We start from the raw sequence: 288,358 nt of genomic DNA on the forward strand, positions 1-288,358 counted from the left end.
ATTCTAGTGTTTTAACCCCTGAAGGATTTTAAATGAATGGCATGCATTTGTTACCTGTAGCATAACCTACAACTGCAGCATGGTTCACATCAAACACAGTCTTTTGGCTCAAACATCGCTCCATATGACAGGCCGACGGCCTTGTTTAACAAGACTCAAGCAGAAGAGAGAACCATGCCAACCCGATAGCTTGATGATGATGTTCCTTCTAACGACGGCGCTAATTAGCATAGATTCTCTCCGAGTTAACAGCCACTCGCACATCGACCTCTGAAATGGAGAAAAAAGATGAAAGCCTGTATGACATACAAACTGATTTCCCGTCGTCACTAAGAATCTCTGAAGCCGAAAGCATCCACCATCATGTAAATGAAACATTTCACTGGGTTATGTTTCAAAAGCGATGTGAAAAAGAAGGGCTGTGATGAAATTTGTTGGATGTAAAGCCTTGACGCGTGACTGAATGTGAAAGAGAACCGTAAACGACCATTCGCCTCGTTATTACTGAGGTGTGATGATGTTACAGACCAGCTCGTGTTTTAATGATCCCGTCTACATGCTGTGCCTCAGTCTGACAGATACATGAGCACAGATGCTTATCAGGACTTAATGATGGTGGATCAGTGCTGTCAAATTACTTTTGCAGCTTATTAAGGTTTCGTTTGTTATTTGGGATTTAGCGTGAGTTTCAAACACAATCGCTTTACCCTACGTGTCCACTGGTTGTGAAGAAGCCTGTTGAAAAACAGCAAAGATCTGCTGATTTGAGGGTTTGTTTTCCTTTATATGCGGTCTCTAAAATTCTCGTACATGCACGATTGCAGTTGGAAACTATTTTGTCACAACCTAGCTTTAGTGAAAGTGTCCAAACCGCAATTGAAATCTGAATTAAATAACGCATGTAATTGAGATTTAAGTATTGAGTATTTCAATTCCACAATTACATGTGCAGGTAAAGATTTTTTTTTTTTTAATTTTACCTTTTATTTGCAGCTCAACATTTGGCGTTATGGAGATTTCCGTGATGACGACGCTGTTGAGTTTGGGTACCGCCGCTAAATCATTGTCCCAAAGACCTTGTGGAAGACCGGATGCATTTGCAGAGAACACACAAATCATGAAACATGAAAAAAAAAAAAAAAACGTCTTTTTTTCTAACGTTGAACATTTGCCTCAATCCATTTTTTTATTTTGTTTATTTTTTTTTATTCTGTGCATATCCTCTCTTCTGATCAAGGACTTTGTTTCTTATCATTTTCTTTTCTTTTTTTTAAGCAAGTAGGCTACTGTAGCTGCTTTAAGTAGGACCAATTTATTTACGTTAATCTTAAATTTTGACATGATAGCCAAACATCTTGTTCGTGTACATTTTTAGCCAATCACCAGCTGTCAAACCCCATCATGGCGAACCTGATCTGCCCAATCAGATTTCTATATGTTGGGGCAAGATTTTTTAAGAAATGAGGGGGATGCACAGATCAACCATGAACTCAAAAGCTTGCTGAGAAATGCCTCCTTAATCATGAGATTCTATATATGGGATATAAATGGATATTTTGAAGGTAGATCAAAACTAACCGAGTGAACTGACTGAACGTATTTTTGTCTCTCTCTGATGTGATCTGAGAGTTCAGTGACATTTCTGGGCATTTGTGTAGGACGTGTGTTTTCTCTTTCTCTGTGGCAAAAGAACCGCTACCAGCACCTTTACAAGCGTCTCTGGGCATCTTCCCTGTGAGGTTTACTCAATGGTCTTCGTTTCTTCTTTTCCTGCTCTTGCCGCCATACGGAAACAGTGTATGAATTTGTTTCTTTCTGAGGTAGACCCAGTCATTGTATTTAAATCTGATGAATAAAAAAAAAAATGAGCAAAGTGCCATGTTGTCTGACTGATTTTGAGGGATGTGGTTATTGTGAGCTCTTTGACTATTTTCCAAACCTCTTATTAAAGGGTTAGTTCACCCAAAAATGAAATTTAAGTCATTAATTACAGTACTCACCCCCATGCTGTACCAACCCCGTAAGACCTTCGTTCATCTTCGGAAGATTTTCTTAACAAAATTAGTCAATTAATATTTTGTTAATGTTTTGATTTTTAATAATGTTATTTCTTGATTTGATTACGTCCTTGCCATTGAAGTCCATTATATGTTGAAAAATCCTGTAATGTTTTCATCAAAAATCTTAATTTCTTTTCGACTGAAGAAAAAAAAGACATGGACAACTTGGATGACATGGGGGTGAGTAAATTATCAGCAAAAGTTTTTTTTTTTTTTTTTTTTTTAAGTGAACTAATGCTTTAAACTGAGAAAAATAGTTTCTGGTACTTTCACTGATTTGATATTAATTTTCACAAATATGGTGAAGTATATAATAATTCTAAAGTTGGAAAATTACACTACAGTTGTTAATGAACTTTATAAGTATCAAAGTTAATTGTTACTTACAATTTTAATGAACTTAATGAACAAACTTGTTTAAATTGTGCTTTTACATTTAGCTTTGAAACCAATCTTCCGCCATCATCTTGTCAGTCAAGAGTGAGTTGAAATGGGCGAAGTGAGGAGAAAACTGACTCCTACTGCTGACTCTCATTCAGCTCACATGAACTGAGCAGTTTTGTATTAGTTTTTTGTCTGTTCTGGGTGCCTTTACACATTTTAGCTTTCCATGAGTTCTCAGCTGATCAAAACCCATCATGTAGACTAAGCATATACAGTACAACGTGCGCATTTATACACAAGTACACAGCATTGTTTTGGAAGTTTGGTAAGCTCCGTCTCGAAATGGCAATACGTTATAAAAGCCAACCAATGTGTTGGCACCCTTTAGGTTCGGTGTTAAAAATGCCAATGTGAACGCTAAGTAAGCCAGGGTTAAATATTAGTTTTTTTGGTCAGGAGACTCCGGACTAAACGCAAAAAGCGAACTGAACACCCAAAATAATGCAGACAACTTGTTTCAACCACCATTGGTTTCAGAACAGTGAAACTTCCACTCAGTATGACGGCGATGAGCATTGGGTCTCTAGCTGAAACTGCAGTAGATGAGTTGAGGCTCACTTGAGAACTAGCTTGTGTTTGAAGCTTGAGCTGAATGGCCCTCATCTCTGCTGAAAACATCATCTCATCTGTTCTCCACTGCCCTAATGAACCATAAGCACCCTGGTTTTGCCCAGAGCAACTCAGGCTATTTATTAGCTTTGTGAGAAAGGGCTTTTATATGAGATCATGGTATAATGTAGTTCTCTAATGTTGGCTTATGACTTTTAGAATGCAGATTCAGCCCAGATTTCTGCCTCATTGCTGCACTGATGTGCTGCTTCAGCTTCATCATGTCCCTTTATTAAGACAAAACACTGGAAATCACTTCTCTCTTTCTTTTTTCAGGTTAATGAGATCTAATTTTACATTCATATACACACTTTTTCTTTGCCTTTAACAGAAGGACATCATGTCCTTTTCTTGTCGAACGAATACAGAACTTATCTCCATTTTAAATGTCCTGTCTTCAGTGAATCTTGTAATGTTCAGCTTGATTAGCTCAGTTCTTTGACCTCCCTAAACCTTTTACGTTCAATAATTTAAGGACTCAAACCTGTATATATATTCACTTTAATTGAGAAATGTCGCTAGACATTTGGTGCTTTTAACAGAAGCAAGGTGTAATTGCTCAGATTAACATTAAATAGGTTAAGTCGTAACGCAGCAGGTAGTGTTTTAGCGAACACAAATATTATTCAGATTCTCATTTAAATCCACATTGTGTCCCGGTGCCCTTTTTCTTGTCATTAATTTCAAGTCTCCGCTTCACTATGCAATTATTAAAGGTACAGTAAGCGATTTTTGAAAAATGCTGTTGAATGTGGATCGGATCGAGCACCACAACAAATTTGTAGCCAATCAGCAGTCAGGGGTGTGTTCACTCATGATGATCCAGGAATGTGTCCATTGTTGGGTTTTCTTTTTTATATTTTTCTGAACACAGGACAGCCAATACCACACATTACCGCTTCATCAATTGTGTTTTTAGGCCGTGTGTCCACCAAAGCGTTTTTTTGCCAGCTGAAAACGCCAGACGCTCTGCGCTTGAGAGCGTTTTGGCAGTGCAGCGTTTTTTCCGTTGAGGCGTTTACTAAAAAAATAATTTTTCATCCATTTTGTTCGGTTAGCTCTGCTGGTGGTTGTCGTTGTACAGTTTGAATGTTGTGACAGTTGGTCGGTGTGTTATTAGTCCCGCCCCTCATCCACTGTGATTTGGATGGCTGGGTAAAAAGTGACAGTGATGAGCGCTGCGTTTTATCCAAAGTTGAACATTGAACATTTAACATTGAACATTTTTATCCAAAGTTGAACATGTTTCAGCTGGCTAAAAACGCTTTGGTGGACACACGGCCGGCCTTATGTTTGTTTCCGGAAGTCACTACTACTAGTTTCGCCTTCTCGATGACATCACCAGCGCCGTTAAAGATGGCATGCGATGACTGGTCAGGAAGCAACGTGTAGTCTGACGTGTCTTGTCCACGACACGACAAGATTTTAGGAGTCAAAATCGCGTAATCTGACGCAAAAGAGACAAATAAATCGTGTAATCTAAACCAGGTATTACAGATGGTGAGTAAAAGATGAAACATTTCATTAAATGAACAATGGGTCAGTTTAAGCATCCGACAAAGCTAGTCTGTCACACTGAGCGCTTATATAACATGACAAAGGCTTCTGTTGTCAATAGACAGTATATAGGAACTGTGCAGACTGCCTTGATAGTCACTTCTTTTGCTCATTAAAATGTTTTAATGTTTTAAATGAAATCCAGTGGAGATGTGCTCTTCACACTCAATATTTAAAAACTAGAGGTCAACATTTTTTGTTTCCTTCCAGCAAATTGTATTCTGGCAGATCTGCTCAGTTGCTCAGCTGCATTCATTTCTTGTTTGACATCAGCTAAAAGAGCAGGAAAACAGCATGAATTCAAGAAATGGATGTACAACCATGAACTTGAGGTGCAGTCAGAATCTCAATGTATTATTTTTTCTACATCGGAAGGTCTGAATGGCGTTACAGATTTTTTTACGACTGACATTATTATCAAATGGTTTAGATTGGATTAATTCCACCCAGTTTTGTTGAATCAGACAGCAACTAATGATATTAAATAATTGAAATCTCAATAGTAGCAAACTCTGATGATCCCTGACTCAGTCTCTCGGGGCGGTGCAAGTAGCTCTTATTGAGCCGGCTTCCTCTCTGAGGATTACGTGTCTCAGTGACCTCCAGATGCTCAGGAGAGGGCTGTGTGAGAGCCAAGAGTGAAATAGGGAAAATCCTGTGGTCTTGTTGTGTAGAGGGCACCTCTAATGGAGGCTGAGTGAGAGGATTTCTACCTCCGACAGACATGTGCCTCACACTGCGAGGCAGATTGGACAGCATGAGGAGTTTCTTCTCACTTATCATTCTATTAGATCACCGTGGCAGCCAGAGGATGAAAAAAAAAAAGATCCTGGATCATAAACTTATGAAATGATCAAAGGCATATATCCCCATTATATATGAATATAATTACTGTGGATTCTCATTAGCAGAGATAAATGACAAAGACTAATTGTCTTTAGAGAGATTCGCTATACTGTATGCATCTACCTAAATGACAGTTTGAAGTAAATTCCCGACACAAAGGCTATTCAAAACCTATGCTGCATAAGATTAAAATAATACTTTATTTTACAGTGCTTTTGTTACATGTTACATAATAGTAAGTTATGCACATTACATGCATTGAAACCCTATTACCACCTAGCCTTATAGTAAGTGTGAGTTGTTAATCAATATTGTTCAGTACAAGGACACCTTAAAATAGTGTAACCATTTGTTACTATTGTTAAGGCCCGTTCACACCAAGAACGATAACCAAATATAACCATGATAACTAGCCTATATTAGCGTTCCCACCAAATGTGGTGTGGACACTGCTATTCTTTTATATTTAGAATGGGTTTTAGTTATCGTCCTTGGTATGAATGGGCCTTTAGGCTGTGTACAAAAGCACTAAATGTACGTTTATGCGACATGGCGATAAAAATACTTCATTTTTTGATCTATGTCTGCTTTAAATAATGGACCAGTCAAATGACTCTGAGGATAAATATTTCAAGGGCATTGAATTAATGTGTGAGCGTACAAAAGTTTTTTTTCAAGAATTAAGATGTTTTTAATTAATCAAGGATGTTATATTGATCTAAAGTTACTGTAAAGACATTTACTATATAATGTTACAAAAGATTTCATTTTAAAATTGTTCTTGAAACGTTATAGTCATCAGGGTATTCACACAATTTACCACAAGATACTCTAAATTTTGAATCAGATAATAACTTGTCGTCCTTGATATCATTTGCCTTTGTGTTAGATCTCCCATAACTTTTAATTTTTTTTTCCACAGCTGTTGTTTTGATGTTATTCTGTAGCACATTATTTAAATCATTTATAAAAGGTTGCCTCTCAAAGACAACTGTTCAAGTTGCTCACATTACCTGTTCTTCTGAATTAATTTACTTTAAAGCATTATATTTGGCACATTTCTGAGATGAACACCACCTTGTTTGTTATACTTTTAGATTTGGTGCACATTTATTAATCAGAAATCTGCTTCATGTAAACAGTCTGTCAAAATCCTAGCTCTTACATTAGTATTTCCTTCCACTCCAGTAAAAAATTCAATAAGATAGTCTTAGCAGAAATTGATCGCCATCAGTTCCCCATTTAAATCTTATCCAGGGTCTAGCAAGACTTATTCCTTGAAACAACCCTATTTGCTCTAACGGAAAGTGATCAGAAATATCCCTAACATATGCAAAGTGTTCACTGAATATGAAGTAATAAATCACACAAGCATCCAATTGCAGGCACAAATGTAACGTCACCATCCGTACCTTTTCCAACTCTTCCGTTTTCAAAGTGTACATTCAAAGTCAAAAGACATCGACCGAAAGTACTGAACTTTTGATTTTCTATTCCTTTCAAAATAATCAGTGTAATATCTACCATATTCAGTCATCACACTAAATGTAGTCACGTTCATTGCCAGTTTTAGTATTAAAATCTCCTGTAAATAATTAATTGTACATCTCTTAAATCTAGCACGCTTGGAATGTCATTTTCAAGAGAACTGATGGCATTTTTCTCCTCTCTTTTTCTATGAACTGGCATTTTGATTGTTTCTTCCCTACGTAGACAGCGAGACCCGTAGTGTTTAAGTCAGCCATTTTCCCGAGCCTCTATCTCATAGGGTTTGTTAGATAGATAGAACTCTAATCTCGCTCTGTCATGAGAGGAAGGAAACCAAGTTATCAGGTCTGGTATAATAGCGTTGTCTCGTTTCTTTAAGCGTTAGTTGCTGTCATGAATATCAGGACAACAAGTGCTGGAGGTGACATGGCACCTCTCTAAAATGATCAGATTAAGTGTTCACAGTTGTGCTAACAGGAGAGGAGGGTGTCTCTGTAGCAACGCAGCGCAGCGGGGTTTCTGTTGCTACGGTAACATCAGGTGATTCTATAATTATCCATCTTGTACTGGCGGTCTCAGTTGCCACGCCCTCTCGGACGGCTCTTAACCACACCTGACATCCCAAGATTCTCAGAGTGCACGTTTGTAGTATAAATGGTATGAGTAGTATGTTCACACTGAAAATTCTACTAAGAAAAAGTGCACTTTGATGATACGTGCACTTAACAGAAAGAACGAAGTGTGGAATGTTGGGTGTCAGACTCGGATAAAAAAAATCATACACTAAACTGTTGAGTACAGTATACGTGCATCACGTATAGTGTGTCATTTGGAACGCAACTCCTGTCTTTCTCTCTCTCTCTAAACCAGTGATTCCCAGTTAGGGATTTACATACCAGGTTTACTAGATTCCAAGGTAATCTAGCGTAAAAAATACAAAAACTGTTGGAGAACATTGATCTAAACACACTGATCAGAGAGACTTTTCCTTTTCTGTATTTAAGCGATGGCGCTTTCCAGTTTAATATCTGTCGCTGCTCGCTGATAACGCATCAGAGCATCAAATTAAACTGATCCACTTCTGTGTTTATCCACACGTCCTCTGTTCTGACTGCAGGCCCTGATTAATAACTTGAGGGATGGAGGGAGGAAAGAATCAATGGAGCCTTGGTTTACTCTTTTTATCATGCACCCAACAACAACAAAATCAACACTGCGGGAAACGACACACTTTCATCTTTGCCCATTTACCATCAAATCACCCAAAAAACTGTATCTTCTCCTAACCTTGTGCATGTAGGAGAGAGCAAAGTAATGGCTGGTTAGCCGTCACAGGAATAAGTTATATTGTAAAATATATTGAAATGAGAAACATTCATTGTAAAAAAAAGATTGTGATTTTGATTCAAACAACACCCAAGCGATCTTATTCCTTATTACCTTCATCATGACTATAAGTTTGTGTGTGCATTCGCAGCCTTTTGTTTTGTGCAAATTTTGTAATATTATGTTTATTTTATATATATATATATATCGGATTAAAATCAAATAGGATGCGTTTCTTTGAGTAAATGAATGCTAACTAAGTGCTCAATGGTTATTCATTCAGCAGAATGCATAACTAATAATAATGATGGTTAATTTGGGGGTTGTAATATTACATAACATGAGAAAACTATTTTATTAACTGGTTGTGTATTCATTGGGATTAGTTGCCGTTTTCAGTGCGTTATTATGGCATGTCCACAAGAGTCGCACATTCTGAAGAGCACGCATCTGAAGCGCGTTGCAGTTGTCGTTTTATTTATATATTAAATAATTAAATGTATCAATCACATCAAAACATTTTACAATCCTAGCCCTTTTTTAGATTAAAAAAACATTCTTATTAATTTGGTGAGGAACAGCTTTTTGAGCCGCATTTGCAGACCATGTAATGCTGTTTGCGATCGTTAATTGAAACGTTTGATCATGAGAATTTGTGAAAATTGACATCCCTAATTCATATAGAACATACTTTTTAAGTGGTCGTGAAGTAATTACTTACTCAAAATGAGAACCTTAAGAGAGTGATTTCAGACGCAGCCATTATGAGTGATTCATTGAATCATTCATTTAAGAGATTTGTTCAAAAATGCTGATCCAGCAATGAAACAAAGTCATTGAGTCTCTTTATTAAATTTTCTATTGACACAAACTCCCAACAAAATTCACTTTGCAAATACAGTGTGCAGTTATATTCTCAAATGTGGGTCTAGTGGTTTTCCCAACACCTTTGACAGCAATTGAAAAACTGAAATCCAATCACAACGAATCTTAGGACACTTCCAAAACATATGTCCTAGTGATGCTGGCGTTTGACTGCGTCTATCGCATAACGTGTCCACAGAAGAAAACATCCTAGAAAGCTTTAATTTAGACTGATGAAGTCTATATAAGACCTTGAATTGTATTAAACCATGTCTAAGAGTGAAATCACTGATTAATTTTTAAACAGCAATTCATTTGAGAACAGACTGCAGCCATAAACATTTTGTCAGGACCTCTAGTAAATGACATGCCATGAATCGTGATTCTCAATTTATCCAGAATCCTGCTGCTCGAAGATGTTATACATGTTACATTTAAGACCAATAATATTTGTCAAACCACTTCAGTGAACACTGGGAGGTCCGAGATATACAGAATTGTACCTTTTTTTCCCCTCAGTCCATCATGATCGCATTAATGTAATCAGGAAGCTAGTAATCACTTACAACGGAGATGACCGTTGTTATAGACCAGTTGTTATTTCTGCTGTTTGTGACATTAAATCTGTCGCTCAGGCTGCCCCTTGCCATTTGTTGCGCATATCTTAGCCTTTATGTGATTGATTTGATTTATTTCATTATTTCTGATAATCTCCTAAAACTGCCTGTAGGTTGGTTGAATAGAAATTACACTGTGGAGCATATCTAATTGCCCTAATTAGCATATGCAGATGAGCCTGTTATCTTGTGTACAGAGTGTTGCTTATGGTAAACACAGGACTAATCACTTTAACGAATTTAGCTGTTTAAAATGATGGTAATTGTGCATTGTTTAAACAGATGGGTTCCGTTTTTGCAAGCATTCAGACAGGAAGTGTTGAGATGAGTGCTCTCCAATCAGCTTCCCTTTCTTCTCATCCTCATCATTGACACACAGGGTAGCCCTCTAATTACTCTGCTTTAAACAAGCCGTATCCCCTTCCGAAACAATACACGGAAACGAACTCTTCATGTCTTCCACAGATGTGTTTAAAAAGACTAAAGCATATACACTGTAACATGACTGACTGACTCATCACCCTGCACATTGAATCACTTTCTCATTTTATGACATGTTGGTGGTGCTTGGGAAAAAACATCACCTTTAATATACGAAAAGGCTCGAGCTTTGGAGTTGTATTGTGTTTAAAGTCACCATCTGCAACCGTTTTTCCCACATATCCTACGAATCAAATAAACAACATGAGTAGAAACGCAGGTGATCACAGATTTGATTTGATATTTTTTTTACCAGTTCTCGGATGACAGAAAATAGATGTTTTAAAAGCATTGTTACTCTGAGCACAATTCCCACATCGATAATTCCCATTTTTTATAGGACTAAGTGAGACGCTCAAGGACTATCACTTTGAAAGCGAGCATGTACCAAACAATCCTTTAAATTCATAGCGTGTTTATGCACAAAGGAGAATGTCAATAAATTTCACTCAACTCCAGATCTGAAGACAATAAATGTTTTTTTTTTTTTTTGAAAATTGATTTTATCACATGAGACTTCAGTGAATGAGTCAAAATACAAGTGAAAGAATACTTTTTTGCTTTTTTAGTCTTTAACAATTCCGACCGTGTCTTTTTTAGAGATGTTAAACGCTTCATCAACCCACCTCTATTCAAGAATTTATTTTTCAGAATATTTGATTTTTCACTAAAAATCACAAATTCTCCTCAAAAAATTCTCCTCCAAATTCTTCTTTTTTAAGTGAATCGGATGAACTAGTAGCAAGAAAGAGTGTTACGATCAGTCTTCATTTTTTTTGTACCCACATATCAAGCAAATGTACTTTCGAAGAATTATTTTCAGAAGTAAATTCCAAGTCGTCAACCAAGTTATTCAAAAAAGACAAATTCTCGAGCCTCATCTTGATCTCCTGAAAAAAAAACACAAAATATATTGTGTATGTGAATAGAAAGGATTACTTTCTGCATCCAGTACATGATTTTGCTAAAAAAAAAAAAAAAAACATAAATAGATTAGGAGGGGAACTTCTATTTCATGCTGACTTTAACAGGTTTGTTCTTGTATTATCTTCCCAAGGTCACCAAGAGGTTTTTTTTTTCAGGCCACTTTGAGACATTTGGACTCATATTTATCTCTGTTCATTCATCCACATCACATATCAGCAGATCCCATTATAAAACTGGACTTTCAAAAGAAGCAATGGACCTTGACGGATCCAGTCCCCTATTGAGAGTCAAAGACTCACATGCACATATGGCTGTCATGTGACATGTTCATCAGAGGTGGTGCAGAATCTTTGTTCAAAGGTCATTCATTATGTGTGCAGGGAAACCATCAGCAAGCGCTCTAGCCCAGAGCATACTGTTCAGGATTTCAACAACCCAAAAAAAAAAAGGCTACTAACTTGCATGTTTGTGAGTACGCGGCAGTTGTTACACCAAAGGTTCCACGATTTCGTCATGTCTCCGGAGAGCTCTCTCGGGTTATGCACCTACACCCTGACTGCCTCTGTGGAAGAAGAAAAAAGTTTATGTAACAAGACGGAAATTCAGGTAATCTCAACTGTACGGTGGATTCAGTGTGGGCTACTCTAGATGTGGAACCTGAAATGGGTATAACATAAAGAACATAAAGTGGAGCTGACAAAATTCCCATCATACTCTCTTTCCCCAGTACTTTCCTGAATAACAGTGTTAAAAATTGCAAACAGTTTTCTTCTGTGAGAACTTAAGGGCTTCCTGTCACATCAATATTTAATATGAAGATTCCTTCTATACTCCAACTTCTCTATCCCTCGTGGGCTCAAACAGTACCATCCCAAAAATACCACCCTCTTTTGAAAAGGTACACTTTTGTATACAAAGGCAGCATATTGGTACCTTAATGGTACATATTAGCTCCTAAAATGTACATATTAGCACCTAAAATGTACATATTAGCACCTGAAATGTACATATTAGTACCTAAATTGTACATATTAAAACCTAAAATGTACATATCAACACTTAAAATTAACATATTAGCACCTAAAATGTACTTATTAGCACCTAAATTGTACATATTAACGCCTAAAATGTACATATTAGCACCTAAAATGTACATACTGGCACCTAAAATGTACATATTAACACCTAAAATGTACTTATTAGCACCTAAAATGTACATATTACTGATATTAGCACCTAAATTGTACATATTAACGCCTAAAATGTACATATTAGCACCTAAAATGTACATACTGGCACCTAAAATGTACATATTAACACCTAATATGTACTTATTAGCACCTAAAATGTACTTATTAGCACCTAAAATGTGCGTATTCACATCTAAAATGTACTTATTAGCACCTAAAATGTACATATTAACACCTAAAATGTACATATTAACACATAAAAAGTACATATTAGCACCTAAAATGTACATATTAGTACCTAAATTGTACATATTAAAACCTAAAATGTACATATCAACACTTAAAATTAACATATTAGCACCTAAAATGTACTTATTAGCACCTAAATTGTACATATTAGCACCTAAAATGTACATACTGGCACCTAAAATGTACATATTAACACCTAAAATGTACTTATTAGCACCTAAAATGTACATATTACTGATATTAGCACCTAAAATGTACATATTAACACCTAAAATGTACATATTAGCACCTAAAATGTACTTATTAGCACCTAAAATGTGCGTATTCACATCTAAAATGTACTTATTAGCACCTAAAATGTACATATTAACACCTAAAATGTACATATTAACACATAAAAAGTACATATTAGCACCTAAAATGTACATATTAACACCTAAAATGTACTTATTAGCACCTAAAATGTACATATTCACATCTAAAATGTACTTATTAGCACCTACAATGTACATATTAACACCTAAAATGTACATATTAGCACCTAAAATGTACATGTTCACATCTGAAATGTACATATTTGTGCCTAAAATTGACAAAGAACACACACTTGAAGTGTTTTGTATTTCTATTGTTTGTATTGATATTTCCTCAATAAAAAAAGAAAAAGAAAGCTGTACAAACATACCAGTTTCACATCATTTGAAACTGTTACGGCAGCGGCGAAGTTTCATGGGCATTAATTTCTGTTATTTAATGTTTATTTCACCTGATTTTATTTTGAACAATCATTTAACTCGGAGTTGGTGACACTTTTGTTTGCCAAAATAAAAGCTTTATGGTTTAACATTTGAAAATATCTCAGACATTAGTAATTTTGTATTTTTACTGTATTTTTTTAAAACTTAAATACTTGACACTTTATTTTTACAGTGAAATAATACATTTCTTAATTTGCTTAATTTACCATGATTTTTAAATGACGAAGCTCCATTTTCTTAGAGTATATCAACATGTCTCTTCCAGGAACCACTCCACAGGGGATTCAGGACAAATCCACCATCAAGACCAAAGAAGTGCAAATGATATACAGAGTTCCCCATCTGTTAAATATGCATTAGCTACACATGTACATGATTCATGTAAATGTTTACATGCTGTGTGGATCTGAAGAGCTGATTCACACGTGATAATGACACAGGTGTTTCTGTTTTCCGTAAAAGTGTCCTCCTTGTTTATGTAGTTTCTTTATGCCCAAAGCCTAATCATACCCACTACGGCTGCGGCCTGCGGGGCTGTCTAACAAGATGGGCAGTTTGTCTTGATTGCGGATGGTGATGGTTCCCGTGTGTGTTGAGGGTGGGTGCTTTCACAGTAGTCTTTAACTTCCCCCAGGATATCCTATTAATGTCTCTTTTTATCCTCCTCTCCATAGTTTCAAAGGATGGTGCATTTACCTCGCCATAGCAGTCTGTTGTTGATTTGTATTCGGACAACAAAATATTAGCGCACATGTTTGACCTGCCACACTAGTTAGAGACAAATCTGATAATGGATGTCAGGGTAAGTCAATGTAGCCTGTGTTTCTTTGTGTGCCCTGTTTCACTAATGGTAAAGGGCATCGCTTGACTTGATTTTTTTTCACAGAAAATGTCATCTACAAGAGGCTGCCGTCTCAGAGTGGAGCAAAAAGATTTGCTCTCATCACCATGGCTACACCAACTGCGACAAATCGCTTTTCTGTCCAGTCCTCTGTTATTTCTCTCTCTTTCTCTGCTATGAAGCGTTTCAGTTAATATGAAACAGAGTATCTTCTTATGTATGAGCTTATTTCACAAGAGCCAAAGAAGCTACAGCTCTAAACACTAGAAGTTAAAGGCCCCAAGGGCTACAGCATATTAGCTTTGGAAATATTAGTTTAACCAAAAAAAAAAAAAAAAAAATCAATGAAAGCAGCTGTGGGAGGTGATATTGGTTTGATTTCCTGAACCTTCACAGGTCCTCAAGCAGCTTTAGCTTTATAAAGAGTTTGTGCAGTTTCAAGAATCTTTCTGTAATGTGCAAGTATTGGTTTAAGAGCCCTAGTCCAGAGAGAGCATTCAGATTGAGGCTACTCAGAGTTAGGACTGCTGAGGTTTACCAAGAAATCTCAAAAGTGTAAACATATTTCATGAATGGGCATTTGCATTTGTGTACTGCAGCCTTTCTCAAAGTGGGTGCCGCGGCACACTAGGGTGCCCCCTAGCTGTGTCAGGGGTGCAGCCAAAAAATTACGTAGGCTAAAAAAAATGTGAAAAAAAAAAAAACCCCAGAAAAAAAAAACAGCTGACATTTCATATATAAATATATTTGAATTTACATTCTTCTTTTTAAACATATGAACATATTAATAAAATTGTAAATTCATTTTAGATAAATATATAAAATTAATCATAAAAAATCCGTCTCACAAGACCGAAGCAAGACGCACACAACTTGACGCAAGTGACGCAATCCATAGCAACGCGTTATAGCAACACCTCAGACTGACAGAAACGTAAAAATAAACGTGAATTTAGGCCACTTTAGTTACAGCATTATGGATCGTTTTTTGAAAAGAAAATCCCCACAAGAGACGGGGATTTTTATTTTATTTTATCTGCATCCTGCACTTCATTTGAGTTCTCCTGGTCTGGATTTGTTATTGGGTTCTTGTATTGGGCGGTCCACCTCTTACGGTTTTATAGCATTTGTGTCTCTGATTAATTATTTTGTGAATTACTTTCCAAACCTGTGTTTTTAAAGGTGCTATAAAGTTTTTATTATTATTGTTATTTACAGTTCATATTATGCTCTGTTCATTACTGTTCTGTCTAACTAAACAAGACATTTGCATTTAAATTTGGGTTATGCAGTGTTTTTAAATTATATTTTACACTGGGGTGCCTTGAGATTTTATGCACTTTTGAAAGGTGCCCTGACTGAAAAAAGTTTGAGAAAGGCTGGTGTACTGCAATGAAGTGCTACTAGGGCTGCCAGGCTGCAGTTCCAGCACACCTGCATGTAATTGTAGAGTAATCCTGAAGCCCTTGATTGGGTGTTTCAGGTGTTCAGAGCTAAACTTGCAGGAACACATCCTTTCAGCAGAAGAGTTTAGAGGCATTGCTTCAACTAAAAGACAGTACTCACTTTGGAGAAGAAAAAAAAAAGGAGGGAGAAGAAAGGGGGAAAGCAAACTGGTCTCTTCTGGCATTTCTTTGATGGCAGCGACAGAAGATAAGCGAGGTTATTTGGTGGAGATTCATGCAGCGTGTTGGGTCATGCATAGCTGCTTTTGACATCCGAACTGTCACTTGGTGCCTGCTCTTATCTCCCTAGGCCTGTCATCTTGGGTTTTTTCACCAGCACTCCGCTACTTCCAAAAAGACCCTCATCATATTGAGCGCAACCTCTAAGCAGCCTTCCTTCATGGCTGAAAGCCATATGCGAGTGAGATCTCTCACTGTGCTAAAATGCTTTCTGGCTCTGACTTTGCACCGAAATGGAATCCTTCCTGCCTGATCATGAGCGCATTATGAACAATCGTCCATTTGTATGATAATCACATCTGGGAGCACAGGATAGTAATGTAGTGTAATTTGATGTAATGTTTAAAGCTGATCGGACACCAATCCATTCAAGCCCCATCTGTTCACTGGATGCCCCTCTACGCTCATGCTCAAGGGTTGGCGGTCAATTGCAGGTGCCGTTTAACTTGATCGGCGGACGGGATGTGAGATAAAACCGAATTACTGAGCACCGACAGCCGGGTTAAGGGTCACACAATGGACAGTATGGTGAAACTCAAACCAGGAGAACCAAATGGACCCAGCCAATGGATAAGACTGCTGATTCTCCATGATCAACTGCCAGATGTAGGAATCTAGAGGTTTTCAAGCAGCTTTTGAAGAAGCATCTGGAACGACATGAGGGTGAGTAAATGATGAACTATTTCTTTAATGCACCAGTAATGCCTGTATGTGCCATTCGCAGTATCTCAGTAAATAGGGTTTTTTGTTGAGCCCTGAACTTCGGGTTTATTGTTAAGGGCCTTTGGCGAGTATGAGAGAGTTTTGGGCCAGTTGCTTTTCATTGTAGCAAAAGATTGTGCATTCATTGAGTTTGTCCATTGGTTTGCCTTGCTGTGCTTTATTTTTGTGGAGTTGTCACCGAGATTAGCTTGCTAACATGCATATAATGTTGTCGAAACTGTAAAAATGATTTGTGATAGTCTTGAAAGCATCCGCAAGAACATGTTGAAACCCACAAACAGTCAGTAGTGTCTTGGATCATATGCCATTAATTCCAGCCAAAGTGAGTTTATGGTTTACAGCTGTATAATTTCTATCTAATTGCAAATATTCAGAGCGTTACTGGCCTGACGTTTAATGGCGGTATGTTTGTTTGCTTGCTTGATGATATTTCTGTCTGCCCACTGTTTGAAATGGCTGCTCTTTTTCAATGTCTGGAAAGTTTATTATTCACCAGGGAGGGAGAACAAGCGCTCTCTAGAGTGGCTAAATTAGATTACCTCTAATCCAAAATCCAACCAGTCCTGTTCCACAGATTAAGAACTTTCTAATTGAATAACAGAGGGAAATGATTCAATAGAAGAAAAAGGATTACATCGAATGGCCATCAATTTCCTTTTTTCGCTGCATTAGAGATGAACTCACCTGTTTGCAGCATCAAAGTGAGAGGGCGCTATTATTTTCCTCAATCATTATTGCTTTTACTCGGAAGGAACAATTTCTCTCAATTGCAGGTAAGCATTCCCTAATTCTGCTATATGGATGACCATGGTAACCAAGCTGTTCTCCTCCTATTGGTTAATGTCTGATGTTGTTTTTAACTTCATTTGAAGTTCACAAATGAGAGTGAATGTGGGCTCGGGGAGGGATTGTGTCTGAATTGCACTTCACTATTGGCATATTTTTAGCTAGTTGATTTTCTATAAGCAAAAGCTAATAGAGTAAAGGTCATGACAGCGGCCCTGGACCGAGACTTTAATCAGTGGCCATCAAAGGGCCTTGGGCATCACTCTGTAAGTGATTTCTAATCATCTCTCTGAAAGGCAGACAGATATTAGAGCATGTAATGGAATGGATGGTTCCGGTAGCTTTTGCATTAGCAGCCTAAAGGCTCTCAACTTTTGACCTTGACCTCTCTTCCATTAGGACACTCCAACCTACAGTAAGATAAACACTTTCGAGTGGATCTCTGTAACCACGTTAAACTCCTAAAAGACATTTAAGAAAGTGCTCATGTTTTAGTCTACCTAGAATATAAAAGAAATTCTACTTTTTTTTTTTTTGGTCACGCATGTTTTGTGAATGAAGAAATTTTCCATTGCAAAAAAAATAAGTCTGACTCTGCCATATGGAGAGCTAGAATGCATTAATATGTTTCCATTCAAATTGAATAGCCTAGCCATTGGTTCTGAAGTGACAGAATCAGACTTTCTTATGTAGATTATTTCACCAATAAAAAAGAAGCTGGGAAGGAAATTCCTTATAAATATATATTTTAATCTCAAAGCTGATAGCTGCATCCCTGAACACACACACCTAAGAAAACCATCAGCTGAATCTAAACCCTTTGCACGTGTTTCCTGTGGGGCAACGTATGTGACCACCATGTGCTCTGTGTGTGTGTCATGTAACTGGTGGAAATGTCCTATGTGACAGCTGTAGTATCATTGCCTGAGGAAACTCAGCAGCACAAGCATCAGCGAGAGAGAGGAGAATCCCTCCAATGCTATATCCATCTGCAGTGATTGGTTATAGGGTGACCAGATGTCCTGATAAAATCAGTCTGTTTTATGAGCCGTGTCTCGATGATAATTAGTTTTAACTTCAGTTTGAAATGTACCAAAGTGTCGAATGTATCTAAAGATCAGATTTTTCATTTCCTCTTGTTTTCAGCCCATTGTGGGATATAAATGTTCGAATAGTTCAAGCGCAGCCATTATATCCTGATATTTCATTATGTTCATCTAGTCACTTTAATCAGATAGTACTTTTGGATGGTACTTACAGTAAATATATACAAAGGGGCTAAAGGCACACTTTAAGAAACATTTTTGCTTTTCACTACTCCCATAGTGTATGATTGCAGAAAAATATGTTTGCATTTGATCATTTATGGAGCAACAGATTTTTTGTGAAAATAAATCAATTAAAATGCTTTTACCCCACACACGGGCTTAGAGGCTCACCAGCGTGGGGCAAAAGACACACATTATTTAAACAAATACTTTAGCTAAAATAAAATGTTTCTAACAATGTCAGTAAGTGAGTTTTCAAAATCAGAGCAAAAAAAAAGTCGTATTGTGTGTAATAAATGATGTCTAGGGGACAAACATGTCATTTTTGCCGCGTGCACCTTTGCACTCATGCGAACGTGTTGAGTTTAAAGGCTTTACGCTTTAACCAGCTCAGCCATAGTAACATCTCATATTTAGCCAGCTAAACTTTTATAAAATATAGTTGCATAGTTTCATGTGGTTCTTCTCCCTCGCTGTATTATGGGTTTGCTTAGTGGGGATAAATGTTCTGGTTACATTCGTGAGACAATCAGCTGATTACTATTATTATATTCTATATTAAGACCCTTTATCCTCACCTGACTATGGCTTTGTAAACTTTATCCATGATGTGGTTTATAATGGACTGTGGTACAGAAACAGTGACAATGTTACACACCCTTGGCTCACTCTGGCTATTCTCTGCTGTCTCAGACTACGATATGTTTGTCCCATTTTAGCCACCGTAGCTTCTTCGAGATGGAGGGGTGAGCAGTGGGCTGAGCAGTTTGCAACCAAACCACTAGATGTCGCTAAAAAGTGCACACTGCACCTTTAAAAAAAGGACTGAGACCATAGGTTAAGCTTAGTCAGCTATTGTAATTAGCTGTATATAAAAACAATAGAAGTAAATGGGCATGTCCTCATTTTTATAGCTAAGAGTGTGTGTACAGTATATGGGGAGAAGTCAATTCTCTCCCTGCCCGATGGCTGTGTGTTCTGCAGTTAATACAGTGCTAATGACGGCTTACCGATCTAATTACTCAAACAGCGAAGAGAAAACACATTACCTTTTCATTCAATTAAATCTTTTACGCTGTTTAGTGTAAAATGACTATATAATGAAAAATTAAACATGAGACAGCATTTAATTTTCTATCTCTGGGAACCATAGTGGAAGGAAGTTCAGTGTGCCAGCCCTGAGCATCTGTACTGAGTCCCAAAAGCATTTGAGTGCGGTTTTATGTATTATACGGTCATTCGCTCGAGGAACGGACATTAAGTGGCTTTGACTTCATTTGTCAAAGGCCCTTTGTGTCTCTGCAGTAATGACCTTTCCATTTAAATAAGTAAACGTTTCCTTGGCCCTGCCTCTTGTCTCTTTGCAAAATGACCCTGCCACTGCGCACGTTTAGCATCAGAACTCATTAGACTGGTTAGGAAGGAGGATTTGGTGTGTGGGCATTGCAGTGGTCTACCCGGCCGCTCATCCTCCCTCCCCAGCTGCTACTCTACAAGATGCAGATGACACAGCCTGACACAATCACAACCACTGTCATAAACCACTGTCATAAAAAAAAAATAAAAAAAATATGGAGGTGTTCAGTTTTATTTTTAGAAAATATACATGATTACTTTCCTCACAAATTTCTTGTTTTTCACTGGCATGTCTCTTAGGTGTTGAGCAGTGAGCATATATATATATATATCTCCCTCAGACGGTCTTCGTTTCGGAGTCACATCCTTCGCATTCCCGATCAGAAGTGACCGGACACCTACAAATGAAAAGTATTTTGAGACAATTTGATTGAATTTATTAATATTTATGCAATATTTATGGTCTATTTTTGCCATGGAAAAATATATTTTTTTTTCTATATATATATATATATATATATATATATATATATTGTATTTATATATAATATATATATATATTTTTTTTTTCCAAAAATTATTAATGCAGTATTTTAGTTTAATATAGAGTCTTGGCCTTCAGAAAAAAAATATAATTTTTGAAGAAAATTAGCACCATCTGGTTACAGTGTAGAGAAAATCGTAGAATCATGGTGTAACCACTAGATGGCATGTATAGCACTCTATGGAGAGGCATGTGAATTCCCAAGCTGTTTATGAACACAAACACATTTTTTTTTTTTTTTTGGTGGATTTGAATATATAGTTGAAACAATCTCAAAAACGATTTCTTATTTTTAAAAAAAGTAAAAAAAAAAAATAATAATAATAATAAAATTTGTGAATTTTTGTGTTTTTGTCAATTTCCCATTAATTTCCTTTGGGGGTCATTTTTGACCAAAGACCACAAGTGTGACTATTTTTTTAAGACCACTTAGCATGCTCAGATCATGACCTCAATTTTTTAGTGTGTTCACATACATAATGCCATAAAAGTCACCAAGTTTCGTAACATTCCGATGACGCTGTGATTTTTAGAAATTCAAAGCAGAAAATTTTCCGGTCATAAATGACCGAAGACCGTCTATATATCGTCTGAATAGTGGTAATACGCTACTGTATAAAGAGAGTTTTGTTTGGTATTGGATTTTATTTTTTTATAACCAACACATTGGCTCAAAAAAGTAGGATATTTATAGCTTTACTAATGAAGTTAATAAAAAATGAAGAATGTTATTGTTAAATTTAAGCAATGTCACGTAAGCAACAGTGCCTGAGTGATGCAGGTAATCGCAGCTGTGCTGACATTTAAAAAAACAGGACAATTGCCAGTGTTCTTATATTGCAGGTCAATAAACAAGCTAATATTAAGTAACTTACATTTTGGGCACTAGTTTTTTTTTTTTTTTTTTCTTTAAACAAATGTAAACAAATGAGACGCTTTGGTCATGGTGGGTTTAGGTATGGGGTAGGGTTAGGTTTAGTCCACTAGGAGGCGTCTTCTGCCCCATATATATCTGCGTCTCATTTGACGCTAAAGGGTGCCATGTGCGTTGGATGTCTACGCTTTGGCAAAAGCGGCGTATATGACGCCTTGGGATGAGAACAGGCTCGTATGTCATACACCGATCGATCTGTGCAACGTTGCTTCAAGTCCAACACCCTTATTACTTGTGGCCAGCTTACTGGTATTACAGCCTTTATAATATATAAATTTTAGTCATGTTGCACAAACACACTTCAGATTCAGGTTTATTAAATAAAGATGTTTGTGCTTATTTTTTAACTTTCACTCAAGTGTTAAGAGTTAAATGTCTAACAGGTGTTCCTCCAAACAGGTACATGACCTGAGTCAAACCAGAATGTTTGTGAGACGAGGCGAGAGACAAAAAATCCTTCATATCCGCAATATGCTTTCAGGCCTCAGCTGAAATCCAGTAAAGAGGAGGGATCTGCAGTTAATTAAGATGTACAGAGAGAGGGACGATTAAACCACTTCTTCTCTTGGGTCATTTACCAGATGGATGAGGAACATGTCTGAAGACTCTGGGACAAGAATTAACAAGCTCAAATCTGTCTAATTAACTAATCTGATCTATTCCCCTACCCAATCCTGAAGCCGAGAATCTGGGGCAGGAAAGGGACCTCAGGCTTTTGGCTAAAGCAATGCCATTTGTGTTTCTACTAAGTGATGGCAGGGGTGTACAGTATTTGAGTAAATGTAATTAGTTACTGTATTTGAGTATACTTTGTAGTTTGACTGAATATCAAGGATATTAGCAACTTTTACTCTCTACTTGGCTACATTTTTGAATCCCTCTTTACTCCAATACACTGAGTAATGCAACCCTTACTCTAACATTTTGAATTATGGCACCTAACTTTTTCTGCAGCTGTTTATTTCTGCTACCAAAGAAGTGATATCGCCATCTACAGGGCATTGAAGGTGCTACTGTTGAGCCTTTTGCCCTTATACTCACAGCAAGGTCACTTGAATGAGGGAGCATTAGCAGGTATAGTCGCTGTATCACAGGCGTTTCATATGAGACCGAAGCCAGCACATCCAGTGTAATTTAATTTTACTTAACATTATTTCATTTATCCCTTATACTGAAAAGACCTTTTTGAAGTATGTTGGTTTACTTATGCCCTTTTTGAGCACTTGAGCATAACTCAGACTTCAGTGTTTGTAGATGTTCAAGAGGCTATTGTATGACTTTTACTCAAGTTTGGAATTGGTGATTTTCTCGGTAAGATATCTCTAGATTTACTTAAGTATGGTTATCAGAGACTCCTTACACCAATGACAAGACCAATGTTAATATTCAAATATGACATGTGCTGTGGCATTGTGGCGGAAGGACTGGGACTAGTGGAAGGTGTCACTTGCTTGATGGGAAAACTCTAATGTCAGAGGAGAAGACAAAGTAAATGCTTTTTTTTTTTCTTTACTACTTTGCAAGCATGAAAATTATTAGTTTTTTTACACAGATTTTGAGCATGCAATACTTTGATAGATGTACTGTTAAGACACGGATAACACCTATTAAATCCTTTTTTTATCAATATTTAATGAATACTTAAAGGATTAGTTCACCTCAAAATTAAAAATTCCTGATAATTGACTCACCCCAATGCCATGTCTTTTTTTCTTCAGTGGAAAAGAAGTTACATTTTCTGAGGAAAACATTTCAGGATTTTTCTCCACATAATGAACTTCAAGCGCAACCAACATGTTAAAGTCCAAATCAATGGCGTTTCAAAAGGCTCTGAGGTGCTTCAAACGGCTCTGCGTGTTCCCAGAGGAATCGGGGATTAAAAAAAAGTGTGTGTGTGTGTGTATATATATATATATTTATATGAAAATATGTTCTTGTGCCTGTCAGCGACAGGCCAGGCGTTACGTCATCGTTGGAAACAACACAATTATTATTATTTTTTTAATAATAATAAATTAAAACAAATATCATACGATTTTGAAGTTGGAGGAGAAAACGGGAGAAAATGAGATGGACTTTTTCGCCCTTCCCTGCCTTTTTGAACGCACAGACAAGTAACTTGGATAGATGATGTGACGCGTGACGAACAATTGTGGTTTAAAAGTATATAAATGTTTATTTTTTTAGTTTCGCTAGATAAGACTATATTCCTCAGCTGGGAACACGCAGAGCCGTTTGAAGCACCTCAGAGCATTTTGAAACGGCATTGATTTGGACTTTAACATGTTGGTTGCGCTTGAAGTTCATTGTGTGGTGAAAAATCCTGAAATGTTTTCCTCAAACTTCATTTCTTTTCCACTGAAGAAAGAAAGACATGAACATCTTGGATGGCACTGGGGTGACTCGATTATCAGGAATTTTTAATTTTGAGGTGAACTAATCCTTTAATTTAATGTCAAATTCATTAACAGTTATCGAATTGTAAGGAATTTGTCAATAAACTGCCATCAAATTAAAATCTAACCTGTCCTTATCTAGCATGATGTTATATAAATTCTTAAGTGTCTTTGTCACAATTTACAGGTTTATCTAAAAAAAAAAAAAATGATAAAAATAGCAATTTAAGGTAAAAATGAACCCAGAATTTTAGTTAATATGAGCTACCATCTGGGTTAATTGAGTAACCAATTGCCTGCTGAGTTAAATGAGCAATCCAGCTAGCTTGATTAGAATAACTCCGCATGTTTCACAGCTATACACATCCAGCAGCGTGGTTAAAAGCCCACCCAAATTAGATTATTATTATTTTTTAAAGAAATACATTTGTTGGTTTCATTTGGATTTTTTCTTTTTTATGCCATCCCTGGTTAGAGAACTTTCTTTTAGAGCCACGAAAAAAAAAAAAAATCCTTCATTGTAATTCAAAAAGACTTGATTTTCTTCATGCATGCGGTCATCCTGTCTATCAAAGAAATACTCCAGCTCATAATATGCAACTAAAGCCCCATTAGCCATTTTAATGGAAGACATATCTACAGCATTCCCGACTTTACAGACCTATGCGTTTCTCTCTGATCTTAAATGTGAGACTTTAAATCATCCACCCACCCGGGTCATCGTTCATTCAGACTCGAGTCCTCTCGGGCCTATTTAGGGATGCGTAACTGCAGAAACGTCTGTCACCTTTCCTTCCCAAAGACATCTGGAGAAAGACGTGTGTTGGCGGTAAGAATAATATCTGCATATGAAATGGAGCACGAGTCCTCTGAGGAACGTCTCATTTACAACAGGATGAAGCAACAAGGCGGAAAAAACACTGATTTGTGGGGTTTTCTCAGGACCTTGCCCTGTGGATTACTTTTAAAGTATAAAGACAAGTTTACTTCCTCTGGCTTCCTTTAACAAGAGGTCAGGTGGCTCAAAGCCAGCAATAAAAAAAAAAGCTGCCCTTTTATTCACCGCAATTGCGTTTTTCTTCATCTTTTACTCTCAAAGCTCTGCAGGCAGCCGTGCCCAACAAATGCTCCTTTGCTTTTTCACTTAGATGTAGCCAATGCTGTTCTTCTCCATTGTGTTCCAGTCACTGAGGCTCCCATGATAATGCCAACCATCGATGAGACTTCACTTAAAACTTGATGCCTACCCTTAATAGGGCAACTCAGTCTCAACAAAGTACAAGCTAATGAGCCGTTTCTCAGGACTAAAGTACACGGATAATCAAAAAAGCTTGTTTGCTTGCCAAACCTCTCTCTGCTTTTCTGGCAGCCTTCCTAAATGTTTATTATGTTATGTTAAATAAGATGTCATTTCCATAAAAATATCAATGTTGGCCTGAACGGCAGCGACGTCTTGGCTAAGTCGCTCAAGTTTACTCTGTAATGTATCAGCTGTTTTCAACGCTGAATATCATAAGTGCGTTTTTAGACACCGAAGCTTCGCTCCACAGCTTGAGGCTACTAGTGAATGAACCCATCAATCAGCCACACTTAGACATGTTGGAGATCTTTTCATTGATCGGATTTGCTAATGCACATGGTACAGGAGCTGAAAACATTCACATGTGATTGATTTGAGGTTTTTGCAAGGATCTAGTCATTTGTCATGCTACTGATACTGCATGTGCTAAGATCTTTTCCCAAGCGGCTGCTGTGAATCCGTTTCAACGAGCGGCTGAAAATTCTAGGATATCATCTAAACACTGTGCGCTTTAAGCTTCCAGTTTGTTGACGACTTCTTGGACACCTAAAGAGTGCTGTCGATGGAAGTTACTTATGAAACCAGCCGGTCTTTGACTTTGAGCGTACAGATTTGATTTATGATCGGAGGAATCTCACTAGCATTTCATTAAGTCCTTGTCTTCATTAAAGATGACCTCACTTTGAGCTATCCCGGACAAAACACTATGTAAACAGGATTGATGCCAATTGAATTAAAACTGCCTCGACTAAGTTCCCCCCCTATCGAGATCACTGAATCTCTCCAGCTCTAGACTATTGATCAGTCCATTCTATTATCTTATGTTAGAGAAACTTATCTGAAGACCTCTAGTTCTTATTGATGTTTGGACAAAATGACACCTTGATGGGCCCGGTCTGATATTGACTAACAGATGCTGTACAGCCTTGTTGACAACTTGAGCTCAAATTGTACTTTTATTAAAATAATTAGCTAAATGCATTTAGAATCAACACATGCCACACATGTATTACATTTATTGGTTTATTCAAAAATACTCAATGCAATTCCTAAAACAAAGATGACGATGTTTTCATTTTGATATTTTAATTTTTTTTTAAAAAAATAGGGTAATACAACTGTCCTGAAAAGGTGATGATGAAAAATCCAACCCGATCCCACGACCAAGTCGTACGAATTCGATGAATGATTAAAAAGTGGCTAATTTGTAACAATTCATACGACCTCACTCATACGAATTAATACGATTTTGCTAAATCGTACATATTTTACGAATTGGCCAATTCGTATGAATTCGTACAAATGACCTACCCCTTACCCCGCCCCTAAACCCAACCATCATGTGGGTTTAGACAAAGAGTGAGGTCGTACGAATTAGACACTTTTTAATCATGCGTCGAATTGTACGAATTGGTCGTGAGATAGTGTTGGAAAAATCATAAGCTAGCCTCATTAAAAGAGTGAAATGAAAACCATTAAGCAGTGTTGTAGTACTCGAGACTCGGACTCGTCTCGGACTCGGTCTCGAGACCATATTTTAATGATCTTGGTCTTGTCATGGACTCGTGTGCATTTGGACTCGGAATTGTCTCGTACTCGAACATTTTTTTTTTAGGACTCGGAATTATTCCCGAGTCCACTCAAGTTCAATTCAAAATATTTTTCATGATTATTAATGTATGTTAATAAAATATTTCTTTCAATTGATTGACATGCCCAGTGATTAGTGATTTTCTAGTGAGCTACTGCGCATGACAAATTGAAATAAAATTACTTTTAACACCACCTACTATGTGGCCTTTTTACCCTAAACTGATCATATTCTTTAAACTCTGGTCTCGGTCTCGACTCGGACTCGACCATCTCTGGTCTCGGACTCGACTCTCTATGGACTCGGTCTTGACTCGGACTCGACTCTCTCTGGTCTCGGTCTCGACTCGGACTCGAGTAAGGTGGTCTCGACTACAACACTGCCATTAAGTATTATCTATTATTGTTATTTTTATAAGAGTATTGTAACTTTAGCTTTACTGCTTAATCATTTTTCCACATTATTTTTCTGATTTGCCAAAAATAGTTCAAAAATGAATAAGATGTGTAGACTCATGCTGTGAGAAATATATATATATATATATATATATTTTTAAAAAGTCTTGCCTTTTTTATTTAACTTATTTACAACACTTAACTTTATATTTAATGTTAGATTTAATCGGTCATTTTTTTTTTTTAATAATTAATGCCGCTGGTGTTTTTACTTCTCTTCCATTCTTATGTCCATTACTGTCTGATAAGTGTACATTTTTGGACATGAGATCAAATGAGTGTTGTCATGATGTTAGGTGGCTAGCATAGCATAACGGAGCATATAGTCTTTGAGAGGGACAGAATTAAACTGGATGTGGGAGGACTATTAGGACTGTTCAATAAAGGTTGAGCTGCACTATTTGTGGGTAATGAAGGAAAACTGGGGGGGTTCTGCTGAAAGGGAAATGACAAACCCATTCGACTGGGCAACTCTGAGGGGAATTTGATGAGGTTTGGCTCGATAAAGCTTATGGGTGTTGTTTCAGACTCCCTTTCCCAATCTTATCCTGCTCCCGGTCGGCCCGAGGCCTTCTAAATGTTATCTGATTGCTGAGAGCTTTTCCAACACATAAATTCTACAGTGAAATTAATCTCTAACTAAATAATTGATGGTACACAAAACCTATCAATTGGAGGCTGAAAACAAAAAAAAAAGCACATTAGATAAGCAGAATCAATGGCTCGCCTTCAACCCGGTTAAATGTAGAGTCTATTGTGCAAGACAAATGATAACGCCAATAATAGGTGCCCAAATCCAGAACTTATCTTTTACAAAAGACCTCTTTGCACACAGCTGTGAACCCATGCCATTGACCTTCGCATGTGATGTTTTCTCAGCAGGTTACCATCAGCGGAGGAAAAGTAATACAAAAACAAGACACTTTTGTCCTTTTTTTGAAGTTTGAAAGCTCCAATCCCTATTCATTGTAATTGCAGGGAAAAGAGCAACCAGAACATTCTTAAACTTGACTCTTTTTGTGTTCCCCTGAAGGACAAAAAACAAAGCGAAAAAAAAAAGTGATGGTCTTGATATGCGATATGGCTCATTCAAATTGATAAAAGGAGTGCAGGCCTTTCAACCTACAGTATGAATAGCCGTTGCTACGAAAAGTTAAGTGTGAGGGTTGGATGGGGCTCTCCCCGACACAAATACAACATCAGCAGAAATATATTATCTGCATATATCTAGAGGGGCAACAGGGAAATACTACACAAGTCACAATTGGTTGAGGGTTGGCGGCTTTCCTGTAAAAAATGTTACCAAGAAATAAAAAGCGAACAAACGCATAAGAATGAATATTTCATAGCACAAGCTTGGGAATCAGGTGTAGAAAAACTCTCATGTAAAACATGCCACATAAATTGTCGTTCGGCAACAAAATTGACATAGACAAATAGAAAATCAGAAACGAGGTGCATGCGCACACACACAAATGTGCTGCAATTGATGTGGTGTAACTTTTCTCTTTTCGTCCTCCGCCACCTTTACCTGGAGGAGTGCAATATCAGCTTATTATGGGAAATGTCTATGCTGCAGAACACAAATAAACTGCCAGTGTTTGGTCGACACATTTTTAGAACTTGTTTTGGTTGATGACTATTTCAGCTTTCCAGTTTGATGATGGGTCTTGTGAGGATATGGCTTGCTCCTAATGGCTGGGTCTGGGTTGTTTTTAACCTGACCCTGGATGTTTTTCGAGGTCAGATGTTATGAGACTTGCATTGACTGAGCTTTCCACTGGGGTTAACGCACACAGGCTGACTCAGGATCTGTGGAGCTCAGGGCACTGCTGACCTGCTTTATATAGATGCTAATGACTATTATGCAGCGTAGTTGCGTAATGATGCTTCTGGCTTCTCACATGAGCAAAACAATCTGTAAACAAATGAAATGGCTCCTTAAGACATATGGACACAAATAAATGCAAAAACACTCCAGTTACAAGGACTGTTAAACATACTTGCATAGCCTAAGCTCTGTTCCAAAAACAAAGCACTTTAAGGCATCATGGGTATGCTTGCTATTGTTGTTAATACTACTAATTTATTATTGTTAAAAAAAAAACAATAGTTAATATTGATAATATTTTAAATTTCATAATGCAATCAGATATAACATACAATCTTATTTATGCTTAATGGGATTAAAAAGTTTAGGATCAACAATTTGTTTGTAATTTTATTCATTAAAAAGAAACTTTTTATTCAGAAAGGCTACACAAATGTTCAAAAGTGATAAAGACTGATTTATTTTAACTTTATATTCATTAAATAATCCTAAAAAATGGTTTCAGAAAATGCATATTAAGCAGCACAACTGTTTTCAACATTGATAATAAGAAATGTTTCTTGAACAGCAAATCAGCATATTAGAAAAATTCTGTAATGATTGCTGAAAATTCAGCTTTTTCATCACAGGCATAAAGTCAGGCATATTAATCTTAATTTATTGACCATGTTAATTTCAACATTTACTAATACATTATTAAAATCTAAAGTTTTAACTTAACATTAGTCAATGCACTGTGAAATAACATGGACAAACATTCAACATAGTTTATTAACTAACTTACTATGAGAAATATATTTTATAGCATATATTAACTTTTGTTAAAGTCAACTAATACATTCGGTGTGATCTTGTAACACAGTCTCATCCCAAGAAGTCATATAACTGACGTCTTGGGACGTCTTTTGACCATATGTCAATATCCGCCTTTTAGGGCCACCTTAAACGTCGGTATATGATGATCCCGGGCCGTCACCTGACGCTTTACCTTTAATGTCAGTTAGGTGACGGGGTAGGTTTAGGTCTGGGGTAGAGTTAGGATCCGATAATCTATCATCTACCGACGTTTAAGGAGGCCCTAAAAAGGCGGATATTGACGTATGGTCAATATAATATATATGGTCTTCTAAACTGGTAATTCGAGACTGATCAAGGATTTCAAGCAGTCGGATCTTAAACTAGATTATTTTAAACCACTCACAGCAGTGGGCGTTTACTTCCAAGTCTTCAGTGCGAGATGCCCATAAAAAACGAGCGTTTTGAGCTAGGCTCAAAACTAGGGTGGGAAATAGCCTATTATTTATTCATTTTGATGTTTTTGAATGTAAAAACCAAGCGGACGTCATAAGTTGACCACAGAAAACAACATAAAAAAATTTAAAAAGCCAGTTCATGACCCCTTTAAATTAACCCCTTTACATTTTATCACTGATAAAGGTCAAAATTAAAACTGTTGGGCAACACGGATATTCTTCATTCTTTCTGACAAACAGTTTTTTTTCTATATTTTTCAATTGCCGTGTTCAGACTCCACAGCGCAGTACTCAAGTACTTTTAAATAAGCTACTATTTTACTCTACCTTAAGTAGTTTTTTAGACAAGTACTTTACTCGCACTATAATTTTTGGAATGATACTTTTGCTCGAGCATATTTTTCAGTGCTCTTTCCTTCCCTGCCTGTGTGCTTCACTTGCCTGTGTAAAGCTTTCCATAATCAGTCACGTATGAGGTTCCACTTAATTTTGGATGCCTAAATTTGAGTTCGGTGCCTGCAATGAAAGTAGACGGCAAGAATCTCACTTGGCTTTGGCGCAGAGAACAATTCAGCTGTTATGTTGACAGTCCAGGAGCGTTTGTACGATGCTTTCATAAACTACATGTCATATTTGATCATGTTTAAAATCAGCGCATTCATTCTCAAACTTTAATTTTGGGGGAAGCATATCGAGTAACGAGAACAGACTGAGGCAGAACAGTAATGAGATTCAACTGTTCTGCCCGTGGCCTGGTCTGAGAGGATGTTAGAGTAATTTGAGCTCATGGCTGTCAGCGCTGACCAGGTCCTCCCCAGAATCCATAAACAGAATACCACATTTTTTACTTAATATGCTGGATTTGAAGGGAAAACTAGGTGACCCAAGAGATGGAGGTAGAAGGGAGGAAGAGAGAAAGACAGAGATTAAAGTTATTTTCTAAAATGACTGCGGCATTAAGGGCTTAATGGGGCTTGCACATCTCGAACACTCAAGGGTCAGTTTTAGTTTTAACATGTCTATGGCCCTAACATCACAGTTATTCCCTCCTCAAAGGCATTAGTGGTGTGTCCTCAATCCACTATCAGCTCTAACCCCCTTAAAACCGGAACAACAGACAGGCTGCCCTGAGATAAATGTGAGAATTTTAAGCCATTACATTTGCTCCATTGGTTCAATGCGACCTGGGGAACCAGTCGAGCTGCTAAGCAGCACAATGATATTTCTGGGTGTCTAGTGGGCGGTTCACATCCCTACAGGAGAAAAGAAGTGGATTTTTAGACTTCCAGGCTCCTTTGAAGGCTTTTTAAAGAAGGTGTGTGTATAGGGCTACTTTACGTGGAATATTTAAGGCACGTTTTAACTTTTCTTTGGAGAATCTTCTTTTGTTGAGACAGTTTGAAGATCTTGGCAGGGTGCTGACATACATCTGCTGCCGGACATACATCAACATGCAAATTAGAGAGCCATTTACAGCCCCTGTCATGTAAATCAGAGGCTGTGTCTCCTGAACTCTTTCCAAAAGACCTTCATCAAAACTCAGTCATCACACTGCCGGCTGCTGCACTCTATAGTTAGTTCAGCAAAGAGGGAGAAAAAAGAGGAGATAATGGAGGAAAGATATATGTTATGAAATATCTGGATCATATTTCACTTCAATCAAATAAAAAAACATTGTCTCTTTTTAGATTAAGTCCGCATGTCCGTCCCTCCGTTCACCAATTGCATACAAAAATGTAAATGTTAACATATTTTGAAATGTAATTTATTACATTACATTTTAAACTAGGCTATATTATGTAATGTGCCGTGATGAAAAAGCTGAATTTTGATAAACCATTACACTAGTCTTCGGTGTCGCATGATTTGTTGCATAAGTCATGGAATTTCTTATTATCAGTGTTAAACAGTTGTTCTGCATAATATTTTTGTGGAAATGGATGCATTTATGAGCTTTTTTTCATATAGAAATCCTTTGTAACCTTATAAATGTCTTCAATTTAATGTGTCCCCCAACTTTTTAATGGGATTACGTAATTATGTTTTTCTTTTTTTATGTATATGTTTGGAAGGAAGGAAGGAAGGAAGTTTCCTACATTTTTGGAGGGTAAAAATGTGCTCAGTTGTCATAGAAAAAAAATAATATTTTTTTTTCTTTTGATTTGGGGGTGAAATATGACCTAGACACCTCTTGTGAGAAAAGTGGTCGGATAAATTGAGCTGAAATCACAAATTCAGGGGTCTCATAATACAGCACCAGTCACAGGGTGAGCATCTAGTTTTTCATCCAATAAGGCTCACAAATATGAGAAGTATAAAAAAAACATAAAACCCTCTGTTTGTGACAAAGGAAAAACAGACTGCTTGTGCTAAACGGAGTTTATTAATGTTATTGTTGTTTTTCCAGATAGGCCTTCAGCTACATATTTTCACCATGTTCTTTATTGCTGAAAGAACTATAAATACAGGAACCGATCCGCCGCGTTTCAGTCAATCCCGGGTGGTGCTTCCCCATAAGAGCAGCGCTATAAAATACAAACATTAGCCAGACTGAAATCGATACAAAAGCAGCCATTGACTGATCCACAAGGGGATGCTACAAAATATCAGTAACAGAACGATTATACTCCAGCATTTACCTGATTTTCTTTATTTCATGTTTGCTCTCTCCTGAGACATGAGCAGCGAGGTATCGAGACTAGGACGTTCAGGAATCAAAAACAGTTGATTCACATCTGTGGCTGGATTTGAAAGTTGACAATCTTCTCTTGTATGGGAAATAAATTGACAGCTGCTGCAGCTTTATGAGCTGAGGAGCGTTTGAGAAAAAAAGCAAAACGCAGCTGGACTGTAAAAGCCGAACGGCGCACTAAAAAAAACCAAAAAACAGAAGAGCTCTGAACATGAAGTCTTTCCTGTATGCAGGTACATCGCTTTCATTTCTCATTGAAAGCTTACTGCTTATGAAGTTATGGCAAATCTTGCGTGGGTTACTATAGCGGGGATTATGGGTAAAGAACAAAGTAGCAAAGGTTGGCTTCCTTTAGCACGGTGTTGCTGTGGTGATGGATCTGACTGCCCTTTGGAGAGAATCAAAGGTATAAACGCAGTGATATTGTGAAATGTCACTATGAACGTTATGTAATAAATCAATGCTACTCGTGTCTATGTTGCTTGGCCCTCGTTTTGTACCTTTTGCTTACGTAAATATTTGATCATTGGTAAAGAATCAGTATAAGGAAGTAAAAATAATTTTACTATAAAATAATAATTTTTATGGCAAAGTTAATAATGCAATTAACTTTAGGGAATGCTGTAAGATTTCAGGGATTTAACTAGAGATGAGAGCATAAACAGTACAGAGACTGATTATTTCATAGATCCTTAATTAAATATACTTATCAACGATGAGGCATTTTAAGAATTAACAGAAAGGATTCAGAGGTTCTTGTGAAAAACAATACTTCCTAATTTTACTTAACATCTACCAATGTTTTTCACCTAATTGAATTGCTTTGAATGAATGAATCAGCCCGTTCTCATCCCAAAGGTGTCATTTGACGCTTTTGATCATAGATCAACATCCGACGTTTTAGGGTACCCTTTAACGTCAGCTAGATGACGCTTTCTAATCCTAACCCTACCCCAGACCTAAACCTACCCGCGTCATCTAACTGACGCTAAAGTTGGATGACGCCCTAGGATCGTCGAGCCCGATCTCATGAAAGTTAGTATCTATAGCACGAATGTCATTTCTCGTGCCATTTATACGGCAAAAATAGTTTTTGCGTGTATAGTACGCATTTTCCGCATGCATATGATACGCACTTTTTGGCGAATAATAAGTACGAACTCCCCACCCCCCTTCCCCCTAAACCTACCCAGGGTGTTTTCAGTGCGTACCATATGCACGCAAAAAACATTTTTGGTGTATAAATGCCACGAGAAATGACAATCGTGGTATAGAGCAACGCATTCTCACCCCAAGGCATCACCTTTTGACCATGCTTCAATATTCGATGCTTTAAGGCCTGTTCACACCGGGACGAATTTTGCGTGCATTATTCGCCAACGTTTAACGCCCCGTGACTAAACAAAGGGCGCCAATGTGAGTGTTCACACCGACACGTAAAAAACACCACGCGTAAAAGCGTCAATTTTTTAAAAACCACCTCGGGTTCATTTTTTTAGTTTGACGCGCCACGTCAAAAAACTATCCGACCAATGAGATTGGCCCTTTTGCTCACGTGTTTGGAGCTTCTGAAGTAACAGTAAAACACAACTTGGGGGCGCTCAAACACAAAACGGTCTTGCCGAGCACACATATGCAACGGCGAAGAAGATCTACGCGCTGCCGTCTACACTGCCAGGAAGGAAGATGCAAGGGAAGATGAATGTAGAGCTGCTGTTCTCGTTGGTGCTACAACATAAAGAACTATAATGACAAACGTGACAGCAACTACAAACATCTTGATAAAAGAAAACTGTTATGGAGTGGTATTGCAGAGCAAATTGGCGCCATCTAATGTCAGGGAATGAATTTGCACGTTCACTCGGCTCATTGTCAGGGAAAGTGGCTTAGGTGTGAACACAAAAACTGCGTTGTGTACGGGCCTTTAGGCGCCCTTTAGCGTCAGCTACATGACGCGATTCTACGCCTTTGGGGTGAGAATGGGCTGGGTCTACCCTATCTCACGACCAATTCGTACGAATTCGTACGAGTGATTAAAAAGTGTCTAATTCGTACTAATTCGTATGACCTAACTCATACGAATTCATACGGTTTGTCTAAACTCATGTGATGGTTAGGTTTAGGGGCGGGGTCAGGGGTAGGTCATTCATACGAATTGGCCAATTTGTAAAATATGTACGATTTAGCAAAATCGTACTAATTTGTACGAGTGAGGTCGTATGAACTGTTACGAATTAGCCACCTCGTAAAGTTCGTACGAATTCCCGTGAGATCGGGTTGGCTGGGTATAGATACGCACTTTCATGAGACTGTGTTGGATCGTCATCTAACTGACGTTAAAGGGTACCCTAAAACGTCGGATGTTGACATATGGTCAAAAGCGTCAGTTAGATGACGTCTTGGGATGAGAATGTGTTGAATGAATGCATGCATGCTTTGGTGTAAAGTCAACAAATATGTCATTCTGTTCTTATTTTAAAGCTATTTGTTTCATTTGTCAACTTCTTGGCTGATTTATTCCTCATTTCCTCATTTGTCATACTGTAAATCTAAATGTCGCTCTCAGCGATTCATCCATAGGCTTTTCCTCCATAAAAAACTTCAATAAATGCCTTAGGTGTGTTCACTCACCCTTTTTTCATAGTGCTGCTGGGTTAAAAGTCAACATTAAACAGCATTTGCAACCCATTTTATCTATTGGCAATAGTCTGGATTGTGGAGATGTGGGTGTTCCATTGTAGGAGCAGCCAAACCTGAATGAGTTTGCAGTGGATTGTGGAAAAACCACTTTGCTATTTATTTCGATTTATCTTTATATGCTATCATTGCTGTGACTTTTATTTACATTAACCAGCACTTGACACTGAAGCCTGCAAATAAATCCTTTTTTCAATTGCAGTGTGAATAAAGGACTACCTTGCTATGCCACATGAAAATGACTGCATAACAAGATTATATTCAACATAATCCTTATAATAATATTATTATTTAACATGACAAAATATAATTGGGTGGATTCCAGCAGGCAAATTTGTATGGAATGTGAACGGAGACAAAATCCTAATTTCAAGCCCTTTTAACATTATCTGGGATTAAATTACTACAAACTGCACTGAATACTGTAGCTATTTGTCTGCTGAAAAGAGTCGTTTCAGAGGCGGAGCTTATTCACTTCTGAAGACATTTTCACATTGATTTATAGTATGTATGTCTATGTTAGACAAATGTGTTTCCTTTTGTATGCGCACAAGAGTTTTAACTTTGTGGGCACACGACGAGGATATCATGAACTCGCACACGAGGGCTTTAAATTTGAGTGGCGAGATCAAAAAGCTCATTGTAGTGAGTCCTGAAGGCTTTGATGTGCAGCATGAGCCTCAGATGAGAAAACCAATCGCTGCATGTTGATTACTTTGGTCGAGTCACCCATGTATGCATATGATTTAATGGGACTACATTTTGAAGATGAAAGGGATTTGGAGAAGCCTAATGTAGAAAGCTCGACCTTAATACACCCCCACAGGGGGCTTTCAGCTCAAATGTGAATCACGCTAACGCCCATCGCCGTGATTGACCCAGATCAATCTTGCTCCTGAGAAGCTGGAGTCCAGTCAATCGATGCTACAATTAATTACGACTTGATGTGTTTGAAATCGATGCTCCCAAATGCCAAAACATGTGTTCACAGCTGGTTTTGAAGGAAAAGAAGGGAAATGAAAGACTTATGTAGAAGTCACACAGGGTAATTTAGGGCCAACAAAAAACACCACCCATTAATCAGACTGTCACCTCTCAGGTGACAAATTCAAAACAATGTGCGTTGATAATGTATGACCACTGTTGTTGAAGGTCACACACTGTAAAAATGAATATGCTTTATCTAATCAATAAAATGAGGCAACAGATTACAAGCAATATTATTTCTTAAATTGAACAAATTAGAATTGAGTAATAGTTAATCAAATTAATATTCCAATTCGTTCTAATTTGTACAATTTAATTAATAATATTGCTTGTAATATGTTGCCACAATTTTATTGATTAGATAAAGCATATTATTTTGTTCAGTGCATAAATACGATGGGATTTGGCACTACTATAAAGCCAGTTAAAGGAACAATTCCTCTGGAGCAATCTTGCTAAATGGAACGAGGATGCTTTACCCGTCATCAGGCCTTTTAATGGGATAGTTTACCCTAAAATTTGGCAATTGTCTCACCCTTAATCTTTCCAAATCCATATGCAAAGAAAATCTTTTACAGTTTTAGGATAAGTATTTAAGATAAATATTGAGTGAATATAAATTTGTGGCTGAACCATTTTTTTTTTTTAAGAGAAATATTCGTCAATCATCATTGTGGCATAATGTTAATTACCACAAAATAATTTCAACTTGTCCATTAAAAAAAGCAAAAGTTTATAATTTCATGAAAGCACTTAACATTAATTATTCTGTGAGCTTGTTTGAGTAATTAAATTATTGTTGCCATTTTAATGGTTTTAAAGGCATTTAAAGGTTTTAGGTGTCATGTTGTCACAACAAAAATTGGATATAACTTTCCATTGAAAGCAGGATTAAGCATTTTATAAGAGTATTATTGTCTTGTACTATTAATTTAGTCTTTGCAGATTTACGTCGATTGTAGCCCATTTTGCTTTTTGTTTAATCGAAAAGAAGGGACACATTAATTCTGTGTTAAGCAACATTGATATTGATACCAGTTGAGCTTAAATTATACTGAACCGTGAATATTTATATTTATAACTAGCTTTACCACTACTTCACTATGCTGTTTAGTCAAAACAGCCAGCTATGTTTTAAAGCTGAAAAGTATTCAGGTGATCTTTTACAGGGACTATGCCACTATGCCACACCACCTCAGAATAAAAAGAAGAGAGATCATAAAATAAAATAAGACTCAGACTCTCAGATCTCAGACTGCATTTTTTTTTTTTAAAGACAGAGGTTACAGCATAAAAGCAAACTTGAAGAAATATGCTAAATGAGTAGGGAGGGGGGGTTGACTGGGATTGGAGCTGCTGGAGAGGAATACATCCTGAGATATCCATACAAATAAACTACGCATACAAATCTAACAAAATATTCATTATTCAGCACCAGAGATGTCCGGGTACTCTCCCTGCTGGCAGCTCTGCAGTTAGTATGCTAATATTTTGTGAAATACTAAACAAACACATTCTCTCTTCATTTAGTCACCTGACGCTCTACTTGCGAAATAAGTCAGCCAGCATCGCTGTGAAGAGGGCTGCCTCTCCGTTCCCCGATACTGAACAAAATCAAATGTTTGTGTTCATTTTTGTCTTGTGGTTGATGGTCAAGGTCTATATGTATATGGCATCCTACCAAGTTTTCCCTCTCTTTTAAAAGTAATTTTTCTTCCTGTTCTGTGAAGAGCACTAAAGATTTGGCAGCTTCTCTTTCCCCAGGCATCATTTTTCGGTACACATCACACAAGGCAGTATTCAGTTGAAGTGCCAAGCACATTCCCAACGAATGGAATTGTTTTTTTTTTTTCACTCTCTTTCATGACGTTCCAAGCGCTCCTGTCTTTTCTTTTTTCATCTTTTTTCAGACCTAGAGGGTTTACACGGCTCGGAGGCATTAAAACGTTTCCTGAATATTCACTGACGTACTGCATGTGCAACTATGGCTTTGAAAACGAAACAATCAGGAGCCAAACAGGGTTTACAGTTTGACGGCAGACGTACCGCTGCTGTTTAAAATGGTTTACTAGAGCTCAGCTGTAGTAATTTGCATTTTTTTGCTTGCTGTTTGCTTGCTGGAAGTCATGCCAATTATGTCATAGAAGGTATGATAATATCTCAATCAGAGAGTCAACGCGCTCTTAACTTGCAAATATGTGAACAGCCTGAGCATGTATTGCACAGATGATCAGATGTTCTTGTTCTAGCACAAGATGTCCTTTTGAAATGCACTCAAATAATTTGGGATAACATGTTTATCAGGTTTTATACAAACTCGGAAACTCAGCGTTTGTGGCATACCATGCAACATTTCATTCAACTTATTAAGCTGGTGTTATAATTTGAAATAAAAACGTGCAATTTATTTTTTTAATATTTTAACTTGTGGTCTCAGACTTTGAATAACAAACACAGTAGCAGTTAACAACTAGCAATTAAGTTGAGACAAATGCGCCCGAATATGCCTCTTCCCCTAATCCCTATAAATCCCTCTTTCCCTTTAATCCCTATAAAAAAACAGTATGTGAAATGCATAGTAAGTCCAAATTAATAGAAAACAGTATAGGTGAAATGCACCTGGATGTTAGAAATACATGTAAATAGTTAGTCAAATTAATGTATCATTTATCTCTTTGCTATGGCTGTGTTATTGCTGATGTAGGCTGTAAGGACCGTTTGAAATAACTGAAATCATTTTGTGAAGTGATATAGAACTGTAATGCGGTCCGTACCTGCCTACCTGAAACTTCTTTAGCTGTTCTACACCTAGTAAGTTTGTCGACCAATCAGAATCCAGAATTTAGTAGCCCTGTAGTATAAAAATGAACAACTTAAATTTGGGTTGGTTCATTACACAGTATGGTTTCAGAAGATGAGTTTGGAATGAGATGAGGTTTTAAGTGTTGCCGTAACTCTACTGTAGCTGCCTTTTGTCAATTGCTTGATTGAGGCTAAAGTGGCACCCGCACTACACTTGTCTACACTGGCTTTCATTCATTTGCATGTAAATGTGAATTTTGATGCATTCCAAAGTTCAAACTCTTCATATCATGTTAAGATTTGTGACCAATAGAAGATTGATGTATCAATATTTTTATGTTTTGGATGTAATTTATATTGAATTATTCTTTTGATGATGTCATATTGTGACTGTGGCAGTGTAGTAAGATTGTATTTTAACCACTGAATCATAATTTTGGTTCAAGTAGCTTTCTCAACATGGCACCTGAACGTTTAATGCATTATGTGAGTATTTTATACACGCACGCACACAAATGTACTTCTGCATCCTCCATTTACCAGCAAACAAGAGAATCTCATATTTTTGCAGGGAAACAATAATTGAATCCGATTAGCATGAGAGGTTGGCAAATGGCTGTTCTTAACATTGATTTAAATAATATATTCAAATATGCTGAGCTAAAGCTGCAGGATGACAATGGTAAACAATATTAAAACCAAGTGGGGCTGGTGGAGTACACGCATTTGTACGGCGATACTGATAATCCTGAAAATCTTATAAGAAAAGCAATTTCCCTGTTCAATACATTGACCATGTTTACATGCAAACCAATATGTTGATAACTACCGAAAATCTACTTATTGAAACTATACCCGTTTTAATGGTTTACATTCAAACCAATAACCAAGCAATGCAATAAAATTGAATGAATGAATGAGAAAATTGTGTTTAGAATACTCATTTCTTGTTATTTCGGCAGTGACATCAAAACTTATTTGAGTATTCCAAGCGAGTTGTGGCGTTAAAATGTTGTGAAACTTGCACAGACTCATATTATTCTCATGTGGTTTACAGATGCAGCATTATACGTACAGTATACAGTACCACGTCTACTTTAGCTAGAAGAGATGATGTTTTTATCACTTCGTGGGTCAAGAACGAGTCAGAGGGTACAACATATTTATTCCGCTTCTACTGCCAAACTCTTGCTCTGTCTTGGCTCCCCACTGTAAAAAGTGAACATTTGACTCAACCATGGCATAATTGAAGCAATTTGAAAACTTGACAATTCCACGTAACTTAATTTTCTTTTAATTATGCATTAAGTTTATTTACTTAAAAATTTTAAGGCAACGGGTTTCCTGACTTTTTTTTCAACTTTTTACAGTGAGGACACTTCTGTCACAAAGGGGCTGTTTATACCTGGCAACTTCATGCATTTTCTCAGATCGGATAGCTGATTTATCAAAACAATTCCATTTACACCTGGTCGCATAAATGTGTTTTTGCAAAATGCATATTTTGTGCATATTTATGCATATAAATGCATATTTAATGGAGTGCACGTCACCGAAAGCAACAGATATGAGCTGCATTTTATTGATCATCGGCTAAATAAGAGAGAGCGGCAACAGCCGAAAGATCATTTTGTTTCTTTACTTTTAATGAAGATGATTGTGTTACGCGTCTGTGACTTACTTTCACTTTAATTTGCGATAGTTTGCACGTTGGTTTGATGATGCTCAGCTGCTCATCCGCGTGTTGTGATGCGCGTTGCAGTTCCGTCGTCGTATCTGACTATTACATATAGCCTATATAACACGCTCTCACACGTTTATTTTTTATTTTTTGCATTTTTGGGAGGAGTAAAATTAGCATATGTGGTTTCAATAACCAGATGCATTTACACTTGTCCAGTTTCATCTGGAATGCGGCCCAGACCCCCTCCTGATGTGGTTTGAGCGATCGGATTTTATTTTTATTATTTATTTATTGATTTATTTATTTGAGCAGTAACCATTCTGCTCAAAAGGAGAGAGCTGAAGCAAAAGAGCTTCAAATCCGGATTCAAATCCGTCTCGAATGCGTTTTGGAGGGCATTTACACCTGGTCTTTTCACGATCGGATAGCTATCCGATCTGAGAGAACGCATGAAGTGGCCAGGTGTAAACAGCCCCTTAGTCAGATCTGCACTCTATGCAGAGAGAACGCATGCAGGGTGAGGTGTCTATATTGCAGACAAAAATCTCGGTTAATGCTTTATCCAGCAATGCATGTAGTCCTATAAACATGTCTTCCTTTATTGGAGGAGTATGGTCATGAATGGCTTAAGCATAATCATGTTAAGAACTTGCATAAACATATTAGGCTTCAATTGACATGCAGAAAGAAATGAATTACCAAAACAGGACATGCATGTTTCTGCACTGTTCCATGTTAGCTGTATAATTGAACATTCAGAAACCTTAGTTTCTCTGTCGTCCAGCCTGATCAACAGAAATGAGCACATGATACAAATTGAATTTCATGGTGGGGACCACCATCCAGAACAGAACTTCTGCTCATGATTCAGAAGGGGATTTTAACAATGAGGCATCTTAAATTACGAACGATTCGATTCACAATTATTATTCAAGAAAAAGGTATTGAACGGAATTTGCACTACAAACGTGTTTTCAAGTTGCTTTGCAGCAAAGGAAAGTCTCTTCGCAGTCAAGTAGCCCTCCTACAGAATAATTAAAACAGTGGGATGCAGGTGAGAAAAAAAGAGTGAGAGAGCGAGGGAGAACTAAACTGATAGTGCGAGAGAGAGTTACATAACCTCTGTATATGTCACCATACTCATGTTTTATTCACAGAGGGAGAGGGAGAGAGAAAAGTCAGGGAGTTGCCCCACTAACCAAAGCATTTATCCTCCTCATCTCCATCAGAACAGGAGCTTTACTGGAAAAAGAGTTCAGTCTGGTGCAATGCTGATGTGTTTCGGTTCTCAATTGTTGTTGTAGTCGCAGCTTTTCGGGAGGTTTCTTAAGTTCACGAGAATCTCAATCTCATGCTGAGAACTTAAATTTACACAGTCAATATGAAATGGTATTTGAAACTCATTTTATTTCCAATATGTGAAATAGTCATATTTCGGAGTGTATTTATTCACTGGGAGATTGCTGGATCTTGAACAGTGCGGCCTATACAATAGTTGCCGAAGGTCCTGGGGTGACTTTACAAGTTAAATTAGACCTTCAAAATATTTTAAATATAAATAACAGAATATGTTGTTTAAAATATGAGGGAAGAACAAAACACTAAATTTGGTTGTGGTATTTATCTGACAATTGTTTGGCAGGTTTTTTCATATGCTAAAAAAACAAACAAACATAAAAAGCTCAAAGGTAAAAGCATTAACAACAAATTAATAACTTATTTTTAAGTAAAATATGCTTACAAAATATTTAATCTTTTTTATAATAATTAAATACAAGGTGAAGTTAAATTTGGCTACTATAAGTCATTATAATTAAAGAAAAGATTACAAGCAAGATTTTCCTTTCGAATCATAAACAATAAGCCCAGGAATGTGTATTAAAGTCAATAGGGTCAATTTTGATGGCATGTTGACTTCAAAGGTGTAAACATGACCAATTACCTGCATCTAATGTCATCATTATACTTGTGAGCAGGGCACTAAACCCCAGGTATAGCTCCAGGAAGACTGTCCCATTGAAAGTGTACTGTAAGCTGCTTTGGATGAGAAAACGTCGGCTAAAAAAACCAATAACCAATAGCTGTGGTCACTGGTGCTAAACCAGAATGAATGAGTATAACGGATCCAATAACAAACACTTAGATTTGACCTTTCTACCCTTTTCATCAAAGCCATTGTGTAGTATTCGATCAAACAAGTAGACCTGAAAAAGCTGCTTTAGTGCTGCATATAGAAATTCATTCAAAGTCTGAAATTCACAGTGACTTAACAACAGCTTTTAAGTAGACAATTCTGGTGTGATGGAATTAATCTGCATGGCACAAGGCTTTTGTCTTAATGAAATGCGCTAGCGTGCTTCAACATGACTCTTCTTTAGGAAAGCCAAAGTAGGCCAATGTGTGTGAGATTTATTGATTTATTGTGAGAGTTATTGCTTCACACATGCATAGTGACTAAATAGTAAAATTTAACAGGATTGTATGACTGTTGTGGTAAAGTTACAAATATCGGTACAGTTGGATCAGGAAATCAATGGAAAAAGGCTTGTTGAAACAAAAACAAACAAGTATTTTATTGAAATGACAAAATTTACTCTTAAATATTTTTTTGAAAAATATTTGAACAAAATTGCTATACTGTATCATGAATGTGTGACAAGGTTATATTGTATTATATTTGATTATTTAACCCTTTTATGACAAGGCAAGGTTAGTTTAGGTTTGTCATGTAGCACAACTTTAGAAAAAACAACAACAACGCAGAATTCATATATTTTTCTCAAAACTGAAAGCATGGAAATGTTACTATATGAAAATATTCCTTTTAAATTAATGAGTCATTTTCTTTCTTGTCTTTTTAAACCCGAATACAAAGATTGCATTTTGAGAGAGAAGATTTGCAACTTGGTATGTAGCACATGATGAAATAATCAATCTTTCAGCTCATAGTGTGTCATCCATAAGCCACAAGACATGAACATACCATATAGGTTCATCTACCATGCAGGAATGTTCCTTGAGGCTTCTAGAGTTGCCGAAAATAGCCAACGCATCACTTCCTCAGTGTTTTCTGTGCCGTTTCGGCTCATTGTCGTTCACAACAGTGCACCCATCTCATTAAAACAGCTGGGATCAGCACGCCCTCTGTGCTCTTCTAAAGAAAACATTCGTAAGGAAAATGAAGGGAGTAATGACAGGCAAGGCCAGGCATCAGCCATCACTTCCTGAGCGTCAGTACCCCGAGCCCTCCGGTTCAGAAGCTCTGCCACTCTCATCTGTAGAACAGGACGCTGGGAGCTGACGGGAGCTAATCGCCAGTGCATTAGCATATACTAATTACACTGCTTCTGTAATGGCTGCAGAGATGGGCTGAACCACTGGAGCAAGCCGTGCTGAAGCTAATTTGAGCGTTCTGTGTCCTGTGAGGCTCTTCCGAAAACGGCCTTTCCCAGAAAGGCAAAATGTTCAACATAAATGCACGTATTGGAACCAAAAATAATGAAGCCTTACTTGAATTCAGCATGATCAGGATCTAAACTACTGCATTATGTTGGGGATTTGAAAAGTAAAAACCACTAAAATATAGTCTTGTTTTACTATAACAATATCAGTATTGCTCTTTTAAAATTGAAACAAATCTCTAACTTCAGCATGTCCCATAAAATCGTACGTATTTTAAGTAGGAAGTGGTAATTGCGGTAAGTGGACAGTGCCTAAAGGAGGGACAGAAAGATTTGTGTTCTGAAGATGAACAAAAGTCTTGCAGTTTTGGGATGACATGAGGGTGTTTCATTTTTGGGTGAACTATCCCTTTAAGGCCTGTTCACACCAAAAACGATTAGCGATAACTATAACTATTCACGATAATGTTCTGTTTACAAAAAACGTAAATGTTCACTTTAAATGTCCGCTGTAAATGTTAAAGGACTTTTAAAGGAGAAAATGTTTTTTGTCCATTTGGAGTGCTGTCAGTATGTTGCCTAAACGGTGTTGTCGTCTTTTTAAAATTCGCACCCTGTTGACTTCAATGGGGCATGTGCTAAACCTGCTTGATTTGTCATTACGAGTGCACAGCCATGTGAGGCGTCTTATTAAGAGTGACCACGGTCAATCTGACTGCAGTACATGTGAAAGATATTAATAAAAATGATGTTAATTCAGCGAGCGCACATACCTCTATTTGCTTCCTGTTTTCGGTCGAAGCCCACAGTAGTGGATTGTCGATCATTAGTGAATATCATCTCAAACCTCCTCCGTGTGTTCAACATCTGATTCGAATGAACTATTGAGCTGATATTCTCAGAACACCACACAGTGGTAGGTTTGAAGTGATATTCACCAATGTTCGCGCGCGTGAACTCGACAATCGACTACTGTGGACTTCCGTGGTCACTCTTAATAACACCACTCACATGGCTGTGCACTTGTAATGACACATCAAGGATGTTAAGTGGCTAAAATCAGGTTTAGAACATGCCCCATTGAAGTCAACAGGGTGCGAATTTTAAAAAGACGACAACACGGTGTATTTTGTTGTTTTTGTCTGTACTGACAGCACTCCAAATGTACAAAAAATTGACCGGAGTTCTCCTTTAAAGTTGGTGTATTACGATTGGCTGACAATGTTTTGTTTTTATCATTCATCAGCTGCATGAGTATCGTTCTAAAAGTGATTCCAACGATATCTCTGTGTCTTTATTGTTAGATCTTTACTATTCCTAATTAAAATGATTATTAAAACTTATGATTATCATCCTTGGTGTGAATGTGTGGCTTTTGACTTAAAAGGAAGGAACAGAGTCTCATCTACTTTTTTTTTTTTTTTTTGTTTAAATGTAAGAGCCATTTGTAATTTGAATGTGCTAGGCTTCCAGTATTTTGTAGCTGTACGAAACAGCTCGTTATCCTCCCTGATGTTGGTATTTCTTATCATATTATTTTTAATTTATTGTTGTAATTATAAACGCACTGATTTGCTATGTTAGTTACAGTATGTACCTACAGTATGGTGTAGATAATTCAGCCTTGATGTCTCTGCTCTCACACACAGACACAGAAAACTAATTGGTTTTACATAGCTTTCAAATTACACAAGGTGAAAAACTTGTTTTGGTGATGTGGGGGAAAACAACTTTTAGTGAAAGAGCGAAAAATGTTTTAACCTTTTAGCCTCAATCTTAGACTTTATGCGTGTGCTTTTGTGTGATAGGTCGCTTTGTGTGGGTAGGAATTTACAGCTAGGTCTGTCATACAACTGCTGCACATCAACAGGTACTGCAACACAGACACAGACAGAGACCTTCTTGAGCCGGGGAAATAATATATAACCTCCAGGGCAGAAGAAGCAATTGAGAATATCTCAAATCCAAATCATTTTCCCCTTCTCCACTCTCCCACGGTAACTAGAGGCCAGTCCCTGGTGTCTGATTGGCTGACAGGTTTTAAAGGATGAAGTTGAGGTCAGACAGGAGACACAATTACTCTGTACATCTGACCTACTGTGTTTCTGCTCTTTATTACCTTTTCATTCACATCCCTCATCCACCTTTCGTCTCTCTCCCACTCTCCATCATAGGTTTAGTGTTCCTCAGAGAGCCGCAGCATTACAAATCTCAGGCTGTTTACTCTGTTGCTATGGAGACCACTCTCTCATGGTCCATCACTGTGTGCGCTTGACCCGTCCCTGTGCTTTATCTGAGAGAGAACATGCATATGACAACATCTTTTCTCCATCTCTTTTACGCTCAGATTATTCCCTGAGCTCTGTGCTGATGAACGCATCTTTACAGGAAGTTGATGATTAAGGAGAAGGGGAGATGGATGAATGGATAAACACAGTGTAGACTGTAAAATCTCACAGCATATTTCAGAAATATATAGCTGAATAGAAAACCGTGGATCCATCTATGCTCATGATGCTTCCTGGAACTACAGAAACACACACACACACAAAAAAATATTATAGAGGGGCATAATACTCTGGCAACCTTGGTATGTTTATTTATAAAAAACCATTTGAAAATCAAAGAAATATAATTGATCATTTTAATTTAAAAAAAATTGTTGTACAGAACTACTGAGAGGCTAGGTGTTTTTTTTTGTGTGTTTTTTTTTTTATTGGGATCATGGCTTCATTTTCTTGTAATCTTCACACAGCAAAATGTTTCTCAACATAACGTTTTCTAGTGACCTCGACCTGACTGGATTTTCTCATGATTTCAATATAAACCGTTTTTTTTTTTTTTTTTTTTTTTTGAAGATCACAACTCGCTTTTCTTATGAGTCAACATAAATGTTCTTCTCAAGGCCTTAAACACTAAGATCTCAATGTAAAAACAAAAATTCCCATGATCTCAACATACTTATTTCTTTTGATTGACATTTTTTTTTTATTACAAATGTCATCCACATTTTCGATTTGGCCGAGGTTTTTCTCAACATAAGCTGTTCTTTTGGGAACTTAATTTCGTTTTATCCAAAAACAACTTCATTTTCTTGTATCTCTACTACATATTTTTCACCATGATCTTGACAAACTTGTTTTCTCAAGAAACAGACTTCATTTTTTCCCCCAATTATCTTGACACAAGTCTGCATTACATGAATTGCTGGGTCCCAGGAGGAGGGGACACAAAATTGAGTTCTGATCAGACAGAAGTGTTTCTTCTCTCTTACTCAAGTCTAAGAGAAAGAGAAAGCTTATTATAGTGTTAATCTCTTAAAATACTTTAATATAGATTAAATGTGTCTGCTCACTGACAACCTTCTGATACCTGCAAGCAAACCTCGATTTTGTGAGCCTAATTATCCAAATTGTGCACGTAATTATTCATAGTTAACATGTCAAAGTGCTGTCTTCCCCTTAAACACTATATCTTTCTCACTGTTTCTCAGCAGAGAGTTTAAATGTTGTAAAGCATCCCTGTGTGAATAAGGCCGTGAGAATCCCTGCACCGAGGGACCTCAAAATCTAATCTCATCTCACACACACAACATGTTATTAAGGATAAGACAAGGTCAACTTGCCATCTAAATAGATATCAACAACAGCAATTATATGTTACAGAGCAGACAGTGGTGTATCTGAGTCTCTAGTGCACGTGTGTGTAAATGTGTGTAAATTGCAGTGCAGTTATTTTTCTTGTGTGTTATGTGCTGGATTGATAGTCAATAAAATTGGTCTCAGTATGGGATTGGCTTTTCCCATGTGTTTTTGTGTGTATATACAGTACAGTATATCTTAATTGAATCATTATTCTTGCATGAAACAACTGTACTGTATAGTGCTGTAAACTGATGTCAGCAGCAAAAAATATATCAATATTGCAGTAAAGTTACCAAAACTCAGAACAGCAAAAAAAAAAAGTTTTCATACCATTTTAAAGACTGAAAAAATATTTTATTGTAAAACATTTGATTTATTTAGATTTTAATGTGTTGTTACTTGCCATTTCTTTGTAATTATTTGGCAATTTGCTAGCAATTTCTGAGTGAAAATTGTTAAATCCAGTTTAACTATGAACTGTCATCCTAAAATCTCAGCTGTTGATTTCCTAACTTATAACACATTATACGGTATATACTAAAATGACGTTGCAAATAAGCCAACTACATTTTAATATAACTTAATATATAATTTAAGCCCAACTGTGTTTGTTTATATGCTTAAATAAGCCCAGTTAACTTTTTTTTTTCTAAATGTAAATGCCTTACATTTTATTAAATACACAGTTCAGTTCTTATTTAATTGGCATAACAAATTAAACAACTGCTGTTCAAACCATTAGGTTTTCGTTTTTGACAAATGCTTATATTAAAAAATAAATAAATTATATATTTAAAAAATGTTCCAAAAATGTTTATTTCCCTTGCCTAAATCTGGCAACACTAAATTTCTGCAACTACAGCTTCTAACATTTTTCTCTAAAAACATAATAGTTACATCAGTGGTTACTGTAATCTCATCTAATAATAGCCATAATGTAACATTATTCTATCTGATATCATCTCAAATTGACACATCTCCATCATGTACTGCGATTAAGCTCTGCAATATCCGCAGTATAATTTGATCAGTCCCACAGAGTGCTATAAAAGCATAGAATCTGCTATTGACCTTCATTAACATTTTAATAGTAATACCACGAATATTATATATTTTAAATAGCGTATAGCGAGAAATGACGCAGAGTCAGACCCAGTTATGATTTTATGATTTAGATCATTTCATGATGATAACTACTGATAGGTCAAATCCTTTCCTTTATATATATATACACACACACACAGACAGAGAGAGAGAGAGATTTCAATAAAATGTCTAACTGCATAGGCTCCACTTTTGCCTGTGTAATTGGAATCAATAATTCATTTTCCTTCTCTGTTAGCCTCTCATTCAAACGTTCTTCATGCATTTTAGAGAATGTAGAATCTGTTCGGGAGCAGCATAATTGAAGAGATTTTTTTTTTTCTTTCTCATCTCATCTTCACCTGTGGTAAGAATGTGGCAGCTCTACTCCTGTAATTATAGCAGAGTTTAGTCAGAAGCTGTTCCATGGGTCTCTTTCAATTCCAGCGTTTTGTTAATCCCTTTTTGACACATTACACAGAGGGATGGAAGGTGGGCTGAGCCCTAATCTTATTCATGGTGCATTAGTGAAAACGCCCTTAAATGACCCCATCTGGGGGTGTGCAAATAAAACAAATATTAAAAAAATTGCAGATGTGTTTAATGACACCTTGAAGGGGATTTAGATGTCATTATGTTATGATAATGACAAAAATGAGCATTGCATCTGGATCATCATATACCAGAAAACCGTTTTTGCTCCCCACACTAAAGCACAAAATATGTTGGTTTATTATAACCATGCATTGCAGTTATGTCATCTGCCAATTTAACCTTTTTTCTGGTTGTTCTGAATGTGAAATTATCATTATAGAAGTGGTGTTGCCTTCCCTATTCTCATAGAATCAGAAATATTACTACAATTATAGTTATTGTTAATGTCCTTGATGTGAACAACCCTTAAGCCCTGGTAATTTGGGGAAATTATTTGAGTAAAAACTTTTTTTGCATACACAATAGACTTGCATATTAAGGTTTGATTGACTTGAAAAAACATATGTAATACAGTCTCCTAAACTATCCAATGTGGAGTCTCCCGAGTAGAACCCGAACATTTTTCATACAAGGCTTGAAATGGTTTAATGAGTGGCTGTGGAAGTATAGCTATATGTATTTAGACTAGACCAGAGGAAAAATTAACCCTGATAGCACTGCAAGACATGAAGTCAGAAAGACTGAAATATAGAGACAAAGATTTGCCAAGATGATGGTTTCCAGAAAGCATAATCATCTGCTGTGCTATTACGGTAGTTTAAACTAACTCAAAGGTCCACTTTAAACATTCTACTACCTATAAGTAACTTTGCAACTACATGTCAACTAACGTAGCCTACTATTAGACTGTCTGCTCAATTTCTGCTAATACTCTATTTTGATGGTCCACTTTAGACATTAAAGTACTTTGGAACTACATGTATGCCAACTTATTCTACTAACTCGAAGTCTGACATCTAAGCCACCAAACGGTCTACTGATACTCTTGAGTGTCAGTTGATATAGTTGCTAAGTTGTTAGAATGTCTAAAGTGGACCACCAAGATAGTGTAACCGTTATATGAAAATGTAATATATACAGTATTGATAGAGTGAATGTAATACTGATGCATTATTTTCCCATTAATATTTGTGCAAATTGTCTCTGCAGTCACAGTTGCTTTCAGATTTTATTTCTGGGAATAATTATGAATCGTTCCAAACGATTGAATCATGAACAAATTTCCGATATCTTTTTTTTTCTTTTTTTTTTATCAGAATAATGACCCTAATTGGGTATAAAAATGTAACCTAAAATTAACTTTTAAATGTTTTCTTTAATTAAAATAGTTTAAATAAAACCTAAAAAGTAGATGGAAAAACTTCCTCGCACTTAAATGAAATTTAGGAATGTGGCCTTCGCAACTGGAATATAAAAGATTAAGTTGGAGTATTAAAATGACTAAAACGGAAACTTAATGAATTGAAGCTAAATAGTTTTAAACAATAATAATAATAAATGACAATCACATTGGCCACTTTTTATTTTAATTATACCATTTCTTCCTGTCTAACATTAATAAAAGAAATAATTCACGCACCATTAAATATATAAACATGAATTAAAGTCCAACAGAGAGGTGTCTGTGCCTGTTTCTCCCGAGAGAGGTTAAGGATATTGCTTCTAGAGCTGAAGGCAAAATTAAAACCACATTAAGATGACAATAAATCTGCTGGCTAAAGACTAAAGACAGAGCTGGAGTCAGACTGGAGCAGTGTTCAGCCCCGGCGAAAGGTTGCACAACGTTTTTTATACAGAAACATTGATGCATTGAACACACTGTTCTGATGTGTTCTTGCGTAAGAGTTGCGACTATGGCAGCTGAGAAGGCCATTCTTTGTGTTCTTTGTGAAGAATTTTCAGAGCCTGATGAAGTCGGTATCAATATGTGTTTAATACTACCAGAACACCAGAGAACATCCCAATCGAGTGAAGGGATTTGTGGAATCTGAAATGGAAGCACACATCAGACATGGACACATCATTTAGCCTCACATACTTTATAGGGTTGGGTATCGTTTGAATTTGAACGATTCTGATTCTGATTCCGATTCCGATTCCTTGTTTCGATTCCGGTTCCTAACGATTCTCGATTCCGATTCTTTTAAGAGGCAGGGTCAAAAAAGTTTAGCTAACCTTGCTAACCAACAGCCTTTTTGAAGGAAATACTCCTTTCTGAAGGAAATACTCCTTCTGTAAAAATACTCCTTTTGTCACAAATTTTGCCGAGATTTCGTTATTTTTAGAAAAGTGAAGCCACACTTTGGATCGCCGACGTAAGGTACTCGCGTTCGACTCGCGTGGTTATGCCAACACTTCCGGTAGACGCTTCTTCGTTGGTGTTGTTCAGTGGTTTCTTCTTCCGCTCTGCGGACTGTGAATATCGAAACTAGGAATCGAAATTTTGACTTTTGAACGATTCCGGGAAAATCGAAAAGTTAGTCTCGGTTCCAACCGATACTCGATTCTCGATACCCAACCCTAATACTTTATTTGTAGTTCATAATACACTGTATTTTCTTTCTCATTTTTTGGAAAAGCACTTTATTACCATTGTTATTTCTATACCAAATGTCATACACTTGCAATGAAGCCAAAAATACAACTCCATCATTATGTTGATATCCTACATTTTTACAATAAAACTTTCAAATGTCTTCTAATATCCTCAGTTGTTGCAAACACCGAGCTGCATCGAACACATTTGTAAATTACTTTCCTTGAACCCATTGTGCGAGTTCCAACACATTGTCATCATATAGGTGACGCCATATGACATTTTGTCGAAATTCTACGCACATTCCACCCTTTAGCGTCAATCTAACACGCACTGTTATGGGTAGGTTTAGGTCTTGGGTAGGGTAGGGTCTGCGTCTCATTGACGCTAAAGGACGCCAGTCACCTGTATGACGCCTTGGGTTCTGCATGTTATATTGACGCTAAAGAGTGCCATGTGCATAGTATTTCGACGAAATATCATGGCGTCAAATATGACGCCAAAGGATGAGAACGGGCTCGCAAGTTCCCTTTAATACCGTGTGCTTTATATGCATGTTGCTGCTGATTAGACTGTAGTTCTGACACACCCATCAAACAAGAAAACATATCTCTCTAACATCGTTGCACACCGTTTTGAACTTGAACATGCCCCAGGTGTCACAGTGTAGGTTTTGTCTTGTCGGTCACATGTTTCCGTGTTTGTCATGTGATCCTGCCATGTGTCTTGTCATTTTTTTAATTGTTTGCTCAGTGTCCACAGGTGTTCCTTGTCTTGGTTATTATCTCCCCAGGTGCCTCGGATTAATCATGCCACCTTGTTATCTTGTTTAGCTTGCGTTTTTATATGTGGTTTGTTGGTAGTTGTACACTCTAAAAAATGCTGGGTTGTTTTAACCCAACTTTGGGTCAAATATGGACTAACCCAGCCGTTGGGTTAAATTTTTACATTACATTTTTAACCCAACATTTCGGGTTTGTCCATATTTGACCCAAAATTGGGTTAAAACAACCCAGCATTTTTTAGAGTGTAGTGTTTTGCTGTCCCTTGTTCTGAATGCCGTGTTCTGTTGTCCGCACTGGATTACCTGTTTGTTTCATTAAAGTTGTGCTTACACTTGGATTCTCCCTCCGCTTCATTGCTGCCTCATCGTAACACTGGCGGCAAAGCGGCTCTCCCACACTTCACCTGTACAGGTAGATTCGAAAAAAAAATCTAAGCATTAAAAGTAAATGACTCACATGGACACGTGCAGAAAAATCCTGACTTACACATCCTGTTGCTCTTTATCTACAAACAAAACAGAGCTTGCCATGTGTGTGTGTGTGTGTGTGTGTGTGTGTGTGTGTGATTAGCCTGTCAGAGCATCCTGTGGCAAAACAGACAGCTGCATTAGATGGGCTATGAGCCTCTACTCCACACTCTCAACTCCTTCATATGCAACACTAATTAAGAGCCGCATATAATCGGCAGAGAGAGGGAGGCACCGGGATAGAGAACAGTGGGAAGATGCAAGGACAGATTTGTTCAAGAGGATGCACAATTACACGAGCCCAGCATCCACTGCACCCCTCTCCCCTGGGGAAGAGCGAGAGAAAGACAAGGAAATAGAAAGACAGTTGTGTCCAAAATTGCTCACTGTTCCCAATATAGTGCACTATTTCAAGTGTTGCCCATTTTATAATGCTGTACAATGTAAAACAATGTACCCTATATCCTTGCATGTGAGGCCATTTTGTTGCAAAGTGATGATGGTTGCACTTTTTTTTTTTTAGGTGACCATTGCTAACACAAGAACATAATGATTGAAAGCACTTTTTCCCATCTTTTTTTTTTTAGCAATCAGTCTGCTCTTATAAACCAATCCGAAAGATTTCTCCTGAATAGTATTCGTTCACACTTTCCCATGTGCATGTAATATGATTAGTGAAAAGATTAGGGTTAGGCTTATCATTACGAAGGCTAGATAGGTGATTTTGGGGTTTTTGTGAAAGATATTTTTACTTTTTTTTTTTGGCCATTGAACCTTTTTGCAATTATTTAAAGGCCCACTGAAGTGCCTTGGAACACAGCTTTGTATGATGCGTTAAGGTAATGTTCGCTGAAACGGGAAGCTAAGGCTCCTCCCCCTTTTCAAATAGCCCCCTTTTCAAATGTTTAGTTTACCTCACACACTCTTAGAAAAAATGGTTGTATTTAGAACCAGAAATGGTTCAATCCCCCGCTTCATATATGGAACTCCAAAATGGTTCTATATAGAACCATTTTTTTTGGTAAATTGTTCTATTGGCCAAGTATGGAACCCCAGGGTTCTATATAGAACCCAGAGGAACCCTTTTTTTAGGGGTTCCAAATACGTAGCGCTGATAGAACCTTTTAAGCTTCTATATAGAACCCTTTCTTCTAAGAGTGCAGACTGCAGGTCGTACTTGACAGCACCATGGAAGCGAATCCGAGCGCTGATGATATGTTGGATTCAACAGTAGAGATGTAAATGAATTCTAGCCATTTCTTCTTAACCAACGTATACAGTTAGAAAACAGAATAAAATTTACAAAAAACACACATCTCCAGCTTATATTCCTCCGTGATGTGTCAACCAGGTGGTATTTATGGCATGGGGGTGGGACGCATTAGATTCTAGAGAGCATTTGATTGGACAGAAGATGTGATGAGAAGCTGAAGTCATTAAATTTCCGTCATCCATTTTAGTGGAAGTGAGAGACTTTAAGTTTGCCTCCTAAATGCAAATTAGTTTTTTGGAACACACCAGCTTATTCATAACCTCAAGGCTAACATATTCATACTAAAAGCTAGAAAACTAAAATTTCGATTTCAGGGGTGCTTTAAAATGCATCTGATCACTCTGCTCAATTAGCAACAAACAATGTGAATACACCACTGGCAACTGAAGCAGCAAACTTTGGGAAACACAAAATGCATATCAATACAAAAAAAAGTGCATGACATAAAACATACATTTTGTGTTTCCATTTTCCATTTCCTGCGTGGTCTACAAACCCCACATCTGACCCTAAGGGGGAGAAATCTTGCCCGATTCAGTCGACTTGATCACAACAGATTACATTATCCAAGGCTATGAGGCCAAACACAGAGTTCACGAAATCTACAGTGAGTCACAGATTGTCTGAGTGTGTACGTGCGTGACTTCCCTCAGGGTTTAAACCAAAAGTCACCTTTTTTTTGTCTCACATGGTTTAACTGGGCAGACGAGGACGTGCTTTGCTGCTTTAACAGAAATCACAAACACCCCAGCGCCAAAAGTTATTATTTTCAAAGTCTGCTCAGTGCTGAGCAAGCTACATTTATCCTATATTTCATCAGAACACACATACACACACAGTGTGAGACCACGCACGATTGTGCACACTGCTGTTTAAGTTGGTTTACCCTGAATGCACCGGGAGGCAGGACTGAGGAAGCACATTAAAAACTGCAGAGTGACAGCAGCTGAGAATTACCTCAGTGTGAGACAAAGTCTCTCTTGTTCTCTTCTATTCACACACGAACGCCATAGGCCTTCCATTTGGAGTCCAGAAGACTGTCTGTGGGTAATTCAGTAGTGGAGTTATTATTACAGTGCTGAGAAAAGAATTGATATTGGCATCCAGTTGTGATCCATATTGATGGCTTCATCCATGCAATGGTTGAGGCATGATGGAAAATGCAGAACGTGCAATTATGTTCATATTTACCCTCCATTCTTTGGCAACAAAGAGGTTAAATGCCTTCTGTTCCTGTGGATTCGTGTAAATCACGTCATCTGGGCAAATTAATTTGCTAAATGGAACTGTGGCTCTTGAAGCCCAAGATGTGAAATGAAATATTATGAGAGAATAACTTTAGCTTTTCTTATTCCTCTGCATTGCAATAAAGACCACCATGCTTCAATAGTGATTAAACGCAGCAGGGATCTCCACGGCATCAATTATGTGCGCACACACACAAAAGCATCACACATCAGTGGCAGTGGCAGTCCTTGCTCTTGTTTGAGATAAGTCATGACCAAAGCAAAAAAAAAAAAAAAAAAAAAAAAAATTTTAAACTGCTCATTAGTTCATTAGGTCTAAGTTGAGATATGTTACATATCCTTCAGAGGAACTATAATAGCGTGCCTCAAAACTTAGCAAAACAAGGAACTAGATATTTAAATTATTGAGAATGCAATCTCATTGGCTTGTGTTATGCAGCTTGTGTTATGCAGTTTTGATGTGATTGTTTGCAGATTGCATATAAAGGAACTATCAGCCTGCGAGTTTTGTAACTGAACAATATATATGACAGTTCTTGGAATATACAACCCTGAATATGTGGTTATACATTTGCTCTGAAAAATACATTGGATTACTAAATACAAGTGTGCATCTCCACCTGCAGCGTTTATTAATAATTATTAATTAATCACACAGGGTGTAATGTGAGGACTCCACTCGAAGGGAATCTCTGACTTTTAATCTTGCAGCGAGCACACCTTTTTGTTCCCTTTTCGCACCCATTAAGAGCGAGTTTATAAGTTAACACAGAGCATAAGACCACATCAATTATTCAGCACCTGCAATTACATATTTATGAATTCAGATAATTGCATTTTTAATGTAGCAGATGTAGCAGGCTCATCTAATGCACTTAATGAATTTGAATGACAGGCCAATACAAGCCGCAAGTGTGAATGAAAAAAATACATGTATATTGCGTGTTTTCAGTGAAGCACTTCTGGAGTCCTAATTGTCTCAGAATAGCTTGTTAGCATTCACCGCTCTATGCCGGGATGTCTTTGAATTGTACTGTCGTGCGACACACCACCAGCTCCCTAACTGCTGCTTTCAACTCAATAAATCGCCTAGAGACTATTTTGTCAAATGCCTCCCTGTATCAAATTCATGTTCCAAAGGATTTGCTGGCTGTGTCGCCCAAGTTTCATTGTGCTTCCTGATTTTTTACGGGAAGACACCGTCTTGGGTAATAATGGCACAACTACAGATGCACCTACTGCGGTTTTCCACTTAAGCAGAAAGCTGACATTCAGAATAACATGACTTAAGGCGATACAGCACAGGTCTCGCTCCATTACTTCTATCTAAGTGACCGTGCTAAGGCCAGAGTTGTGCCATTTCCTTGGCTTCACTTCTGTGCTCACAGTTGGCATCGGTTTGACAGTTTGGGCACCAAAGCCTTCACATTCAACTATTATCCTGGAACTGGCGAAACAACAACAACAACAAAAAATTATAATAACTATGACAGATGTCACAGTTCCAATAGAGCTGGCACTAGAGCTGCATGGGCGAAGTGCAGTAATTCCACACAGACAAAAAGCTCGTTTAGACTTTACTGGAGACAGTTTAGACCAGATCTGAAAACCAGATTCTTCGTTTTCAGAGGAAAATATGAGTGCATTACCTACACTGATACAACTGGCAAGGTGTTCTGGGTGGTTATTTACTGGTCAAAGTCAATTCTCTATTGTATTAAGTCTATTGGATTTGTTTTGGCCTGTTTTATCAAACTCTGATTGCTGGTAAAAGTACTGACAGAGAGTTTTGAACTAACATTCATATCTCCAGCACAAAAGGCCTGAGATGAGTAACACACCAAATTCAAACATGTAGTTGTTTTTAGTAAATATAAGCAATAGTTAGTGGTGCTTGTCTTACTTTCAGTTCTTGTACCTGATTTAACAGGATACACTTAAAGTAATTATACTGCGCTTTTCTTAGTGGTTTAAATTAGGGTTGTCGGTCGATTCAAAATTCTATTCAAAGTAATTACATGGTAAGCTGGCTCATTAATTGCAATTTATTACATATTGTAATATTTGCTTTAAAAAGCCCCCAAATGATTGATCATTTTTGTTGCAGATGAAAGCACTGAATATGGGGAAATGGTTTTGGAAGTCGAAAATATATCATATTATATTGCTTTATTTTCTTTTCAATAATGTACAATATCAGTTATTGCGTTTAATAACACTAAATGAATGTCAAACGGGCAGCCCATTAATTATTCACTTATAAAACCAGCTAAATAATGAGACTGTTCTCTTATCTATGTGATTTTATACAGTATATGGCTGTAAAGAATACGAGCATTTTTCTGGCCACCATAAAAAGAGAGAACCTACTGCAGCTTGCGGCCAAGTCGAAGAGAGTGTTTAATCAATACACACACACACACACACACACTTAGATAAAATCTAATCATGGCTGTAATTCATCTGCATTTTAGCTGATTTAAAGGGACTAGCTGTTAGAAGCTTGCTGGTTTGGTTATTACTGCAAACGTCTAAGGACTGGTGAGTATCCTAATGCGCTATTGCCACTGAGAAACACTCCTCCCACCCTGTCCTATTAAAGACAGAAACCCCATTTGATAACCTAAGATGCGCCGTATCCTCCACTGAACTCTCAGCTATGGGTTTAAAGTCATTGGTTCACACCCTCCCTCTCTGTGAATTATTCAGTAGACATTTTCTAGCTGCTAGCTGCATTGGCGGTTTTGTGATATCTGAGTTGTCTTCGGTATGGATGACTCAGGTCCATATGAAATGCAGATTTTATGAGCATAGGATGCCACATGTACATTGGAGGGCCTCCAGTAGGAAATGCGTTAGCGGCCGCCAAATGAAAAGAAATAAACCTGTGGGCTCAGTACTGGCACGTTCTGCAAAGTTTGCATCAAGGACGACCTTGTAAATGCTCAGGCAGTAATTCACAAGACACATTATTTATATTCGCATGTCAGGGCTTATGGCAAAACAGGGTTAAAATATCTCTTTGACGATCCTTCTCATCTGAGGGTACTTGCAAACTTCAGCAGATCTGAGGATCGTATAAAGAAATGGCATGGGTTGAATAAGAATGGATGCAGATTTGTGTGTATATCTGGAAAAGTCGTAGTGTGTACATTAGTGTGTGTGGCCCTTGATGCAATCATAAATTATGAAGTGGAGTCATGATGTCAGTGTCTCTGTATTTGTGCTGGAGCATCACTGGGTGTCTGCCAGACATGCTGAGTAAAACTTCAAAACTCACACACCCTCCTTCCTCGCATGTCTTAATGGTGCTGAAGTGAGAAAAAGAAAGGAGAAAGAAGGCGGAAAAAAAGCAGGTTAAATTCCAGTTTGATCGTAAGTGGTTTTAGAACTTACGGAGCTTATGAGATCGAAAAATGTGCACCGTGACAATAATACAATTAATTTAAACATAGTTAACGGTTTTTTTAGTAGAATTACGTTTTTATAGTCAGTAAAACGGACTAAAATGAACTAATTTAAAATATGTTTGTAAGGACAAAAACAATTTGATTTACATGAAAATGACACTGGAAATTAACACTGTATAGAAAATGCCACTTCATTGGGTCTTAAAGGGATAGTTTACCCAAAAATTAAAAATCTGTCAGTATTTACTCACCCTCATGTTGTTCCAACCCCGTAAGACTTTCGTTCATCTTCGAAAACACGAATTAAGATATTTTTGATGAAATCTGAGAGCTGGTTCACTCCTACATACTAGTCCATAGGCCTCTTGAGGGATTGAAAATTGCCAGCCTCGAAAATTTATTAAAGACATTGTTAAAATAGTCCAAGTGACTACAATGGCTCAATCTTAAGTTTATCAAACGACGAGAACACTTTTCTTTATTTCAACTAGTCATTTTCTTCTCTCTGCGTATGATCTGTTGTTGTACGTCACACGCATCACACTAGAGGCCCAAAGAGAAGGAAGTGAATAGTTGAAATAAAGACATTATTTTTGTTTGTTTTTGCGCATAAAAAGTGTTCTCGTCGTTTGATAAACTTAAGATTGAGCCCCTGTAGTCACTTGGACTATTTTAACGATGTCTTTAATGACTTTTCGAGGCCGGCAAGTTTCAATCCCTCAAGAAGCCAATGGACTAGTATGACGAGTGATCCGGCTCTCAGATTTCATCAAAAATATCTTAATTCGTGTTCCGAAGATGAACGAAGGTCTTACGGGGTTGGAACAACATGAGGGCGAGTAAATACTGACAGAATTTTCATTTTTGGGTGAACTATCCCTTTAAGATGGTTATTATTGACCATGAAGCCATGATGGATGACCAGAAGAAAAGACAGCATGAAACTGTCAACAACATAGTGATTAATAATTAGTAATATGATTTTAACTGGTCGTTATACATGGAAATTAAAGATAAAAAAGCAAGGAAGACAAAGTGAAGGGGAATATAAATAGAAGGAACATTGAAGAATAAGAGGAAATGCAGAGAGAAAGGGGAAGAGAGAGAAAGTCAGGAGAGATGTGCTGAGAGATAATGAGCAGGAATATGCCGTCCCAGGCTGTCTGTCTTAGGTTCTCATTAGCCATTCACAATACATACAAACACGACTAATTCATCCGTATGCAGAGCCTAGGCCTGGGATGTAACATCCTTTCAGAATTGATGAGAAGCCCTTGCAGAAGGAGTCCAGGACGGCTTTAATTACATTTCTCATTTTTCAGACCACAGAGGCATTGATTGAGTTTATGATATGACATATGTATGTACTTTATGTATGCATATATGTATATAGTTCCTGCGTTCAGAGTAGGTTGAGGGAAAAAAAAATCATAAAATAGAAGTGAAATCCAGTTTGGACCTAATGACAGGCCAGTGTCAACAGCTCAGTTTCATAAAGACGCACGTACACACAGACTAATGTTTATTCATTGAGATCAGTTACGAACACCTTTTAATATTGTGTGGGGTTTAATCTCATTTTTGAATGACATGGGTATAATGAAATTGAGGAATTCTGCAGAGGAAAAGAAAAACCTTACCCTGTGCCTTTAGTGATTGAAAGGCTAATGTCGGGTCATGTCAACATGTAACTATAATCTGAAGAGAGAAGGATGAAATTACTTCCATATAAGAAGCCTCATTAATATAAATTAAATATGATCCAGTCAGGTAGGAATTATAACGGGTGCTAATAAGACTAATAAGTGTCTAAACACACAAAGATAAGACTGTATGCGATGCTGTATGAGTATGTTCTTGTAATTTCTATCCAGGACATTTCAAATCTTGTCAGGTAAAAAAAATAGGGAAAACAAAATTGCCTGTTTAATGACCAAACAGATAAAACACTACACACTCAAAGCTCTAGGCAGTAATTAGGGGAAAGAGCCAATCAATGTCTGCTTTTAATTAACCAATACTCTGATTGGCCAGTTCAACAACAGCTGATTTACTCTAAATGACTCCCAAGTTTTGTCCCCATTTACATGATGACTGTATAATTCACCTAAATCTTGTTTGTAGTCATTACTGAGTGATTAGAGTCAATCAGTGGGCTGAAACACTGCAGACCCTCAACAAAGTCAGAAAAAAAAGTAAATTGGACTTTAATTCAGGTAACTCCCAAATTGGATTGAAAAGGAAGTGGGGCTGACAATAAAATACCATAATATTATGTTCTACTAATCCATAATGAGCCATTAATATATAGTAGCCAATTCAACATAAAGCTTGCTGCAAAGCATGGGCAAAATGATTATGAAGTGTCAGGGGGAAAAAGCAAGGAGACATTTAAATTATTTATTAATAAATTGTTTTTTGAGTCGGTGTTTTCTGCAAAGATGAATTTGACCATGTCAACGAGAAATTTCTTATGGATTACATAAGCAGAGACTTGTTTTCTATTTGAATTGGTTAATTTAAAAGTAGACACACTTGTATATTTCTCATGACTGTGAGGCAAGAAGCCCATACGCTGATTTTCAGTTATTTTTTTGTGACCAGTGACATGCACAGACCTCTGTTGGGACAGGGGGCGAAATCAATTTGGCTTAACTGGCCTGTAATTAATGAGAAATTTGCTTAATTGTCATGGAAAATGTCATAATGCAAAAGTCTTAAAGGTCCTGAGGGGTTTTAAGGGTTTGGCAGACAGACCGATGCATGCAGCTCAAATTGGGTAACATCTTAAGAAACAGATACAAGGAAGAGTAAATTGTTTGTGTGTTGGTATTTCGGTTGGTATTTACTCAGATCGAATCATGTTCGCTCTGAACTGTTGTTATCAGTGAAGACTGAGCTGCCTTGCCTTGGGAGAGAGGCAGATAAATGTAGTAGGCGGGCAATTGTCTTTCCCCAGATCATGCCGTAAGGATTTAAAAAAGCCAGCAATGAAAGCAGCTTGAGTGCCATATCAATCCACTAGTCTTCCAGTCATTACTTTAGCAGTAAAGATGAATTAAGAGAGAGTGTTGATGCACAGACAACATACACATACATCACGACTGCTTACGGTACACGGCACAGTAAGGGTAGACGTCTCTAAGGACCCCCAGCACTAAGGTAAGCTATCATTGGGTGTGTAAAAAAAATAATAATAAGTTTGGTGGCAGGTCGGTGTAATGGACTGCCAAGTAGCTGCTCAGAGGTTGGTGATTGATGCCTTGGTGTTGATGAATGCTAACGCACACCCGCCCAAGTTAGTGGTGAGGTGACAGTTTTATTGATAAATGAACAGTGGGACATGTGGATCTCATCAATCTCAGCCTTTTTAGCCACAGAATAAAGTCCCTCATTGCCATCGGCGACCCCGTCTGCTCCCTACAGGCTAAAACCGAGCTTCCCTCATGGACTGTTTTTAAAATCAAATCTCACCAGGGACCAATGAAAATCAGGAAATGGCAAATTCGTTTGAACCGTGTTGTCAAACACATGCCGGTGATTACGGGGCATCAAATGGACTTGGATAGTCAACAGTCATTTGTTATTAATAAATAAGTATCATTATTAAATGTGGTGACATTCAGCTAGAAATACAAAGATCAAGCCATAACTGAATCTTCTTCATTCATCTTTGTCTGCAATCAAGTTTCTCTTGCAACAACTTCTAATGAACAGCCCAGAGAAATGATTTTAGTTGGAGGAGGCAAGAGAACAACAGATTAAAATGGGGCAGAGAGAGGGGGTTGAGCAAGAACGATAAAAAGGATTGTTGAGGAGAACAGAAAGGTGACACCCTGGCAAAGATAGGCTGTGCTTCTGCCCTGAGAATGTCAGCGCTGTCGAGAAGCTAGAAGGAGAGGAGAGAGCAAGCGAGAGAACGAAGAGTTGTAATGATTAAGGACAGCGCTGGCCTCCAGTCTGACCAAAGAGTGAGATAATCACACACACACACACACACACACACACAAATATCAGCCACACCACATTGCCACAAACCAGGACCACAGGGAGAGCAGAAATTGCTTTATCGCCAAGCATTCAGGCATGCGCACATCCCAAATTGCTCTCACATTTGTGCAAAAAAAAAAAAATGCACTCATTTCGGCTGGAATTACATTAGCTCACAATAAATGTGTACAAACTTAAAAACGCAATCCAAACACACGCACCGTAATCTCGAATGACACGATGCCCCGTGGGCCTAGCGAGCAACAGTGAGCACGGATGACTTCATTGAGACAATTACCCCAATTAAACGCAAATGTCATAATTATCATACACAAGCAGAGCTGTTAGAGAGACCATGCGGCTCTTCTCTTTTGAAGCCGGCGCATCTGTCGAACGCCTGCTTTCTTCTCCCAACTGAACTTTAATAATGACGCCTCTGAGCGTTTTATTTGCCGCGCTGCCTTTGTCTCGATGCTGTCACCAACTGTCAGAGGCAGGAGGACTTTGATCAGACCTCTGTGTATTCGGGAGCCGTTGAACGGTTGAATAGCTTCTGCCGCGATGGAGTGAAGAGTCTGGAGCTTTCAGACAGGAAGGGCGAAATGGAGGAGAGCGGAACTCATTCAGTGGGGGGGTGGGCGTTTTTACGGCGTAACACTCATTCAGATCCATTCAGAAAAGCACAAAGGGACGGGAAAGGCAAATAGGGAGAGAGTGAGTCAGTATTCATTTGAGGAGAGATTAGATCAAGATTGCAACACAAAGTGACAGGGGCATAGTCTTTGACAGCGTTGTTCGCACAAAGAAACGCTTTTTCAATTTGCTGATGAACAAAAGGAGACGGGCAGCGAAATGTAAAGAAAATGGACCCCGGTGTGTTAAAGCGAGCAACTTACTCATCAGTGCAGGTGTGACAGAGGGGTTCTTCGCTGATCGCTTTACCAAAACCAAACACCCCACTTTAAAGGGATACTCCACTTTTTTTTTGGAAATAGGCTCATTTTACCACTCCCCCAGAGTTAAACAGTTGATTTTTACCGTTTTCAAATCCATTCAGCCGATTATCTGATATGTAGAGTAATATCAGTAACCAGACAGTTTCTGCTCTCATTGACTTCCATAGTAGGAAAAAAATATACTATGGAAGTCAATGAGACCAGAAACTGTCTGGTTACTGATATTCTTCTAAAAATCAGAAAATCGGCTGAATACATTCGAAAACGGTAAAACTCGACTGTTGAACTCTGGGGGAGTTGTAAAATGAGCCTATTTCCAAAAAAAGTGGAGTGTCCCTTTAAAGCTATATGTCAGGAGTCGGCAACAGGCGACCCGTGGGTCACAAGGTCCGTTGGTTACAATTGGTTACAAGGTCACAAACTATCTTGTAACCAATCACGTCAATGTGTGATTGCGAACGAGTGGATCTCTGAGCTGGTGCGAGTGAGGGGAGGTGGGGCTAATTTGCATATTCATAGAAAAGCATATATTAAATGAGGGAAGGGTGTAGAGTTATATTCAAGTAATTTTAAGGCATGATGGTTTTCTTTCAAGGAAAAAACATTTAAATATGTCATTTTGGTGACCAAAGATGAGTTTTAAGCGATACAATTATTGACTACAGGGGGACTTTAAATATTGAATTATCTAATACTGTTTCCGTATCAATGCCTCCACTCTGAGAATGCAGTCTCAACAGTACAACTTATAGCACAACTCTAAGCTAAGCTTTTAAAGGGGTCATGAACTGGCTTTTTAAAAAATTTTATATTGTTGTCTGAGGTCAACTTATGACATTCTCTTGGTTTTTTACATTAAAAACATCCAAATGAATAAGTAATAGGCTATTTTCTACCCTAGTAGAGCGCAGCTGAAAAACGCTCTGTTTTTGTGGGCGTCTCGCACTGAAGACTTGGAAGTAAACGCCCACTGCTGTGAGTGGATAACAGTTTTGCATATTATAATGAGTTTCACTCTCGAGGTAGGCAGGCCTATGTTATTTAGCTATGTTATGCTATTAGCGTGTAATGCACGAATCGGTGGGCAGGGCTTCCTCTTTGACGTCATAGTTCCCCACTTTGAAAAACAAGTTTTTTGCTGAGCCTGGTGTCAATAAAAGCTTTTATTGGACTAACAAGGACATTTTCAGTTCTGAAACTTACAGGATATTCTTATAATATGATGACCTCTTAGATGTAAAAAGCTCAAGGATAATTTGATTTCTCAGTTCATCACCCCTTTAAAAACTCGGCTACACTACAGTCTGGGCTAATGGTGTCCCGGGCGGCAATATTTTGACAATTCCTGAAAGATGAATCACTGTCTGGCTAAACTGAGATTTGAAGATTAGGATCATGACTTTTCATTAGTACTACAGCACAAGTGTAAATTAGCAGCGTTTGTTGTTTGCATATTTGACTTGATTTTGCGTGACTTCAGATCACCGGATTGTAGTGGGAATAACAAGATAAAGTAAGTGTAATTCCAAAATGCAGGAAAAAAGCCTTTGCTAGGCCCCTGCTAAAAATGTTCTTTTATGAGAAAAAAAACTTTACTGAGTACATCTTTAAATGTATTGTTCACCTAAAAATAATAATAATAAATCTATCTTCAAACAGAGGGAAACACAAACAGAGTTCCTTTAAATGCACATTATGCCAAAAAAGTGCAAAATGAGCAAACCAAGAACAATACATATTTGCACTTGGATTTACTAGCATCTCTGAGTGACATCAAGATGGCAAACCGTTGCACAAGGGTACAGGTGAGGGTCAAAATAGTGTTAGTAGAGCCAACACAACGCTGCTGACCAGAGTCAACACTGTTTTCTCTCTCTGTTTAATGTTTGCCTTTAGGTGACAAGGCCCATTGGTCCAGTACGAAAGGACAGTGTTTCTGTGACAGGTCAGCCAACTGTTAGAGCGATGGACTCTCTGTATACGGCAGCCTACATTTCTCGTGACTTGAGTGAAAAAAAGCAAACGCAGGCTGCAGACAGGCCATCATTCCAGCAATACGTCAGCACGCTCGTAAAGCAGCCCGCGGTGTCGACTCTGATGCATGTTATTCTCCATTCTGATTCGAAATGAAAAATGAATGAAGACATAACTGTCAGAGAGATAACGGCAAATTACAAGGAACGGCAAAGAGAACGTAATGGCTTACATTGTGCGCTTTCTCTCGTAATCCAAAATATGTTTATGGACTGTCATTTTTCAGTGTTAGTGAATATTAAAACCTGCAGCAAACGTATAAAGAACATTCCCTGACAGTGCGGCAAAATGGCTGAGTTGAGTTATGGTGATGTCTGATCTGATCAGCACTGGTTGTTTTTTTCCTTTCAGATGGCATGAACTGCAGGAGTGTGTTTTGTGTTTATCTTCATCAGATAGCCGTGAATTGTGGCGCTAACGTTCATTTTAGCAGGTTTGATGCTGCACTTCATTGACCTTCACGGTTATTAATGAGGTAAACATATGCGTTGCTTCTGATTGGCTCTGTGGTTCAGAGAGGAAAGTACTGGTCCATGAGATGCTGACATGAAGAGAGTATTGAGGGGGAAACACATAGGAGGAGGCTCTGGTGACCCATGAGGGTGAAATGTGTTAATGAGGCCTCGCTTGTGTGATGTGAAGGTAGAGCTAATGCGAAACGACCCAACAGACATCCAAGTGTCCTTCAGTGGATGTGTCCAGCCATGCAGGGTAGCTCTTTGAAAGGTCAGGATTATACTAAAGGCAGAACACTCTAACTTTGAACTTTCTCTATGGATCACGGACATCAGCCAGGTGAGATCTGAGAGACAATACAAAAATGTACATAATTGATTTGGAACAGGTGAATATAGGAACGCCTTACTGAAAAACACACTCAATGACATGAACTATACTGTTTAACAGTTTGGGGTCAGGAAGAAATGAATATGTTCCAACGAACATTCCCTTAACGTTCCCGAATGGTCCCATGAGGTTATTTTTTTGGGAACCAAACAAGAACGTTATTGGAACGTTCCATGTAGGTTATTTTTAGGTTCCATTTTTATAACGTAAGGAGAATGTTCCAGGAATGTTCTAGGAAAGTTCTGGGAAATACAAAATAATAATAGTAATGTTTGAAAATTTGTATTTACCCTTGGTGAACATAAGAGACTTCTTTAAAAAAACTGAAGGACATCACCGTCCTTTGGATGAGACGTTAAACCGAGGTCCTGACTTTATGTGGTCACAAAAACATCCCAGGATGTCTCCACTGGTCTCCAAGGCAGACTGGTCTGGTTTTATGGTTTTAAATGGGTTTTTGTTAATGAGGGGAGACTGGTAAACCACCCAAGATCAGCAAACCTTAGCTCGTGGGTTTATTTATTTATTATTTTATTTTTATTTTTACAGGGCAGTCCAACATATCCAAGCTGAGTTGGAAAGACCTATAAGGAAAGAATTTTTCATTTCAGGCAGACACGAAAGGATATGAAAAGTCATTTGAGACACAATTTAAAAACCACAACACGCTGTTGCTTTATCTGCGCCTTTTCAAATGGTAATAAAATGCCTGGGTTTCTATTCACAATGATATGTAAATACTCCCTCCTGAAATGGCTTTCACATGGAAAAGTAACATCGTCGGTTTAGATAAGAGTCACTTCCTGATGAATATCAAAGGTTTATACCTTTGTTCATCAGCTGAGGCGGTTTCCGTTATTGCCAGGGATTGTGACAGAACTAGATCAGTTCAAAAGGTGAATTCCCCATGACCAGATACAGAAATACAGACACACAGAGAGACAGCGAGTACGATCCATCAAAGTTTGTGCAGCAACAGTATGAAGAAACGCAGACATGGTATTTTTTCGTCTTCTCAAAATGTTTCATGTGCATGATGCAATTCTTTCACTTTGTGATGATGTACTGTAACAATTGTATTTAGCCAAATTAACAGAAAGAAGGATGAGTCAGAGACTCAAAAACAGGCTTTATGCCTGCTGTTATTGGATGCTGTTTGGAAATAAATCAACAGACATTTCAGCAGTCAATTCGTCATAAGGTTTAAATGTCTCTCCACTGAAAGCAAACTGAATTTCAGCAGGCTTTTTGGCAGAGCTGCAGTCTTTTGAATATGTGGCTCAGAAAACTAATATTCTGAGCTCAAGGATGCAGCCGCTGAATTTTGTTTTGACCAGGACATTTTTCACGTAGAGGAAAAGCGAGTCTGCTGATAGCAGGGAGATACTGAGTAAGGTCGACTTCGGAGCGAGACCTCTCCGGAAACACCAGTTATCGCAACTGACACTTTACCAGAAGAAGGTCGAACTCTGGCAGTCGTCACACCTGCCATGGAACGATTCTGACTCTATACTCAAGTGCCACAATTGAATAAGGCCTGTAAAAGCAGAATACACTGAGTCATTAATACAGCTGCCAATTCCTCTGCATGGGGACTAGGATTTTCCTGGTCTTGTTAATCTGATCAACCAAATTAAAAATGTTTGTTAATCTTGCCAAAGACAGCGAAGAAACTGTGCATCCTGACGATAAGTCAATTTTACTATTTTAAATATAACTTGCAAGGTATTTACAATGCACTAACTTTACAAAAAATACGGTAATCTATAAAGAACACAATTGTTTGAAATCCACTCAGTACGGCAGGGAATTGGTTTGATTCATTGGTCAACCCGGTCTCATCCCAAGACGTCATGACGTTTTGGGACGTCTTTTGACCATGCGTCAATATTCGCCTTTTTAGGGCCCCCTTAAACGTCGGTAGATGAGGTTATGGGATCCTAACTCTACCCCAGACCTAAACCTAACCCTAAACCTAACCCGTCACCTAACTGACGTCAAAGGTAAAGCGTCAGTTGTATGACGGCCCGGGATCATCATATACCGACGTTTAAGGGGGCCCTAAAAAGGCGGATATTGACGTATGGTCAAAAGACGTCCTAAGACGTCAGTTATATGACTTTTTGCGATGAGACTGTGTTCCATTGGTTATTGATTGGATGGAGGCAGATCTGAATGCGAGCGAGCTAGGGTTTAAACACACTGTCATTTCCAACCCGATCTCACGACCAAGTCGTACGAATTCGACGAATGATTAAAAAGTGGCTAATTCGTAACAATTCATACGACCTCACTCGTACGAATTAATACGATTTTGCTAAATCGTACATATTTTACGAATTGGCCAATTCGTATGAATTCATACGAATGACCTACCCCTTACCCCGCCCCTAAACTTAACCATCACGTGGGTTTAGACAAATCGTACGAATTCGTACGAGTGAGGTCGTACGAATTAGTACGAATTAGACACTTTTTAATCATGCATCGAATTCGTACGAATTGGTCGTGAGATAGTGTTGTCATTTCACAGGAAGGATAAAGTTATGACATTTTGAGTGAAGAATTACGAAGTCCAAAACCAAAATTAAACGCACAAAAATTGTTTACAATGTGATCAAAGTTAAATGTGAAGTTAAACTAATTCATAGGCTGTAAATTAATATACAAAATGTCAGGATATTTTTGGATAACTTGGCATTTGATGTTACTTAATGTTCCATATGGAGTAAAATTGACTATAATTATAAATATGGCAATATTGATCAATTTAAGGATGTTTTCTTCAAAAGACAAAAATTAAACAGGCCAGGCTCAAAATACAAAATATGTTGCGTTGTGCACGTTTCGCAACAGTTTCAAAGTGAAATGTCCAGTAGTGTGTTTAGTTTTATCTGGAACCGATGAATATGGGAACATTTGATTAAGTTGGTGTTTGTGTATCACCGCAGTTCTGAATTGAAATATCACTAAACCCTAAACCTTCTCGATAGTGTTAACAAAAGCAAATGTGACGCAAAAACGCAATTGTAACCATGCCATTTGAGCTCTTTTATACTGACTCGTCTTTCACGGCATTCGTGCCGAGCTCTCCGAATCTCACGTACAATTCTGAACCACCGAGCAAGCTTAGTATGCCAGTAAAAGTAAAGTAAAGTAAAGTGATTCAAAATCCAAAATATACTCGTTTTCACGTGGCTCCTTGCACAATGATGACACTGTTTACTATAGTGCATGAAAAGTGCATGATTTGTAAACAAGTCTTTATTAATGCATAATCTCCCCCTGTAATCATAATTGTGTAAGAAAATGACGGCTACATTCACACTGTCAGTTCAAATCGGATTATTTGTGTATCTGATTGGAATCTGATCGTAAATTATTGACGTCCACACTATATTGCAACTGTTCAGATTCGATTTGTGTGTCGATGCAGCTCTTTAATTTTCTGGAATATCTGCATTGGTTTCTATGGCAATGACTTTGTGTTGGTTGGCATATACCAAAAATAACAACTTCAACATGGAGGGATTTGCAATAGAGATTAAATTTTACAACATGGAAATGTTTTGCTGCCACGCTGGACTACTGCGTCTTCTGGGGCAGTGGCAGAACCGGAGGCTGGTATGAGTGGCTTTATTTATTGATTTTTTGCTTGTATGTGACAGATCAGAAGTGTTCTATGGCTGTGTAAATGGGGAAAAAATGCATGCATTCAAATATTCGGTTTCAGGCCTAGTTCATATGCTTTGCATTAGGGCTGTCAGTTAAATGTGTGATTAACGGCGTTAACGCAAACCCATTTTAATGGTATTTTTTTATCACGAGATTAATGGTCTTTGAAACCTAGCAAACTTTGTAGTTTTTTTTTCCACATGCTTTTGCAACAGGATGTGGCATGCGTGGTGCTGCGCTTTGAAACCCATTCATTTCAATGGTTTGTGCCGCGCGAGGACGTTTTGTTGCGTCGTCGACCAAAGCGCAAGTGGATCTAGCTAGACCGGAAACAAAACAACAGGCACGTTCCAAATAGTTCCATTGACGAGACCAAAGTGATCTGTGTGTGTTTTGTCATTGTGAGAATGTTAGTGTGAAATTTAACATTGTATATGCCAATGGTGTTTTTTTAATAAAAAAACATTTGCACAAAGCAAACCAATCCACTTTTCCATGTTGATAAGAGCATTAAAATGCTAAAAAAAAAAACAAAAAAAAACGATATAAAAATAAAGTGTAAACACATGAATCGGATATGGGTCACAATTGAAAGAATGTGTAAACGGACGGTAAAAAAAAAAATCAGATATAGGCAACAAATCAGAATTGGGCATCAAGACCTGCAGTGTAAACAAGGCCTAAGACGGATTTCCAGAAATGTAATTTAAATACATCAAGCTAAATACATCATACATATGAATGTAGCTTGAAAAAGATTTATAAAGATTTATAAATATCTCAAAGATATCATGCGATATATTTTTCACACCATCTAAATCTGATCGGATTCCAATCGGATTTGCATAAAAATCGGATTTGGATTGAGAGTCTGAACAAGGCCTAAAAGTGCTTGTTGTTTAACTGCCACAAGTGTTCATTTATTTTAGAAACTATGGACAGTAGTCAACATTTGAAGTGATTCAAAACCTTTCATCAGAGTCATACATTCATTTTGAACAATACCCGTTCTTGTCTTAGGACAACATTGATGAACTTTTGTGATCCGCTTCAAATGAGCCTGTTGATATTAATCTGTATACAAATTAGCATTGATCCTGAAACAACATTCCTATCCAGTAAACATAAACCCTATTAGGGCAGGATTAGTTTTCGGCCGAGGTTGAGAAGATCCAGGAGAAACAACAACAGTAATCCCGGTCCTACTCAGCAAAATCTCCCTTCAGCAAATGGAAGAGATGAAGGTGCAAAGAGCAGCTCCCGAGAGCAATGAGAGATGATTTCAGGAGGAGACAGCGGTAACTTTGAACTGTGTACTTAGCATGCAAGGCCCACCTGCCTGGCCCTGGTGGGTAAGGGATCGTTTTCTCACATTCTCTGCTGGCTTGCTCCTCTGATCTACAAACCATACCTGAGGCTATGGAATCAGTCCTGCCAGGAATCCACACAGGCCTTCACCAACTGAAAGGCCCTAAGAGACACAGTTAAGCCAAGCATGAAGAAGAGCCCTACAGGGGGTGGAGAAGGAGGAGGAGGAGGAGAAGAGAGGAAGAGGCCTCTACGGACAGAAAGAGACATTGACTATCAGACAGGACAAGCCTGGTTAGGCACATCCTGCTTACCGTGGGAGAGAGAGGCATTCTGGGGCCAGGCAGGCTGGTGGAGCGGAAAGAGCCCGTCAGGGAGGCTATGAAAAACCAGATAGGAAGATAAAAGGTATAAAGGGTTAGGCTGGCGAGGAAGAGATGTGAAAACAGGCCGGTGCAAGGGCTTATAGATGAGAGTGACTTATCATTCCAGCATTCTCTTGAGCCACGGGCCACTTTCCTTGAAGAGTGTTTTGAAGACTCAAAGCCACATTGCTAGATAACTCTGAGAAATAAACCAAAATTCAGTAAAAACACCCACTAGTCACTACAGTTAAGAATATGAGCAGGACAAACAACATATACGGAGCGGCAACCTTGTCAGAGAGATTGTGAAGAGCGCCGCAGGTAGATGATGATGCATTCGCGGTCCTCTTGAGGAGAAGGGCAATTTCAATAACAGCACATGGCCTGCGAGCTGCAGAAAGCGGCCCTTGTCCCTGCAGGCCATTGGTTTAGGTCCAGACCGCAGCTGGGCCAGTAAGTGCCTCATTTAGGGAGACTGAGTTGGGGATACAGGCTTGACTGAGCCAGGGGAAGATTACCAGCCCTTGCCCTCAGATAAGTACCGACTGCTGGCCAATTTTGTTCCAAACACAGGAAAAATGGCAGCTGGGTCTGTTACATTTTACATTACTAGCTCAAGTTACTGCTGGCCAGAAAACATGGTCGGTTATAGAATGAAGCGCTACACTGAGCTATAAAATGGAGGCCATGGGTATAAACCGACAGCTATTTTGCCGACAGTTACGACGGTATACGTGTTGTTTCTACTCTCTTTTATTCCTCTTGGCAGACGGCAGGTATTTATCTATGTCGCGTCCTTGAGAATCACAATGAAAACACCTTTAGGAAAACGCACCCATCTGCTTTGAGGACGGTTCCTCTGGGAAACTGTGGACTGGGCATTGGCATTTCACATGTATGAAAACAAACGCTAGCACAGATTATCATATCAATACCTCTGCCACTCAAGCAAACTATAGGGGTCAAACCCTCTAAGGTGTCTTCCGGTCACCTCATTTTCAGGCAGAAAACACGTGATTTTGATTCCCAAATGTTAGCAGTGGCTGACAGGTGCAGGCGGCGACAAATTCACAACTGGGGAGCACAATGCTCATGGTTTTTAATCAAAACCAAAGAGACCATATGGGCAGTTATTATCAAGGGAAAGCAATAAACAGCCACAAATATCCTGCTCTAATCACGCTGCGAGACGTAAGTGTGTTTTGGCATTCCCACCTGAGGCTGCATGTGCTCATTTATTCCTTTATTTATTAAGAGAGAAAGAAACCATTTAGCTTTTCAATTTAAAACACTTAGTGTCGTTTTCAGACTATTCCAATCCTTGGTATTAACTCTTTGTGACTGAGGACCCGTGAACAATTTTTTTCTCTGAATGCTATATGACCACCATATTCCAACTTGACCTTTTAAATGTAAAATATAATCCCTAAAGGTGAGATAATGTAACAAACTGCCTTAAAGGGTTAATTCACCCAAAAACGAAAATTATGAAAACTCACCCTCATGTTGTTCCAACCCTGTAAGACTTGCGTTCATCTTCAGAACTCAAATGAAGATATTTTTGATGAAATCTAAGATCTGGCTCATTCCGTCATAGGCCGCTATAGGTAATCGATAGTTAGTAAAGGCATTGTTAAAGTAGTCCAAGTGACTACAGTGGCTCAACTTTCAGTTTATCAAGCGACGAGAATACTTAGTGCGCACCCCCCCCCCCCCCCCAAAAAAAAAAAACAACAACAAAAAAAAACTAAACGGCACACAAAGTATTCTCATCGCTTGATAAACTGAAGTTTGAGCCACTGTAGTTACTTGGACTACTTTAATGACGTCTTTACTAACTTTTCTGGGATCGCAGATATCGATTACCTAGCAGACATACTATGACGGAGTGAGCTAACTATCAGAATTCATCCAAAATATCTGGTCTTCCAGGTGAACGTACTGTAAGTCTTACGAGGTTGGAACAATATGAGGGTGAGTAATTACTGACAGAATTTTCATTTTTGGGTGAACTAAACTCCTACAATAGTGGAGTAAAAGTCCCTGTGTACTCCTCAAAGGTGAGCAACTTGGAATAAATTTCATTATGTCTTTTTGTCCCATCAAACCATTTACCTCATACCTCACAACTTTCCTATTCAACTGTAGGTCAGGCTGACATTTTGATTAACACAAGTACACTTTTTAAAATGCCTGCAATATTTCCCACAAGACGGTTGAGGTTGCAAGGGACGAGTTCCGACATTATTTTTTTATATTAAAATTGATCTTTTCAAGATTGTGGACGCAGATTGCAGTGAGTTACACCTCAGCAAAAGTCAGACAGTATAAATCACAAGGGAGATTCCATGTAAGGAGAAGTCGAGAGTTTGACAGATGTTGTGACTTAAATGTTAAATGATGAAAAGGAAACTGAACAAAACCCAAACCAGAAACTTCTGACTGAACAAGCAGGTTAATATATAATAATTTACCAATTTGTTTAAAAACAATGATTCATTCAAGAACAAACTCCTACTGTTTCAGATTATGATGCAGAAATAATAAGAGCAGTATTTTAGTAATTCAGTCCATCTTTATGAGTGAGTGTTTGAATCATTTATTAAAACGATTCACTCAAAAACACTGATTCGCTAAAGAACAAGCTAACACTTACTGCTTTGTAATACTTATAATCCAGGAATAGTAAGAACATTATATGCTGTTCTGAATTCAGCCCATCTTTTTGAGTGAGTCATTGAATCATTTATTTAACTGAATCTGATTCATTTAAGAACGGAACAACACTACTGTGCATTGGTCTGTTTTGTAATGGTTCTGTTGTGGCTTTGTTTGGAACTTTTTCTCATTGTTGGAAGTAATATGCAAGCAATGAGGTACGAGAGGCTGTGAGGCTGTATCGTGAATAAGTAATCCACTTCGCGTCGTGCCTAACAACGCCCTTCAGCCGTTACTTATTCATTCCAATGTGTAATATGCATGAAAGCTCAAATAAAAACAACATAGGAACAGCAGTGTTGCGCAGTGATAAATAGAACCGTTGGGTGAAGCGGTCAAAGCCACATTTTATAATGAATAAAGCACTGCTAATTTATATTTCCGTTTTATGAAATATAATATAGTGTTACTGATGCATGTACAAGAATAGCAACACAAACCCCAATAAACTATTCTTCCTTTTAATGGCTCTCTCTCTTTGTCCCTCGCCCTCGCCCATCCACTTTTCTGACCTACAGTGACTCTAATACATGCAAATAGGATTGCTGTATGGTGTGATCTGGATGACGATGTCATTTGAGGTCTAATCCGGTCACTTATTTGTGTGCAAACACAGAGCAGCCTCTTCAGAAAAAAACAAATATGGCTAAGCCACGTACAGCCACAGATGGAAGGAGTCTCAAAATATACACCGGCGAGCACAGGACATGACACCCAGGTGCACGTTCAATGAAGTGCATGAAATTAGTGACCAAACAAGGGCATTGATGCCAGGAAAGGACATCGTTTTGCACAGCGACTTTTTAAAAAATCTTTAGAAATGAACTGATTCTTAATAGTGTTATTTGTTGCTGAAGGTATTTGAAATGTGGTAGGGATAGGGATAGGGTAGGATCTTCTCTGTGAAGCAGATGGAACAGCTCTGGTTTTCCAAACATACTCATTTTAATAACCAGTTTGATTATTTATGTGAGATCGCAGTCAGATTTTTTTTCTTCTAATGTTTCTCAAATGCCATCACTCGCATCACCAGTGTCAAAGCGTAAAGAACAGTTGAAACTGCAGGTTTATTCCCTGCACCTGTCCTATGTGTACTCTGGGTCAACAGCCAGAAGATATTCATCTGTAAACAGGACTGGGAGAGAATGTAATTTCAAGCCAATAATGCTTCCATATGCTCCCCCGTGAACGCTTTCTCTAGTTTCATTAAATTTCGATGAAGTATCATTTCTCCGAGAATAAATTCACCCCCTGTCCTCCTGTAAGTGCAAGGCTATAAGCGTGATTGCGTTTTTCCCTGAGAGAAAGAAAGCCTGGGAATTCTGGATGCTGTTTACATTAGACATCATTGTCTCTGCATACTTCCCTATGGGAACTGTTTAATTAAAATCTCTCTCTCTCGCTCTCTCATTCATTTTCAATGGCCAGCAGAACGGGTACTGTAGTCTTGGAGTCTGATTTCTCTCGCTAAGAGCTGTTTTGAGATGCTGTGCATGTCTTCAGTTACAGAGTGAGTGCTTATGATTAAATGTCTGACATGCAGAACAAGGAGAAAAGTGAATAAATAAATAATCCGATGATTCTGAGATGTGCTAACACAAGCCTGCTCTGTCTCTTGTCCTGCCGTTCAAACAGAGGTCCTAAATTAAGATTTATTAAAGTGCCAAAGTGTAGCATAACAGAACAGAGGCAGCTTTGTTTGAGTATACAGATCAGGAAATCAAGTTTGCTCATTTGTCTTGAAGCAAGTCAAATAATAGCATTCCATCAACAAATAAAAAGTAAATTCACACAATAACATTGCTACTAGATTCATATATCACCTACTAGATTCTAAGACCAGTTCTTCTGGTCTTAGTCTCTGTTTTTTTCTGCATTTCAGATGCATTTCAGACTGCATTTCAGATGTATGGAAATGTAAACTGATATTTCCTACTGAGACACTACAACAAAATATATAAATAACTTGCTTAAAATCATTTCTTTGAGGCGAAAATACAAGTGTGCCTAAGACTTCTGCGCAGTACTGTGTGTATATATATATATATATATATATATATATATATATACCTGTTCAATGAGTTGACTGTACTAAAATGGCCTCCACAGTCACCAGATCTCAACCCAATAGAGCATCTTTGGGATGTGGTGGAAAGGGAGTTTCGTGCCCTGGATGTGCATCCCAAAAATCTCCATCAACTGCAAGATGCTATCCTATCAATATGTGCCAACATTTCTAAAAAATGCTTTGAATCAATGCCACGTAGAATTAGGCAGTTCTGAAGGCGAAAGGGGGTCAAACACAGTATTAGTATATGGTCCTAATAATCATTTAGGTAAGTGTATATTTAATGGCGTTGAGCAGGTTTATGTGAATGTATCATAACATTAGGATGTTAATAATTATGACCATAGACGTTCGAGAAAAATATATACAGTAAATACTGTAAATGCATTATACCTAATGGGAACAGTCCCCTTCCCTCAAATTAAACGCATTTAATCAATTCAAACATATATTATATATACCAAACCCAAATCCTTGCCCCATAGTAAGGGCCGGACACTGTCACAATGACAACTTCAAATAAAGTGTAACCAAACATATAATATACAGTCCTGAGAATCTAATCAGTTCAATCTTTGAGAATTTTGAGAATTACAAAAACCTCAGAAGTAAAAGTTCTGCACACATTACAGATGAGAATGGGATTTGGAGGAAAATTTCATGAAAATAATGTCACAATGCTCAATAAATAAGTGCCTGTGTTCATGCGTGTCCTAAACTAGGTTTCATTTTCTTTATGCATTTATATTAATGCAAAATTTGTGACCCGGACATGTCTTTCATTCACCCATGACCAAATTGCTCTTCCTGATAAAGGTGCAGTCACGTTAACTGTCGTTCTGCAAATTTCCCCAAGTGAAATGTAGTCATTTTCAATAGGAATCCACGTGATTTGGAATTGTGCGCGATGCTAAAAATGTCATTTCAGATTTTGCATCGGGGTCAGTTGCTCTCGCAAATTTGGATGCATAACACTAAATGCATAATATGATTTTAAGTCAACTCTCTTTATCATAAAATAACTTATATTCATATGCAAAACCAAGAAACTGATTTCACCTCAGCCTGAATGTAAATTCATACAATATGTGGCATCTCTGAACATCTTTCTCTGAAAGACTGAAAATAACCACTATTAAGTGGTGAGGATTCAATGTCCCTCTGGACCAGAGACAAAATCAATAACATCTGAAATAGAAATCAATCTCAGGAAAGTAAGTGTGTCAGTGACATACTGCTCTTCCACCTATTCTCTCATTCCTCAGGCCTCACTGTACTGCCTCACTAAAGTTCACAACTTGCGGTTCTGTAAACAGATGGTGAGGTCCATATAGTCGTCATAAACAGAAAGATGCCTTTCACACGGTAGAGAGATTTTACATACCCAGCTTTGAATAAATGCATCTTCCGTGTCAGAACTTTGATGAATGACAGACAGACGATGGCGGTAATTACACGATCTCTCACTGCACGCTAGATTTCCATTTTCCTCCTATACGCATAAAATCATGTAAATGCTATTCACCTATAATCTTTTATGTAAATCAAGAAAACTAAGTCTCAAAATCAAAGCATCTGTCAGCCCCATTATCATTATACATATTCATACATTTTAAACTAAGCTAGGAAGGAAAAAAAAAAAATACTCCAGCCATGGGGATATAACAGGAAGAATGATACCTCTTCAAACATACTGTAACACTGACCCTTTCTGCATAGCGTCATTTTTTTTAAATTGTTTTTTTGATTTAGAAAATTGAATCGGGACTTTGACAAGAGTCAATCATCTTTGTGTTTGACATGTTCATTCAACATGATGTGCTGATCTGCCAATCATTTTATGCAACTGCAGGAACATCAGCGCAATAACTTTATTGTGGTATTTTCCAGAAAGTATGTCTCCCTCGGGGTTGTTTCACAGTTTTGTGGGGTGATGAATGTTTGATATCTTATCTTTCATACGAGTATGTGAAATCACATTAGAGGTGAACAGCTGTTTTGTGAAGGGTGCCAGTAGGGCTCTTCAGTAATGACTCCATGCACTCAGGTGGCAAGACAACACTTCGACCCGTAATGTTTCTCAGTACGCTGCTCCTTTAAGACATCATTAAATTAGCGTTTCAAAATTAGGCCAGGAAAAAATAGACTGTACATTTTTATTTTGCCTGTGCGTGTGCAATATGTTCAGGTGCTCACTGTAGAACAAAAAAAAAAAATCTTAAAATGACAGTTAATGAAAGTGTGTGTGTGTATATGGCACCTTATAATGCCTAAAACATTGTGACCATATTTTTAACAGTAAATTTCTGGCAACCACATCTACTTTTTTTTAAATTTAACTGGATATTTTTCGGCCAATTTAAAAGCTTGACAGCCAAGCATAATGATTCTTCAGAAAATAACAGCATAAGGTCTGAAACAGCATGAAACAGCTTTTTTTAAAGTGCACTAATCCTTAAAATGCAGTTTTTGAGCTACAGTACATGCTGAATGTGTCAAAGAATGGGTAGATTAAAGGTGTGAGTACTCAAGTGCAGAAACAATAGGTAGTATTTATTAAGTAAACAATCAAACACAAAAACGAGAACGATAACAAGCAGAATCAAGAAACAAGGAGCATGGACAAACGAACCAGCACAGGACTACAAACACAGAAAGGTTAAATAGCTAGGGGAACAAACAAAGGACAGGTGGGACAAATTAACCAATTATCAGATAACAATGGCATAAAGGAAACGCATGACAATAATAAACTCATAATAAACAGAACTAGAACATGAGCACATGACCAACCAGACACTGTGACAGAATGAGGGTCTCCAAAGCAACAAGGTCTCCAAAGCAACCGTAATAAACTCTAATCTTTTGCCAATTAAATAAATTGAACTCTCATCATCTCTGCCATCCCACTTCACTGAATTTGATTTCATATTTCACAGTCATGAAGAAACCGCAATAATCTTATCAGGGATCGGGGCATAACGTGTTTAAAAATACTCTGGAAATGGCAGGTCCTTAGCTTTGATTCTTTGTTTTCTTTGGCTCTAAAACTCTTTGCAAGTATGAATACATATTCACATAAATGTCCTCAAATTAATATTAATAAAACTGTTCCACTGAAATTGTACATCTACAAAGATAAGGGGATAGAACTAGATATCGGCGAGTGCACACACATATTCTCTTTCCCTGTAAGCTCTCTGAGGGTTCATGGTGACTCACCTAATTAAAAGCTACAGTATCTAAATTATAGTGTGCCACTGGAGAGAAAGAATCAAATTTCTTCCTTTCTGTAGATTGCACACTTGCGCAATTATCCCCTGCTTCTACTGTACATATAACTAAAAGGCATCTGGCCCTCTAAACCCCGAAAAATAGAAACAGAGCATACACTGCAGAGGTGAGAGCAAGTTGGCTCATTACGAGGCGGCTCCAGTCAATAATAAATCAGAGGCTATGGAGTGCAGTGAGGAGGGGCTTTTTAAACATGAGCCTTGCTGATTTTTTGTGGTTTGGTTTCTTTGGATGGCATCTCTGAAGGATAGACTGAACAATGAGCCAATGCATCCTCTCTTGGATGGCATTTCAGTAAAGGCAATGAAGATTCCAGCCATGGGCTGCATTTCCCAAAAGCATCAGGAACCAAAGATCGCCTGGTTTCAACTATCTACTTAGGCTTATGATGCTTTTGGGAAACGCATCCCTGGATTGGTCACCCCAAATAATGAAATTACAAAAATAAACAAATAATAATTACAAGGAAAAACTAAAAATGAGATTTGATTCTAGCTTTAAAATGCAACTGTACATCTGTCAGTCAGCTTCATTTTCTTTTAGCAGAATAAACATAATCCAGCACACTATCAGTACCTGCACATATATGAAAAACAAAAATATGCTCTATTCACAACGTAAACAAACAACATTGATAATATAATGATGTCTCTCTCTCACCAGTTCCACATATTAGAATGTTTCTGAAGGATCATGTGACTCTGAAGACGAGTAATGATGCTGAACATTCTGTTCTGTCATCACATGAATGTATGACATTAATGGATTAACCGTTATTTTACAGTGTAATTTTTTTTTTAATATGACAGTTTTAATATATTTTAATCAAATGAATGCAGGAGAATATAAGAGATTTCTATCAAAAACATAAAAAAAATGGTACTTGGAATATATCTCATTTCTCAATGGACTACATTCATGGTCCTTTTTCGACTTTTACAGTCAGTCCCCATCTTCTTCCTCAGACAAGGAGACATTCTGCTAAATATATATATATATATATATATAATATGTCTTTCATTCTACTTCAGACAAAAAAAAAAAAATCAAATATGGTTCAGAAGACGATTACAGAATTTCCATTTCTGTCTGAACTACACGCTATAGAGGATAAGAATAAATAAAACACCTACAGTATGCTGTGATCACAGATAGACACAGATAAAGATCTATGAATATCCTCAGAATCGTCCCAGGTTCCATAATGTTGTCTTCAAATAAACCTAATCAGATTGACTGTCATGACATTAAAAGAGAAGCAGGAAACTACACCCCCCTGTGGCGGCTGCAATCTAGATTTAAAGTTACATAACCTAAATAGACTATTACAACATCTAATGTCATTCTGTGCACTGGTGTTTTTTTAAGTCATACTATAAATCACAAAAGTAACATTGTGCATTGAAACTGTCCTAAGTGCATCAATCACTCCACTGAATTCTGCAGTCAATGCAGGGTATATTGAAAAGAACCATTTTGATCATGCATTTCAGTGCTGTCCACGTCTCTTGTATGTGTGTTGCTGGCTGTGAAACCACACGGTGGGTGTGTGTGTGTGTGTGTGTGTGTGTGTGTGTGTGTGTGGGGTGGCTAATGGAGCTTCAATAGATGCCGTTGATGCCATGCACCCATGGGCAAATTAACAGACAAGGCATTGGACTTTATTGTGGTATTATTTTGTGATATTATTTGGGCAAAAGGGCTTTAGCAAAACAAATAAATATACCATGAACAACTCCAGGCTATTTTCAGTCGATTTTTGCTGCTTATTTAGGGGCTTTATACAAGTAGTTTCACATTTTTTGATGGTCCCTTTAAAACAACCTGACTATAAGTAACGTTGCAATTACATGTCTACTAACTCGCATTCGAGTGTATTAGTAGACAGGTAGGTTTAGGATTAGAAGATGACATGTAGTTGCAAAGTAGAATGTCTGTTGGAGGACCAACACAAGAAAGAGTCAGCAGATATTAAGCAGCAGTCTCTAGGTGACGTGGTGTTGCAAAGTTACACTCTAAAAAATGCTGGGTTTGTTTTAAACCAATTTTGGGTCAAATATGGACAAACCCAGCCATTGGGTTACATTTTTAAATTACATTTTTAACCCAATGTTTGAGTTTGTCCATATTTGACCCAAAATTGGGTTAAAACAAACCCAGCATTTTTTAGAGTGTATAGTAAACAACCGAATGCTCAAAAGAGACAATCAAAATAAAGCATTAACCTGACTGCACTCAAAGGCAAGCTCCGCCCACTTTACTTAGCTATATGTGTGGGCAAATTTGTCAGCAGAAGTGAGCTAAATCTGACAAAACCTTAATTTAAATATTTGATGAAATGGTAATAAAACAATATCACATCATGAGCTCACATTTAGAGTCAAATGTGTTGCCTGATGAGATAAATATAAATAAATGAATAAATAGCATTAGCTCGCTAAGATGAAATGGTCATAAAAATGTTTGTTTTTTTGTAAATAAATAAATATCTTGGTATAAAAAATATGTCAGTCAATGGAAATGTCCGGTGTGTTGCCACATCTCAGATGAAATGGTCATAAAATGTTTGTTTTTTGTAAATAAATAAATATCTTAGTATAAAATATGTCAGTCAATGGAAATTTCCTGTGTGTTGCCACATCTCACATAACAGTTCTTTAGAGACAAACTGAACAAGGATGTCCTTAAAGTTTAAACGATTGATGCATAAACTAAACAAACTTATTCTAAAAATGCAGTCTGTAATTATAATTAGCTTTAGCATGGTCTAGACTAGTCTATATTATGATGGAAAGGTGTGTGTGTGTGTGTGCCTTTCTAACTCTGTCAGTTGTTGCCGAGTAACGATTAAAGTCTCTTTCCCTTATATGGTGTCTCTGCATCTGTGTTGAGTTGTCTTTCTGTGCCTTACTGTTTCTCTCTCCTGGCCCTCACTTAAAAGCAGAGATTGGATTTTTATTTGGAGTGGTTAGGCCTCCCTCAATCTCTTTAATATGGACAAATGGGTCTCATTATCCTCTCTGTGGCCAATCCTGCAGACGTATAACCGAAGAAAAAAGAATCAAGACTCTTTGCCTCCTCTCTCCTTCTCTCTTGTCTCTTCCTCTCCCTTTTCATTCTCTATTCGCTTTTTTTTAACACTTTTCCGCCGTATTCGCTCGGGAACAGAGCGGAGAGAATATGGAGATACACACTTCAATTTAGTTGGCATGAATAAACAATGGGGTTTCCATGTGCAGGATAAATTTCCCCTGGCGACACACACACCCTGGCCCAGAAACACAGACTCACACACACACACCTGCAAAGAAATACACTTTCACAGATCAGGTTATAAACACACCGGCATGCACGCTGGGTAATATATTGAGTCTCAAACGTACGAGAGGATAGTCCTACACACGCTCACCCCCGTAATTCACTTTACTGTAGCCCTACTGTCGCTATCTCACGCACAAACATACTTTCATTAAAACAAATTACATGCTCGGATGCGTTCAGAATCACTATTACAGTTTATTACCTCCGCAAAAAAAAGGTTGTAATGTGTGCTTATGATTGCGGCAATTGTAAATAAGAAGGTCAAACGAGCCTCCGAGAGACACGAGGAACAGAACTTGCTCCACGTATCTACGTCAGTCATTTCAATTTAGTCACTTGCATAATGAGAATTTTATCTTGGCACAAGCTCAGGGACTTGACTGAATGAGAGCAGAGTGTAATTAATGAGAGCACAGATACCCGTGTGTGCATCACACACGCATATATTTCACGAGGTCTTGAGGGACCGTGGCTCCATGTACCATGTGGCTCCGTGAACATGTAGATATCAGTCGGAGAACGCCGTTATGATAAACCGTATTCTTAAAAGTCCGACATGCGCAAATGCACGAGAGGACTTCAGAAGGAAATGACTCTTTGAAGCCGTAACAATGGCAAGATTCCTGACTTGTGATATAGCTTCGCTTAAATAGGTCTCAGGAGCATAAAAGGGCCAATTGTTGTAAAGTGGAGGCTCGGATGCTGTGAGAGTCTTAATGGAATTTCATAATGGTGGCACTGTGAAGTGGGTCCTCCAGAAATGATAATAATGTCGTTCTTGCGTAATACGCGAGTTTGTGTTTATATAGCTAATGCATTGAACTCCCAGCCGTAATCCCATCTGCTGCGAGGTCTGACTTTTCAGGCTTATTTGCGTGTCTCTCATAGCGAATTGGAACACGAAAGCCTCGACCGGTGCGACTGAGCGTCTCGTCTGCTTTTGTTTGGGGTCTTTAATGGCGTGGTGGGCCTGCAGGGATTCTCTTAATCGGCAACACAGCTGCAAATTATGATTAATGAAGCAGTACACGTCGCAACCGAGTCTGTCTATTATAGGCAGCATCAAAGCCTCAAAATAGATGTTATTGGTGTCTTGCGAACATTTTATGTTGTTGTAAAGAAACTGTTAGGTCTTGACAAGTTTATCGTAAAAACAGGGAAAGATAGCTGAAGACATCATAAATAGTTTTACCAGTGTCACCCAAAAGTAATACATGTTTTTTTTTATGCCCAGGACCCTCAAATATGATAATGTGGTTGTATATATTGGTGTATGCACATTGCACAGCACTTAAAAAATATTATGCATTATATCATAAACCAGTTGTTCCTTGAAATCATAAAAATTATCATTTATCTCATCTCCCCCATCTTTAAAAAGAATAATCAAACCATAATAATTATACCAAATTTAATGGATGTGTTTAAAAAAGTCAATTAATATTCAATTTATAAAATATTTCATCAATAACAGGCCCTCGCATATGACAAAAAGAGAAAAAGAACACAAAATATGGTGGCCCCACTCTAATAATGGTCCGTGTACTTTTTCGTTCATTCATTATTCTATTTCGGAATGAAAGATGAAATTTTAAATTTTAGTATTCAATTGATGCAAACCAACAGGAATCCTTGCCTTTTCTGCAGAGGTTTCAATCACTTTTTGGCAGGTAAAACACTGCATTATAATGGTTGTATTGGCCCTTTACAGGTATTTTAATGGGTCAAAATAAGTACTGGGTGAGTAATAATCAGTCATATTTAACCCATGAATATAAGCAACACATTTCAGGAAAGAAATATCCTTTCAATCAATAAGTAGAGGCCTCAATCACTTTTTTGGAGGTGAAATATTGCATTATAATGGTTGTATTGGCCCTTTACAGGTATTGTAATAGGTAAAAAGTACTGGGTGAGTGATGTTTATTTGCACGTTATGCCTGCTTGATCCACATAAAAGCAACTGCATTCGTAAAGAGAATGGGCGATAGGCCTACTTTAACACGCTGCGCGCTCCCGCGGCCGGCCGTCAATTTTCGGCGGACCATCACTTTTCGGCACGACACCGAGTCATTTGAAATACAATAAACGTACAAATAAATATTACAGATTAAAAAACGATCGGAAATGTCGTCCAATTTTCTAATACTATTATTTGATGACAACAATACGAAAACAAAATACAGCCATTTCTGATTTTTTTCTTTTAAACAAAAAACCAAGTTGCACCCTTTTTTAAAATTTCATCCTTCATTCCGAAATAGAATAACGAATGAACGAAAAAATACACGGACCCATAATACATGTCCATGAATTAGTAAGTTGTAGAAACAAATTATTTATTTGTTGAAATGTCATTAACAAGTCTCTGTAATTAATATTTTGATTAAAAATGTAACATGATAAAATGAAAATTCTTTTTGGTATATTCTATTTAACAACACATAAATACTTTAAAAACACATGTATGATTAAATACAAGCTTTTTACATTTTGTGAAAAAAATATGAGTGCTTGAACTTGCTTTTACAAAATTACTAACAACGGAGGTCTTTCATATGTTTATAGCTTCAAATATCTTTTTTTTTTCTTAAGGAGTCAGAGCAACAAAAAAAGTAGACTGCTATTAACTCTTTCCCCACCATTGATGGAATTTTCCATCACCTGAAAGAGTACAGCGATGTCCGGATCAAAACACAGGCGACAAAGAAGCAAACACAAGCGATAAATGCATTGCTTATTCACATGTAAAATAAATCTATCATCAAACTGCTTAACGTTACTCAATGAAATGTTGGGCCTATGAAGAGGTATAGCACTGTGCAAGCTTTGGAAGTAATCTGTTTTGATCGTTTTGAATCCGATCCAGACTTAGTCTTGCGATTTTCATTTAGTTTAAAATGTTTTTTTTTTTTTTTTTAAATGAAACTACCCCCATTCAAGTGTTTAAAAAAGTAAAGTATATGAAGCTACATTTATTGTTCCTTTGTAATTGCATGTTTAGCAAGGCCTATTCATTCCACAAAATATAAAACTTTTGTGAAAATGATCAAAGAGTTTAGGAAGTGAAATTGGATTCAGTTCTCATTCCAGTAAATATACCTTCAACCTGAGAACAGAAGCAGGGCCCACTGTGCACCAGCAGCCAATCAGAGCCCCAGGACACCATAACAGCAGCCAATCAGTGCCCTGGCACAGCACGTATCCTAAAAGAACACTGCCAGTGGGATATCACACTGCAACAAAAGCTAAGCCATATCTCTCCGCGCTGTACAAAGACCGACCCTGGAAACACAGCAAAAACATTGTTTAAGGCTCACTGGGGAGTGACTGGCTTTTTCCCTGCATGAGCCGTCCATCTTTTTTCACATCCTCTACCTCAGTACTGTGAGTGGATCAATTGTCAGGTAAATGTTGGTTTGCAGTATACCAATATGGGATTGCTCTACTCCCATGCTTTGTGCTAATTAGATCCATTTAGAGAGGAGAGGAAGATGAAGTGTTTATTGTTTTCTGTCTCTCCTTTGGGTTTGTTCAGTTAATTCAAAAGTTTACGGCTCAATAAACAACACAAGCACAGAGAAACAAGGCCCTAAACCTGCTCTGAGGAAAGAAGTGTGTTTTACGGCATCAAAGGTCACAAAGTAAGCCTCCGGGAGTCAACTTACTGCACAGCTTCACAAGAAGTTTGACAACTTTTTCTTCACTGTTAGGCTGAATTACTAGGCTACCGCTCGGATTTCACTTAGACCATCAAATCATTAATTCATATCTGAAAGCTCCTAATGCAGTTCATACATGCATATTTATGAGATGAGCTTCTCGTGTACAGTGTGTGTATATTTAAATATCATGTTAAATTGAATCAAAATAAAACCTTTGAAATGTCTTTCTATATTTAAAGGTGAAGAGTATACTTCAGGGGTCTCAAACTACCAGCCTGCACCAATAGGCTACTAGTTTATCGTGTGTATGGTTCAGGTCTTCCTTACATTGTAAAACATTACATTTTTGTCATTTTTTGTTGTGGGGACAATTTCGGTTCCCAGCTTATTGTTTTTGTTTTAAAGGATTTTTTTTTTCTGTAAGGGTTAGGGGAAAGAATATAAAGTTTGTGCAGTATAAAAATCATTGTCCATGGAGAACCCTCATAAAACACAAACACCCAACGTGTCTCTGTGTTTTAATACAAAACCTGGCAAGTGGCCACCTGACTGCCCTATGGTCTTTAAAAGGACTCCACTTTTTTTGGGAATTGGCTCATTTTACAACTCCCCCAGAGTTGAACTGTTGAGTTTTACCGTTATTGAATCCATTCAGCCGATCTCCGGTTCTGGCGGTACCACTTTTAGCATAGCTTAGCATACATCATTGAAGTGCACAAGACCATTAGCATTTCTCCCCAAAAAATGACCAAAGTGTTTCGATATTTTTCCTATTTAAAACTTAAAACTTGACTCTTCTGTAGTGACATTGTGCATTAAGACCAACAGAAAATATAAAGTTGCGATTTTGTAGGCTGATATGACTAGGAACTATCCTCTCATTCCTGCGTAATAATCAGGAAACTTCACTGTCGTACCATGAGTGCAGCAGGCGTAATGTTATGACGCAGCGCCTGAAAATAGTGCCCAGCTTCCAATGTGACCGGGACTAAATTTGTGTAGTCATCGCGCCTGCTGCACTCGTGGTACGGCAGTGAAGTTTCTTGATTCTTATGCAGGAATGAGAGGATAGTTCCCTGCATATCAGCCTTGAAAATCGCAACTTTACATTTTCCGTCTGTCTTAGTGCACAATGTAACTACAGAAGAGTCAAGTTTTAAATGGGAAAAATATCAAAACACGTTGGTCATTTTTTGGGGGGAAATGCTAATGGTCTTGTGCACTTCAATGATGTATGCTAAGCTATGCTAAAAGTGGTACCACCAGAACCGGAGATCGGCTGAATGGATTCAATAACGGCAAAACTCAACAGTTTAACTCTGGGGGAGTTGTAAAATGAGTGTATTTCCAAAAAAAGTGGAGTACACAAACAGACCCACACATGTATACACTTTTCTTGTAAAATCATATCTTGTATATAGTTAAAAATATTAACCTAAAAAATACCTTTAAATTAATAAAATACTAAACAAAGTCCAGAATGTGTAACACAATGTTTGCCTGCTGAGTTACCTATTTTGCACTTATGCTGGTGTGTGTGACTGGATCAAACTGAGGCATTTGGGTTTTCCTAGTACATCATCTTTTATCTTTATCTCAGATTTCTATGCGATTGAAGCAAAAGATCACACAAAAATTGACATTCCGTCATTACTTTATGTACTCTAATTTTGCTCCAAACCTGTATGTAGTTATTTTTGTTCATGGAACGATTATTTGAGTTTCTAAACACTCGAATCATGACAGAAAATTACCTTTTTTTAGGCTGGATCAAACTAATGCGCATGCGCAGTGGAAGAGCAGGTCTGACTGTTTCTATAGGAACCGGAGCTTCTAACGGCAGCTGCAGTGACATGATGACTTTACCGATTGTCTCTTATTTAGAAGACGGGACTTATTTCACCATGTTGAGCATTGCACTTTTCCCCCATTCAATACAATACGAGTGACAAGTCTTGTGTAATTCTATACTCTTTGTCGGTATTCGCCACATCCCCATAAAAGTCCATACAACTGCTGCGCTATATATTCCAGTTCTAAAGTCATAGCTTTTATCTTTTGTGTTTCACACAAAAATAACTGGAAATTAAATGAACATGAACAATAGTGAACTATTCCTTAGAATCATCTTTAATAACTATTAATAACCTCTTACCTGTCAAATTTGACACATTTTGGTTTGTTGAGTCTTTATGGGTACAAATGAGCAAAATGAAACTCTTTCAACATTTTTTTTTACATTTTTCTCTCAATTTTTCCCCCCCTTCTGTTCAGTTACGTGTGAGAGCGAGTACTAAGGTAGCCATTTGGAGCTTAGCAATCGATGGCGTTTCGTGTGTGAGTGATGGTGGGGGTTTGCCGCAGGGTTAAATACCGCAGGCTAACGCTCACATCCGCCAGCCTCGAGCTCTGAGACGGTGGGGAGAGGAGCAGCAGAGGAAGCCCAGATCTGTGAGAGATATGTGGCATCAAGAGCTGAATGATTACAGGGCACAGGATCAGGGTCTGTGTGGCTGTTTTGTATGGTCAGCACTAACACTTATTTACATCCAAAGCGTTTCTTCACCTATCATCATACAGCTCAGCCAAAAGTCTACGATAGCGAAAGGTGTATGTGTGTGCATGTGCTTTAACCCTGCATGAGAGAGAGAGAGAGAGAGAGAGAGAGAGCAGGAGCCTCTTTCATCTGTTTATGTCTCATTAATACAGCCCCAGTGACAGAGCTAATCGCAACATGCCACAGATAACAAATGTAAGGGCATTGCTTCATGAGAAGAGATGTGACAGCGTCGTAAGTAGACTGAATGGAAGCCTTCATTGACCATGGCTTGGAGAAATGCACTGTAATTATACTCGGTGCTCATAATGGGAGATCATGTCCAAGCTATAAAGACTGATGTTTCTTGGTAGCCTGACCCGTTACATCTCCCCCTGCTGGCATTGCAGGGATTCATCAGGACAGCTGGAGAAAGTTGGAAGCCTTTTTTGGAGCTTCAATACAGTTTCTTCCTCGAGAGCTGGTGTGAAAATCTCCAAATTAAATGAAAGTGTTCCCGTTGAGAGAGTGGATGCGGAGACATTGCCGAGGCTGATAGTCTATTTACTAGATATGCACTGGAAACTTCCTTTCAGGCTCGATTCAAAAGAGCAAGACCTTTGTGAGAACCCTGTTGTTCCCTACTTGAGTACTCTGTGGTCTATCATCCTTCGCTTTGTGCTCAGATTTACACTCTATTCTTGTATTTAAGGGCAGCGTATATACAACTCACTATAGAAGAAGCATTGCTATTCCCTTCACGAGGCTGGAATGATCCTATCCTCCAGTAAAACCCAAACTAGTCTGCAGGGTCGCTTTCTGCATCCTTAATGACTGGCTTTTTGATTCACCTGTCATTCAAGTGCTTAAGACAGGCCAGTCCAGGACTTTACCTGCATTAAGGCGAGGAGAATTGTTCGGTGCCCTGTTCATTTGTATTAAGCCGCTTTAAGTGCATTAAATGCGATGAAGTGGGCTGGCTCTGATAGAGATCTCGGCATACCGACTCGCTCCAAAGGAGGAAGATTAAGGTGCAGTTAGTTAGCGCAGTCCTTCATGGCCTGGTGGTAAAGACCTCTGCTGGAACTGCAATCTAAAATGTTGTTTTAACCACGATTATATCTGACGCCCAATGAGAGTGAGCTTTATTGTGATTTGACCAATTTTGTGAGTGGTTTTGCAATACACTTTATTCTGCCGTGGCAGAGATACACTGGCAAATAGGGTCTCTTTCAATTCATGGGTGTGAATTTGAATTTATTTGACCCACATAAAGATGAACTGGAATTTGATTACTAATTCTGATATGTTTGCTGAACTGCCAACACTGCATTCTGGGAATGGACCAATGGGGCACAAAAATGAAATGTATAAATATAATATATTAATAATTTAATAAAATGAATCTTATAGTCTAAAATGTACATATAAAATATAAAAATTATATAAAATATTATTTAAAAAAATATTTGATGTTAAATAGTATATGAATTTAAAGGAGTAGTTCACTTTAAAAAAAAAAACTTTGATAATTTACTCACCCCCATGTCATCCAAGATATCCATGTCAATCTTCTGTCAAAAAGAAATTAAGGTTTTTGATGAAAACATACCAGGATTTTTCTCCATATAATGGACTTCAATGGGAACCAAATGGTTCAAAGGCGACCATTTGAGCTTATTAAACTTAAACTTTGTTTTTTTTTTTTTTTAATTAGCAATCGTTTCGCTTGATAAGACCCTTATTCATCATCTGAAATTGTTTAAAGCCCTTTGAACAGATTGCATTTTGCACTGAAACTGTCTTTTGGACCTTGAACCGTTTGGTTCCCATTGAAGTCCATTATATGGAGAAAAATCCTGGAATGTTTTCATCAAAAACCTTAATTTCTTTTTGACTGAAGAAAGAATGACATGGATATCTTGGATGACATGAGGGTGAGTAAATTATCAGCAAAGTTTTTTTTTTTTTTTTTAAATGAACTACTCCTTTAATACAAGATACAATGTGAAATTTCAAAAACTTAAACAACTTTTAGTTAAAAATTTGGTTTTGTCTGCAACTTTTGTTTTATGCCTCTATTCAAATTTAGGAACTGAATTAGAATTTAAAAGGCATTAAAAATTCAGTTCTGAGTGGCGCACAAGCTAGCAGTCAAAATAACTGTTGAAGAAGCCAACTGTGTCGCTGTAAACTCCCTTATGTTGACAGTAAATATAACTGTGACATTTTTTATAAACAGAAAAATGTGCACAGAGCCACACAAGAATCTCCAGCGCTGCTGTCTAAACATGCCTAAGATGCACAAGGTATGGTGCGACTGGAATGAACGCAGTCAACATTGATAAAAGGAGCTGCACCTGTACCATCATTCTGTTAGCTGCCAATTCCCAAAATAACACCCGAACAAGCTCGAAACAATATGAGGAGAATAAGAAAACACCTAATTCCTTTTTAGCAGAAAGGCCCAGGTATCTCCCTAGCAGATGCAGGCATTTTGTGTCTAATGCATGCGCCTGCTGTCTGGCACAGCTTGCCACTTGTTGCTGCCAAGCATTGAGTCGTGTTCTCCGTGATTACAGCACTGTCTCCACCAATTCAATCACTGGACTCCATATCCAGCTGTCCACACGTGAGGCAGCTGCAAACGCTGATGGAGAACATCACGTTACATTTGGCTTCGGCCGCATTGTTGTTTGCTGACTGGAGCGAACTGACTGTTCAGAGACACGGAGAGAACATTGGAACTGTCCATGACAGTTGTCCTTGAGATGATTGAGAATAATATCTGGAAATAAATCTGTTTATCGCTGCAGAGGATTCGAGGAAAAACCCCAGACGGGCTTGAAGTCGTTTCTTAGATTTACTTGAGCCATTGATATGGCATTAAACATAAATCAAAACAGGCTCCGCTAATGAGCTGAAATTTAAAGTAGATCACACTCAGAGAAAACACAATATGAATGACACTGATTGACTCCTCTGCAGTTGGGCATCACATTTATTAAAATGGTACGACATTTTTAGATCCCTGATGTTCGTTTATTGCCGACGGTTGCCTTGGATTTAATAAATTACAATCTATTACACGCCATCATGCCTGTTAGCGGGACTTAAATCAGTTGAAAGTTCAGCAGTAGTTACAAATTGGAACTAATTGTCTAGCATAAAAATGCATGACACATTTGCATCAGATTGTTGGGGAAAATGACGATTTACAAGAAAGACAGACTCGATGTACCAATTTTAATGAATATTTGCAAGTCTCTAAGGGGCCTTGCCAAGATCTCGGTCTTGAACTCATGGGAACTGAGAATTGTCAGGGCTGTAAATTATGATTTTAGACGGTAAGGGGGGAATGTAATTATGTGTGGGAGTTTTTTCCCATTACATTTTGTGATGATTCCTTTAAGGCATGCTAATGTTTGGGAAGTGTATGAAAATACTGTTGTATTCAGAAGAGAGCATTGTAGGAAAGACAGTGTCAATATGAGAATCCAGAATCACCCGTCATTTAACACGTTCATTTGCAGATGAATGAAAGCTGATAATTGAATGAAAGCTCCATAAAGATATATCTCAAGTTTATTTTTGGACATCGCTGTTGAACATGCTGCAAATGGCATAATGGAGGTCTTTATTGTAGAGCTAGCTTGACAAGATAACAACCTGTCAAAACACAGGCAGCCAAACACATATCTGTCTCAAGCACAGTCAATGTTTTTTTTTTTGTTGTTGTTGTTGTTGTTGTTGTTGTTGTTGTTGTTTCTCGTCTTTGTTTTTCAATGCTTTTTCAAGATTGCTTTTTCACGCTTTTTCAATATCCATTCATCCATCCATCCCACTTTTCACTTCATTGTCTTGTCATCCAATCGATCCATCCCACTTTTCACTTCATTGCGTTGTTATCCATCCATCTATCCATCCATCCATCATCCCACTTTTCACTCCATTGCATCATCCATCCATCCCACTTTTCACTTCATTGCGTTATCATCCATCCATCCATCCATCTCTCCATCCATCCATCCATACATCCCACTTTTCACTTCATTGCATTGTCATCCATCCATCCATCCATCCATCCATCATCCCACTTTTCACTCCATTGCATCATCCATCCATCCCACTTTTCACTTCATTGTGTTATCATCCATCCAGCCATCCATCCATCCATCCATCCATACATCCATACATCCCACTTTTCACTTCATTGCATTGTCATCCATCCATCATCCCAGTTTTCACTCCATTGCATCATCATCCATCCATCCATCCATCCCACTTTTTACTTCATTGTGTCATAATCCATCCATCCATCCATTCATCATCCCAATTTTCACTTCTTTGCGTCGTCATCCATCCATCCATCCATCCATCCCACTTTTCACTTCATTGCATCGTCATTCATCCATCCCTCTTTTCACTTCATTGCTTCGTCATCAATCCAATCATCCCACTTTTCACTTCATTGCATGACCATCCATCCATCCATCCATCCATCCATCCATCCATCCATCCATTTCGTCGTCATCCATCCATGACACTTTTTTGACTTCATTGCATCGTCATTCATCCATCCCACTTTTCACTTCATTGCTTCGTCATCCATCCAATCATCCCACTTTTCACTTCATTGCATGACCATCCATCCATCCATCCATCCATTTCATCGTCATCCATCCATGACACTTTTCACTTCATTGCATCGTCATTCATCCACCCATCCCACTTTTCACTTCATTGCATTGTCATTCATCCATCCATCCCACTTTTCACTTCATTGCGTCGTGATCCATCCACCCATCCCGCTTTTCACTTCATTTCGTCGTCATCCATCCATGACACTTTTCACTTTATTGCGCCGTCATACATCCACCCATCCCATTTTTCACTTCATTGCATCGTCATTCATCCATCCATCCCACTTTTCACTTCATTGCCTTGTGATTCATCCACCCATACCACTTTTCACATCATTGCGTCGTCATCCATCCACTTTTCACTTCGTTGTGTCGTCATGCCCTGATAGGACAATGTGTTACACCACATGTCTCACCAAGAAAGAGAGAAAAAACCCTGCATGTTATCAACATAGGACTTGAGTGCTGAAGGCATGTGTATCTTTGAAGCCCGGGTAAACATGATCAATGATGTCCATTAACCGCACAATAACCTTTCTCATCTCGGAGGATGTGTCGGCTTCACTTGACATTGACAGTGTTGAGATTAAGAGGTTGCGAGCTGTAGCTGAAGGAGAAGAACATCCATATTTCTACCACCAGCGACCTCCCAAAGAAAAATGGAGCATCTTTGACTTTGTAATCAAAATCAAGCCCAATATCGACTTTACATCAGAAGCTTCCTGCACTCACAGTGTCCATTATGAACAGTCTCCTGCTCTCTTCCAAAAGTAAAGGAAAAGACCAATATCTCACCCATCCTCAGCTGTATCTTTGCACTATGTCCTAATTTAAGCATAAACTTTTAACATGTTTCAGACAAGAAAAATACAATTACATCAATCTCTAAAAGTCTAAAACAAGTTGAGAATCTGCAATAATTACTCAAGTAAATGCTTTTCATTGCGTTTTGCAATGCAATTGTGGTGAAAAACTGACTGAGGATTTGAAGTTCCAGTCATTAGCTCGATTTCCATGAACATTAACTGTAATTTTCCCAGGACAATCTTAAAGCATTAATGACATTCATAAAAGAATAAATGAAAATCTGAATTGCAGCTTAGATCTCAGGGACGTGTAACTAGGCTTTGCTTTTAAGAGGGAGGGACATCTCTGAAATCACTGCCGTCTTGTGGTATGCAAGCACACATTAGATGTGCTCTTTATCAAGCTCATTAATCTCAGAGATGCACTTGTTTTAATTAATATAAGCTCCTGTGCTGTTATAAATACTAGAGGAAACAGGGGCTCGGAGGCCTGCCCACAAAAAGAGTTGTCAGCACACACCAGGATTAGATCATTACCAAAGCTGTAAAGTTCTCTCTCTCTCTCTTTCAGATAAATAAATATATAACGGGTTCAATCCTGAAAAAATGGAATGCATTTAGCAGCTTTGCATCCCGTGTGCAATGATTTCCTGGGTTGGCAAATGCAACAAATCATATAAAGTAATACAGCGATCCAGCTCGTCGGTTCAGCTGCAGTTCACCCCAGTGATCCCGGCCTCAATCCAGACATCTCATGAGATAAATTTGGCCATATTTTAGTGAAGTGGCCTCTCCTCAGTCACTGCAGCAGTTGCCATGGCGATAGGGTGCCTGTGGATTCCACATGCAATACATTCGTGTCATACTGGTGGTAACCGCAATTAACAAGTGAGAGGAAATGTATTGATGCCATTTCATACTTCTCAAGCCCCTGACTAACCGAAAATGTATTTCTCTACTTTTTATGTGAAATTACTAATGCCAGGATATTAACATTGTAAAGTGTTATTTACGGCTGAAAACACGTGCAAAGCTAGACTTGTGTAGCCAGACTGTGACTCATGGTGATTTAATAATTGAAATCATTTACGGCACTGCAATATATTGGTGTGGAAATGACATGTAAACTTCTTTAAACATTTAAAAAAGCATGGATCTGTCCATCTAAAAATGTAATTACAGACAATTTTTACAAAAAAATAGTTGTGTATCAAGTAAAAACAATATTTTCATTTATCTTACAATTGTTTTTTCATATTACAAATGCAATTATGTAAACGTTTTTACAATATTTATATATAATAATAGCTTCAATATTAGCCATAGCAAAACAGGGAGCCTATCTTTTTTTTTTTTTTTTAATCATTTCCTTTTTTTGTCATTTCCACCACAGAATACTCAATACATCACTTGTGAAGTAGTGGTAATGTCACTGTGGGGGGGATTTTCATCACTTTTAGAAATAATGATAGAATTATTCTGTGATATTTGTACATGTTCATTGTTAGTGGAGTCTAAACGGCAAGGGAGTTTATTTTCTAGAAGAAATAATTTTTCACAGGGACAAAGCGTCCAGATTTGAAGAAACAATCAACTTTATTGTAATGCAAAACTCTGATTATCTTTTAAAGATTTAATTCTAACCTGGCTTAGAACTTTGGACCAATACAAAACGATGTGTCCTGGAAGTCCAGATTAGTCCTTCAGAGACTATTGTAAAGCAAAAAGAAGAGCAATAAGGAGAGAAACCGAAAAGATAAATAAAACACAGACAGAATTTTTCTCCATGAGCACCTGTGCCTCTACAATATCATAAACACATTTACTTATTTGTTGACTGGGGGAAGTCAAGAGGCACCCACCCACCCAGCCAACCAAACCAACAAAACCTATCACTGCCTGACTCACGCAATTACATGCAAGACTTCCTTCATTCTCAACATCAGTCAGCAGATAACAAGTTTTATCTCAAGCGCTGGCAGAAGTTTTCCCCCCGTCTAGAATTCGACATCTGTACTGACACAATTAGACTGAGTTCGGGACTATTCGTACGCCGGCTTGATTAAATCTGGCTTGCTGAAAATAGGGCCTGGCAGAGGTACATCGTACATCCGAAACACACCCGCCATCCTTTATAAATCAGATTGAGACCTCTTTAACCCACTGAGAGATGCCTGCTTGACCCCGACAGCTGCCTATTGGTTCAGTTGGCGTGAGATAACGAGCATGTGGGCGCGGGTCGATGGAGACAATGATGCCGCGGAATCGGGCACCCCTGCAAACACGCGGCACCCAGGACAGGTGCCCGGGCCGTTACCGGCGAATGTGCTCCGTATGCGGCAAAGTGATATTGATTGAGCTTCACTCTGCCATTTAGTGGTTCATTGAACAAGTATGAAAATAAATATGGCGTTTTGTTTATACACGTCATTCATTAATATTCCGCAAGGGAGCGGGGGTAAATGACTTTACCCAGGGTGGCGGCAGGCAGACACCAGCCGTCTGTCTGTGTTAGGCTTTATTTCACTTCAGTGGGTGAGAAGAAAATACAATGACAGGTATCTGCCCGATAACAGGGGGGAAAAGTCAATTTTTGTTTGGACGGAGGGTTTGCCAAGCTCCGTAACATGATCTCCCACACAAATTAATCCGCCGTGGTTTCATGATGGTTCTGGCAAGGCAGGGAAATTGAGCTGTGCTGTAAAAAAGTATCTGTTTGAGTCCACACGCAGCGTAAAAGCAAGCTGATTGAGTTGGTCGGAGTCCAGATAGTCCAACGCACACATCGACAGGAAGATCCCCCCGGGATGAGAATCTCTGATGCAGTGGTTTGTGGTAAATAAAAATAACAGAGTGTGTGTGTGTGATGATTATGTGTGTAGTTTCACTAGTGTTTGTGGATGTGATAAGGTATTCATTCAGGCTGTCTACTCCACTGGATCTTACAGTACAGATGTTTCCTCTTGACATGAGTTTACAGTGGCTCACTTGAGTGCGTCTTGCATAACGCTGTTTGAAGATTCACTCTTACTCACTCACACACCAATGCATGCAAGCACGCAAATGGCACATGTTGTGAGATGTGTTTGCGTGCCCAGTGCCCTCTTGCTGCACTTGATTTCTGTTTTGGTCTGCTCTGCTTGAGTCTGTGGTTGGCCTTTATGTATTTTTGGGGAAAAGGAAAATGCATTTACGGTCTGAGACAACAACTTTTGTACTTTTATAATTTAATACAATTTTGTACATTACAAATTGTATTAATAGCTTCACAATATTTCAGAGTTATGTTTTAAGAATATACACTACCAAGTCTCTTCTGCTCACAAATGCTGAACTATTTTCTATTTGAACATATTTTAAAATGTAACTTATTCCCGTGATCACAAAACTGAATTTTCAGCACCATTAGTCCAGTCTTCAGTGTCACATGATCCTTCAGATATCATTCTAATATTCTGATTTGCTGCTTTAGAAACAACGTAATATCCATGTTAAAACAGCTCTGCTACTTAATTTGTAAACCATTATACATTTTTTTTTTCAAGATTCTTTGACGAATAAAGATTTATTCAAAAGAACAGAATTTATTCGAAACTGAAATCTTTTTAACATAAGTGTTTTTACTGGCACTTTTGATTTAATAGGTTCTTTCTGTTATTCATTATTAAACTTGAACAATGTACTGTATAAGAATACACTCACACACACATAGGCTACACTGTAAAAAAAATATTTTCAAGATTTCTTATCACGACATTTTTTTCTTTTGTCAAATCAACTTAAATAATTTATGTAGTTCATATAACTTATTATTTTGAGTTTCTGATGAATAAATCAATCTCCTTCATTGTATTAACTCACGTTTTCCAGATCAATCAACTTCAAATTTTAAGGCAACCAGGTTAATTTTTTAAGTTATATATATATATATATACGGAATATATATACAGTATATATATATATATAATAGAACACAACTATTTGAATATATATATATATATTCAAATAACTGTGTTTTTATATATATATATATATATACACTGTAAAAAATATTTTCAAGATTTATCACAACATTTTTTTCTTTTGTCAAATCAACTTAAATAATGTATTTAGTTGAGATAACTTATTATTTTGAGTTTCTGATCATTATTATCTCACTTTTTCCATCTCAATCAACTTCAAATTTTAAGGCAACCAGGTTACTTATTTTTTTAAGTTAAACCAACAATATTTTTTTACAGTGTATAAACACTTATCAAATTATTAATGCAATCTATTTACTGTTATTGTGTAGTGATTTTCTGCAGTTTCTCTCCATTTTTGCCATATTTTTATAGCTCATAAAAGTGTTTAAGTGTGTGACTGCATGCGTGTTGGACCTCTAAATAAATTCCCCTCAAAGCCAAAGCAGAGCCATCGGTGAGTGTGACATTAAATTCTCACATACACCATCTCGGAATCCCACACAACGTCTGAACACACCAAATCTCCATCTGACAGACCGACTGTGCTAAAATATAATTATATTTATCTTTATGTAATTTGAAATGATCACATTCATTAAAAATCAGCACACTTGTATGCGAAAAACAACATATGCTGGTGACCAGACCTATACGGTCAGTCTTTCCAGCCAGATGCTGTATGCAGGAGGTGTGATGTGTCTTAAGTTAGGACATTCTGTCTTTCACAAATAAACATGAGTGAGATAGTAAAAGTGCCTTGTAAATAAATGAACTGCATTTTCGCAAAAGCTTTATGATATGAATATACTTTTCCTATAGGGCCATTTACAGAATAACACGATGTAGGCCATGAAAGTCAATTTTCGCAAAACAGTGCTCCACATGGAATGGTTTAGTTCAGAGACTGCAAATCTGAAGTATAGTCAGTTAAGTATGCTAAGCTACAAGTGCAGAATTTACCTCAGGAGTCCAATTCGGTTTTATTTATTGCTATTGCGCTCTTAACTGCTGTTCGAGGATGTTTATTGTTGCAGTACCATTAATGGCCATAATACCACTTGATGGTTTCGATTTTTCACCAGCATCCTTATACAACCCACAGCATGCGTTCTGCAGAGTTAATAGCGCCCCACTCAGGTCTGCAGACTTGGCCTGGAGCCCATTGGTCGGCCTCAGCAGAGCTCGGGCATCACCACAGTGCGGCAGCCTGCCAATGGCCGTCGATCTCTGGCTGGGTTCCGGGGAAACGTTCCCTCTCTGCTTGGCTGGACTTAAAGGTTATCTCTTCTGATCATTCTCACTCTATCTCCCCCTAGAGTGGCAGCCAGACCCTCCACAGGTGTGTGAATGAGAACGATAAGAGGAGAAGAGAGCACCGTGAAAACACTTGAGGGCAAGGGAGCTTCAGGATCAACTTTGATATGGAAATAATTAACTGGCCTTCTCCACCGCCATCAAATCTGGCATTCGCTCATGCTTTATGCATCAACGAGAGACGGTTAGAGGGACGGATAAAACTGAAGGCCTTCAAAATGAGCATGTAAACAGAATGCACAGGTTTAAAAGCACTCAAGTACTACAAGTGTCTCTTGAGCATCTCTCTCTTCTCGAGAACATCTTACCATTTTTTACTTTTTACTGTGGTGGGATCAATTAAATGCTTATGGGATAAGCATGAGTAGGGCACCTGGCTGGCCCTTTATTTTGAGTCCATCTCTCACCTCCAGCTCATTAAAGGGGTCATTTTCCACAAGTTGGTATGATTCTTTAGTAAACATACTTTGATTTAAAATTCCTCAATGGTTGTGTAAAACAACATCTTTTTTACCTCCTTGAAGGAGAACTCCGGCGTCTAATTACACTTTGGTACCTAGTCAACCGTTTTCTGAGATTTGTTTTCATGATTATCGAATGTAAAGAGTTTTATCTCTAAAAACTGTTTAGCTTATAACGCTAGAATATGGGGCATAAGAATAATTTAATAAGAAGATTTTTTTGAAAGACAGTCCACTTCGCGAAAACAGGCAGGAGCCATCTTTGGAAAACAGTCTCGAGCAGTCGAACCAGAACGCCGAGCCAAGTTTTGGCTCGTTCACATCTCACCGGCGCACTTGGTTCGACTGCTCGAGACGGTTTTCCAAAGAAATTTTCGAAAAGAAATTCGAAAGGAAAACGTTCCAGGATTTTTTCTCCATTTATAACGGACTTCAATGGCAACCAACGGTTTGAAGGTCCAAATGTCAGTCTCAATGCAGCTTCAAACGCTCAATACAATCCCAGTCGAGAAATAAGAGTCTTATCTATCATTTTCAACAACAAAAAAATATAGCAAACTCTGGGTAAGTACTTCTGACTACGTCACACATGACCTTTCCAATGTGATGACATAATGCATGGTGCATCTCAGCGATGGTAAAAGACAGGCATTTATGGTTAAAACGTATATAATTTTAATATTTTTTTATAAAAATGACCGAACGTTTTGCTTGATAAGACCCTTATTTCTTGGCAGGGATAGTGTAGAGTATTTGAAGCTGCATTGAGACTGACATTTGAACCTTCAAACTGTTGGTTGCCATTGAAATCCAGGGCGGAGCATGAGCAATATGACATCATATTGCTCAGAAAATCCAAACGGCTTGATTATTGAGACGTTAAACCGAGGTCCTGACTCTCTGTGGTCATTAAAAATCCCAGGATGTCCTTCGGAAAAAGAGTAGGAGTGTGACCCCGGCATCCTGGCCAAATTTTCCCCTTGGCCTCTGTCCATCATGGCCTCCTAATCATCCCTATAAATACTAATTGTCTCCTCTCCACCAATAAGCTGGTGTGTGTGGAGGGCGTTCTGGCGCAATATGGATGCCGTCGCATCATCCAGGTGGATGCTGCACATTGGTGGTGGTTAAGGAGATTACCCCTTCCATATGTGAAGCGCTTTGTTGTATGGTGCTTGTGTCCACACTGCAAAGACACATTTATATGCAAAACACCATTTAAAAGTGAATTTTACATCTGATGACCCCTTTAACAGATGCTTAACTGACAAACAGTAAATAAGCGTGAAGTCACATCTTGTCCCTCAAGCCTTTAGAGGAATAGCTAGTTGATACTATTATAAAATATCCATTATCCTGGCAAATATGGAAAAAAAAACACATTAACTGCAATCAGAACTTTGTACGATATTTTAGCTAAAGGTTGATAATAAGCCATAGACCTTTCAGATATCGCGAGTTAATATTTGAGAGCGGGAGATTGTGTAATCCTCGGCATATTAGCAAAAAACCCAGTCATTTTGAAGAATTACCATTTGAAAGACCTTTGTCCACAATAATAAAAATGACTGTCTGTGATGCATGCTATATGAGAAGACGCCGGTCAGAGGGGAATGATGACTGTGTCGTCTCATTAGCAGCAGTGGCCCACGGCAAAACGAACTCATTACAATTTACTCCCTTAATAAGGCGCAGTACAACTTAATCAAATGCTGCAAATCCAATGGACCAATTAAGTACAGAATGAAGCAATTGATTTATAAATTTCCTGCTGAAATCAATACTTCAGCTCTAAATGTGAATATGTGCTGTTTGATAAAAAAAACAAAAAAAAAGGCACAATTATTTGTTATTTGTAGCCTCAAGGCTATGGAACAGAAATTATGAGCTCGCAAACAAAAGAGACCTAATGCAATTCGGTCAAAATGAGCATTTCCATGCCAACGCAAGCGTTTAATTGTCGCATAAACGTTCGCTGAAACGGTCACCGAACAACATAATGCTGTTTTGAAATTATTTGTGTACTTAGTGTACGGAGTTGCGGTATGGAAGTTAATTGCATTGTAAAGCACTTTATTACCTGTTTTAGGAAGCATGAGCTAAATAAATTGAAAAAAGGAGCGCTTTACAACGCATCAAAAGCTGCACACGCAATCTTAAATAATGGCTTCTGCTCTGTACCAACAAAGGCACATCCAAATGTCCCCACACGCATCTACACAAAAATAATGCTCCTCGATATCTGCCAAACCCATACACTCATTGATGACACGCTACACTAATTTAGACACGAATAATGGCCTGCCGTTGTATCTCCGCTGCGAGGAGGTGCATGCAGGGCTCACACGCTCAGGAGGGTTCAATTATTACTTGGTGTAATGATGATGCATGCCATGTTTTGGAGCACAACGCACACACACACACACATTGCTGAAGGATAGAGAAGCCCCTTTCCTGAAGCAGTACAAAGAGGAAGCGCGCACACACAAACACACACTTTCCAGCTAATTTCTGCCTGGTTTACAATAACACCATTCATCAACCTGACTAAGATTAGTTACTTTTCACTCCAGTCCCTGTTTATGATAATTAAATCAATGCATGTGTAACTGAAGCTTCCAGGGGACTCTTGCAGGAGTTAAACGAGGACTTGGGTCGTGCATTAGCCACCAAATCCGATTCTCCAAAATGACGAGAACGTCTTCAAAAAGTTGTTAGAAGCCAAATAAAATGGACCTGTACAACTGATGACATTTTTAAGATGTAGTTATGAAGTTACAAAATTAGTAAGTATCATCACTTGTCCTTCACCAGTGATTTGAGAGGTTTTTTTTTTTTTATAAGAAATGGTCAGATCAATCTAAACAACACAAAAGTTTTCCTATAAACAAGACAATAACACAGTCTCATCCCAAGAAGTCATATAACTGACGTCTTGGGACGTCTTTTTACCATATGTCAACATCCTCATTTTTAGGGTACCCTTAAACGTCGGTTACATGACGATCCCGGGCCGTCATACAAGTGACGCTTTACCTTTAACGTCGGTTAGGTGGTCTGGGGTAGGGTTCGGATCCGATAACGTCATCTAACCGACGTTTAAGGGTACCCTAAAAGGCGTTCATGAATTGTTCATGAATGATTCGTTGATTTTGAACGAATCTTTAATGTGACTCGGGACTACCGAGTTGTCTCAGAGAGTGATTCGTTCATTTTGTATCACCCGCGCATGCGCATTGCGCAACATATGGGTTCTAAATCTGTACTGGAGACGGATGATTAGTTCATCTCTGAGTCTTTGAGTTCAGGTATTAGGGACTTCCTGTCAGTCCCATAGAACCTATGCTGTCAGTACCGGAAAGAGAAATTATTAGTTCATTCGAGTCTTCGGGTTTGAGTCCTTCGTTCTTTTGTCACGTGAATTGTCACCGTATAGAGTGCCGAAGTGATGTAGGACAACTCGGAAGCTAGCGGCGCATGGGTTGCCTAGATTGAAAAGCTATGCATTTTCCCCATAGACTTTTGGAAAATCGTAAAAAATAAGATCTGTGTTTAACAAAGAGTTGTGATCCTTACACGTTTTGTCTATCAAGATAATCTTTACAAGTTAATCCAAAATTTATACATTTTGAAGTTTTTAAAAAACACAAGCAGACACAATAAAGTTTAAAAAACCACAAGCAGGTTATAACTGTGTGTTCTATGTCAGATCAAAATGTGAAAATATTTAGAGGCTCTGTTCACCACAGACCTTATTTCAGGTGATTTAGCAAAAACCCATTCAAAAATCCCACACTCTCAGAAAAAAAAAGGTACAAAAGCTGTCACTGGGGCTGTACCTTTTCAAAAGGTACTCTTAAAGGGTGCATTGGTACCTTAATGGTACATAATAGCACCTAAAATGTAATGTAATGTACTAGACTTTAGAGCGAGGAAACCGGTAGTGCTAAAATGCTAACTCACTTCCGCGTTTTGGCCCACAGAGTGACGTCGTGAGTAAATTATTGGCAAGACTTCAGATATGAATCTACATGAATAGCCTAGAATAGGTGTGCCATTTTTGATGCAGGATGATTCCCTAGCTAAACAAACCTTTCAAACCTGCATTTATTTGGTCAAAAACACAGTAAAAGCAGTCATTCTGAAATATTATGGTGATTTAAAATAACCATTTTCTATTTAAATATGTTTTGAAATGTAATTTACTCCTGCAATGAAAAAGCTGAATTTTCAGTCTTCGTGATCCTTCAGAAATCATTCTAATATGCTGACTTGCTGCTTAAATGAACACCATTGATTCTAGTTCGTTGTACATTTGGTTCTATTGGACTTTACTTGTTTCAATCAAGTGAAACCACTGACTGAATCATGTTCAGCCGAAGAGCAATTTACAATTTTTTTTTTTAGATGTGAACAACAGTTTTAGAATGCTCTAAAATCTTGTATTCAGTAACTGAATGACCACATCCCTTCAAGTACAAAGGGATTGTAACTGAAAACGGACAGAAAAGGCAGACAAGATAGAAACAGCAGAAAAACTAAGGGTCAACATCAAACAAACATGACCTCTCCTCACCTACACTACCTCCACGAATCAGTCATCTCACATAGCAGTTCTCTCTCTATTTCCCTCCTGTCTTCTCTTTTGTACTCTTGCACACGCCAGTCAAAATGACTGACACAAACATATATATCTCATTACCCGATCTGCACTGTTCTGTTCTGATGCACTCTCACGGGCCTTTAGATCGGGCTAGGTTATACCTCCTATCTCTGCTCTGTAGAGAGACACGCATACACAAATACGTTTAAGAATTTACAGTTTTGGGCCAGGAAGTCAGGCAAATGAAGTAACAGTAATGAAGAGACTGAGATGAGATGAGGCCAGAGAACATACGGTCTCCACTTACAATTAACAACCTCGACAAGCACTGCCAAACTCAAACAGCCAAAAACAGTAAAAAAAATCTCAATTCAATTCTGCTGTGTCAGGATTCAAATTATGTCCCAAAATAATGTCAGTCTCTCTGTTTTCAATCATTATCAGACAATGGACAAATATGTGCACTGTAATGATTAATAAGTTATGACCACAAATGTTTTTAAACTGAAGTCAGTTTAATGTAATTTAGGTTTGAATGACTTGAACATCCAAGCTGATTGAACATAAAAATGTTAGACAGCAACTTTGTAGTGTAGAATCCGGTAAAGGAATAAGGATGTTGGATGACCCAATGATTTTTCCAAATGTGAAGTTCATTGTTCAGCACAAATGTGTCTGGTTGAACTCAACCAATCAATCAATCAATCAATCAAAATCTAAAACTCGGAATCAGTATTTTATCCTCAAATATTAAACAATTTATTTATATAAGACAATTCATGCACAATGGTTAAAAATCTAATGGTCAACATGCTTTACATAAATTATTTTACAATAATTTAAGCAGCATTTTGTATAGGTGAAGGCTGTCCTGAACTATCTCAGAGAGTCCTACTCGCATTTCAAGTCTGTAAATTGTGGTCAACTGTATCAAATGCAGTATTGAGATCTACTAATACCAACACTGAAATTGTGGCAATCAAAAAAAGGATACAAACTCATTGTTTGTCTTGCTAGAAAGCAGTCCACTGTGTTTATGGTTAGTTAGCCTGTCAATAATAGCAAACAGCCTATATGTGTTGATGTTCTTGTTAATAATGTCTATCTGGCAGCGTGTGAAGTCCCTTAGTGTAGGTGTCAAGAATAGATTTTCTTTGTTTTCCGTGGCATACGTTCAACTTCCCTGCATTTTCTTTTAATGTAGGCCTATTGGGCAGCTTCAATGTTTCTTCATGGTATGCTTGATAATTACTTTCATTGATATTATTCACGGGCAATTTTATCCATTGTTGCATTGAATTGAATATAGTTCAAGTCAACAAAGAGAACATCAAAATACATTTTGATGAGTTTGTGCTTTGTGTCATAAGTATCCTGAAGCATTTATAAAAAAGAGCGCTGGTGTTCTCGTTTACATATTGCTTTGTGCATGTGCAATATCTGGTTTCAGCATATCAAATACAAACAGAAGTAATCAGACAGTGTTACATCCTTTATAACAGTGTTTGTCTGAAAATGATTGGTTCATTAAGGCACAATGAAAAGGAAGTGACAGATCTTTTCTTCCCTATTCTTCCCTATCCATCATTTGTTGAATGGATCTTGAGATCTCTTGCCGTTGCACTCAAAGATGAATGTGAGCTTGAGGGGGTTTAAGTGGACTAAATGATTAGAGAAGTCCTGCATACGTCACCAGAAACAAGACTGTTGTTTTCGTCCCAAATTTCCAGTTATGACATTACAAGGTAAAATAAAAATAAAATAAAAAGAAGTCAGAGCCAATAGCCTCTTGGGTAGCACTCTGATGTCATTTGCATGAGTTGGAGTTCGAGTTCTGGCTTGTGGACTTTTCCCGATCCCATCCCCCTCTTTCTCCCACTTCACTTCCTGTCAGTTCTCATACTGTCCTGTCTCACTAAAAGCAGCCATGCAAGGCGTCATCCAGCTCATCGGGAGCAGCTGGGGTTAGGTGTCTTGCTCATAGACACCTCGACACTTGGTCAGGTGAAACCAGGGATTGAACCACCAACCATCTGGTTTTTAGACAACCTGAACCACTGAGCCACTGCCGCCCCATATAGAAATAGAAAGAACATTGGGTTCCTGCTTGCTCTAGGAACTTTTGTAAATGTTGTGATTGTAGCAGAGACCGTGAGCTGGGACTCACAGGACTCATTGTTTTTACCTCTGCAGAAATAGATGAAGGGGGGTTTCGGGCTTGTCGCTAACAGCAAAATTGTGTTAAAAGTAATTAAATAAAGTTTACGTTTCTTACCCCTTAAGTATAAATACAGTAATGCAGTTACTTACTGCAATTTTAGTCTTTTTTAGTAACTAATATAACAATTCAGCCATAGGTGTGCAGATCAGCTGATTACAGCAGCTTTAAATGTGCATCATTCAATTAGATTAGGAATGGAACTATCCATTATATAATATTTATTTGGCAACAAAACTCAGATGTCTTATCATGGTTCATGTGAATTTAGGCTAATGCAGGAATGTTTTGACATTTCAGAACATAGAAAAAAGCACACAATGGGTTTATAAGTGTGTCCTTAACTGCCGCTTATGGACACACAATGCATGCTCTCTCTCGTTCTCTCTGTTTTTTTTAAAGCTCTTTGTAAACTCCATGGAATGTTCTGTACATTCCAGAAATCATTCTCCACGTTTAAAGTGCCATGGCAACAAGAGGACTGCAATACGGAGGTTCAAGGACTCCTCTTGTTCCTGTAACGTTTTAATTACGTTGCTGATGCCTGCTTTGGAGATGTTTTGTGGGCTGCACTGACTCAAGCCTGTAAGAGTTTTACCCTCCAACTATTCTGATCTCTCCCTCTCAGTTTCAGATAGATTAGGGTTAATTGATGTAAATTCCCTCATGAAAGCAGCTAAGATGAAAAAAAGAATCCATTTTAGACAGAAATAGAGAAAGACAATGTGGCAGTAGAAAGGAGAAAAGAGGGAGGGGTCAATCCTAAGCTTGTTAAAATTTCTCTATAAATTAAAGGGATACTTTGTCCAAGAAGGATAATTGCATTACTTACAAAACTTGTATTTAAAAAAAAAAAAGATACAAAGATTCATAAGATTTGTTTTGTGTGTGTAATTTGTGAGGTTATCATTTTGAGTTGGGGCTTATGAACAAAGGACTCAAGATGCATAGTTTCAATGGGCTTTATTAATATTTAAATTGAACAAAACAAACAAAAACTAACATGACCGGCAGCTTGACTAGGCAGGACATGACAAGGAAGGGCAGGAACAGACGAGGCAACACAAGACTGGAACATTTAACGATGAACTGGCACAGGACGGCAAACACAAGGAAAATAAATAGGGATTAAATGAGGCAGCAAAAATGAACCGAACGAACCGTTCGGTTCAAAAATGCGTACCGAAAACCGAACCGAAAGCCTCATACCAAACGGTTCAATACGAATACGTGTATCGTTACACCCCTAATTTCCACTTCAGATATAAAAATCCTTATTAACACTTCCAGCTTATCCACTGTTGTCAAAGAAACCTTGTACACAGTCAGTGGCCACAGCAACCTCGGCAATAGACCAAACTGAAAGCACCAGAGTTTTAGTTTGCCTGGTAGAGCGCAGCTGTTTATGCTCTTCAACACTTCCACTGCTTGCCGTCTAACTTCTTCTCGAACTGTGTCCTTTAGATCCCCATCGTACCATCTCGCAAGACTCTTCACTGAAACTGTTGGTATTGCCTCACCATTAATGCAGAATGTTTTATCTACTACCTTTACCTTTTTTTTATGGGGGGGAGGGATTCTTTCATCTATGTCACATAATGTGAGTCTGTGGCTTCATAGATGAACATATAGACACGAAAAGGTTCTTACTTTGTTTATTATAAAGTAAATTAATTATGGGAAAAATTCCGGACTTAAACTCTAAGGGAAAAAAATGCAAAAATACTGTTATTTGGAGGTCTGATCACCCTATACGAATGTCCATTTGTAATTGGTGTGTAAATAATTCTTTACAACGACACACAATGGACTTGTATGGGTATAAAATGTGGTGTCCGCTGTTACGGCAGAATCAGCTCATGGCTTCCTGAGGCCTTTGTAAAAGTACCAGGCCATGCAAAATCCCTACAGCATTAAAACTACCAATATTGGAGTCCTAGCACAACAATAGAGCTGGAGCTTCACATCTTCCTGTGCTGAAAACTGTTTTATCCCTTTTCTGTGGCAGATTACCTGGGGATTAATCTCCCATTCCAGACACACAGTGGGAATGCTAATGTCAGTCTCAGATGGAGTACATTTGTGTCCATAATGCTGACGGTGCACCACTTACAGAAGCGAATGTCACAGGTTCTGGTGTTAGTTCTGGTCTTTGTGTAATCCGCCTGGCCTGGTGGGTTTTAACACAATAGAGAGAGAGAAAGAGAGAGAGAGATTCTGGGACTGTATCTATTTGATTCCAGTGATTTTTTTTTTTTCTCAGTTCTTTCTCTCTTTTTGAAATGAAGAGAATTAATGAGGGGTGAACACACACACAAGTGCATCAGAAAACCCCTGAACAAGTGAATGGGACATCATGTGGAAAAAAACAATAAAATCAGCATCTGTCATCTTGGTTTGCTTCTGACAAAACATAAATGTTTTTTTTTATTCTGGATTATAACCCATCCATGCTTCCTTATGAACTACTGAAGCAGCTATTTATTAATATACATCATTTAGATAATTACAGACAGACACTGTCTCAGCACATCCACAACTCTCTGGGCCTTACCTGCCCAAAAAAAAAAAAAAAAAAAAAAATCCCTTGCCCATTCTGACCTTCAGCATCCATGCCAGGTGCTGAGACATCATTTTCCCAACACCCGAGCTGCAAACGAGAAGCTCATTATCAGAGAGACGGAGTAATTAAAGGCCTGATGAGTGACTGGACGGTCCAAACATCAACACTTGCAAATCTGTAGCTGAAACCCAGATGGAGAGATCTGATTGGATATTTCCTTTATCAGCGGAGGGTTTGATCCCTGCCGGAGCTTCTGAGAAGCCTAAACACCTCTGTCCACGGTAATCACTCCCACCAGCAGCTGAAATGCTTTTAGAGGAGATTTTGTTAATCGCTAACAACAAACACGCATCAACACCACCTGTGTGCTTTAAGCCTTCTTGTGGTGGCTACTGGCTAATGAATCACCGCTTTAAAGTCAAGAAAATAAATAATTTATTTGCTAAATTAAATGTTGAAGGGAAATGTAAACACTATGCAGATGAAATTACTTTTCCACATTCGGTTTCATTTAGGCCGTGTGTCCACCAAAGCGTTTTTAGCCAGCTGAAAATGCTAGAAATTAAATTAAATTAAAAAAAAATTAAAAATAAATTAAATTAAATTAAAAAAAAGTGTTCCAACACAAAAAGCTAACTACTTTCTCCTTAATAACTTTAATATCTGAAATTTCCAAAGTTCTTATCCAGAGAAAGCTAATAGGATGAACTGCATGGTCGCACAGCACTTTGATAACAGCACAGGCCTAGAGCTAGTTTATCAGTTCACACATGCTCACACACATACATGCACAAAAATCTAGAAAATGATCATTTATACCGTCATAACACTACCCCAAAACCTAAGCATCACACAAAACATTTTCAGATTGTCATTAACAGATTATTTAGCATGTTTATTAAGCTGTCCCCAAAAGGTCTAACTGTCCTTGTCGGGACATCTGGTCTCTACAAAGGCAAAATGTGACTCACAGATACCCTTTCCTTGCTGCTTTAAATCCTCCAGGCCTTTATGGTAATGTATGGTAATGTAACAAAGCAAATATCTGCCTAACTAGACCAGCTGATTAAATTATAAGCCAATCAAAAGGGCTGCTTATTATCCATGCTGACATACAGTGTTATTATTTCAAAGGAGCCAATGGGTTCACAGACAGAGCCAGAGAAGGAAGTTAAATCTGTCTCAGCATTTTTATTATTAAATCAAACAATAAAAGAAGAAAAAAAAACAATCTCCTTTCACCCATGCAGGGTGATTTGATTATGAATATTGCTTTCTCTTCTTTTTTTCGAGTTGTGCCTTCTTGCTGAATGTGTATGTGTACGCAGGTGTTTGTTTCTAAGTGTTATTATCACTAAAAGCGAATAAGAATGTTAAAAGCTACACAATTTGACTAGTGTTAACGAGTGTAAGAGCATCTCTTCATTCCTGCTAATCGCTCCCGTGCTAATGCTTCGTGTTACCGTGCATCTTGCATTACTTTGAAAAACAAAATGAACTCACAATGCTCCACTGAGCTGAGAAGACTGTGAAATAGAAAAGTTTTAAAGCATCAGTCACTGGGCACACTGCTCGGATTTTAAGAGTCTCTTCAACAAAAGGGGCAATCTGGGCCATACATACCAAAGAGGTCTATATGCTAGCTTTCTCGTTCATCTTTTTTGAGCCGATCACCAGAGCGAAACATGCCATGTGACTAATCTATAACATGACGCTGCGGACAGGCGATCTCTCCCAAGGAGGACCACAGACTTGTGGTTCACGGACGGGCCCTGTCGATTTGTGCTATGCTACTGTCTAAAGCAACTATTGCAGAAGACAGAGGAATTGCATGCTGTGAAACCCCAAACAAATAATAATATATCTATATAAATAAAAATATGTGGCTGTCAATCACTTAAAAAACAACAAATTAAACAATTCAAAGCACAGGTTAATATAGGTACTGTATATACAGTGATGTGAATAAGTTTGGACATGCTAAAGTTGCCTAAAAAGAGGAATAAAAAATCATCTTTTGAATATTGATCTTAATGCCTTAATTAGAAAAATGAGGAAAACTCCAACATTTAAGGACACAAAATTTCTTTGTGAATGAATAATGTATCATAAATAAATAAATAAATGTTTTTCCTTAAAATACAGGGTGCATAAGTCAGGGCACCCCTATGTTAAATTCCCATAGAGTCAGGCAGATTTTTATTTTTAAAAGCCAGTTATTTCATGGATCCAGGATAATATGCATCCTGATAAAGTTCCCTTGGCCTTTGGAATTAAAATAGACCCACATCATCACACACCTTCCACCACACCTAGAGATTGGCATGGGGTACTTTCCATAAGATCATCTTTCAATGCAAGTCAAACCAGCTATTAGGCTAACTGAAGTAAAACCATGCCAATCTCTAGGTGTGGTGGAAGGTGTGTGATTCTGTGGGGATATTTTAATTTTAAAGGCCAAGGGAACTTTATCAGGATGCATATTATCCTGGATCCATGAAATAACTGGCTTTTAAAAATAAAAATCTGCCTGACTCTATGAGAATTTAACATAGGGGTGTCCTGACTTATGACACATGTGTAAACAACATACAGCATTTTAAATATTTGAATGGCATCTTGAATAAAGGCTATCATCATTGACAATAATGAGACCGATGCCTCTATAAACATTTTAAAAGATTTTTTTTCCTTCAATTGCTGGGGATAAAATGAGTAATTAATTTCAAATAATTCAAAACAAAACAACATAATTGATAGCCAGGCCTGAAATGCAAATGACCTAATTATCTATAATTTAATACCAATTACAGAGCATTAAAACATATTATAGCTTTTAATTTGAGTAAACAATATTCACAATATTTAAATGAATAAGAAAATCTGCAACATTATGCCCTCACATGAAACCGTTTTGGCCATTTAAAAAGCTTCTGATGAAAAAACTTGTTTTCCTTTTCACAAAATATGTATCTATAGTCAATTAAGGCACTTTGGACATAAGCAAAGTTTGATTACACAGCATGGCTCAAACCTAACAACACAGCTGATTTTGGAAACCATCTCCATTTCTGCATTTTTGTAGGTTTTACATTTAGTATTGCATAATGCAATGAGGCTTTACTGGCCTCCAACTTAAAAACCCATAAACATTCTTTCAGAGACAGGCCTTCTTTCAATTCAGTATCAACTGTTGATCGGGCTTTTGTTGTTGTTTGTTTTTCCTCATTAAAATGACTCATCGAATCATGCCTTAAACTGCAGAGAGATAATTCATAATCCATGGCTGTAGATCTAATTCCAGACTTAGACATGACACCTAGAGAGTAATGTGACATAATAAGGCACATCATGAATTAAAAAAGCTAACCAAGTAATCCATCTGTGATTTGTGCAGGCAGTGCACAGGAGATTTGATTTCGCTAATGGAACCTGCCAATGTCAAATCTATGCTCTGTTACCTCCTCATCTATTTTTCTCCAATTATGCCATCAGGGCTGAATAGGCTTTGATCTGCAGGCCCATAGGGAGGGCCATCTCTTCAGGGGAGGAGTATAATATACAACTATAGCCCTCGAAGCTGTGATGACTGTTAGGGGGGAAAGGGCCTTATTTTTCCCATTAGCGTGAAAGTGGGCTGTAAAAGAGGGCCATTCTGAAATAGGCAGAAGGTCATTTCCATCTCTTGGAGAGCTACGAGGACCCATATGTGCATCAGACAGAGGCATTTCCAATATCAACAAGCTATCAATTAACGCATGATTACATGGGTGCTGTGGAAAAGGAAGCCAAAACTAAAAGTGAGATAGGAAGTTGGGGAGTACATCAAATGTGATGGTAGCACTTGAAAGCAGCATAGCTGGTGCCATGTGTCTGAGTCTGTCCTCTCCATTAGGTCAGTCTGTCTGTGTCTGGCCTCTTATTCATGGCGGCATTAAAGTTGAGCAGATAAAGGGAATCTGAGGATATCGGTTTGGATTATCCAGCTTTGAGAGGACTGGATTTCTCAGTCTGCAGCCAAAGGAAAGCTGTTGTGTTCTTTGTCGTGCTGTGCTGACTTGACTTCAGAGCAGGCTGCTTTATAAGATAGAAATATTTCTTTGTTATCAAAAGGGATGAGTGTGAGACAGACTTAGGGAGACCCAGAATTAAACTATTGGATGAGATAAGTTCTGACCTGAAAAACTACATTTGCATGTCTGGAAGGAAAAGTAGCAAAGGAATAATATGAGGAATGTCTCAGGTATGTCGAAGCGATTACTAATGAGCACAATGCAAGAATGCAGTAACTTTAAAATGGATGAATGTGTCTGTCTTCTGTAATTTTATTTGAAGACTCAAAAGTTTGGGGGTATTACAAATATACTTTAATCATTAAGGACCCATTCAATTGATCAAAAGAAGATAAAGACATTTCTAACATTACAAATGATTTCTATTTAAAAATGAATGCTGTTCTTATGAACTTTCTAATCAACAGAATCCTAAAAAAAAGTATTATGTGATTATTCACTAAACTATTTGGTTGCACAACTGTTTTCAACACTGAAACAATGTTGAGCACAAAATGATTGGCCAGATTCAAATGAATTTAAATTAGTAGGCCAGAAATATCACGGCTATTTCAGATGAGCAGGATAATAAAACTGCCGTGCATCAAATCAAAGAAGAGGGAAAGAAAGAAGGCTGTAATTCTGACATTCTCTTCAAAATAAAATTTGAATATAATCACACAAAAAATGCATGTGGATGAGAAGAAATTTTAAGAATTTATAATTGAGAAATTTCTGAAATGGCTGAATAAACTGGTTTTAGTCTGGAAGTCTCTTGATGCTTTCAATTTTCATTACATTTCAATTTAGAATGCCTTTTATGACGAAATACAATATCGCTTCCATATCAGGCACATTTTTGGACATCAGAAACATGTTGAGAGATGAAACAGAATAAATGTACATACATGAGCACGTATATAAACAATCTGCTGTTGCTCTTTTGGAAAAATTGATTCGAAAATTGGATTTGTGCAGTGGAAACAACAAAGACTCATTCAAAACCCCAAATCTATTAAACAGACTGATGTGGATCTATCGATCTTGTTTTCATTGTAAGCTTTAACAAGCAAGGTGAACAAACAAAACGGAGAAAGAGAAAACAAAATCAAACTGCAATTCAAGTAGATCTCCAATAGTATCTATAGCTAAATACAGCCACTACCCCTCTATTCACACACACATATATCCCAGGAGCATCCTCGGAGTAGACCTTGAGTAATTATAGCGTGGCGTCTTTAACCGAGACAAGTCTTTTTAAAGAACCTCTAACATCTCAAGAGGAGCTTAAGGGATTTGGCTTGAAATCATGACAGCCCATCGGTTATGTGCTCATGCGAGTTCCTGGAATGTTTACATGTGCTCGTGAGACAGTTTTTACTGTACTTTGGAGCAAGATTGTTCAATACTTGTAATAAATGTTCAACATTTAGAGAGACCAAAGTTAAAATAGTAGGAATTGGTTTGATTTCTTTGGTCTAATTTCGTCTGATTTCATTGATTTAAGATTACAAATCAGTCATCACAGCAGTCACTGCGGAAAGACTTCAACATGGCTGACACTGTTCCAATGACTAAAGCGATGCCCATGAGGCTGCTTTCCTCCTCCATGAGCTTTGCTAAGGATTTCTGTTTTAGTCATCTGGAACAGAAAATACTGCAGCTACTGAAATAATCCGATCCTGCATCTTGGCCTCATCTACAGACAACCAATCTTGAGCACTCACTTCATCTGAATGTAAATGGACAGGGAGGAGATAAGCTATGAGAGCTGGAATTGTTCTCACAGATGAACAAAGTGTTGTTTCTGATTGGTCGTGATTGTCCAAGCACAGCGTGCAGAGCAAATTATAGGTGAGAATGAACTGTGTATACAATGTAAAAGGGTCAGTATTTTTATTTATTTTTGGCCATACCATCCACACATTTTCTTAGAAATTAAATTAAATAAGAAAAATGTATAATTTCTATAATTATGCAATTTCCAAAATGGCTGTATAAACTAGTTTGGGTCTGCAAGTCTTGATGCCTTTTTTCAGTTGCTGTATCTATAGGGAAAAAAAATGGCCTTTACAAATGATTTAGTATTTTAATGCATTAAGTATGTCTTGTACAACTTACATTTGGTGCATTGCGAATGCTAATTTCACTATATAAGTTAAAGGAGCTGTATGTAAGAAATGTATTTCAAATAATCATAAAATGGCCCTGATATGTCACCAGACATTAAGAAATCATGTCCATTTCAAGTACTTTTATCACTGACAACAGTAGTCCAGCCAGGATATTGTCATTTAAAAAGTGAAGTTGCAGCCCTCAACTGATGTTGATGTTGTCATGTTGTGTTTTGGATCTACCAATCACGAAGTCAGTAGTGTTACAACATCCGGGTTGCCAGCTCTTCTCTAGTTACCACAGCTGCAGCTACAAACGTGTCGGATAAAAAAAAAAATGTTGGATCCTATCTGGCAACCTCGAGTCAGGGGGGAGAGGGAGGGGATACACCACTCTACAGTAATTTGAAAGTGATTGCAGTACCAGTTTTGGCCACAATCTTACATACGGCTCCTTTAATTGTTCATTTCTACCTCACTTTTAAGTTTGTAGAAATTTGTCTTAAAAAGGTGCCTCTCCACAAGGAACTATTAATAATCATTAGAAGAACCTTAATTAGGAAAAATGAATTTTAATCTGTCGGATGCAATGTAAACATGAACAACACACGCAGGCAGAGACTAACGTTGAAAGACGTTGGGATTGATTGTAGATCAGATCCTGTTCATTAAAATCAAAGGAGAAATGCTACTGCTGACAGGAGACATTAATGAGATTGGAGCGTATGAGAATTGCACATGAGCGCCAATATTAAACATACATGCCTTAATTGCTTGGAAAGTCAATCTGGAAGGCATAACGATTTTCCAGATCTATGCAAGATTTCCATGGTGTGTTTTTCTACAGAGAAACTGTTCTAGTGAGCAAAACATGCAGGCAGTATTTTGAAGCATCATAGGCTGCTCCAAAACATGGGCCAATTTAATTAATTAATTGTTTAGGACAACAGCATTCTTTTTTTAATGACAGCAGCAGAACACATTCATTCTGTACAAAAACAGATCAATGATAATAATTTAAACGTTAAAAATTCATAAACCATTTGTGTATTTATGCTTAAAGGTGTCCCACTTTGTGTCTGTCAGGCTAATTTTTAGCTTAGCAATAGCATCATGCTAACATCAAAGTATCCCACATGGAAAGCTATTTGAGTTGTTGTCCCAGTAGGCAGCAAGGCAGAGAGGCAGCTTGGTCTCATCTCTAAAGAATAACTGCTTCTCTGTGTATGCAATCATTTTTTTTTTCTAACTCCATTCCTGTCACTATATGTTAGATATGGTTGGACTTTTGTATGTAAAAAGAAATGTCTATCTATAATGAAAATCCTGAATCCTCTATAGCTAATCCGTTTCATTTTTTTTTCTATCCTTGGAAGACTGCATTTCAAAAACAAACATTTTATTCAGAGTGAGACATCGAAAGAAAGTGCAAGAAAGCTGAAAACACAATTGACGCATTTTTGAACTGAAAAGAGAAAATGTAGAGCCATTCCAAATCCATGCTTGGAGAACATTAAAGTGCCAATCATCTTTCAGAAGCGCGAGGTCGTATTTCTCCAGGCTCTGAGCTGAGATTAAACTCACTCACCTGTTCACTCAAGCCTGAAGCTCTCCATCCAACACAGGGGCCGACACTAACCGTCATCCCAATTAAGGCTGCAGTCACTGGGGACAACAACAACCTTTCCTCCTGCCTCCATCTCTGGTTCCTCCCATACATGGTCTGAAGCTCTGTCACAAAAACCCTGAGGTTAGACACAAACAATTCACAACAGGGATTCAGACTTGAATCAAAGTCCACAGACAGCGCCATTCATTACCTCCAAGACTGTGCCAAAGTATCTCATAAAGGGGATGTTTTGGGGTTTAGTTTGGACACAGAGATGGTAGTTGATAGGAGGAAAGGAGGCCAGGGTTCAGACCAGAATGCACATGCTTAGGAATGTATGGCTGTATGGTTCAACCCGGTCTCATCACAAGACGTCATATAACTGACGTTTTGGGACGTCTTTTGACCATACGTCAATATTCGCCTTTTTAGGGCCCCCTTAAACGTCGGTAGATGAGGTTATGGGATCCTAACTCTACCCCATACCTAAACCTAACCCGTCACCTAACTGACGTTAAAGGTAAAGCGTCAGTTGTATGACGGCCCGGGATCGCCATCTACCGACGTTTAAGGGGGCCCTAAAAAGGCGGATATTGACGTATGGTCAAAATACGCCCCAAGACGTCAGTTATATGACTTTTTGGGATGAGACTGTGTTATATGGTTAGACTGAACTTGACCATGTTATTAAAGTAGTTTGCCCAAAAGAAAAAAATATGTTATTATCAAGCGGCAACATTCTAATCTGAAAGATGAAGCCTACCCAGAAGTGCGAAAAACTGCAATACATCTCAAATCCGCTAGAAGCCGGTCCCAAAAGGGAGCAACTATCCAGACGTCATGTTAAAATGTCCGTTTTCACAGCATAAATTCATATGTTTACAGTTTGGTCCCATGGACTTTTATTGTAATCTTCAATATGTCCCGAGTGCCTGACAACTGTGAGGGGGGTGAATTTTTTCTAACTCGTTAGTTAGATCATATTTACATAAAAATATATGACAAATAAGGGCGGTTAACTTTGATTGACAGCTGATAACGGGCTGCACCAAGTGAATTTGATGTCTCGACCATGATCTGACACAACACATCATACCACCTCTGTATCCTTTCTGAAACTTTTGTATTTTGTATTTCCCAGTATGGCGCCGCCCATACCCCCCATAAACAGCCTCAAACCCGTTCTTCAGAGAGTCTATGGGTGACGTCACAGACGCTTTGTCCGTATTTTTTACAGTCTATGGTTATTATTCATTAGCCATCTTGTCATTCCAACCCATATGTTGTTGTTTAATTTTTTTGTTCATTTGTTTTTTATTTATATTTGGAGTTATGAGAATATCACAAGATCCTTCAGAAATTATTCTAATATCCTGATTTACTACTCAAGAAACATATTTTATTATTATCAGTGTTGAAAACAGTTGTGCTGCATGACAACAGTGCATATATAACATTAAACAATAACAATATATAATCATAAAATAATAGTAAAAGTAAAAATATTCATTCTCCTTGTGTTCCACATTTACTCCAGAGAGATAGATGCCATATATCTCCAAAACATGAACAAAAACTCTTCTGTCATATTCAAACTCTCGCTCTCTCACTGATGTTCTTTCCGTATAAAGGGTCAGACAGTGTTCCGTGTCAATCAATCACAGTCAACTTGCCGCCACCCACCTATGGACAATTACAATATTTATGAGTGCCCATTTCATTGTGCTCTCTCCCCTTTTCAATCTCATTCCTGCTCTCCCTCTTCATCTCTTTGCATTCTTTTTCTCATTTTTCCCCCCTTTCGCAGGGTTTATTTTAATGAAAAGCACGGAACACAATCATTCAGGCATTTGCCGGTGTAATTCCTACAGCACAATGATTTGAATGACTATAAGCAGACGGAGGAAAAGTGCTGACAGCTCCAAGAATAAATACATTTCTAAAATACAGGGCCAAAAGCTACCCCATCGCCCCACCCCCCAATCACCTCTGCTCCATACACTCACAATAAATCACCTTAATTGATTGAAAAATAAAATGTTCATTGCATTGACCTTTAAGAGGGAGGGGGCTCAAGATGGTTTAAGAAACCAGAGCGGTAACTGAAGCAGTGATGTTTCCATCTTCCAACTAATCAAATGCCTTTGTCGATGCCTCTCTGAGAGATCTGACGTTCCCTACACACACACACACACGCTCTTGCATCCCTTTTGCTACATTATGACATGAGCTACACACCACACAAACTACAGGCGGAAGTCAATTATTAGGTTTTATAGCACGTCTTTGCGAAATGACTTATTCATGGAGTCCTTGTCAGATGAAAATTATACACCCTTTCAATCACCTTCTCTCAAGGGTGTTCTGATAGTGGCAACACAAAAGGAAACTTTCTTTCACTTACAGACAGGGGCAAAAATGATGTTTTGGAACGTATGGAGACATCTCAGATTTTTACTGGATGCGATAAATGAATTAAACATGGAATCTTCAAGACCAATTAAATGTTGATATGTTAATATGTGAATGCAGAATGAAGTGGATCAGTACACAATATGGCAAACGATTAAAAGAAGATTCTCTGCCCCCATGCGAATAATATAGTATGCAAAAAGCAGTGAGTCAAATGAGTCATATGTCCAAATATGCATTATTCATAAAAAAATAAATAATATATACCGTAATCTGCTCAATTCTGTGTATAGTAGGTGCTATACACAAATAACACACCAATTTCCCAAATTATTAAGTTTTCACCAATTTCTTTGTGATATATGTGAATGTGAAATAATTACACCATTTAGGTTTTGCCAACGCTTCGATACTGAACCTAATGGGAATTGTTCAAGTGGCACACTGTTGTTATGGTTAGCTCCTCGGGCAAACGTGATTTCTGTATTTGGTCTATTTAAATGCAATCGAAATGTTGCTTTTTAATAGGTAGAACTGAATGAACTAGTTTAACGTAGTTTATTGAAATTCTTTGGAAGGGAAAACATCTTTGATTAGGTGCTGTCGGATCTCTCAAACCCCCCATAATAGTTGTAACTCTCCAGCAAGACAGCCAGAGAGGGTTTGAGTTTAAGAGTGCTGCAGGCTCATGGGACGTGCACACATTTCACGGGTTACAGCTCCAGCCGTTCCAGGCGCTGCATGTGTCCGGATCGATTCACAAGCTCTCTCTCGTTCTCTTTTCTCCTCTTTGTTCCTTCCATCCGCGTTCTTCCCTCTGTCCTGTGAGATTTCACACTAGTGTCTGTAGTGATGCATTTGATTGGAGTACACACCTTTTCTGCTCCTCGAGACAGCTATGGGCCCTTGTGTGTGGGGGGTGTGGGCCTACAGACAAAGACATGTCAAGAAGTGACTGTACATCATCTTTGTTCTAATCCTGCAGAAGATTGCATGAAGTTCAATATCAAGTTCAGTGTCCCTTTACATATGTCTTATGTGGAGAATATGGGTCATATTTCACCACAAATGTAATTTGTAAATGTGTTTTTACTGATTTAAAAAAGAGAAAAGGTCATATTTGCTGAAGAAATTCATTTATTTAAAAATGGCTGATGTAAAGTGAATCCCTTTGTGGATATTTTTTTTTTTTGTCATTGCTTTAAGGAGATTTACAATGAGCGTTTGGGCCGAGTGTGAGGAACCATAATGGACTATCCTAATGCATTGGTTTAGAGGGAGAGAAAGAGAGAGCTGTTTTGACAGCTCTTCCACATCGAGTAGTCTGGAGGCTGAGAGAACCGACAGAAAGACACGGAGATAATACGAAAGAGACAGGGAGTCTTTTTAATCTGGATCTGCACTAACAAACAACACTTTCTGGCATAAAGAAAGATTTGCAGCCTCAAATGATTCCTCTTTGTCTTGCATCATGAGTTGGAGAAAAAAATGGCATTATCCTCCAACAAACGTTATGTAAACTTTTGTAATGCTGTTAATCGTGTGTGAAGAGTGTAAGCTATAGACGAGTCTCTCCATAGATCGTTTTGTGTGTCAATACAAGATGTGGATACTAAAACAAGTGAAAGGCTTTAATGAGTCTGATTCTTAAATCTATCCTAAATTCTTTACATAAAAATCACTGGACAAAGAGTTTATTGCAACGTACCACTGTGATGCCTCATTTCTTTAAATAGCTCCACAGATTTTGAGCCATAACAAAATTCCCACTATTTCCCAAAAGCGATCAGTTAACTTAACTTTAAAAAAGTGAGGAAACGTGTTGCCTTAAAATTGAAATTGTCAAGTCGACATATCATTTAACAGTATTTTATGAAATGTCCGGTTAGATCTTATGCATTTTTTCCCTGCATATCGTATGGGAACTTACTGTTAACCTATTAACGTTTTGTTTTTTTTCTGTAGCATTTTTAGATTTTTTTTTTTACTTTTCTATTGTATGTTGCAAAATTTTCACTTAAAAAGACAGCAGTTGTTACTTTTTATAAGGAAGTACATTAAAAAAAAAAACACAAATCTGATCTAATTACGTCATTTGCAATCGAAAATTAATAATTTGTTGATTTCCTTACAAGTACAGAGCTTTGTTGTCTGTTTTTTGCAGATCTATGAATTGTTGTAATATTGTGATTTATCAATTGGTTGGTTTGACTCATTGCATAGAACTCTTTATTAAAGTCCCCATGAAATCAAAATTGAACCTATTTACTTTGTTAGCGCATATTACTAGTCTTGTGGTGAACAATTAATCCGTGCAAGTAAATATATATTAAAAAAATGTTTTACCTTGGTAATCTTTAATCAAAATCTGAAAAGTTACTTCCGGTCTGGAACGGTTTCTTTTTCTGATGACGTAGGTTTCACAGCTTGGGAGGGGAAACGCTTAACCACTCCCCTCAAACCGTTAGTTTACTATGAGCGAGAGATGGAGAGGAGGAGCGCTAGAGTAAAACCCTGCCCCTGTTCAATATTCCGTTTCACTTGGAAATACGTCACAGCACTGGAGAAAAATCGTTTGCAACTTCCGGATCACGGGGACATTTTTTAAATGCATTCAAGGAAAATATATCCAGCATTGGTGGGTGGTCACTGTTGCGCTGTAATGTCCTGAGAAAAGAAATTCATTGATTCGAACAAAAAGCTGTGAACACTTTCACTTCAAAAACATGGCTTATTACAGAAATCCCTCTGGACACACAGAAATAGCTTTTAGTAATTAGTGCTGAACCCCTCCTGGCCTTTGAGGAACCCATGGTTCTCCCACTTGTCAGTCATTTTCTGAACAAATACAGTGACGCATGTAGGAGCGTGAGATATAGACAAAAGAAATGTTCAGGGATTCTGAGAGGGTAAATTCCCTCAGGACAAACACTAGTGTGTGAATAAGAGAGAAGACTAAGATTAGGGACATCCTGTTACACACAGCCACTCACTCTCAGACTGTCTCGGTTGTTGTTTTTTTAACAACCAGCATTCAAGGATCAGAGGTCATCAAACTGTTTTGGCACTGCAGATATGGACTACTTTATAACGGGACTCTTACAAACTCTGTATCAGTAGCTGTATATTGCTGACAGCAGGAATTGGCCAGTAATTGCATACCTGCCTCTATATCAGGTACTGAAGCCTAAAATCCAGGTTGAACCTTATCATTTTTTTTTTCTGTGAGAGAGAGATAGGCAGAAAGAGAGAGCCTCAAGCGTGTAAAAGCATCAGTGGAGTAGAGAGACCATGTTTTTCACGTGCGTGGTTCACAGTGCTGACGACAAAGAGGATCATGGATACTTGTCATATTACCCACCACTACAAATATTTAACAGGATAAATAAAAAGCTGTGCTCTCCACGCAAACGTCATTCCAAAAAGTATACAGAAACGTTGGTAACTCTTCCAGTTACCCATGTAAATACTATGGACTTATTTTAGTAACAACAATTACTGGGTAATAACTATACTAACCCTGAACCTACCCCTAAACCTACCCCTGTTCCATGTACTTACCTTATATTAGTCAGTAATTTCTAGGTAAGTAAACTGTAAGTACTGTACTGTAAAAGGAAGCGTTACCGAAACGTGTAAATAAATAAATAAATTGTTAGGCCATTTGTAAGGCAGTATCAGATGTATCCTTCTATGGAATAGCAATACTTTACAAGATTATAAATATACTTTTCTTTCATTCAAAACGTATTATTAAAAAGCATTCCAATATGCAATGTTAATTTATATACTGTATAAATATACATAACATACAAATACAAGCAGATTTGGTTATTTAAATTAGAGAAAGCCAAGTAAAGTCACTTTTAATATATAGACAATTGTCACTTTATACAATAAAGATTGTTTTAAAGCAGCTTTACAGTGATAAACAGGAAATATAATGCATCTCAGCTGTTGTTCAGTTGAAGTCAGTTCAGTGTTGAGTCAGTTCCGTTGTAAAGACCATCAATTATTAAATTAGTCCATTTCATCTATGAAACGGTGATGTCATTGTCCAGCTCAGTTCAGTTCTCATACAATGGAGTCAGTACATTCAGATCAATATTGTTGAATATTAAGTGTCCCCAACTAAGCAAGCCAGAGGTGACAGTGGCAAGGAACCCAAACTCCATCAGATTCCCAATCTTCCAACCCTGAAATTTAAACCATTAGCTTAGAAACATGATAGCGTGAACCATTTGCTCCCTGTGCTCTTCGTGTGAGTAAATGCAATGCATGAGTGTCTATGTTAATGTCTATGAGTTTCCAGGACTACGTTGTTTTTGGGATAAGTGTTAATGCTGATAATTCTATACTCTTATAGACAGCTGAAAGCATAAATAAACTGGCCAAACTAAACTAACAATTAACTTAAAACCCAATTGTGAAGACATTTTCTGAGATTTCTGTGAAGTTTGGTCAATGGGTCTCTTGTGAGGTCCCATTTCAGTTAGGTCAATGTAAAGCTCACCAGGTTTTGGAAGTCAGTTTGTGTACTATTTTATAAATGGATTTTAGAAAAGAGTAATAGAATCATCAGGAAGATGTGTTTTTTAAAATAGACACTGCCCGAGTGCCCGTCCTTATGTCACAAGAGGTGCTTTGACCCGATCTCCATTAAGCTCTGAAAAGCTGGTTTATCTGAATCCAAGTGGAACCACTTCAAGCACAAGTAGGAGAGAAAGTGAGGGAGAAAACAGCAGCGTAAACCACCAGTGTTTGCCCCTGAAATAAAGCCTCATCGATCCCTGTGTGCTGTAATTGGCAGTGAAGGTTTGTCCTCTGCTTTGCTGGAGTTATGGACGAGCTTTGTGAATAGAGCCTTGTGTGCGTGTGTGAACATCCACAGAGAGATGCAGAGCCTACGGTGCCCTTCAAAGAGTCACACGAGGTGAGGAGATAGTCCCTCAACAGATAGAGCAAAATTAAATGCAGACTAAACTCAAGTTCAGCTCTGATTAACCAAACATAAAGGACAAAATAAAGAGAAGGACAAAGAAAGAGGTGCAGAACTCTGAAAAGGTCTGGAATACAAAGCAGGATGCAAGTGTTTAGTACACATGTGCGCGCCGCGCACACACTTGTTGAGCGGGTCACTAGTGCTATCCTTTGTCATTGTCTCTTGGTGTCTTGAAGCAAAGAAAAAGTCTTTCTCTCTACCCCGTCATGCATAGCTCTAATCTTCTTCGAGGTGTCTTCACAGTGAAACCTTGACAGTGGGTTGGTTGGGTGACTCAGCTTTTCTCTCACAATGACAACTGTCTGAAAGAGATGCTGGCACCAGGAAAGGTTTCACTTCAGCTCACAGGGAGGTAGACATGTGAGTGTGTGACTGTTTTGCAGAGGTATAACATCAAATCTTTTACTCAGATCTCAACCAAATGGAAACCTATATACAGTAGTAGGGGGGGTGTTCACACAGGGCTGGGTAAAAATCTTTACTTAATCCCAGTAAGGGCCCTTAAAATCCCAAGATTGATCTTTTACTCAAGTGTTTCCTTTACAACTGTTGGATCTTCATCACTGCAGAACAATACATTGCAGTCTACAAGCATTCGGTTCTGAAAACTGAACAAATGAATATTCTAACTGATAAATGCCCAAATAAATCTTGATCAAACCAGATTCGAAATCGAATTAATCGAAATTGAACTGAATTGGGAACCACCAATATAGCTTATGTAGATCCTTAATACAAATTGAAATTCTTGTTTCAACTAGATACAGCTTTTTACAACTAGCATTGAGCATTGATGAAGTATTTTTAACTTCACACACACACACTCTCAAAAAAAGGTACAAAAGCTGTCACTGGGGCTGTATCTTTTCAAAAGGTAAACTTTTGTCCATTTTAGGTGCTAATATTACATTTTAAGTGTTAATATGTACATTTTAGGTGCTAATAAGTACATTTTAGGTGTTAATATGTACATTTTAGGTGCTAACATGTACATTTTAGGTGTTAATATGTACATTTTATGTTCTAATAAGTACATTTTAGGTGCTAATATGTACATTTCAGGAGCTAATATGTCCATTTTAGGTCCTAATATGTCCATTTTAGGTGTTATTAGGTGATAATATGTACCACCAAGGTACCAATATGCAGCCTTTGGGTACAAAAGTGTACCTTTTGAAAAGGTACAGTCCCAGTGACAGCTTTTGTACTTTTTTTCTGAGAGTGCAATGTCTTTAAAAAATAGTGCAGCTGTCCTGTGTAAAATCAAATCTAACAAGGGACTAATTAGGAACACTATTTACAGTATAGGCAGAAATAATAAATGTGATGCATCAAGTAGGCCTATAGCATATTTAATATCCAGTAAAATAGTCAAGGGATGTCCCAAATTTGACAAGAAATGAAATTTGCGAGTATGTAAAAAGGTTCTACACTGAAAAACCTAATAAGTTGATTTAACTCAATTGATTTGAGTAAACTCGTTCCCTCAATTTAATTGAGTAATGGGGTCTCCCAAAACTTGCATATTTAAGTTTACTTAACTTGGTAGTTATGTAGACTTGACTTAAATTGTTTAGTTCACCAAACTTGACGATTATTTAATACACTTAAACAATAAAGTTCACTTAACTTAGTGTTAATATCAATTGTACTTGTATATTTAAGTAAACTTAACATGAAAATGTTACTGTAATATTATTTTAAAATATTAAAGCTATTATTTTTGACTGTAAGCTGTATGCACACTGCACTTACATAAAACAATGAACAACATATTGATCTTTTGAGTCTTTATTGACCAATTTCAAATGGAAATGAGTCTCACACTGTACATAACTTAAAATGTGGCAACAGTATCTAACATTAAGTAGTGCAATATCAATTGTACAACTCTGATCACTTACAAAATACACTTAAGTCTCAGATTTTTGTAAATGTACTGAACATTTACACGTAATGTACATTCTTTTAACATTTTACTGGTTTAAGCTTTATGCAATCACAGCAAAATAAGTAAAGCATACTGACCATAGTCACTGTCTTTGACCAAATATTTGCACAATATTACAGTACAAAATATACTGTAATTGAACACACTGTAGAGGTATTGTTACCAACAATGGTACTGTACTAAACTGACTAATGCACATTAATTATAGAGCATTTCACAATTTAAACCATTTTCCCTCACAAAACATTGTGAGAAATATTAAAGTCTCAAAGTGGCATTTTTTTTTAAACAAATATTTTCTGGGTCACAAAACTGACGAGGTAGTAAAAATGGTACCAATACATGGTATATATATCCTGCAAATCATTTGTAGAACATTCTCAGAGTGGTTTTAAAGTCTCAAAGTGAAGTTTTTTTTTTTTTTTTTACAAAAAGCTGGTTTGCCAGAGACTGCAATTTAGGCTTGAGAGAATATTGTCCCATTGACATTAACACACGCTGGATGAAATCAAACGTGTTGCCAAGTGATTTGGGGTAATTCAGTTCAAGTTCGTAGATCAGACCGAAGAGGAGACACATAGCCTGTGGGAGGTCCTGCATTTTATTATTCCAATCGTAGAAGTTAAATACAAGGAATTGGGGGGGCTGAAGGTCAGTGTCCTCAAATAAGATGCCCACTGGCACATTAAGGATGGAGTTGCGATGATCAGACACCTAGTGTAAAAACAGACATAAATAGAGTATTACGATCAGGAATCAAATGTTTATAAATTGATGTTTATCAGAACGTGCACTAGATTTATTAAAAACACACATAGCACTAACCTTATTTCCAAATTATATGGACAAGTATGCATTTGACTATGAAAATGTACATGTTTCCAGCAAAGACAATACTTTTTTTTTTTTTAAGTATGCAGAATAAATTACATTTATTAATTTGAAGAACTGGCTACATTTGTATTTTAAAGGAATAGTTCACCCAAACATGATAATGCACTCACTCTCGGGCCATTAAATATATAGAGTTGTTGTTTTGTTTTTTCATCTGAAAAGATTTGGAGAACTGTAGCATCACATCACTTGCTCCCAAATTGATCCTCTGTAGCGAATGGGTGTTGTAAGTAAGAGTCGAAAGAGCAAACGTGTGGATTAATTGTGGATTATTGTGATGTTTTTATCAGCTGTTTGAACAAGTTTGAGCATCTGTTTGCTAAAGAGGATCAATTTGTGAGCTGGTGATGTAATGCTGAAGTTCTCCAAATCTTTTCAGATGAAGAAACAAACTCTTCTTCATCTTGAATAATCTGAAGGTGAGAACATTTCCTGCAAATTTAATTTTTTCGGGAAACTATTGCTTTAAAATCAACATGATTTTCAAATGCTTGACAAATGCTTAGACTAATGGGAGCACAGGTGGTTGTTTTAATGTTAACACGTGAAGAACAGATGCACTTACTAAACATGACTTGAAGAAAGAGTCACCATCATCTCCAAGCATGATAGGTAGTCCTTGAATCACAAGGGTTAGGACCTCCGTTGGCTGGGCTAACTTTAGAGGAAAACACAAAATTCCATTAATGCCAACAACTAATCAATATATTTGAAGAACTTTTGTAAGAATATACGATTAAATGAATGCTCTTAAATATATAGATATAGTTCCCCCAAAATGAAATTTCTGTCATCATTTAGTCGCCCTCAAGTTATTCCAAACCTGTACATTTCTTTGCTCAGTTGAATACAAAGGAAGAATACATTTTGAAGAATGTTTGTAACCAAGCAGTTTTGGGCCAACATTGCAAAAATAACAATACTAAGAACACCAATTGTACCCAAAATTGTTCAATTACAAACATTCTTCAAAATATCTTCCTTTGTGTTCAGCGTTAACAAAGAAATGTATACAGGTTTGGAACAACTTGAGGGTGAGTAAAAGTTATCCTTTAAGTTATCTTAAATAAGACAAAACCTTGTTTATTATTATTAACCATTACTAACCTTTATTTGATTCAAAAAGTTAGCCAAGTAACCGTTACTGACCAGGAGTCCCCATTTTGGCTTAAAAAAGGTCCATGAACCGTGGACTATATCTATCAAGGTTCTCGTAGAAATCCTGCTTTAGGTTTTTGCCAGCAATTCTGTTGAACTGGGGAGATAAGAGCAGATCACATTATCACATTAGCGTGCACATTAAAATGCTTTATAATTTGGAAACAAATGTAGAGGCTAAGAAATATTTTTAACACGTTAAAGGAATAGACCACTCAAAAATGAAAATTATCATAGCCTATTCATGCTCAAACAGTTGTGTGCATGGCTTTCTTTGTTCTGCTGAAAACGAAAAGTAATATTTTTAATGTTTGTAACCAAAAGTTGCTGGTTCGCATTGACTTCTATAGTATTTTCCATATGACTAAATCGCTGTAATTATTGGTGACAAGCGTGACGTTAATTTTACAATCTACGAACTATTCGTTCTAGACTCGTTGCTATAGTAACAAATGTTCTTACAACTTGTGATAGATACTTTACGTTTTACAAGTCAAAATCAGAAATGTATCATGAAAATATTTGCAAGTTACTGGTAAAACTGACCTTTGCCCGGGAAAAATAACCCACATGGTCTGTGCATAGCTGCCATGTTCTTTCTTGCACAGAAAAAAAAGATCGTCGAATATGTAGCTCTCACTAGTAAAATAAGAAAATAAGCAGTTGACATTTCAATAATCATACTATCACAAAGTCATGAAGAAAATACTGTTAATTAATGTCGAGATTGTCAAAAGATTGACCAGAAAAAAACATCACAAAGTTCACTGGTCTCAAATAACGTTAACGTTAGTTAACTATGTTCTTTTGCCGAGAAATACACGATTACACAATTAAACTAATAAATTAAAGAATCGTTTGATATCGCAGTTATCATATATCATCACATAAAACGTGTTGGAAAAGTTTGACCAGGAACTAATTAACGTTATGGCTGCGTTCTCTTTTATTAACCGTGCAAGGATTTAAATAAACATATTTCTGAGTTAAAAAGTCATACAAAATAACTTTATATCTTAATAATTGTACTTACCGAGAATGTTACACAAAGAATAACTCCCGTCCCGTCTTCACATTTGAACTGGTGTCAGCAGCAACTGACGAGACGATGCGAAAATCACCAATTTTGTAATCCACCAATCAGCGCATTAGTTCTCTTGTTGCCATGCAGAACTGCTTGCGTGACAAATCGCATCAGAGGAAGATCAGAGAGAGACGTTTTAAACCTTTGAAATGAATTTGGTTTAACGTTCAACATGATGTGTCGTCGCTGTATTTCTGTTATTTATTTTTTTATTTTTTTATTGAGACTTGGTTGTTGGCTGATGTGAGGAACTCTTTCATGCATTTTGACACGTGGCAAATATGTGCACGTGAAATGTATGAAAATTGTGCAACCCCCAGTATTACAAAAGCACTTGAATATGGGCAATAAAGTTTATTTGTCAAGTTTAAAGTATCAGTTTTTTCAAAAATAAACATCAGTTTATTTCCATTACGATCAATAATTGTAAAATGAAAGCCATTTGTTTACTGGTAAAATAAGAACGACACCTTGAAAGAAAGCATGAATGAATGTATCATCATTTCACAGTTAAGACATTTTTGAAAATGACCTTTTGTAAGGTTTAATCATTATTTTGAGTTCACAGCACTTGAAATCTTAAGTTTTCGTATTTTGAAGGTAAATAAGTTATTTGAACTTATATTTTTGAGTGACAGGGCCAAAATGCAAAATTTTAAGTAATGTTTAGTCAAGTACACTTGATTGTTTAAGTAAAGACAACATTAGGGTTTACAGTGTAGATGAATGTGAAGTATGAATGTGTGTAGTATGAGTATAATCCGGACGTAGCACATCTTTTATGATGTCATGTGACTTCACTTCACTGCCATACACAACTCCTCTCCCTTGTGAGATATGAAAGTGTGTGCACTTCAGAATCTCGGTGGAAGTAGTACGTCATTCAGGTACTTTTTACATTTTGAGTTCTGACTTATTACTTTTTGAGACATATTACTAATTACACAGTTTTTTGCTTATGTATTTATATAACAGGGAAGTAGGCATATTCAGACACAGACTCAATGTTTACTTAGGTAACGGTTGAACTAGTCACTATGCATCCTGGGATAGAATGTGTCCAAATTTTAAATGCAGAATGCTGACATAAAAAAGTGGCCAGCTCAGTTTTGAGAGTTAATATGTCACGAAGAATCACAAACTGCCACATGCATGCCTACACACTGTGCTGTGGCAAAAGACAAATGCATTGAGTAATGAGTGTCCAGAAGGCTATCTAGTGGATCTCTCCTGAAAACACACACAGAGAGAGAGATAAAGATGACCAAAAGCTTCTGGGTCACTTTATCAACGCAGAGTGTCTGTTATGGATCATAAATTTCAATCAATCATTCGGAGACACTTAGACCAGGCCTTACACACCTAAACACAATACCTGACAGCTCTCTCTCTCTCTCTCTCTCTCTCTCTCTCTCTCTCTCTCTCTCTCTTTCTCTCTCTCTCTCTCTCTCTCTCTCTCTCTCTCTCTCTCTCTCTCTCTCTCTCTCTCTCTCTCTCTCTCTCTCTCTCTCTCTCTTTCTCTCTCTCTTTTTCTCTGAAAATCCAAATCCTCCACTCTCTGGGCTGCATGAATGGACAGCTTCTACAGAGAGAGAGAGAGAGAGAGAGAGAGAGAGAGAGGCTGTATTCAGCATGATTTGCAATAGGATTACAGCAGTGATGTTGCTAGCTCTCTTTGGCAGCAGCAGGGAGTATTTTCACTGCTCCTTGTGAGAATGAATTGGACTTTGAGAGCTGCCGGAGCTTGTTTGCAGCAGGTGCCATAATCTGCTTAACCGGTGCTAAGCACTCGTGCCTATTGCAATATTAGAAAACATTTACATTTGGGTAAGGCTGTCAATTGATTAAAAAAACAACTGCCCAATGAATTACAATGATTCATTTATAAATATATAATAATTTTATTTTAGAATTACATTTTTTTATGGAGAATCTGATGAATGGATTATCCAGAGCCTTCAAAGTTTCACCTTCAAACCATTTTCACCTTGTTTAAGTCTTGGCATTTGAATGAAAGCTTGAATGAAAGTGTTCATGTGGGCGAGGGAAGTAGTTTACCCTAGGAGACATAAAGTGTGTGTATAGTTTATAGTTTATGGTTTACAGCATCAGCATTTGATTTTCCTTGTGGCTGACAGTGGTATTTAAACTAGTATATGTGTATTGCACCCAGTCTTTACCGGGCTTCCAACAAGTTTTCAAGAAATGTCTGTCAACACCTAAACCAAAAAATGCTACATTTCGCCCAATTCCAGCTGATTAGAACATATGTGATGTTTATTATAGTTATTTAGGGATTTTGGCACAATGGGATTTCCACTGTGGGTGGGCCTACATGATATATCAACACTAAAAGACATTTAAAACACTTTACATGAGACATTGTTCAGAGTGCATGTGCGTGAGTGGGTGGGTCTGTGTGCACCTGACCCAAGTGAGTGAAATAACCACTTGAAACTGTAAGACAAATTAGAGTCATATGAAAAACACTCACAGACATATAAATGTATGCCTGCCCAGATGTGATGTAATTAGCATCATTGATCTATGGCAGACGGGACGGTGTGGTTTAGTCTTAAGCGTCTCATAAAGGACTGGCTCCTCTGTGGGCTACAGTTAGAGCTCAGCTAACATGGCAGAGACAAATGCATCTAATTACATTCAGAGGCCCAGACTCATAAAGCCCATCTGAACCGAGACCAGCTCTGGGGTGGATAGGCAATCATTCGAGACCACAGGCCAACCTGCTATCAATCACATCAGATCAATGGAAAGATGCACAGTTACCGGGGCAGGTCGGCACGATTAGAAGTTACTTAGAGATTTCTTACGTATATGGCATCCAGCAAGTGGCCTAATTGACGGGAACTAAAACTTTAAGCTAACTCATGTGATGCTTTAGAATGGTATCTTCTGGAATGTTTGTTTCTCGATATATATCTTAAAAACCCAACGCATTCTCACCCCAAGGCGTCACCTTTGACCATGCTTCAATATTTGACGTTTTAGGCACCCTTTAGCGTCACTTACATGACGCGATCCCACGGCGTCATCTAACTGACGCTAAAGGAAAGCGTCAGTTAGAGGACGCGGTTAGGTTTAGGTGTGGGGTGGGGGTAGGGTACACGCGATCCTAGGGCGTCATCTAACTGACGCTAAAGGGCGCCTAAAGCGTCAGATATTGAAGCATGTCCAAATGCTTCCCAAGGCGTCAGTTAAGTGACGCCTTGGGGGTGAGAATGGGCTGAAAAACCATAGGCAACAATGGCGAAAAAAATAATCACTGATAACAGATAAGATTAAAGACCTATCATGATATTAATTAAAGGGGTGATGAACTGAGAAATCAAATTTTCCTTGAGCTTTTGACATCTAAGAGGTCATCACACTATAAGAATATCCTGTAAGTTTCAGAACTGAAAAAGTCCTTGTTTGTCAAATAAAAGCTTTTATTGAGAACAGGCTCAGCAAACGACTCGTTTTTTTGAAGACTGGATTTGCAGACCAATTAAGACTAAAGATGGTGCTGTACCTTCTATATTGGATCCGACAGGAATGGTGCAACACACAGACTCTGGGTTGAACATGTATGGGCGAATCATTCCGGTTGCAATTTTTACAACATTGGAAGTTTTCAAAACAATTTCCTCCACGTGCATCGACGGGTGAGTTGAAACTCATTGTAATATGCAAAACTGTTATCCACTCACAGCAGTGGGCGTTTACTTCCAAGTCTTCAATGCGAGACGCCAACGCATTCTCATCACAAGGCGTCATCTAACTGACAATTTTGACCATGCTTCAATATCTGACGCTTTAGGCTCCCTTTAGCGTCAGTTAGGCCCTGTTTACACGAGAACGCTCGTGGGTGAAAACGTAAAAATATTTTATCAGATGTGCCTTTCGTTTACACGGCGACGGCGTTTTTGAGGCTTAAAAACGCAAAAAAAGTGAAACCACCCTCCAGAGTGGAAATCTTAAAAAAACGCTCCACCGCCGCGTTCCCATGTAAACGGTAAAAACGCAAAAGTCTGCTTGACAGTGAAGATTGTACGCAGGCGCGTGGACTTGGTGTTGTTGTAGTGTGCACTCCTAGCTGCCTGAAGTGCATACTACATTGAATTTCACACACTTTTGCGTCACCATTTGCACGCGGATTTCCCACACAAAACACTCGACTAAACGCAGAATAAAGTGATGACGCAATGCCACTTTTGCGTTTTTTCTTCAGAATCGTTTCCGTGTAAACATAGCCTTACATGACGCGATCCTAGGGCGTCAGTTAAATGATGCGGGTAGGTTTAGGTCTGGGGTGGAGTAAGGGTTAGACACGATCCTAGGGCGTCATTTAACTGACGCTAAAGGGAACCTAAAGCGTCAGATATTGAAGCATGGTCAAAATGCTTCCCAAGGCGTCAGTTAGATGACGCCTTGGGATGAGATTGGGCTGGAGACGCCCATAAAAAACTATCGTTTTTGAGCTAGGCTCAAAAATAGGGGTAGAAAATAGCCTATTATTTACTAATTTTGTTTTTTTTTTTATGTAAAAACCAAGCGAGCGTCATAAGTTGAACCTAAACAACATTATAATAAAAAAACTTAATATGATATAATATAAACTTAATTTTATAACTTAAAAAGACAGTTCATGACCCCTTTAAACAAATTTTTGTCAATATCCCAATTTGTCGACAAAAGAGCTTATTAAATATTGGTGTACTAGCAATGTTTTAGAAGAAAAATGTCGGAATAATTTATTCAAATAATTCAATTAACCTGCTTTAGTTGCTTGAGGTGAGAGAGCTAAATGCTGGTAAACTATACGCCACTCAACTAATGCTTTTTTTTTTTGTTCTTCAAAGATGTCAGGTGATCGATAAAAGCAAAAGACAAGTATGACCGCGTATCTTGTTAAATTATTCAGCATACCTTGCAATCCAGGTTACACACACACTCACACACACATACATACTACCACACATGTACAGGTACAAACTGATATTTCCCCAAATGTCAGTAGCCTGCCTTTGATCTCAGATGTGTCCGAGATGACAAGGAAAGCAAGAGGTTTGTGATTCTGTCATTCTCCTCCTGACCAAACAAGGTGGAGAAAGAGTAAAGGTCAAAGGTGACTGGAGGGATAACAATAGGCATAACAGAAGTGTGTGATCCTTACAGCCTGTCTAAAAGAGAGTGTTTTTATGTGTGTCAGTCTGTAACATGTAACACGCAGCAGATCCGTACACGACTACACGAGTATATATAGTTTTCTATTAAAAAACTATCAATAATTAGTCTTTCTTTTTTGTTTAAGGGAAGTGTTGCCTTACACACACTTAGCATACAGAACAGGTCATTAGAAAGAGAGGAAACTCACATGGGCAGGGTGAATAATTCTCTCTGAAGCTGAGAGACATGGAATAGTCATACTTCTATCTTCCTGTGGAGGTGCACTGAACTCTCTCTGTCTCACTTCTTGCTGCTCTTGTTTATGTTAAAAGCATTAAAGCGGCACTTCAGGCAAAGGCATATAGCTCTAGCCATGCCATGTCTGCATTTTAATTCATCTGATCAGGTACCCAAGGGTTGAAAGAGAGAGAAAAGACATTATTACTCCTGAGTAGTGTTTGCCAGTGGCCTTTCTGTGCTCATTACAGCAGCTCATGGTCACTATCTGCTGTCAGGTCACATTGGCTGTTTGATGGCCTCTGATTTCCATGGATTTTGGTCTGAATTGTGGGTGGGGACCTAAGAGAGACCCAGTCTTTTGATCTGTCCACTCACTAGCTCTGTTTTGCGTCTGGATGTGTCTAACAGAGGTTCTGGTTCTTTATACTGCCGCAAATAGTTAAAGTAAAAGTAATAAAAAAAGATATGTAGGCGTATATCTTTATTTCCTCAGATATGTTGTGCACTATGCAACTAAAGCAGAGCAGCAGGACTGATATGAACAGTCATTTTAATTAGTTTGTTACTGGGTAAGGTTAGAGAAAAAGATTACTTTTATTTTGTTATAAAAATACACCATATGCTCCTAAGAAGTCTGGATCCTTGAAGTCTTTCTGCTGGCATATCAACAAATGATTTGTTGTAAATTTAATGGATGCAGCAGCACAAGATTAAGAGACTGATCATTATAACGGACAGATATTCAGCGAACTGTTTGTTTTAGGAGTGATGGTCAAGAACACGAAAACTATAATCATTGTGGTTGTGAGTAATCTGGTGTGTGCGCATCATCGTTGCAATTTTATGGCAGGGGACGCTTATTAGGCTAATTAAACACTGTTATGCTGTTGTACATTCATTTTATTAGCACTTAGCAGAAATTAGTTGAACACAGTTGATTCTGATCTTTCTTTGTAATTTTAACTATAAACACAGGTGTCATGGTAGTTTGTAGGTTAACAACTTAAATCTGTTTTTATTGTTATTATTATTATTATAGACTAATTTATCATGTAAACTTTTTTTTCCTTCTACAGAACACTGATATTTTGACTAAGAATGTTGGTTGCCAAACAGTTTTGGTTTTATGACATGGACCAAAAAAAAAAACAACAAAAAAAAAAACACCACACACATATTATGGAAATTTGAAAATGGTATGAGACATTTCTCAAAATTTGTTCAAGAAAGTAAATCATACAGGTTTGGAATGACATGAGAGTGAGTAAATGATGCTAATGCTAAAACTATCTCTTTAAAGCTAAAAAGGACATACATGCAGTAAAAGCTATAATGTAAGTATAATGTTCAGAATATGTGGCAAATGTTCCCATTGTAATTCACATTTATTCATGTTTATTCATTAGTGTCGTCTTTAAGGAGAGAGGTGAATGGAAGATTAGTCTTGAGCGAGTCATTTGTATGGAATTGCTGTTAAAGAAAGAGTGTGCAAGCAGGGAGAATTTCTAGAAAGAGAGCAAGAGAGCAGTTTAATGGACCACTTTGCCTTCACCCCTTCATTTGAAACCTAAAATTGTCAGAGCTGTCAGTGCAATGGACTGATCATAGTGTTTGTCAGCAGACATAAACAGCGACATATTTTCCCACATCTGTTATTTCCCTCCTCTTCTCACAACTCAGTTATAGTAAGGCCGTGTGTCCACCAAAGCGTTTTTAGCCAGCTGAAAACGCTAGACGCTCTGTTGAAGACACCGTGCGTTGGGCGCTTGAGAGCGTTTTGGCAGCGCAGCCTTTTTTTTTCGTTGAGACGTTTCGTTGCTATGATACAGAATATCCGCAGCATTTTGAATGTTGACAGTTGGTCGGTGTGGTATTAGTCCCGCGCCCCTCCTCCACTGTGATTGGATGGCTGGGTAAAAAGTGACAGTGATGAGCGGTGATATTGGTGATTTCCAATAGCGGTGATATTGGTGATTTCACCAATGTTGCATTTATTTGATTAAAAATACAGTAAAAACAATAATATTGTGAAATTTATAAAAATTGATATGTATATTAAAATGTAATTTATTCCTGAGATGGCAAAGCTGAATTTTCAGCATCATTACTCCAGTCTTCAGTGTAACATGATCCTTTAGAAATCATTATACTATGCTGATTTGCTGCTCAATAAATATATCTTATTATTATTAATGTTGAAAGCAGTTGTGCTGCTTAATATTTTTTTGTGGAAACTCTAAAATTGTGATATTATAAATGTCTTTTGATCAATTTGATCAAGTATTCATTTTTTTTCTTAATCTTACTAACCCCAAAACTTAGAATAGGTAGAATACAGTAATTAAGCAGCAACATTATGCGACCTCATAAGACTTGCCTCAACACACCTAATCAAGCTCTTACTGTAGAAACTTCCAGGCAGGTGTGTTGAGGCAAGTTTAAGCAAAAATCTGCAGGACAGTGGCCCTTCAGGACGAGCTTGGACACCCCTGATTTAAAGTGTTTCAAATCAGTCACTTATTACGTTACAGTTTGGTTTGGATGCTGCCTAATGTCAGCTGCCTACTTAGTTTGCAACATTTTGAAACCGAATCTTATTGACAGGCCTGATCTTTGGAAAAAAAATGTAACTTGGAAATCCCTGTTAGCAGCGCACACATCCGTGCTGAGGTGACTAAATCAGATAAACACATGCTATATTTGGAGAGACTGTAGAACTCTCCAGAGGTTTGAGACGCACTCAAGCATCCAGCAAAATAACACACTGTAAGCTGGAGAAAGCAAGGTAGGAAGAATGCAGGAGGAATAAGAACATGTTTTGACCCTTGCCATCTTGTCATGAGTGTAGGCAAAGGCCTTGCTACCTGTCTCTCAGCGCCACATGTAATCCTCCAAACGCAGTGTGAACGAACCTCAAGACATCAAACCTAATCAAGCATTCCCCTGCACTGCTGATGTGACGTTATCGTCCCACTTCCAGAACCTAATCCTTCATTAAAATGCACAGGATGTAAACGCATTCGTGTTTGTTTAATTAATTCACTGATTAATTTGCTTGTTTATTCATTTAGCTGTTTATCGGAGAGCTTTAAACGTAACAGAATACCGGATGGAAGAAAAAAAAACAATAGAAGTTAATTTTTTTTAATGATGCAATCAGAGGTGGGGTCCATATTCTTCATTTTATCATTATATGAAAAAAATACTAAAAAGGCCTGCCAAAGTTAATCTGGTAGCAAGAAATCAATTAAATTAACACAATTAACTGAATTTGATTTTACTGTTGTCATTTTGCATTCTACTTACTGTTGATTGGTAGATTGGTAAAAAAAAAACAAAAAAAAACAATAGATTTATCATGATTAGTTTATTATGATATCAAGAAATAAAAAACGAATCCATATATTTATCAAAAGTGTTTTGTAGTAGATTCGCCTTGGCACTGTCCGGTGTTATTTTCGTATTATTTATATAATATTATAGTGTTTATATTTTTCTAATTACATTTAAAGGCCCGTTCACACCAGAAAGAATAGTAAAAGAATACAAGTAAAAGAATAGATGTCCACACCACTATGATGACTATAATGGCACAGAGAAACGATATAGTTGGAATCACGATGATTTTTGACAGCCAATCAAAATCCTGTTTTAAAGAGTTTGAGCATTTAAAGCGGCAGAAAAAAAAACTGCAGCACGCTTTTAGTAAACCAGACCAATATTGTTTGATGGCGTGGACGCTAATATAGTTATCATTATATTAGTCTTTATGGTTATTGTTCTTGGTATGAACAGGCCTTTGTTTTTATATTTGAGTTCATTTTAATATTAGTTTAAGTTTTAGAAATTTTGTTATGTGCTTTTGCCATTTTTTGTTATTCTCTTCAGCTTATTTTATCCCAGTTTTAGTTTTAGTAATTGTAATAACTTTGACATATTTCAGTTAGTTGCCAAGGTATTTTTTTTAAGTTTAAGTTTCTATTTAATTATGTCAGTTACTAAAATATATATATTTTTTAATAGATTTAGTTAGTTAACAATAACAACACTGACACTTGTCTCTCTAAAAGTTTTTCCAAACATAATATTTAATCTAAACATTAATAGTAATTAAAAATATAATATACTATCAATATATTTTCCAGATACCATTTTAATTATTTAGTATAATATACATAATTTCATTATAATACTGTATAATGGAGGCCATTTTCTCTCACACAGTAAATGGGTCTGTGAATATGATAATTTTAAAACTGGGGTCCCTGAGAGAAATTGTAAAAGTTGTGTTAACTTTAATGAAAAATCTGTGGCATTGTGATATACTGTAGATGGGGAAACTTCCTGAATTCTCTCTCACTTTTACTGTCCTTCGACCAAACAGACAAACTTGAGCTCTCGGACATAGACATGCCGGCTTGTTTCTCTTCAATGAACACAAACAGTTATAAGATCGAGAAAGACGATGCTTTAAAAGGTGCCATCTGTGGCCTGAAAAGAGTTTCTAAGCAAACACTCAGAGACATGCACTCGTCTTTCGTTCTCCTTCGTACAAAGCCCAGTACATGGAGGCCCCTGAGTCTGCCGCCTTAATGAAGACGAATGCAAGGAATCAATTTGCACCTTCCCAACTCCATCTGGCAGCTCAGCACTCCACCATCAATTAACACACCAGCTGGGGAACACACACACTCACACGCCGCCCACTTCTCATATCTGCTCTTTGCCGCTTGGCTCAGAACTACCAAAGGCGGCCCGAACCCATAGGACCCCGCAGGCTGGAGATGTAGATATGCAATATAGGATATTTGGGGAGTTCACGCAAGTAAAAAGCGATTAAAACAGGAATCATGAGAAAAAGCTAAAGGTGAAGGAGACCCGTAAAGGAGAGAGGCACTTGAGAGCTCAACACACAAGCTCGATCCAAACAAACAGGCGTCTCGGAGTGTGTAAATTGTTCAGACTGTAAACAGATTCTCTTAATGTGGATAGTTTTAAGCCGAGCACCCGCAGTGCAGGGAGTTATTGACTGATCTCAACCAGAGGGTGAACAAGAAAGTCCGTCATCTGTCTTCCGATCGCTCCGCCGAGATAAAAAGACAAATCCGCTCGTGGGGATACCGATCCTTCGCCAGGCCAACAAAAGACATTTCATTCAAAGCCTGCTGGACAGTGGGCTAAATTTGACTCGTCTGAAATAACAGGAGTGTGAAATATCACAACTGAGCTGACACATGGGGAGAGATTGAGAGATACGGACGCATTAAAACTCCCTCTATCAACTTCCATCACTGCACTGCTGTGCTAGAGCTCTTTATGTAGGTCATGAGTGTTTTTCTGAACATGTGCGCTCCCCATCCCTCTTTCTTTCCTTCCTCACTCTCTGTCATTCTCATGTACAAATGAGAAAGCAACACATGTGCAGTGATCTTAAAGCTCATCAAACCTGGATTCAAGGAGAAATTCTGAGACACCAAGGTGGATGACTGGAACTTCCAGACATTCTATATCTGAACTATTATTGAGAAGTTGCAAAATTCTGTTCTGGTTCTGGTTCTCTCATTATTAAGCACAATTTCCCCCCAAATTCTCATCATACTAACAAAATACAAATACTAAAATATGGAAACACTTTCCAGTTTAGCCTAAATAATACAACAGTAACACTTTATAATAAGTACACAGTAACAAATCCCTTAGAAATAATTTGCAAACTATTAGGTTAGTTAATTATAGTATAGGGCTGTTGAATGCTTGATTCTGATTGGTTGAGAACGTTCTAAGGTGTGCAATTAGTCTCATCCCAAGACGTCATATAACTGACCATCGGTTAATGGAAACACCGTCATTTCGCAATAGTTTTTTATCGACATTTGGAAAATATCGCAAAACTTTTGCGCAAATCTGTAATGGAAACGCGCCTAGTTATATGACGTCTTGGGATGAGACTGTGTTAAATTATTTTCAGGGAAACGCACGGTTAAAGTAGTTTCAGGCAGGTTTGACCGCATTACTGTTCCATATCACTGCGCGTAGTTAACTGTAATAACGGAAAACAGGATACAATTCATAATAAGAAAAAACATGCAGCCCCATGCGCTTGACTTGCGCAGCCTGTTCTCACAGAAATGCGTCTCTATAACACGCATGGCTATACTATAACATGGCTATAGTGGTCCATCACCTACATAGTGTCAACACCAATCTCCATGACTATACTGGTCCATCACGTACACTAGTCAACACTAATCTCTATGGCTATACTGGTCCATCACCTACACTATAGTGAACACCAATCCCCATGGCTATACTGGTCCATCACCTACACTAGTCAACACCAATCCCTATGGCTATACTGGTCTATCACGTACACTAGTCAACACTAATCTCTATGGCTATACTGGTCCATCACCTACACTATAGTGAACACCAATCCCCATGGCTATACTGGTCCATCACCTACACTAGTCAACACTAATCTCTATGGCTATACTGGTCCATCACCTACACTATAGTGAACACCAATCCCCATGGCTATACTGGTCCATCACCTACACTAGTCAACACCAATCCCTATGGCTATACTGGTCCATCACCTACACTAGTCAACACCAATCCCTATGGCTATACTGGTCTATCACGTACACTAGTCAACACTAATCTCTATGGCTATACTGGTCCATCACCTACACTATAGTGAACACCAATCCCCATGGCTATACTGGTCCATCACCTACACTAGTCAACACTAATCTCTATGGCTATACTGGTCCATCACCTACACTATAGTGAACACCAATCCCCATGGCTATACTGGTCCATCACCTACACTAGTCAACACCAATCCCTATGGCTATACTGGTCTATCACCTACACTAGTCAACACCAATCCCTATGGCTATACTGGTCTATCACCTACACTAGTGTCAAAACCAATCTCCATGGCTATACTGGTCCATCACGTACACTATAGTGTCAAAACCAATCCCCATGGCTATACTGGTCCATCACCTACACTAGTCAACACCAATCTCTATGGCTATACTGGTCTATCACCTACACTAGTGTCAAAACCAATCTCCATGGCTATACTGGTCCATCACCTGCACTAGTGCCAAACCAGCATTTACTAGGACTAGTATGGCTATTAATTCAGGTCTAACCTAGTCATTTCAGCATGGTTTTACAAAACTGCCATTGGAAACAACAGAACTGTAGTATAATACAAGATATTGTATTTTATAGCGCAAGGTCCCAACACTATTTGTCAATTCTTCATTTGTTTTGGTTTTTTTCTGCCTGGGCAGAACAAACTGCTTAAGTAAGAATTTCATTGTCCTTTGTGTGAAACAGCCAATAAATCTTTTGAAACTTTTGTATCCCATCTAAATTGATGAGTCAGCAAATCCCATGCAGTATGTTTTGTTGATTCAGGTGAGCGTCTGACAAATCAGATTTACTTTGGGCCCTATGATAGGACATTCAGGGTAATATATTTATACAAGCTACACAATATACATCAAAACCTGACAAATACAAATTTAGCAATAACCCCCTTGAGTCTGATGGGACTGAAACTTATTCCAACATCCACATTCAGTGCTCCTGCGTAAAAGCTACAGCTCTTAGCACAATCATGTCATTCACTGAGCTTGGGCAGGTGCGTGCTGGATTGGATAGTGTGTGTAGACAGCTCTTGCAGGTGTGTTCGGCAGAATGTGTGATGGCTGAATGATCAGTTGGAGTGTCAAGTCTGAATTGGTTCTGATAGTGAGTGGGCAGTGATTGCCTTCATGCCATGTTCAGTGAGCGATCCGATCCAACAGCTGAATCTGAACACCTGACAGGAGTAAGATCTGTTTCTCTATCTCTAAAGGCCATGAAGAGTTGTGTGTGTCTGTGTAGGTAGGTAGGTACTTTACAATTTGAAGGGTATAGTAAAAGCATCCTGAGGAAGACAACAAATCCTCATGGATCATAAGTTTCAAAATGGTGAGTCAATACACATATATATGCAAACACACAGCCTGCCTCCAAGGCTCTACATGTCCTCTCTGAAATGTGTCAAAGTTACAAAGACCTTTTACAAATGTCAAAGGTACACACTGCATGTGTGCGTGAAAGAGAGTGCTTTCATGTGTATGAGATTAATGATGGTTCAACCTGCCATCCCAATAACTACCAGCAGGATCTGTTGGTAGAACCTCTCACAACAAGATGTCATGCTTATCAGAACATGTTAGTTTCAAAGCATGTTTTGAATGTACTTCCTTTTGCCGTAATGCATCATCAGTAACAAAATAGCATTATAAGCTATTTAGTAATTACAGGGGAAATAGGATGAATCAATATTGGTGATCTTAACATCTGCTGCATGTAACACTGCATCAATATTCTTAACGTTTATATTTTAAGTTTGCTTAAAAAACAATACATTTGATTAAGAAGTGAAACTGCATACAATAAGGCTTATTTCAGAGAATATATCTTTCCACTTTTTTCCACAATTTGGCAATGAATTAATTCAAGATATTCATTAGGATCTAAAAGTCTGAAACCACACACTAGTATAAAACTTTTTTTTATACTAAGTTATTCAATTCTGCCTTTCCCTCAAATTTATTACCATACTTTACAAAAAAGAAAAACTAATTCCACAGAATATCCCATTGTAATTTTTGTGAAAACGTACAGTTTATTCTGTTTTAAAGCTCTAAACTTAGCTTGCTTGACTTAACAAAATACAGAATAAGTCAATGAGTCATGCATGTAGCTGTGTGTGCAATGCATGTGTGTTTTTGTGTGTCCACTGACCTGAAAAAAAAAAGATGAAAAGGCTAATGCAACAATCACACATCATTGATACAGCCCTAGTAACTGCCGTGGTCAATGTAAAACCATTACATTAAATGTCATATCCTGTGGTCCAAAAATGATTGTGATTGTTCATGCTTCCCTGGATCTGGGTAAAGCAACAGGTGCTCCTACATGTTGACTAGAGAAGTGGTAATGAGCTAAATGCTGCTCTCTAATAGCAGCTCAGGGACTATCCATTTGATCCATTTGGCAAAACAATCCAGGTTTCATTAACATCAACGTTAAATTAATACACTTCGACTCAATGCCGGCAATATATTATGCATTAAATTAATAAATTAACTAACTGTATTTTTTCTATGTATATTTCTGAAATGCACTTAAGCTGCTTTGAAACAATATGTATTGTGAAAAGCGCTACAAATAAATTGAATTGAATTGAACTTCCAAAATACTCATCAACTGTACAGTAAATGACATGATTAGCAGTAGCTTACCAAAAAGCGTATTATTATGTTTGCAGATTTCAACACAAATTACTTTGTGAATTATGTGCCTTGCTTTCCTTGACAAAAATTTGCAGTTGTGAAAAGCCTAAAACATCAGAAGGGTGATACAACAGAAATTTAGTCAAGGTGGAAACCCAATGTGAGAAGATGCTATTAGCAATCTAGCAAATATGCAGAGGAAATATTGAACTGCTTCATCAAGGCATTGGAATATTTGTTTCTGTAGAAATCATATTACATCAGCCACTCTTGTCTCTTGATATACAAACAAAATACTAATTGAAAATGCTCCACTTCAGTTCTGCATACATTAAAGCTTGCTAATTCTTCACAGATTTCTATGATGAGCTCTAGAATATCTGTTCTCACTGCAGTCCCCTCTCTTTGCGTTTAAGACGTGACAGAGCTGTATCTCTGCTGCCCTTCTCAGGTGAGAATATGCAACTGCAAGAAATAGTTAATGCTCTTTCTTCATCTCTCCCTCTCTTTCCCTTTATCTCTCACCGCTTTTCCCCTCTCTATCTGTCTTCCATTTGCCCTCTCCAGCCCAGCCGGGTCTTTGTTTCTGTTGCTCTTTTACTTGGAAATACGGAGTGAGCCGAGGGCTTGCCCTCCTGCTGTTCCCTCTAAGACTGAAAACAAAGAATCTACCCACTGCAGGAAGATAGAAAGGAGGAAAAGGCAGAAGAAAGGGCATGGAAGAGGAAGAAAGAGAGTTAAGGAATAAAAGAAACAATTTAAGAGAGATAAAAGGACCTGTAAGGAATGGACTGGGGCTTAAAAATCAAAGCACAAAGAGGATAATCCTCCACTACCTGTATAGTGTACACTATTGCATTATGTAGTTTATATGGCCTGTCAAATGAATTAAATGGCATTATATGACAATTAATTAATCAAATCATATACATTTTTGAAGAGAAAAGCCTTCAAATGAATAGAGGGAATTGTTGTGGAGGGAAGTATGACAGACATTGTTTTAGGAACATTACAACAGGCGTTGAATATTTATATTTATAATTGAAAGTTTTGAAAGGCTCCCCACAGATCCACCATGTATGAAAAGCACCAATACTTTCCAAAAGATCCCATTCAGTGATTTAAGCATTGAGTTTTGCCAGGTTGGTCACTCCGCATTCCTGCTGCTATTATGTGAAGTTATTGGCGATCAACTCAGCTTGTTATAAATTTTGGAAATCTAATCACAAATTATATGTATTGTGATTTAAAATAAGATCAGTTTTCTGGCTGCTAAAAATGAACAACCTGCAGGGTTAAGCGTTTCTATAATTTGCAGCAGCACACAATACATAAAATCATGAACAAGATGAACGACTATCAATGAATGAATTAAACGAATCAGAGTGTCAGCGTGGTTTTTCACGCATAATGTTTAACATTGCTTTATGTGGACAAAGACAAATCGTTGACAAATCAAAGACAAAACGGTAAAATCGCTGTGTTCCAATGTGTTCATTCACATTGGTGGTCACTACTTATTTGCATAAACTTTTACCAGCACTCATTGAAAAAGAATGACTTCTGGTTGTGTTCAATGTAAAAAGGGGCTTTAGTGAAGTGACCTCTACACACATAACAACAGCCAAAGCCTTTATTTATTCTGCACCATTTTTATCAACGGCTTCTTTTGTTTTTTTGTCTATTCTAGCTTTTACTCAAACAATTTTTTTGAAGCACCACTGTCAGGTTTTCTAAAGGTCTAGCATTAATCCTACTATAATAATCTGTATAATGCTGAGATAATCTATGGTGCTCTAAGTATTCTGAGCACTGCAGATGCACTGACGCTTGTGCATGTGTCTGTACTGAGATCTGCTCTGGTTTAAGCTTGTAAGCTGCTCTCTTAAAGAGAGGAGGAGAGGCATCTGTGATGTTTCATTTGATGGCTGCTGCTGTTTGGTCTTTTAATGCTGCTTCACTTCAGCAGATCTAAGGAGTCACTTATCCTGTTCTTCAGTTATTTCTCAGTTTTCTTGTTTTACATTGTTGTGCTTATTTTGAAGTTTTGAGGTTATATTACACAAGGCATAATTCATGAATTTTGTTTGACACTGGAAATAGTGCTGTTCCTTAAATTTCAGCACATATTTGATACAAATGCACAAGCACATGGACAACCATTTAAAAAAAATAAAGTCCCCCCCTCGGTAGAAATCACGTCCCAACCCCCACCCCGTGCACGCCACTGCATGGAGTCATCGAAGGAGGGAGGAGACTTTGTGGAGACTTGGCTGGTAGACCCCGGGGAAACGACAGACTGAGATGGAGATGATGTCGGTAGAGGCCAAGGCAGAGCCGAATGAGACCCTGCAACAAAGATGGACCTGGAGACCAAGGTGGAGCTGTAGAAACGAGTATCTGAGGTGGAGCCAGGTTCCAGAGGACTGAGGCGGAGCTGGTAAGACTTAGGACCAAGGTGAAGGAGGAGTTGGAAGGAAAGGCGGAGCCCAACAGGGCCAAAGGTGTGGATGGAGAAAGCGCAGCCGAAGGCCCGGAAGTCCGTGGCGCAGGCAGAGTGATGACTGAGCAAGGAAGAGGGAGCCAATTCAAACCATAAGGATGAGGGTCCCATGTGCTGCCAAGGAAGGGGAAGGAGCCAAGGTGAAGCCGACTGGTTAACGACCTGAGGTGGAGATTCACGATTTATGCAGCAGAGTTGAGCCAGAGGAGGAGCCGAGGGACTGATGCGAACCAGCGGAGGTGGGGCCGAAGGACTGCCTGTCATTGGTAGAGGAGGTCGGAGAGGAAGGCTCTGTGGGTTTCCTGGAGACACAGAGACTTGGAGCAGGGCAGGAGACGTAAGAGACTTAAAGCTGGACCAGCAGGGACTTGGAGAAAGGCAGGACCAGCGGAGATTTGGAGCTGGGCAGGATCAGCAAAGACTTGAAGACTTGTAGAAAAGCAGGACCAGCGGAGCAGCGCAGTCTCATCCCAAGACCTCGTACAACTGACGCTTTTGACCATACGTCAACATCCGCCGTTTTAGGGTACCCTTTAATGTCGTTAGATGACACTATGTAATCCTAACCCTACCCGCGTCATCTAACTGACGTTAAAGGTAAAGCGTCAGTTGGATAACGCCCCAGGATCGTCATCTAACTGATGTTAAAGGGTACCCTAAAACGGCGGATGTTGACGTATGGTCAAAAGCGTCAGTTAGATGACGTCTTAGGATGAGACTGTGTTAAGCGGAGACCCTACGTCAGGTGTACCCAACCCTGCGCCTTCCGATCGACTGTCCTGCGCAGTTCATCTTCAACCCTAATCAAACACACCTGAAGCACCCAATCGAGGTCTACTGGATCACTTGAAAATCAAAGTCAGGTGTGTTTGATTGGGGTTGCAGATCAACTTTGCAGGACAGTCAATCGGCAGGAGCAGGATTGAGCACACCTGCCCTATGTGGATAATCCTCTTCCAAATTCTCATAAAAAAGATGGGGGGTAGAAGTATGGACAGGGCTCCATTCCCACTTGTGGACCTGGTCGGATTCTCTGTTGGGCTCATGCTAAGGGGTGATGGTTGGCTCAATCACTCTTTCTGCTGCTGATATAGGTAACACAGTCTCATCCCAAAAAGTCATATAACTGACGTTTTGGAACGTATTTTGACCATACGTCAATATCCGCCTTTTTAGGGCCCCCTTAAACGTCGGTAGATGGCGATCCCGGGCCGTCATACAACTGACGCTTTACCTTTAACGTCAGTTGGTTTAGGGTTAGGTTTAGGTCTGGGGTAGAGTTAGGATCCCATAACATCATCTACCGACGTTTAAGGGGGCCCTAAAAAGGCGAATATTGACGTATGGTCAAAAGACGTCCCAAAACGTCAGTTATATGACGTCTTGGGATGAGACCGGGTTGATATAGGCCATATGTGTCTGTGGTGGGCTCTGGCATAGGCTCCATGCAGGGTGTGGAATTCATTCCCTTGCTGTTGTTGGCAGTTCTTGGCCAGAACAAGCCATAATGTGGACTAGACCTTACGCAGTTTAGTCAAAGATCTGGCTATGACAGGCTAACAAAAACACAAACACAGCATTGCCTGCTGAAGAAAAGATGCAAGACATCTGAAACCTTTTCAAAACACTGGGAATTTAGTGTGCGTGCGTGTTTAGATTATTAACCTCATTTCCCATAAGCTGGTGTGTGATTAGATGTATTATCTTTAATATGAAAAACAGCACATTAGCGATTAGTGGCTTCATGCTAATGATAAGAAGCAACGCTGTATTACTCGCTCAACTGAAGCTGTGTTTGTTTACTGAGGTTGTGCTCTAATTTGTCAGCATTATGTCGTTCATTTTTCTTTGTTAGAGGGACCATGAAGCACAAAGAGAACAAGAGAAACTGAAAGAAAGACTGAGATGTAAATGACAGAAAGAGAAAGAGTGTGTTTGAGAGCGCTAGAGAGTGATCCACAGAGAGAGGGAAATGGGATGGAGAGTGAGATTGAAGGAAGGGAGAAAATGAATGAGAAGGGGGAGAGAAGTAGAGGACAGAAGGATGAAGGGAAGGAGACATGGAGGACAATTCATCCACATCAGTCACTAATCCCTTAACGGTGTGTAATCACCAGTTTAATTAGCAGCTCTGATTGGCCGAGTCTGACCCACTGCTTTCTTTTTTGGATCATAAAATGGTCTCTTCAGAAGCTTCTTGATTAAACTCTGAAGATTTTTTTTTTCACGCGATTCATTAAACCCTATAGAGCGAATCGTCAAGCTACAGCACAGGTCAAATTATCACAATTGTGTTTGTGACTATTTCTTGTAATTCCGAAAGTACGTCTTGCCATTAGGACTTATTTGTTTCTCCTAATTGCATCATTATGTGAATTTATATCTCACGAGTTTCCTTATTCTTAAGAAGCGCCATGCTACAGCGCATGTCACATTCAGTTCAGTTGGACTCGTTTTGCCATCACCTGCCTTCGTCACTCATTCATTGTCACAGACACTAATCACATTCAGCTGTGCACCATCATTAACAACTGTATGTACTGTATGTTCAGTTCTGTTTCAGTTCAGTGTTCACATTAACAACTTTATCTTGTAATTGTGATTCTGCCTTAGCATTATGATGACTTCCTTATTTCTTGTAATTACATCATTATGTTAATGTATAATGTAAATATATATATCACAATTTCACCATTATTCTTAATGAGCCACAAATTACAGTGCAGGTCATATTCTCACAATTATAACTTTGTTTGTTATAATTGCATAATTGCGTGACTTTTTTATCTCTTTATTATTCTTAAGAAGCATCAAGCTAGCGCAGGTCAAATAATCACAAATGCAACTATTTATTTTAATTGTGACCACATCTCACCATTGCAACTTCATTTACTGTATCATAGTTGCATCATTCTGACTTTTATATCTCACAAGTGTAAACAGCCTACATTTAGGCTAAGGCAGTACATTATTTGTTGGAAGCATTTTACAGTGTAATTACACATTTAAATACTATATAGAGGTGGGGTTAAGAATAGGGTTTAGTTGCATGTAATTATGTATAATTTACTGTAAGGACAATGTGAAAGTGTTGCCCTGATAAAAATTAATGTAATAATTGATAATGCCATTGACAATGTTTTATAAGAACTACTGTAAAATCTGTGCATTTTGCTTCCTTAAGGGGGATGGTAGCTTTATATCATTAAAAAAAAAAACCTTACTGCAGTGGGTTAGCTGGATTCTTTTATTAATTAATTTATTTTTTTGCCTGTTTTTTTATCACTTCCCACTATCTTGCTAACTATAATCCTCATAAAACCACCCTTCTGTGACACTATCTGCAAATCTTTTCATTTGGAGGTCACAGCGGTGAAACCCTGAAGCGAGTCATGTGAAAGAAGCTTGCCATCCCATCATGCATTTGTAACAGCTCACACATGGGTTCCTGATCCCCATGACTCAATGGCACATTGCCTTTCATTATCTGGATTACATAAGCAGGTCAGCTCAGATGTGCTGATGCATTCCTGATTAATCACTTGAGTGTGTGCGAGTCCTATGAGACAGCTGCATGGACTTTCCCAAACCACTCTGCCAGATGCGCAATACCCAATCCCTCCAAACACCCTTCCACTCACGTGTAAAGACACACATCCACACACCATCTTTCTTTAGCAATTCCCACGACTGTTCCCACCTCTCTCTGAAAAGACTCAAGCCAGTACTCCTAGTGGGGTCACTCCTGTCTTTAGGGATGATCCTCACAACAAAAGATACATAACCAAACAAATAGATTCAGGTGACAAAACACATATTTAAAACATATAATTAAATAATAGGACTTATTGCAATAATAAGTCATATTCATTTTCAATCAGTTATCACTTATTGTGTTCAAAAGGACCATGCTTTAGAAAAGCCAAGCATTCACGTCTGCTTTTGCATAACACACAATTAAATGGTTCATATTGTACAGTGCCATCCACTACAAAATTATATTTCTAAATATATATTATATATTTTTTTCAATCAAAATTGTAACGCTACAGCTCTTTTATGTGTGTGTGAGTGTAACAGGACCAGTGTTGTGCAAGTTACTTCCAAACTGTAATACATTAGGTATTACTTGTTACTGTTATTTAAAAGTAATTCATTACCTTACAATATTACTGTCCCAGAATTGTAATGCGTTACATTACTCATGTATTACTTTTGAGTTACTTTCACCAAAATAACTAAGTAGAACTTAACTTTTGGGCTGTAAGGATATGCAATATGAAACCGAAATCGCGATTCGCCACACGACTCAGATCCACGAACCTACAGAATCGCGACACACCTCTTCCAACTCCCAGCGTTATTCTCCTTACCGTCCAGATCCAATGCTGCCTTATCTTTAAATTAGGCTATTAGTATTATTTGAAGTTAACATTATAAAATACGTGGACCTACACCACAAAACTAGTTGAGGATAAATTATTTAAAATTGGGGAAGTCCAGCATTATGGACATGACATTTGCAGTCAAAACTTGAAATAAAAATTCTCAGAAAATACATGTATTGAAAATAGGCTACTTCCTTAAAGGACTCCAGACATTAGACAAATATCAGTCTATGTTTTATTTTTAATATTAGGGAAAAGACACACATTCATGCGTGACAAAAAAAATAGGAGGCAAAATATATTTTTTGTAATTCTGTTAATTACACTGCGCAAATCGGATGAGGAAGGGTTGGCTCTCCAGTCTCCATAGAACTTAAAATATTCATTTTATTTTAGTTTTCGTGTTCGCATTTATGAGGAAAAAACAATGTTACAGACGCGACCGCTCTGAACTGGCACTAAAAGAGTGCTTTAAAACTTTCACATAGTCTGTTGCCTTTAAGAAGTAAAAGCAGACAATACACTGTAATACAACTGTAATACAAGCCTCACTGAACATGTAACGAGTAAAATATTACTGAAAATTGATTAGTAATGCCTTACACTACTGCGTTACAGCAAAAAGTAATATGTTACAGTAATGTATTACTTTTGTAATGCGTTACTCCCAACACTGAACAGGAGGCATATATGTATAACAGTGTGACATACCCATTACATGGGGAAATACTTACCGTGAAACAACTGTTTGTGTGTTTGTTGATTTTAGTAATATCTGAGCACAAGAGATAGAGAAATAAACAGGAAGAGAAAACGAGGAAGAGAGTTCCTGCTTTGGTTGTTTCAATATCCTCAGGCTCACTCTACAGGGAGTGATTTACAATAGCTGTATATTCAGTGTAACAGTTCCTTTTGCTCTCTGATCTTACATCCTACTCTCTTTTCGCTTCAGTAACCCTGTGTTTTATGAATCTATGTTGACTTTTGAAATTTTTGCTAATTGATCAAAACATTACAGAACAACTTTCTTTCTTCTGAGGAACGTGAGGAGAAATTGTATTGGTCATATTTCATTTCATGTGATTGAAACTCACAATAACTTGACTGAATAATTTCTTAGTTTTGCCCTGTTTCTTAAACAAAGCTAACATATTGCTAGCAGAAATATTTCAATACTCCAAAGCCTCAGTCTTAAGGACTAATTGCATGGAAAAGAGCAATGAGAGCAAGTCTCTAAAATGGCTCCCTTTGTGCAAGAACGTAATATGAAATGGCACGGGGGTGAGTAAATGATGGCAGCGCTTTCATTTTTGGCTGAACTATTCCTTTTGGGTTGAATGGGGTTGATAAACTGCATCTTTTGAGTTGAACCGAATTCATTTAAAAGCCTTACAAAGAAGTCTGAATCTCTCTAATGCTGTCTTCACACTTCTCTCTTTTAGATATTTTCCTCTTTTATTGTCAGGTGGCACAGAAAAACACAAATTTTCATCTCCTCAAAACCAGTTCTCTTGTCTTTCATATCATTTTTGTCTCTCTAACTGTCTATGTATTGTCCATTCCCTTTCTCAGAAACTCGATTTGATTGTTAATCTCTTCTTCCACCCTTATAAATTTTGAAACACTCAATATGTAACAAAAAAAAAACAGAAGACAGACCTTGTATTTGGTTGAAATAGACCCTAACCAGACACACACAAAATGCACACAGTGAGCTTTAATGATGTGTCCGGTTCTATTAGCTGTGCTGCCATCTTACTATTCAATGAGTTCATTATTCACCCTCTTGTGACTCTGGGGCCTCTAATCTCCCTGTATTTCTCTGCATGTCAACCCCTCCACACCTCCTGACTGACCCTGAAGGGATTTTTAATGGAGATCAGTGCAGCGGACTCTCACTTCTGATCTCTTTCAAATCGGATAAAGTTAAGTTAAGCTAACAAATAAAAACTTGCCTCAAATACAATCGCAGCGAACGCTTAAATGGTGGAAAGTTGTGGTTTAGCCACTGCATGCGAGAATTTCTATTGTCATCCGGCTGAAGCGTGGGCCTCCCGCCGGGATCACAGCGGCAAACTCTCTGAGAGAGTATAGCGGTGGCGTGCTGGGGGAGAGATATAAACTCACACGTTTACGAGAATGCCGATTCCACATCACCCATCTCTCTCTGTAATCAGGAGCCCGCAGTCAAGCGTTTGATGAGCTGCTCACCTGTCCCGCTTGTGCCGACAGGTAAAAACCGAAACGACCATGGAATGTGCTTACGGTCCGTCTGGGGCCGCGGATCAAAGGGGCCGCTAAAGGGATCCACAGATCAGAGCCGACATCCAGAAGCCAATAACTGTGGGATTAAGATAAAAATCAGCCTTTCCCTCTCGTTTTATTCCTCGTCCTCCCTCTCTTTATTCCTCTTTCCTAAATTAATGCAGTCTCTTTCTTTTTTGTGTGTTTTTCAATTTTTTTTTTTTGAAAAGGCAGTGTAAGACTGCAGATTCTCTCAGGCTGATAATGCACACAGTTAAAGTGGCTCATTAAACCCATTTTTCACACAGAAATCACTACGTAGCTCCAAGTCTGCAGTCAGCACTTTCCTTTCCCCCACCCTTCCGCTGGATTGTATAAGCGTCTGATAAAAATAGTGCAATTGAATCAAACTGCACATCATTTCATCTAACTGTTTGACTCCTTCTGCGTTTGCAGCTTCTTGTTTATTAAAACTCTTCTTAAAGGAACAGTTCACCCAAAAGTCACCTTGATGTTTCCAAATCTGCAGTGACTTTCTTTTGTGGAACACAGAAATGACCCAAAAACTCTTTTCCATGCAATTACAGTATTAAAACTTTAAAGGCGCCATAAAAGTGGTCCATGTCACTTCTGTGCTATTAAAAGTCTACAGTAGGAGAAACAGAATGAAATTTAATAGACTGAAACATTTGGCATCCACCCTGGCGCACCAAGAGCTCATGATCGACTTCTTTTTCGTTGGATCTTTTTAATGAAACTGTTGATTCACTGCACAGAGCTTCGTGAATTATGTTATATTATGTATTCTATCTGATTTAATCTTTACGAAGAGAGGAAGATTATCACTGAATAACAACATACATTTCAGTCTGGCTTATTAAGGTAATGCAACAGATATAGAGCAAAAGTCATAATTATATGAGATTTTTTTTGCAATTTTGGAGCTTGACAGACCCTTTCAGTTTCACTATTAAAAAGAATGGCACAGATGTTCTTTAAAATCACTCTTGTGTTAAATTAGAACAACATCACGGTTGGTATATTATGAATTTTCGATAAGCTATCTATTTAATAGATAAACCCGACATCACAGACCTGTGGCCGGTTGCATTAAATGCTTATTGTACTAGCCTAGTCATTTGGTATTGCTTTTTTATGTCCGTTAAAAAGTAGACTGGTCTAATTTGAATCAGAATTGTAAGTTGATGCATTTGGCGACTGGAGTACAAGCAGTAAGCGTGGACACAGCAACAGAGATTTCCACACTTCACTTATTATATGGTAGCTCCAAAACAAAGATCCTAGTCAGCAAACGCAGAGATAAGTGTGTGTATTTGTGTGTGTGATAGAAACTTTCTCTCTCTGACACTGATGTGGTGTGGCACTGAAAGCCTGCAGCAGTTTTCTGGCCAGCGGTTACATCCTGCAGCTTCACACTGGCTTAGACAAGCAGAACAACGCTAAGAGCTTGCACAGACACACATTTGTACACAAATATAGAGGGGGAAGGCAAAAGAGAGCACTCAACAAAGTAACCACATTTAGGGATTAGAGGACGTGGGCAAAACCGCTCCACGGAGAAACTCTGACAAAGCCAGACAGCAACGAGTAGAAACAAAACAGACAGCTGTTTCCAAAAAAAAAAAAAAAACAACAACAACGACAACTACTCTCAATTAAATCAAGCCAGTCTGAGCTCATCTATGAATTAACTCCACTCGACTCAGTTTAAAGGATCCACCTACCGGTAAACAAGACTTTAATAAATTCATATTGAGAAACAAATTAGAGCCTGTGATGATATTACAGAACATCCTTTCAAGTGCCGTGTGTTTGTTTCTTAAAGGAACACCTCAAAATCACAATCATCTGACTGTTATGCCATCCCGAATACATACGATTTTATTTTGTCATGAGATATTTTGCAAAATGTTCAAGCTGCTCTTTTCATAAAAAAAGCATGCTTTAATCAGGAACTCTAGAGCTGAAAAAAACACATAAAAAGTAACATAACACAAGTCTAACCCATTCAGTGTGCATTCAGTATTCCATATACATTAATGTGCGAAAGTTTATAGGCAGTACGATTTTTTTTTTAAATAATACTCTTATTCAGAGATGCATTAAATTCAAGCAAAGTGACAGTAAAGGCTTGTATCATTGTTACAAAAAATAAATCTATTCATAATCAAAAAACCCCTTTAAGAATCTATAATGGTATCAAAAATATTACACAACCAATAACATAACTGTTTTGAACACTAATAATAATGTTTAGAAATGTTTCTTGAGCAGCAAATCAGCATATTAGAATGATTTCTGAAGGATCAAGACTGGAGTAACGATGCTGAAAATTCAGCTTAAAAAGTGTTTTTACAGGGTTTTTTTCTTTTTAATCCAATAAATGCAGCCCTGATGTGCATAAAATACTTCCTTCAAAAACATGTTTTCGTACAATAGCTCTGGTGCATATTAAAGGTCTGTTCCCATCAGTATTATTAATGATAACTTTGATGATTACATCAACTTTCACACCAACAGATAATAATGTTATGTTTTCCTCTAAGCATGTACTTCAGTTATGTTCAGTTATCAGATTCAGAGATAAAGCAATAATTGGCAGACCCCTGCTGTATTGCTGCAAGACCCCCTGTTGACAAACTCTGAATTCGACTCTATCATTTAATGAAATATAATATGTATATGACTAAAGGAAGACTAATGTGTCTGTCGAAATCATACAGTACTTGAAAAATATCTACTGACTTTACTCAACGCCATTAATTCTCTTCTCAATTTTAAGTTCAGTGTCTCTGAATTTCTGGTTGGTCACATCCAGGTCTCATAAACTCTTGGGGTCTTTCTCCCTTGTGTATCTGCCATCGTCTGGTCAGCATTAGAGCTGCACCGACACTGGGTTTACACAACACCCGCTCGACCGCTGGAACTGACCTCAGCGCGGAGGCAACTTTCACATGTGTAAGCAGCAGCAGGCACACGTGTGTACAGTACAGAAACACAGGCAGGCACATTGGTCAAGATGACAGTATGTACATACGCATCACATCGGGGAGTGTGCGAGCAGGTATTTGTTTAATGTGCATGAGGCAGAATTCACCCAGAAGTTCAAGGCTGATATGGACCGGAGTCCCTGCAGATAGGGCGGTTACGTGCCAAGACTTATTGACAATGAGGCCAGTATCTTGAATTTTGCGGATCAGTGGGTTATCTTTGCCGTAGCGTTCTTAACTGAACCGAAGTACTTGAGCTGTAATCGAAAAACAAAAGCTGTAGCTTGCAAAGGGAGAGAATTGAATGTGTGTGTAGGATTATGTCTGTGGGACCCTCTGCTTTACAGCCGGACTGCATAGCGCTTCAGAGTCTCTTCCTCTCCGAATACATGAATAAAAAATAACTGCATAAAAAAGGGGAAAAATCTGGCAGTGTACAAGTATATATCCATCTTATGTAACGTGAATTAAAATCTGAGCTTTCGCCCTGTGTGAGCGTATGGTGTGCGAATGCATTGGTGACGACCATACTTGTGTGTTTATCCCTCAAAGAGAGAGAGAGAGAGAGTGTGTGTGTGTGTGTGTGTGTGTGTCTGTTTATAAAGTGCTTTGCTCAGATCCTAGCAAATGTTGAGTGGGGGTGGGGGTGGGGTGGGGGGGAATTACAATCCTCAAAAGCTGATGACAATGTGTTTGCCACAGAGAATATACTTATCACAGATGCCAAGAAAATTAGCATGGAAATGATTCAGCTGACAGTCTAACATTATATCTGACTGCAAAGGCCCAAAATATTTATGCTTACAGCTGAAGAGAGTGGAAGAACGAGGGAGAGAGAAAGAGAGAGAGGGGAATGAACTGCACATATCTAAAAACCCAAGAGAAAGAAAACCTCTTTATGAAGTCAAGAGAAATGCAATGTGAAGGATCCTGGCTCAGTTACAGAAAAAAAGTGGAGAGAGAGAGAGAGAGAGAGAGAGAGAGATGGCTGACTTCAGACTTCAGAAATGGACCCACTGCAGAGACCATGGACTGTGACATTGTGGGTTGCCATAGAAACGAGGACAGGCACTTATGTGTTAACAGTTTGCATATAGATTGAAATGAATGTGTGCGTCTGGACTGCTTATAGGAATTCGCAATAAATGAAATTAGCATGTTATTCCGCTCGTAACTTTACATAGCTACAGCATTTTTCAAAATATGCCCAGTTTGTCATTTTAATGTCACGATCATGCGGTTTTACATCAATAAGATTCGAGCTATAACACCAGATCAGTCCTGTCCACTAGCATCAGTCTTGTCCTGTCCACAGTCTTGTAAATAACATAAATGGCAAAATACATTTTTTAATTAAATTTAATTTACATATTTTAATATATATATATATATATATATATATATATATATATTCAAATAGCTGTGTTCTATAATACATTTTATATATATATATATATATATATTCCGTGTTATACACTACATTTATAATTATAAAATATGCACGGCGTAGTTCAAGTTAAATGTAACTTTCTTTACTACACTGTAAAAAAATATTGTTGGTTTAACTTAAAAAATTAACCTGGTTGCCTTAAAAAAAAAGTTGATTGAACTGGAAAACGTGAGTTAATACAATGAAGGAGATTGATTTAATCATCAGAAACTCAAAATAATAAGTTATCTGAACTAAATAAATTATTTAAGTTGATTTGACAAAAGAAAAAAATGTTGTGATAAGAAATCTTGAAAATATTTGTTTTACAGTGTGTTTAATTTGATCTTTATCTGTATTAAAACACACATATTATGGGAGGCCAAATGTAGTGTCCATGTTCCTCGGTTTCTTTTTTTAAAACTCCTGAGATGATGCTTTTTTGCTTATTCTATCTCTCTATTAGATGAGCATTTTCAGAGTATAAGATCTGCAAGCACAGCATACCACCATCCCAAAATGAGTCTTTCTTTCTCTCTCCTTCTCTCTGCCCTGACCAACTCTTGGTTTGAATGAGACCGTGGCTAATTAAAGGTAGAGCCATTATTTCTCTCCATGCTGTAATTATGTTTACATATTAAAGAGGAGAGTTAAGAGAAAGGATCTTCAGCTGACCTGTAAATCATTAGAGCTAAAAGAGTGTTTTCTCTTTGATTATGTTCACTCTCTCTCTCTATTTCTCATTTTGAAATCTCCTTCTGAGGTGTATTTGCTTTTCTCAACTGTGGAAATTGCATACCCACGGCCATAAAAGAATAAACATCAAGAGTTGGCATCTGAAAACTCAACCCGATACGAACTTTAGATGAAAAGGGGAGCCACATTTAGGAATTTGAGTTGTAACATTAGCTACCAGCATCATTAAAGTGTACATGGAATACATTTAAAAATGCTGAAAGTCCCAAGATGTTATTCTGTGCCAGTTGCTCTCTGCGGCTCATGTTACAATCTGAAAAATTCACAGACTGCTCAGCATTTGAAGCGTCCAGCAGCATATCTTCACAGTATGGAAACGACTAATGCCTGATCATTTGAAGAGGAGAGATATGGTTCCACCAAGTCATGAATATCAATCCAGATGAAGCAATGTGAGCAGAGGCTTTTCATAGTGAGCATCTAAATGGGATTTAAAAAAAAAACTTATGAGTCTTTTATGTATTTATAAGTGGTTTGAGTAGTTATGCAATTCAAAGTATGTTATTAAAGAGGATAGTTGTTTCAAACTTGTATGAATTTCTTTCTGCTTAACACAAAAGATATTTTGAAAAATACTTCTCAAAAATACATCAACTGTTTGGTTGCCCATATTCTTCAAAATATCTTCTTTTGTGTTCAGCAGAAGAAAGAAAAGCATACGGGTTTGGAACAACTTTAGGAAGAGTAATTGAGGACAGAACTTTCATTTTTGGGGGAACTATCCCTTTAAAGGTGCTAAATGGAACTTTTCGTCTCAAATGAATCCTTTTTTTATTGCCTGTGTGTGAAGGGGTTGTAATCACATATTACAAAGATCCACTTGTTGGGTTTTGCTATTACCTCTGAAGGTCAGTTTTCCTATTTTTAGGAATTCTCCGGGTCAGATTTTCTGCGAAATCCATTGGATGTGACGTGCATGCGCGCTTCCGAGCCTCTCTTCTTTTTATATACAGTCAGTCTATGCGACGGCACTGCAGCAAACGACATGAGTCTGATAACACCAAAAAAAAGACCTGCCTCAAGCACAACACACACTCCAACACAAACTCCACATAGGCTACATATAAAAAACAAAACAAAAATGTATCTGCTGAAGCTTGTCTAACACAGTCTCATCCCAAAAAGTCATATAACTGACGTCTTGGGACGTCTTTTGACCATACGTCAATATCCGCCTTTTTAGGGCCCCCTTAAACGTCGGTAGATGGCGATCCCGGCCCGTCATACAACTGACGCTTTACCTTTAACGTCAGTTAGGTGACGGGTTAGGTTTAGGGTTAGGTTTAGGTCTGGGGTAGAGTTTGGATCCCATAACCTCATCTACCGACGTTTAAGGGGGCCCTAAAAAGGCGAATATTGACGTATGGTCAAAAGACGTCCCAAAACGTCAGTTATATGACGTCTTGGGATGAGACCGGGTTGGCTTGTCAGGCCAAATCGGATCGACTTAGGACGAAGAGTGTTTGAATTATGGAGACCTCCGCTATTTTTATTGTGATAAATTACAAGTTTTCAGATATGCTGAAATAATGGTAAACTGTAATAAAATAGCAAGATAAACTACAACATATATGAGACATGAAATGAATACAAAAGACTGTTCCAGGATAACAAAAAGTAGGTGCTTTAGGATGTAACTTTTGTTTGATGTACTAGATCTACTGTCTACGTCGCTCATCCAGCTACTACCATATTGTTTAGGCTATAATACACATTTCCAAACACGTACAGTAATGTATACACATTTCTAGATTCACATTTCTTCGATCTTATTGTTACACTGAAATTGTTTAGTTCACTAACCGTTTTCGTTATTAAATTATACATTCACCTATGTTGACATTGCTGATTGTGAAAGATACACAAATAGTTCTACGCTATCTCATGACCAATTCGTACAATTCGTAAAGTTTCTAATTTTCTAAAACGAATTTGTATGATTTGTCTAAACCCACGTGATGGTTAGGTTTAGGGGCGGGGTAAGGGGTAGGTCATTCGTACGAATTCATACGAATTTGCCAATTCGTAAAATATGTACGATTTAGCAAAATCTTACTAATTTGTACGAATGAGGTCGTACGAATTAGTATGAATTAGACACTTTTTATTCATTCGTCGAATTCGTACGATTTGGTCGTGAGATCGGGTTGAATAGTTAGTGAAATGCCTTATAGATAACACCACAAATTTAACGTTATCATGGTACGAGCATGGGACATTAGTTCAACATGAAGCTGATAAAAGTAGCCTATTATTGTAACGCTGCAGTGTTAGTTTACATGCGTTTTCGGCATGTTGTGTGATGCTTACTCCGGTGTGTTGAGAGTCTCAGTGTGGCCGGCGTGTACCACGAGATCTTGTGTTCGAGCACGCGCAAAAGCACAAGCGCTCTTGTAAAAATCGGTTGCAATCTGAAACATCACCGATAGAGGCCGCTAAAAAATACATAGAACACCTTTAAGCCAAACTGACAACTATTTTGTTTAAACACAAATCTAATATTGTGTCTTGATAAGGCATGATGGAACAATTCCACAGACAGGTACATTTTTTTGGCCACGTATAAAGTGGGAATTGACATTAATTGACATTTATTTAGTTGGCTGACAGTTTATACAAAATGTCTTAATGAGAATAATACAAGCAGAAGTGAGAATTAATGCAAGCAGCAGAGAGAACACTAAGTATTACTACCGTACGGAATTTATATTAAGTACTATAATAGTGCAACTGCACAACATTAGATAGAAAAGTGTTCCTCCAAAAATGCCTTTTTGCAAGGTTTTGCTGTTCAGGAAAAGGTTTGGAATTAACTTGAGCACTGAAGAACAGTGAATGTGAAGGTTTAAGAAAGTGACCTTGTTCACATCATTCATTTTACAGACCACAGGGGACCGGAGAGATCTTAAGTGTTTAGGTAAGAGCGTATAGAGCCAGAGGCTGTTCTGATGCTATCCGATTTTTTTAGTATTGTGCCTGCTCTGCTTGAGACAAAATGCAAGACTTCAAGTTTGAAATCGTTTCAAGTTTCAAGTTTAAATGAGATGCAAAGTAGGATCTTGCTCTTTAAAATCAACTGCAATAAAGTTTAGTCCTAATGTCGCTTAAACACACCTGGCTGTAATTTACAAGTGACACTGATTAGCTGATTCATGTTTGATTATAGCTGGAATTAAACGCTGCATGAATGAAGGATAAATCTCCACAGGAGCAGAACTGTGTGCCTCTGCTGTCAACTCGGTCATTAACTACCAGTAATAAAAACAATTACAAAAATAAAATAAAAAGAATAGAAAGACAGACATATAGACGAGGATAAATAGGTTTGACGGACAGCAGCGCTGTAGCTCTGGATTGAATACAGATCTATTACCGAAACATGGACCTGAAGTTCTTTATTAGAGACTGGTGAACACGCACTTGTAAAGTTGTAAATAAACAACACAGTCTCATCCCAAAAAGTCCTATAACTGACGTTTTGGGACATCTTTTGACCATACGTCAATATCCGCCTTTTTAGGGCCCCCTTAAACGTCGGTAGATGGCGATCCCGGGCCGTCATACAACTGACGCTTTACCTTTAACGTCAGTTAGGTGACGGGTTAGGTTTAGGGTTAGGTTTAGGTCTGGGGTAGAGTTAGGAGCCCATAACCTCATCTACCGACGTTTAAGGGGGCCCTAAAAAGGCGAATATTGACGTATGGTCAAAAGACGTCCCAAAACGTCAGTTATATGACGTCTTGGGATGAGACCGGGTTGAAATAAAATAAAGATTATCGGAGTATGATTGATAAAGAAACACATGTGTAATTGTTAATTGCCCCTAATTTGTCATATGTGAAATTCACCATCATTTTCTGAGTAAAACTGTTTACAGTAAATCTTACAACAACTTGTTTTTATTCAGTCTGGGAAAAGCAGATTTGGAAGAGTATCTTAATAGCCAAAAACAAATGTGCCATACAATGCAAAAGCCATCAATATGGATGTGAAATATGATGTTCTCGTGGTTGTAGAGGGCTATGGTTCAGTACTGTTGTGGTTTTTTTTCTGATCCACCAGCCAAGCAGAAATGATCACAGGAGCAATTGATTGACAGGTTCTCTCAGAGAGACGCCTGTGCACACTAATGAATAGATCTGGAATGCAGCAAGTGAAGAAAAATTATTTATAGCCGACAAAGTCATATTACAGTATGAGATTAAAGGAGACAAACCCATTTAGATTGAGTTAATCGAGTATTCTGGGCCAAACACAAGCTTGTAAATATACATAACGGGCCACTGCATCACTGCAGAGGAAACACAAATGAACCGAACATCAGTCCATCACCTTAGACAGAGGCTTGTAAAGTTTGGGAAGACAAGAGTTGGCGGTAGGGGTTAGGTGGAAGAAGAAGAAGACGACTTGTTTAGTTTTGGAGTGGCAGTCAGGGCACACTGACATTTCGTTTAGATTCAGAAGGCCTGCAGGGGAGACGGGATTGCCCGCGACGACCGCCACCGAAGAGGGCAAAGCTGAACATTGACACTAACAACAGGAGACAGAGCAGGCGACGTGACGTAACCTATTACACTTTAATACCTGTCTAAAACAATCTCCCTCTCCATCACACACACTCTCACACTTCAAGCCGCAAGCTCAGATCATAGACTCCCTCTGTCCCATTTGTACGTGCACTATACGCTTGATAAACCCCCCGACTGCGTCACAAATGCCCAGGTTTTAACAGATTTATGAATATACACACACACGCAGACACATTCTCTGCTGTCACAGCCCCCAAATGTGCCTTGTCAGGTTTCGCAGAGCAGGTGTGTTACCCAGGGCTGGCTTGACCCACACGTGAGAGTTCAGCTGTGCACGGAGAGCCCTGGAAGATTACTGTACGTGAGCAGGGATGAGGTTCTGTGCGTGCCTCTGTAACACATATGCAGGGTAATCAATATTGCATATGATTAGAGCTGTGTGCACTATATAATGAGGTATTTGTAAGCTGTGTTGGACTGAATGATTACTGAACACATCTAATGACAACAAACATTCATGTGATGCTGGCTCAACAATAAACCACTCGCTTTCTGCCTCCTTTTTTAACAAAATAGTCATAAGCAATCTGCAATATTATGTTTTATGGGTAAAAATGTCTTGTAAAAACATGTCAGGATCATATAGCATGACTATAATATAATTATTAATAGGGTACTAACTAAATAAAGTATCTGTTAATAGAATTATAATAATAATTTCACTGTATATTATATTTTTTATTAGAGCTAGGCCTACTATTTCATTACAATTAAGCAAACTGTCACCCATACTGCATAAAGGTCTCATTGTAGGGTTAGTTCACCCAAAAATGAAAATTCTGTCAGTATTTGCTCACCCTCATGTTGTTCCAAACCTCTATGTGTTTATTTGTTCTGCTGAACACAAAGGAAGATATTTGGAAGAATGTTTTAATCAAACAGATCTCATTCCCCATTGACTACCATAGTATGTATTTTTTCCTACTATGGTCAATGGGGAATGAGATCTGTTTGATTAAAACATTCTTCCAAATATCTTCCTTTGTGTCGGAAGATATTTGAGTCGATATTTGAGATAATTGAAAAATTCCCAGTCGACGTTTGTTAAGAAATCTTCTTTATAATGCACATGGTAAACATTAAACATAAAAATACTTATAGTGCATTCAAACACATGACAAACAAACAATTTCTTAAATTACAATTAGAAATTTGCAAATACCAATGTATTTTAACTTTAGTTACAATTAATAACTTTATAATGCCTTATACATAAAGTTTTATCATATTTTTTCATTGACAGAAAATATGAATTAGTTTGTTTTAAATCGTCATCTTGATTAAATCTTTAAGTCACATTGTAAAGAGATTGAGAAACATATAATGCATCTGGATCAGAAGCACACAATCCTGATCTCACAGCTTCACCTTTCTCTTCCATGACATGTCAAGGGCAGATGCTCTGCGGTCTTTGGTTCCCTGAGACCTTTTCTCTCTAATCCAGCAATTAACATGACTTAATTAATGATAAAAGGGAGGCCAAAGCAGACCTTGAAGTTGCTGTTCTGCCTCGTAAGCATTCTGATCTCCTCTGAAGGTCACCAAGATCATTAGCCTGCGTCAGATCTTGGAGTTGAGGAACAATACAATAACTGAACTTTGATAAGCTTGCAGTCTCACTCATCTTTACTCCTTATCTTCAATCGCTCTCTTTCATACCCCATATCTCATTCTCTCTCTTTCGTTTCCTTTATCTGTTTTCATTAAGCATCTTTGAAGGTTTTCTACAAAGGTTTTTCATAACACAGTCCGACTCAACCCCTAATGCAATCAGGAGAGATCAATTGAGATTTTTTGGCTTTCATATGATACCATTTGTGAGTTTCTTGAATGTTTCTGAACATAAACGGCTTTTGTTCAAACGGTAACGTAAATAATACGGTGTTACAAAAACGATAACCACAGCAAAATAGGTTCAAAGAGAGAGAAACAATGCATTGCATACCCTAAAATATTTTTTTGATAAAATAGCGTGTTGTTCAAATAAGTGAGTTGTTTTTTTCTGTTGTGTGGCTCTCTCACTCTCACACACACGAGGATGCTTCCATGCACTGAAGCAGAAAAAGTGCAGGGTCGGTCAAGAGAAGACTAAGTTGGCTTGAAAAGTTAAAAAAAAGAAAAAAGGATTCTCATTGCTTAATGACCTCTTCTGCCCCCTGGTGTTCAAATAACTTCTGACTACTGGAGACTCACTAAAGAGAGATTTTGTCTTAAGGGGAGATTCACATTTTTATTTTTGGTTCCACATTTTTATAAATGCGTACATATCCATATACTGTAAGAACGCTCAATGGATGCAGAACTTTCACATTGCTTGGCATGTGCCCTTAATATAAATGCATTTTTCTGGATGAATATAAAAGTTCACCTGGAGTTCAGCCCAGAATTGGCTCTGACTAATTCACCAGCATAGCCAAATACCGTAGGCATAACATACAAAACTCTAACTAACCTTTTAACTTATTTATTCTTTTTACAGATTCAACTTTTTAAAGGACAAATTGAATCCATCCATTTCTGTTTCAAAAGTTAATGACTAGAGATGTCAGACCATTAAAAAAGAAAACGTAAAACATTTTAAAGCTTGTTATGTAAATATTAAAATATGAATGTGTAATATCAAATTATTACATGTCCTTATAAATCTACTGCCAAACAAAGACCAAAAACAATAACTGCCCCAACACTGAAACTGAGGGGGAAAAAAAGGTCTTATTTTTTGTTCTGTTGAACCGATAATAGTCTTCACACTCCATTTTGACCAAATGTATTGCTTCTCTCTACCTCACTAAACTAATAAAGTCTGCATTTGTGGTGTCATCACAATAACAAAAACTCACAAAAATAATATTTTTGCCAGTGTATCAGCAGAAGATATTGGGAATAGACATTATCCAACTGTAACTTGTCCAACATAAATACAGACTGCAGACAATATGCAGCTTAAAATGGTGGAATGAAATTGAAGGGATAGTTACTACATGAAAAATGAATGTTCTGTCACCATTTACTCGCACTTATGTTGTTCCAAACCCATCTTTCATATGTGGAAAACAAAAGGAATGTCTGAGCAGCTTTCTTCACAGAATGGTGTGGATGAGCACCAAGGGATGGCAAACCTTACAAGAACTTTGAGTGAGGACTGAATTTTCAGTCATTATCAAATGAAAATCTGGCCTTGGAAATCCTGAAGGATGGCCATGGTCACCTTTCACTTTATGGAAAAGAGCAGCTTGGACATTCTGCTAAACATCTCCATTTGTGTTCCACAGAAGAAAGTCAGTTACGCAGGTTTCAAAAGACATTAATATATAAACAATAATAGAATTTTCAGCTTTTGGAAGAACTTAAGTCGCTTTTTTCCTATTGTTGAGCAAACAGACGCAGTTTGTCAAGTGTGCATTATCTGTCTGTTATTATTTTAAAATCTAGACGTTAGCATACACAAAAATGTTTAAGCCTTTACTTTAACTGATTTGACAACTTATTTGACAGTGTTAAACCATTGTCATAGTAAGTTTCTCGAAAACTTTAATTGAAGTGCCTTCAATGCAAAAGGTTTGAGTTCTTGAATATTTTAAGCTGATTTACTAACTTTGAGCAGAATTTCCCTACTACGTCCAATCAAAACTTTCCAAAATTGATATTACGAAAACTGTAATCATGAGCTTGTTATGCTCTTTTGGGCAAGTTCCTTTGCAGTTGTTCTCTTTTACCAGTAGATGGCATCAGCAGTTAAAAGAGAAGAAGCCTGCTGACACTTGAATCTGTCATGTACAGAGTGGAGCCTCTGCTAAAGAGGGAGTAACCCAGATGACCTGCTATATTTGATTTTTAATGGAAAAGATAATGCTAAAGGTGTAAAAAAAAATGTGAAGGTGAAGTTAACATAGTCCACACCTCTACCAGCCTAAATGTATTTGGTGATGATATAGAGTAAGCATTATTGTAGGTTTTGTCTACACACAGAACACACACACGTTTAAAAAAGGTCACTATATGCTGTGCACAATACAACTGCCCGTCTCCCATTATCACATAATGTCTGCAGTTTACTGTATGAGAACGTTTTTAAATCTCACTGATTAAAGGTGTTTGCTTCGTGATTTGCTAAAGAGACTGTACTAGGTTGCTACAGAAATCTGGATTTTAACCCTTGATTCATGGATTAAAAAAAAACAGTAATCAAAAGAATTAAAAAACAACCCAAAGAACACCATAGCATGCACACACGTCAGCTAAAAATAATTCCGCTTAAATACATCCAATGCCTGCAGGTAACAAGTCTTCATTTTGAACAGTATATCTACTGGTTTATAATTTATAACTGAACTCCTGTTTTGCTTAAACTGTTGACCTGTTGTGCTATATTTATTTAAATAATTTTTTAATTATTTTTTCTTATTAAAATATATTAATGCCATTGCATTATATTACAAATTATGTGTGGCTTTTTCTGGGGTGCTTGTACTGTACGACAATATCTTCCTATGAATATATAAAACTGATGAATCTGTTAGCAGAGTAACATAAAATGTTTTCTTTACTCACTAAACAACATACAGTTTTCTGCACCTTATAACAATATAAAATAATACATGGAATAACACTTTTTTGCCTGAACAATGTATATTTTTAAAACTGGAAACATTGATAATATAGCCTAAAAAAGAATCACAACAGAAGACCAAATCTCTTGATTATCTTCACAAAATCTATATCTGCTAAATAAGGCTTCAAGACATGAAGATATTATGATATTATAAACATGAACACACTCTAAAAAATGCTGGTTTGTTCCAACTCAGCATTTAGGTTACATTTTTAAATGACATTTTTAACCCAACATTTGGGTTTGACCATATTTGATCCAAAATTGGGTTAAAACAACTTAACCCAATTTTGGGTCAAATATGGACAAACCCGAAATGTTGGGTTAAAAATGTAATGTAAAAATTTAACCCAACGGCTGGGTTAGTCCATATTTGACCCAAAGTTGGGTTAAAACAACCCAGCATTTTTTAGAGTGTACATTTTTAAATGACATTTTTAACCCAACATTTGGGTTTGACCATATTTGACCCAAAATTGGGTTAAAACAACCAAGCATTTTTTTTTTAGAGTGCATCAATAATGTTTGTAAAGCTATACATCGAAACAAAGTGCATTGTGAAAAGCACAACACAAATAAATTTGACTTGACTTGAACAATCAGTATGCTCAGGTAGCATAGATCACATGATTTTGGTTAGCCTTGATTTCCCCTCCCCAGAATAAAAATATTCAAACACACACAGTCAGTACCATTTAATGCTCAGCTAGAACCTGAGTGCAGGGAGCAGATTCTTCACATTCATACAAACCGCTCAAGGGAATAAGCAAGCTACTGTGTAGACACACTGAAGGATACCATTTCAGAAAGGGAGTGGCCGATGCATTTCATCATTAATGAATTACTGCTTCGAGCTGAGCACATGGTTGATGTTGGCGTTTTTGGTCGTAGTGCAGCACACAGCGCTCACGTGCTGACAACTAGGTTTCGGCCATAGAAAAAAAAATAAAGATTTTATTTCCGGTGTTATGTGAATCCATATCGATATCATCATATGCGTTACAATGGATCTGAATGAATGAATGAATGAATGAATGAATGAATGAATGAATGAATGAATGAATGAATGAATGAATGAATGAATGAATGAATGGGGAATGAGTGAATGGCTGCGTTGCTTCACCCTGTGGCTGCCTATGAAGGCAATGAAGAATGTAATGGTGATCATACCATTGTAAACCCGATAAATATTTCCAAATCAAGTGTTTGTTAGCAGAAGAAATTATTACATGTGCATGTGCATGTAGCACTTAAACAAACTACGACAGGGGCACTATTTCTTCTTTTTGTAAGGTTTCTTTAGTAGAGCTCCCCACTGAACACGCGAGGACTCACGAGCTCTCCAGACAGATGACTGCTCGCGCTCGGCACTTTCTATTTTTGTCCTCGTGGCGCTGTTTCTGCTCTTACTACCATTTTTTTTTTTTTTGATTGCGGGCGGGAATAAAACAAACCTGAGAACAACTCTCCTCTGCTCTGTCCCTCACTTTGATATTTATATAACCTTGCCCGCTCCTTAAAATAGTCGTAAAGTCGTACCTGCTCGTGCGCCACTCGTCCTTGCGAGCTTTACACTCTCTGAAGAAGAAAAGAGAAAAAATGATAAAAAGAAGAAGACAATGTAGGGGGAGGGAGCGAATCAGAATATTATGGATTGATACAAATAGTCGCTTGCGCCAACCCTCAGCCAGAGTTGAATTAATGTGTTACTATTTTTGGAACGCCTGTGTTTCCAGGGGAAACCTAATGACGCAATGACGTCAATGCAGGTCAACAGCAGACTGGAGGAATTGAGCGCTTCCATTAGATTTTGCAGTATTTTCCAGAAACGCGGAAAGGACAAAATGGATTAGTTTAAAATGTATGAAAACATCAGAGTGTAATTTGAAAACATTAAAGATCATTGTGAGTGGAGCACATTCGAATCTATCGGAATTATTATTACAAAAAAAAAAGAAAAAGAAAAAGATCTCGTCTTCCTTGAAGCATCGCTCACACGGTAAGTCTGACATGTATTTTCTTTTAACTCTCACGTCGCGTTGACTTGTGTCGTCCCCTTTAATGGGGCTTGGTAGAAGCATTGGTTATGTATTTCTGACTTTCTAAAAGACAATCTGATGCATGTTTTGTCTTCATCCGCAAACTCAACACATGCAGAAAACACCCTGTTTCAGATGGTTTCTATGAAGCGGGTTATAAGCGCCTATAAATGAGCTATAACGCGCGTGCTTCGCCCTGCGTCCCTATGCGCGCTATTAAAAACCATTTAGAGCTATTACAACTGTTGAAACGTGCATCATTTCGTAGTGCTGACTTATCTTAGCTTGAAATCGTCTGAAATAACTTCCAATTATTTAATTGCGTTTTTCAAATTCTGACTCGTGACTGAATGTGGTGTAGAACAGGCGCCTGCGAGTAGCCTATGCATGGGAAAATACAACGCAAACACACAATATGTTTACCGTCCGATTCGTAAAATGCGTTTGTGTTTTATTATACAACTAAAGGTGTAGGACAGTGGCATGTAGGCTTTAGAACAGAAATAATTAGTCAGTCATATCCACTTCCATAAACATGAACACGATTTATGTCCGGTACTACACCAAACCGACTAGGGTAGCGCAAAAGCATTAGCAACAAGTACTATACGGATTGTATTATAAACGTTCCTGTTTTGTGCAACAAACCCAGTTTGGTTAAATGTAACAATTGAAACCTTCTTTCAAAAATGCATGGGAAGCAAACACCCTCGCAATAAAAGAGAATATTAGGCTACACACATTCACACACCCCTAAAACAACTATACACAGAGAGAAAGAGGGATATTGAAAGACTCCCAATCCAAAAAAAAAAAGAGTGATTTCAATATTCTCTTGTGGAGAGTCATATCTGAATAGGTTCATGAGTTTATAATTTTATGTTTCAGATTGCAAGCAAGCACCTGTGTTTGTATCATCGGTGTGACGAAACCCCCTTCTTTCCCCATCTCTTCCCCAAACTGTGGGTGTGTGCAGCACAGGGCGTTCACCACGGCGGGTGGGTTTCAGCACCGTGGACAGCAGCCCGTTCAGCACAACGGACAGCACCCGATTAATTAACACGCCTCCTTCCGTCAGCCCGAATACACCACATCAGTTATACCAGTGCGTTTGCGTTTCTCCAGTTCACGTATGTGGTGTTTCATTTCTCATTGATGGACATTTACGCACAATGTGAACACGGAGATACACACGGGTTAAAATGATTGGATAAAGGCCCCTTAGATTTAGATTTGGGCGACAAAAAAACGCTAAAGTCGTTAAAAGGAACTGTGGCAGAAGCGCAATCAGAAAAGGGAGGAGAGCGCGCATGGGAGGGCGACACTTTTACACATATGACGCATTTAGTGAGGTAAGCCTAACGGATGCCTACGTCATCTACTCCGCTTGACCCCAACCATCTTTGGCCCGCTAACAAATAAGAATACAATGCTGAGATAAAATGCTATAGAAAGGGCGTTTTGCATGACGGTTTCGGGGTGCGTTTTGGCAGAATTTCACAGGTGAAATTATATTTAAACTTGCGCAAACGAGCGAGAAAGAGGAGCTTTGGTTTAAGTGGACTAACCTGTGATGCGTGAAGTTTAGGCTGCACGTCATAAATGCAACACGTGATCCACAGAAAATACCATTTTCTGGCCATTTAGTCTGGATAGAACACAAAGAGCGCAAGGAACAACGCAATGGTGCTCATTCTGTGTAATTGAATAATTTATTACAGTGTGTAATTGTAATAGTTTAAATTCAAACCTTTGCTGGTTTCAAATTGTTAAACTATTTGATCAAGACAGATATGTGTGTTCATTATTGTTTATAAGAAATATGTCTAAATGAAAGAAGGCTGATATTCACTTTTCATTCTCTCTCCCTCCCTTTCCCTCTCTTTTTTCTCTGTTCAGATATATACGAAGCTGATTTCCAGGTCCCTGTCTTGTCCTTTTCAGGTCTTTTTGCGGTCTGGGCTTGCTGTTCCTTGAACCAGTAGCCAGGAAGCCCTTACCCCAAAAAGTATCTGCAGAGGACCACATCATCTTAACAGATATATCAAGCTCTCAAAATTTCCACCAAACACAGATTACTGACAAAAACTGTCCTTTTTGCATAACTAGAAATCTTTTCACATTTAAAAGCAAAGCATTTCTAAATCAACATGGTACATTAGGCTATTTTTACATAGTTCCACACTATGGTGGGAAGATTTACAGACCTTGTACGTTTAAATATCAAATTTGACTTCCTACCACAAATGTGATGTACAAGATGAACTGTGATGCATTTAGCAAATTCAATCTGAAAACAACCAGATCTTAACGTTTACTTGTTGGGCGGAGTAACTGATGCTGCGGAGTTCGATTATATTAATGTGTACGAAATCAATTCAAACTATCAGGCCTGTTTTATTTATCAAAAGATCCATCTCAAAAAGTCTAATAAAATGGACCATTCCATCAATATTGATAAATACTGCACTAGTTTCTTAAACATGAAACAGTACATTAATATATAAAACATTTTTCAGTTGGATTTTATTGTTTGTCGGTCTATACAAACCAACCTGACATTTATTAGCCTATATGAAAGTGTTTTGTTCATTTTAACATTGATTTTCTCTGCCCTGTATGGATGGAGAAATATATTAATCGCATATCCATTACCTTTCTCCTTCCTTTAAAATTATTTAATAATCTTTTTTTTTTTTAAAGACTGCCATGTCATTCATATAATGCATACTGTACAATGAAAAAGTACTGAAAGGAACATTCAAGAAACAGCTTAAATGGGCCAAAAGACCTTATTAATGGCAACCATATGACAGTTGGGTATTCATCAGGTCCATGGGCATCTTGCTATTGTGCTTTTTTGCCAAGAGCATTTATCCCTATAACTTCCTGCCCATTCACCAGGACACCAGCTGAGTGCTTTGGCCACGTGACTCTACTGTCCGCAGGCCTTTCTGTTGTTTCCGTTCTTGTCTTGGAGATCATGCACTCCACAAAAAGGGAGACCATATGCTTGACAGACTGTTTAAATAAGGCTCATCCAAATTAAGATTTAATAAATATGTGTATCAAGTCTCTGTTTAGCAGGAGAGTGGAACCAGAGAGAAAAAAATTTGTAAAGATAAGGTTTGTGATATTACTTCAAATTGGGAACTTAGAGATGGTAATCTTATTATTCAAAGTATTCCTTGTTTCTTTTTTTAATAAACACACAGTCCTTTCTATACTGATGACGGTGTGACCCTCATATTGGAGACGGGGTTAGTCCATTTGAATTATGATCCAAAAACATGGCACACAATTTGTGTCACCATTTAGCCTTGGGAAATGGAGCAGTGCTCCGCTGATGTCACCAGCGTAGGACGTACTGTTGTGGAGCCTCTTTTTTGGGGTCTCCAACGGTCTATTGCAGTAAGGAGTTTTGAATTTGCTCATAAAGGTTTTAATTTAATCAATGATTTAATTAATGGTATTTTGTTAGAAAGGTTTTAAATGTAACCAAAAGTTGCTATTAAAATATTGATGTTCGGTGTATTTTAGTGTTGTGTTAATCTTTCCTGCATCCGTATATCTCTCTCTGGCTGAGTGGACTTGAATGAAATATTTTGTTATAATACCGGTTCTTGTTAGAAATAAATATGGTTATGGGTGCTTAAATAACATAAGCAGAATTCAACAAGATGCCAGTCTTCTCAGTTAGAGCACAAATAGTAGTGTGAGAGACCCGGGTTCGAATCCACTATGAGACACCAATGTGTCCCTGAGCAAGACACTTAACCCCTCCTTAACCCCTCTGTTGCTTTGGATAAAGCGTCAGCTAAATGAATAAATGTAAATGTAAAAACAGGACACATAACCCGCATTTTATCCCTGTGGCTGACTGGCCAGATGACAACTGAACAATGTTGTTTTATTTTTTATTTAGTTGCTTGGGATCTAAGAGTCTGCTAAATGAATAAACGTGATGCAAAGGTTGCTGGAACGCTAATCAAATACTGTACAATATGGAATTTTGCAGTCATAACTGTCTTATATCCTACTTCTTATGAACAAAAATGGAGAAGCATTTAGTAAATATTGGAAAATCCGATTTAAATTTTCGTTTTTTATATGGGAATATCCTTTCTAACTGTTCTACTATTCCCTCCCCCTATCTTGACACATTTGTATTTACCCTGATCTCCTGGTTTCTCTTGCACTTGAAACCTGACTCAGTGAAACCTCCTACAGGTCAAATTGAGCAGTGCGCTTACACTCAGTTCAAGGGAAACAGACTGCAAGAGTTGAGGGACTGCTTTTTTTTTATCCTCCAAGTTTTAATCATTTCTCTTCTCATCGAACAGTGAGGTTTTGCCTATAAAAAAGAGTTTTTAGAATAAAACAGATGGCTGAAATAAGGCAAGTCTCTCTCTCTCTCTCTCTCTCTCTCTCTATATATATATATATATATATATATATATATAGTTTGTTCTAAGAGTAGAGAGTTGACTTTGATTCCATTTCTATATATTTAAATACAGTTGACTTGTACAGCACTTTTCATAGCTCTCCAGGCTCAGTTTTATTATGTACAGGAAATTATGTACATTTTTCTGCAGACACACTGGTCTTCCTAAAATTTGATCTGATCTTTACAAGAATAGACAATTACAGTCTGCCTAAACACATAGCAATGCAACAAATATACCATTTGTATGTTTGCTGACCCATTCATGAGCTTTTCTGGAGCAGTGCAATTCAGTGATACAGTAATTTAACAAATGCTGTGGAGGTGACCACGCTTGATGAAATCAGTGCATGCAATCAAACTATGAGCCACTGTTTAGCACTCAACTTAGTGCAGCAGCATTGTGAAATACATGATCAACAATGACAATAAAATAGCATTTGGAATAAAAGTGCCCCATTGCTATTTTAAAGGTTCCTAGTTATGATTTGGAGGTCTCCTACAACAAGTTTACATGCATTAAAGGTCAAACAACAATTTAATTTTCTCATAATATACATTGTGTACAATGATTCTCAAACGACTCGTCAGATGAATCAGTTTCTCTAAATTCTCCTTTTTCTCTGCTCTTCTCTGATTGGCCTGATTGGTTGCGATTGGTCCACCGCGTTTGCTTTGTTGGAAGCTAAACGCGTATAACCATAACTAAACTTTAGCTCAGGAGACTTCCTCAGTCCTTCGCAATTGAACACACTGTAAAGACAGTAACGATGGCATCGATTTTACCATATCAATCCAAGCGTGAGTCAATCCGAGCGTGAGTCCACCATCGCAAGGATGACATAAGCAGGACATTTCTAAGTGATACACTACTCAGTTTGAGGTACATTATGAGATGTTACAAATGTTATATCTCACCATTACTATTAACAAGTATGTCCATCATCTAGCTATATTTCTTATTGCGGTGTAAATGTGGGAGCTATAACAATAACCAACGCATTCTCATCCTTTAACGTCATATAGAACGCTTATGCAAAAACGGCGCTATGCTACATGGCACCCGTTATCGTTAATATAACACGCGCTGTGAGGGCTAAGTTTAAGTGTGGGGTAGGGTGTGCGTGTCATATTCACGCTAAAGGATTTATGACGTCTTGGGTTCGCGTGTTATAACGATAAAGGGTGCCATACGTTAGCCGAGCACTAACGTGAATGATGTAACGTTAAAGATTGCAAAACTAATACATACTTATTACTTACTTACAGGTTGTTATTCTGAGGAGCAAGCTGGTCCAAATAAACTGGGTACTGACCCATCTTTCCAGAGCAAAACCTATAAAACTCCAAGATTTGATCAGTAAAATGATGTTTTTGAAAGCGGGAGTTGTTTTTGCGGGCAAAGTAGACTTTTTGTTATTTTCTAGTGACGTAGAACCGTAACCCAGTGGATTCGAATTACAAAATACTTGTTTGGGCGGGTCGATTCTTTCTTCTGTGAGCCAATATCTTTATTTATCGACTTTACAACTTTGCAGAAGATTTACATTCACAAACAGCTTGGCCATATTACACACGGCATGAAAAGGAATATTCGAAAAACCATAATAGGGGCACTCTAGTAAAACCAGTTTCACTATTCTTTGCTCTTAATAACAGGCTGCATCCTTAATGCCGTATCCCATACAGATGGGTGTCCATATTTGTAGAGTTTTACATGTCCTGCCCGTCATGCTTTCCAGCGCATGATTTCCAGATAAGACCCATCCCACCAGTAGAACGGTTTTGAAAAGTTCCGTTGGGACAGAAGCAGACTGGAATCCAGTCTGAACGATTAGTGCTGGGTAAAGCCGCATATTTGGAAATTACGTAGAAATATTTCACTTAATCATAAACAGATGGAAATCCAGGACAAAGTGCAAGTCATCGATAACCGTATCCAAGCTGACTGAGCAGAATCAGACCAACCCCATAAACAGACTCTCAATCCTAAAGAAACAATATCACATGACCCACAAGAACACATGATTTAATAAAAAAAAACAAATATAACATCCTCATGAATTATTCCACCATTTTTCCTAACCTAAATGACATGAACACTTCTGTTGTAGAAAACACCCAAGGAGAAGGAAAACCCCAGTGCATTTTATATGAATACCTTTCTGATGATTCCATTTTCTTCTATTTCACCTCATTAAGGAATATCTATCGGACTATTAAATACAGGAAATTGCTGTATTTTCCCACCGTTTTTGCTTGCTCATGTTCTTGACTGTTTATTTGCACATTAATGATGACCAAAGGAAGCTGTGACAAATTATTAAAATACTCAGGCTTTTATGAATGATGCTATAAATCTCAGTGTCAGCCTCATGAACTGCAGTCATATTTGGATTATGGGATTAAACTCTAACCTATGACCGTAAATTGGGGAAAAGGACAGGAAGTGAATATGCGTCATTAAAAAAAAATAATAAAAAATAAAAAAAACAAGCAGAGGTTTAATGAACTATCAGTTTACGGGAAGAACACTTTATTACTATCAGTCACTCGGTGATGTCAAATGTCAGCCAGAGTTGAACATAAACCGTTTTGTAAGTAAATCAATATGTAGGCACATTTGTCTACAAAACCAATGCACAAATCAAAATGTTTAAGATCATGAGACACATTAATTAATTTGTTTTATGTTTAATTTAGTGCTTGTATGCCCATGTGCACAACATTCTGTATTTCAGATCCAATAAAAGTGTCCCACATCCGTTGCTTCCATCTCTCACACATTACTGGATCTCAATGTAGCGTGAATTAATGTGTGATCAAACGACAGTGTCTGAGCATGAAGAGGCCAAATGGACTAAGTGAAAACAAAAGATCAGAGCTGAATCTTAATTCCTCATTATCACACACACACAGACTCTAAAAGCACATGGCATGCATGCGTTTATGTGCGAGTCTGAGTGGGTGTGCCAATGAATTTGTGATTAAAACATTAATTATCATTAACGTATCAAATTATTGCTCAGTAACAAAGCTAAAACGACAAAACAGTTGACATAACTCTGTAAAACAACATTTATATCTGAATAGAAAATCAGCCAAAACCAATTAGGGTTTACGGTAAGACTGACCCAAAGCCTTTTGTTTGACAAAAATAACTGTCATGTCACTGTTTTCTGTGGGAGATTATCGGCTGAATCACACAGGGTCCCGACTAGTCTAACACAGTCTCATCCCAAAAAGTCATATAACTGACGTCTTGGGACGTATTTTGAAATGACATTTAGTTATATGACGTCTTGGGATGAGACCGGGTTGACTAGTCGCATTAAGAGCCCATAGAATCAAAACTGGACTTGAGTGACTTTTGGTCCATGTTTGGTAGCCTTTAGGTCATCTCTATACTCCTAAAATATGATTCCATTATTTCTTCATTTAACAGAATTAAGTATTAAAAATGTATAATAGTATTTATTATAGTAAATAAAAAATATTGATGAAGTATCTTGAACTTTTACAATATTTTTAACAATATAAAATCAAGGAAATGTGTCAACAAAGGGAAGAAAACAGTAGTTTCATTGGGTTACTAACACTAAAGCAGCATTCAATTTACAAACAAACTGTTGAATCTACGTTTACAGTAACAACAGAATATACAATTTTAAATACCATTACATAAAATCTACTGGGTGTGTACATAGGCTACACGTAAGACAATGCACTCATTATTATGCAGAACTGAAAGCCATCTGCGACTATCAGCACATACACTACCTTTAGATTAAAAAGTTCAGATTTCAACTACGCAGTATTCTATTCGTCTGTAAATGTCCACAGCCAAGTCTTTGCTCATCTCTAGAAAAGTAAAACAACTTTCAACCAACATTCAGCTGAAGTAATGTGAAGCCAATGAAATCCAAAGCACACCATTTCCAGGAACTTAGACTGAGAGCCTTCGGGAATTACATCACTGACACACACACACACACACACACACACACATACGGCAGGCTACACTCATTCAAACACGTAAAAGTATTCAGACAGGAAACACGCATGTGGATGAACACACAGTTCAGATTATTAAAGGAATGTAAAACCACCAATCCAGTTTCATCCAGAGAATTCATAAAGTGCTTTGTCAGCTTCTGCCTCACAAAATCCTCTACTGGCAATCATGCTAGCTCATATAGTGATACAAAAAAACACACTAAGTAATAAACATGAATCTTTTTAAACTTAGTCTTGAAGTATGAAATGATATGAGTCACAAACAGCACATTCTGACCAACATCATGTCAAAAAAAAAACAAAACAAAAAAAACACTGATACATTTAACAGGGGACAATGTGCCAAATAATTTGTAGTTTTGATTTGTAATGTGCTCATAGCATAACAGCTATCATCTTTGCCTTGTTTAATGATTTGAATCTTGAATCTGAATTCTTGTCTGAGATTTTTGCTGCATCCGAATGCTGAAAAAAGCTACCTCCACAGGCGGCAAGTAAACAAGGTACGTCCGAATGTATTTTTATTACATCCTTTCTACTAAGATACCTTTATATGATGGATTTCTGAAGGCAGCATGTCCACTATCCTATGCAATTGATTCTGTGACAAATCTGAAAGTTGTGGTTGATGAGTAAAGTGGGTATTTTTGAACACTTAAATTAAGTAGTAATTAAATATTGGCTTGGTCATCACCAAAGCTCTCTCAGAATCCTGTCCGAAATCAGTTTTAGGAGGTACCTGCACAAATGCTGCCTGCAAAGCCATTGACCGGCAGAATGGCAAGGCAGCAGACTAAGCCTAGTATGGGCTTCTTATAGTCCTTGGTTACAACACAAGGAATTCCCAAGGCCTAGTTTTTCTTCAAATCATTTGATGTACTGCATGTTTTTGTTTTTTTAAGTGGGCCTTGTAACAACACTTTTACATAAATACCAAGAGTAACAAAAGAAGAGATTTTTCCTGCAGTTTATCATGTTTGTGATCATTATCGTGCATCATTTTATCCGAAATAAATAATTTAGTTACTCAAAAGTCAGTATTTCAGAAGCAGCAAATAGTAAGTTAAAATTAAATGTTGCCGTTAAATGTTGTACTTTTTCTTCCCCTTGTATAAATGTAGGAACTTCCAATAGGGGAAAAAATTATCCTACTATAGGGTCACATTATAAATAAATAAATAAATAAATAGATGAATATTTAAAACAATACATCATTTGCTGACTGTTTACTAAAATGTTTTCTAGCTTTTCTAAAACAGGAGGTAAAACTCAAGTAGTTCACGGCCAAGACTATAATATCAAAAACATTCTTTCCATGCAATCGTTTGACAAATTAACCCTGAATAACTACGTTCATTGAACGACACTTGAAACATGAATTGAAACCAAATATTTGAAGAAGAAAAAAGCATGTTAGTATGAAAAACAAAGATGACACACTATAAACATTCTGTTTAAACGTACAAGCCACAGACAAAAGAAAATCCTCTAATACACGAAAAAACATGGACACTTTACTGGAAGTGTCCTTACCTGGAGCCCCTGGGTGTGATGTATCGCACCAGAATAATTTGACGGTGTCTTCTAAACTATGGACGACAAAGGCAAACCAGACGAGACCGGCGCAGGGTGATTCACAATGAGTCAATCATCCACAGCTATAAAAGGGAGAGTCCTGCTTGAGTTTCTCAATATGAACATCAACACACCAGAGGTAAGCACTCACTCATTCACTCACATGGACATAAAACATCCCAATAGGACCTTTATGTCAATGAGACTGATAAAATATAAATTCTTGTAACAATTTAATTCATTATTTTACTGTACTAAACAGGGTAACTGTATTGATTTCAAAGTTTTTTTTATGAAAACAAGTTTTTGAGACATTTGGATACTCTACATACAATTAAACGTGACATATGACAATATGATTCGTTCTTTTTCAGAAAAATGCATTCTTCCCTGATCTTTTGCCTCTCAATGGCAGCTCTGGTGGCCATTAGCATCAGCCGACCCACAGCTACAGAAGACAGGATACGAATCATGGTCCGAACTACCATCAGTAGAATTAAAAAAATCAAGGATGAGGTAAATGTTCTGCAGTGATGTAATCACCTTCATGTCCTTGTAGCCTTTCTTTTTTTTCTGTGGAACACAAAAGAAGATTTTTCAGCATGTTGGGAGAAGTAAAAAGTGGGCCACCATTGACTACGTTTGCAGTTCCTTTCTGAGACCTTTCCTTTCTGAAAGGTCTCCTGTGTTTCACAATAGAAAGTTATACAAGTTTGGAATAGCATGAGGGTGAGTAAATGATGACACTCAAGTTATTTTTGGGTGAACTATAATCGGAACAAGAGCATGTAGCTTGACTTACCAAAGCATTTTTCTCAATTCTCAGCCATTTGAAACATAATATTTTAGGATTGATATTCTATAGTGAAGCAAAGCAAATTCATTAATGTATGTTCATAATTCAATGAGTCGAAAATCATGTCTTTCTTTAATTAGCCTTTCATTTTAGCATTCAGTTCAACTTCATTTTGGGAGCACATGAACTAACTAGCTGCAACTTTGTCTTTTGTGGAAAAAGAAACTAACTTGCACCGTGAGAAATTCAAGTCACACTCTGTACTGTCATTATACATGAGAAAATGAAATGTAATTGAAGAGTTCAGATGCAAAAGCCTCTAAATGCCATTTGAAATTTCCTTCTTTAATGATGATTTTTATCAAACTTGTATATTTAAGTTCAGTAATTTCACTTAAATAACAATTATTAGATAATTATCATTGCCATTTAAGTGAAATCACTGAACTTAAATATAAAAGCTTGATAAAAATCATCATTCTAGAAGAAAATTTCAAATGGCACTTAGAGGCTTTTGCATCTGAACTCTTCAATTATTTATTGAAAAGTTTGTATATGACAAGGGCGTGACTTCTCTTGGACAACGTTAATCAATACAGCACATTAATCTCTAAATCTAAATCTGTCTCCACAGCACTTCCAGATGTCTCCAGAGATTGATTTTGGCCCTGACATTGACACCCCCATTGATGGTCTCACTTCTATTTTCGTTCACTTGAGCTACCTGCGGTTGAGGCTGCGAGTGCCTCCAGCCCAACACCTACAGCAGGTCCAGGTGGACTTGGAAACTCTCCTGAGCACGTTGGAGGGACTGGCCATCTCACAGGCATGCCCCCTGCCCAACCCCGGGACCCCAGTGCACAAAGATGAAACGGCCTTCCCCGTTACCTCCAACTACTTGTACCTCCTGGAGCTCCAGAGGTACCTAGAGAAGCTCTGCCTGAACATGGACAAACTAAAATGGTGCAAAGACACGGACGTGGCTGAGACGTTTGGATTCTGAAATGTGTAAGCCATGCATCATTCATTCTATCACTCTCAAAAATGCACTTGCAAGGAATAGTTCTCGAAATTATTTGTTAACTTATTAGACTTGATTAGTACTTTTTTTTTTTTTTTACACTACAGCTTTCTATTTTTCTATTTTTGATGTTTTGTAGCACTGGGAAAGTTGAACTTGCCTGTATGTTTATTGTATTTTTTATGTCAATGGATGTTTATTGTATTTTCTATGGATTTTTTAAGACAATAAAATATCTTTACAAAAATCAACATTCCCTGTTCTTATTTTTGAAACAGAAAGAATAAAACTAGTTAAGAAAATAACTTTATATGATATATTTTAGACTGCTCTGTAATGAATGGTTTTTAAGGTTTACTTGGGCAATGACTCATACATTGTGGTAGAGTAGATTATTTTCCTGGATTTCTCATAAAACATGAAACATGACGAAACCCTAACAAGCCCAGTAGCCCACAGACAAAAGTGAGCCCACTTCTTATTTTATTTCAAAATGTAAAAAAAAAATAGCTTCACATTTTCACAGCAAATGTATGTTTCTTCAAAATCAAATATTTGTCAATCAAATATTTAGTTCTTGAGTTTTTTGTGAGGACGTGACGTGATCAGGACTTCCAAAAGATGTGATTTGTCTGGTGAAACTGGTGATGACACTGGCTAAGAATTATTATAGGCAAGGCATACCATTGTTTTTTTCATGCACTGGGTTAATTTGAGGTTTTGAGGTTCAGATTCAGTACACATTACTAAAGGCCCTTTTCTTAAAACAATTTTTCTCCAGTTTTATTGCTATCTGTATTATGAAGGTTTTTACTGAGGGGTTTGCTTTTTTCATATAGCCTAGTTTATATTAAATCTTTTCCCTATAAAATGTTGTTTTTCTGGCTGTTGGTATAGAGTCCAAAAGACTCTCTGTAAAAATCTTTGAAAATGAAATAATTTTCAACATGGTTTTATAAAGAGTTCAGGTTTCTGTTCTGGAAATGTATGGAAATTGGCATAATATACATATATTTGGTTGTCATGTGTCAGTGGTGGCAATCACCAGGTGGATTAATTTATGCTAATGACGATATGACTTCAGTAAATGCTATAGTTGTGTTGTCAAAGTTGTCAAAATGCATTGTCGCTTAATATTGACCTTAACTCAATGCTTTTTGAGCACATTCATTGGCTAATTCAGCCGTTTGTTTTGAGGGATGTTCGTAAGAATTGTAGGTAAGTACCTGCTCACTCAGAAAATGAGACATATTGATGGATTCACTGCTGATTCAGGCCTTAAAAGGAATTCAGATAAGATAGAGGATATTTAACATATCTCAGTGTAGTACTGAGTTTGTAAAAATGTCAGTTAGTTTGTAAAAATTTTGTCAGTTACATTTTCGGCCAATTGTTAAGAAAAAGAAATTGAATTGGTGGTTAACAAATGATATATCAATATGAGGGTATTGCCAAAGGTGGAAGGTATAGATCTCCATATGCATCTTTATCATTAGATGTGCCTCCATATGGTGATTAAGGATTTAAATTTGGATAAAAAAAGCCACATTATTTAAAAAAGGAGGTAATTTGTAACACTAAAGAGCTAGGGGGGCTTGAGGACTTTATAGTACACTTAATGACAATTTCAAAATGTAATGGTTGATAGAGTTTAACAAGAAAAAGTCATTGGACTGTAGCTATTATATATTAAACGGGTTTTCACTTTTTGTTGAATTTTCTGTTGACAAAATGCCTGTTAAATTGGCCATTTTTTTACAGACAAGCCCTGCTAGCAGAAATTGTTAATTATTTCATATGGAATAACAAAGACACTTTTTTAAAGCAAATTACTATTCTGGTTCAGTGAAGTGAATATTTTAGTCATTGGTTAATTCCAATAGATATCGGCTGTCATATACCAAATATTTAAATTCAGTAAATGAAAAATCATATACTGACTTTATTTCAGTTACTGTTTTAAACCAAGAGACTTTGTTATTGTTCTTGATGCAATTCCAAAGAGTGTGGTGTAACTTTTAAAGAACTAGTTTAATGGATATCAACATGGATAATATTTCAGGAAATATTTACATTAATAATGTTGATATTTAAAGATCAATTTAGCAATAAGGTTATTAAGAAATGCTCTTTGTTGTGTGTCTTTTACTGCAGCAATATTTGTTGCTCTTCTTTATTTGGTAATATCTCTTGCATGGAACAAAGCATGGAAACTAGTTTTATACCAATAACAAACTGTCTTACAAAATTCTTCACAGAACTGTTTTTTTTACGTGCATATGATTGTTTTTCGCGTGCATTTGATACACGCACTTTATTGCGTGTAATAGACACCACTACTAAACCTATCCCATGCGTATTATATGCACGTAAAAACTCATTTTCTTGTAGGCCTATAAATTGAAGTGCTATAGAGACGCATTTAGTGTGATTTAGGCATTTAGGGTTGTCATTGCAGATAAAACACACTTTGGCTTTGCATTTACAAAACTAGGAAGGATTAATGCATAGTTTTCATTATTCTTTGTATGGCTATTTTCACTTCGTGTTTTGGCATTGTCTGGCTATATCATGAAAAAAAGTCCATTATGAAGCAAACAAATACAACTGAGACCACAGACTGTTGAGTTCTTAAGGTCAAGTATCAATAAAAAAAAAACCTTTAACTTCAACAATTAGACGTTTTTTTCGGCGTGGAACGAGGCAAATGAATCCTTTTCACCTTGAAAATAATAAATGTTTTTTTTTTTGTTTGTTTTTTTTTTTTGTTTGTTTTTTGCATTTTAAATAATAGACCATTTCTCAGTGATCTTAAATAAAACAAAATTCCATTTTCTCGGTTTAATAAAAACCAATAGGTCTTTATGGCAGAGGCAATTGCATGTAGATTCAACCCGATCTCACGGGAATTCGTACGAATTTTACGAGGTGGCTAATTCGTAACAATTTGTACGACCTCACTCGTACGAAATAGTACGATTTAGCTAAATCGTACATATTTTACGAATTAGCCAATTCGTATGAATTCGTACGAATGACCTACCCCTGACCCCGCCCCTAAACATAACGTCACTTGGGTTTAGACAAATCGTACAAAGTACGAGTGAGGTCGTATAAATTAGTACGAATTAGCCACTTTTGAATCACTCGTACGAATTGGTCGTGAGATAGGGTAGGTAGATTAGGTCAACATCCGGGTATCTCTCCACTGGAGCGTGTTTACGCAAACGTGTAAGTTTCACGTTTGAGGGGGTTAAACCGTGACATCTACACGTTTTCCAAAGTGGACCATTTAGGCTGCTTCATTAAAAACGTGAAATTTACTAGACGGGTTTTTTTTCGGCATGGATCGAGGCAAATGAATCCTTGTCACCTTGACAATAATAAATGTTTTTTGCATTTTAAATAATAGACCATTTCTCAGTGATCGTCAATAAAACAAAATTTCATTTTTCTCGGTTTAATGAAAACCAAATAAATGGAAAATAAATATAGAAATATAATTTGACACAAGAGGGCAGTACAGCCCTATTTATCAGTTAAACCGTGACATCTACACGCAATGTTGCCAGGGTAGCGGTTTTCCGCACAATTGGGCTATTTTAAAAAAATAATGTTGCGGGAAAAATTATGGAGTTGCGGGTTGCGGTTTTTTGGGCTATATTTATTATGTATTGCGGCCACAAAAATAATAATAATTAAATTGTAGACAAAGAAAAAATTAAAAGGGAACCGTTTATTAGTGGGTGTTGTTGATCCCCGGGAATTAATATTTGGCAACAACCACTGACTGTGGCGGGCGCTATCATAGATGGGCGCTATGGGCGGGCGAGTGGACGCGTCTCATGTGTTTTTGACGTAACATCACAAATCGCATCATCACATCACCTTCGAAGTGTTCCAAATGATGATAGAAAAACGTTCTGCAAATATTGCAAATGTGAAATCAGAGTTCACCACAGTGATCTTATGCTGTGAGTGAATAACATTAAAAAAAAACATTTATTTGACACAGGCAAAGTTGCTTTTTTAAGAACTAATGTTGCTGTGAAAGAGGAAGCTGGCTGCCCACGTTGCTTGTCACTCAAGCACTTCAACATTGATCATTTAGGAAGTGACTACTAGGGTCAGAAAATATCAGAGAGGACAAGTTCTTGACCTTTATTGTATGAGATTGTGTTTCAGTGTGTGATATTAAGATTTTGGGTGAGACAAAAGGTCAAAACTTTAAACTTAACACACATCTATCTATCTATCTATCTATCTATCTATCTATCTATCTATCTATCTATCTATCTATCTATCTATCTATCTATCTATCTATCTATCTATATATATATATATATTTCAAATAACAGGTTAACTTTTATTTAAACAGGTTAATCTGTTGAGAACAAGTTCTCATTTGCAACCATACGTGAAACTCGAAAAATTAGAATATCGTGCAAAAGTTCATGTATTTCAGTAATTCAAATTAAAAGGTGAAACTTTTCATGATATTCTAATTTTTCAAGTTTCACCTGTATATAGAGGGAATATATATATATATATATATATATATATATATATATATTTATATGTAAATACATATATATATTTAGCCTACATAATTTTTATATGTATATATATATATATATATATATATATATATATATATATATATATATATATATATGAAGAGTTCAGATGCAAAAGCCTCTAAATGCCATTTGAAATTTTCTTCTAAACTGACCATTTTTATCAAGCTTGTATATTTAAGTTCAGTAATTTCACTTAAATGACAATTAATAGGCTAGGTAATCTTCATTGCCATTTAAGTGAAATTACTGAACTTAAATATACAAGCTTGATAAAAATGATCATTTTAGAAGAAAATTTCAAATGGCACTGAGGCTTTTGCATCTGAACTCTTCATATATATATATATATATATATATATATATATATATATATATATATATATATATATATATATATATATATATATATATATATAAAATTGGGCTAGTTTTCATTCCAATTTTTGGCGGGTTTTGAGTTGTCATTGGGCTTGAAATATTTCTGGGACCTGGCAACCTTGTCTACACGTTTTCCAAAGTGGACCAATTTGTTATTTTTTTCAAGTCTTGTCGTGATACCGGGTTGGGCATTGAAGTTACAGGAGTTTCTTCCCGTTGCTAAGCATTGGAACTAGGTCAAGTATTTAAAAGGTTATGGTTAACACGGTTAACGTGGTTTAATGTCGATGTAATACGTTGTTTTAGCGTTACCTTTTGCTTAAACGAGGAGCTGGGGTACGCTGGAAAAATTATTTTACTCATTAGGCTGCTTCATTAAAAACGTGACATTTAGACGTTTTTTTTCGGCGTGGATCCAGGCAAATGAATCCTTTTTACCTTAAAAATAATAAATGTTTTTTTGTTTGTTTTTTTTTTTCATTTTAAATAATAGACCATTTCTCATTGATCGTCAATAAAACAAAATCCAATTTTTCTCAGTTTAATGAAAACCAATAGGTCGTTATGGTAAGTTTAAGTGTAAGTTTCACGTTTGAGGGGGTTAAACCGTGAATAATTATCCGAAAAACAAAACAAAACAAAAAAACAAAAAACATTATCCGAAAAACAGCACCTCTGCTTTGGAACGCTACTTCCGCCGCATTACCGGAAGTTGCACCCACTTTATTTTTTACAGGAGCGCCCCCCGGAAACTTGTGGCAAGTTTACAAGTTTAAGTTTAACACTTTACACAGGTGATCTAATTTTCATGTATATCGCTGCTTCCAATCATTTTCAGTACACTTTTCTCTTAGTTGTGTGAGATAAATGAAGTCAAATGGAGTGCAGCGCTCATGACGGCATTTCTAGTTCTTGGTTTAAACTAACAATTTCGCTATTATAAACAAACACTGTTCTGCCAAGTCACATATTATCGCTACTCGACGGCATTTAAATGTAGGCTACTACAATATGAAATACTAAATTTGAAGTAGGACGATGGTGACACAAGACCGACGGTTATTTTTCAAACAAACTGACAACAAGCACATGCATGTTCTAAAAGTACTTAAATTGGCGCGCTCCACAATAAACCGCAAATAGCCTAATGCTTTATATAAAATAATAGGCTATATATATATATATATATATATATATATATATATATATAATAAAACCATAAATAACATCACAAACAATAAAACGTAGTTTTGATAGCTTCACAATAAAAACAAAATATTTACAGTAGATGTGTGTCTATTGTATATATGAAAAAATTCTGGAACAAATCAAAATAAAAACATATCACTCGTAGTTTCTATTCTATCCCACAAGGTGGCAGCAAAAGCTAATTATTTTAAGAGCTGGATGTCGATTCTTATAGTTATCATGAAAAGCTTTGTCCCACCAAAAAGCTTTGTCCTTGGTATGTCCCATCATACCAAGATTTGATTATGTGCCGTGGTATATTGTTTCTAATTTAGCTAAAATTTTAATTTTAAAATTTGACACACTGAAACAATTTCAATGCCAGTATATCTCCCATATAGTCTGTATAAGTGTCGCTCTTAAAAATAACCATTTAAAAAAAAGTGTTTGAGATAAAAATATCGTTGAGAGCTGTAAAAAGCTACACTGGGCTACTAGTGGGAACACATTGTGTCCAGTAGACCCCTTCCCCTGTATTGTTTCTCTGTAGGCCGAGTATTGTTCAGAGTTGGGGCCAAGCGAGACAGGGTAGGGTTGAACTTCCTCTGTGCAAGGTTCACAGTTTCTTTTTTATGTTTCTTCTTGTAATGGTACAATGCGAAAATAGAGTCAGTGTAATTTCCTCGTTTGTTTTGCCCCCTGGTTAGACAGGGCTTGATGCATTAAACATGTGCACATTGATTCTTTATAATCTGCCTGCATGTCAACAACCACTGCTGATCCAAACCCAATACGTTACACACTCCCGCGGCCCTATTTTTCTCAGTGTGTTCTACACGCTCAATGAACTCTTGAGGCGTGTTCACACCAAGAAAGATAGCTATATTAGCGTTCACACCATCATGCCGGAATAACCTGTTTATTGTAAACAGCTGCAGTTGTGCTGCCTACCACTTTTGTTGACAACTCTCTTTAGAGTATTAGTAGACTCTCTGCTCAATATCTGCTAACTCTTTATTTTGATGAAACTTTGCAACTATGTCAACTTCTAATCCTAACTAGTATACTACTCTACTAACACTAATGAGAGTACTTGTCATGTAAGTACCATTAAGTATAAGTAACATTACTTATAGTCAACAGAAAGTGTTAAAAGGGCCATTAAAATACTTTTTTATTATTGTCCTTGATGTGAATGGGCCTTTATTGGCACTTCAAATACCATAGGAGATTTATTGTTCCCCAGTGTGTGTGTGAGTTACACATGTCACTTTGCATCTTGTTGGAACTGCATATAATGCAACATCCACAGGCATTACGAAAATAAGAGCATAGGCCGTATATCATATCATTTGAAATTGACAACTTTTAAAACAGATTTATACACATATGCCCATAGAGCCATTAATAATTCATGCAGTTGCTAAAACACCCACACACATGCTAGCGATCACCTCCTTCAAATAGGCCCATGTGCGCATGGACTTACTAACTGGTTGCTAAAAATTTCTCCCTACTGCTTGCTGATATCCCACTACCGTTTGCATGAGTCACCTAAATGAATATGGAAATATGAAATCCTGCAATAGATTCTGGCATGTTTGTGTGTTTGTGAGCACCTGCTTTGCAAGTCCCATAGGAAATCTCCATTTATCTCCTCTGATAAATTAATGTTCTCTGCATATAATAGCCAGGCTGTTTTAATTCACTTGGTTGCTTACAGAAATATTGACATACATTATTACTGTTCCATAACCTAGTAAGTTGCCTACATATTAGGCAGCATCCTAACTGTCCCGGATACTCAAAAGTGACTGATTTGACGTGTTCTATTTAGTTAGTAACTTTGCGACTCTGTATGGAAAACTCAGTATTGGATTTAAAAGGAACCATGAAATAGAGATACTGTAATTCAGATCCACATCCATCCGTTAGCTAAACAGCCTATAGGAAGGAAAACTGCACATTAAGGGAAAGTTATGTCTTTTAGCTTTAATGCAGACTGTTAGGATTCATTGTTCCCTGGAGACAAAGGTACTTATCTCAATCATAGGCAGCCTTTGTGCGCTCCTCCGGATGCTGGGGGGTGGGTGAACATAAAGCACAGGGTCAGGAGGGGGGACCCTGTCCACCTTACAGTATATAGTCTAGTCAGAGTGCAGCTCAGGCAGTCAGACACAACAATAAGTCAGAGTATAGGCGATCCGTATGTAACACCCCTGTACATAACAATTGTTACCAAATATTTAAAGTCCCCCTGTAATCAATAATTTTATCCCTTAAAACTCATCTTTGATCACCAAAATGACCTATTTTTGTATTCATGCCTTAAAATAGCTTGAATGTAACTCTACACTTGCTTCATTTAAAGGAGCTGTATGCAAGAAATTTATTTCAATTAATCATAAATTTGTCACTAGACATTTAAGAAATCATGTTCATTTCAAATACTTATATCACTGACAACAGTGTAGTCCAGCCAGGATATTGTCAGAAGATATAAAGTCATACCGGTGTGAAATGACAGAAATGATAGTCAAGCTCATATATATATCCTTAATCCATTAATTTGACGATCATCAAAACAGTTATATTGTTCCCCAAATATTGGATGTACTTTTTTGAGCTTCAAACTGATTATAAAGCCTAGAAGCGTCGGGGTGTTTAATAATATAACTCTGATTGTTTTCGTCTGAAATAAGAAAGTCATATAGACCTAGGATGACTTGAGGGTGAGTAAATCATGGGTTAAATTTCATTTTATAGTGAACTACTCCTTTAACCTTATTAAAACATCCTGTCCTCAAAAACATTACCTTTGGTGCCTGCTCTCGTGAGATGTACTGATCTGGAGCAAAAGTAAAATGGTGTGTGTGTGTATTGTATATGAGGTCAAACTGGCATTGAGACTTACTGGCTCCATCCAATTTGACAAAGTTGGGCTTTCCATCAGGAAATTATGTTTCCTTGGGATGGGACAATTCAGATTGTTTCTAAATTTGGAGAATTTCTTGGGATCAGAGATGCAATAATATCCCAGAATGCTCCCTCTCCCAGGAGGAGCATTGTGAATGGATTATTATTGGCTATCTTTGACGGGGATCAGATGCAGAGATAAGACATTCTATTGACAAAAAGACTTAATGTTTGTGGGTGGAAGAGTGCTGCAATTCGTTTTTTGACACGTTTTAGTTTAAAATTTCAGTTTATAATTCATTAAAAGTGTGTATAGAACTTTACAATTAAACAAATATATGAATACATTTTAAATTAAATTAAAATGAGTTAAAATATTATTCAATATTCAAATATTTCTAATTCTTGTGTACATTCTGCTTGTATGTATCTTGTATAATTGTTGTGCATGCTACATATTTATGGTGCATGTGTGTTTGTGTTTTTGAGCATGTGTGTTTTTCTTCTGTGCAGGATGCTTAATTCCTTGACGGTTGCCTGCTGTACAGTGCTTGCTCTCTGCTCTCTAACAATCTGCTCAGCGAGGTGTGACCAGATATTGTGCATCTGAATCCTACACTAGATTTACTGATGCAGCAAGAGAGGGGAGGAGAGAGAAAGAGGGAGGGAGGGAGAGTGTGCGACCAAAAACGATTTCTCTCCCACACGCACAGAGAGACAGATCTCTCTCTCTCTCCTGCAGTGGAGTGCTGGTGGCTGTTCTGGATTCTCTGTTTTCCTCTTCTCCTCAGGGAGAAAGGTAAGTTTCTCCTTCTGTCCTTCATCTTTCAAGAAATGTTTCATTATAGAAGCTACAGCCTCACTGCAGTTGGCTGTGTATCCAGATTTAGGTGTATAAATGTGACAACATTAGCCAGAAATGTGTGTCAGGTGCATAAAGAGATCTGTATTTGCTCTATAACCACATCTAATGCTCTTGATCATGCTAAACGGGTGGTTGTGTAGCATCTCAGACCTCTTCACACATTCACATATGTGCTGTGTGGGAAGAGCTCTGCGTTTCAGACGCATTCTGCTCCTCTGGTAACCATGGCGAAGGCAGCCAGCATAGCAGCGTGTGCGTTTTAAGATAATCAGGTGATCCGGATGCTTTAAGAAAAAAAAAGCCCACGAAAACATTAAGGTGACAGGTCATTTGTCATGTTTTTCGCTGCCAAGTGTAATTGACTCCTGATGTGCCAAGACAGAAAGCAGTGAAAAACATTTGCAACATTTGGAAATTGCCATGGAGTTAACTGTCACAAATGTCAACAGGTTGTTCAGACCACATTGATCAGCACCATCTTAAATAATTTGATTGATAGACAAATATACAGTAACTATGTGTTTTGTGTGTGTGTAGTCATATTGTGAGCAGGGGATAAAAAAAAAAACAGCCAGCAGTGATGGTGGATGGCTGGGAGCAAAAATGATATAATCAGGACTTATAATTCATCAATATACATGCACATATAGACTAAACATAAATGGATTGATCCATTCAGGCTTGCAGCTTGATAACACTCTGTTAATGAACACTGTGGGGACTGACAACTATAAGGACGCAGAGAGCCGTTGATGTGGAAAATGAATGTGTACATGGAGTCAACAGTATTGAGTCCAGTGTTTCGCGGTGTGAGGGAATGGGAGGAGAAACTCTATGTAAAATAACAGCACACAAACCAGTCTATTGAGGGGGGCTCTTCCGATCATGTTTCCTTTAATGGATGTAGATGGATTCATTTTTATTTTTTTTATAAAATTGTATGAATTAAGCAGCTCGTACATAACACACTTTCTCATTAGAACATTTTAAATGTTATATATCTTAACCTTTTTGGTATGAAGAGTGGAAGAGTTAAGCTATTTTACTACTTAAATACTCCGCTAAACCAGCCTTAAATGTCCTTAGACTTTGTAGTTTAGGACTAGGCTGCATTTAGATCATGATGCACCAGACTATGGCTGCTCTGGTTCATGGTTGGGTTAATTTGAGGTTAAGGTTATAGGCTAATGGCTTTTGCTGTCTCTAAAAATCTTTAGACTGTGTTTGAAGGAAAGCCCCTTTATGGGCATCTGTGTGTGTGTGTTTTTTTTATGGCTGCAGGTCATAAATATCCCATCCCCCACAATGTCTATAAGATAAGAACCAGAAAGGCTTGTTGAATAAATCTTTTGGTTTCATGAAGGCATGAGCCAATGATTCCCAGAGCCGTCATGCACGTCTAGAGGCCTGTTAAAATAATTGATACCATGACTAGTCGATCTGTCACCACTTAAGAAGGTCCTAGACCTCCTTTAAACGCATGTATATTATTGAGAGAAGGACACTTCTAACCTTCTCTCAGTCCTCTAATAGTTCCATTAAGATCCTCTTCGGATTAAGTGGAATCACCATTTTGTCTCTCATTGGTTAAGTTATGATAGATGGTGATGCACAACGTTATTAAATCAGTGATTTTAAACTGGTGAAATTATGTCCATTATGACAGCTGGGCAGAAAATAATGCTGAATGCACAATATAAAATGCAACTAACCACATAATTGTGTGTGTATATATATATATATATATATATTAGGGCTGTGCAAAAGTTAATTGCGATTAATCGCATCCAAAATAAAAGTCTGTTTTACATAATATATTTGAGTGTGCTGTATATAATTATTTTGTATATATAAATACCTATGCATGCATGTATATATTTAAGAATTATTTGCGCTTAAATTCTGTATAAATATAAAAATACATAATCTATATTATATAAATATAAATATTTTATATAGGAATAACACATTTTCTTAAACATATACATGCATGTGTGTGTATTTATATATACAAAATAATTATATACAGCACACACAAATATACTATGTAAACACAGACTTTTATTTTGGATGCGATTAATCGCAATTAACTTTTGCACAGCCCTAATATATATATATATATATATATTAAAAAAAGGTTGAAAAATTCTTCCCATTTCAAAAGGTGTTTATCCAGTGCAATCTACTGTATTGTGGCTCAAATTAAATGTATATTGGGATGAAAATTTAAATGAAGTTAATGCCAACACGAACAGGCTGCCAAGATTTTGAAACTGTTAAAATTTTGAATAAGCACTTTTGGTCTTATGTTAGGCCAATACTTCCATTGCAGAACCTTTAAACAAAACCATTTGATAACCACTGAGTACACTCTAAAAAAAATGCTGGGTTGTTTGAACCCAAATTTAGGTAAAATATGGACAAACCACCCAAATGTTGGGTTCAGAATGCAAGTAAAAAATGTACAGTTGAAAGTAAAAATTGAGTTGGGTTAACATTTGGGTTTGTCCATATTTTACCCAAATTTGGGTTCAAACAACCCAGCATTGTTTAGAGTGTACAAATGAAAATAGTGATAGTTTGGATGATAATTGTAATATGTTTGATGATTATGAGTTGAGGAATTAATTGTGGGTTACAGACACTCTGTGGTGAAATATATTCTAAAAAATACTGTATAATAACTCAACAAAGGAAAGATTTCAGACGAGGACTAAATGTGTAGTGTTAAATCAAGAGTAGCTCTTGAGCACTCTCTTTTTCCCTTTTTCTGCTTGAGTGATTACATCCTGCTCTGGCAAGCCCTTTCTTTGCCACGCACGGTGGAACAAAATGACAATGAAAGAGGGAAAGGAGAGTGAGAGAAATGGATAGAGACGGGGAAAGAACAAAAGAGAGGGGGGCCTAATAGTAAAGTGCAGTGCTATACAGTCATTTAGGTGTTCTGTTCGTCAGGCACAGACTCTGACACATGCACACAGCAGCGTTTGTGATGCTGTTTAACAAGCTCCTGTGGGGTATGACTTACTGAGGCATTTAGCACTGGTGAAACTGTTCTTCTGAAATCAAACATTTCAAAAGGTATGAAAGACAAAGGCGGCGACAGAGAAACTATAGCGTCTGATCATTTTTTTGATAGTAATACAGCTTTTAATGGTTAAAATCACAGGGCCCCCATAATGCCGGGGGAATCATCACCACCTTTCACCTTGCTAGCAGCAGCCCCGAAGACAGGACTTCGCTAAAAGCAGGTGGTGTGTGGTAATGAGTAAACAGTCTGACTAGTTATGAAAATAATGACCATGAATCAGCCAGGCTTCAACAGCGCCCCCTGTGGAGTGTTGTGTTAGTAAAAAAAAAAGCATATACTGTATGCCAGAAATAGTGTCAGTAAAATATGCTGTGTGTACATGTACAACCAGAATATATTATACTGGGCACTGTGCAATGTGCCCTTCCATTTCCAAAGTGAAGCAATGTCAACTGACATTTTCAGTATATATTTGTTTTCCAAATAAATGACTGGATATTTTTAGCAAAGATGCATTAAGGCCCTGTTTACACAAGAAGGCTTGCGGGTAAAAACGTAAAAATATTTTATCGGATGTGCCTTTCGTTTACACGGCGACTGCGTTTTTGGGGCTTAAAAACGCAAAAAAGTGAAACCACCCTCCAGAGTGGAAATCTTAAAAACGTTCCACCGCCGCGTTCCCGTCTAAAGGGTAAAAACGCAAGTCTGCTTGACAGGGAAGGTTTTACGCAGGCGCGCGGATTTGGTGTTGTTGTGTGGCAGTGCTTCACATTGCCACCAAGCCGCCTAGAGTGCGTACTACATTGAATTTCACACACTTTTGCGTCACCATATGCACGCCGATTTCCCACCCATAATGCTCGTCTAAACGCAGAATAAAAAAGTAATAACGCAACGTCACTTTTACGTTTTCTCTTCAGATCGTTTCCGTGTAAACATAGCCTTAATTGACCATAAGTGACAAAACCTTTACATTGTTACAAAGAAATAAACAGTGTTCTTTTAAACTTTCAATTGAAGAAACTGAAAAAAAGGATCCCAGTTTCCACTAAAATATTAGGCAGCACGATTATGTTTGACTGTGATAATAAAAAAAAATGTGTCTTGGGCAGCAGCATATTAGAATGATTTCGTGACATTGAAGATTGGCTGCTGACAATTCAGCTTTGCCATTGCAGGAATAAATTACATTTGAAACATTTTAAAATAACAGGTATTTTAATTGTAATAATATCACTGTTTTATTGTATTTTCTTTTAAATATCTGCTGTGGTGACGATGCACATATGACATTACCAAAAGTCTTAAAATACAACACCCTTTACAGGCTTATTAATCTCTTAATCTTAATATAACGTTTTCATGTTTGTAAATTTGCTGTTATGTTTTGTTATTGTTGTTGTTGTTGTTGTTGTTGTTTTGCCACTATTAAACTTATATGAAAGGGTCGATTAGATGCATATTGACTCTTAATAGTTCAGTTACCCAGACACTAATAATCCATAAACTCACAGGTCAATGTGCATCTTTAGATTGTGGCAGATTTTTGCACTTTCTGAAAGACACATCTGCAATTCATCAATCTTTTTAAACCCATTAGCCCAGAGCCAGTTAGCTGATTTAATCTAGTATTAGTAAGCAAACCTCATTAAGCGGAGAAAAAGACTCTGAGGGAGGCTATTTCTGCGATACAGATGGCACTGAGAGATGGATAAGACACAATTGGGTTACAGAAAGAAAGGAAATGAAAGAGAATTTCAAAATACTTATCCTGCTATTTACTGACCAAAAACAACCAATGTTATTCCCAGTGGGAGAGTGGAGAGTTTATTGCAGTTTCGAGAACAAATCAATTGCGTGAGGGGGAGAGAAAGTGAGCGCGAGAAAGAGGAACGCGGGGGCTGCAAAGAAAGAAAGAAAGTCCAAATCTCACTCCAAAAGAAATTTCATCAAATTCAACTCCTCTCACTGAGGCTACAGGCCATCAGCTTTATATTCCGAAATTAGCCCACAGCTCCACAAAGAAACCGGGCCTCTATACGTCCTATTACACCACCCCCATAAATGCACTGCCACAAAGAGACCTCCAGTCTTCTATTAGTATTCTTAAAGAGCTCTGCCTCTATAATTGCTCTGTCAATGGAGAGTTGAGGCCACCTCTGTGACAGCAGGAAGAAGTGCGATTGGGTATGAAACTACTAAACTCAAAGGCTTAAACTTAAATGGGTTCGTTTACAGGCGCAATTGAAGAACGTCTAGTATAACTTGAAGTAAACTGAGAGAATATCAATTTTTTTTTGTGTCTCTACTTTAGATTATTTGCCGCAGAAGCCCAGTGCATCCGGTGGGCATTCCTCGGACAGTCAGACACCATGTGAGCAGTGGTCCAGCACGACTTTAGAGGGGCAGAATGCTGCTTCTGCGTGGGACTCTTTTGTTCTTCTCTCTCATCAGTTCCATCAATGGGTTTTTCAGCAGGTATGGGCCAAAACCAACAACCCAAACCAAGGTAGAATCCAAAGGTTGGGGCATTTTTGAAAAAATTCCATCACTTCCAGATTTTGGATCATTTAATATTTTCAGTCAGGCTAAAGGGTCTGCTGCGACAAAGGTGAGCCCGCCACTTCCAGAACCAACCACACAAGACTATACTCTGAATTCTGAGGGCTTAACCAGCCCAAAACACCAGCCGACCGCAACCACAATTGAGGAACTTCAAAGCAGCACCATTCAGATAGGCAATCTGCTGCCTTTCAAATCAGAAAAAGTGACAACAAATGACTTGCTCAGGAACAAACCCCGATTAGATGGGACTGAACCTCCCTCTAAGCACTATCAAAGCTATGATCTTGAGCACTGGCCCCCCAATAATGGCCAAAGCACAGCGAAAACCCCACAAACGACATCTCCCCAGATAACTAAACCAGAAATACAAACATACACTGTATCCACAAATCAAAGTACCAGCACTACTCAGACTGCAACACTGAGAAAGATTAGGGAAACCATGAACCCTTATAGTGACCAAACCATACCCACAGAGACTCTGTCAACAACACCAGAACTAACGTCTGCTTTATTTCAAACCACAAATTTCATTACACCAACTGACCCCAAGCCTGAAGTATCTACCGTACCTCTGACCACTGTCAGCACTAAACTAAACACATTGGGGACAACAAACAAGGCCTCGGATCCAGAATGGACGCCTTTTAAAACCACTAGCAAGGCTCTGGAGGGATTTACATGGGTAGAGAAGACCACAGGCCCAACAGAAGGGGAAAGAGTGCAAAGTGTTGGCCCAGATCCCACTCCCACCCTGCCAGCAGGAGGTAAGTCAACCATAACTTCACTGTTTGCTTACAAACCAAGTGTATGAGCACACTTTTAAAGATTTTGACACAATTATCAAAAATTATGACAGAATTGAACCTCTCCTGAGCAGGCATGAGTGTATTACATTTGTTCCTTTGTTTCATTGTTTTAAGGGGAAAATGTGTATTTAATGAGTTGCCAAGCCTTTATTGATTACCAGTGAAGGGTTAGCAGTGAAATCAATGAGTCTGATTAATTGATTAATAGCCCCTGTGTCCCTGAAACATGCAAAATCTTCTTAATAAGTAGTGAGAAGAGTGACTTTCATCTGATAGTATGAGCAGGAATTACTCCATTACTGCTGATATCTGTATATGTAGTGAGTCTGAGAGCTTTGCTTCTGCGTAGGAGGACATGGGTTGTGTTTTGAATAGCTTACTGCTTATATTAAGTATGTACTGTACTATATAGGGAGTCCTATGCCACCACGTGAAAAGACTAATTCAATTTTGCATAACCGAAATGAAGGCAATTTTGTGAATAAGTTTTTATTTTTTTAAGATTAAGATGCAGTGCAAATCATTCTTATTACTATAATGCGAAATAAAAATGAAATCAATGTTTTCAGACAATAATTGGTAGTAATGAAAATAACTTAATAAGCGACCAACTGCTTAAAGTTAAGACGTTTTTACATTAAACTGGATTAACAGTCCAAATTTATTTATTTACATATTTTTTTTCTAAGGCCTATGAAAGCAGCATTAACAACGTATTGTAGCATACTTGAAAGTTTGTATTGTAAAGTATTGTAATGTTGTTACTATTATACATACTAGGCAGTAAGCAATATGCTAGTATTTCCATTGTGAACATTTGCATCATTTAAAGGGTTAGTTCACCCAAAAATGAAAATTCTGTCAGTATTTACTCACCCTCATGTTGTTCCAAACCTCGATGTGCTTATTTGTTCTGCTGAACACAAAGGAAGATATTTGGAAGAATGTTTCAATCAAACAGATCTCATTCCACATTGACTACCATAGTATGTATTTTTTCCTACCATGGTCAATGGGGAATGAGATCTGATTGATTAAAACATTCTTCCAATTATCTTCCTTTGTGTTCAGCAGAACAAATAAACACATAGAGGTTTGGAACAACATGAGCGTGAGTAAATACTGACAGAATTTTCATTTTTGGGTGAACTAACCCTTTAAGGTCAAGCGTTGAGTGCATATCCCACTGGAGAGACCTTCCACAAAGACTTGTGACATTTTGATTCCAAAAAAAAAAATCTAGACCTGTAAGATCAAGGTGCCAGCCAGACAAATCAATATAGACCTCCTCTGAGGTGATTGTGCACAAGAACTCTCCAGATATCTTTGTAAATTGTGTGCCAGGCACCTAAGCTGTGGTGTATGTGAAGTGGCTAAGCATGCTAGCCAGTATTGACATGGCTCTGTTTGATATCTGCTAAAGGAGTGTGTGTGTGAGCATGGGATTTGCACTGGAGAAGCAGCCAGTTGGGCGGGATGTAATCAGTATTCCGATGGCAGAGTCAGCAGAGCCAGTGAATCCTTAGGGACGATGTTTTTCCGCACCGCCTGTTCATGGATGCTGAGCATGCCTCTCTCAACATTTAGTCTCCTTTTCTCAATTTACTCCATCCGTCCTCTCTTTCAGCAATAGGCCTCATGACGTTTACTGGGCATCTCTCTTTCTTTCCCAGCCATAATTCTCATTTAGTCCTTCAGTCTTATGTTTTCTTTCAACCTCTCCTGGCTCCCACAGACACGTTTTTCCATGTCTTTTTGTTATTTTCTTTTCAATCCAAACTTGTAGAATCTTTTCAGATGGTGGAGACAGGAAATACAGAGAGGATCTGCTACTATCCACCTCTCTCTGAGAGTTATTGCCTTTCTGCAAATCTTGGGTACATGCCCGCAGTTTTGTTTGTATCAAAGGTTAAAGACTGTAGTTTCGCTGATGGAATCAATTTATCCTTTTCAATACTTGTTACTTATTTTGCATTGTCCATATTGTATTAAGCACTGGAGATTGACATTTTTAGCAGGTTAGTAAAGTACAGTACTGCAACATTTGAGTATTGTGGCAGTGTAATTTGAGAAAAATCCTATTTGATGATGTTAACTATTTTAACTTCATCAAATAGGATAAACATGAATCTGCTTTCGAGCTGAGATGGTTTATATTTCACCAACAAAATTCTGTTATAAAAAATTTTATAAAACCTGCCTTATTTGCATTTTAAATGTTTGTACAACTCTGTTCGTCTTTTAAAATGAATGCGCTGTCGATTTTATTTATTTATTTATTTTTTCCAACAGATGAGATAGCGGAATCTATTAGCTGATTTCACGCAGCCACCATTTTGAAATTTCTAAAACGTTGATTAAAAATAAGTTTGATTAATTAATTATTTATTTTCTGATTGTTTTCGGCAAAGCGCATCCTGAATTTTAGGTTTCAGGCCAGAATTTCTGTGTGTGTGTGTGTGTGGTGTGTGTGAGAGAGAAACAGCAAATTATTGACCAATGTTTCGGTCACCTTGTCTTCTGGAGGTGCATGCAGCCACAAATTGCTTATCCCCCACCTCAAAAACACGCTGGAGCTGAGAGCAAGGTCAATTACCACACTGGACCTGAGAGGAGGAGGGGATTCTGGGTAAAAAGGCGAGCAGTAAAGAAAGGCGTGTTGAGACTTGAGGAAACAACGCTGAATCTCAAAAACACTGTCTGGGTCATATGTCACCCTACAATAAAATGAAGATTAATTAAAGAAATAGGGAAGCCTATTTTTTTTTTTATTTATATATGCATTACCCTAGCCTGGAAGCCAGCCCGAACCCCGCCCACAACATTTTTTGGTCGGGAAGTTCGGTCTCTGGACTCGATCCATTGTGGAGTAATTATGATCAGTTCAGAGATCGTTGGGCCAATCAAATTTCCAGGGTGGGCTTTATACGGTGATGGACAGATGATCTGTTACGTAATCATCACGTTATCAAAGAGCACTTGGTTTGAACTGGTTTCCCTCAAAGATGACTGCAGCTGGAGAATTGAGATGTATACGCTAATTTCACGCAGCCGCCATTTTGAAATGGCTCCGGTGGAAAGAAATCCGGAAGTGTCAACTTTAACCATAGGAGAGTCACGAATATGATGGCGTATTCTTGTGTTTAATGTAGAAATTAGTTATTCTAAAAATGTACATACATTTCTTTCATACTTTAGACAATATACAGTGAAATTGTAAAAATTTCAGAAAATCATTTATAAATAAAATTATTTTTTATATATATAATTCAGAACAAAAAAAAAAAAAAGCAGCAATGAACTATATACAGGTACATATCCTACATTGGATATTAACATCCAATAGTGTAAATCACGGCAGCAGCTTCAGGTTGGTATTGTTGTTGTCTATCTATCTGTAATACCGAGGTTCTTCCCACCAGAGCCTTGCTTTCAATTTCAAAATGGCGGCTGCGTGAAATCAGCGAATAGATTCCGCGATCGCATCTGTTGTAAAAAAAAATAAAAATCGACAGCGCATTTATTTTAAAAGACGAACAGAGAAATGCAATCAAGGCATTTGTCGACTGGAAAGATGTGTTTGCCGTCCTTACTACAGGATTTGGCAAAAGTTTAATTTATCAAATGGCTTTGATGGTCACTAAGAAGATGGATGTGGTCGTTGTGGTTTCTCCTTTGGTCGCACTCATGGAAGACCAAGTAAAATAATATTTTCTCTGATTGGTTGTAGGTCTATCCAATTATTGAGTGCAGAGTTAGTTTTTTGTAACTTAACCTGGTTCAGTTAAGACAAGCCTAATCAAAGCCCTATGGAGCAGTATCAGACTCACATTCTGACTAGAATATGAGTATGGCCAAGTCAGGCTATAGCATTACCCCTCATAACTTGAAAAATCACATTTGTATTGGAAGTAAATTGTAAGCAAACATTTGAGTTAATTTTATTTTTAATTTATCGTATATAATCTTTGTCTCATCATTTCTTAAATACTCATTAGTTACTCATTTAAACATAAAAGCAATACAGATCATTCAGGTCATGGCTCTTGGGTCATTCAGATGGCAGTGCAAACATCTGACTGATGTCTGGACCAGATGCATATGACGTTCTTGTTCGGTCGAAAGAATCAACATGATTGATTGATTGATTGATTGATTGATTGATTGATTGATTGATTGATTGAAGTGATTACATCATTTAATTCTGAGGTAACATGCTAGTAACGTCAAAAACTATAGAATAACACAAGACTCGTCACTCGTTTTCTTTGCAATGCTCAACATGGCGGAATAAGTCTCGTCTTCTAAATAATAGCGAAACGGCAATTCGGTAAAGTCATTGTGTCACTGCAGCTGCCGTTAGAAGCTCCGCTTCCTAAAGAAACAGTCGCTCGCTTCCATTGCGCATGCGCATTAGCTTGATCCAGCCTGAAAAATGTCATTTTCTGTCATGATTTGAGCGTTTAGAAACAACATTTATGAGAAAGTTATTGTCTAGTTTTGGAGAATTTGATGTTTCCCCATTCAAAAGATAGGAACTACACTTGGTGTTTTAAAGATGGCCGCCGAGTGAAATGACTTGTCTCTTGTCTTAAAGGGACTTTAGTTATGTCTGGAGCAGATCATAAACTAAACAGTTGTCAGGGTTACGGCTCCCAGACTGGTTACAATGTGATTGTTGTCACGGCAACACTGCTGAAAAGCAATGTAGTACATTGTAGTGTTTTAGGTAAGCTGTATGCACAGCTTGTGTCACTAAAACACACTCTCAAACAATGCACTATTGCAGTATGATGATAATGCAGTATTTACATCGCTGTCATTTCATATAAAAGGTTAATCCTATGACTAGGCTTTCTTAAGACACCTAGAGACTAATCGACTCATTACTGCCTGTGTGGAGAATGTGTGTGACTTTACTGAATCTAAAAAAGGAGGAAAATGAGTGATTCCCAATCCCACCCCCCAAGGATCCTTTTTTAATGAAATTTAAACTGGCCGTTTTTCTCTCGAACATACTGAATTGAGTTCATAATCTCCCAGACAAACACAAACTCAGTCATTCAAACATACACATTCAGCCCTTATGAGGGAGATTCATTGATGTGTGTGGGGGATCAAATTACAAATTCTGATCTAATTCCATCTTTATTAATATAGACCAGGGACGGAGTTGGAGGAGGGGTAAAAATGAAGAACGAGACAGGAAGATGAAGGCAAAGAGGGTTTCATAGATGAATAACAGCTCTGAAAGAACATTGGTCATCATCTAATGAGGATCGGTGGTCTATAGATGTGTTCTGGCAGAGACTAACGGGGGACTTTTGGCGCTTCATTTGAACACAGCTGGTGTAAGAGTTAGAATCTTTAAATCACCCATGAAGAGACAGGGGAGAGTAATTGAATACAAGGCTAATGGACCGGATGGTTGGATGGACGGACTGAAGGATGGGCAGATGGAGATATATATATATACACAGATAGATGAATGAATGGAAGGAAAGACGGACGGATGTATAGATGAAGATAAATATAGATGTATTAAAAGATATGGATAGATAATGTTTATAGATCTTATTCAGAGCAGCGCCATGACAGGTATGAAAGTGAGGCTGTGAGGGATAGACTTGCCGTGTTTCCAATGGCATCCGCTGTAAAAAGCTGAATAAAGCGGCTAGATTACTTACAATTTTCCACAGCTTACATTGTCGGGAGTTTTTTGTCAACTGACATTTCTTTGAAAGATATTTTTCCAGTGTTTCGTGATCTGAAAACACATTAAATAACGATACAGCCCATTGAAGAGATGCATGTCTATCCCTCACAGCCTCGCTTTCATTCTCATTAAAAATCAAAGATGGCGCTGCCGTGAATAAGGCGTATATATAATGAGATAGATCAATGGATGGATAAAAATAGATGAGTGGATAGACTATATAGACAAATCGACAAATTTTCTTTTACGGAGAATGATTGAATCAAGTGGTGACCTAGTGATGCTTGATGGTTTGATTTGACTGAACCCCTGCCAAGAGAGGATGAGTTGAGCTGTGTACAATCACACACGTACACATACACTGTCCTTGTTTAGGCTCCCCACTTGGTTTGGTGCAGAGCTCATTATTCATGCTAATGAGAGACTGTACTCTCAGCACTAGAATGAAGATTTTCTGTGATCAGGCCTAAAACAAGCATCCTGATGATACACAAAAACAAAAGGTTGCAGGTTTTTGCCGTTACCACAACAAGGGATGATTATAGTCACACAAACAGTCTACAGTCTAAGGTCATGTGTCTGCATATGTTTAGTGTAGAAAGTTTTTATTGCATAAGGTGAACACAAATCTACACACTTGTTTAGGCACATTGACGCTGCGCATCCATAAATAGTCCATGCACACAAGAATGCCCAAACAGCTACATAGCTACACATTTGGGAATGTAAATATTCCATCTCCAAGACTATTAATAAAGAATGTGACAAACATGGAAGCATGATGTGTGACACTTAATGGAAAAAATGTATTTCATTTTTGTAGGAATGTGGGAATCATTGACCAATGACGAGATAATAAACACTCTGGCCTCAATGTGCCTCAGAAAAGTTTTCGGTTTAGTTTGATAATCCTTCTTGGTCACAAAGATAATGTTTCAGTTTCTTATCCATAATGGCGCTCTGTCGTAGTGGAGCTTGGTGCCTACATTCATGAAAGTCAAGTCATTGTAATTAAACACTGAGATGCCAACTCCAATGCCTCTGAATACCACAGAAATCTTCTTGACATAACTAGGTTAGGAAATGTTCTTGTTTCTCCACTCTTTCAGTCATAAAAACTTTCATTCAGCACCACATTCTCAGCCTTGTGTGCTGTGTTTTCCCAGCAGGCTTTGCATTGGAGGAAGGCGATAAGGAAGTGGGGAAGAGTGCTGATCTGACTACACAAAAGCGACACGATAAGCTGACAACATCAGCTAGCACAACGACTCTCAGGAACAAAGGTAATTAAAACGGTCTGGTGAAAAATGTAATCTACACCTGTGATAATTATGCTCTGATTGCATCTTGGGCCCTGAACTAGTTTTTAAAGGCACAAATATATTATAGAGAACCTCACCCTAAGTAAATAGCACCACATTCAAGGTGCCCAACCTCATTTGTTGAAAGAATATTTTACACTAAATTAAAAATTGTGAAAACCCCATGTCATTCCAAACCAGTATGACTGGAAAAACGTACCATAAAGGTATCCGTCAATACATCCCATGCACGAATTTCCACTAATTTAAGTCGGTTTTCACTGATAATCGTTCCCGATAGTGAGCTCTCAACCAGATCAATAATGGTGTGTTTACACTGAAGCGACAAACTCCGCTCAGTGTCATTTAAACTCAAAATATTTTTGACAAACATCACTACTTGCAATAGTAGTTTCGACACAAGTACTGTCGTCACATGTTCTTTCACTTGTCATTTGCATAAAGTTGAGCATTTCTGAACCTTTCAACACTTTCGGCTGCCATAGAAATGAACTGAATACACCCACTCTGCTCTGCTCACTCCACGCCAGTGTAAAGCACCGTAAGTCTCGATCAGTCAGATTTGTGAAAGAATCATCAACTAAAACTAATTGGTGACCTGAATCTGATTCAAAATCATTATTTTTGCATAAATCAGACATCACTACTTGTCTCATAAACTCTATAATCGCAGATTTTCTTTGAATAACTTTTGGTCTATTATTCACACAAAACTATACCATATGATTTCAAAAGACACAAGTTGTATGAACCACTTTGATGATACATTTATTTGTCAAGAATCAACATGGATCCATCCCTATTCATTGTAATTGTATAGAAAATAACGTCTGTGTTTTCCCATCAGGCTTTGCATTGGAGGAAGGCGATAAGGAAGTGGGGAAGAGTGCTGATCTGACTACACAAAAGCGACACGATGAGCTTACAACATCAGCTAGCACAACGACTCTCAGGAACGAAGGTAATTAAAACGGTCTGATGAAATACAGTACATGAATGTAATCTACACTCAGGCATGTATTTGTAGTCGCCGTGTCGACTGATCGGGATCACGCTTAGAGAGCCTGTCATCTTCGAGTACTATTAAAACCAGCCAATGTAATTGGTGTGCATGAAATCCATTACACACTCCGCCCCCGCGGCGCGAGAATAAATACGGAAGTGGATGCACGCACTATTTTTTTTTCCGATGAAGAGCCGAGCGTAACTCGGAGTCAGCGGTGGTCCAGCAATAGTGGTGACGGGACTACGTCTCCGTTCCCTCCTTCAGGGAACGAGGGTTACATATGTGACCGAGACGTTTCATTTCAGTCGCTCACGTTCGATGTTCATTGTGTCGACTGATTGGGATCCCAATTAAAACGCCATCTAGTGCTGCCACCTTCCAGTGCTTAGACAAAAGCCTCCAGATCCCCCCACAATTAAGGAAGGAAGGGACGCTGTGGAAGTCACATCCTGCCTGTAGGGAGGTAACGTGGAGAATACACATATGAACTGGGCGGATGACCGGGCAGTTCAACATATGGAATGTCACTGGGGTGGCTCCAGCCTAAACAGGGGAGAGACTCAACCGAACAGTGACGGCAGAGCAGGCGAGGGAGCCGTACCGTGGAAGAATACATATATGGGATCGCCGTAGGGATCACAGCATATGGACCCAGCCTAACACAGGTTCCACCAGTGCATACTAGGGATGCCACAAGGGATGACAGCGCCGGCGTCTTTCAAATCCGTGGTGTGGGGACATTTCGTTTTTGCTGTTGAAAAATAATAAAGAGGAGGAAAAAATGGTGAACAAAAAATGACTGTGTGCAAGCATTGTTTTACACGTGTAGCCTAGGAAACACTTTACTGGAGTGCAAGTAGCTTATTTAAAATGGTCAATTTATGTTTACCAACTTCACATGTATGTTTATTTTCAAAATTTAGGAGTTTATGTGTTCCCCGGTTTGTACATGGGCTACCAACAGCTGTGAAATTAAAAATAAAGGAGTATTGCAATAAATAGTTTTTATTTTTTTTCTCCTTAACCTTTTACTGTTCCTATTGCCTAAGCATAGAATAACAACAAAACACTCTTATGGGTCAAGCCATCAGGACCGAGTCTAACCGAAAACGTGTTTAACTGTATTGTTGCATCCCTAGTGCATACGAGTGATAGGCCTGGCTTCAGACGTTCCTCCATGTCTGTTGATGAAGGGTATGGAGGAACTCGACAGGGTTCGGCTAAAAAGGGGAAATTAACTGGAGCAAGAATTGCTCACGTATCCACTCCTTAGGAGGGGAATTGCACAGCAAGCCAACTCAACGAACCGGGCTTACAGTGAAACTGGCTTCATGTGAAGGGAGCCCATGGGAAGCAGTGCATCCACTTCCATATTTTTACCCGGACCGCGGGGGGCGGAGTGTGTAATCCATTTCACGCACGCCAATTACATAGTACTCGAAGATGACAGGTGATGCTTAGAGATGACTCTCTAAGCGTGATCCCAATCAGTCGACATGTCGACTACGTTGAACGCGAGCGACTGAAAGGGAATCAATATCAGTATATTCTGCAGAATTTCACATTTTGGGGTTTTGCTTTGGTACAATATGAGGATGAGTAAATTTATGACAGAAATTTTCTGGTAATATTCTTTTTAAAAGTGTTTTACTAGCCATCCATTGGTTGAACATAAATAAATGTCATCAATTGAGCTCATATAGCTCTGTCTGACTGGTTGGTCACGGATATATTTTGATTCCTTATCCGAGGAAAACCTAGAAATGGCTTATTTGTTTCTCAATATTATACTGAGATAATTATTTAAACATTAAAATCCATACATTTCCCAACCACAGTAACAAGTGAGCCTAGCATTCTGGTTCTTTTAGTGAAAAAGTAAAACCAACCTCTTCCTCCTCCTCCATGTGATTTGTAGAACGACATATGCTTGTATGATATGGCCGATTGCACTTCGTCCAACCGTCTGCTACCTGCCTGTAATTGCTTCCAGAGGGAGGAGGAACTAGTTATAGAAGCACTTTTATCTCATAGTTGGTGCCTCCTACAAACAAGCCGACCACTACGCTGCCTTAGAGAGTTGAGTTACACTACGTGTTTCAGTAGAGCAGATCTATCAATATATGGTGTTAAGTGTGCCATTTTACGTCACCATCCCTGTTGATCTTGAGGTACGTCTTAGACCCAGCTTCTCTTCGGTAGCACCTAACCTACTTTCTCCTCGCTGCATTCAATAGCCTAACCTAAATTCCATTAATAGATGGACAAAATATGCCACAACGATCCAAGAACCAGGTTGCGAGCATATATGTGTGTTTATGGGCTGTCTCATAAAGTAAACTGCACGCAGAGATCCGACCCACAAAAATGCAGCTGCCGTGTCTCAAATTAAAGATGCAAAAGTAGAAGGAGGTGGATCAGATGGTCTTTCTGTCTCCGTCATGTCTCCTTCACTGCCTTTAGGTCAGCGTATCCGGGCCTCATCAATATGAATGGGATCATCCTACCCTGCTGTCCACTCATCTATTATTAGAGAGGGCAGAAATTGAAAGTGAGGCAGGACAAATTAAATCTGAATGAGTACTTACTTTCAATGACGTGATGGCATAGCACTGTATTCTTAATTAAGCAGAGGGTGTTGTCATCGGATCAGGAAGTCCTAAACATAAAAAAAAAGTGTTGCTGTTTCCTGTTTTTGACAACCTGGAAGACTCGGGTCCTCTTTACACTTGGTATTAATATCCATCTTGGGCGATTCAATCAACTAAGACACTTCAATGTATGCTAAGAAAATGCATCACACAAAGAGCTCTTCACATGGGAGATACTACTCGCGATTGATTTTAATAGAGTTTTTATAGGGTTAGTTCACCCAAAAATGGAAATTATGTTATTAGTGACTCACCCTCATGTCGTTCCAAGTCGTTCCAAGACCTTCCAAGACCATTCATCTTCAGAACACAGTTTAAGATATTTTAGATTTAGTCCGAGAGCTTTCTGTCCCTTCATTGAAAATGTATGTACGGTATTGTCCTAGTCCAGAAAGGAAATAAAGACATCATCAAAGTAGTCCATGTGACATCAGTGGGTTAGTTCGAATTTCTTGAAGCATCAAAAATACATTTTGGTCCAAAAAACTTTATTCAGCATTGTATTGTCTTCCGGTTCTGTTATCAATCCGTGTTTAGTGACGCTGCTGACGTGTATCTGCTGTGTCCATGTATTCGGGTTCAAATAAATATGGCTAGGCAAAAAAAGCAAGTCTTTCTCTTTGTTGCGAAGATTGCGTCTCCCTCAGACTGTAAACAAAGCTCTGGCGCACCAGATTACACGTCAGCAGCGTCTTATGTCACCAGCGTCACTGAACGTGGATTGACAACAGAACCGGAAAAGAATACAATGCTGAATAAGTCGTAGTTTTTGTTATTTTTGGACTAAAATGTATTTTCGATGCTTAAAAATTCTAACTAACCCACTGATGTCTTCTTTCCTTTCTGGAAGGACAGTATATACCGTGTTTACATTTTCATTGGAGGGACAGAAAACTCTGACTAAATCTAAAATATCTTAAACTATGTTCCGAAGGTCTTACGGGCTTGGAACGACATGAGGGTGAGTCATTAATGACATAACTTTATTTTTTGGGTGAACTAACCCTTTATTGGTGTTAGCATGTTGCTAAGCTAATAATCAGCCTGTCAAATACAAATCTGGAATTTGAAAAAATGCCTGGCACAAATAAATAAATATTACATTTTTATTAAACTATTTTTAAATTGAATACGAGATCACTTACAATGCTTTCTGGGATTGCCTTCACCATGAAGGATGTGATGTGGCTAAAATAAAGTATAAGAATGAAGTTGTCTCAAACTAGTTGAGCATGAGCATTTAGGCATTTTACTAATTTGTTCATTAGTGTTATTATTGTTAACTTAAACAAAAACTATTAAAAAAACTGCTCTTAAATAATGTTAATTGAAATAAAGCTGAAATAAAAATAAATATTAAATTAAATCTTAAAAATAAGAAATGTAGCCTTTGGCAAGTAACTGAAACAATAAGTTTAATTTGAAGTACTAAAATTACTAAATAAAGATATTAAACTAATAAAATGAAAACACAAAATTACTGAAACTTTATTTAAAAAATGTGAATATAAAATACTAAAATACTAAAATAACACAGCAATTTTGCTTCAAGATTCATTTCCGTTTATAATTCTGTTAGGTAAGATAAATGGCTCTTCACAGAGTGAATGAAACAAAATTGGCAGCAATTGTAATCCATTCATGTTCACAAAGACATGCTAATTGATAAACTACAGGTCAAGTTAGTGGATGGTGAAATGAAATTTAGTTGAGTGACAACACATCCGAACAGACTTTGTGGGTAAAAAAATGTTTTTCTAACCTCAAATGTAGTCATATAAACAATTTGACGTCTTTGATTCACCCAGGGTGGAACAGTCAACAATAGACCCTGCCTATCATTGAGTCGAATACCCAATGTTGGATAAGTGGAGTCATTTGCCTTTGTTCTGCTTCCCGTCCTCTCGAACTCTCGTCCAGTTTTTACAGTGCATGACCATAACAACATTGTTGCATTGTTATTTACCTTTAATTCCTTCTATGTTTAAATGCCTGTGTTCTCTCGGGGCATTTTGTGATAGATCCACAAACTGGGTGGCAACATTGATGCATGGATCAGGATCATTAAGATTTGATTGATTCCTGGACTGAAACTCTGGCTCGCTTCCATACACTAGTAATATTTTCCACACCCTAAGGGTGGAGGGCACACAAGGGCGAAAGAAAATAAAGAGCGAGGACGTTTGAAGCTCCTGCCACAACAATCCCTCTTATCAGTGCTCTGCCTTCTCGCCACCCTCTTCCTGTGTCTGCCCACCACACACTTTCTCTCCATGTCAGATTGACACACTGCACACACCCTGTAGTTAATCAAACTCAAATTATTCTCATCAAGAGAGGCGGACCCTTACTAAAGCTGTTTTTCATGCCATCCAGATCTCATTCGAGTTAGATTGACATTTGATAGCGTCTAAAAACAGATACCACCACGCTGAGTCAAACTTTAATTTCCATGCTGGTCTAAACTGGTTTGACTTTGGACTAGTTGGTTGCTAAATGCTGGTCTTTTAAAAAGAACAATTGAATTTATTTTTGCTCAACGTTCTGTTAAGTCTTATTTATACAAATACGCACACACGTTGTGTTTTCATGTTTTGTGGGGACATTCCATAAACATAATGATTTTTATAGTGTACAAACTGTGTATCACTAACCCTGTACCTAAACATGCCCATCACAGAAAACTTTTTGCATTTTTACATTTTCAAAAAAAACATAATTTAGGATGATTTATACGCTGTTTTCCTCATGGTGACAATAAAATGTCCCCACAAGGACATAGATTTCGGATAAAAATGATGAATTATCAAAGTAAGAATAAAAATATACGCTTAGCCAGTCAGCAAAAATAAATATTGAATATTTTTAATTTTGTTTTCAACACTGGTTGTACAGTCTTGTACTGAAAATACAGTGAAAACTAACATTGTGAAATATTTATTGCAATTTAAAACTATTTTTTTTTTGAATATAATTTAATATATAATTTATTGATCTGATGGAAAAGCTGAATTTTCAGTAGCCATTAATTCAGTCACATGATTCTTCAGAAATCAGTAATTTGGTGCTCAATAACATTTCCAATTATCAATGTTGAAAACAGTTATGAAAACATTTTTGTGGAAAGCATGATAAAAAATGTTTTCTTTTTTTGATTTTCTGAAGACTGTTCAGTTTATTTAAAATAGAATTTATTTTTTGTAGTAATGTAAAAGTATTTACTATCACTTGCAATCTTTTAAACCTTTGTGTAGAAAGCTTATAATTTGAAAAATGTACTTTTTAAAGTTGTTTTTATTAAGCAAATGATGCAAAACGTTGACAAAAAGTCTTCGATTAGCATACATTTATATATGACGCCAGGAAAATACAAATATCAAAAGAGGAGATTGAATTTACGGCATCTATGTTGTCTTAAGAATGAAGCAAAAGCAATATATTAAACTCATAATAAACTCTTATTCATTAATACACAACCAGATCAAATTTCTCTATAAATAAATCCTTTTTGTATGTACGTCACATTCGGTTCAGCAGTTTACACAAAAAAGCTGAACATCCTTTCAGACAGTTATATTGAAAAGAAATCAGGTCAGTGTATTCCGATGAGCCAAAGTTTGTGGCGAACAAGAGGACTTGACTGCAACCTATATTTAATGTAAGTGGATAAACAGCCATCTTGATGTCAAGCTATATATCTAATGAGTGCTGCTTGGTGGTTACTGTTGTGGTGGTTTTGATTAAAGAGAAGTATCTAATGAGCAGTGTGCGGCTGTTACACACACGCTACCATTAATCAAGGCCGGTTAGGTTTGATTATCTACTCCCACCATCAGAAGAAACACTAGAAAGGTTTTTGACACAAAAATTGAAGCCAATGCTCACCACTGTCTGGCTCAATGTGTATATTTAGTCAAAGTGGTGGTCATCAGCCATGAGCGAAAAATACCAGACCCATCTTTGGGAATGACCCATGTCTCTGCGCAGGCCTATGCTTTTTTTAAAAGAAGGGAGGTCATAAAGCAGTTAATTTGGTTCTGGGTGTAACAGGAAATTGCCTTTCACCACCAGCATATAAAAGACTACAGAATCAACCCAATATGAGGCAGGGTCTTGCCAGCACTCAACATCATCCAGACATGATGTATTGGTTGGTTGACCTTACAAATGAGAAACAATGAGAAAAATATGCCTGCCTTTTGTCTCATATCTTTCATCAATTCCTTTATGTTAAAACGGGGATGAGGACAGGGCAATAATGGCGTCCTTATTGAAATGATTAAAAACTCGATCGTTTGGGTTGTTTAGAAAAATGGGTTCATTTGACACAGTAAAAGTTGGCATCAGCTATTCATCAAGTTATTTATTACGCATTTATACAGGTACACAAATGGCTCCTGTTTTGTATAATTGCCTCCATGCTTTGTCTCAGGGCTTCAGTAAACTCACAGGGTCTATTAGAAAGCCTGATCTTGCCAGCTAAGATGAGTTATGACTCATCTGCTCTGAAAAGGGTGTAATTAGATGTGTCAGTCTTTTAAGAGCAGACGAACATCTGCACACTGTTATGCACAGGATTGATATGGCTGTGGAAGCTAATATTATCCATCTCATATGGATTTGCACATCAGCAGGGCAATCCTTCCTGTGCAGGGGGATGTGAATGTTTTGAATGTCTTATCTCATTTTACAGTGGCACATTAGATGCCACGAACAAACCTGTGTGGGTTTCTATAAAGTGTACAAGCTGTACGTTGATGTTAGTTCATCTGAGGACTTGCTTTTGGATTACTTATATAACTTCCAAAGAAAATGTTTGGTAAGCGTTATGGAGCATTTACAGAATTGCAAATGGCTGTCACATGGAACTTCACGTGCTGTTCCAACTCTGTTTGGCTAAGAAACTCTAATGTATGTAACACTCCTCAGCACCAGAGCCAAGCCACAGAATCCAAAACCTAAAACAGCAGCTTCCTCCCACAGCAATCTCTGAATCCAACAATCCAATCACAATTACATTTATATACAAACAACAGATGTTTCATGGTAAACCACCAATCCCCGCTACTTAGACAAATAATAGATTTTTCCTCATTAGAAATATCATATTGAGATCTGTTACCTTAAAGGGACACTCCACTTTTTTTTGTAAATAGGCTCATTTTACCACTCCCCCAGAGTTAAACAGTTGAGTTTTACCATTTTCGGATCCATTCAGCCGATTTTCTGATACTTAGAAGAATATCAGTAACCAGACAGTTTCTGGTCTCATTGACTTCCATAGTATATTTTTTCCTACTATGGAAGTCAATGAGACCAGAAACTGTCTGGTTACTGATATTCTTCTAAGTAGTATCAGAAAATCGGCTGAAAGGATTCGAAAATGGTAAAACTCAACTGTTTAACTCTGGGGGAGTGGTAAAATGAGCCTATTTACAAAAAAAAAAAGTGGAGTATCCCTTTAAAACATTAGATGTGGAGTTTAGCAGATTTGGGAATCTAAACAGCTAAACCATGATTTTCCACTGTGAAACATGCTTAGCTGTGCAGACACCTTAGAAATGTCCTCTAGTGGCGATGTCTATCACAGAAAAACAAATCATATGTTGTCAGAGATGTTGGTGACAGTAATGACTGCCTTGGTTGTCTGTGCTGGAATAACCATTTTGTATACACTCCGTAAAAAAATAGGGCCCAATGCACAAAGGAATTTTGTGTATTTATTTTTCCAAAGGTGTTTATCCATATTTTGAATTCTGCATTGCATTGTGTTTCAGGGTTAAAATAAATGTCCATAAACTAGAAATTACCAGAAGCTTTTCTGGTTTTCTACAGATTATTTTCTTTGTTTACTTGTGTGATTTATTCAGCTTTTACATTTAAATTGGTCATTTCATGGGGAATCAAGTTTTCCTCATTCTTTTGAGATAAGAGTTAGACATTTATAAGTGAACCCTTGGAAAAAAAACAATTAAAGGAATAAAGACATTTATGATATCACCACTTTAAAGAAGAACAAGGTTGCACTTTATTTCGGTTACTACATTCTACTAATTATAAGTAACTACATGTCAACTAACTGTCATTAGATTATTAGTAGACTGTCAGTAGACTGTTAGGTGTTATGGTTCAGGTTAGGAGAACAAGTTGACTTGTAGTTGCTAAGTTACTTACAGTCAGTTGAATATCTGTTGGGGACCAACAAAATAAAGTGTTAGCAGATATTAAGCAAGTAGTCTACTAATACTCTAATGATAGTTAGTAGACATGTCGTGGCAAAGTTACTTATAGTTAGTTGAATGTCTAAAGTGGACTATCAAAATAAAGTGTTACCAAGAACAATTACATGACACCACACTAATATTAACACTTTTAAGAAACTATATAAAAAAAATATGATTTACATATATCTCTTGATACATCTTCTGTTACTAATAATACAATACGTATGCTCTTCTTTTCAGAAATGCCCACCACTATGTTTGAAGACTGGATCACAGACCTTACTCAAGAATCTGCGCTCCCCGACTGCAACGCGGAACGTTCTGGAATCTGCAGTTCAAGCGACACTTGGCCCACCACTGTCCTGAGCAACATCAGCAAAAATGACAGCACAACCACCGTCTCCACCAACCTCTCTCAGAGTCCAATCCTGTTTCCAGCCCCACCCATGTTTGTGGCACTGTATTCTGATTGGAACAGTGCCCTGGCAGCATGGGGTTCAGCATGGGATGCACACATTTACGGCCTGGGCACTGTGTTCTGTCTAGTCGCTTTGGCCTCCACCCTGAACCTTCTGTGCCTGCCCCTACAGTACCCATCAGGCTGTGGCTACTTTGCTCTGGTCAGTCTCTGCCTGATGGCCGCTGGCTGCACTAGGGCCTTTGCCCTATTGTACGATGCTTACGGATACCAGGACCGCATGGCATCCACAGAGGCCTCGCTGTTACTTTACGAGGCACCATTCCCCTGCATAACTGCTGCCTTCGGCCTAGTATTCCTGCTCCTGTCAATGCGCTCTCGTATGCAGCTGTCCTATTCCGCCTTTCAAAGACCTTGTTTCCTGGCCTGCTTGGTGTTTCTGCACTTTGCTGCTGCCTTTGGACCTGTTGCATTGCTCCATGTTGACCAGCAGGTCTACCTGTTTCTGTCCTTGATCTCTAGAGGTGCCTTTGTGGCTCTGGCAGCTTTCCTATCAGCTGCATATTTTGTGTTCTACTGCTACGTTCGCGCCGACTCCAAGCATATTTATCATCTGAACAACACATCACCAACACCAGCTGAACGCTACAACCGCTGCCCATTTGCAGAAAGCCGAGATTGGGACCGGGCAGCAGCTGCAGTGCTACTCTCTGCTGTCTTCTCTCTAGCTTGTGCGGGCCTACAACTCTATGCCATGCTGCATGCTCTCGGCATTGCTGGAAGTGCTGAGTCCTTTCGGCCTTGGCCGTGGTGGACTTTCCAATTCAGCTGCCGAGTGTGTGAAGCAGTGGTCTGCCTCACACTGGTTCTGGTAGTTGCTCAACCAGTCTACTGTTCTGATCATCTTCCCCAACCAGGCAGTTGCTGGAAAGATCTTCTTACGGCAAAGTCACCTATCATTCCTGGGAGCTACCAGTGGACTCTATCCCAGCAGGAGAAGCTGGCCATCTGCGATCCAATCGGGCATGGAGATACAGAGTGCCTGCCCTTGTACACATTGGTGGATGACCGTCTCAGTAGCTTGAATGGCCTTGACCTTTTATACCATAGCAATCGGGCATTGGCCTATCGGGACCTTGACCTGGACTTGCCCAACATTGGTGCCCCTTCTGTGGGTTCATCATGTACTAGCGACTCCACAGCAGACCTGCGCCCTCCGTCCCCCATAAATCTGCGTCGAAGCATTGATGAGGCACTGTTTAGCGAGTCTCTATTTCCCATGAGTATCTTCAGCCCCTTACGACCTTTCACCTCTAGTGACCACTGCCTGAACGGTAGAGAGACCAACTCCAGTGGTACCCAAACCCTGAAAGACACCCTTACTCCTGATCCAGGCCTGTACCGAACATCTTCATGTGTGGAAGTGCTACCCCAATTCCCCCTTCCTTCTCAAGCCCAACCAGAAGGTCCATCACTGGGTTTTCCTCCATCTCCGTCTCCCTCACTGTCATCTTCCACTTGCTGCTCATCTCCAGAGCCCTGGAGAGGCAGCTCCAGTTCCTGTTCCCTCTACAGACAGTCTCAGGGTGGATCATCACTGATTTTGTGCTCTAGTCCAGAAGGACACCATCCACCACCCAGTGGGGGTTCCAGCCACCAAGGGGGAAGCTTACAGAGACCCTACAGAACATTAAAGGCAGAGGAGAGTCTGGACCAGCAATCAGAGTTTGACCAGTCTGTCCAAGAAGAATTTATCAGTGTGTGCAGAGAGATTGATGCTCATAGCGTCTGCAGTGAGACTATTGACCTCTAGGGGGAGACCTTGACTTTCAGACACAACCGAATGACGTAATATGATGATGCCAAAAGAGTTTCAGTGATGTGATGGGAAAGTAGTGTGCAGCTCAGGTGATTTGGTGAGTGTTTACCAAGGTGTCAAAACACATTTGCTCTATGTAGATATATTGGAAAATGTTTTATGGACCAGAACTGTGCCAAATGTTTCATTTTGTAGGGGTGCTTGTTGGTTTGTCAGGTAAGTTCTCCAAAGAGATGGATTCTGAAGTCAATATCCTTGTAAAGGTTTAAGAAGTGCCACCGATTGCCAGACGCATAGACAGATTTTGTACAAAGGTTTTTTGATAATTATTGATAAATTTGTAATTGTAAACAAAAGCAAAAAAAGCAACAAAAAAAGTGTTTTAGAACTTCTTTTCAATGCTAATAGTGTATGTTTGTATGAATTTGTACAAAATCCGTTTTTGGTCTATATGATTAATACTGTGATAGTGCAAACTACTGATAACCATACTGTAAAACACATAATATGGACTATAACATCAGAAAATAGTTTCAAATTAAATGCTGTATAACCTGCCAAATCCAATTTTATAATCTCATAATTTTAAATATATGGAAAAGGTCTTTGGGCTTCTAGTCTTTGGTTGCACATGTAACTTTGTTTATCAATGCATTATGTTGAGGACCTATACAGTTTTATGAACAGAGAGGATAAAAAACTTCAGAGTAGGATGGAAGTACTCTTGCAATACACTCTGCTGATAATAACGTACAACTGCGCTATAGACTGCCATTTTATCCTGCTTATAGTGTATATTTGATATGAACTACACTTAATGAATAACCTGCCAGGTTTTACATCGTTTTCAAATAATCGTAACACTGTTACTTCAATACATATTAAAATCAAGAAAAAGTGACTTTGTACATTTTATAGTGTGCATGTCCTGAAAATATGAACTATGTGAGAAACTGCTGATACATCTAATGTTAGTCATTTAGAGGCTGTTGAAGATTTTCAATAAATATATTAAAAATTGACATTTGGCCCATGCATAAATATTTTACATAAAAAAAAAACTTTGCAAGTTAATTTTTATTTCTTTTCAATAATATTGAACAGGATAAGCAACTTCAGTTGAGTACGCTGCAGTAAACAAACTTGGCTCTTGAGTTGTCAAGACTGTGACTGTGGGCAAAGCAACATACTAACAACAAGCAAACATCCAGTGGATTAAAGGATGCAAACTAGTTTTTGTACATCGTCATACTGATAATGTTATACAGACTGGATAATAGTCCACACATCCAATGCAAAGAATGTATCATTTCTAAACAAAAATCCTCTAGTAGAAAATGCAAAACAAATAGTACTGAAAACGTATTACAAAAACACTTAAAGGGTTAGTTCACCCAAAAATGAAAATTCTGTCAGTGTTTACTCACCCTCATGTTGTTCCAACCCCGTCATCTTCGGAACATAAATTAAGATATTTAAGATATTAAGATCGCTCCTGCATACAGTCCGTAGGCTTCTTGAGGGACTGGCTCTTGCTGTCCCCGAAAAGTCATTAGTCTGACTACAGGCCCATGGAGAAGGAAGTGAATAGTTGAAATAAAGTCGTTATTTTTGTTGTTGTTTTTTTGCGCACAAAAGTGTTCTCGTCGTTTGATAAACTTAAAATTGAGCCACTGTAGTCACTTGGACTATTTTAACGATGTCTTTAATGACTTTTCGAGGACAGCAAGTCATTCCCTCAAGAAGCCTACGGACTGTATGCAGGAGCGATCTTAATATCTTGAATATCTTAATTTATGTTCCGAAGATGAACGAAGGTCTTACGGGGTTGGAACAACATGAGGGCGAGTAAATACTGACAGAATTTTCATTTTTGGGTGAACTAACCCTTTAAATCCACATGGATGACATGCTTCATTTGGCAGTGATAATTATATGAAGCCATAGGATCTGGCAAGCACAAGTCGTGTGTTTTGGGTTAAGACGAATGTGTCCTTCATTTATTACACAATACAAGGCATGTCTCAGGTTCACCCAAAACGCAAAGCTGTAGGGGATGTTTAGATGACATGGACAAACATATCCTGAGAGAGGACCAGGATACTCACAGCATTTATTTGGCGTTTATAGAAGAATAATTGTCAGTTAGTGACAAAGAAATGCACTTGACAGCTGTATAAGTAATAGAAACATTGGCTATTAAAAAAAGCATGCAAACTAAAACTCTTATACCTGTTCTGCACTCAAGAATCGCAACTGCAATAACAGATCCCATAATCAGTATTCCCAAGAGCCTGCATTATAAGTCAGCCAGCATTACCTGACCTTGATCAACAAACCCAGTTTGTTCCAAAATAATCCAGACACAATGCATGACACTCAGAGCAACTACGTATATCTACAAATAACGGTTTTGGTAATAATTTTGAATATAAATCGTACCCAGTTACAGGACCCGGCAATTTCGGACATAGAGAGATCTGTCACACTGATAGTACAATAAACATTTAACCATCACAAAATTGACAATTTTCTACATACATCTGATTTCTACCTTCGAAAATAAAAAATATATCATTTAGCGTCTTCAGCAGTTACAAATCTACTAAAGAAAAGATTGCCTCAAGTATAGCTGGAGCACTTGGTTTCACAGCTGTCATCATTTTGCAGGTGGATATGGAGATATAGAAATTGATGCTGCAACATGGTCGAATCAAGTTTGGGAGAAGAAAAAAAAAAGGCTTCGCTCCAAATACCGCCTTGTTTTTACCGGTCGGATGCAAAAACCCACACTCAGGCAGCTTTTTGGCAACCCTGATGCTCCCTCGAGTGCAACTGCCATGTTTTTGGGGATTGAATTGGTTTGAGGTCTTGCTCTCAAACTCATTTAATGCTTCTCTTCTCCATCTCTCACTGTGGTGGTTGTGCCTGAGGAACGGTGAAGAGCAGAGAAGGGGTGCTGGCAGGGTGGGCTAAGTTCTAGGATTTGTCTGAGGTGTTTGGTCACTGCTTCTCATCCGTGTTCGGCCCATTCCATCAGTAAAGTCGCTTCTCATAACTATGGATACAAAAGAAAGTCGTTTCAGAGAATGATACTGACCTTAGCTTCGACATATGAAGGTAATGTTGAGCGCTGGCACCCTCTGGTGACTTACGAGTGAAGTCCATGCACACCACCCTCCACCTGAGCAGACATGGTCCTCTTCTCGAACTTCAGCTCTCCAGAATACATCATGGAACTAAACATGTAACAGTTTAAGAATTTTTATAGTGCATAAAAACAAACCAAATGCACAATAAACCACGGACACATACTTACCGGAGCACCGAGAGGCTTTTCGCGCCAATGTCTTGGCAGCCGTGTTGGATTCCAGCAATGAGGTATGGGGCAAATTTATGGATTGAGCCTTTATCCTGCACAGAGCCTGAAACTCCTTGAGCCACCTTCACCTTATCACCCTCACTGCCAAGACAGCCAATCAGCACACAGAAAGAAAGGTCATGTGATATTATATATCATATACTGCACACTGAGTCACATAATATTTGTGTTAAGATAGTATTTCATTCTGTGCTTCCTATTACTGAATAATTTATGTCCAGTGAACAATGTACTACACAAACACACACCTGAAGTATCGTTTTTGGCTGCTGGTGTTCTTCTCCATGGCATCTAGTGAGCCCATTCCTCTGTATTTCTTCAGTCGCACCCCATCTGAAAAGAAATACTCGCCTGGAGCTTCTGTGGTGGCGGCCAGCAGAGATCCCATCATCACTGCAGATTGAATACATTTGTTTCATGTAAACAGACATGGTTTGTTTTTTTATTTTAACTGTGAAGTGTGAACTACCTGTCGATGCCCCCAAGGACAGGGCCTTCACCACATGGCCGACCGTCTGGATGCCACCATCTGCGATGACCGGCACCCCAAATCTTCGAGCGTATTCTGCCACCTTATACACGGAGGTGCCCTGAGGTCGTCCACATGCCATAACTACGGGAAACAGATGGACACTCTTCAGTAAGTTTTTAAATCCACATTTTAATGCTAATATTTAACACAATTATGCCCATACACCCCAGTTTACATCCCAGGCAACAGGTGGGTAATATGTTGAATGTACTGTATGTGTGTGAGATTAACTCCCAACCTTCCTGTGTGATGCAGATTGAACCACAGCCCATTCCCACTCTCAACGCATCCACGCCTGCGTCTATCAGGTTCTTCGCCTGAGCAGCTGTAACCACTGCAGAGAAAGAGAGAGAGAGAGAGACTGAAGTCAGAGGGAACCAAAGAGAGCAACTGCTTATTGTAGTAATATAATCTTATATTCACCATTTCCTCCCACAACCTGCAGCTCTGGGTACTTCTGCTTGATGTAATGGATCATATTAATCTGGTATACCGAGTTGCCTTGTGACGAATCCTAAAAAAAAAAAAAAAAAAAATGATATACTGTAGTGATGCTAGTGGAGCAGTTCGAACACTTTTGAAAAAACTTGTGCTGATAATTTACTCACCCCCATGTCATCCAAGATGTCCATGTCTTTCTTTCGTTCTTCAGTTGAAAAGAAATTAAGGTTTTTGATGAAAACATTCCAGCATTTTTCTCCATATAATGGACTTCAATGGGAACCAAACTGTTCAAGGTCCAAATGAGAGTTTCAGTGCAGCTTCAAAGGGCTTTAAACAATTCCAGACGATGAATAACGGTCTTATCAAGCGAAACGATCGCTCATTTAAAAAAAAAAAATAACTAAGTTTAAGTTTTATAAGCTCAAATGCTCGCCTTGCTCTGTTCTGTTCAACGAACGAAGCGAACAAATTGACTCGGAAAAAGATTTGTTCATGTTGATGAGCGAGTTCAAACAAGAGAGTCCTGTTATTTATTTATTAAATGAACGATCGTTTAAGACCCTTATTCATCGTCTGAAATCGTTTAAAGCCCTTTGAACAGTTTGCAGTTTGCACTGAAACTGTCTTTTAGACCTTGAACCGTTTGGTTCCCATTGAAGTCCATTATATGGAGAAAAATCCTGGAACGTTTTCATTAAAAACCGTCATTTCTTTTCGACTGAAGAAAGACGGACATCTTGGATGACATGGGGGTGAGTAAATTATCAGCAAAAGTTTTTTTCAAAAGTGAACTACTCCTTTAATTGAGAGACCAAAATAATTCCAACAGTTTTGGCTTTACTTTTATCTTGAAGATAATCCCCCTTCAAGCATTAATAAACCAGCACGCACCACCGGATTTACAAAATGTACAACTTACAACGTAAGTGGCTTTGACCTACCAGAACCACTACATCTACCCCAGACTGCGTGAGTAAGTCCAGACGGTATTTGTCGTCATCACGGGTGCCGATGGCGGCACCGCACAACAGCTGTTTGCGAGAATCTTTGGAGGCCAGAGGATAGTCCCTGTTCTTCTTCAGGTCTGTGCGGGCTATAATGGCCACCAGTTCATCCTTGTCATTCACGATGGGCAGCTTACCTGTACACGTAAACAAATATAACCTTTTGAGAACTTTTAAAATGGTCAAATACTATATTCTATATAGTTTCCTGTGGTTGGAAGTACAAATTTGAGTACAAATGGAGTACAATTTCATTTGATGAATAATGGTTTGTGTTTGGGTGTTCTCGCCTTTTTTGCTGCGTTGCAGGATGTCATTGGCCTCTTTCAGTGTGACACCAGCAGGAGCAACAACAAGATCCTCTCTTTTAGTCATGGCCTAGAAAACGATTACAGTTACACAGCCATAAAGGTACAGTATGCCAAGCAAAAGTGATCCTAAAACTAATCCAAATGAATTAAGCAGTTTAGGCCATTTACTGAAGAGACATGATCGCTTTATATGATGAACAAATTGAACTTATGTTTATATTTATTATTTTTATTCTCTTGTTACGCAACACTTGAGCCTCCGCAAGAACCAATGAGGTCAATTCTAGTGTTAAGCAGCAGGTTTGAGTATCTGTAAGAACCAATGAGGTTCATTCTTATGTGTTCCGCAGCACGTTTGAGCTTCAAGCAGGTCCGGTTGAGCTTCTGTTTATGTTCACTGATCAGCGTTTATATGAGAATAAAAGCCTAAATTCTAGTTTTATCATCATATAAAGCGAAAATTTATGAAATTTGGACTGAACCGCTCAATGCATGTGGATTATTTTGTCTTTATGAACTTTTTGAAGCGTCACAGTGTTTGTTGCGTAATGTTTATTGTGTTGGTGAGATTTTTTTATATCATGGTTTCCACAAAAAATAAGCGATTTTAAGGTGCAATGTGTACAAATTGTGAGTGTCTATTAACAGAAATGCAATATGACATCCATAACTGTTTTCAGTGAAATTTATATCTACATAACTGAAGCGGACATGAAGTTCGACATATTGTGACGTCATGTTTCTACCGTAGCTGAACGCGAACAAACAGCGCAACAGAGCGCGTTTCGTTCATACCTTGAAAGAGAAGCAGCAGAAACCTAGAAGCTAGCCATAAACACTGTGAGTAGTCATTTTTCCCTTGTCAGTGGTGTAAAATATGTAGTTGGACTGTGTCATGTAATGTTAGTTCTTCTCCCTCGCTGTATTATGGGTTTGCTACAGTATGTGGGGAGAAATGTGCTGTACAAAGGCAGTCTAACCTCCTCTAGGGGTTTGCTATTATCTTTTTCAGACAGGAAATCGATGTCTCGTGATGTGACGATGCCGACCAGTTTGCTGCCCATCTTGCCCGTCTCGGTTATGGGGATTCCAGAGAATCCATGTCGAACTTTTGCTTCAAGCACATCACCTACAGTGTGACGAGGACTCAGGACCACTGGATCAGTGATGAAACCTTGCTCAAACCTCTGGAGGCACACACAGAGACCTTGGCGTCAAATATTAATAGGTACAAACACACACATACACCAACCTTACATTGAACAATTATGAAGGGGGATGCAGTCTTACCTTCACTTTGCGCACCTCGTTGGCCTGAAACTCTGGGGTGCAGTTATGGTGAATGATACCAATTCCTCCCATCAGCTGAGCAACAAGTCATAAATATACAAATTATTGATTGAGAGATGTCGGTCTAATCAAAAAAGGGGATCTAAGAGGAACTTACCGCCATGGCAATGGCCATTGAGGATTCAGTAACAGTATCCATAGGAGAGGAGATGAGTGGAGTCTTCAATGTGATCTTCTTGGTCAATGCTGAGGTCAGGTCCTTCATAAAATAGCATAGTAAAAAAAAAAAAAGTTTAAAACATCATATATGGGTGGGGATAAAATAAGGTGGCAGTGAAGGCCATGACCTTCATTTATACACCAGTGCTGAGAACTGTTCCTCTAACACTGATAAGCTCACAAACATTCCCCTTGCAACCTTCTACTAACAGCCAAAGTTCCCAAAATATGGGGGAGAGTGGCCTCATGGGAAAACAGACACCATAGTGGGAAATTTCCCAAATCTATGGTTCAGTGAAAGCCAGTTTGTGAGGTCTCAAAGAAAAGTTAGACACAAAGACATTAAAGCTGTTATTACACCAGCCTCCGCAAACCCAAATAGCAGTTTCAGTTTCAATCTGGGTCATAGTGGCAATTGTTTTTGTTTTGAGCTCTGACCTCATTTATTTCATTATTATATTCAAGGGATCTTTAAAGCGCTACTGTGTGCCAAAGGCAATTTAAAAAAAGAAAACAAAAGATAATAGAGCAGAATGTTCAAAGTTCATTAAATTGTAATGTGTGTAGGTGGATTATTGCATAGAAAAGAAAAAAACAGAACACAATTCAAATTAAGGGGAGAAAAAGCAGCTGGTTTACGAGTAATTCAAAAGTGCTAAGTCAAATAAAGTCACAATAAGTGAAGTGATGCACAGTTATGGGAAATCCTTGGTCGCATGCAAAGTGTGGGGCTAAATACTACATTTTTGATCATTAAAATTAGTTAATTGCTATATTTAAAAAATGTTTACATCAATTGTAAAATACGTAACTCAATAGACCCTTCAAATTGACATTATTTTAGGATTGTAAGTTACTGTTACTTTTGTGAGGGCCATACGGACATTTAAAAGTAGCCACACAGCCATTTAGCTAAAAATAGTGAGTGCAGAGAAAACAGAGACGGGTAGATTAAACACACGCGTCATTATGAAAACAAACCGAATGAGTGAATAAAAGTGTGGAGGACACAGGCTAGACGACTCACCACTTCATCTGAGGTGAAGTCAATGAAGCCAGGCAAGATCAGGAAGTCACTGCAAATGAGACAGAGAGACAGAAAACAAATCAGTAACCAAGAATCAAATCATATACATTCTCTTGGAAGAGAAACGCAGTCAGTTTTAAAAAGCTTGGGATTTGTTAGATTTTTATTAATGTTTACAAGGAAGTTACTTGTGTTCACCAAGGCAGCATTTATTTATTCAAAAATACTCTAAAACTATTATGAAATAATAGTACTACAATTCTAAATAACAGCTGAATATTCAGCATTGTTACTCCCGTCTCCAGTGTCACATGATCCTTCAGAAATCATTCTATTCTGATTTGGTGCTCAAAACATCAATGTTGAAAAAAAGTTATTCATATTTTTTTTTTTTTTTGTAGTCATGATAACTTTTTTCAGCATTCTTAGATGAACAGAAGTTCAGAAGAACAGCATTTATTTGACTTTTTTAAAAGTACGTGTACATAGAGTGTACTTGCTTAAGAATAAAAAGAATAAAAGAAAAACGTCTTTACTGTCACATTTGATCAATTTAGTGCATTATTGCTGAATAGAAGAGTTCATTTCTCTCTTGTAAAAAAAAATACTAAAATAAATATAAATATAATAAATAAATATAAATAAATAAAATCAATAAATAAATATAAATAAATAAAAATTAATATATATATTACTGACCTAAAACATTTGAACAGAAGTACATAAATAGCCTCATAGGGAGAGGAAGACATTTTTTCAGATTAACATTCAAGCATAATGAAAACCTGATGCTGACTGCTTGATTCATGACATCTTAAATCAAGTGTGGTTCGTCTGAGGCACAGGCACATTCTGACATGCCCTGGCCTACATGAACCAAACCTTCCCCAGACTAATACTTGCATCTACCAATTTTACTCATACAAACAAAAGGTATCTGTCAGGAAGAGGATCCAATAGACACAGAGAGAAGAAGGATCATGAATATTTCATGTATACATACAAATGAACAGGGAGAGGCAGAGGCATCTTAAAGGACATAAACATATTTTCCCTGTCTCTTGTGGTGGGCTAAAAAAGGAGTCTGTGTTGGCTGGGACAGGGCGGGGTGTCTCTGTGCCCGCATGTGCTGGCCACACACCCCTAAACATCAACAACACAGGGTGTGAACAGCAGGAAAAGCTAGAATAAGTGAGGCTGTAAGGGCAAAAACAGACAGCCGTCCTGATTAAAATGTGCTCAAATCTAAATCTTTACCTAAACAAATCCAAGAATTGGTTTGAATGCCAGGAACATTGCAGGGAAACAATATTTGTGACACCATGTCCTATATAGGCACGGATAAGAAGTAGCGTCAAGCGATGAAAGCACCTTTAATCTGATTGTATCCTAATAAGCTGTGAATAGACTTTTCTTTGGTTGTTTTCTATTTGTTGTATAGTGCCGCCCATTGACTGCCATGGCCACAACCACTGAAATCTGATTGGTCCAGAATTTTCCATTTGATTTTTTTGTGATTCGCTCCTGTTGTTTTGACACTTTCTGTGTGTTCAGACCAAAGACTTTAGTCAACACGCTGAATTTGCTAAATAGTACAACAGCGCTACAGTCTCTCTGGTGGAATAAGAAGTCTTAGTTTTAGATGACTCAGACTATAAACTTCACTTGACACAAAGACGGTACAGACTGAAACCCAGACTCCCTCCAAATATGCAGAAGTACACGGTGGCGGTGCCAAATTTCACCAAAAATATGCTGACTACCGCTTTAAACCAGCCAACTCTGAACAGTTCCAGGTAACATGGTGTTCAAAACCTACATGGTATTTTGATCGAATGCTATATACTGTCTCCTAATTGTTCAGCTATATTAGGTTTTAATGAGCATTTGGTCCGACTGAAGCGGTTCCATAATCCAGTTTTGTCTTCAATGTGAGTTCAGTATCTGCTGATCATCCATACTTTGACGAGAAATGACATCTGACAGCATAACTCCTATTTATTTTCATTTAACGTCATTTGTCAAGTCATTCACTCTACTTTGATTCATTGATTCAACATGAATGTTCGTTCACTGACTAAAAAAGCCATTTGGATTCGCATTGATTTTAGGTTCTGCAGTTTTATTTCAATTGATTATACTCAAGCAAGATTCGATAATAGGAGGCAGACATCTTAGCCAGTTGGTAGAAACAGGAGGCTTTTAGGAAGGGGTTGATTTATAAATGATATTTCTAGCGTCATAAAACATTTATAGACAACTATGGCTCCATCCTTGCTAACTTAAAAGCAGTGTTGGGATCAATTACTTTTTAGTTAATCATATTCAAGTGATGAATTCAACAAATTAAGCAAATGTACAGCAAGTCATTATACTAACAGAAGAAAAGAAAAGTGAACTAATCATTTTTTCGTTTTTAATAGTTTTTTTATATATATATTTGTTTAAACAAAATGATATAGACCATTTCACAAGATGTAAACAACACTGGTCCAGAGGCACTTCCTGTTTCAGTTTTTTAACACTAAATAAAAGCTGGGATAAAATACAACCAACAGAACATTTAAAACTGAATCAAAAAGTTAAACAAACATCTTTAAGATGTTTTCTTTACATGTGAAATAAAGAAAACAGTTACAAACTGAAACAGGAAGTGCTTCTGGACCAGTGTTGTTTACATCTTGTGAAATGGTCTATAGTATACTTACTATGAATAACTTCATTTTCATAATATGTTTATAATATCGGTGCATTCTTAAAGGGACAGTTCACCCCAAAATAAATTCAAATAAAACCTGCATGACGTCATTTCTTCTGTGAAACATAGGCTAAATTAATATATTTTTTAGAAAATATATATATATATTCTAGGGTTTATGTCTAGGGTTTTTCCACATATAATGGCAGTCAATGGTAACCCAAAATGTTTCCTAAAATTATTTAAAATATTTTCCTACAGAAGAAAAAGAGTGAGTAAATGAAAGAATTTTCATGTTTAGATGAACTACCCCATAAAAAAATTAATCAAAATATGTGTAATACATTTTTAAATCAGATTTGATATTACTCTAATAGCTCTAACAGCTCAATGAACAGCTAGCTTCATAGAAGAAACAAAGAGAAGACAGAAGATCAGGATTGTGGGTTGTAATGTGGCAAAAAACATTGAGTCGGTTAAATAAATGAAGGAATCATTCAAAAAAGTACAACAAACCTGCAAAGTAACATATAGATGAGACATCTCGCATCAATACAGCAGAGGTCTGAGCCTCATGTGTCACATGCCCTACAAAGACAAAATTGTGCAAACACTCATGCGTGCGTTACACAAATCGATTCAACACACATGCACGTGTCAAATCTGTGGGTCGGGGGGGGGGGGGGGGGGCAGTCATAATTGTGTTTTCTCAACCCCCCCGCCCACGAGGGCAGCGTGAGAACAGTCATGCGGTCCACGATGCATCCCTACACGCTTTTGATTACAGATAAGATGGTTATAAAGATGGACCTTTCATCTTGTAATCTAAACCCTAAAAGCTGCACCGTTCATGAACTCACTGTCCTAATGTCACTCCTCAGGTCACAAGTTTGACCTGACAAAGTCAAAGATGACACCATTTGCTCTCCCTCATGTTGTTCCAAACCTGAATTACAATGAAAGTCAATAGGGACCAATCTCATTTGAACCCCCAATGTTCTTCAAAATATTTTAGAAAGGCACGAAGGAGAGTAAATGATGACAATTTTCATTCTTGAGTGAATTATCCCTTTAGTTTCTTAGAAAACCAAGTCAGTCATGCAAACTATAAATATAACCTGGCTTAACCAGACTAATTTATATAATAGAGCTGAAACCATGTTCCCCCACCAGAGATTAAAAAGCAAAATCTTTTGATTGTCTCCCAACAGCGAGGACCCTAAATAGACCGTCCTGACTAGATACTGCTGGAACGCTTGCATCACTAGAAGATGATGTCATGAAGGGCTGTGTTACTCACTTGTAAGTCATACCGTCCCCCATAGAGCAAAGCTCTTCCGCCGTGAGTCCGTCTCGGACAGACTTCTGTTCTGATCTGTAATGTGGATGCCCATTACATACGCACAGAGTATCACTCAGGGAGAGGAACCCAATGAAAAGTACTTACTTGTAAGTTAGACCATCTCCGATGGAAAAGAGCTGCTGGGCGGACAGTCCGTCATCAGGGATATAGCCCGTTCCTCCACTTATCAGATAGTCTGCCATACTGGAAATGGAAATACACAAACACAACCTGTATGTAACACACCGTTATCTTCAGTGCTAACCAGCCACTTTGCTTTCGATTGTAAAGTCATGTACTATAACTTCAATCATTTCAGCACTTTCTGCAAGTAAAAATACAATTCATTTTCTCCATATAATGGGGAAATGATTTAACAACTTCCTACTGTGACCTACAATGTTGTTAATCGATGGTTTATGCTTTTGTTGAAGCCATCATTTTTCATTAACGGAATCATGTTTAGCAGAAGAATTCTTGGAGAGAAACTACATTACCCATGATTCTGCAAAGAAAGCTCCACCAATCAAGAGAACTTTTTTTGAAGTTAGGGTTAGACTACATTACAAGAAAATACTATTTTTAACTTTCTACTTCAAAATTACGTGTTACAAGCCATTTCTTTGTAATTATTTGTGTTTCGGTGAAAATTGTCACCTAACTTTTATCAGTGCAACTGGTCTTTGTTCTTCCCTCAGTTTCTAACCATTTATTCATTTATATTCAATATTAACAGTGGTGACCAATGTAAATAACGATAACCTGGCCAAAAGCTTATAAATATAAATGACATTTATTTTTTACAATATTTACCCAAAATTCACTAAAGATATTTGACCACTAGTGTCCAATCAGGCATGGTCAGCTAAAACGCTAATTAAACACACCTGAACTAGCTAACCAATTACAATGTTTGAAATTACTTGAAACCTGCACACAAATGGAGCTGAACTCTTCAGGACAGGACGGTGGCCCTTCAGGCGCAGGTTTGGACACTACTGAACTAGTTTATAGCATATAGATTTTGGAAAGTTATGTACTTTCTTTATGCCAATAAGGATGCCATTGTTTTTTTTTCAAAATGTTTAAAATGGCTGCTATTTGGCTATTGCGATGTGGGTGTTTTTATAAACTGTGGCAATGTCACTGTTTTTATTGATTCTGTCTGAGGTCAAAATCTAAATGCCCAAGTATCAGCTGATATGCCACGCGCTATTGTCCCATTACGACCAAAAATCTGTGATCATTCCGGTCTTTACACATATGTGGCAATCTCAATTTGTTTATACGTTCGTTTAAAATCTTAGTAGGATTATTTTGCTGCTTTGAAAGCTGTAGTATTTACTCCAGGAAATGCATTGCTGAACCATTTTATTTGAGTAAAAAAGCACATTCAGAAGGGTGTCGTCACCAGGAAGCGTCGCATAAACTGTCTATATTAAACCACATGTTGCGAAGTGTGAAACATTAACAATGTTGGCAACAAGGCGTTTGGTTTCTGAAAACAAAATCGATTGACAACCGTATCGATGCTGCGCAACAATATTCCATGTGCACGCGCGATTTAAAAATATAACGGAACATATGTTGACACGTGCACAGAAACGAGAAATCATGGATTTTGTCTTTGAACGCAGTAATCTAACGTTACACACTCGCACTACTGGCCCGCTGACCTACATTGAGTAACTAAATGTAAGTCAGGGAAACCCAGAGTCTCCAAATCGAAACAAAAGCAAACTTTCATCTGGTGAAGATGTTCTTTGTTTAGAGCTCGTCCTGCAACACATGTCTAAAAGCGGCACATTTAACATGATACTTGAGTAAAAAATACTTCAAACCTTTTCTGTAGATGAACACGCGTGTTTCTGGAGCAGATGCGCGTCAGATGGAAAACTCAGTTTACTACTGTCTGTATGAGAATGTTATCTAAAAGAAAAAGGTTTATGCCTCTATATAGACTATTTCCCCAGTTTTCAGATCCTTGAGATGATCCCGTTTGAATTGAGTTTTTGTGATGTGTCTGGCTTTATGTGGAAAGCGAGGCAGACACAGAGAGCGCGCGTCATATCCTCACTGCTCCACATCCACGTGGTGACGCGATGGCATGGTTAACTCTTTCATTACCGCAACATTAGTCTGTAATGTATTATTTATGTACTCTATACTGTATGCTTACCCTAGTGAAAAAATAGTGCTGGGCAACGATTAATCGCATCCAAAATAAAAGTTTGTTTACATAATGTGTAGGTAGGCCTACTGTGTAGACTTAATTTTGTATGTAAATAGCCCACACACACATGCATATATTTAAGAAAAAAAATGTATTTATATATAATGGAAATTATGTATAAAGAAGTATGTAGAAGTATACATGCACATATTTCTTACACGTATAGCCTACATGCATATGTGTGTATTTATGTACAGAATGGTATAATAACTGCACACTAATAATCATTAGTTAAGCATTAGTAAAAAGTTAATTCGTCATTTATAAAGCATTAACAGACATTAATAAGCAGTTTATAAATACAGCTATAAATGCTCTTTTTCTTGATTTATAAGCATATCTATAATGCATTTAATAATTGTATTTTCATACTTTCTGTACTTTGATCATTTAATAATTTCTAAATGAAGTATAGCATTATTTACAAAACAGTTATTTAAGAGTTGTCAGTCATTCATAAGATCACTTAGAAAGTGTAAGTAAATACTGGTAGTAGCCAGTTGACTATTTTGTGAGCTCATCTATTCCTGTCTTTTTAAAGCATTTATAAAGGAGATTTAAAGGCCCATCAATCTTCTAAACAGTAAAATGTAACAACACAACACAGTGATACAGAGCATAGAAATATTTACTTTAAATCTCCTTTATAAATGCTTTATAAGGCATGAGTAGTCCTCACTTTAGATGAGCTCGCAAACATTAACTGACCACTATGCTTTATAACTACCCGAATTAACCCTTAATTACGGCATAAATACATGTTAATAAAGCATTTATTAACACACTCAGTAACCATCACTATATGTCTGAATAAGAAGACGTATAAATGTACATTTAAATAGTTTATTAATCATTTACTTACATGCTCTAAGTAATCTTATGAACCACTGACAACTCTTAAATAACTGGTTTAAAAAATGCAAGTCTTCATTTAGAAATGATAAATTGATTATTAATAAAGTATGAAAATACAATTATTAAACAAATTATAGATATGCTTTTAAATCAAGATGAAAGCATTTATAGCTGTATTTATAAACTGCTTGTCTATTAATGCTTTATGAATGATGAATTAATTGTTTACTCATGTTTAACTAATGATTATTAGTGTGCAGTTATTATAAAGTGTTACTTGTACATTTTATATATATATATATATATACACACACACGAGAGTAGAATGAATAAATAGAAGAATAAATACTCTTTTATTCTTAAAAAGCTTTTCTTGAGTGCATGAGAAAATGGACAAAGCCCGTTCCCCTACAAAAATATCAAAATAACTTAAATAACCTGTTCATCATTTGTATTGACAATGTATGAACTTCATTTATGTGTTTAAAAAAAAGGATTTTTCTCTCCTGTCTCATGAGAGGACTTGAAAAAATGCGACCCAATGACCCATTTCCATAATGTTAAATGCAGAGACAGGACAGACCTTGGTAATTGTCTAGCACCACTGCTAGATTTAAAAGTCAGCCACAACCAATTACCAGATGCCAATTGCTAAAGGATGACAGTGCTTAAAAGAAATTCAATACAAAATTCCCTCCATTGACTGGCCAGTACATTCCCCACACGAAACAATGTTGATCAAATCAGTAACAGTCGTTTAATGTGCGTATTAACGCTTTCTTTTGTAAAAAAGAAAAAAAAAATGTAGTACATGTTTTGACCCCTACTCAAAATTATCAGAGGCAATGCAAGTGTGAGTAGCAATCCCATGATTCCCCAGGGAGTTTTAGACCAGCAGGGTGAGATGGGAAGTACGTTTGTATCATTTATTTAGACAAGTAAAGTCACAGTACAGAAAATCAGTATGGCTCCATTGTCTAAAAATAGCAGTGTGTGTTTGTGTCAGAGGCTGTAGTCATTAAAATCCCTGACCCTCGTCTCCTCCCATCACAACAGAGAGGTGAAGCGGTTATATGTACCTCACCATATGTGGGTCAGTGGACCTATGGGTCAGAATACCTTCCTGTCCCAGCAGCTATTTCAGTGTTTCTGACCCTTTTGGACTTTGTCAGGACTTCACAGGACTTTAGCTGGAGAAGACTGATCTGCTGTGCCCAGAATAGCTCTTTTAAAGGCCAACGTTTGTTGACCCTGCTTCAGACTTTAAGATTCAATTATACCAGCCTATTTTATCCCCTAGTCTTGATGGCTTAAAGATTAGAGATTAGAACGAGCCTTGCATTTAATAAAAGGGGTCATATAATGGTACATGGACTTTTTCAAGTTGATTGCACTGAAGTGTGTGTTGGCAGTGCTTGTACACAACCAGCATCTAATGATAAAAATTAATGCAGTGTTTTTGGTTTTAATAACTTCCATATAAGTTTTTACCTGCCTCAAAACGAGCTGTTCACCCGTCTGACGTCACACGGTCGGACGCCCCTCCCACGATTGTTGATTGACAGCAGCATTTCAACACCAACCCACCCTGAGCGACTCAGAGCGAGCTGTCATCATAATCCGTGGCGATTGTGGTGTTCAGTTCTTGGGTGTAATAACTAACACAGCCATTTTGACGTTCCTAAATCCGAACCGCTGAAGATGGAGTGGCTGAGTTTTGTTTTCAAAGGGAATAATTCCCACGAGCAACGTCAATTCTTTCATGTTTGCGCGAATCATTTCTCATCAGACTTCTTTATAAAAAATAAAGCTGGCTAAGAAGATTCTCCTGAAAAAAGAATCGGTACCAACCAACTATTAACGTTCCCTGCTGCACCTCCAGAAGAAGTGTGTAAAATTGTATTAACCTTTCTATAAATCTTTCCAAATCGCTTGCGCGCTTCACAATGAATGCGGCTGGTTTACACTACGCCATGTTTTCTATGTACACGTTCTCAATTTAATTCATAATCCCACGTTTATAATGAACAACGCGTTATGGTTATTGTGTTATTACAAACTGAGAACTGTACTTATTCATCAGTAAACACATAGCGTTCGTACATCTCACTATTAGTTACTCTAACGTTACCCTGCCAGTAAGTTACATACAAAGATGGGTCAAAGTGACTTTGTTGACCAACCATTCGGAAACGTCCTGTTCGAACCTTAATTGTCAAACTTCTTTCCGGGTTCGACTCCGGTTCAAACTGACACGATTGCATTGATGTGTCCTCAGAGACAACTGTTGTCAAGGCAACTCTCCACACGTGATGTCTAAACGCCCGCAGAACAGAGGGGCGGAGTCAGCGAAGCTCATTATCATTTAAAGGCATATGCACTGAAACGATGTGCTGAAAACAGAGCTGTTTTTGACCAGGTAAAATTAGTGTTTTCTTACAATACTAATGAGACTGTTTAATTAAAGTATATTACAAACTTTTCATTTAGACCCTAAAGAATTAAATGAACTTGTATGAAAATGGCATTATATGACCTCTGGAGGGTCATATAGCACTATTGGCATAATGGCATTATATGACCCCAAAGGATGACTGGAGGGGGGATTTATCTTGCAAGTTGCATGCATAAAAAAAAAAAGTATCAAGCTCAGAAGAAACTGTGAGGCTCAAGTCTCATTTATCACAACCTAAATCAGACGTAGCTTTTATTCGTACCATTAACATTTCGGTGACTTTTGTGATCTTACCTGTCCGGAAAACCTGCTTGTAAGCATTTCACTGTGTAGCGTTGGGCTGCAGACTCATGTCCGTGCACATGAGGAACAGCTGGGAAGCCATTTAGAGAACATTCAGTGCTGTTCATCGTCTCATGGTTCATCTCCTGTTTAAAGTCTTCTGGAATCCCCTCCATCTCTGTCCGGTTTAGGTATAAAGTCTGTGCACTGTTCATTTCCAAAACAAATCCAACCAGTCCAAGCTACTCTCGTGGCTGAATCCTATTCAAAATGGCAAAATCATGGATCCAAGATTCAGAGCTGGAGAAAAAAAATGATTTAACTACTAAACTTAAAGTGATCTATCTCCCTGTAAATCCAGAGTTAAAAAAGCACTTTCATGTCTCCGGGATCCCGTTGTTGGTTGTGTTTTGAGCGGTCAGTTTTGCTTTGACTGAGCTCATAGCCAGGGTGAGCGAGTTCCCAGGAACTGTGGATCCAAGCTCTACGCACCTGCTCACATGGAGACAAGGGTGTCGCCTTGGAGATATTCCCACCTCTGAATCCCTCTGGTCCGTGTGTGTTCAAGTGCTGTTTTAATAGGAAGACAGAGAAGGAGGGATTTACAAATAAACTAGAGATAGTAAGAGAATGTTCAAGCCTGAGGGTGTTCCAGAATAGGACAGTGAAGAGATGGAAAGTAGTGTTTAGTGCTCGCGGTCTCTCTCTTTTGTGGCTTTAGCTGTGCTTCTGTCAAGAGCACATGTCACTCTCACAAAGAGGATTGGAGATTTAGACCTGGGGACCATTGAGATGAGAAAGCACTTCACCGACTGTGTAGTATGAATGTGTGCGTGGAGCTGCTTCCATTAAAGGCATAAAACAACCTGACAAACAAATGAAATCAAGCAACCAAACAAAACCAACACTAGATTAAACAAATTCGCTGAAGCAAACTCAAAACAAACAACCAGATCTAACAAATTATGGACAAAACAAATAAACAGAACAAACAATATGAAACAAAAAAACTAAAACAAGACAAAACCGACAAATAGATGAGACCAAGCAAGCAAACAAAACCAACTAGATAAAACAAATTCGCTGAAGCAAACTCAAAACAAACAACCAGATATAACAAACTACAGACCAAACAAGTAAACAGAACAAACAATATGAAACAAAAAACTAAAACCAGACAAAACCGACAAACAGATGAGATCAAGCAAGCAAATAAGACAAACCAGGTGAAACAAATAAGCTGAAGCAAACTCAAAACATGGATAAGACAACCAGACATAACAAACAAGTCAAAACAAGTAAACAGAACAAACTAGATGAATCAAACAAACAAAATAAAACCAGACAAAACAGCTTGGATAAAACAAGAAAATGAAACCAAGCAAGATAAAATAAACAAAATACAAACTAGATAAAACCAGACAAAATAAACAACCCAAAATGATAAAATTGTCTGTTAACACGGCATTATTGCTATGTGTTCTGTTTGCTTTTTACTGACCTGCTAAAGTTAAGTTAAAAGCATCCATCCCATCTGATTTTCTGGTCCCTAGATATGGCTTAGTGTTTTTTTATTTATTTATTTACCTATTTATTTATTTATTTATTTATTTATTTTCCTGTCTTCTATGCAAAAATTATAAAATTGCTTAACAACCCACCAATTTCGAAGTATTTATGTTCATAGCACTTGTGTATTCAAAGTCTCTATTAACGAGCATGCCTCCCAATGACAAGGACACAGACTGCATGTCAAAACATAATGTTATTGAGCAGCTGATAGTGTTGTGCACTAGTTATTAGTGCACTATAACTGAATATATTTCGCTGTATACTGTACTTCGTACTAAGAAAAAGCAGGTGGTTGCTGACTGGAGGCAGTAGCTTAGGCTGAAATCCTTTTAAGACCTTATGAAAAAACAGTAGCTGACTGTCTTCAATACCACACACACTAAACATGACACAGTGCATGCAAGACATTAGAAACTATGTAAAATCATTTATCTACATGGTTGTCTATAAATGTGAGAGGCATTTGTCATCTCGTGGTTTCCATGATAATGAATCTCATGCACATTTTGTGGGAGTGCCATTTACTAAACAGAGTGTGACAGACTCATGACACCCCCCTTATGCTCCTCATGTGTGCTAGGCAATTCAGTGCATTAAGGGAATTAGTGTGAGAGGGAGGAGGGGGAGTGGGGGAGTAGTATGCCCTACGTTAGGGGGATAAAATTTACCCACAAAGGTTGCAATATCCGAAATCCTTGTCCTTGTGGGGACATTTGGCCCCTATAAGGAAAAACGCTTTTAAATCACAAGCAGCCTAATCAAGTGATGGTTTTTGAAAATCAAAAAAAAGCAGCATGTTTTTTTTTTCTGATTGTTTTTATAAAAATATTATTATTTAATAAATTATTATTATTATTATAACTGTCCATGCAATTCCCCCATTAAACAGGGACCCTCATCACTTCTCTTACAATTTAGGTTGTAAGATGACAATTGGAACATCATTTTCCTGATTTGTTTTCATTATCTGCAATACAGTACAATACTATATTCATCTCCCATTACAAAAATACTGTATAAGAATGTATTGTCATGGCACTTTGAGATCTACTAGTGAATTATCATGTTCAGGTACAATATATTGCTTTTGCCCAGAAAAAAAAAAAAAAAAACTTTTTTGATAAATCATTTTGCTCCCTCTAGCGACCATGTATGGTCATTTCGAAATCACCAACTTCTCTTTTCACCAGTAGAGGGCTGCATAGACCATTTTAAATGTTTTTATCTCGTTTCATTTTTTTCTGCAATTTACCATATGTTACTACTGTATGCAATTCAAAAGCCCAACGAAATATTTAATCAGTCATCAACTGTAATTCTTACACAAAACACAATATAATTATAAATAGAATTTACCTATGCCAGCTGCAATAATGAAAGTTTTTGGTGCAAAGATTTTTTTTAGTCACTTTCACTTTTCTCACACATTTTCTTCTGATGACTCAAAGCACATCCTGTCTCACTGGAATAACCAGTGAGTTGATGTGGCTTTTATGGCACCATAATTCGTTGAATCTGCAGTTTTTATGGTTATTATGTTTATTTGCATAATAGATTAGATCTAATGGTTATTTCGCTGTTTCATTCCCTAAATTGAATGGAACTTAATTCAGTGAATCGATTCTTTTGAACAGTTTCGATGAACCAGTTCGAAAAACAAACAATCCAACGATCATTTTACGTTCATTGACTGTTAAAAAAAAAAGGTTCTTAATATGCAAGTTACGCCTTGATTAGGCTATTCATGACATTATGATTAGGCTAACTTACATGTTTTAAGACGTTCCAATAAAGCCATCTATAGGTGTTTATTATGTTTTTGTGAAACTCGATGTAACCATAACGTTACGTAGAGCATTTGTAACGTTCCCACTTTTTGCTATAAAGTAACATGCTAAGTTCGGAACCGCATAGGCTACTACTCATACTACCTTTACCACAAAATAGTTAGATTAGTATGTTACTATGCGGTGTCAAACTCAGCATTAACCTACTTTTTCCACGCTAAAAAGATAAATAATCAGTGAGCCTTGGAGAACCGCTCCTATTCGTATCAGAACAGTTCGGACATGTTAATCGGTTCAAACGGTTCATTGAAAGATCCGAACTGTTTCGCATCGCGGGAATTTCTACCCAGGTTAGATGTTGGAAATTCCCACCGCATCTGGACAAAAGGCTATGTCAGGACAAAGTAAAGAAAGGAAATCGGCACACACATCGGCTGACACAGCTGTAATAAATTCCGACACAAGCAGGACTAACATTTTTCTTGGTAAGAAAGACTAACATTTACTTTCGTCTTTGGTATTTTGTCTGTTATGTTGGGTATGTGGGTCATTTTGTATTGCATCTTAAAGTAATAAAGTGTTTCCCTTTTTGACGAAATTTGATGTAACGTTATAGCCTAGTAAAGTTAGGCTACAGGTTATAATCAAAATACACAAGTTTTTTTTTATTATTATTATTGATAGTATACTTAAGATAATATAATTTACTTCCGGTATCGATAGAAGCGTGGCTAATGTGTGCTTCTGTTTTATGGACACTCCAGTCCTGGACATTCGCAGCGAATCATGCCTGGGATAGGCTTTGTGAAGATCTACTTTATCGGAACCGCGCTATCCCTTCTGGTGGCTCTGTTTGGACTGGTTGATTCAGTCGGGGGTCTGATGTATCCACAAGGATCCGACTGGGCAGACGACAGCTGGACAGAAAAACAATCACCCGGGTCTCCTCCTTCAAGGACCGCTGCCGCCGCCAACAACAACAAGCGCATCGGATCGAGATGATCTGGATCTTATCCATTAATTTGTCATGGATTCGGTGGCGAGTCTTTCATTTCACTATTGGATACGTAAAGTAATACACATCGGTGTATTAAGGTTACTGACCTATTATCTAATATGGAATTGCTTCCTCCATTACAAAAGGCTACTGTGCGCTGTGTGAATCATGTGAAATATGAGTCGATATGAAGAACACCATGATATTGTCCACTGGTACTACAAATAAGATATCTATACTTCACCTTTTTTGCTTGTTGTTCTGGTTTCTGCAGAGAACTTTATGAAAAAAAAACACTTGTGGCAGTAATGAGAGGTTGAAATCTTAATATGGTAGCTACATGAACATGCCAGACTGCTGTAAAATATTGAAATCCCCAGTGATCAAATCTATTTTTATGTTTTTAATGTGTTACATTGTTTACGGTTTATGCCTATATGAATAATGACAAATGGAATGGTAAAATAGTTTTTGTTTCTCATAACTTGTAGGCTATACTGACATATAGGCTAGGCCTACTGTGTTCGCCATGAGGCAGATTTGTTTTTATTTTGTTTTTTAAAAATGTTTTTTTTTTTCTTGCATTTAAGGAGGGTCTGAAAGATATGGAAAATGTGTTACTGAAACTCTGTTTTAACTGACTAAAATACATTCATTAGCACTATTTATCTTTTTTATGCATTAAATATTGGCTAAACTTTAAATATATCTTGTTTGTGTTTACATGACGTGTATTTATAGGCCTGTGTGTGTGTGTACAATAGTGCTGTCAAATTTTACATGTTTGTTTATTGTGTGTTTGTAGTGTGTTGACTATATATGTGTGTGTGTGTGTGTGTGTTATATATATGTTTGTAGAATCTACAAACATACATATAATACACACACACACATATATATATATATATATATATATATATATATATATATATATATTAAATCCTGAAACAAACTGACCAGGGTCCTGTACCATGATGGTAGTTGAACAAACTCATGGTTACATGATCATTTTTGAGTTGACCAAACCAATCCAACCAGGCTTTGTTGGTACCATGTTGCTGATCTCAACTATCACATCACATGCTGAGAAAGAGTGAAACTGTGATTTATTTCTCTCAAAAGGAGTGCAATTAAAGGAGCGCAAAAAGTTAGTTTTTACAGTTGAGAAAGGTATAGAGAGAATTGAATATTTAAGCTCACATGTAGTCATTTTATAGCTTTATCTATCGATTCTAAAGCAAAGAATCGATCAAAGCCTTAGTTGACAGAGAAAGTTGATGATCCGTTGATCATCATGGTACCAACAAAGTCTGGTTGGATTGGTTTGGTTTGGTTTTGTCAACTCAAAACTAATCCTGCAACCCTGAGTTTGTTCAACTACCATCGTGGTACAGACCCCAGGTTAGTTGTGAAGTGTAAGTTATTATGGTGATAAACACTACTAAACACTGCCGAAACATATCTAGCTAGCGAGTAGGCTAGCGACCGAAACCGGCTTCATAGGCCCTATGTTATTAGTGAGATCAGTAAATAGAGATTGCTGGAGTGATTGTCTATCGTTGTTTAGGGTTCAGGTTTGCCTGTAGTGAGTGAAATGTCTTTGCAAATCTGAAGTTGCAAACTGGCAGCTTTCAAAAGAACCTTGAGGTAGTCTATTGTTTTTGAGCAATGTGATATAGCCAAGCCTTTCCATGGAAGACACAGCCCCACTTTCTCTTCAGAGGAAGTCTTTCTATTGGGGGTTTTCCTCCTAATCTGTATTTCTTGTAAGTCATTCTTAGTGTGTAGTGTGAGTTTATCCATAGCTTTGGCTTAGTCAGATTTGTCATCATTAGTCATGGCATCATGACAGCTAAAGAACAACATCCAGTAGATTCCTTTAGACTCCAGTGAAGTGAGTATTGTATTCATGTATAACTAAAGATAGCATATAAATTACTAAAAGAAGTGGAATAAAAATGATAGATTAAAAACCCTTCAATAATCTAATGTTTCTACTATGATGTAATGATAATGCCCATTAAGTGCCCACAAGTAAATATGGCAACATACAGGCCACATACTTCAGGGCTGTGTCCGAAATCGCATAATCTCGCTACGGTATGTACTTATATGGAATAAGTACTTTGTTAACACTAAAAAAGTAGCTTATGTTCTATATGGTATGAATATTTGTAGTATGAAATTAATCTAGACGTTTAGACGAAATTACATCACGTTTGTTACATCACTGCCATTCACAAATCCTGTGGCCTCATGGGATATGAGTTTCCATCGAATGCACACTCAGAATCTCAAAGGAAGTAGTGGCCATCCGTATACTTTTTGCCTACTCTTTTATACTGTAAATTTGGACATACCTTTTTTGTTACATACTGTTTTTGGCTTACTATATAGTAGAGAAGTATGTGATTTTGGTTCATTACACACTTCCTTGATTGTAATGTAGACTTGGAGCAACAGTGCTCTCTTTTGGATAAGTCATGAACAGAAGTGTACACACAAACTCTCTTAAGGTTCAGTGTTAATACTCTCGTATTATTTCACCCCAATTTTTTTTGCCTATAATGACAACAACAAAGAATCTAGTGGCTTCTGATTGTTATAGAGAAACTGAATGTCCACCCTGACAGGAAGAGCTAAGAATATCAAGTGCTTGAGTTTCCGCGCAGCCTCGCAGATGGAAGTTCCTCTATATGTTGTATATTCACTGCTGCAGGGGCTGATCATCTCAATTCTGCTCACTTATTGATATTACTTTAATATACATCATATAGCAATAATACAATAGAACAATATTAACCATAAGTTGCTTGTATAAAATTGATCTTTATTGTCCACTCACATGGAAAATTAACTTTGGCACTTCTCCCCAAGATGGAAAATTACACAATCCACTTTACAAAAACAGAACTATTAATGCATACAGACATTCACAGTCTTGCTTTTGTTGCCTTATCTGCATTTGTGCCTTGATATTTTTAAGAATAAAATGCAGATGTAGCTAAGATGTATTGTGAGTTGCTATATAGGGGAAAAAATGAATTGGTGTAGAAGAGTAAAATACACGGCTCAGTAAAATGTAACTTTTTTCAATCAAACTTAAACTTAACAAGATCACAATAAAATAATTGTATTATACAATAAACATGTTGCTTGTATTGGTGCAATTTTGCTTAGTTGCTATTAAATTTGCAGTTTTCCTGTAAGAAATTACACTGTAAAAAAATATTGAAGAAGTAAGTAACCTGGTTGCCTTAAAATTTTAAATTGATTGAACTGGAAAAAGTGAGTTCATACAATGAAGGAGATTGATTTAATCATCAGAAACTCAAAATAATAAGTTATCTCAACTAAATAAATTATTTAAGTTGATTTGAAAAAAGAAAAAATGTTGTGATAACAAATCTTGAAAATATTTTTAAGCAAATTTTTAATTTTATAAATCTAAACAAGGATTTGAGCATGTCAAATTTTGCATCTAATTAACATTTGTGCTCATGTATGCATAAGTTAGATAGTTTGGATGTTCAAGCGGCATGAAAAGTCTTGTAAATATTTTAAATACTGAAATTTGCCTATTTTTTTACAGACTTTCACAGTTTTGAATGCAAATGTTCTGCTCATGTTCCTCTTTTCCCTATTTATCTCTGTTTACTGGAATTGGACACAAATTGTCACATTGCACAAGTCTTCTCATTGCATTTACACATTACATATGCATTGTTTTCGCCTCTTCACGATGACTCGCTTGCTTTAGTTCTCAGTTGTAAGTCGTTTTGGATAAAAGCGTCTGCTAAATGACTAATGTAAAATGTAAATGTATTATTATATCATAGAAGTATTATAACTATCACAACTATTTTTTATTTATTTTAATGTATTTAAAATTGTAATTTAATTGATTCAAAAATAGAAATTAAGCTCACATTTTTTTCCCCCCTCCCATCTTTCCCTCTCAAAAGAACAATCTGTACTTTTAACATTAAATGGCTTAAGTAGGCCTATATTTGCCTCAACCCCTCGCACTTTCACAATTCTGAAAGCAAGCAAAGATCTCATTCCTCTTCTCTCCATTTAGTTCAGTGGTTCGGTCTCATATGATGCTCTCCCTTTCACCCAGTCATGGCGACTGGCGACATTACTAATGTTGTCTTGTCTCTCAGTTTCCTTGTGAGACCAGCACACTGGTCACTGATCCGCAACTAAAGACGCACCGATGGAACACATCTCACCCCTCATTTATAGCTTAGGGCCACATGACTGCTGGCAGAGGGGAGGGGATGTAGTCCACAGCAGGGAGTGGGCCTGCATTCCTGATGCCAGAGAGCATACTTGGCATTCCTGGCTTCTCCTAGTTGCTCTCAATGAGCCATTTGACTGGCGCTGAGGATTTTTCCCCCCAGAGTGGCAGAGTCAGCCTCTGACGGATGAGAGTTGCTGCTCGGGGAGAATAGGAGACCATTCATGCCATCCTGGGACTAGAATGATGCCATTGAAATATAGCATGACGTTTAAACGTGCCTTGTCTCAATTCACTGTGATTTGGGCTGTTTTTGGATATCATAACCATCAAATAACTCGCATAAACGTGTAGAAACACTAACAGAAAGTACCAAAAAGATCTATATTTGAGTGCAATCTCTCGAATTTTCACAAAATGTGGTGTTGTTGTTTTTTTTAATTTTTGTTTTTTTAAAAAGAAATATAACATTCGCTGAAATTATTATTATTTTTTTTTGAAGTTTCACTCTGTCACTCAGGACATAGCACTTTTTCTTTAATAAAATATAGTTTAGCTGCATATTTATAGGCTAAATATGCTATATAACATTATTTTATTCTATCTGTCAGTCATCTTCAAATTATAATTTTTTTTTTAGTAGGCTAAAGTACATTGGCTACCATTCTTTTTGGGATATGGTATCATTGTAAGGCAGTGCATTTTTGGAAATACCTTGAAATAACATATAACATGGTAATATATAACATAACGCCATCGTATACAATCACATACCATACTACGCTACAGCACTTGAGAATTCTTTCCCTATCTTGTACTGTAAGTAGCCTACTGTACATGTCTATCAGCACTGTCATTTCCATGTGCAAAATTTAGCAGCGCTCGTTCTCCGTTTCCCGTTACGCTCAATTGTAGGCAGAGCTAGGGAGCCTATGGTGCTGAAACCGAGGCTGTAACGTCATGCTCGACTCTAAACCTCACCCACCCTCCCAGAGGCGAGCAGCTCTTTCACAGGCACAGGCGCAGACGGACTGACTGGCTGGAGCTGGAGCGGATTGTTGTAAGTATCGCATTTGCGCGATATTCTATGGCATTACAGTCGCAACGGCGCGTGTATTGCGCGGGAACTGTGAGGGGATTATAATGTCGCGGTTTGATTGATACATTGTAACGGCTGAACGGCGGAATGTTCCAATGTTGCAGAGCAGACCCGGCAAAGGGTTTGCGGAAGAGCAGCTCAGATGTCTAGAATATGGCGGAGCTGGAGTGAAACAATTCAACTCCTTAGATTTACCAGACTCTTTAGGGCGAGAAAAATCGCTGGGAAGTTTGTGTCGAAGCGCGCGAGGTTAACGGCGTTGTGTTGAAGAATGGCGTTTTTTGTTGTTTCATGTCCACGGCAGGGTGGAAGTTATAGCGGAAATGGAAAAGTTGTACGAATGAGTAGTTTAACGAAGCATTGATTATCAGATTCAAACCGTTAAAGCACCATTCTTCGACATGGTTTACGTAAAGAGATGAGTAAGGAGTGTCCGGCATTGTGATAAAAGGCACATTTAGCGCTTCTAGTGCAGTCTTTCCTTCTAGATTTGACTGATTACCGGCCCCGCCTAGTTCTGTTCTGTGCCTCAGTCGAGGAAGATGACTAGTTCATTCAAGAAGAATTGGAGAAAATGAGACTCGGTTTTCTTTCACGTTGGACTGACTGTCAGATCACGGAGTAATAGCCTACTATGCACTCGTGCCTTTCAGGGTCACGAAAATAATTATTAAAAACACCCATGTTGCATTCCTCTTGGCAGACCAGAAAACATCACTGGGCCCCTTATAGACTCCTAGTTGGATGTGACATTTTGAATATTGTCCTTTAAGAAGAGATATGAGACTGAAGTCGCTGAAAGAGGTTGTTAAAGAAGATCCTGTTGCTTCTCCATGCATTTTTAATGGCTTGATCTTTAATGACGGGGCTCTTGTGAAATTATAACTGCCTTTCTCCAAAGGTGTCTTTACACAGGCTGCTCTGAGGTGGCTTTTGTGTCTGCTCTGAAGCATGTATAAAAATGTCATGTCAAATAAATAACTAAAATATCCACCGAAGCTACTCTGCATCTGTTGCTGCTTTGCTTCTATGTAATGAAATGCAGCATCAGTGCAGCATTAAAGGGATAGTTCACCTAAAAATTAAAATTCTGTCATTAATTACTCAGTAATACTCACCCTCATGTCATTTTAAACCTGTAAGACATCAACCGATGGAGACTTAACCACTCAATTCTTATGGAATAGTTTTACAATCTCTTTATGAACTTTTTGAAGCGTCAAACAAATTGGTAATTGCATAGCATATCAATGGAGGGACAAAAGTCTCTCAGATTTAATCAAAAGATCTTCGTTTGTGTTTGAAGATGATGAATGAAAGTCTTAAGAGTTTGGAATGACATGAGGATGAAGACGGAACATTTTTAGGTGAACTAACCCTTTAACGTGCAGCCATTTACTATTCTTCAGTGAATTTTTGTGGGCAAATTCAAGTCATTTCAAAAGTAATCCGGGTTTTCACGTGAGGGTTTCCTTTGCATATTTTCCTATGCCGCTGCACTGCTGAACAGAAAGCTACTTGGTTGACAAATTACCTATTTTTTGCCCATAAAATTATCAGATAATTATCAGATAATTTCTCCAAAATTGTCACAAGTCAATTCAAATGTATTTGTATAGCGCTATTCACAAGACGTATTGTTTCAAAGCAGCTTTACAGAATGCACCTTTTTGTGGTATACACTTTCCAGTGTAAAATGGGTTCGTGGAATATCTGTGACACATTGTGCAACTGCTAACCAAGTACATATCATTTCCTGTTTTTGAGCAAACACTTGTCATTCCCAATCATGGAAAATAGACAGCAATATATCTGTCACTGCCCAAGGCAGATAAGTGTATGTCACCCTTACATTTCCTGTCTCAAAACTGTGTTGTCAGTTCACTAACTTTCTGTTACTGTATGAGTTAATGCAGTCATAGATTTGTTGTTGCTTCATTTTTGTCATTTCTACTTATGTCATCCAATTCTCTGTAATACATGTGATCATAATTTGTACATGTCATAATTCTCAAATTGAGATGCCAATTGCCAAGCTTGTTACAATACCAATTCTTGAGTGCTGCTGGGTCGCTATGACCTACTGGGGTCTGACCCCGATCCTGTCGCTCAGAGCGAGAGGAAGGAAATCCCTGTGATAGTGTGTCCTCTTGGGCACAGAGGAATGCCGGTCTGTTGGCTCTGTTGAAAATAACAAAATAAAGAGATGGACTTCCTTTCGAAGAAGGCCGCCCACTGTTTGAACACCCTGGGTTCAGTCCTGGAAGAAACTACTTTAGATAGTGCCACCACGTCAGCTTTGATGTGTCGGTTTCAGGTGTATCGCTTTCGTGTAGTAGTTCTTGGTTGTTTTGTATAATTAATTATAGTCTCGATTGTTGCGGTTGACAGTGGTTCTTGCTTTGAGCTGTATCAGAACATCCCAGCAGCGTTCTTGTGGGAGTCAAACCGTTACCGTATGCAAACATACATGGGGTCTGTCAGGGAAGCAAATATCTCTGACTTTGTAAATGGCAGTTCTAATACAGCTGTCGGGGCTGATTCCTCTGGAGGGCCGTGTCAGAGAAACCAGCCTGAATTACCCTCGGTATTTGTCTAGTGTCACTGTATTTAGGGGTCTGTAAACCCTATATGTTCAGATTAATTGTTGATTTTGGGGGTTTTTCAATTTCAGATGCTTAAACTATCTTTTTGAGTCCCTGAAATTGAGTATTGCGAATAGCTACGATGTTAGTAAGCTGTGGTTTCCCACCAAGGCTTTGACATTTGACTAGGAAACAGAATAGCATTTTGAAGCCAGTGGGTAATGAGATGACAAAACATTAACTGCCAGTTGTCGGTAACCGTTTGAGACTTTTAGAGGAACCAACTGAGCAGAAAGGAAAGGAGATGCTCTGGAGAGGAAGAGCATGACAGTGTGGGGAAAAGAAGTCTGTTGGCGTCCCTCAGCAAATTGGACCACTTCCTCTTTAGGCCAAAGGGCCTCATGAAACCTGGTGGCCCTGTCATCCCTTCCTTCCTCCTTTTAAGTCATGTGATTATTGTGCGAGACAGAGAGAATATAAAGATAGCAGCATATGTATGCGTTTGGTTCATATATTATATTTCTTTTTGTTTTAATAGTTCAGTATAAGCTGGCTCTCAGTGTAGAAAACAGAACTGGCCCACAAGCAGTTTCCAAGGGTTACTGAGCTAATGTGGTGTAGCTCAGCTTGACGCTCACGTTTTCTAACGCTAATCCCAAAGCAATTCCACAATCTATTCCCACACATCATTGTCCTCATTTAGGCGTGTAAGCCATGACTGATGACTGTGTCAGCGATTTGTGACTGTGAGAGATTGGGACCTTTTCTGAGTCTATAATTCAGAAATAGACATTACAATGAAGTTTATCATCAAATTGAAATTCGGATATTTGTTATTTTTTTTATGTGCACTGCCATTCAAGATTTGTGGGTCTATATATATATATATATATATATATATGTCAAACGATTAATCGCTTCCAAAATAAAAGTTTGTGTGTGTATATATATATATAAATATACACTAGGGCTTGGTAATAAATATCGATCTCTCGATATTAATCGATTCTCATTTTTACGAACCGATACCGATTCTTAAATCTCAAGAATTGATTAGTCATTCTGTTTCATTTGAATGAATGGGACATTGTATCTCGGCTGCGCGCATCCAACAAATCGCAATAATCTTTGTCCTTTGTTACTATTGATATGACAAAGTCTCAATTTTCAAATTACGTCCATTTTCTTTAGAAATTCAAAAACATGAATAGCGTTTTGGCGCCGTGGCGTGAGATCGCTCTGGTGCAGCTCAAGAGAAGCAGCGGCGCTGATCTCTTTTCCGGCTTAATAATACCAGTCACAGCGCGAAATAAACATGAATGATCATCTGAAAGTGTGTTAAAGATAGAGTACAACTTATCGAAATCCGTATCATGTCACATTGATTCCCTCAATCAGCGTTTCAACCGTGGAAAGACGTCAGTTACAGCTTGTAATCAATGTATCGTCATATTTACCTCAGAAAACCCACATAAACTTGTTAGTCAGCTAGAAAAAATAACACCAGAGAGGAGCATTTTGCTAAATATATACACCATATTGCATATGCATTATAATCTTAATGTTCTTCAATATTTAATGCATATTTCAATAAATCTGGCAAGTTTTTATGACAGCCACCATTTAAATGTTTATATTTCATTATATAATCTTCTTATTATAAAAATAAATAAAAGTCTAATTTAAGTGTTTGTATTGCTACAAAACAATGAAGCCTATTGGCTACAACTAGACTCCTATAGTTTACAGCATTTTAGAGATTTGATTCCCTAGAGAAAAATGGCCATTTATTGTAACTGATATCCAAAATAATCGATATCGAATCGTAATCGAAATCGAATCGAATTGCAAGCTTGTGAATCGAAATCGAATCGAATTGTGAAATTTGTCTCAATACCCAGCCCTAATATACACACACATGCTTGTATATATTTAAGAAATATTTTCATGTATATACTGTATATACATTTATAATATATATAATTTATATTATACATAAATATAAATATTTTAGATATAAATAATATTTTTTTCTTAAATATACATGCATGTGTGTGTATTTATATATATATATATATATATATATATATATATACAAAATAATTATACACCGTGCACCCACATATATTATGTAAACACAAACTTTTATTTTGGATGTGATTAATCGCAATTAATCGTTTGACAGCCCACATATATATATATATATATATATATATATATATGTGTGTGTGTGTAATATATTGAAAATTGAAAAAGTTTTCATTTTTTTCATTTTTAGCTTACTGTATTTTTGATCGAATAACTGCAGTGGTGTAGGAGACTTCTTATAAAACATAGAAACCTCAAACTTGAACAGTAAGTGTATGTTACTTTTAAAGCGTTTCATGATTTCAGGCACTAGTACTGCTCTTTTTTCTGTTGTTGCTTTTTTCTCTTGTTAGTTAAAAGGATTGTTTTTGAGCATTGAAATGTACAGTTTGAAAAAACTCAGAACTGATTACCAGCTCTGGTGACATTTTTATTTTTTAGTATAGAAGTTTATATATGATAAATGTCTTGTGTCACAAGGTCAATAAATAACAGCTTAAATAAAGAAATATGAGTCAATAAAAAAAGCCTACAAATGTTAGATCTCTCACCCATCCGTTATGATGATGGCAGTGGCTCCATGTGTTATAGGCAGAGATCTATTTAGAAATGTTCAATGAAATAGTTTGAGCAACAAGTTCATGAAGTGGATTGCTGATTTGTCTTCAGAGTATAATATGTGTGTAAATGCATCCCTGGGGTCTATATGCTGTAGTCAGTCAGACGTCAGATGCCCTGCCATGTGTTGACATTTGACACTAGAGGTTGGGTTGCTGAGTTCTCATTGATCTCGTCTCCCGTTGTTCCTTTTCCTTCCATAATCTACCTCCCGACTCGTTGTTTTCCAGTCTCTAAGCGGCTTACTGGTTCAAGCATTAGAAATTGTGTTATTGCCTTAGTCTTGGTGACAATGTTTTGACAGGGGATGTTTGACACCCCTGCCCTTTGAGCCAGTGTTCGTAATTGTTCTGGGCGTCAGTTGCCTTGTAGTTTAGTGTAACCACATCAGGAGTGCGGGGAAAGCTGCTTTGACAGCAACGCTAGTGCTGCTGATCTTTTTGTGTTTACGTTTTAAACAATAGTTTGCAGTTTTTATTTAGCCTGCCACCCAAACCTATATGGCTTTCTTTCTTCCTTGAAACACAAAAGGACATGTGTTACAGTTCACGCTGCTCTTTTCCATGATGAAAGTGCACCAAAAATATCAATAAATGAGGAACTGGCTGAAAAACAATTTTGCGCAAATGCAAATTGCATAAATGAGATTTGAGAGCTATGACGAAAGGCAAAATTAAAATTTCAGTCTGTTCATTCCAAAGCTTTCAAATGGCTTCAGAAGACTTGGAATATAATGCGTGGATCCCCATCCACTTTTATTTTATGGAAAAGAGCAGCATGAACATCATGCATAACATCTCATCTCTTTTTTTTTTAGTCTGCAATAGAAGAAAATGGTTTTGGAATGAGATGAGGGGGAGTAAATGGTGACACAGTTTTCATTTTCTGTTTCTGTGAACAGAATTTGAGACCGCACTGGTTGAGAGGATGTGAGAAAAAGAACAAATGTTCACTAAGTCATTTTAGATGCTTTCTCAGCAGAGCCCTCACCGATTTGTCGCATCAGAAGCAAACGACTGATTGTGAAACCATGATTGCTACTCTGTTTGTTTTCACTCATTCTCTTTGACAGCCTTGTAACCTAGGTGAGTTGATTGACTTGCAAATAACATGTTGGGATTCAACATGGACAGGTCCAGTAAAAACTACTTAATTTGCCAAAACAAACGCATTTTCTATGTGTGTATGGGCCCTGAGGACACTTTTCAAGCTGTTTTTAATGTTGATGTTTAGCATGCTAGAGTTGTAAGCCCTTACATGGGCTCGATCATCATCAACATCAGTGTTTTGTCATTCATAATCATTGCTCATAATGAGTCTTTTGTGTATTAGTACTAGGTCTTCTTAGTTCTGATTTGGTACCATTAGATTTCTTTTGAACTGGCTGAAAAACAATTAATAGCAAGCCAGACTGATTCTACGTAATTGCCGTGAAAACTGTACCTTTTATTTAAGTCTGTCTCTAACGTAATGGCCATTGTGTTTGTTCCTAGAGATGATTGCATGGTTTCATCAAAATTTGAGTTTGAAAAAGACAACAAATACAGTGTTTGTTTTCGTCCCTGCTGTGGTTTGTGTTAATTACAGACAAGAGACCAGTTTATGTAGTCATTACCACTAGACTGTGTTGCTTTGACACAGATTTTCTGCGGGCTATGAGTTGCTATGCTAAATTTGCCAGAGCTTTGATAGCGTGTCTGTAGTCAGCTGCTAGCTGAGGTGCTAATAAATTTGCTGGCTGGTTATTGGCTCCATCCTGACTGGAACAGCCGCACCTTTGGTTCTCAGCGTTTCTCAAGTCTGGCGTATCTCTCACATGTAGCCTTATCCACCACAACTAGGGTTCAATTCTGCATGAGGTTGTTTCACTTTGTGGCGAATAATTGTTGTCATTCATTTTTACTGGCTGGTTCTAAATGCCGATAGTTATTTTTATGTTATGGCAGATATAATATATATCTTTTTTTTTGTGTGTCTAAAACGCAAACTAAAATCAATCATTTCAATTCTACAAAACTACGGTGTTGGTGTTTTTAACAATTAACTTGGTGTGTTAGATGATGGCATAATTTAATGGAAAATATGGGAATTGTATATCCAACATTGACCAATGTCGATAAAAAATCTTGAATATTATCTGATAAACAATATGATACTGATGTATTGTGCATTTTATAACCAAACAAATCCACATGAAGTGAAAAACAGGGGTCAAATTACATTGTTTTTTTCAATAACTGATGCCAAAACCCATATCAAAAGTGACTGATTAGAATAATACGATAAAATTAACTCTTCACCAAATGTTGACCCAATGAAACTCAAAATTTAAATCATAAATGGGTTGATTAGTAGTTGTAATATAACATGATAATGTTGGTGACTAAATATTGGGCGATTAATCGATTTTCTAATAGTATAAATATCTTTATGGATTTGTGCTTCTAGTTTTCCTAAAAAATCGTTCACACAGAACGTGTTTTTGCATTAAACTGCACTGATTTTCCATTGTTTTTCTATGTAAACCTTATAGACGGACAGCCGAGGTCACGCCTCACGGCTTTTGTCTTGTGCGTGACATGCGGCGCACAAGTAAACTTTTTAACTTTTTTAAAAAAAAATGCACCTCAAGTCAAGAGCTTGCTTTTTTATGTTCCATGACCTCCGTCTTGTGTTTTTAAATGGATTCTGTGTGAATGGTTCCTTTGAAGTCCGTAAGTCTTTGTCTTCTGCTGCAGATTTTTCTAGAAATGTTACAAGTTAGCCTAAATGTTTAAACAGACATCAAAATGCGCATTACGTTTGTGTGTTACCACTTACTGAGAGAAGTGATTCCTGCTAAAAACCCTGCAAAAGCTTCAAGAGTTTCTTTTATTTATGGCATTGTAGTGAAGAGATTTTGCTCAAAGGAACCCACTGCAGGGAAAAAAAAGATAGTATGATCGCCTGAATGATGGGTTTCGTCTGGGCACTTGTCTTCAGGGACATGGGAAACACTTAGATGGAACCTGCAACACAAAGCCCAGCTTAAAGGATTCCAAGGACTCTTTAATCACAGGGGATATTGACTGGTTTCTCTGCGTTTATGTTGCTTATGGCAGTTTAGGGAGGCCTTACACATGAGTAGGAGACCAGATCTAAGTCAGGGTCAGAGGTCAGGTTTTGGGCCTCCTGTGTTTATGGGGTTACAGGTCATGGTAGAGACCCATAGAGCCATTTATACTTAACCTCCTTTAAATAATCTAATAGATTGTGGGAAATTTGAAACTTGGCAAGGATGGTGTTAAAGGCTGGTTTTATAGTCTTTATGGAGTAACTACGCCTCTTTTCAGAGACTAAATTAAAGCATTCAAGTCACAGACACATGAAGTCATCATATTTTCAATTCCGGAGGTGCTAAGGGCACAGAAATTACTAGCTTTGCATTTAAAGAATAGGTAGAGAAAAGTAGAACACATGATTTGGAGAGGTTTTAGTTAGTTTTGAGAAGCAGCATCATTAAAGATGTGACTTTTCATGTCGCAAAACCAGACGCAATGTAATGTCCGTAGACGTTCATTTTAGGGATGCACCGAAATGAAAATTCTTGGCCGAAACCGAAAACCGAAAAAGAGGAAACCAAGGCCGAAAACCGATAACCGAAACACCGAAAGAATTATTAGTATCATTGCATTTATGGCTATGACTGTGTACAAACTTTACTAAAATCAAGGCATTGCAATTGCATATTAATATCACATTTTCAAAGAATAAATCAATTACAAATTATGCAAATATTTATTTAGCACAATGCACAGTATAAAATAAAATTCTAACTAAAATGTTTAACTTGACCCCACTCATGTGTACACTAAATAATAATCTACTGGCCTGCAGAAAGGTTTTAAAATGAAACGTTCTCTCAAAAACAAAGCCGAGCGAGCGCAAACTTCTCATCAAACCAGGACCCATTTGCATGTCTAAATTAGTTACATTTTAAAAATTTGGCATACAATAGCATAAAAAGCCTTTTTAAATGAACAATAGTCCATGTTTAATACAAATGTATGAAACTTAATGAAACATGTTTAGTGAATGTATTTAAATATTTAAGAGAGCATTAATTTAGTTCTATACATACATCAACATAGTTCCCAATCCCATATACATATTTTTTGTAATGTCACAAGTAATAATCTCAGGGTTTACTGGATTTTACATGATTATTTTTGTATTTGTGGTGGAATAGCCTACTAAAAAATAAGCACTGTCATGTGTTTATCTTTCTTCATCTCACCGATTCCTGATGGTTAGAGGACAGTTACTTGAATCGTCCCCTGTCGTTTCAAGGAATAGTAAAACGGAGAACGCTCCAAGTATAAACGCCTCGACCGTTTGGAGCGGTGCACGCGCTGTCTGTGGAGACTCGCGCTGCCTTGTTTAGTTGTTTCGCCTGCCTCCTCAGCGCGAGTCTCCACAGACAGCGCGCGCACCGCCCTTGACCCGCTCGCAACCGGAATCGTCGTCATGGCGGCGCGCGTTGTTTAGAGCAGATATAGGTGGATAAACAAGGCTTCCGTCTCCTCGCGGGTTCAGATACACTGAAATGCGTCCGCACCGCAGACATGTTGCTTCAGACAAGCACGTGCAGGTCGCGGTTTCTGTTTGCGTCATCACAACATTTCGGCCGTATTGTTTCGGTGATAAAAGTCTTTTGGCCGAAAACTGAAAATGCACTTTTGGGCCATTTTCGGCCGAAAACTTTCGGCGGCCGAATATTCGGTGCATCCCTAGTTCATTTTGCGTTTTTTGTGATCCCAACTGGATTGGAAATTGTCACTGAATCCATATTTTGGGCCCAAGCCCTGAAAGGGCGAAGGCCCTATTGTTTTCCTTAGGATAATTTTTTTGAAATGTTCTATCGACTATTCGGGCACTTTTGGGGCCCTTAACATGCTCGAAAACTCTTGAAATTTTGCACATGGGTCAAAACCCGCGGCCATCAGGGCCAGGCTGAAGCTGGTACCCAGCCGTGGCAGGGGGGCTCGACAGCACCCCTGCAAATGGCTCTGAAAACTTGGTCCATAAATCAAACACGCTTGCATGTAATAATATGAAACCGCCACGCTGGTGCCCACCGGCTTGGGCCCGTCATCGCTGCTCGCAGCTATATTATTTTTTCATATTATTATCCGCATTATTATATATTGTTTAATTTCGATTCATATTTTTGTTTACTTTTGTATTTCAGTAATACAAAATATATATAAAAATATAGAAAATGTTGAGCCTTGGTATATTGTAGCAACATTACAGTGTAGCTGCATTTCCCTTTAAAATGTGGGCTTGATTATAGATTCACTTGTAGATTTGTTATTTGGCTAATCCAGTCTGCTACTCTAATTGGTAGCTGTGTGCTCAGGCCAGTTGATCTTTTGTGTGGCTTTCTAAATAGACGTCCTTAAACAGCTCTGTGGATTTTAAATGAATCCCAGCATCTTCACATAGACTGTTTAGTGCCCTACTGTAGAGCTCTCGTGTATGTGCGCGACCCATTCATGTGTATATGAGTCTCTCTGTTTGCGCATTTGCACTTCTTTTGAACGGCAATCTCTTTTATGTTTTAAGTTGCATTTTTTTTCCAGCTCCAATGAGTAGCACGCTCATTTCTCCGAGAGATGTGCGCACGCGCACGTTTGTTTGCATACGAGACTTAGCTTATTTGTACGATGCCTCACGCCACGATTTACCTCCCGCTTGCCTCTCTTGTCGAAATCTCAGTTGACTTTTCCTACGGAGTGACGTTCAGACTCCCTCCGATGAATCCCGTGGGAGAACGTGGTGCTTCTCTCCACACTCCTCAGAATAGCAAAGCTAACCACCCCTGCAGATCCCAGCAGTTCATCTCTGAGAAAAGAAAGCAGCCAGGCACCAGCAGGCACCAGCAATCCCGACAGGCGGACTGTCTTTCCTCTGCTGTCCTCCTAATTCCATTTGCAATGGAATGGACTGAATTACTTTGTTTGCTAAAACGTACCTTTATTTAATGATAGTTTTAATTATTCATCTTCCTGGGACCATATATGGAATTGATTTTGACCAGCATTTTGAACATAATTAGCTTAATGACTGCTGTTTATTACTGCACTTCTGTTTGCAAAAAGCTGACGCAACACTTTCTTTTTTGCATAGGAATTTCCCTCTGGGTGTGGATTTTTACTGATGTGTCAGGGCGTAACATCCATTAAAACTGGAAGGCACACTTAAAAATTTTCCTTTAGTCTCATTGTCATTTTAATATCATTGTATGTGAAAATCTTTGGCCATCATTCGACAAACAAACTTTTGCTGGCCTCATGCAATTATGACTTTAAGGGCAATCAGAAGTCGCCTACTGTGGCTAGCACCCAAGGACGACTGGCAAATGTTCCGCCAACTAATTAATATTCATGAGGCAAGCTACAGTTGATCTTATAAAGAGTTTCTTCCACTTTTTAGAGCTCTCCTGCTGATGTGGATCCTCTAATGACTTCTCGTTGTAATTGTACAAAATTGCAGCCAAGTCATTTATTGAGTGCTCAACACTAAAGCAGACTCGAAATTTCCAAATTAACCTGACTGATAGTCTTCCCTTAGCTTCAGACATTTTAGGTACAAATCTGTCTAAAAAAAGACAATGATGAAGCATATTGCTATCAAGGGACAAGTGGAGTTCTAGCTCTTTCCTCAAATCAGACTCCCATTGTGATTGATTGTTGAAGACTGTATCTTCTCAGTCATAATTGATTATGTTGTTTTTATAATTATTTGAAATATGCTTCTTTTGTCAAACCATAATGGTAAAAGCACATTTAGGGAACTGAGGAGTTCATTTTCACTGGTTGAATGTGGAAATCCCCAATAAGTTTATGTGTATATTGAGGTTTATATTTATTATTTTCCAGTTTATCGCTTTTCTTTTTTTTTTAAGCATTCTCTCAGCAATTTAGAAATGTTGGTACCAGTATTTTCAACATTGGCTCATTGGAAAAACGTGCCTCTACCTACAAGCCTGCTCTCTGTAACTAAAGCAAACTTTAAGAAAGCTATATTGGCATTGCTTCTTAAGCAAATGTGTTTTTATCCCACATTTGATTTTTTTTGTTTGTTACGCTATTGTTTAGGTTTTGTTTTGGTGGTACTTTATTTTCAAAAGCAATAGCCTTAAAAAAAAAAATAACCTTTTTGCGTCTCTTCAGTCGGCAGCCATATTTGCAACGCCTCCGGGCAGCTATTTCGGGCATTTCAAGAAGAGGTCCTATCTATTTGAATGGGGAATCCTGAAATCTAAAACTGCTTGCCGAACTCACAATTAAATTGCATATTTTAAATCAGCAACAAAATCTGACATGGCCTGTCCCTCCCATAAATGTAGTTTCTTATGCTCAAATGGTGTTAAAAAGCTTCAGAAGACCAGCGAGTCTCAGGCTTCTAGCTTCTAACGGCAGCTGCAGTGACACAATGACTTTACCAGTCAGCGATTGGCTCTTTTACTTACAAGGCGGGATGTATTCCGCCATTTTGCGCTGCAATTTATCCAAATAATAAGTAATTGGAGTGAACCGTCTTTCTATGTTTGTAGTCTGTGGCGTCACTCAGCGACCTTTTCATGTACGTATACTTTCCAAGATACTTACATCAAACACCAGCTTAATAAAACATTGGCAGATTTACGTTCATCTGACAAAACAGAACATGATTTTAGTTCCACTTACTGGACATTTCACTTTGAAAATGTCGCAAAATTTTGCAGAAATGTCGCAACAGACATGTTTTTAATGAGCCTGTTTTGTTTTTTAACTGCTGTCTAAAATGGCTTTATTTCAGTATTTCAGGTGGTCTGGAATAATGGCGAGATCGTTTTTTTGTTTTCTTCTATGAATTGATTTTTCTTTTAGGTGCTCTGCCTCCAAGTTGAGAGACTCGGTTCAGCTGCATCTTCTTTTTTTCTCTTCTTCTCGAAACAGGCAGGCAGGGTAGAATTAAAGTTCAATCCTCTTCATCTGCCTTGGACAGTATCTTTTCATCATCTTGCACAGTGGGTGTTCACTTAATCAGAGCAGGGAGAAATGTCACTGCAGAATGTCACTCTTCTGAAATCTTTTGAGATCAGTGGGCGTGGCCTGGGTTTTGAGATTAGGGTGTGGCCTGATAGCTCTACTATTGGGTGTGTGGTCTGTGTTTTGAGACAGGGTGGGTGTGTTCATAGATAATGTGGGTGTGGTCTACAAACATACTTACTATTACACATCCTGTAGTCCAGCTGTAGTGATGTGTTTATCTATGGAGACTTTGTTCATTTCCCTTTGCTGAGTAGCTTTTGTGAGGCGTTACATTATGTTCTGAAGATTTAAGCAGTTATAACGGTTTACCCTTCCTCTAGAGAGGACTCTGATGCTCGTACTGAGAGTCTTAGTGCCATCTTTACAAGCCTCTGTCCAGTCCTTGATTCAAATATAAGCTTTTAGATGTCTGACAGATGTCTTAAACTGTATCTAGGGACTCAGTGATACCAGTGAGCTAAAATGTAGATTAAATTTTAATAAACAGCTCATGGCTTGATGTTTAGATAGACTTCAAGGGATAATTTACCCAAAAATGAATATTGTATTATTATGTACTTACGTTCATGTTGTTCCAAACCTATATGAGTTTCCTTTTACTGTGAAGCACAAAAGTAGATGTTTCGCAGAATGTTCAAGCTGCTCTTTGTGTGCTGAATGAGGATGTGGAGCTTAAAAAAATGACAAAAAAAGCCTCCTAAGGCTGTATGTCCACCAAAGCGTTTTCCCACGCGCCTAGCGTATGTTTTCAATTGTTTTCAATGGGAGCGCCACATTTTTTAAACACCACGAGGTGCTGAGCTTTTTTTTTTTTTCAAGCTGAAGTGCCGAACGCCCGGCGGTTTTTACTGGTCGCCGAGAGTCGAAAAATGTTCAACTTTAGATAAAATGCAGCGCTCATCACTGTCACTTTTTACCTAGCTGTCCAATCACAGTGGAGGAGGGGCGGGACTAAACCACACTGACCAACTGTCACGACTTTCTATCTGTACAACGACATCAACCAACAGAGCTAACCGAACAAAGTGGATGAAAAATATTTTTTTAGTATGAAACAAATTATCTGCGAAATCAGTTACAAGTAAACTGTGCTGCGGATATTCTGTATCATAGCAACGAAACGTTTCAACAGAACAAACGCTGCGCTGCCAAAACGCTCTCAAGCGCCCAAAGCACGGCGTCTTCAGCATAGCGTCTAACGTTTTTCAGCGGAATAAAAACGCTTTGATGGACACACGGCCTAAAGGTGGTTTAAATTACTTTTACAATATTTATTTTTAAGATTTCTGAAGCTGTACGATAGCTTTGTTTTTTGCACTTTTTTTGCACTCCAAATCTATTTAGCCTGCCATAATTCATGACATTTTGTCAACCAGTGGCATTTTGGCGTAATTTACAAAAAACTTGGTGCGACTTCAAAATTTGGAGATTTCAGTGCATAATGACTCAAGTCATTTGGTGAATATTCCTTCATTTCTTCATATCGCAAAATATTGTAGTTACAGTAAATATCGCCATGTAAGTTTTTACCAATATCATGCAGCCCTAGTTTGTGTGAACAGCCCCTCATTGTATGCAAAAAAGCAGTGTACGCACATTCGTCTAAACTTCTCCTTTTGTGTTTCACGGAAGAATGAGAGTCATACAGGTTTGTAACAATGTGAAGGGGTGTAAATAGTGGCAAAATGTTCATTTTGGGTCTCTTTAAAATAAATAATTAAACTAAAACGAGAAATGTTGTGTGAAATGCAAGCTAATGTATGAAGCCTCCATTAGCCCAAGCATTTCATCTGAAACATAAAGAGACTAATTTAAGGGCTGACATTAAAAACTCATTAATGTCTTTCTCTCTCTCATCCGCATATAAACACACCACACACCATCTTGCATCATTTTATGTTGCCATTATACTCTTCTCATGATGGCTGGGTTTTGTAGAGCGTGCCAGTCCATCAAGAGCATATCACTTACTGAATTCATTTCTGAGTGGATTCGGGTTTCAGGGTTCCAGATCCGTGATCAGTGCTCATGAGAGCTTTCTTATGCAAAGAACCACGAGAAGCTGGCAGTGAATCTGTGCCTGTCTCATGTGCGGTCATGTCCCCTCTGATGACATCACCTGCGGGAGTCGTGCATGCACACGCTCGGCTATGTTTGGCATTCTGCTCACACACGCATACCCATGTATGTCAGAAAGATTAAAGAAAAGGAACAGAACGGTGCAGAGTAATAATGTGCTAGTGTTCTTGTTTATTCTCCATCACACATCGTCTTTGTCCCCCTCTCTCTTTCTCCTCTTGTGTGTCTTCAGTCACACACTCTTTAGGTCAGTGTGTTAGACAGCCTGGCTTGCTGCCAGGGGCTGTTGTTGAGGTAAGGACTCGTAGATCTGCTCTCGCAGTCTGGAATGGGAAAAATAAACACAATAACCACAACCTAACTCCCCCACTTCTCTCGCTACTGTGTCAATTTCTTTACTAACTGGAGTATTGCTGACTATTCTGTTCTTGCACAGGCATTTTGAGGAAAGGTTTATGGAAAATGGATGGTCCTTGTTTTGGTTTTTCAATGTAATATTTGGGTCCACCCATGCGATTTATTTTATGGATTTTCTTTCTCTTTCAAATTTCTGATATTTAAACTCTGTCTAAAAACAGATAAGCCAAGAAATGTGTTTAAGTTATAAATGGCTGATATTAAAGTTATGAATTAAAGTAGAAGTAAATCACTAAAAATGCTACAAATTAATTTAGCTACGACGACATGTGAGTGCTTTTTTGGCCTCTTATGGATGTATGTTTGAATGAAAACAATGTACTACAAATTGAAATATGTTTCGTGTACTGATGACAACATTGTCAAAAAAAAAAAAAAAAGACGAAAATGACTGTATTTTGCATTTTTCTTAAACCAAAACAAAAGTTTTCTATTTTCAGTTTAAAACGGTGTTGTGTAAACGGCCCCTAAGTTTGAACTACAGAATGTGCAGTGCAAGGTGGCCAAACATACCGTATGGTCGTTTGCATATAGGCATCTTAAAGGGACACTCCACATTTTTTGGGGGAAAACGCTCATTTTACAGCTCCTCTAGAGTTAAACAGTTGGGTTTTACCATTTTCGAATGTATTCAGCCGATTTTCTGATATTTAGAAGAATATCAGTAACCAGACAGTTTCTGGTCTCATTGACTTCCATAGTAGGAAAAAATATACTATGGAAGTCAATGAGACCAGAAATTGTCTGTTTACTAATATTCTTCTAAATATCAGAAAATCGGCTGAATGGTTTCGAAAACGGTAAACCCAACTGTTTAACTCTGGGGGAGTGGTAAAATGAGCCTATTTCCAAAAAAAAGTGGAGTATATTTTTAAGGGTACAGTAGCAAAAACAGGGTTAGAGAGGGTTTAAAATCAGGTTAAACTAAATTAAGAAACCTCAGAGACCTTGGACTTCAGGGAAAAAGAAACACTACCCTTTTATGGTCCACTCGTGCTTAGTAGGAAACTCTAATCTCAAATGCTTTTCTGAAATTACTTGAGGCTGAATGGAGCTCAGTGTGGAGATGGACCATAAAAGCTGCCTGTTGATTGCAGACGCATTATCTGATGTGTGCTTTGGATTTGGACTGTCGACATCACAGACCAGTGACTCTGAGTTTCCTTATAAAGACACAAGACAGCGGTTACATAGGGCCGCCCCTTGATTCTGAGAGGGCGCAGCTTGTGGTTTATTAGGCGCAGCTATCTGGTTTCCGTCGCTGCAGGGAGGCCTGGGAGATGGAAGGGCCTTCTGCCTAATCACAACCAGCAAGAGCTTCCTGGCACCCCTCGTCCACGTCAAAAAAAAAAAGTGCCATGCAACTTCTCCTGTCAAGCTCAGATGAAGCCCTTAAATCGACCTCAGACCAGCTGCTGCTTTCCCCGCCCTCTGTTGATTGAGTGTGTGTGTGTGTGTGTGTGTCTTTTTGTTCTCCTGCATTTGGCCGTCAGAAGTGCAATAGCAAATTCTGTAATGGGTGTGTACGGCATGTGTGTCTCACATCTGGCTTCCCCATGCTTTTGGTTAGGGGCTTAAAGAAGGGGCCTGAAATAATGCACATATTTCTCTGCACAAAAATCTGTGCTGTTGCAAGCTTGTTGTCTTGAATATAGTTCAAATAGTCTTACCTTTTTTTGGGTGACCGCGTATAAACAATATTGATGCAATGCATTAATTTGATTTCCTGTTTTAGCTGTTTATTCTCTTTTGTGAGATTATTGAATTTTAATAGTATGAAAAGCAATGTAAAAACATGTTTTACTAATGTAAGATTAAGTCCATGAAGCGTAGATATTTCATTATTTAATTTAATTAATGCTCATTGATTTGTATACAATTTTTTTTTTTTGCAATATCATTTACTTTGACATTTGACTGTTAAGAATTGTAATATAAGAAAAGTGTGACGTCAAGTATACTTTATATTATTTATTTTAACTTTTTTTTCTTTTATACATATTTATAAATATGATTTAAATAATCCACACAAATCCAGTAATTGCAAATGCAATTTTATTTTGTGCAACCTTTGAAATGTTAACCATAAAAATTAAAAAAATGTAATCGATTGATAGCGCTAATTAGTGCACATGACATTTAAAACAGATAATGCATCTTTATGTGCCTTATTTGTTTTTGAATAATTTATGCAACAATCACTAATGATGGCATTCATCTCCTCAAGAATGCTTATTGAAGGGCTGTTCCGGTGTTCTCCAATAGATGATCTGCTGTGCTGTTGATGCCCAGACTTGTTAGTCGTGAGCGTTGACTTGCTGATGACTATACGGCAGCACATTTTCAGGCTCTCTAGCTAGGGTGATTGTAAAATATCTGAATGAAGACATCTTCCCTCTGGAGATCATGTAGAGACATGAAAATCCCCGAAGTGGATTGTAAATAAGTGTATATTTTGTGACCTGTTTGCCGTGATATGTTATAGAGCTATACAATCTGAAAGAAATGTGGCAAGGGCATTGAAGTGGAACTCAGTTGTTTGGTCCACTAAAAATGCATATACTTTTTGGTAAATTGTCGGAAGGTATGATTTTAATCAGGCCGAAAGTAAATTGGAGTCTTTCCCATTCTTAATCCTAGTTCTATTTCCTCATTGTTCTGGAAGTGGAATCAGCAACATGTTTGAATGTTTGCATTTTTCCACATTTTAAAGTTGTGATGTAACAGAAGTAGCAACAGATATTTTCTTCTGTATTTTGAAATAAACTGATTATTTAAAAAAAGAATACTGTTTCTATAGTGCAGGGACTAGGTTCTTTCCATCAGTTGTTGATTTGGCTGGAGGCAGATCTGAATGCAAGCTTGTAGTTGATTGGAAGAAAGGGGTGGGGTTTAAGCTTGCAAAATGTTTGGAGATGTCTGTTTTGGAGCATTGAGTTAAAGGGATGGTATTTTACCCAAAAACAAAAAAATTCCTCATTCCAAACCTCATTCGCTCATGCACATTGTTTTTAAAATATACCACTGAAAGTCCAGGAAACCAAAACTTAGAAGATCCAAAAAAGGTCATATCTGTAAAAAAAATATTGTTGGTTTAACTTAAAAAAGTAAGTAACCTGGTTACCCTGAAATTTTAAGTTAATTGAAATGGAAAAATTGAGTTAAAACAATGAAGGAGGTTGATTTAATCATCAGAAATTCTAAATAGTTTGTTATGAAGTACATAAATTATTTAAGTTGATTTGACAAAATAAAAAATGTTGTGATTTACAAATCATGAAAATATATTTTTTACAGTGATAGGTCTTGTAAAACTACTTCATATGAATTGATTGGTTTAATTCAAGTCTTCTGAACTTGATTTTTATGGATTTGGTTTCCAATGTCTTTACAAGATAGTTTTGGATCCATTTATGGTTTTTTTATGTGGACTTTCAATAGAGGAACAGAAAGACCTTTATTCATTTTTTGAAGATTAACCAAAATTGTAGGTTTTGGAACGACTAGCTCGAAAAATCTCAAATAAAACGTATGCATGAGGGATGAATTATTCATGATAAGTTCAATAAGATGCATTTAAGAAATAGACAGGAAATTTCAATTCAATGCTGACTTTAACTGCTGAAGTTTCTGCAGGTCTAGTGACACTTTTAAAGAATAAATTTTACTTCTATTGTATCTATTACTTGTATTATATCTATTACTTCTATTGTTGGAAATTATAGAGCATAGAATGAGTGAACGAATTCAGGATTTTAGAGTTCAGGATGGCTTTACTGTTCATCCACCCTAAGAATCATGATCTCACAATGCCGAATTGAATAGTTTTATACGGTACTCTACTCAATAGTACTCTGTGATCTCTTTCTCTCACTTTTTTACCCACTCGAACATGCATTTTTACTTTAAATAGGCTATGGAAATGCTTCACTGTTAAGCTCTTTCCAGTTCAAACACACTGTATTTGCATTGATGTTATTTCTGGTGCGACGGAAAAACAGCCAGAACATTCTCAAGCATTTCAGTGCTTCCTCAGGCCAGAACCGGCAACGCCCAGGGTTTGGGGGGGATCCCCCCCGGGGGTCTCTCCGCGCCTCTCTCTGAATCACTGCTCGCGGAGCTCCAGCCCGGGACAAAAGAGATGCGTCCCTGCTCTACATTCCGATGTGGAATTACACAGACAGAGCACAACTCCATTCCCTCTGGTCTTCCTCTTCGGGCTCAGGGACCGTTTGATACAAGATAGCGGGTCGGCCGAGCGGCCTGTGTAAACAACCGCATTCCACATGCAACGGAGAAGAGAGAAATGCAGCTTCTCAGGCATTGTTCTGCCCTGCCTCCTGGCCTGCTTTGCTTTAACTCTGCAGCAGGAAGTGCTCGTCTTGCACTGGATTAGAGAGTGACTGTAATCAGCTGAATGGACTGTTTTGTCATTCTCAGTTGTAAAGAGCTCTCACTTTTCCTCAAGAATGGGATTTTTTGCAGTGATCAACTGTGCTTTGTGTGAATTCGGTGACTTTCTTGTGTGGGAGGTTTCAACCGTGCATGTGGCCGAGATTTGTATCAGGAACGCATTTCAAAATGAAGTGCAGATAGTGTGCTAATGGCTTGTTATCTCAGATGTTTCAAAGTTTGAAGGAGATCTAACTCAGTGGTTTTCCTTAATTCAACTTTAAAGAAGTTGAAAGTAGTGTCTTTAGTGTAGAATTTCACATGCTTGAGGTCACGGATCTTATGAAATACTAGTTGAATATTGCAGTTAGGGCTGGGTGAAATGTTTTACAGCCTTTATCATGTTACGGATGATATTCAACATGAATCAAAATTGAAATATTCATCATCTTAATATTAATGGACACTTCCATTCCAAGTTTTGGGGTTTGTGTGATAACTTTTAAAGAAATTAAGTTCATTAAATTGTTTAAAAGTGACAGTAAAGATATGTAATGTTGTTTAGAAAAAAATCTATTTCAAATTTATGCTTTTTTTTACTTTCTATTTATCAAGAATTTTGGGGAAAAAGGTCTCACAGTTTCCACAAGACTGTTTTGAACATTGATAAAGAATTAAAAAAGCACCAAATCAGTATTTTATTATGATTACTGAATGACCAATTTGACACGGAAGACGAGAAATGATGCTGAAATAAAAAACATTTTAAAATCTATTAAAATACAAAAGTTATTTTTAAATCGTAATAATATTTCACTGTTTTTACTGTACTACTTTTTAGAGATTTCTTTCAAAAACATCAACAAATATTATGGAACTCGAACTTTTTAACAGACTATTTCATTATTTTTTGAGTGACTATTATTTAAGCTTACTGAAATAAGTAAAATTAATTCAAAATCAAGGTAAATAGGCATGTTTTCAACACACTTCTTCTCTCCACTATAACAGTACTGTACCTATTAATAATTAATCTACATACCTATAACACATTAAACATGCCACTCAGGGACTTTTATGAAATGTTTGAGTGATGATGCACATTATTCACGGAATCAGTTGATTCATTGAAATGGAGAGTCTGAAAAAGCAGTTTAAATGAATCTAACTTCCCAACTCATTTTCGGAGTGTTAAAATCAGAGATGTTTAAATGTTATTATACTTATGTATATGTAAATGTCTTATGAGCATTAAAGCCATAGCAATTATTCATGATGATTTTTACTTGTATATCGGCAACAAAATCATTATGAATATACCGTAAATATTTGATAAATCTCCCCGCCCAAATTGGAACCCACAAGCATGCGTTGGCCAATAAAGTAATCGTTTATTATTGCCAGCATGACTTGTTCAGCATATAGTGGCCTCTCTCATCTCTGTGTATTGCATCAATTAATCACACTTAAGCTGATAGGATTCATTGCTCTGTGGTTCAGGTTCAGTAGGGTTAATGTGTGTGGGTTTTGATTTGCCTATAATGGATTATTCTCCCATTAGACATGTGCGTTTTGACATTACACGTTTGCAATTGCCATCTGAGTAATGACAGAGCAGTGAACTCTGACCTAAAACCACCTTGTGGCCCAAAACCCTGCTGAGTCATTGAATTTTGATGGCAGGGTATACACTGAATATTAGATCTTATGGCTCCTGGGAAACGTTAATCTCTGTGAAGAAGTGCTTATTTAATGATGACTTAACATTCCAGTCAAACTGAAAGCAGTATCTCTCCATAACTCAGTACTCAGTTTTGTTTTGTGTCTGCAAGTTTCTCCAGAGCCATACACAGTACACATTATTACAAACTCTGTGTAGCGCGCTATATGTGTTCTGACACGCAGGAGAGGATTTTGCCATTGGGTCCATGATTCCATACTCACTTTCGTGACTTCCAGCTTAGTTTGTTCAATCATCTACTGGTATCCACAAACAATGAAGTGCTGGTGCCTTAATCCTGTTAGAATGGTTGGAGTAATTCCCATCCATCAGAAAGATTATCCAATAACGCAGTCTGGGAAGAGGTTGGGCGCCGCCTGACTGCTCACTACTAGACATGGACATGCTGTGTGCATGCGTCGTTTTTTTTAAATCGAGTTTTACATCGATCCTTAAGGCGCTTTCACACTGACAGCGATTTTGCAGCAATAAAGCCAAGACAATAATTGTTGAATGAGGTTATCTGGCAGAGACTGAAGATGTCAGAGCCTCATGACATTTTACATCCCAAATTAACACTGTCTTGTCATATACAGATCATATCAAGGATATCGTAACAAACCTTATGACCATGACAATCTTTTTTTTTGCTGTATAACCTTTGATTTTTCCCCAAAAATACTTGATTCAGAAGTTAAAGGAGACCTCCAGCACAAAATGAACCTTTGGTCTAATAAAACATCGGTACCTAGTCAATCGTTCTCTGAGATTTGTTTTCATGATAATCGAATGTAAAGAGTTTTATCTCTAAAAACTGTTTAGCGTATAATGCTAGTACTGGGGGCATTTGCTAGTTTATACCACTAACAAGGGTCAAAATAACCCCACACTAACACAGTAATATAATGAGGAATAATAACCGAAGCATTGAGAACTTTGTAAGTGTACAGACCGTTTAATAAGAAGATACTTTATAAAGACAGTTCACTTCGTGTATACAGGCGGCGCCATCTTAGAAAATAGTCTTGATAAGTCGATCCCCGAACGCCCTTCATACCATAGATATCTATATAAAGGCTAGATATGTCATCCACGCTGCTGGCCAATGGAGGTCGACGTCTGCATCTGGCGGCCATCTTGTTACAGGCAGCTCGCTCACTCGTAACATTGTGTTAATCGTACATGTACTATTTAAATGACCATAACTTGCTCAATTTTCTACCGATTTTCAAACGGTTTGGTTTGTTATAAACGTCAGAGATGTAGTTATGACACTGCATACTTATGAATAAAAAGTGTATAAATAAATAATCATCCAGATAATTATAGCCACGTTAATAACGTTTGTGAGAAACCAAACCGTTTGTAAATCCGTCAAGATTTCAACGAGATAAGAGTATTTGTGTTCGTGCTGATCACTCATCTTACATCAGCTTGTCTGTGACAAGATGGCCGCCGGTGATGACGATGGAATCTCCGCCGTAACACATCTAGCCTTTATATACATATCTATGGTTCATACAGTTCAGCTCACTTGGCATGTCGTTCGTGGTTCGACTAGTCGTTTTCTAAGATGGCGCCACCTGTATACACGAAGTGAACTGTCTTTATAAAGTATCTTCTTATTAAACGGTCTGAACACGTACAAAGTTCTCAATGCTTCATTTTGCATGTATGGACCCTCATTATGTTACTGTATTAGTGTGGGGCTATTTTGAGACTTGTTAGTGGTATAAACTAGCGATTTCTTTATACTTATTATATGCCCCGATTACTAGTGTTATACGCTAAACAGTTTTTAGAGATAAAACTCTTTACATTCGATTATCATGAAAACAAATCTCAGAGAACGGTGTACTGGGTACCAAAAGGTTCATTTTGTGCCGGAGTTCTCCTTTAATCCAGAACAGTAGTCAAATCAATGTATTTGTGAATCACATTTTAAATGAGTTTTTGATGAAAAATGAATAGATCCGGACAAAGTACACAAGCATCCTGTTATTGACCCTAGAGCAGTCACATAAAAACGATTACTGGCTACCAGCAGTGATTTAATCACCGTCTGAATGCTCTTATGAAATAGCGGCTTTTAAATGCACATGCTGCGTCCGTGCATGGGTTAAATTACCCTCCCTTCTTGAATTTTAGTATTTGTGAGTCATAGATTAGTCTTGCGCCTGTCAGAGATCTTGTCTTTGCATATGATTTATGGATACTATGTGTTCCTCCTCCTCTTCTCTCTGGCTCAAGGAATCATGCCAGGATCTTTGCGACCTGATCATGCCTCACTTAGAAATGACAAATGATGGTTGAGAGGTTGAGGCGAGTCCTGGGAATGGGCCAAAGGGGCGATGGGGCTGCAGGTCATCGAAACTCCCCTAAAACCCCGTTGAGCCATATGTTTCTGTCTGAATGAGCAGAGTGCAATATCTCACTCTGACACAAGGCATAACCCATTTGTCATCCAGTTCCAAAGTGTTTGGATGATGTTGCATCTCCATACCCATTTTAAAAGCTCCAGCGTGGACAAATTAGACTAGAGAATGGCCTCTTTAGGTGATGGACACAACCTTGGGTTGTTACCTTTGAAAGGGAATGTACAAGGTAAGCGATTGCTTGTTAGGTGTTCTGGGAGTCTCTATGGCCCTGGACTTGTCATGTGAAGGCTGTTTGTAAAACGTCCTCTCTGAAAGTATGTGTGAACGCAAATGTTTTGAGCCGTAACAGGCAGACTGAAACTGTTGCGGGGCAGTTGTGGTCAATGCAGGGAAGCCTTGTGTTGTGGAAATTCGGTCAATGGCGTGTGCACTTTGGTGGGAATGTTTTAAGCAAATGGTTTGTTATTTGAAAGACTTTGTGGCTGTGAAGCGTACCTGGACTGATGCCAATACCCCTTCCTTCTTTTTTTGGCACGTTCTCCTCCCTTTTTCTTATCTATGGCTTCGAAGAGTGTGTTACATGGCATTATGTGATGCTTCTTTTTGCCTGATGACTGTGATTTCTAAGGCACTCTTGAGGCAGCGCCATCACACCTGGGGTGAAGAAGCAGCTGTGTTGATTTAACAGCTGGGCCCACCCGACTTTCATTAAAAGGGCGTTCTTTAACCCTTTACGAGAGCGGACGAGAGGGTTAATAGCTCCGGATGGCACAGAAGGGGGGCTTTTTATGTTCTCATGCAACTTGGCAGTGGAGTTACCACTGGTGTATCTCCACTCCCAGTGGGGATTCACTTTGACTAATTGCTACCCAAAAGAAATATAGAGAAGTTGGACAAAAATGGAACAGTTGTGCTGATTTAAATAGACTAACCTGAGCCATCGATGCAGGGGCAGAGAGAAAGAGAGAGTGCCAGGGTGTTATTGATTCGGTGTCAGAGTTGATGGCGTTTCTAGGATGTTATTAGGCTTATAGTAGCTAGAGCATTAACAGCATTGCTAAGCCTCGCTTTACCACACAGTTTTTTTTGTTTTGTGGCCTGTCATAATGAAACCTGAGATTTACTGATACCTCATCCCCATTCGGTCCCAAAACTGTGGCCATTTTTAGGCTTGTGCAGTGAATCACCGTGTTTGTTTGCATGCCTTCTTTCTTACACTGCTATGCAAAGGCTGCTGCATCACTTCGCTGAAATGTCAGGCGGTGTCTTTACAAATGGAAATCTTTTTAGCAACATCATGAGACATTGGAATGCTTAGTTTGAATATTTCACATTTCAATCGAAGACCTGTAATGTCCTGTTGTAGTTCACTAAACTGAAAGTAGAATACTGCGATAGCAACAATGTCACAGGCAATTGGAATATATTTGATATTTGACCAATGAGATTTCCCTGTAGCTACTTTCAAGTTCATAAAAGTTAGGATTATTGTTATTAAACTCCGATTTAACCATTTGTTCTGTTGACTGTCTTGTCATTTTAGCACAAACTTGTGCGCCCTGCAGGGATAGTACTTAAAACACTTCACTCTCTGCAGCCGCCTGCCAGAGACAGAGCCCGAACTCATGAACGTCACAGACGTTACGGCTGGCTAACGCAGACTTTTTCCAGCGCTCACATGCCGAAATGAATTTGGCTGAGATGGAGAAGTCTTTGAGGTTTGAAATGTGAGAACTCAGACCATCTCTCCCCCACCTCAGTGCTGTTCAGCTTCACATTCACAGCCATCGCTGCTGCTTTGCTCTGAATATGACGCTTACCGTCTCCTGCTCGCAGCCGTGGAAAGATCTCATTCTCGCTGACTCTCGGTGTCTATAGCCTGTCAGTTTGTGTTTACACCTAAGCCTGCCTCCGGGTGAAAGATGCCACCATCTTTCAAGTGGAGATAAACTCGTTCTTCTCTTTTTCCAGTGTTGATTAGTCCTTTTTCAGATTGTAATCTGTTCCATGAACTCATGCCCTTTGCACTTCCTTCCTACAGGAATGAGCATTTGCTGTCTTCCGAATCCTTATGTTGCATTGCATTTATCTTGCGACTTTATATTGCCTGAACAAATGTGGATCGTCATGTGAAAGGTTCTTCTTAAAGGGATAGTTCACCCAAAAATGAAAATCTTTTAGTTCCCAAACACATATGATTATGTTGTTTTTTGAAAGTATATTAAAAAATGTATAATTTAATAACCGTTCATAGTGACCACAGGCTGTCAAGCCACAAATGCACGATAAATCTCTACAATATCAATTATTGGCATGCTCATTTCCTCTATTGTTGCATAATACTCACTTAAACTTAATCTTTAAAAAGACTAATAATCAATGAAAGCTGTACATTGATACAGAGATTCCTATTCACTTGAAGCATTTGACTGTTTTTAGTTTTTGCCGTTATATTATTAATTTATTCAGACAAAGTAGTATTTTAGACCATTTATCGGTTATTGGCCATAACATGAAAATAATTACCAGCTCAATTTTGATGTTATTGCATTTTTGTTTGTTCCTCACATTTGGTTTGCTCCCTTTATTTATATATATATATATATAATATGGGTTGTATGGATCTCGTTTATGGTGCTTTTGTCGTGTGTCCCACAACCTTGACGATCTCTGATCACTATGCATGGAATGGAACAAAATCTATGTAAAGGTGCAAAAATTGTATTTAAAAAATGGTAAGACATTATTACCATTCCTAATAGCACTTTTCTTGTTTTCCATGGAAAATATGACAGCATAGAGGTTTGGAACAACATGAGGGTGAGTCAATATGACAAAAACCTTTTTTTTTTTTAGAAGAACATCTGTAATGACCACAATACCTTATCAGGAATGTCCTAAAACCAAGATAGCACCCTTTTCTTCCATTTAACACATCTTTTTTTTTTTTCCTGTTGTGCACTCAAATCCTCAGAAGGATTGTGCTCTGGTTTAGAAACCCTCTTGTGTTCTGTTGCCAGTAGGTTTGTGTGCCAGCGTTAGAAGAAGGCTAACAGCAGCATGTTGTAGCGCTGATACAGCCTTTTCCAGCACAGGGTTCAGTGATTAGAATATTGCCCTTACGGCCGACCTGCAAGTTCAGAGCAAGACTGTTGATTCATTCCATGTTTCAGTCTCTCTTACCTTAGCACACAAAATATTACTCAAATAGGCTGATTTGTCTTTTAGACACTGATGTCTGAAGGATGACCGTGAGTCGTTTTCCTTATCATTCTGTGCTTGATTTAACATGCCTTTTACTTTACTACTCCTGAAACAGAATATAAGGTCATCTTAAACCAATATGGCTATCTCTTTTTGCAAAGATCTGAGATGAAGTAAGATCCATTGCTAGCTTATATTTTGTAGGTCATAAACAAAGCATAGCAGAGATATTATCTGCATACTCTGTATTATGCCTTAGTACGTGGATTAATTCAGAGATCTGAATGCTCTGCTTGGCAATGCTAATTGGACTTGATTAAAATGACTTTTCTAGATAAACATCCTCTTGCGTTCCAATACTTTTAGGTTATTAGTTAGAGCTGCATATGCCAATGTTGTCATCTTATGTATGTGTGTATTTATGAATGTGTTTGTATATATCTAGTGATGTCAACTTTGTCAGTTATATTTGGGATCATTGTGTTTTGTGCTATGCACCAGTTTCTCATACTCTTTTTAAAATGCTTGACTTCCAAAGCAACTTCATGCTGAGTCTTAGATTAAAAAGGTTATATTTTTAAAGTGTTATAATATAAAATGTGTGTAGTGGTATACACTCCACAGCTCGGGAACCACTATGACTTACTTTACTTTATCTGTGATAGTGAGAGCTTGGGTGTGTGTGTAGGCGGGCGTGGGTGTGCGTGGTGCGTGTGATTGAGTGCGAGTGTGTGGTTAAGGTTTTTCACATATTTTCTTATATATCTTGTATTTTGTAACTACTCTTTTGTTTTGCTGTTTATGTTGTTTGGACATGACGAGGACCCCCATCATGGGGCTGGTCCTTTAAATGTTCATAAATAAATAAAATAATCATAATATTGGTTATTTATAGTATTTTATACACAATACCACTTCAGAATACATCTTGAGACACGGTCAGGTTTTTTGTATGTTAGTGTGGTTGTTGTTGTTTTTTTTTTTTTATCAAGCTGTGTGTGAATCTATAGATAGAGAAGGCTATGTTTGTCCTTAAAACCCTTTTAATGGCTTTAAGTAGCTTAACACCATGTTTGAGGCACTCACCACAGAATCACTTTCACTGTGAAGCTGCTGAGTCTCTGACACCCTCTTGACCTTTTCTGAGAACAACCTGAGGTTCAGCCATTAGCCCGAGTGCTGCTCTTCCTCCGCTGTCGGAAGGGTGCTTTGCCAAAATTTGGGTGGAAAGATTGTTCGACTCTCTGTTCCTCATTTAGGGCTCTTGCTTATGATATTGCTCGGCTTTTTTGAGTGTGAGTGACAGTTGCTCTAACGATAAGTGGCTTCCCTGTTTTGAAGCCTTTGTTAGCACTACCTTCTGTTCTGATTCTGATTTCTGAAAATTTCTGCTGAAAAGTCCAAATCTAAAAGAAAGAAAGTATTTTAGAGAAAAAAAGGCCCAACGGCTGATACATTTTTCTGATAAATATGTCCGAAATAACCTGTTAGAAGTCATTTTAAGCCATGGCCTTGATGTCATTTTTGTTTTTCTTGTCAAAAGCTCTTCAGTTAGTTTCTTACCCTTAACTTGCAGGTTCACCGAGCAGGTATTTTCTATTCATTGTCCATGAAAGCTGAGTGGTAGGCTTGCACAGAGGATTGTGGGATTGACAGCGCAGTGAAGCAGGTGGTGAGACTGTCAAAAAGCAAACAATTGATTTACTTTTTGAAATTGAGAGGCAAAATACACCTGGTGCAGCCAATCACTGAGAGGTCAATCTGGTTGTTACTGTTAAACTCGTAATTATTTTCCTATTATGGTCATAATTTGATAAATGGCCAATACAAAAATGATACTCTATTTTATTATAATTAAACATAAACATTAAAAAATGCTACAAGTGAATTCAGGCATCATAACATAAATGTACAGTACAAAAAAAGGAATATTAAAAGGATTTGCTGAAATACATGAAACTGCATTATCAAATTAATATATTATTTTATATATATATATATATATATATATATATATATATATATATTTACATTTACATTTAGTCATTTAGTAGATGCTTTTATCCAAAGCAACTTACATCTGAGGACTAAATCAATCGTGAAGAGGCAATAACAACACAAGAAGTGCTCAAAATACTAAGTTCAAACATTGCTCAGAGTTGTATAAAACAAAAAAAAATGTTATATATCAGACTGATAACATTTTATATTTTATATTGTGTCTACCTAACAGTTTTTATCTCTTCTATTCGATTATATTTATTCTAACTTGGGCGTAAATGTGGTTTTTGTCACACATAGAAAGGCTGTCAAACCACAGAAAAACATTTACATATGGCTTCCACACTTGCATACGCTCATTTGAACATATATCCTCTTGTTTACCTAGCCTAAAAGGACACTTCTATTGTTCTTTACTTAAGCTAAGTATAATATTGTCAATTTTTACATGTGAATAAAGATATTAGTTGAGCCTTTTTAGGAAGTATTTTTTTCACCTATTTTGTTTCTAAAAGTATATCTAAGGTCATGCTGAAACTCCAGACCTTTGTCATCATTGAGAGGAAGATCTGAAGCGTTTGCTCTCTCTGTTTTGGTTCCTTCATCACTTGCGAAAATCCTCTTACACAGCGTCATGGGATCTTTCTTGGTTAATTACTAGAGAGGAAGCACTGTAGGAGAGAGATCAGTTCACTGCCACAATGGCTCGAGCAGATCAATGTGCCTGTTAATTTTTCAACATGATGTAGAGACGACATGTTACGTGTAGGAAACTCTGAAATTTTGATTTGGGAGGGTCAGAGGTCACGTCGTGGGTTAAGTAAGTCACTTATTTGTTCAATCCCTGTCTTCCTCTGAGTCAGCTTACACAGTGCTGGGTGGCTCTGAGATATTTTGAGCTGAACTTGTCATCGCTTGACTTTATAGCTCAGAAGAGGCGTGGTGTGTCAAAGGGGATGGTATGAGAAATCAAGTACTATTTCCTGTCATAATCCACCCTGTCATGTGTCACCACTCTTGCTTAAATATGACCATCGAGAGCTGCTCATCTACACACCCCACTCCCCCCATCATTGTTACACTAACCACAGGCTTCAGCAGCTCAGTGTTTGTTTGATACACTGATACAGCATCACTGCTATTTCTGTGAATTACAATCATGACTCAAACTGAAATTCTCATTTACAAAGGACTTGCAGCAGTTAAAGATTGTTTGAATAAAGCCAGAATCATTAAGTTCATTTTGCTTATCTGCTCATGACTCTAACTGCTTCTGGGCTCATTATCTTTACTTGAGGTGTTAAAAGGATTGCTTACCATAAAATGGATTTGATTTGATTGGAAAGTCTTGATTTAAGGCCCGTTTACACCAAGAATGATTTCAAATGTTCTATAATGATAATCATATTGGCGTTCACACCAACAGACGATAATGTTCTGTTTATTCTAAGTGTGTTTTGTCGTTTTGACGTCTATTGCTCTTTAAAAGCGGGTGGATTCTGAATGGCTGTCAATGTTTTCATTCATTGTTTATTAGCTTGGTTATTCAAGTGATTCTAGGGATATCATTCCTCTGTTGTCGTTAAAGTTGTTGAGCGTTTATTGAAACTTTATAGGTATCGTTAGCGTTCTGGTCCTTGGTGTGAATGGGCCTTCTTTACCCTTTCATGTCATTCCAAACTCATATGACTTGTTTTCTTCAGCAGATCACAAAATAAATCAAATTCGGTACAATATTAGTACATCGAGAATAAATTTAACACTTAACTCTTCCTCCACCATTGACAGAATTTTTCCTCTGTTATGACTCGATGCTTCCCCGCATTGAAAGAATTGTCCGGCTTTCCGCATTTTCACTGTTATATGGTAGGGGCTGCTATTCTGAAAGAATGCAGAATCTCCAGATCAAAACATAGGCAAAAAAGAGCACAAACAAGCGATAAAACTAATCTTTAAAAAATCAAAATTGTGAACTTTAATTAATTAAACTTACACACAAGCATTGATAATTGTTTTTATTGTTGTTTTAAAGCATTTTTTTACACAGTAAATCATGGTGGCCACTAGCTCGTGTTTGCCATTTGATGCTCTTACACCATAGACAGAATAAGAAGTGGACAGAGCCATCTCATTGGAAATCCATTGAGACAAGTGAAGCCCTTCTTTAGCTATTTTTTTTTTAGGACTTCCGTTCCTGATGCACAGACTCAAACTGACTCAGAGCTTGACGACGTAGATGTGACGTGAGCAACCCGTCTGTCTTCTAATGGCTGTGGCATGAGAAATCTGAATCATTCCCTTCCGAAACTTGCAGAGGCGGAGAGTGTGAGTAGGAGCTGGGTATTCTGCTACTTTTGCTAGGTATTCTGATGAATTATTTTGTCATTTTGCCTCCACGTTTCCCCGATTGCCTGTGAGCTTCTCCTCCTGTCCATACGGTAATCTCTCTACTGTGCGACAGAGAGTCGCGTGGTTATGACGCAATCGTTAGCCTACTTTTACAAAAAACTGCTTCTACGGGGCCATAACATAAGCTACAATGTAATGGAGCATTTTATACATTGTCGTGTTTCTTTAGAAATAAATAATGGACAAATGGAGCCTTCAAATGCCTCAGATGTAAAGTTATTCGCTGTCAAAGTGACGCCAAAATGAATGGGAGTCAATGGAAATGCTAACGCAAGTGAACTGCTACAAGATGGCAGCTCCCGCGAGGCTTCAACTAACTTCCGGTCAATGGATTACCCCCTTGTCTTACACAAGTCCAGTAGCTGGTAGAAATGTACTTTGGTAACAGCTATTAAAATGACCAGAAAATAATTGCAGATTACTGCCACCTACTGGACTGGAGAGTCAGACTGGATCTTTTTCCTGCTAATTTCTTGTTTAATGTCAAGAATACCAGTTTCAATAAAAGAAAAATAAATAAATAACACCTGGCAAATGATATAAGGGAACAAAAATGATGTAGACATGCACTAAAGAATCTTTTTCCTTCAAACTTCTCATTTAATATCGAAGAGTACTAGCTGCAAGAAAGCTATCTTAGGTCTATAGTATATATTGTAGATTTATAATAAAATATTTTGCAGACACACATTCAATCCCTCACACCTATTACCAATCCAGAATGGCCCTGAATGCTGCAATAAAGATGATTTCACAGCGATCTCTCCTTCCCACAAACCCATACTCCCCTGCTTCTGTGACGTAAGCCTGTAAATCTCAGGTGCCCGAGGGCTTCATTGACAACCAAAAGCATATGTGGAATGCATATTTGAAGATCTAATCAGACTTTTCCCTTACGAAATGTGTAGATCTATCTAATGTCAAGATCTATATAGACGCAGTTAGTTTGACCCAAACAACCACTGTTTTTCTGGGCTTTGCTGATCTTATTTTAGCTAACAACTTGTATAGTCACTAGTAGTGTATATGAATCATCACATGTGACGAAGAATTAGATCTCTGGAGGTTGCATTTCCTTTTTTATTTGCGTTTGCATATCTGTGCTGAATACACTCCAGACTGACAAATACGATACATCAGTTTAAAGATGTTTTCCATTTAAACGCCATATTCCCATATTGATAGAGCGTCTTATTTTATCAGCCTCACATTTCCACACACTTCTTCTCTCCCTCCTGCTCCATCTCCCATTCCCTCTGTGCTTTGCCAATGTAAATGGAAAGCAGAGCATTAGATGACAGCGGAGGATTTGTTCTTCAGCACGGAGCTGCTGGCACTGATCTGTTGCTGAGAAGGGAGTGCGGTGGAATGGGGCAGTTCTCTGTCTCAGATACTCTTGTGTCTGTTGCATTAGATTTAAGTGGTAATCTCTTCTATCTGAGTGTGGTCTCACAGTCAGTCTGGCTCCAGATTCAGCAGTCATGCCCACTAAAACCCAGCGTGTTGGATCTGGTATGTGCCTCCTAGTTTTCCCTGTAAACTCATTCCACTCTTAGTCTGCTCTGTGCTCTCAAGCTTGGGTGGAATGAGGGATATTGTTTGTATTTGTCACATATATTTATGGCTCATGCTTATGAACGGTGAATGGGGTCACAGTGGTTGAGTAGTAATCCGGCGACTGATGATGCATGAGGATCGATCCTCTCGAAACCGCGTCAGTATCGCAAGCATTTACACTTATTTTTCACACTTACACCTCTGTGTCTTAATCATTTTGAATGTGAATGTTACTGACAGGGTCACGTACTGAAATGTGTCACATGACCTCAGTAGGTGCGACGTAGGATACGCACAGACGCGTCCCATACCGCGTACCCTTCGCCGTAGCCTGACGCGCACCTCCTCAAAAATGTAACTACACGTCGCGACGACGCGGACCGCAAGATTGGTGATTGGTCGGCTTGGTAGCATCGCATTTTCTCCTACGCATTTCCACACGTACCATCTCCTCTGACGTCTTTTCTCATTTCTGCCTTACAGTTTTAATAATTTCACTGTTTTTCCACCTCAATAAGCTCCAACTCCAACACGATCCGCTCTCTTTCAGTTGCCATTGCTTGTAGTATAGCCGCGAGGAATCTAAACACAGTGGAACATTAAAAGTCTCCGCCGCCAACTAGTGTTTCGGAGCAGTACTGCAGAGCAACCAAGACCTGAACGCAGAAGTATAAATACTCCCAACGGCGTCGCCTACATGAGTAGCCAACGCCGTACACTACGGCGTACCCTCGACGCAATGTATCAATGTTTTGAATCAGAATCAATGTTATGATAGTGTCTTAGTTTTTACACTTTTGGGAGAATAAACCAATGAATTGTTGGCTTACTTTGGTTTGTTACCACCACAACGATACAAGTTCACGTTAAGTTTTCGCTGCTGTGCATTGACCACGCATTCATAAATGCTTTTGCATACGTGACCCAAGCTATTGCACATTCGTATATGAATGCATACTATGTCTGTAAGTAATTTTATTACTCTAAGTGTTGCATGAGATAGCTGAGGAGTGAGAGAGACAGAAAGACCCAAGAGACAGGGTGTGGGGCAGTTCACATCTGTCTGTGTGTGTGAACGATGTGTGTAATTTATCTGAGATCTATGTCAACCCGACCACACTGCTCTTGTTCCCCTGTCTTCCTGCTAAGAAGGAAATGGCATGAATGCACAACTTTGCGACCTCAAACCAAACACCTTCATGGGCAGTGCACCCTTACGTGTCAGATGATTGATAATCTCTTTGAGATGTTATAAATGCGAAAGCTGGAGTTGACGCATAATAATTGTGATGTCAAAGGAAACTTTACATTATAGTCCTAATTAATGAGTGGGCAGGCGCCTTGAGGGTGCAGTTCAGATTAGATACTCGACTTTATAGCAATTTCACGCTGTAGTACTTCTGATAGCTCTTGAGGACTGACCACAGGTTTAAAACTACTTTGTTGCTTGATTGACTACGGCTTTGAGCTTCAGGTTATCCATTGAAGTACTTTTCATGAACTTTTTGTGTTAAAAATTTTCGAAGAAAGTGAACTAAATAAGCTCTGAGTAACTTAGGTACTTGTAGGAAATTCTGACTGATGAAAGGGATAGTTACCATCTTTTTTGTCTTGTTTCTTCCTCAGGTAGTTAACGGACACACTGCACAATGCGTGAATACAAGTTAGTAGTCCTTGGATCAGGAGGTGTCGGCAAGTCTGCGCTGGTAAGTGGAGCCCCAATCTTCCCTGCTTCCTTTCTTTATCCCTCTCAATGGTTTACGGTATGGGCAAAAATTGTTCTTCAAAATATCTTTCTTTATATTCTACAGAAACCAAATCACATAGGCTAAAATAAGTTTGGAACGACTTTCGACATCCCTTTAATCCTTATTAATTTTTCTTGCCTTTTATGGCTTCTCCATTTCACAAGCCTCCCTCATCATATATAACAAATTACATCCTATATTGGGGGAAAAAAACATATATCTTCTAACTATAAGAATTAGTTTCCTCATCTGAAAGAGCTGCTCTTCTTTTCTGTCCAGCATCCCTGGAGAACATCTGTCTCCAATCAGGTTGTTAAAGGTTGTGAGAACTAAACTGGCCTCTGGTTGGTTGCGATGCCCTTTCTCAAACATAGCTGAGTCACGGAAACAGCGAAATGACTGCGCCTCAGTACATTGGCATTTTCTATTCAGTCAGCATAATATATGTCAGAATAGCATGGTGAAACCACAAATAGTTCGGCAGCTCTTCTTCAGAAATTCAGTGGGTCAGAACGACAAAACCCTATGGAAAATTTCTGCTGCTGGCCAAGAATATTAGGCTTGAATTTCCACATTTACCCTGCCGTTTAAAAACAGAGCATGTTTCCTCATAAATTATCTCTTATCATTAAGGTCACCATTTCCTTCCTTAGCTCGTTAGCATGCTAGTACTAATACCGAACGTCCCGCTGACACCACTTTGACCTAGTTTGTTCCATCCCAGTGAACTCAAATGGCTCGCCCATTGGAGAGCAGCCACAATGGCCCGACCCACTCACCTCGGGGTCCAACAAAGAGCCCATTGCTTGTATGTGTGCCACAGGGTGTGAGAACCGTCCACCTCCATCCACTTCCCTCTCGGCGCAGACCTCTTTCAGCGTAAAGCACATAGACTTTTATTGTCCATTAACCCTAATTGGAGCACTATGGATGGGTCTGGATGAAATGGGCCACGCAGAGTTAATCGTGTTGTAAATGCATTCACATTAAGCTCCTGTCCCGCTCAACGCAGACAACGGGAAAGAGACAAGTCTGTAAAATCAGATCATTACTATGTGGGGTCAGCTTGGTGTCCTGTAATGGAGCTGTGTAGACTACAGTGGTCGCCCACTGTAGTGCCCCCAGAATAGATGGACAATGTTTTACCCTCATCAGCTGGAACGTCATTAAAAATAAAGTTTATCCATGCAGTCCTATTGGAATCCAGAGGAAGCTTATGCAGCGACTGTCTTCCACAACCAGGCACTGCACAATATTCTGTATTGCTCGGTAGCTCGATCCGTTTGTCATCACGAGGTAGGCATTTATGTTACACATGGTGCGTTCTATATACCCGACGAACCGTCTCGGACCTCGGATATGACGTCACGTCCACACTTCAAGCGTTCTATTTTGTTTTGCGTTTCCGAGTCGGAGAAAAAAATGGACGCCACCCGGAAAGCTGTTATAATGGTAGCACTGGCCGAGTACCAGGCACTTACATTAAAAAAATGTATTATGACTACACCTTATCAAAACGCAGCCATTTGAACTTGAAAATGTTCACTTTATTTAAAAATGGTAAAATTTACCATTTACCATTTACTTTATTTAATGTTTTTCATGTTAATCTTCTGTTAGCAACGCTAGTAATTGCACTCGCAACAACCGATTCCCATACCTACAGGGGACGCAGTAATACGAGTGATTATAATCGTCATTTAAAATACCAAAGCGGTTCAAAAACAATGAAAACAACTCATTCTTACAAGTCACAGGGCGCAGCCATCTTGAATTCCGAAACGGAATTCTTGCTTGGTGTCCTCACGGTTGTCCGACGTCCGAGAGGAGAAATCCGAGGAAAGGGGGCGTGTTGCTAGGCAACGTCTGTCGTCCGATTCCGATCTCCGAGACGGATGAATAATAGAACGCACCATTAGCTATGCGTGTAATGCGAGAATCGGTGGGCGGGGCTAAACCGGCTGTGTTGATCTTCTTCTGCGGGGGTGGGGTTTTATCCTCTTTTTATCCTCTATACGTCATAGTTCCCCACTTTTAAAAACGAGTTGTTTGCAGAGGCTGGTGTCAATAAAAGCTTTTATTGGACTAACAAGGATGTTTTCAGTTCTGAAACTTACAGGATATTCTTATAATATGATGACCTCTTAGATGTCAAAAGCTCAAGGAAAATTTGATTTCTCAGTTCATCACCCCTTTAAAATACAATACCAGGGCTTGACATTTGCTCACCAGCCACTGTGGCTAATGGTTTTTTAAAGTTACTAGCCACTCTGCATTTTCACCGGCCACAATTTGGACATCGATACGATGTGGAAAAAACTGCCATATAGATGCTAAACATTTTATCTCATAATTTTCCAGCAGGTATATTAGGCTGCTGTCACTTTAAGACTGTTTACTTGAATACTCGCCAAGACCGGCATTTTGACATTGTGACATTATTTTGTGTGTTTTTGACTGTGTTACACACCCCTGCTGAAATCCGGGTTGGCAGGTGTTAATGTCAAGCACTGTATATGTTCTGAATGGTTAGAGTAATGGTTCTAAAAATGCAGCTTTTGCAATCACAAAAATAAAATGACATTTTAAGATATAGTAATATAGATAGCAGTTATTAAATATATATATATATATATATATATATACGGTAGTAATGTAAAATATTATATTAAACCCTCATGTTTGGTCTGCCTTGAAAAGTTATATGTTATTACTCAATAAAAAATAATTTATCCTTGACATTGAAATAGGGTGTTTACTCTTTGACAATTCAGTAATGAAACAGCAACCTATATTTAGTTAGCTAAAGTTAGCTTACACAGTTAAAGAACAGTAAAGAGTAAACCACACTGTGGTCATGAGTTAGTAGCTATGGTAGGAAATAGTGTCAACATGTATGGCCTAATGGCATGGATTTATCTTTGGTCACCACGAGCGATTTCTGTGGTCTGTTTAGAGGTTACTCATATGTTTGTGTGTTCATGCTAGTACTGCACCCTTGACTACAGCAACTAAAACAAAAAGGAGTTGAGCCGTTCTCAAACATTGACTGGAACTGTGTGTTTTGAGGAACTGTCGTATGACCAGGCAACGCCCTGTTGGTCAGTCCGTCAGATGAGTTGAGGTAGTCCAGGGGAGTGCAGATACTCGGACAGGAGCAACAGGGTCAGCTTGTGTTCTAATGATGGATGGCCATAGCTAACACAGAGAGTCCATCTGCCCGCAGGCAGGAGCCGGTCCACTCAGATGGGCATTGTGCCGACTTCTGTGTGCGACCGCACATGCTAATGTGCTGTTGCTCATCGATAGCCTGAAAACAAAAAGTACCTTTCACCTTCCGCAATAGCTTTCGCATCTCTTTCTGCATATTCAAACTTTTATTCAGCAAGGATGCATTCGATTGTTTGAATTTGTCCCTTCTATTATTTTGAGCTTCCTATTAACAGTTCCCTCAAAAACATTTACAATGATACATAATAATACAGCAAATCAGCATATTGGAATGATTAATGAAGGATCATGTGACATGGATTGTGGATGCCATCACAGGAGTAAATTACACTTTAAAATATATTAAAATAGAAAACAGTTATTTAAAAATTTTAAAAATGCCTCATGTTATACTTTTATTTTTGATCAAATATATGAGCAAAAACATGCGGGGGAAAACGCACTTGCTCCAAACTTTTAGATTGTAGTGTATATCTATTAACTAATTTTAATGCAATGCATTGGATTGGAATGATTTATTGTAAAAAGTGGTAAACAAATTAAATCAAAATGTCTTGATTCTACGTTTATACATTTAACATTAGATCAAAAAGTTTATTTTTGGTTCTTTTAAGGGTCTTGATCAGCAAATTAAAGTTACGTTCTTTGTGAGGTGTTAAATTGCCCTGTGCTTTTTCAATACCCAAATGAATAATGTAATGCAACAACAAACCCCTTCTTAATTGTAACAATATAATAAGAGCGTTTTTAATATAAGCATGACCTTTACTAATCCTTGGATACCCCTCATCTCCACAATATTTGCTTTTTCACTTGAAGTGGCTGCTGAGATATCAGCATGCTGAGCGTGCCTGTGTGCATTTGATCTAATCGCTGCGAGCAGAGCAATGCACACACACACACACACACACACACACACACTCCCCTCGTTCACACATCCTCACTGCTTTTTGTTGGAACATTGTAATCAGTGGCCTCCATTGAATTTACATGCCTCGTTTCCACATCTCTCTCACCATATATGGAATTTTATTTTAGCCCACTGTGAGTGTGTGTGTGTGTCCATGCAGCAGGCTGTAGTTCAGAGCTACTGTAAGAAACGGAGCCAGAAAGTGTGTGCGCGCATTAGAGAGGCACTAGTGTAAACCAGCCAGAGAGAATGAGAAACAAAGCTGCAAGATAAAGGACTTGAGAGCATATGTGCCCAGCTGACTCTCTTACACATGGTCTGGTCTGTCTGGAGCACATCAGTTAAACCCTGCTGCATCAGCGGCACACATCACCTCACAAACCTCCTCCTAACCCCCCTTCTGAAAAGGCACACATGCACAATGTCCCCCTGCAGGTGCTCTGCGGCCCAGCAACAGCCTTCAGGTGCATGGGGCCGATGAAGGGTGAGGAACACGGGGATTGAGCTCCACCAGCAACAGCAAGAGATGGCTCACTGCATACTGTTACACAACGACTACTGGAATGCTCTGACTGAATACTCAGTTTGCAATAAACATTCTTTTTGGTTTGATCTGTATAGCCACACTCTTGAGTAAAAGGAAAAGGGTTTTTGTGTGTATGCGACATGGGCATATCAATGCCATTCAATGCGGAGACATGCGAACACTTTAGTTTAGGGTATAGGCTATATGCACGCATAAGTTCCGCATTTGACGCAAGGATGCTCGTCCGTTTCCGGTTGTGGAGATTTAAGCGGAGGAGAACCGAGGAAAACGGGATTATAGCAGAGTCTTCAAAATGTACTGTCCTCCCGTCTTTGAAACAAAACGTACATACGTTTAGATGTAATTTTATATATAGTTATGTTTATTTAATATAATTTAAAAAAGAAGCATAAACACAACGAGGGGTGTCTGTTTTATCTGTTTTTGTGACTAACGTTTCTTTAGTATAACCATGGAGTATAAAATTCACTATAAATTCTCGGTATTGCATTGGACTCTACGATCGGCGGAAGTTATCGAGCATCCTTAATCCTTCACCGGAAATACCGCCGTGCATAGAGCCCATTGGACCCTAATCTAAAGTGTGATACATTGTTTAAAAATTATTTACACGAATAAAAAAACTAGTCACACTACATGACATTTTACAAACTAAACTAACCATGCCTTGTTAAAAAGAGAATTTTGAATAAATTAAATAGGTTTCCTCATTTTTTTTAAGTTAAGTCAACCGATCACTTTTTACAGTGTGAGGACTTTCTGAATATAATTTCTTTCTTTCCCCCCCCCCCCCTTTTCTTTTCTTTTTCTTTTTTTTTTTTGTCTTGTGCCTGCATGTTGGTTGGACCACATGACCTGGATTTGACAGGCAAATGTTTTTCAAATATTGATAAGCAGCAAAACAGATTTTTTTTCCAAATGTTTTCAAAATATATTTTTGATATATTAATGCATTTTTTTCTTTAATATAATAAGGACAGTTGTCACCCTAACTTGTTTAACATGCCACCCAAAAATATTTCAAAAGGGATTTTAATTCAAAAATTCAAAAAACATTCTCATCATATAAGAGGTGTATTCAAGTTATTGTATGTACCGTATAGGCGATTATCACGCTGATACATAGTACCTTCCGGATTCTGTGATCTTTGTGCACTGCCACTTCCGTTGAATCAGCGATCTCGCTGGCGAACTGATGAAGGACTACACTAAGTTTATTTATACGGCATCCCTGGTAAATTAGTCTGATTCACTAAAGTGCCGGCTGCAAACAAACGTGCTACCTTGTTTTAATTTAAAGTTTTAATCCACTTCTTCCTTATACTCAATTCAGTCGGGAATCCATGAAAACTTAAGTAGGGTTGACGTTGTTGGTTAGATTTACAAAGTGGAACAGAGCAGTGACATATATAGCCTTCGTCTCAGCCATTGTTGAACTGCGTCGGAAGTGGACATCCTCAAAGTTGACAAATCCCGCCCATGAAACCCGGAAGCGTGATAATCCCCTATTGATGTGTACAGTCTGTTTGTATTTATTTATTTACGTTTAAGTTTTATATATATTTATATATATATTTATTATTATTTTGTGTGGAATAAATCAATAGATCCAGACCCAAAAAAAGAATTTTCATTTTGGGTGAACTATCATTTTGAGATCCATTTTATTCATGCTCGACAGATTTTACAAAAGACATCATTAGCTGACCATATTTGACAGCGCACCGGCACTAATCTAAATGCATCATTATTTCTTCACTCATGTTTGTTTATCTTGATTGCACAT

The 288,358-nt window shown here is 37.8% G+C and overlaps 5 protein-coding genes and 5 long non-coding RNA genes across 14 annotated transcripts in view; 7 read left to right on the plus strand and 3 right to left on the minus strand.

Moving 5' to 3' along the window:
* The window catches only part of snd1 (staphylococcal nuclease and tudor domain containing 1), a 182,500-nt gene extending 180,825 nt beyond the window's left edge, over positions 1 to 1,675 (plus strand). Inside the window, exon 24 of the mRNA XM_039668310.2 lies at positions 994 to 1,675. Coding sequence (XP_039524244.2) covers positions 994 to 1,059 — 66 coding nt within the window. The 3' untranslated portion in view covers positions 1,060 to 1,675. The remainder of the gene's footprint in view (positions 1 to 993) is intronic.
* A 13,282-nt stretch (positions 1,676 to 14,957) lies between these two features.
* Positions 14,958 to 219,857, plus strand: prrt4b (proline rich transmembrane protein 4b). Of its 4 annotated transcripts, none has more exons than XM_089127158.1 (6): positions 14,958 to 16,604; positions 192,923 to 193,208; positions 198,620 to 199,637; positions 206,562 to 206,681; positions 207,568 to 207,678; positions 216,839 to 219,857. In XM_089127158.1, exons 3-6 carry the CDS (start codon positions 198,716 to 198,718, stop codon positions 218,827 to 218,829), a joined length of 3,144 nt encoding a protein of 1,047 aa, XP_088983284.1. In that variant the 5' UTR covers positions 14,958 to 16,604; positions 192,923 to 193,208; positions 198,620 to 198,715; the 3' UTR covers positions 218,830 to 219,857. The 4 variants fall into 4 exon arrangements, with proteins under 4 accessions (XP_088983284.1, XP_088983282.1, XP_088983285.1 ...); XM_089127156.1 differs by having other exon boundaries at positions 206,562 to 206,678; positions 207,565 to 207,678; XM_089127159.1 differs by having other exon boundaries at positions 206,565 to 206,678; positions 207,565 to 207,678.
* Positions 32,743 to 33,554, minus strand: LOC148965184 (uncharacterized). Its single transcript, XR_016150161.1, has 2 exons — positions 33,018 to 33,554; positions 32,743 to 32,903 (listed from the first exon to the last, which is right to left on the minus strand). It is a non-coding gene; the product is annotated as an uncharacterized LOC148965184 (long non-coding RNA).
* LOC148965185 (uncharacterized) lies at positions 127,906 to 131,311 on the minus strand. Its single transcript, XR_016150052.1, has 4 exons — positions 131,156 to 131,311; positions 130,072 to 130,219; positions 129,530 to 129,622; positions 127,906 to 128,784 (listed from the first exon to the last, which is right to left on the minus strand). It is a non-coding gene; the product is annotated as an uncharacterized LOC148965185 (long non-coding RNA).
* On the plus strand, positions 170,896 to 175,025 carry LOC120476509 (uncharacterized). Its single transcript, XR_016150034.1, has 2 exons — positions 170,896 to 171,451; positions 173,391 to 175,025. It is a non-coding gene; the product is annotated as an uncharacterized LOC120476509 (long non-coding RNA).
* Positions 181,590 to 183,529, plus strand: lepb (leptin b). Its single transcript, XM_089127062.1, has 3 exons — positions 181,590 to 181,669; positions 181,905 to 182,046; positions 182,961 to 183,529. Exons 2-3 carry the CDS (start codon positions 181,909 to 181,911, stop codon positions 183,327 to 183,329), a joined length of 507 nt encoding a protein of 168 aa, XP_088983188.1. The 5' UTR covers positions 181,590 to 181,669; positions 181,905 to 181,908; the 3' UTR covers positions 183,330 to 183,529.
* Positions 219,858 to 219,894: 37 nt separating the features above from the next.
* On the minus strand, positions 219,895 to 233,169 carry impdh1b (IMP (inosine 5'-monophosphate) dehydrogenase 1b). Of its 2 annotated transcripts, XM_039668314.2 has the most exons (16): positions 232,926 to 233,169; positions 231,190 to 231,288; positions 231,043 to 231,117; positions 227,045 to 227,093; positions 225,956 to 226,057; positions 225,799 to 225,873; positions 225,489 to 225,695; positions 224,488 to 224,575; positions 224,135 to 224,334; positions 223,173 to 223,263; positions 222,988 to 223,083; positions 222,687 to 222,830; positions 222,466 to 222,610; positions 222,155 to 222,298; positions 221,991 to 222,074; positions 219,895 to 221,893 (listed from the first exon to the last, which is right to left on the minus strand). In XM_039668314.2, exons 2-16 carry the CDS (start codon positions 231,285 to 231,287, stop codon positions 221,872 to 221,874), a joined length of 1,620 nt encoding a protein of 539 aa, XP_039524248.2. In that variant the 5' UTR covers position 231,288; positions 232,926 to 233,169; the 3' UTR covers positions 219,895 to 221,871. The 2 variants fall into 2 exon arrangements, with proteins under 2 accessions (XP_039524248.2, XP_039524249.2); XM_039668315.2 differs by lacking the exon at positions 231,043 to 231,117 and having other exon boundaries at positions 232,926 to 233,168.
* On the plus strand, positions 224,527 to 231,171 carry LOC120476983 (uncharacterized). The gene is made up of 3 exons (XR_016150097.1): positions 224,527 to 224,608; positions 225,260 to 225,736; positions 230,954 to 231,171. It is a non-coding gene; the product is annotated as an uncharacterized LOC120476983 (long non-coding RNA).
* A 6,413-nt stretch (positions 233,170 to 239,582) lies between the features above and the next one.
* LOC120476980 (uncharacterized) lies at positions 239,583 to 241,969 on the plus strand. The gene is made up of 2 exons (XR_005622297.2): positions 239,583 to 240,753; positions 241,033 to 241,969. It is a non-coding gene; the product is annotated as an uncharacterized LOC120476980 (long non-coding RNA).
* Positions 241,970 to 246,430: 4,461 nt separating this feature from the next.
* rap1b (RAP1B, member of RAS oncogene family) overlaps positions 246,431 to 288,358 on the plus strand; it is a 53,640-nt gene continuing 11,712 nt past the window's right edge. The window contains exons 1-2 of the mRNA XM_039668316.2: positions 246,431 to 246,568; positions 281,763 to 281,842. Coding sequence (XP_039524250.1) covers positions 281,786 to 281,842 — 57 coding nt within the window. The 5' untranslated portion in view covers positions 246,431 to 246,568; positions 281,763 to 281,785. The remainder of the gene's footprint in view (positions 246,569 to 281,762; positions 281,843 to 288,358) is intronic.

This window comes from Pimephales promelas, chromosome 24, assembly GCF_988280905.1.
Source record: "Pimephales promelas chromosome 24, fPimPro1.hap1.1, whole genome shotgun sequence".
Classification (NCBI taxonomy): Eukaryota; Metazoa; Chordata; class Actinopteri; order Cypriniformes; family Leuciscidae; genus Pimephales; species Pimephales promelas.

Excerpts from the sequence above, each read along its gene's own strand:
- impdh1b (XM_039668314.2), bottom strand. The coding sequence starts at position 231,287 with ATGGCAGACTATCTGATAAGTGGAGGAACGGGCTATATCCCTGATGAC. Across the intron at positions 226,058-227,044 it reads ACTTCACCTCAGATGAAGTG|GACCTGACCTCAGCATTGAC; the intron begins GTGAGTCGTCTA and ends TATTTTATGAAG. Across the intron at positions 224,576-225,488 it reads ATAGCAAACCCCTAGAGGAG|GCCATGACTAAAAGAGAGGA; the intron begins GTTAGACTGCCT and ends ATCGTTTTCTAG.
- prrt4b (XM_089127158.1), top strand. The coding sequence starts at position 198,716 with ATGCTGCTTCTGCGTGGGACTCTTTTGTTCTTCTCTCTCATCAGTTCC. Across the intron at positions 199,638-206,561 it reads TCCCACCCTGCCAGCAGGAG|CAGGCTTTGCATTGGAGGAA; the intron begins GTAAGTCAACCA and ends GTGTTTTCCCAG. Across the intron at positions 206,682-207,567 it reads GACTCTCAGGAACAAAGGTA|TTGCATTGGAGGAAGGCGAT; the intron begins ATTAAAACGGTC and ends TCCCATCAGGCT.
- lepb (XM_089127062.1), top strand. The coding sequence starts at position 181,909 with ATGCATTCTTCCCTGATCTTTTGCCTCTCAATGGCAGCTCTGGTGGCC. Across the intron at positions 182,047-182,960 it reads TTAAAAAAATCAAGGATGAG|CACTTCCAGATGTCTCCAGA; the intron begins GTAAATGTTCTG and ends CTGTCTCCACAG.